The sequence below is a fragment of the Carcharodon carcharias genome, chromosome 19 (assembly GCF_017639515.1).
Source record: "Carcharodon carcharias isolate sCarCar2 chromosome 19, sCarCar2.pri, whole genome shotgun sequence".
Classification (NCBI taxonomy): Eukaryota; Metazoa; Chordata; class Chondrichthyes; order Lamniformes; family Lamnidae; genus Carcharodon; species Carcharodon carcharias.
Window position 1 is genome coordinate 21,456,085 of NC_054485.1, and position 288,358 is coordinate 21,744,442.

The following is a 288,358-nucleotide window of genomic DNA, read 5'->3' on the forward strand; positions in this document are numbered from 1 at the left end:
CTGATGTTCCATCCCTCGTGTTTCGAACCCACCCAGGATTACAGGTATCTCCAGGACCTAAAACGTTTCTCGGACTGCTGTTCTCATCGCATCCTGAGATCCACACTCAGTGCCATGCGCCGCCATATGAACACCTCGACCTCTCCCTTCAGCAGCACTGACTCCCCCTATCTCTAAGCTATCCTTGCCCCCAGTTTCATTTTATTCTTCGTCTCATCCAACACCTCAATGAGAAACTTTGTCTCTTTCTTTCAGGTGCAAAGGAACGCAAGCTCTAACAATTCATTGACACCAACGCCCATCCAGGACCCTCCACCCCTGCCCGTTCCTCTGACCCCATCCAGTCTTCCAACCCCAGTCCTGGCCATGTATTCACCATCCCCCTGATCTTCTCCTCTTTGAAGCTGAACGTTCAGCGCTCAGCAAAGAATTCAGTTTCATAGCCTTACGCCCTCACCTCAATGAATTTTGGGCTTGGCATGATGCTGAAGTCTTCTTCTGCCACCTTCGTCTCCGTGCTCAATTCTTTGGGCAGGAGTCCTCCCTCCGTTCAATGGGTCCTTTCACCCACCTCCAATAATCTCTCTCCACCTGGAACCTTCCCTCTGGATTCTTACCTGCTTTTGATCTATTCATTGAGAACTGTTGGCGTGACATCAGTCATCTCAATTTCTCTGATCCTCTCATACACTCTAACCTGTCTCTTTCTGAATTTGCCGCACTCCATTCTCTCAGGTCCAACCCCGACTTTGTCATCAAACTCGCTGACAAAGATAGTGCTATTGTTGTCTGGCGCACTAACCTCTACCTTGCAGAGGCTAAGCGTCAACTCGCAGACACTTCCTCCTGGAAACGTTTATTAATTTTGCTTCCAATCTCAACATTTTCACATGGTCCATTACTGACACTTCCCCTCCCTTCAATAATCATTACAAGCCTACCAACTCCCACAGCTACCTCAACCACAACTCCTCACATCCCGTTTCCTGTAAGGACTCCATCTCATCTCTCAGTTCCTTCTCCTCCATCGTATCTGTTCTGATGATGCCACTTTCCAAAATAGTTCCTCTGACATGTCTTCCTTCTTCTTTAATCGAGGTTTTCCACCCACAGTGGTTGACAGGGCCCTCAACTGTGTCCAGCCCATCTCCCACGCATCCGCCCTCACACCTTCCTCTCCCTCCCAGCACCATGATAGGGTCCCCCTTGTCCTCACTTATCACCCCACCAGCCTCCGTATTCAAAGGATCATCCTCCACCATTTCTGCCAACTCCAGCATGATGCCACCACCAAAAACAGCTTCCTTTCACCAACCCCCCACCCCCCCCCATCCCCCCCGGTGGCATTCCGCAGGGATCATTCCCTCTGGGACACCCTGGTCCACTCCTCCATCACCCCCTACACCTCAACCCCCTCCCAGAGCACCTTCCCATGCAACCCGCAGAAGGTGCAACACCTTCCCCTTTCCTTCCCCCCTCCTCACTGTCCAAGGGCCCAAACACTCCTTTCAAGTGAAGCAGCACACCACTCGCACTTCCCTCAATTTAGTCTACTGCGCTCACTGCTCCCACTGTGGTCTCTTCTACATTGGAGAGACCAAATGCAGACTGGGTGACCGCTTTGCGGAACACCTTCGGTCTGTCCGCAAGCATGACCCAGACCTCACTGTCGCTTGCCATTTCAACACTCCACTCTGCTCTCATGCCCAAATGCCTGTCCTTGGCCTGCTGCAATGTTCCAGTGAAGCTCAACGCAAACCGGAGGAACAGCACCTCATTTTCCGACTAGGCACTTTACAGCCTTCCGGACTTAACATTGAGTTCATTAAGATCATGAACTCTCTCCTCCATCCCCACCCACTTTCTGATCCCCCCTTTTCCAATAATTTATAATTTAAAAAAATATATATTTTCTTTTCCCATCTATTTCCATTATTTTTAAATATATTTCCATCCATTGTTTCAACTCCACCTTTTAGTCTATTTTGATCCCTTCCCCCCATCCCACCTCCATTAGGGCTATCTGTACCTTGCTCATCCTGCTTTCTATCCTTAATGTCACCATTAGCATATTCCTTAGCTAATATCAGCACCGTCAACACCCCTTTGTCCTTTTGTCTATGATATCTTTGGCAATCTCTCCTTTGCCTCCACCTATCACTGGCCCACTATCCAGCTCTAGCTGTCCAACCTCCCTCAACCAGCTTATATTTCACCTCATTTCTATAGTTCCTCAGTTCTAATGAAGGGCCATACGGACTCGAAATGTTAACTGTCTTCCTCTCCGCAGATGCTATCAGACCTGCTGAGTTTTTTCAGCTATTTTTATTTTTGTTTCACTATTTCTGAACTGGATTTCAACTTAGCAGCCCTCTCGAGCAGAACAAGGCTCATATAAATTTGTCTTGGCTATTCTTGGCATGCTAACATTCATATGGCATCTGTTTTGGAATCACACAGGCCTGGTTTTCAAGCTTTGTTCAGATTAAAAAGACTAAAGTGAAAGTTATTTTTTTCTGCTGAAATATGTCCTTTTAACCATGTTTTTGTATGCCAACCTTGTGTAAATGTGTAATCCTCTAAGTGATTCCTCCTTACTGATGTTCCCTCCTCTAGATGCAGTCAACTCGTGTGTTCGGGACCCTCCAAGAGCGTTACATCACCTTGCTGCTTAATGCTTCCCATCAGAGGAGTTGCATTTGCTCCTGAAACAACGGGTCAACTCAGTTGTTGTCACCCCTGTGTTTACCTGGATGCTGCAGCCTTCAGCTGCTTCTAGACAATATCTCCTTATGTGGCTTGCTGTTAAATTTGGTTTGATGACACTCCTGTGGATTGCATTGGGACAGTTTAATATTTTTTAAAGGTGCTATATAGATACAAATTGTTGCTCTTGAAGAACAGCCTCATGGACAGTAGATCAGAGAGTGGGTGTGCCCAACATGACCAGTATCATTAGGAAATGAAAGGAGAAAACTGGGGGAAGAAAAACACAATTCTTACTAAAACGTGAATAATAACAATCTTGCATTGATATCTCTCCCCATCATAGCTCTCCAAAACATCCTCAAGAAGTTCACATGGAATACTGGTTGGGACATCTCCCTGTGTTTCTCATACAGTGTCATTGGAATGTTTAACTGCTGCTTGAACACTAGGATAAGTAGACAGGGCCATGGTTAGACATCTTTCACAAAGCACAATATCTCTGAAGTTCAGCGTTCTCTCAGCAACGCCCTTCCATCTGACAATACAGTGTTTTCTCAGTACTGTCCCTCTGATATCACAGAATCACACAGAATCACAGAATCACAGTGCAGAAGAGGTCCTTTGGCCCATCGAGTCTGCACCGATACGTGAGAAACACCTGACCCACCTACCTAACCTCATTTACCAGCACTTGGCCCATAGCCTTGAATGTTATGATGTGCCAAGCGCTCATCCAGGTACTTTTTAAAGGTTGTGAGGCAACCCACCTCCACTACCCTCCCAGGCAGCGCATTCCAGACAGTCGCCACCCTCTGGGTAAAAAAATTTTTCCTCACATCCCCCCTAAACCTCCTGTGCCTCACCTTGAACTTATGTCCCCTTGTGACTGAACCTTCAATTAAGGGGAACAGCTGCTCCCTATCCGTCCTGTCCATGCCCCTCATAATCCTGTGCACCTCAATCAGGTCGCCCCTCAGTCTTCTCTGTTCCAACAAAAACAACCCAAGTCTATCCAACCTCTCTTCATAACTTAAATATTTCATTCCAGGCAACATCCTGGTGAATCTCCTCTGCACCCCCTCCAGTGCAATCACATCCTTCCTATAACGTGGCGCCAGAACTCCAGCTGTGGCCTCACCAAGTTTCTATACAACTCCAACATGACCTCCCTACTTTTGTAATCTATGCCTCGATTGATAAAGGCAAGTGTCCCATATGCCTTTTTCACCACCCCGCTAACATGCCCCTCTGCCTTCAGAGACTTATGGACACACACGCCAAGGTCCCTTAGTTCCTCAGAACTTCCTAGTGTCATGTCATTCATTGAATACTTCCTTGTCAAATTACTCCTTCCAAAGTGTACCACCTCACACTTTTCAGGGTTAAATTCCATCTGCCACTTATCTGCTCATTTGACCATCCCATCTATACCTTCCTGTAGCCCAAGACACTCAACCTCACTTTTAGCCACCTGGCCAATCTTTCTGTTATCCACAAACTTACTAATCCTACCCCCCACATAGTCATCTAGGTCGTTTATATAAATGAAGAATAATAGGGGACCGAGCACAGATCCCTGTAGTACGCCACTGAACACTGGCCTCCAGTCACTGAAGCATCCTTCTGTCATCATCCTCTGTGTCCTACAACTAAGCCAATTTTGAATCCACCTTATCAAATTACCCTGTATCCCATGTGCCTTTGCCTTCTTTATAAGTCTCCCATGTGGGACCTTGTCAAAGGCTTTGCTGAAATCCATATAAACTACATCAACTGCACTACCCTCATCTACACACCTGGTCATCTCCTCAAAAAATTCAATCAAATTTGTTAGGCATGACCTCCCTCTGACAAAGCTATGCTGACTATCCCTGATCAAACCTTGCCTCTCCAAGTGGAGATAGATACTCTCCTGCAGAACTTTCTCCAATAGTTTCCCTACCACTGATGTGAGACTCACTGGCCTGTAGTTCCCTGGCTTATCTCCACAATCCTTCTTAAATAGCGGAACCACATTAGCTGTTCTCCAGTCTTCTGGCACCTCCCCCGTGGCCAGAGAGGAGTTAAAAATTTGGGTCAGAGCCCCTGCGATCTCCTTCCTTGCTTCCCTCAGCAGGCTGGGATATAAATCATCTAGACCTGGAGATTTGTCCACTTTTAAGCCTGCCAATACCTCAAATACCTTGTTACTCTCTATACCAATTTGCTTAAGAACCTCGCAGTCTCTCTCCCTGAGTTCGATACCTTCATCCTCTTTCTCTTGGGTGAAGATGGATGTGAAGTATTCATTCAACACTCTAGCAATTTCCTATGGCTCCACCCATAGATTTCCCCCTTGGTCCCTTATGGGCCCTACACTTTCCATGGTTATCCTCTTCCCATTGATACACTTATAGAATATCTTGGGATTTTCCCTACTTTTGCCAGCCAGAGCTTTCTCATATCCCCTCTTTGCTCTCCTAATTGCTTTCTTAAGCTCCATCCTGCACTTTCTGCACTCCACTAATGCCTCTGCTGATTTGCTTCCCTTGTACCTGCTAAAAGCTTCTCTTAGTGCAGCATTCCCTCAGCACAGCCCCTCAGACAGTGCAGCAGTCCATCAATACTGCCCTTCCAACAGTGCAGCGCTCCCTCGTTGCTGTCTGATGGTATTTTTTAAAATAATTTGCTCTTGGGATGTGGGTCTTGCTAGCAAAACTGGCATTTTATTGTCCATCTGATCTGCCTTTGAGAAGGTGGTTCTGAGCCTTGTTCTTGAACCACTGCAGTTCGTATGATGACAATGCTGTTAGATAGGGAGTTCCATGAATTTGACACAGCGATGATGAAGGAACAACATTATATTTTCAAGTCAGGATGATGAGTGGAACTTGGAGGTCAATCTAAGTTCTGTACTCAAGCCTTTGAGCTGAGATGTGAAGCTACAATTATCTAAATCAGAGATGACAGTGCTACCAGCCAAACCAAGCTGACACTTAACAGATATGTGACGTGAAATTCTCTTCCCCAAAAAGCAGTGGAGGCTGGGTCATTTAATTTATTCAAGGCAGAGTTAGACAGGTTTTTGATCGACAAGGGAGTCAAGGGTTATGGGTGCAGACAGGAAAGTGGAATTGACACCACAATCAGATCAGCCAATACCTTATTGAATGGTGGAGGAGACTCGAGGGGGCGAATGGTCTACTGCTGCTCCTAATTCCCATGTTCCTATGTTCCAATCCATCAACTGTACTGTGAAAATCATTGCTATGTGATCAAGGAAATATGATCTACTCCTGTCTGTTGCATTGCAAAATAAGCAGCATCTCACTGATAGCACTTGATTTGCAAAATGTTTGTTAACAACAGCTTTGACATGCTTTTACAATTAAATATCAGCTGATGGTTTTGCAATTAACACTGTGGAGCTGATCTTCCTCCTCTGTATAAGCTAGAAAGATCAGGAGTAATTCAGCCCTGAAAGGCAGCAGCAACATTAAAGGGGCAGATGTATTTAAAGCTGGGAAATTTCCAGGTGCCGTGGAGCAGTTGTACGGTTGAGGCAGGGGAATGATGCCTACTCTGTGGTGGAGAGACAGTTGTAACTAACTCAGGAAAGGCCCAGGTAAATCAAAGGGAGATTGCTTCCCTTCATTGAATTATAGAATGAAACAGCACAGAAGGAGACCATGGGTGGAATTTAATAGAGCACCCCTTGATGGCAGGGGGAGTACCTGGGTCCAATTCCTGACATCAGGAAAACTGTCCCTAATTTAATAGGGGGTGGGAAGTGGCAGACGCAGGAGCCTTATCCACGGCAGGATTGGACTCATTGCAAAGCCACTTAAAGCCAATTATTCCTGAGCCCACCAGAATTTACTGGTGGCTGAGGGATTTAACGGGATTTGCATGGGTCTCTGGTGGCTCCTGAATGCCATCTAGCAAACTCTGTCAGATTTGTCAGCAGCCCACCAGTGGAGGTCCCTCGTTAAAAAGCACTCACTCCCCTTTTGAGGGACCTGGCATCGGGAGTTGGGGGGTGGCGGACAGTACTGAAAGCCAATCCCCTCCAACATCCTGCCCTTGCATCTGGCCCCCCGCCCACCCCTGCAACCCCCTTCCCACAGCCCCATCCTGCCTCACTCACCTGTCCCCAGGGATCCAGCGTTGATCCTCTGGGTCAACCTTTGAGCATTTTCAGCAGCAGCTCCCATTCCTGCTGGTGCTGCTGGTGTCCGATTGGCCAGAAGCTCACGATATGGGATTTCTGCCCGACTGGGCCCTTGATCGTGAGGGAGATTTGAAACTGGCCAGTTAAGTGCCTGGTTGGACTTAAATGGCTTCGGGCCTCCTGGACGGAAGAAATGTGGGATTTCCACCACTTCTCCAACTGGCAGGGGCCCCCTATCAGAGGAACTGAATTCATGTCCCATTTGACCATGATGCCTGTGCTTGCTCTTTAAAGATCTATCAAATTAGCCCCACTCTTTGCTCATTCACCATAGCCCTATATATATCCCCCCTTTGATTTTTTAACAAATTCCATTTGAAAGTTATTATTGAATCTGCCTTCACCGCCCTTTCAGACACTGCATTTCAGATCATAACAACTCACTACATAACTTATTTTTCCCTCATGTTGCCTCTGCTTCTTTTGGTAATTGCCTTAAATCTGTGCCTTTTGCTTATTGAACTATCTGCCAACTGGAAACAGTTTCTCCTTATTTACTGCATCAAAACCACTCATGTTTTTGAACCTCTATCAAATCTCTCCTTCCAGGTTTCTGCTTTACGGAGGACAATCCTAGTTTCTCCTTTATATCCATGGAACTGAAGTCTCTCATGATGAACAATGGCAGACGTTTAAGAAAATAGTTCACAACTCACAACAAAGATCTACCCCAGTGAGGAAGAAGGATTCTAGGAAGGGGATAAGCCAACCATGATTAACCAAGGAAGTTAAGGATAGTATCAAATTGAAAAAAAAAACATACAATGTGGCAAAGATTAGTGGTAAGCCAGAGAATTGGGAAAGTTTTAATAAACAACAAAAGATGACCAAAAAAATAATAAAGAGGGAGGAAATAAACTTTAAGGGTAAACTAGCAAGTAATATAAAAACAGACAGTAAGAGCTTCTTTAAATATATAAAAAGGAAGAAAGAGGCCAAAGTGAACATAGGCCCCTCAGAGAATGAGGCTGGGGAAATAATAACGGGGAACCAGGAAATGGCAGAGGAGTTGAATAAATACTTTGCATCAGTCTTCACGGTAGAAGATACTAATAGCATTCTAAAACTACTAAAAAATCAAGGGGCAAAAGAGGGGGAGGAGGAAATAAATACAATAACTATCACTAGAGAAAAAGTACTAGGGAAACTAATGGGGCTAAAGGCTGATAGGTCCCCTGGACCTGATGGGTTGCATCCTAGGATAGTAAACAAAGTAGCTACAGAGATAGTGGGTGCACTGGTAGTAATCTTCCAAGAGTCCTTAGATTCTGAAAAAGTCCCAGAGGATTGGAGAATTTAGAAATGCATAATATAGTAAAGCAGAGTCAGCATGGCTTCATGAAGGGGAAATCATGCCTGACAAACTTATTAGAATTCTTTGAGGAGGTAACAAATGGGATAGATAAAGGAGAACCAGTAGTTGTAATATATTTGGATTTCCAAAAGGTTTTTGATAAGGTACCACACATAAGGCTACTTAATAAGATATGAGCCCATAGTGTTAGGGGTAGTACATTAGCATGGATAGAGGATTGGCTAACTAATAGAAGACAGAGAATTAGGATAAGGGGGGCATTTTCAGAATGGCAAGTTGAAACTAGCGGAGTGCCACAGGGATCAATACTGGGATCACAATTATTTACAATATACATTAGTGACTTGGATCAAGGAAGTGAATGTACTATTTCCAAGGCTGCAGAAGTCACAAAAATAGGTGGGAAGGCAAGTGGTGAGGATGACACAAAAATCTACAGAGGGATAAAGACAGGCCAAATGAGTGGGCTAAAACTTGGCAGATGGAAATTAGTGTGGGAAAATGTGAGGTTATGCACTTTGGCAAGAAGAATAGAGGAGCTGAATATTATTTAAATGGAGAAAGACTGCAGAAAGCTGCAGCACAGAGGAATCTGTGGGTCCTTGTGCTTGGATCACAAATAGCAAGCATACAAGCTCAGCAGGTAATAGATAAGGCAAATGGAATGTTTATTTCAAAGGGAATGGAGTATAAAAATGGGGAAGTCTTGCTAAAACTATACAAGGCACTAGTTAGACCACACGTTGAGTACTGTGAACAGTTTTAGTTCCTTTATCCAAGGAAAGGTATATTAGCATTGGAGACTGTCCAGACAAGGTTCACTAGGTTGATCCTGGGTAAGGAGGGATTTTCTTATGAGGAGAGGTTGAATTGGAGTTTAGAAGAATGAGAGGCGATCTTATTGAAACATATAAGGTTCTTAGGGGGCTTGACAGGGTAGATGCTGAGAGGTTGTTTCCACTTGTGAGGGAGTCTAAGACCAGAGGATATAATCTCAGAATAAGGGGTAGCCCGTTTAAGACAGAGATGAGGAGGAATTTCTTCTCTCAGAGGGTAGTGAATCTGTGGAATTCTTTACCGCAGAGGAGTATATTCAAGGCTGAGATAGACAGGTTTTTAATCGTAAGGGAATCAAGGGTTACAGGGGAAAGGCAGGAAAATGGAGTTGAGGATTATCAAATCAGCCATTATCTCATTGAATGGTGGAGCAGACTCGATGGGCTGAATGGCCTACTTCTGCCCCAATGTTTAATGGTCTTATGGTCTCATCTTTGGTTCCAAACTTCCTTCAAATGAACAGTATTATTCAGTAAGATAAAGTACAGTACCAAATATTGACTCCCTCACTAAGTGCAAAATACTAATAAAATTCTCCAGCAGATCTTGGTGCAGCAAAACTACTTTGTATTTAAAAAGTCAACAGCAAAGATATACCATAATTTAGCTTGTCCTTTAAGATCAAATCAACAGGAGTTAGTTATCAGATGGCACCTAGGTGCCAAGTCCCCTGACTTTGGTTGTTACTTACACTGTGATTCTCTTCAGCCACAATCAGGTGCAGGTACAAAAGAAAAATTAGGAGGTTGTTCAGGTGCAGTGAAAGAGGGGCTGAATGGCCCATTCCCATTCTCGTATCAGTACTTTGTAGAGCAAACTGGGAGCTAAGAATCAGCAACCATTTTTCCTCTGTAACCACATGACATTGCCAAACCAGCTCATGAATGCTCAGTCAAAATAGAATGTTAATATAATTTGATTACAAGCTCATATTTATTATTTTTTTGCTGCATCATCATATCCATTGGGAAATGCAGTAAAGTGGCCTCAAACTCATGTTGGACTTTTACAGCCATCATATGGAGGAGATTTTCATTCCAATCAATTTGACTATATTGCACCCAACATGCCACTGGAGTGAGAACACAAGCTTTTTGACCACAGTTGATTTATAGTTATTTGGGAATGACAAAATAATGAGGACTTCTGGAAGTTTCCATTATTCTGGGTGTTCACAAAGCTTAATGATGACATTTTCCCAGTAACAAAATCTGATGAGGAACTTTGCTACTGATTTCAATGATTAGTGATGTGTAAGAATGCAAGTCCATTTTGTACTGATAGTTCCTAATTCACTACCTAATTCTCAAGAATTTATTCACAAATATCCTGACAAGTAAATATTGAATAACGTTTTGGCATCCTGGTTGCCTACAATTTTCTTTATGAATCAGCTTTCTGTGGTTATTGATTTTGTTCTAATTGGTGTCAGTATGGGTATGCTGACATAGTTAAGATTAGTATGTTTGATATCAAAATCAATATGTTGGGCTGATGACATGGCTGTGTAGATACTAATACTATACATTGTTGGGGTTGTGTTAGTAAATATATTGCTATGTTGATATGGTTGTATGAGTATGGATGGTATTCAAATGTTAGGTATTATTATGGATGGTGTTAATGTAGATGGTGTTATTATGGATGGTATTGGTGTGACTATTTTGATATGAATGTTATTAATATAATTGTTATTTGTTCGCATGGCATTGGTACTACTGTGCTGTTGTGGATGGTCCTTACACAGATGATGTTAGTATGGCTCTGCTTGTATAGATGATGCTCATGTGTTGTACGGCTACTGTACATGTAGCTGTGATCAATTGGATGGCTTTGGTATAGATAGTGTTGTGCATTTGTGTTTTTTTTCTGAATCCCATTACAATTACAATCTCATGACAATCACATTACAATTCACCATGAAATTCTGTTGCACCCATAATGAACAGTCAGGTTGATGTCTGCACCAGACGCCCTAGCAATAGTGCTTTTCAAAGATAGAAAATGAGCGGGCCTGAGCTGTGAAGCTGCTCATTTTTGCTCTGGATTTGAATTCATTTCTCTGACTGAGCACCTGATTGACAATTATTTTGGAAAACACTTTTTACAGCAATTGGTTGTTGCTCAGTCTCACTTACTGAGAATTGAATGGGGGAAGCAGCGGTGCACAAAAGAGGTAAAGATGTGACAAAGATGGGGTGTTAAGCTGCAATGCTGGTTTAGCCAGTTTAACAAAAGGCACCATCTTGATAAAGAAGGTTGAAGTAACCGCAGATAATGGCATCTGGAGGATAGTTAAGGGGCTGATGAATGATTAAATTACATGTTCACACTGTTAAAGAGACTGCATGCAATATTGGTGGAAAAGGCTTCATTTAACAACCTCTCCTAACAACAACCAGCTGAACAGGAGTGAATACATTAGTACTGAGAATTTTGAATTCTTCTTAAAGGTCTATCACTTGTTACTGTTCACTAAAAGGACTTTTGTAAAACATTGGGAAACTTTTGGGGACACTTTGTCAAGAATTTTCTCACAACCTAGTAACATGTATATTGGAAATTCCCTAAGGACTTCACCTAGAAAGAGTGAGCGCCTTGCTTCGCTACCTTATACAAGTCACCAAAAGAAAAGAATTACTTAGCCATCAGGATCTTGTTTGGGGTCCCCCTTGCCCTACAGGAGCAATGGTAGGAAGAGATAAGGCCAGGTACAGCAGCATGAGCTGCTGCAGGAGAGAGGAACAGGAGAGTAAGGTGGACAGCTTCCTCTGCATGGGTACAGGACATCCTTCCTCCTCTGGACCTCTGGTGCTGCATCCACTAACGTGTGTGTCCTTTCACTCAGTACCTGAGCCATCCTGAAACCTGCCACCACGTCCTTGCACGGAAGTGGTAATGTGCAGCCCACGCATATTGCTCCAAAACAGTTGTGACTAATCAGCACTTGACAGCTAAATCTGCATGTGTCTGATTTTACGCCTCCAGGTAAGCTCAAGTTATGGTAATCAGCAGTTAGGACCAAAATTGCATGTTAGAACCAGACTTCCAAACAGGTGTGTCTCACTGACACAGTACCCATTTAATGCCTGTTTTCACCCTTTTACCATAACACCCCTTTGAATCATTGCAAAATACAATAACAACACAAAGCTTTGTTTCCTGTTCCACATCACACTCAAAAAAAACACTTGCATTTATATAGGCTTTTCACAACCATCTGACTTCTCAAAGCACCTTACAGCCAGTGAAATACTTTTGAAGTGTAGTCACTATTGTGATGTAGGAAACACAGCAGCCAATTTTGCAGTCACCCAACTCCCACAAAGAGGAATGTGATAATGATCAGATAATCTGTTTTTGTGATGTTGATTGATGGCCAGGACAACTCTTCTGAGGATAACTCTTCTACTCTTTCTTATAATATGTCGCGGGATCTTTTCCATCCATGAGTGCAGGCAGGTGGGGACCTTGGTTAAAATCTCATCCAAAAGATGGCATCCCTGACAGTGCAGCACTTCCTCTGTGTTGCACTGGAGCGTCAGCCCTGATTTTTGATCCCCCCTCCCCCCGCAGACACCACCCCCCCACCCCCCCAGCCCCAAGGGCGACTTGAAACTTGTGATTCAGAGGTAAGAGTGCTGCCAACAGAGCCACAGCTGACAGAATTTAATTAACACATTGAGAAGGATTTCACTTCCTCTAAGCCTCTCAAAATATCATCAAACAACCACTGCCCAGCAAGAGGAAATGAGACAATAACGGCAAGGAGATGAAAATGATGCTTCAGCCTTACCGACAGGGGCATTGTAAATCAGAGCTGCTGCCTCACACAGCACAGAGACAGGTGAAGTAATCAGTCAGGAATGCTGCAAATCAGACTTCTAAAGGAATCTTATATAAGTACAATAACAACTTTGTAAATACCAAAGGATGAAATGAATATTCACTCTCTTTTAAGGAAAACGTTTAGGACATTGCAGCATTTTTTAAAAAGAAAGAAGGCTGTGCATTTCTGTAGTGCCTTTCATGACCTCACGATGGCCCAGAGTGCCTTACAGCCAATGGAGATCTTTTTGAAGCTTGTCACTGTTGTAATTTAGGAAACAGTGTCAATATTTTGAACCTTTTAAAGGGGGGAGTTTGTTACTTTTCTGAAACAAGAAGTCAGGTGTGTTTCTCAGACATGTAAACACCCCTTTGAGTTACAGTGGGTTTTACAAGAACTTGTAACTTCCCTTTTCCCTTCTGCATAAAACTACACATGTTCCAAAAGTTAGCATTGAATTACACAAAACCTGATGACTTTCTGTCCTCATGTCCATGCTGGGGCCCCCAATCCTCCAGGACCTTGAAATCTTCTGAATATCATTGCAAACAAGTTGGTGGGGGAAGGTGGGGTGTAGAAATTATGGGAGCCTTAAAACTAATTGTCTATTTTCTTTGAACACTTAAATTTATTAGTTTTAGCAATATTGGAGATGAGAGGGAAAAGGCTGTTTGACAGTTAAGAGTCATCTAATCAAGTACTGAGGAGTCTGCGCCTTCCAATTGGCTAAGGGAAGGCAGCGCACTGGGAAGATGGACATGTCGGATGACCAAAGGCAAGAGCATGGGGAACGGGGTGGTTGGAAAGTGGGATATCATGTGATGAAACATTGTGGAATGTGTTCAGCCAGAATTCCCAATCTTTGCTGCCCTGGAAAATTACAGACATTCTCCCATCCCCAAAATCCGGATGGATCAATGTTATAGAGAATTATTGCGGATATTGTGCTATACCATGCAATCAAATTAAAACTCACAAGTGTACAGAAGACTTCTAACACCTGTAAAAATCTGAAGCAGGTTAATGTAGTAGCTCATGCAGGCATAGCATCAGAACTGGGAACTGGGAGATAGCAAAGTCTCAGGACTGGACAAAACAAAGTAGAGAGGAGAGTACAACAGATAAAGGTGAGAAATATTAAGAACTCATCAACTCTTACAAGGAAGCTAGCAGCAGATTTAATTGCTTAATGGGTTTAAGAAGTTGAAGAGCAGGTCACATAACCGTTGCGACAACCAGGAGATGGCTTGACTTGTGATGACCCAAAAATGGAGGAAATCAACAATGCAAATAAAATTCTAAACCCACAATGATCCTTATCTTCTTCCAGAAAACCTATGGTGATGTCCTGACGCCCTCCCTTTGAATCACTCCTTGTCACTTAATTTTTGTTGCTAGTATTTGATATTAAGGGGAAAACAGTGGGCACTGGTTCATCCACTATGATTACTGGAGAAGATGGGAACTGGAACAGATGAGAGATTTCCACCATGAATTTTTGTGTTATTGTGACAGAGATTAGATAAGGACAGCTGGTCACTATTGCACTGTTGTTTGTGGGAACTTGCTGCATGTCAATTGGCTGCTGCGTTAGGAGTGACTGCAGTTCAGAAAGTAATTCACTGACTGTAAAGCCCTCTGGGACAGCCTCAGGTTGTGAAAGGCACTATAGAAATGCAAAACAAAAACAGAAATATCTGGAAAAACTCAGCAGGTCTGGCAGTTATTCTCTCTAATATCGCTTTTCACCCCTTTCCTATTTCTACTTAGTTCTGTTGAAGGGTCATGTGGACTTGAAACGTCAACTTTCCTCTTCTCCGCCAATGCTGCCAGACCTGCTGAGTTTTTCCAGGTATTTCTGTCTTTGTTTTGGATTTCCAGCATCCGCAGTTTTTTGTTTTTATATGTATAGAAATGCAAATCTTTCTTTGTAAATCTGAATGACAGTATCTCTGACATACATTTTTACATGACCTAACCCAAGTTCCAGTGTGTACAGATAAGGCCCAAGATTGTTTCTTTCAAAAATGAGTTAAGGAGGAAGTTTTATTTATACCGCACCCTTATCACACCCTCAGGGCAACCCAAAGCTCTTCTCATTTGAATGAGCTACTTTTTAAAGAACATTTCCTGATGTTGTGAGCAAACACTGCAGCCAATTTGGCACAAACAATGAATATAATCAATAGCCAGTTGATATATTACTGGTTAAAGATCAAATGTCAAATGTCCCTCCTCTTCATCTCCAAGTCCTACCAGGGGATATAAGGCAAATGTGGCCTCAGCCTAACAACTATCTAGACAGACACTCCAGTACCATACTGAAGGAGTGCCACCCTGGAAAAGGTGCTGCCTTTCAGATGAGATGTTAAACCAAGGCCCCATTTGCCCTCTCAGGTGCAAGTAAAAAATCCCACTGCACTACTTTGAAGGAGAGTAGCGGATTTTTCCAAGGTGTCCTGGCCAATATTTACTCCTCAAACAACATCATCTTAGAAAAGCAGATTATCTGGTCGCTATTGTATCGCTGTTTGTGGGAACTTGCTGCATGCAAATTTGCTGCTGCATTTCCTACACTAGGAGTGACTGCAGTTCAGAAAGTAATTCACTGACTGTAAAGACCTCTGGGACAGCCTCAGGTTGTGAAAGGCACTATAGAAATGCAAATCTTTCTTTATAAACAACACATTTCAATGGCAGCATCTCTGACATACAGAACTCCATTAGTATTAATCAGCCTGTATGATATAAAATGCTGAACTGAAGGCACAGATTTCTGACGAAAAGCCATAAGGGCCAACTCAGCCACATAAATGTGCTCTGTAAAGTATGCTGGCAACTTGGTTCCTGTTGGTATTCTGATCTGAAGCTAAATTTTAGATATTTATTGAAGGGGAATGCTAACAGAGGCTGGACGCCATACATACTTACATACTTACATTGGTGCATCAATGACAGCTTCAGTGCCGCTTCATGTTCTCGTTTGAACCTGGAAAAATTTATTAATTTTGCTTCCAATTTCTGCCCCTCCATCAATTTCACATGGTCCATCACTGATACTTCCCTTCCCTTCCTCGATCTCGCTGTCTCAATTTCTGGTGATAGACTATCCAACAATATTCATTACAAGCCCACCAACTCCCACAGCTACCTCGACTACAGCTCCTCACAACCTGCTTCCTGTAAAGACTCCATCCCATTCTGTCAGTTCCTTCTCCTCCGTCGCATCTGATCCGATGATGCCACTTTCCAAAACAGTTCCTCTGACATGTCTTCCTTCTTCCGTAACCGAGGTTTTCCACCCACAGTCGTTGACAAGGCCCTCAACTGTGTCCGGCCCATCTCCCGCATATCCGTCCTCACACCTTCCTCTCCCTCCCAGAACCATGATAGGGTCCCCATTGTCCTCACTTATCACCCCACCAGCCTCCGCATTCAAAGGATCATCCTCCGCCATTTCTGCCAACTCCAGCATGATGCCACCATCAAACCCATCTTCACTTCAACAACCCCCCCCAACCCCCCGCCACCCCCTTCAGCATTCTGTAGGGACCATTCCCTCTGGGACACCCTGGTTCACTCCTCCATCACCCTCTACACCTCAACCCCTCCCACGGCACCTTCCAATGCAACCACAGAAGGTGCAACACCTGCCCCTTTACTTCCCCTCTCCTCACCGTCCAAGGGCCAAAACACTCCTTTCAAGTGAAGCAGCACTCCACTCGCACTTCCCTCAATTTAGTCTACTGCATTCGCTGCTCCCAATGTGGTCTCCTCTACCTTGGAGAGACCAAACGCAGGCTGGGTGACCACTTTGCGGACCACCTTTGGTCTGTCCGCAAGCATGACCCAGACCTTCCTATCGCTTGCCTTTTCAACACTCCACCCTGCTCTCATGCCCACATGTCCATCCTTGGCCTGCTGCAATGTTCCAGTGAAGCTCAACGCAAACGGGAGGAACAGGACCTCATCTTCTGATTAGGCACTTTACAATCTTCCAGACTTAATAGTGAGTTCAACAACTTTAGATCATGATCTCTGTCCTCCACCCTCACCCCCTTTTTGATCCCCTTTTTTCTAATAATTATTATATTTTTTTATATATATATTTTTTCTTTTCCCACCTATTTCTATTATTATTTTTTTAATTATTATTTAAATAATATAATTATTATTATTTAAAATAATCCATCCACTGTTTTATCTCCAGCTTTTAGCCTATTTCAATCCCTTCCCCCCACCGCACCCCCACTAGGGCCATGCGTTACCTGCTTTCTACCCTTAACATCATCATTAACACATCCTTTAGCTAATATCACCACTGTCAACACTCCTTTGACCTTTTGTTTATGATATCTTTAGCAATCTCTCCTTTGCCTCCACCTATCACTGGCCTCCTATCCAGCTCCACCTGTCCCACCCCCTTAAACAGCTTTTTTACACCTCATTTCTATTTCTCTTTAGTTCTGATGAAGAGTCATATGAACTCGAAATATTAACTCTGTCTTCCTCTCCACAGATGCTGTCAGACCTGCTGAATTTTTCCAGCAATTTTTGTTTTTGTACCATACTTACTTTGCTCAGTAAAGAAACGGATTTTGTGTTCATTATCACAGTGATGTTTCTGTGGCATTGCTGTACGCAAATTGGCTGCTGTGTTTCATACTTTTCGATAGTGACAATACTTAAAAAACTACCCCATTGGCTACAAAGCATTTTGGGATTTCTCTCTTTTTTTCTTTTTATGTTATTAGAAGGTGATGGTTTAGTAACCTTGTATCATTTTCAGCTATTTTAGCAGAGGCACTTAAATTGTTAAAAATTTGTCCTTGGGTTGTGCGCATCATTGTGAGGGCTGGCATTCATTGACCACACCGAGTTGCCCTGGAAGGTAGTGATGAGCCTTTTTCATGAACTGCTGAAGAAGCAGTTTGAGTGGCTCCCTCAGTGTCTTCACAGGAAAGTTAAGAATTACCATATTGGTTTGGGACTGGAGCCACAGAGGGATTAGATAAGGACGGCAGGTTTCCTAGCCTACAGGACATGAGCGAACTAAATGGATTTCTGCGACAATATGATTGCTTTTCAGTCACTTTTACTGATACAACGACACCACCACCAACTGGCATTTATATAGTGCCTTTATCATAATTAAACATCCTAAGGTGCTTCAAAGGAGAATAATGAAGCAAAATATGACACTGAGCCGCATTAGGAGATATTTGGGCAGATGATCAAAAGCTTGTTCAAAGAGGCGGGTTTTAAGGAGAAAGAAGGTTCAGTAAGCAGCACACTTGCTACTGAGTCAGGCAGTCATGGGTTCACCGTCCCAATGCAAAGACTTGAGCACAAAAATCCAGGTGGCACTCCGGTGCAATACTGGGAGAGTGATGCACTGTTGGGGGTGCGGCTTTTTGCCATTAAACCTAAGCCTGGTCTGCCGTCGCTGCATGTAAAAGATCCCATGGCACTCTTTAGAAGAAGACCAACGGAATCATCTTCACATGTAATTTGGTCACCATCACATTGTTGTTTGTGGGAGCTTCCTGCTTGCAAATTAGTTAGTTTGTTTTGTGCTTTACAACAGGAGTGCAGTTCAAAAGTACTTAATTGGCTGTGAAGTACTTTGAAATATCTTGAGGTCATGAAAGATGTTATATAAACGAAAGCCTTGCTTTCTTTAAAAGAGGAGAGAGGCAGGTAAGCAGAGAGACTTAGGGCTCGGCAGCTGAAGACACGCCTGCCAATGATGGAGCATTTAAAATCGGGGGTGTGCAAGAGGCCAGAAATGCTGGAGCGCAGGTATATAGGGATTATAGGAGGTTACACAGATAGAGAGGAGCGAGACCATTTAAAGATTTGAGGAGAATTATGAGAAGTTTAAAATCGAGACATTGCTCAATTGGCTGTCAATGCAGTCCAGCAAACACAGCAGCGAGGAGTGAAAGGGACTCGATGTGAGTTGGGAGATGAACAGCAGAGCTTTGGATGATCTTATGGAGGATGGAAGATGGGGGTCACCCAGGACTGCATTGGAATAGATGGCAAGATTTTTTTTATTTTCAGATTTTAAATACTCAAATTGTCATGAAGGAAATTAAACTCATGGTCTACCAGATCATTAGTGCACATTTTGGGATTACTCATCTGGTAATATAACCGCTACACGACCATAACCCATTTAAAATAAGATTAACATTTACACTAATATATTGGGCCAAAGCATCTTTCCATTTGGTCTAGTCAAGGCTTGTTACTGTCATCACTCAGCATTGTTCCTTATTCAGCTGTGCCCCACCCCAGACTATCATTACCGCTCAACTTCTGATTCAAGAAATACAGGAATTCAGAGTTCTGCAAGGTGGGTGAATCTTTGTTTTCCTGGATGTGGGTGGTGTGATTTGTTGTTTTTGTCACCTTGACTGATGATGAGATTGCCACACATGAACCGATCACCCACTGGGGCGGGACTAGGCAGAACAGCAGCCGACGTTATCTCACAGCTGAAGCTTCCAAATAGCAACCCATCTCTCCCACAGGGGCTGTGCATGGAAATCCAAGCATTCACTATGGATTACAAGCCATGAGACAGCTATGGATTATGATGTGCTACATACTTTTCTCTCCATCTACTGTCCTCTCTATCCTCTGGAAAATCCTTATCTTATTGGGATCCAGTTCCAAGGGAACCAGGACCAATGAATATTAGTTCGTTGTTCCAACTCCCCAAATTATTGTGTTCCTCCAATTCGGTCCCTTCTGGTTCTACTGTATTCCATCGCCACTGGTCCCTCATTAACAGGTGTGCCTTCAATCGTTTATGCATTCAACTTTTGAATTCCCTCCCTAAACATCTTTGGCCCTCTTCCTCCCTCTCCTCCTTTTAGAAATTCCTTAAAAACTGCCTATTTGACCAATTGTTTTGGTCATCTTTCCAAATACCTCCTTATGTGCCTCAGTGTCAAATTTTGTTGGATAAAACATGTGTGAAAAGTCTTGAGGTGTTTTACTATGTTAAAGGCAAGTTGTGGTTGACTGTGTTGGCCCACATTTTCCTGCAAGGATCACTGGATAGTGATCAAGAGCAGAAACCCTAGCTGATTTTAACCTGTCTCTAATCTACGGAAACTGAAGACAGTAGCCACATCCAGCTGAGATCAGCTGACACAGTACAGTGTTTGCCATTCCAAGGGTCATGAATTGAACGGTGGACCAGGCTTGAGAGGCTGACTAGCCTGTGTAGCCAGTCCTATATTCTTAGACTATCTGGACATTATCTTATTGCTGTTTGTGGGCAAATTGGCTGCCATGTTTCCCACATATATCTATATCGATATGAGGTATTAATGACTTACACTCAGGTAGCCAGGGAATAATTTCAAAGCTTGCAGATGGTACAAAACTTGTAAACAATGAGGAGGACAGTAACAGAAGTCAGGAGGATTTAGACAGGTTGGTAAAATGGGTAGATATGTGGTAGATGAAATTTAATGCCTTAAGGAATAAGAGGAGTTTATGGCAGATACCAAGGGCTCAATACGGCAGAGTTCCTAGAGAAGTATAAAAAGTGCAAGGGGGAACTTAAAAAAGGAAATTAGGAAAGCTAAGAGAGCGCATGAGAAAGCATTAGTGGGTGGTATAAAGGAAAGCCCAAAGGGTTTTTTTTTTTAAATCTATAAAGAGCAAGAGAGTAACTAGGGAAAAATTAGGGACCACAGAGGTAATGTGTGTGGACCCAGAAGATGTGGGTACAGTCCTCAATGAATACTTTGTGTCAGTCTTCACAATGGAAAAGGACAACGCAGATATAGATGTCAGGGTGGATGACTGTGAAATATTAGAGGAAATTAACATAGAGAGAGGAGGTACTAGCGCAATTAGCAGCATTAAAAGTGGATAAATCCACAGGCCTGGAAGAGATGTATCCCAGGTTCCTGAGGGAGGCAAGGGAAGATATATCAAGGGGCCCTGGCAGTAATTTTCAAATCCTCTCTGGCCACAGGTGAGGTGCCAGAGGACTAGAGGACTTCTAACGTTGTCCCATTATTAAAAAAGGGAGGAAGGGATAGACCAGGAAATTACAGGCCAATCAGTCTAACCTCAATGGTGGGGAAGTTACTAGAAATAATTTTGAGGGAAAAAATATATCTCCACTTGGAGAGACACGGATTAATCAGGGATATTCAGCATGGATTTGTTAAGGGAAGGTTGTGTTTGACAAATTTGATCGAATTTTTTGAAGAAGTAACGAGGAGTGTTGATGAGGGTAATGCATTTGATGTGGTCTACATGGACTTTAGCAAGGCTTTTGATAAGGTCCCTCATGACATACTGGCCAAGAAAGTAAGAGCCTGTGGGATCCAAGGCAAAGTGGCACGCTGGATCCAAAATTGGCTGTGAGGCAGGAAACAGAGGGTGATGATAGAGAGATGTTTCTGTGACTGGAAGTCTGTTTCCAGTGGGGCTTCACAGGGCTCAGTGCTGGGGTCCTTGCTGTTTGTGGTGTACATAAATTATTTGGACTTAAATATATGGGATATGATCAAGATGCACGGATGACACGAAAATTGGTAGGGTGGTAAATAGTGAGGAGGATAGCCGTAAACTGCAGGAGGATATCAGTGCACTGGTCAGGTGGGCAGAGCAGTGGCAAATGGAATTCAACATGGAAAAGTGTGAGGTAATGCACTTGGGGAGGGCTAACAAGGCAAGGGACCCTGGAAAGTACTGAAGATCAGAGAGACCTTGGTGTGCATCTCCACAGATCTCTGAAGGTAGCAGAGCAGGTGGATAAGGTCGTTAAGAAGGCATATGGGATACTTGCCTTTATTAGACAAGGCATTGAATACAAGAGCAGGGAGGTTATGCTAGAACTGTATAAAATACTGGTTAGGCCACAACTGGAGTACAGTGTGCAATTCTGGTCACCACATTATAAGGATGTGATTGCACTGGAGAGGGTGCAGAGGAGATTTACCAGGATGCTGTCTAGGCTCGAGGGTCTGAGCTATGAGGAAAGATTGGATAGGCTGGGGTTATCTTCCTTAGAGCAGCAAAGGTTGAGAGGGTACCTGATAGAAGTGTAAAAGATTATGTGGGGCATAGATAGAGTGGATAGGAAGGCACTTTTTCCATTAGTAGAGGGGTCAATAACCAGGGGGGTTTAGATTTAAGATAAGAAGTAGAAGGCTAAGAGGGGAGCTGAGGAGAAATTTTTTCACCCAGAGGGAGTCTGGAACTCACTGACTAAAAGGGTGGTTGAGTCAGAGACTCTCCTAATATTTAAGAAGTATTTAGATATTCACTTGCATTGCCATAACCTCCAGGGCTATGGGCCAAGCGCTGGAAAATGGGATTAGTGCAGTCAGATCATTGTTGACCAGTGCAGACATGATGGGCTGAATGGCCTCCTTCTGTGCTGTAGAAGTCTATGAGAAATGTGAAGTGATACATTTTTGTAGGAAGAATAAGGAGAGGCTATGTAAGCTAAATGGTACAATTTTAAAGGCTATACAGGAGTATGGAGACTTTTGGTGTATGTACACAAACTTACACTCCTCCACAGTTTCTATCTGCCATTTTGTTGCCTACTCACTTCACCTGTCAATTTCTTTTTAAACCTCCTTTTTAAATTTTTTAAACTTACATTTCACATCACTTTGTATTGTAAACAAATATATTAGAAACATTACTCTGAGACCCTTTATCTAAGTCATTAATATAGATTGCAAATAGCTTGAGTCCCCAGCACTGATCCTTGCAGCATTCCATTGGTCACAGTGTGCCAACTGGAAAATGCTTTGTTTATCTCTACTCTTTGCTTCCCATCCATTAACCAATCTTCTATCCATGCTAATATATTACCCTCAACTCTAGGAGCTCTTAACTTGTCTATCTGCTTCTGTAGTGTTAATTGATATTTAAATAAGGTGTAAAACTAATAAAGACTCATGTTATGAAGCACCTCTTGTCATTGAGCAACACACTGAGATATTTGCATAGCATTTCCAGATTGCATGATTGGCTTTTATCCAAAGTTGCATATATTACATAAAGGTTTACATAAAGCAGAATAATTCATTCATTTTACACATTTCAATGCAATTCACCACAGGATTATCCAGCAAATTACAAAGTATTTGCAGCACAGAAACAGGCCGTTCAACCTAACTGGCTTATGCCAGTATTTATGCTTCATATAGACATCCCCCGCCCCTTTTCATCTCACTCTACGATCATAACCTTGTATTTGTTTCATCCCTCATGTATTTATCTAGCTGGCTCTTAAATGCATCAATTCACCTATTCTTTCTGGTAGCTAATTCCACATTCTAACCACCCTCTGGGTATTTAAGTTAAAGATGAGTTCCATAATAGATTTATTAGCGACTACCCTACATTTATGACCCCTGGTTCTAATCTCTTCTGCAAGTGGAAACATATTCTCTATGTCAACTCTATCAAACCCTTTCATAATCTTGAAGACCTCCATTACGACCCTTCTTAGTCTTCATTTTCTACATAAAAGAGACCCAGCCTGTTCAATTTTTCTTGATCAATATAAGTTTCTCAGTTCTGGCATCATCCTAGTCAATCTTTTTTTGCACTTTTTCTAGTGCCTCTATATCATTTTATAATCTGGAAGCCAGAACTGCACGCAATGCTCCAAGTGTGACCTAATCAAGTTATCGTGTCTCTGTTCCTTTGTTCATCTACTGGTTATTAACTATTTGAATGTATTTTTCAGGATCTTTCTTTGATTTTTTTTTTGCCAATCTCTTGTCTCCCCCTGACTTGTATCTCCCCTCAGCCAACGTTTCTGAAGCAAAGCTCCCTATCCCATGTGCCAAATACCAAACTGGGTCTCTTATCAATGTTGTAATCTCCCAGCCCAGAGGGAGGATGAATTACTCTATCTTTACCGTCAAGCATCCTGACATAGTTCCATCTAATGGCATCTCAGTTATGCAACTCTGCAGGTGTATTATATCATTCTTATGTCTGAAAGGATTAATATTCATGTTGTAATGTGAGAAGATGGCAATGATATTGTCAGTTTACTGGATTGTTTGGTTTGTAGGCATGTCTGTAATAGTACAAAAAATCACTTTGTTCTTGTGATGCCAATTCTGATTGAAAGCATGCTTTGAACAAATTTAGGAAAAACAATTTAGGAGGGGCAATAATATTAAGGAAGGCTGTTTGATGCAAAGGATCAGCATATTGTCCTTTCACCTCTAGGACTTAGGACTAAATCCAAACCTAGGATGAAAATCTTCTCCATTTGTTTGATGCAAAGGTCTTTTGTGAAATTAGATCAACCATTCTCCCCTTTTCATACAGGGTGTGGAGTCACAGCACAAGAAAACACAAAATTTGGCGCACTGACACTTTGTTAATCCAACACTTGAAAGGCGAAGTGTGTTTCTCTTGGACGATGGCAGAGTTTGTTCTGGTACTGGATGATGCTCATCTGAGTTCAAGGTTGAGCCAGTTTTCAGGGGCAGAGTAGTTTATTGGGTCATTGCACTGAACTTTGAAGCAAGACTCTAAAGTGGTAAGGTATATCATTGTGACAGCTTCTAATTCATGTTCACACAACATTGTTGCTCTTGCTTCACTTAGAGCTGAAGCCAGTTCAATCGAGAAAGAGATGAAAGTTCTCTCTCATTAAAACTGTTAGGGAGCCAATGCATGTAATGAACTCTTGATTGCTAATTTTGCCATGGTGGAATGTCTCTCATAGAGAGTGTCATGGTTGAAATGGGACTACAACTTCCAAACCATTCTCAGTGCCAATGAGGCCCATGCCAGGAGCCTCACTCCATGAAGTCACCCCATACATTCTGTATAGAACCATAGAAGTTTACTGCATAGAAAGTGGCTTATTTGGTCATTATTGTCTGTACTGGTTCTTTGCTAGAGGAATCAAAACTAATCCTACTGCCCCATTCTCCATAGCCCTACAATTTTTTCTGCTTCAATAGGTTATCTACTCTTCCCTTAAAATATGCGTTAGTCTCTGGCTTAACTACTTCCTGTTGCGAAACATTCCAAGTTCCAAAAACACTGGAGGTGAAAGTGGTCTTTTGTGAAAATGTGAAACAGGTGATGGTAATCCAGTACCCGTGCTATAAACCACCAATCTTCTTTTTCATTAGGAAAAGAATGGTGTTGCATTGTAACATGGGCTGTAAATTCACTTTCCCCTGTTTCATGCTTTTCCTGAAGATCAATTTTACTCTGAATCATGAACAATATGTTCAAAACTACTGCTCCCTCAGGACTAAGTTAACTTCATACTCATGAAGAAGAAACTTGCATTTTTACAGCACCTTTCATGAGTTCAAAATACCCAGAAGCACTTTACAGCCAATTAAGTACTTTTGAAGTGTAGCCATTGGAGTAATATATGAAAATGTGGCAGTCATCTGAGCACAACAAAGTCCTACAAACTTCAATGTGATAATGACCAGATAATCTGCTTTTATGTGATTTTGGTTAGAGTACCAGGGATAACTTGCTTGTTCTTCTTCCAATTGTGCTACTGGTCTTTTGTATCTACCTGAGAAGCAGACTAGGCCTCGATTTAAATTCCCATTTGAAAGACGGACACCTCCAACAGAACAGGACACCTCCAGTCACATACTGAAGTATCAACCAAATTATGTTCTGAAGTATCTGTAACCAGATATAGTCAATTATTGAAATGCTGCAATGTTAGGCTTCATTTGCAACCCTTGGGCAGGGGTTTGCCTAGTGTTGTAGCCTCCTGAGCCTGAGCTGACAGTGCTACCCCCTTCAGCCAAGGCAATACCTTATGCGCTATCTTAAGTTCACACTCAGAAACAGATATAACAGAGAACAAATGTATACCCATTGACAGTTGCACCCCATACCTTTCAATCAGCCTAATCACAAATTTATGATAGTTATACTCTGGAAGGCCACGTTATTGATCTGTTTAGCAGGGTATGCAGCAATCACTCCTTCCCTAGTAACCTGCTGAACACTACGTAGCTGTCCCTGCATTGCATTAACTCTTTAATGATATCATTACATAATATGACGACTGGCTCATCTAAATACAACTTTGAACAGATTCTAGGAACCAGCCAACACTCCTCTCAGATTTCAAAAACAGGCATGTTAGCTGAGCTGGAACATGAGATGGCACATTTGGTTACAGATGTAAAAAAACTGTTTATAATTATTCCCATTTAAAGTTACACGCTGTTTTAATTTTAATATCTCAATTATAAATGACGAAGTTCCTCGTTCTAAAAAAACTTGTGATGTTGTAATTGCACCCTCCTACCGACGGTGGTGCTGCAGCACTACTACAGGATTCATGGTGCAATTATGTAGATGTTTGCATGGACAGTTCCTGTTATAAAATGTGCCAATAGGAATGTGGAGTGGAAAAAGTTGACAGTAAGTGCATGTGGATGTAACACCTTAGATTTTAATTGCATACGAGGCTACAACACTAGGCAAACCTCTGCCCAAGGGTTGCAAATGAAGCCTAACATTGCAGCATTTCAATAATTGACTGTATCTGGTGACATTACCAGTGTTGGAGTGCTCAGGGTTTGGGTGTCGCTGGTAAGGCCGACATTTATTGCCCATCCCTAGTTGCCCTGGAGAAGGGCAGTGGTTTTCATGCAACCGAATGGCTTTAGGTCATTCCAGAGGGCAGCTAAGAATTGGTGTTGAGACTGGAATCGCCGCTAGATCAGGCCTGGTAACCACGGCAATTTTTATTCCCTGAAAAAGGACAGGAAAAGAACCTGCCAGGGTTTTAGAAGGGATTTTCCGTCACTTTTACTGATACCAGATGTGTTTAAAGTGAATTCAAATTCTCGTTGTTATGGTGGAATTTGAGCTCGGATACTCTGAATTTATCAGTCTTAACACAACCACGAATGGCGCTGTCTTTTTTCACACCCCGGGTCCCTGGTGTAAGTTCTGACAAACCCTCTTCCAGTAAATTCAAACAGCCTGCCCCTCTGAGAAAGGGTGATAACTGGCACATTAGAGTTTCCCAAGCCAACTCTCTCTCGGTTTGTTCCTCCATTCCGTCCATCCCACACACTTGTCCCTTTTATTTCCCTTTTTGCTGACTGGCTCCATTAATCAGGTGGGGGAAACCCCAGTCACTGACCGATTCCCGGCTCTCTCATGTGAGAGACCATCCCACTCCAAATACCCGATAGAGTCTGTTCAAAACCCTTCAAGGAATACTCGAGCACTCCCTGTCGAATCTTTTGTGGGAGGGCTAAAGTGTAGACCTATTCCCCCTTAATCACCGAAACTTGGTGGACATTTAACCGCTTGGAAATTAAAAGTGGGGAAAGAAACAAATGCAAGACCTAATTCTGCATTTTGACGATAAGTCACCTTTAACTCTCTTTCTCTCTCCACAGCATCATGCTAGACTTGCTGAATATTTCCAGCATTTTCTGGGGGAGTTTTTTAATCTCAGACTTATAGCATCCACTGTATCTTGCTTTTATATTATAGATTACATACAAAACAAAATAATTTGTTAGTTGTGATTGTCCTCAGTCGGTTGAGGATCTTTTGTTTCCTCACAGTTTATCCCTTTTATGTTTAAGTAACGAGCAATAACGAAGAGATTTCACCAAGTCCATAGTTATAACAGATATACAAACCGAAATATCTTAATTCATTGCAGTCTGCTTTAGATCCAATGCGGTAATAGAAACACGCGTTCAATTTGGGGGATATAAACAGAAAATGCTGGAAAAACTCAGCAGGTCTGGCAGCATCTGTGCTCCGAAGAAGTCATAAACTCTGTTTCTCTCTCCACAAATGCTGTCAGACCTGCTGAGTCTTTCCAGCACTTCTGTTTTTATTTCAGATTGCCAGCATCAGCAGTACTTTGCTTTATTCAATTGGGGAAGTTAATCGAGGGGTAAATAAATCTCTCTAAAGGAACGAGTGTTAATCACAATAACAGCGTTATAATAGATCAGTGTGAACGATTCAGATAGAGACGAAGGGAAGGAGCATGTGCAGATTATGATTTTGTTTTACCCAGTGTTTACTAAAAACTGTGCTGGTTGGATTAACCGATTTATTCACATTTATTCCAGAGAGTGGCCCCTGAGTATTTAAGAGAGAAATCGATCCAGTTCTGAACAAGGGTTTAAATTCCAGATATTATTTTACCCTCGGATGTGCTGAATGTTTCCAGATATTCCCCGTTTCAGATTTCCAGCTATTTTAAGCAGAATTGTGTCTCCTTCTTTACTTCCCAGATTGTGATCAATATGGTCATGAGTAAAATTGTTCATTTCATTTTAAATTAACTCAGGTTGAGTGCCTGGTGTTTAATGGTGTAAAAGTTTCATAGGAATATTCTTTACGTGACGTTTTTCAGGGAAATTTCAATTCGATTTTTGATTTAAAATCGATATTAAACATGTCTCACCCTGTTCTGTAAATATTCAAATGCCATAGTTAGATTTCTGATTCCACAGGCACAGCTGGCCCCCATCGCTAGAAAGGGCGCATTAACCGGGAGGAACAGCCGTCAACTTTGTTGGAAAGTGTATGAATTTCAGAAACAGAAACCAAGGGCGAATTTGAAAAAAAAAGTAGGAACACCAGTCATCCGTGCTTCCAGAATTTGTTAACTGTCCGTCAATGACTTCCCGAAATCTCTGCTTATTCAAAGGAGTTTCTGGACTAAGGGGCGGCGAAATCACACGGAGAGAGAAAAAAACAACTTATGTTTTAATTTGTTCCCAGAAGGTACAGTCAGCACGAAGTCCCAGATCAGTGGCGGGAAGCAAAGTGTGACGGGGCTGACAGGGAAATTGTGAAGAGTCACTGTTACTGACAACAGTCAGACAGTTTCAATGTGTTACCGAGAGGAAAAGTCCAAAGTCAAGGAAATTTCTGTTGTTTTGCTCTAATATTCCTTGCCATTAATATTAATTCCTTAATATTCATTCGTTCTAATATCCACCCGTCCATCTAATAACTATTCAGCGAGTTTCCCTCTCAACCTCTTTAACTCTTTTTCTGGCTTTGGACATCTTCCGGGGCTTCCATTCTATTTCAACGCCTACATTTATATAATATAGTAAAAAAAATTCCAAGTCTCTTCACAGGGGTGTTATGAAACAACATTTGACACCAAATTAGGACAAATGACCAAAATTTAGGCTCGAGATAGGTTTTGAGGAGTGTCTTCAAGGAGGGGAGAGGTAGAGAGGTTTTGTGGGGTGGGGGTGGGGGGGCGGGGGAGGGGTTCCAGAGTTAGGACCTAGGCGTGGAGGCAGGGCTGCCAGCAGTGGAATGATTAAAATCGGAGATTCAAAAGAAGCCACAAATGGGAGAGCACAGACATCTGGGAGGATTGTAGGACTAGAGGAGGTTACAGAAATAGTGAGGAGACTAAGTGATTTGAAAACAAGAATGAACATTTTCGAATTAAGTTGTTGCCAGACCGGGAGCCAATGTAGGCCAGCTAGAAGAGGAGTGAGGTGGGATATGGGTGGCAAAGTTTGGGTTGAACGCAAGTTTACTGATGGTAGAAGATTGGACAGGAGATGATTGCAATAGTCATGTCTAGAGGCAGTGAAAACATGGATGAGGGTGGCTTTCTATTTTTCTCTCTCACTCCATGAAGTTTGAATCTAAACCTGTTTTTAATGACAATCCATATTGCCAGCACTGACTTTAGATCTGATACTCAGAATTGGGAAAAAGCAAGACTCTTGCCGAATTATAATTAGAAACTGATATAATATTGAATTACCAACTGTAAGCAACACATTTTTATCTTTTCCTGATAAACATAAAGCTCTGTTGAAACCAATCACATTAAATCAAGTTCAGACAGAATGTTGGATGGTTATAATGTTCTGCTTATTAGCACACCTGACTTTTGCTCTCTCTACTTTTTCATTGGTTGTCAAATTCTCTGTAAAAGATATCCCTAATTTCACCATCCTTTAGATTCCGGAATAATTTGTTGCTTTATTCCCAATGGGAAAGCCCTAATTTATTGCAAGTTTCAGGAGTATAAACTTCACAGAAGAAATCAGACTATCGAACAAAGAACAACTTGCATTTATATGGCACCTTTCACAAACTCAGGATATCCCAAAGTGCTTTACAGCCAATGAAATAGTTTCTGTCCTTGGGTCTTGTACACAGTAATATGCACAGGACTCCAGGGAAAACTTTTCTGCCCTTCTTCAAAACAGGATCTTTTACATCCACCTGAGTGGCTAGATAGGGTCTCATCTGAAAGATAGCATCTCCGACAGTGCAGCACTCTCTCAGTACTAGCATTGGAAGGGTCAGCTTGGATTGTACAATCAAGTAACTGGAATCTGAGCCAAGCGAAATAAAGTTCAAACAGTGGCTTCAATTCTATGTATTTGTTGGAGAGGATGCTGGGCACTGCCAGTTTTTAGTGCACTTTGCTCACTAATATTACTGAAATTCATCTCTAGGATTCATCTCTAGACATTGATAACTTTTAAAAATAAGTGAATTTCCCAAACGACCAACAGAAATAACCAAAGGACAAGATTTCACATTTTAAGACTTTTACTATAACAAACAAACTAAAATCAATGTAGATCAAACATTAATAAACAGGCAACTACTACATTGAACTAGAAAAAAGGTACTTTCACATTAACTAACTAATACAGTCAAAATACGTCTTACAACCCTTTCTGCTATACACCACACTTCCAGCAGATGTGTACTCCTGGCTCTCCAGCGGGCTCACTTCTCCCTGCTGAGCCAGGTTGCAACTTCCAGTGTCCTTCAAAAGCCATTCCACTCAGCCTGAGTCTTCCAGATCCAACTTACACCAGCAAAGCCCACCTCAGCCCACCTCCAAAAGTGCCATTGGTTCTGTTCCCTTCCTTTTGTATAGAAAACAAATTCTTACAAACATCCTGCTTTTCCACAGCACCATCTACTTGTCTCTCTCTGCCTGTGTTTCACAAAGCAGCTGTCCATTTACTGTGAGTCACTGTGGAAAAGATGTGACAACTGTTACTTGGTTTCATTAGATTTCCATTTGAGGTTTGCCCCCATGGCAGCCAGATCACATTACTCTGTCTCTGAATGTTTAGTATGACCCCACCATCCCCTTTTCAAAATGTTCTGTTTCACCTTAAGTTAAAGGAGGCATTTTAAAACACAACCATCTTGTAAATTCCCACATTTATTACAGATTTCAAAGTTTATCTCAAAATAAGGCCTCCTCAGTCAACAGCTGAAAAACACATTTGTATATCATTTAATTTAATTTATTTTGATTTATCATTAGTTTAAATTATTTTTGAAAATTTCTAATTTTACATTGGGACAGCTGAGCAGAGAAGACAGTTTAACCATTCATTTAGCACCTACAGAAGTGACAGCTAGTCGTAACCAGAGGGACAGGGGAGGCAGTCAAGTTCAAAGATCCTTTGAAAGATCAATTCTAATGAAGCCTCTTACTTGATCCCTTTCAGAAGAGGTTAGATGAAGGGGAAGGGGAAAGGAATGGGAAAATATGCTGATAGGGTGAGATGAGGCTTGCGTGGAGCATAAACACTGGCATGAACCATTTGGGACCAATGGCCTCTCTCTGTGCTGTAACCTCTAAGTAATGCATGAACCTGCCCTTTCGGACACTGACAGTCCAGCTGTGTGTTTTAAGTATTCAGTTTTTTAAAAATATTTGATTATTTTGAACCATTTATCTGTTTGTGAGGCAGACAAAAGGTAATTATGCATTTACAAAATATTGCACTAGATAAATTAAACAGTTGGATGAGTAATATTCAGATTGGTGGTTACACACGCAGTGTCAGCTGGTGAATGTGTTTAGCAAGCTCCATGGAGCTGACTGTCAATGATATGGGGGTGGAAAAGGAGATAAGCATCCCACACCAGTATTAAAAATAGACAAGAAGGCACCAGCTTCAAACCACAGGCAGACCTTGTGTAGTAAGGATGATACCCAGAATCAAGAATTTATAACTACCGAAAGAGAGAAGTCTGTGGGCTGTCCTAATAGAGGTCTTAAAAATTATAATACATTTCAGTAGGGTTGACGTAGAGAAAATATTTCCATTCAGGTGGGATTTAAAGGCCATAAATATGAAATGTGCACCAATGAATCCAATAGTGAATTCATGAGAAAATCCTTTACTAAGAGAGTTATTAGAATGTGGAACTTGTTATCACATGGAATAATTGAGGCAGATAGCATAGATGCATTTAAGGGAAGCTAGATAAGCACATGAGGGAGAAAGGAATAGAAGGATGTACTGATAGGGTTAGATGAAAAGATGAGAGAAGGCTCATGTGGATCATGAGCACTGACATGGACCTGTTGCGCCAAATGATGTATTCTTGTGCTGTACATTCTATGTAATGATCTCCTGAGAAACCCGAAGGGTGAAATTCCTCAGAAGCTCTTCCACTGTAACTTACTTAATTGAGCATTCCGCTCAACTTTTGCTAAAGTGATGGTGAGAGAGTGGGACAAGCTGAGAAGAACTTCACCCATGTTATTCCTGTGTTCTTAGTTCGTTCTTGGGATGTGGACATCACTGGCAAGGTTGGAATCTATTATCCATCTATAGTTGCCCCTAGAGAAGGTGGTGGTGGGCCACCAGCTGCTGCAGTCATTGTGATGAAAGTGCTCCAACAGTGTTGTTAAGTGGGGTTCCAGGATTTAGGCCCAATGGCAATGAAAGAAGAGCCAGTATGTATCCAAGCCAGGATGGTGTGAGACTTGGAAGTGATGGTGTTCCCATGGTTTTGATCCTTTTGCCTTTCTAGGTTGTGAAAGTTCTGAATCTGTCTGGTGCTATTCCAGTAACCTTGGTGAATTGCTGCAGAGTAGGTAGTATACACTACAGTGTTTACGATATGACAGTGAAGGATAAAACGGATGTTTAATTATGTTTTCACAAACAAGATCCAATTATTATCTTCTGACTCACTATGTTGAAACTGAGTTTTATCACAATGAAATCAAATTTATACAAACCAGTGTTTGTGAAAGAAACTTATCTTTATATAACATCGATTTGAGTCTCACAGAAATATTTCAAAGTGTTTCTCACAGAATGGGTGACTCTGAAGTGCCATTACTATTGTTATGTATGGAGAAAAATGTATATGTACTGTCTGATAGAGATAGTTGTTGTATGAGTTCAAACTAGGCAGGGGCCCTTGTACATATCCATCTGGAACTCCAATTGTCCTAGCCAGGGGGAGTTCTGAGCATGCAGGTACCAACAGTTAAAAGCTAAGCGTTTAGTGAGCATGGAAGGGGCAGAGAAGAATCCCCACTCTCCAAATATTTCAATTAACAGACACCCTCCCATTCTGAGCACTTTGGATTTACACTCAATTTATATCAAATGGAGATAGCATGAGGCAGTGATTGTTCTCCAGAGATCAGACCCTGGATTGGAATTGGTCTTCGAGATAAGTCATTTTTAGACTTCACAGTTATACAGGTGCTAAGATTAAGCAGCACTAAGGTGAATAACCAGTTAAGCTGTTTTAATAGTGTTGGCTGAAAGGAGGAATTTTAGCCAGGTCTCTAGAATTCCACTGGTTGTCTTCAGACCTATCACTTGGAGAATATCCTACCCCGCAGGAGGGGTATCAACTTTCCAGGATGGTCTTGAATCCTCCACAAATTAAAGTTTAATTTCCCTTTGAGTCAGTTCAAATTCCACTCCAGAGACTTCAGCACATGATCCAGGCTGACATAGTACTAAGGGAGTGCTACAATGACAGAGCTTCTGACTTTCAGACAGGACATTAAACTGTGTTGTCCCATCTGTCCTCCCAGGTAGATATAAAAGATCCCACTATTTTGAAGAAGAGTAGAGAAGTTCTCCAAGGTAAATAGTTATCTCTTAACCAATATCACTAAAAGAAATTATGAGATCGTTATCATGTTGCTGCTTGTAGGAGCTTGCTATGTTTCATGCATTATAACAGTGACTATAGTTGAAAAGGTAATTCATTTGGCTGGAAAGCACTATGGACATCCTTAAGTTCCTGAAGGTGCTCAATAAATACAATCCCTTCTATTTGTTTTCCCTGAACAGTGCTGCAAGCAACCCAGGTGAAATATCACAGGAGTATTAAAACAATTGAGGTCGGTGTCACTGGCATTTATTCCCTGATTAAGTTACAGAAGCGGGGTGCTTAGATTTCCATTTCATTTACTTTGAACATTTCTGTTTACTAGTTATAAAAATATTGAAGATGGGGAAGAAAAAGTTTGACTGGAAATTGGGTAGCATCCAATTGAGTAATAAAGGTTCAGTTTGCTTTCCAGTTTGTGTGGGATGATGGGGCATCATGAGAATGGACGTATCAGGTGACTAATGGCAAGAGCATCTGGCAGCTGGAGGCAGAAATTTAAGTGATGAAACTTGTAGCAATGTGCCCTTCCAGAGCGGTATGCTGGATCATGAATTCAAGTGTTTGGTGGGGGTGAAGGGGGGGAGTTGTACCCACTCCTCCTTGACCTAAAGGACAGAGCCAGCCTCAGATGCTACAACCAGCCATTTGAATTCAGTTCATGCCTGAAACCAGCCATTGGGCTCAGCCACAGGTTTGGATGGGAATGACTGTCAACCACAGGTGAAACATACCTGTGGAGAGATAGGCAAAATATATTCCCACAGTGGCGTGACTGAGATACATACTCTGGATCCTTCTGAAACTATCTGTCACATAGAAATTACAGGACCAAAATAGCCCTTTCAGAACAATTATTCTGTTCCAGTGTTAATGCTCCACAAAGGCCACATGCCGCCCTATCAGCGTATTCTTTTAATTCTTTCTCATTTATGTGCTTATCTAGTTTTCCCTAAAACGTATCTATGCTATTTGCCTCAACCACTTCATGTACAAGGAAGTTTCACATCTTGACCATTCTCAGGGTAAAGCCAACTCTCCTGAATCCCTTGTTGGATTTATTTTTGATTGTTATATATTAGAGAAGACTGAGTGGCGACCTGATCGAGGTGTACAAGATAATGAGGGGTGTGGACAGGGTGGATAGGGAACAGCTATTCGCCTTAGTTGAAGGGTCAGTCACAAGTGGGCATAAGTTCAAGGTGAGGGGTAGGAGGTTTAGGGGGGGATGTGAGGGAAAACTTTTTTACCCAGAGGGTGGTGATGGTCCCAAATGCACTGCCTTGGTTGCCATGTCATAACATTCAAGGCAATGGGCCAATTGCTGATAAATGGGATTATGTAAGTAGGTCAGGTGTTTCTCACGTGTAGGTACAGACTGGATTGGCTTCTTCTGCACTGAGATTCTGTGGCTAATGGCCTGTAGTGTTGGACTCTTTAACATGTGGAAACATCTGTGCATTTAGCCTTTCAAGCCACTTAATAATTTTAAACATCTTTATCAGTCTCCTTTCAGCCTCCCCTTTTCGTAGTATGAATGAGGCAAGTTGGCGCATTGTGCCTGTGCTAGCTGCATTGTACAGCTATTAATTACCTCACTCCCTTGCTCTTTCCACGTAGCCCTGTCATTTAAATTTTATTTAGTTACTTATACAATTCTCTTTGAAAGTTACTACTGAATGTGACACCTTTTTCAGGCAGTACTTCCTAGAATGCGACCACTGGCTGCGTCAAAAAAAGTTTCCCTCATGTCACTTATGATTCTTTCATCAATCGCCTTAAATCTGTGGTATTCTAGTTACCGACCGTTTACCCTTGTAAAACCTTTCATGATTTTGACCGTCTAATGTTTGACCACCACTAACAGGAAAGACCCTCAGCTTGACTGGCTGAAAGTAAACTGCATTGAGATGAATGGGGAGGGGAGTTGGGTGTTGTGGCGGGATTTTACTCCAGGCTTTGACGAGTTTCGGGCTGAGGCAGGTGAGCAGCCCTTTCCCAAAATTGACCAAGAGTTAACCTGAAAGTGGGCCGGTCGTGCACCTGAGTCAGAGGCTGTCAGGGAGAGCGAAGGATCTGCTGCTAAACCAAACGCTCTAGGCTCCTGTTGTTTTGGAGGTCTGACGAAACGAAAACTAGTTCCTAACTGTGCTTTGCCATTTGCACACCCACAACAATCCGGCTTGTTTATATTTAGACACTGTTCCCCCTTTTACAGTCAACAAACACCCATTCTGAACTCCTGTACCAGGAATTCCAAGATCCAGCTCGAAATTGGAGGTAAGTTTAAAATGACCTTTTCTAATCCTCCCAATTTTTGTATTTCTATGCATAGAATACATCGCATAATTTAGAAAAAAAGCTTAAATTAATGGATTATTATTTAAATCTCAAACTTTTAAACATATCACGAACAAGTCTCTCTAAAAGTTTAATTTGCATCAATGAACGATTGCTTTTTTAATTGAGCTGTTTTATATCTTTTATTTAATGCGTAGTGTTTCATTTTGAATTTGATGTATTTTATAAGATCTTTTTTCTTATTGAGTCATAAGCGGCCCCTGTGTTTTATTATGATTAATGGTTTGATTTGCTCGTTCTCCACTGTAACAGTCGGACACACTTGCAGTTCCCCGCGATGTTTCTAAGCCCGCTGAGAGTTCAGCTAACATTACCCACTGCTCGGCATAGTCACGAAACCTAACGGAACCGAGTGAATGAGAAGGATTCTGGCGGTACATTTAAAAAGTCAGTTGTTTAGCAATGAACCAAAATAAAATAAAATGAAAGCAAAATACCCCAGCCCTCGAAGTCTGAGATTAAGAACGGAAAATATTGGTAGTTTTAGTAAATTCTTCAGGGATGATTCAAGCAAGACAGAGAGTCTGTTGGTGGCTTCTCACACTGATATGTGATTTGGACATATTGGGAAAATCTTGTTTATCTTTTGACAGTTTTCATCGCTCCCAGCAATCTGTTCATTAAATTATACCCAGTTACGCAACCTTTGTGATGAGTGCGCCATCAGATCTATACGCTTGGCCTAAATAGCCAAGTGGTTATGGTACTGGGTTTGTAACCCCCAGATCAAGAGTTCAAATCTCACAATGGCAAACTGTGAAACATGTAACTTCATCTGAAACAGATGGAAACAGGTTTGTACTCGAAAGAGTATCAGATCTATACGCTTGGCCTAAATAGCCAAGTGGTTATGGTACTGGGTTTGTAACCCCAAGATCAAGAGTTCAAATCTCACAATGGCAAACTATGGAACAATGTGACTTCATCTAAAACAGATGGAAACAGGTTTGTACTCGAAAGAGTATCAGATCTATACATAGGCCTTCCGTGCTCGGTGGGCACCGCGGGGACTGGGGTGTTTTGTTGATCCCTTTAATCACATTTTGATTTAAAGTTTGTAAGTTTCCTTTAAACTTTGTTCTTGGTTTTATAGCTGACCTGAATTAGGGGCTGTTCCTGATTTATCCCAATTTTGTTGATTTGGTTTTCATTTAAAAGATTATCAGATCTATACATGGTCATCCTCCTGTTTAAATATAGTGTAATATGATTGCCCCATGATGACTGGTTTCTGTCATATTTCACTCTGTTCAGTTAAAATTAACAGTAATTGTGGAAATCCTTTTCTAATTCTGCGAAATGAGACGATGGGTCATGGCAGGTGGGATGCATTGCTGGGTTATCAGGATAGATGTGTCCTACGCAATGTATTATTCTGCTGCTAAAGCTACTAACATGTTTCATAGGGGCCTGTTCCTTTAAAGCCCTAAAGTCAAATTGCTGTGAATGGGCACATCTTGAGGTCAACTACTGTCAGTGCAGGGAACATTTCTTGTAACTACATAAAAATGGAGCCTGATATTTACAAAACTTTACCATATTTACTGACAAGACAATATATCTGCTATGTCAATCTACTTATAAAAATACCTTTAGCCTTAAATTCTTCTTTCAATTGAAGAAAACTTCAATTACTGACCCACTTTCTGATCAACCCTTGTTAATAGTATCAATTGAGGTTAAGTATGTACAGGTGGGAGGGTAGTGATTGGATGGTTATTTTAGTACATATGAAGAGATGCTTAGCCTACGGCCATATTAGGCTTGGCCTAAATAGCCAAGTGGTTATGGTATTGGATTTGTTAACTCCAAGATCAAGAGTTCAAATCTCATAATGGCAAATTATGAAACAATGTAACTTCATTTGAAACAGATGGAAACATGTTTATACTCAGAAGAGTTACGGCCATACTAGTCTGAAAACACCCCATCTCATCTGATCTCGGAAGCTAAGCAGACTCAGGCCTGGTTAGTACTTGGATGGGAGACCGCCTGGGAATACCAGGTGTAGTAGGCTTAGCCCCCTTTTAGCACTCTGCTCAATTCTCAATGGAAAAGAAAATTTGACAAAGGATAAAATGGGGTGATTGATTTGCCATCAATCAGTGCTGCTGCCCAAGACAAATTTCACCCCACTGAAACTGGGTCTAAGGTAACACTGCAGCAGTGTTATAAAGTTAATGGAAAATATGTGAAGAGATGCTTACTGACACAGGAGGAGGGTGGAATCTGGAGGTTTATACCTGTAATCTTTCACATTGTACATGATCAATTAAATTGCACTGCCTATACGACAAACCTGCATTTGTAAATCGACTGATCATGTACCTCAAAAATACCTTAGTGTTTCATACGCAAAGAATTATTTTGATGTGATGTGGCTGGTACAGAAGGAAATCGGGAGTTGGTTTCCACATATCAAAATGCTGCAAACAGTAATATAATGAATGATGATTTGATCTATGTTTGGTGATGTTGGTCGAGAGGTATATATGCCAAAAGAAAAATCTGGCTATCAGGAGTATATCACCCAACCCCTGCTGTAAGTCACTGTGGGTAAAGATGTGGGGAATTCAATTGCTACAAAATACACTTTATTTGTTCACGGGATGTGGATGTCGCTGGCTAGGCCAGCCAGCATTTATTGCCCTTGCTCAGAGGGCATTTAAGAGTCAACCACATTGCTGTGGGTCTGGAGTCACATGTCAGCCAAACCAGGTAAGGACAACAGATTTCCTTCCTTAAAGGGTATTAGTGAACCAGATGAGTTTTTATAACAACGGTTTCATGGTCATCATTAGACTTTTAATTCCACATTTTTATTAAATTCAAATTCCACCATCCGCCATGGCAGGATTTGAGCCTGGGTCCCCAGAGCATTACCCTGGGTCTCTGGATTACTAGCAATCCAGTGACAATACCACCATTGCTTCCCCTGTCTTATACAATGTTGGAAATGCTGCCCTTTGATAAGATGTAAAACTGAATTCCCATTTGCCAGTCCAATGGTTTGTGTCTCACATCTGTATTGAAGGGGAGCAAAAGGCTTTCTTTTTGTTTTGGCAATTATTCCTCTCAACCAACATGACCAAATATAGATCAAATCATCATTCATTATATTGCTGTTTGCAGCATTTTGATATGTGCCAACCAACTCCTGATTTCCTTGTGTTCCAGCCACATCACATCAAAGTAATTCTTTGTGTGTGAAACATTTCAAGATGTTTTTGAGGTACATGATCAGGTGATTTACAATTGCAAGTCATTTATAGGCTGTACAACTTAATTAATCATTTATAATGTTTTAATTGGAGAAACCTAAGTGATAGTATAGAACATTGAGTGAAAAAAGTCATAGGCGATATTAGATAAAGCAACAAATGGAGGATTAGTGCCACTTCACTTAAAAGTCAGTATATTGTGAAAGGAACTAACAATTAAGGCAGGTAAACAGTGTTAAAATCCAGGGAATGAATGAGTTTGAGCAGATTATAACCTAGCACTGTTTAAGGATATCAGCATGTACCAAAGTGCTTCATAGCTAATTAAGTACTTTTGAAGTATAGTAACATAGTGAAATGGGGCAACCAATTTGTGTGCAGCATGGTCCCACAAACAGCAATGAGACAAATGACCAGATAATCTGTTTAGCAATGTTGACAGGGGGATAAATATTGTTCGGGTCACTGGGGAGAACTCTCCTGCTCTTCTTTAAAAAAAAAATATCGTGGGATCTTAACATCCACCAGAGAGGGCATACAGCATCTTGGTTTAACATATCATTTGAGTAGAAGAGGGCTGGAATTTTCCAGGCCCCCCCCCCCCCCCCCCCCCCCCCCCCCCCCCCATTGGCAGGACCAGAAGGCTATTGAAGGGCGGAAATTTACTGTTACGTTGGGGTGGGGATGGGGCTGTAAGATGCGGCGAGCCATTCTAAACTCCATTGACTTCAGTGAGCACGGAAAATCCTGCTGTCCTAAAATTCGTCCGAAACCTCCGTTCACATTGGCGGGACCAGAAGATCTCACCGGCGTGAGGGGCTGGAGAATTCGGCCGAGGAGACCATAATCCGCAATACTTTGGTGCTCTGTTTGTATGCCTCACTTAGTATGTGGGATTAATGTTTCTGCTTTCTTTGATCCAATCTTTTTAACTATTGAATTTGAGAAGCTAAAAAATATTTCAATGTAAGTCCGGTAGTTTAGAAATTATACTATGTGATATAAGGCTGGGCATATTTGTAGTGAGTTTCTCCAAAAGCTGTTTTAACAGAAACATTGCAATAAATGAATCATAGAATGATTACATAGAAGGAGGCCATTTGGTCCACTGAGCTCATACAGACTCTCTTCAAGTGCCATTAAATTGTCCCATTCCCTTACCATCAACTGAGCCAGAACTGACACTTATAATAATAATTTATTAATTGATGAATATTACAAATCCCTGTTTCCTAAATTTCATTTGATTATAATTTACAGCAGATTTTGAAGTTGAATTGATAGTCAACAAAATTTGGCCTGTGGATGTTGGACTCCTATGAACATGATATACCCAATGCCTCAAATTCCTATTGATTGGGACCTGCTTGTCACCCACTTATTCAGATTTCATTGGGATTAATATGATTGGCATTGAAGTTGCTGTCACTCAGTCTCCTGGCACCATACAGCATCATGACAGCATCATCATGCAAAACAACATGAAGCAAATGCACTCCTTGGGGACTAAGATTCAAAAAAATCAGTGCCTGTTATATTCAAACATCCAAAGAATAGGAGGCAACAGAAAATAAAATTGGGTGGAATGTGAAACAGGCAGTCGAGACTCAACAGCCTGCCTTGTGCTAGCACCTGACAAATTTTACCAGCATAGAATCAAAGGGCAGAATTTTTCGTCCGGCATGTGGGTGCATGCCTGACCCGCTTGAGCATGAAATAACGTATGGTGACATGGGCGAGCATCCTGACGTCTGCGCGCACTCGCACAATATTTCGGTCGGGGGAATGCGCGAGAGTCGGAAGTGCACCCGCCGACAATTAAGAGGCCTATTAAGGCCATTAAAGTTGTAATTAACGGAATTTCTTGTAGCCCGCCAAATGTTACAGGTGTGGGAATCGGCCAGGCGGCCTTTGCATTTTTCAGGAAGCCTCAGCCAAGGGCGGGATGAGGTTTCCATTATCAAATGAAAAAGAAATGTTTGTACAGAATTTTTATCTTGCATAAGTACAGGTGACTGATTTTGATGTGTGGGCATTTTTTGGGGGAATTCTTTTTTTATTGCATTTAAGTTCTTCAGCTCCCTGAGGCAGCTCTCTGCCTTCAAGGAGCTTTCACTCCACGCTCCCCAGTGCCCACGCTGACTTCAGCGCTCGCCCTCCTCCTGCCCCAACTCCAGCAGCGTGGAGCTTCTCAGCGCCCTCTTCACTCTAGCTGGGTGTTAATTGGCCAGCTAGAATGAAATTGCGGTCAGGGGCCGATCGCGGTTGGGGGTCCTTTCCCCAGCTGCTCCTGGGCGCACCGATTGTGGGCAGCTACTGAACTAAAAATCCTGCCCAAAGAGTTTTACAACATAGACACATGCCATTTGGCTAATCATAATTTCTCAGAAAGAACAATCCATTCTCCTGGCCTTTACCCCTTTGACTCGCCAACCCTGTGCTGGCTCATTGGCACTTAGTTCCATTCCTCTGTCTTTCTCCCATACATTTTAAAATCATTCTCTTTCAAATATCTCTTCCCTTTTAAAAGTTCTCATGAATTCTGCTCCCAGCATTGCGTCTAGTAGAACTTCCTACATATTAAACTCTCTGTGTAACAAAAATAAATTCCCCAGCTGTGTCCTGTATTCTCTCAGCGTTGTCTTAAAATTATGACCTCCAGTTACCCATTCACCAACAAGTGACCCTAACCTTTTTCCTTTTGAGTTGACCAAAACCTCAACCCAATCTTCTGTTAAACTTTTTTGTAGTCATGAACAGAGTCCTCGGGTGTAATTTGAACCTGAATCATGGGGCAAAACTGGATGATTCACAGTTCATCTGGAGACTCCCCCAAGATCCTCAGGGTAGTTTCCTAGGCTGGCCGGCCTTCAGCTGCTTCATCAATGACCTTCCTTCCATCATGAGTTTAGAGATGGGATGTTCACTGATGATTGCACGATGTTCAGCACCATTCATCACTCCTCAGATACTGAAGCAGTTCATGTCCAAATTCAGCAAGACCTGGACAATATCCAAGCTTTGCACCATACAAGTGCCGGCTAACGACCATCTCCAACAAAAGAAAATCTAACCATCACCCCTTGACATTCAATGGTACTATGGTGGAGGTAGTAGCATAGTGGTATTGTCACTGGACTATTAATCCAGCGACACAGAGCAATGAAAAGCTCTGGGGATCCAGCTTCAAATCCTGGCTGATGAAATTTGAATTCAATTTTTTAAAAAAATCTGGAATTAAAAGTCTAGTGATGACCATGAAACCATTGTTGTTAAGACTCACCTGGTTCACTAATGGAAATCGGCTGTCCTTACCTGGTCTGGCCTACATGTGACTCCAGACCCAGAGCAATGTGGTTGACTCCTAAATGGCCTAGCAAGCCACTCAGTTCTCAAAGGCAATTAAGGGTGGGCAATAAATGCTTTCCTAGCCAGCGACACCCACATCCCATGAAAGAATAAAAAAAGAGTTTGTCATTTCCACAATGGGGAAGTCAACAGGATGAGAGGTAAAACAGCTGGCTGATTTGTTATCACCATTATCCCCACGCCATCCCCACCTTGTTTCTCTGGCCTATCCTCATGACTGAAGCCCTGAAGCCTTTCCTCTCTAGTTATCACCTCGATGAGTATCTACTGCACTCTCTTCATGGCCTTGGCATCCTCCCTAAAGTAAGGCTTCCACAACTTGTCTCAAAATTCTAACTGTGGCCTAAACATTGCAGTTACCAAGAGAGGTTCAGACAATTCAAGAACAGAATCAGTGCTGTTGGGTGGAAATTAATATTATGTTTTCATATTCCTAAGGCAGGAGATTGAAAGTACAAGACTTAGAGAGAGGAGCAGAGGGTCAGGGAAGTCGATTGCTGAATGAAATGTCTGAACTAGAGAGTAGAGAAATTTGATTAACAGATCTACTGTTTAATTGAGACCATTGGCTCAGAGTTCCAGCATGCTGATGGTGCAGTAGGTATTTTTATTTTTAAAGAGCAACATTCCTTGAACTCAGTAACAATATTCTTACTGTGCCAGTGTAGTGACAAAGACTTACAGGATAATTTAATGAACTTGCACTCTGGCATGGAGCTCCACCCAGTGAGAGCATCTTAACGGGAAGTGAACTGTGAGCCAGAATTACTGATATGATCCTCAGTCTATTGCTCATAAAATTACCCGAATCAAAGATAAATTTGATCCAATATTTCAAAATGCCCAAGGTGACGAGCAAAGGTGGAGCTCGGTTTTTCTATAAGCTAGGGGACTTTTTATGTTTAATAATGTGAAGTACCTCAACACTTGCTGTTCCAATTTTCCATCAACTGCTCCCAGAGCAGGTACAGCATGGGTCAGAGTAAAGCTCCTTCTATACTGTCCAACCAAACACACTTTGGGCAGGTACAGCACAGGTTAGATACAAAGTAAAACTCCATCTGCAATGTTCCTTCAAACACTCCCAGGACAGGTTACAACATGGGTTAGACACATAGTAAAATTGAGGTGTTTAAGATGATTATGGAAGTTAATAGTTTCTCTGTTTGCCCTATTTCCTCTGGTGGGAATCTTTAAAAAATGGGAGCATAACCCTAAAATTAAATCTTGGCCATTGAGCATGATGTCTGGAAGCACTTCTTCACACAATTGGTAATAGAAACCTGGGGTTTCTCCAAAACACTGAAGCTGGGGGTGAACAGCTGTCAATTGAAAATGTCAAAACTGAGATTGATAGAGTGTTGGAACTAAGGCAAAGAGATGGAGTTAAGATAAAGATCAATCACAAGATAACTGAACGGCAGAACAGACTCAAAGGGCTGAACAACCTACTTCTCCTTAGGACAGTATAGGTATTGGACTAGACTTGGCACTGGGGTACTGAACCAAATAGCCTCACTGTAATTTTTATGGTTCTATGAAGAATGACCACATACTTTGGATTTTTGAGACCACCAGTCGCTAGAATTGCAACCCTCTAAGAATCTGTTTCTTCATTGCAGGGGCATTTCACCTCCTGAGAAATAATTGCCGCAACGTTTGTTAAAAACAGTTAAGATTTTCTTGCCCTGGCTGCCCCATCTCTCACAGAAGAAAACATAGAAATATTGAAAGTAGATTAGTAATCTTTTAAGTGAAGCAAAAGCCCCAGGGGAATTGTCTTCACCTCTGAGCTCTCTCACCGACAACCAGTCTGAAAGGATCAAAAGAGTGAATGGAGCTGTAAATAAGCCGTATCATGCTACACACACACTTGGAGCTGAATCATGTTTAGGGGAAGTCCATGTAATATTATGCACTAATGCCCAGTTTACTTTTGCCTGAGTGAATTGGCTTCCCAACGACGATGGTGGTCTCAGAGGCTTTTCTGTTGTGATAACCAAATGGCTTCCGAAGTGAGATGAAAGCCTAATGGTGGTTTGGAAATCAGTGAGCTGAAGTGATGATCACTCCACTAATGACTGGGCTGGGACTTTGTGGGTATTTTGCAATTCATTTGGAGAGAAGGATGCGCAAGCTAGCTACTGTTTGACAGGAATCCCCAACATTATTTTGATCAAAGCCCTTGTTGATAAAGCTTCTAGGGAACCAGTATTTTGGAACTGAAGCACGATGCATCAAACATGATGGGAAATGGTTAGAGAAGGAAAGACTTGTGGAAGCATGTAAATCCCAGGCCTCAGGGAAACTAGTGAAAAGAAATCTTCAGGTTGAAGGTAAGTGTTTCCCCTGGTCCACCAAGCTCGTCCCTACATCTCGCCATTCTCCCCCCGCAGGGGTTGGAGATCAGATCCCCTCCCAGGCCCCTCCAATGCTCCCATTAGCAGCAGCAGGTGACTTCCCAGTGGCTGCAGGCTACGGCCTGCTCAAAGGTATTTTTTAAATCATTCATGGGATGTGGGCATCGCTGGCTAGGCCAGCATTTATTGCCCATCCAGCATTGTTCAGAGGGCATTTAAGAGTCAACCACAGTCACATGTAGGCCAGGCCAGACCAGACCAGGTAAGGACAGCAGATTTCCTTTCCTAAAGGGCATTAGTGAACCAGATTACTTTTTACAACAATTGACAATGGGAACGTTTGAAGACTCTGGGTCTATACTTGATGGAGTTTAGAAGGATGAGGGGGGATCTGATTGAAACTTGCAGAATACTGAAAGGCCTGGATAGAGTGGACATGGGGAAGATGTTTCCATTAGTAGGAGAGACTAGGACCTGAGGGCACAGCCTCAGAGTAAAGGGAAAACCTTTTAGAACAGAGATGAGGAGAAACGTCTTTAGCCAGAGAGTGGTGAATCTATGGAATTCATTGCCACAGAAGGCTGTGGAGGCCAGGTCATTAAGTGTATTTAAGACCGAGATAGATAGGTACTTGATTGGTAAGGGGATCAAAGGTTACGAGGAGAAGGCGGGAGAATGGTGTTGAGAAACTTATCAGCCATGATTGAATGGTGGAGCAGACTCGATGGGCCGAATGGCCTAATTTCTGCTCCTATGTCTTATGGTCTTATGGTCTCAGGGTCATCACTAAACTTCTAATTCTAGATTTTTATTGAATTCAAATTCTACCATCTGCTGTGGCGGGATTTGAAAGATAGTGTTGGTCATCACATCTTTCATTCACCATCACATCACTTAGTTTTGCATGTTTTAAGTGCCAATGAGTAATACGTGTGTTGGTCATAATGGGCTAACAGTGCTGGTGAAAAATAATCCATATGCAACATGACTGCACATAACAAAAATGCAACTTAATTCTGATTAAATAACTGGTTTTGCCATATCTCAATGTACAGCATGGCACAGTACAGAAATATTCAGTGAAAGGGTCGTTCATTGTGGGACCTCAATTTATTCATACCCTTTTTCTCCAAATAGGGAACCAGTTAGTTTGAATTAGTATTTGATCAGCATGTTTGGCTAGTGCAATGAATGACTCAATATTACGATACACGGAAGTAATTCAAACTAAAGAAATGTTGTGAATGTGTGGGGAATACCAATTAGATTTCCTTTGAGGTAGAGGAGTGTGTCTGGGTGTTACTTAAAGACACTTTAGAATATCTCTCTTAGAGCCTATCTTATGCAATTCAGTATGGGGTGGTCCATTTTTAAACCTTCATTCACACATGATGTTCAAAGAAGCCTAATGGGAACTTGGTGGAATGGGATAGGATACTGTTCTTTTATATTCTGGGCACCGCACCTCAGGCAAGGTATATTAGCTTTGGAGTGGGTGAGTCGCAGATTCAGCAGAATCTAAAGTTAGATTATTGGCACCTTCCACCTTTTCCTTCATGCAGCAGAAAGCTGGATCCTCCCTCCCCTCCACCACCACCACCTCTCCTAACCCTCAGCAAGTCAAACATCCCTTCACCCAGTTGCCCCGCAGAAGATATAGGATATGCATGCTTTCCTTCAGACAGATGCCTCTAACCCCCAGAATGGCCCAATGGATACCTGCAGCGTGTTACAGACAGGAAGGCCTCAGATACAGTCCCTTTAGTGACAGGAAGGGAACAGTTAGGCATGTCTGCCATATCTAATCATAGGAACATAGATGCAGGAGGAGGCCATTCAGCCCCTTGAGCCTGTTCCACCATTCAATTAGATCATGGCTGATTTGTCCATTATCTCCATCTACCTGTCTTGGTTTTGCAATCCTTAATACCCCTGCTTAACAAAAGTACACTGAGCACAGTTTTGAAATTTTCAAATTTTGAACCTCAGCCTCAGCAGCTTTATGGAGGACAGAGTTCCAAATCTCCACTACCCATTGTGTGAAAAATGCTTCTTGACATCAGCTCTCGAATGGTCTCGTTTTAAGGTTATTCCCCCTTGTTCTGGACTTCACCAAAGGAAATAATTTCTATCTACCCTATCAACATCTGAAACACTTCAGTTAGATCACCCCTTAATCTTCTATATTGAAAAAATATAGTCCTAGGACAGAATTTGCAGGAGGGGTGGGACTGTAAAATGTAGCGAGCCATTCAAAAGTCCATTGGTTTAGGCAGGACTGTAAAATTCTGCCCGCATAAAATTCTGCCCCTAGTCTATGCAAACTGTCCCCATGATTTAACCCTTTTAGCCCCAGTATCATTCTGATGAATCTACACTGCACCCCCTCCAAGACCTGTATATTCTTCCCGAGGTGCAGTGGCTGGAACTGAAGTTAGTATTCTGTATGGGGGTCTAACCTTTATATTATTGTATTGCAGGATGGAATAGTTTCAATGATTTCTGATGACTGCTAGCAATAAACACTAACATTTATTTTAACATATTTACAGATTATGGAGAACAGTCTTACAGGCTTCTGACCATGCTTGCTTTCCTCATACATTCACTTTTGACTGCCCAGAGTCTCATCATGTGTATATGTCACTCCCTTCTATGACATCATAGACTATATTGTACTTAACCCTTTATGAAACTTAGTCTAACTTACTCCATTATACTACATCTCCCTGCAAGTCTCTATTCAGACTTCAACATTCTCTAATGTTCCTGGAAACCCATGCTTCAGTCTCCTCATCATTCTGAACATTTTAGTGTTTTGAAGTCTCATTTAAATGTAGCCTCATTTTGCTCTCTTAGGTAAATGTCATTTCTTTCTCTCTCCATGTTCTCTTCTTGTTCTCTCTTCTCTCTCCTTCCTCTATTTTTTTGAGATTCTCACCTCCTCTTACACTGATAACTATTATGATGCCTTCACCAGTCTACCCTACCTTGTTCTCCTCTTGTTTGGAATAAGGCATTCCCTGTTGTTGGTCCTCTGGACGTTGTTGAACAGAATTTGAACTAGTAGATGGTTTGGGATCACCTGCTTCAGTGTCTTCTTTCATTTATGATTATTGAGACCTCCCTGTTCTCTGGTTTTTATTCTGTTGCTCAATTATGATCAAAGCTCTTCTGTTTGTTCTCACTGTGCCTTGTTCCATCTGGATGACATAAGATCATGGATGTGATGATTTCTCCACTGTTTTGCCAAATCTCAGTTGATCTCTGATCCAAACCTGTTCTCCCTGTCGAATGTTCTTGCTCTGAGACTTGTACATGTGATACACCTGGATATCATTTGTTCTAATAACTTTGACAGACCCAGCCACCAAACCGAATATCATGCTTTGGTTTTGCACTTGGTAATAGCTAAATGAACTTGATGTAGACATTGTATTATTTCAAGTGTCAATGCTTTTGGGATTACTATTCTATCATTGTATACTAGTAAATCAATGATCACTGTCAGACATGCTCTCTGCTCAAAATATGATCTCAAGATGGGACTATGTGGTGTACATGCAGGCCATCCTCCAACTGGGAATGTACAGACTGTCATGATAGCAAACACCTCGACTTCTTCCACAAATGCAGTGGCCGGGATTTTCCAGCCCTGTCATGATGGGACCTGCCGCCGGAGATTCAGTGGCCTAGACAAGAGTTAATTGACTTCCAGTGGGACTGGACGATCCCAGTAGCAGGAGGGGGCGGAAAATCCCACCCAACATCACATTTTTCTGGGTTCTCTGTTTCAATGCATCTCCTGTACTCTGTTGTTTCCTTTAACATAAACCATATGAGTATCAAATCTCCTTAATCTTAGCTTAAATCTTTGAACTCTTGATGATGTCGCTGCAAGTTCTTTTCAATTCAATAGTGTAACCAAAGTTTTATGATGTGTTTCTATCATAATGTGAAGAACTGAGATGTGGTCAGCAATTTTCTCACATGCTCATGTGGCTGCTAATGCTTGCTTTTTGATTACTGCATTTCTCTTCTCTGTATCTGTTAATGAATGTGATGCATAATAGATTGATTTGCTTTTTTCATCTCTTTGTACCTGAAGAAGTAATGTCCCCGATCCTGTAGAGGATGTGTCCACTGCAAGAATTGTCGGTAACTTTAGGTCATAATGTGGTAATATCTCTGATGACATCAACCCCTCGAATGATTTCTGATGTGCTTCCTCCCAACATTATTCATTATCTTGGCATAACAACTAGTGTAGTAGCTCTTTGAGCTCTGTTAAGATTTTCAGGAATTTTGCCCCTGGATTCACCATTTCCATGAACCTTTGTAACTCAGTGATGTTCCTTGGAGCTGGAAACTCTTTTATAATTCTGGTCTTCGGATCTTTATTCCTGATGTATTCACTATGTGACCAAGAAATCTGATTGTTGGTTGTGAAAATTCACACTTATTGCTGAGTGTCAATCCTGCCTCTTATATTCTTCTCAGCACTGCTCTCACTCTCACGTCATGCTCAGCCTGAGTGGGCCCATGTATCAATACCTCATCCATGTGGCAAACAACTCTGTGTAAGCCCTCTAAAAACATTGACATTGTTTGTTGAAAGATCACTGGTGCTGGTGTCATTCCAAAGTGTAACCTGGTAAAACAGAATCTTACAAATAGTGTTATGAAAGTTGAGAAGCTTGGACTCCTCTTCTAGTGGTATTTGCCAGGATCCACTGTTAGAGTCGAATTTAGAGAAGAAGGGGTCTTCTCTAATATTCCTAAACTCTCGTCTACTGATACCATTGGATGGATCTCTTTCACAGCTTTATTGAGTTATGTGAGATCAACACATATTCTTATGGAACTATTTGGCTTTGGACCAGGACTGACCCTGAGCATCTTGGCTCTTTCAAATGACTCCTTGTCTTACCAATATGTTGACCCCTTTCTTTACCTTTGGGAGTAAAGAGTGTGGAACCTTTCTGGGTGCAGATAGCATGTTGGTGTTGCTTCTGGGCTTGGTGTTATAGGATATGCTGTTTTTAGCTCACCAATCCTATAAATAGCTTTGGATATTCTGCTCTGAAGTCTCTTGGTTGACCTTCAGAATTTTTTATTTATTTTCTACAAATTAGATTATGTTCCATACATGCCTTTCTACTTAAAAGTGAACTTCAGTAATTACTTTCTCTCTGTGTTGTAAAGTAGCTGTTAATTCTCCCAGACCCTTCAGCTCTATTCCTCCTGATCTGTGTAGTTTTTTGTAGGATGGTTGAAGAACTCTCGTTATTCCCGTTATTCAGCATCTGAAGGAACTGAAACTACTGCGCCAGTATCTAATTTAAAATGTGTCTTATAACTTTCCACTAGGATCTCTGCACTCTATTGTTTCCACATACTTCTTTAATCTCTCCCAAGAGGGCTATCTCAATGTCTTGTGAATCTTCAACTTCATGGACTCTGTTTCCTTTTAAAACTTTTTCTTTTTGAGTGCTCTGCCTGTCTTTCCTACTGCAAGATACTGCCTGAAAATGCCCCATCTTTTATCACCAATGGCATTGTGCATCTTGGGTGGGATAATTCTCTCGCCCATAACTTTCTCTTCCACACCAGCAACCGTTAGTCTGGGCTGCTGCCATTAATTGCTTTTTATGCCACATGTGTCCCCTTCTCTCCATTTTCCCTTTTTTATGTTTGATGAATTCAACTATCTGTTAATTTGGGATTTGGGCTCTCTCTCTCTCTTTTTTCCCCCAGACAACTGATCAGTTTTTCCTCCTGATCTTGGCTTGCCTACTTAATTGAATCACCTGCGCTAGTGTCAAATCTCCTTGGGACTGCAAATGATCTGATAATGCATCATCCTACTCCAACAACTATTCTGTCGCAGATTAACTCCTCTTTCAGATTACCATGCTCGCAATCTTCTGTAATCGACACAAATCATTAATAAATCCATCGATGCTTCTCTGGGCACATTTATTGAATTTTGCGTGCTCCACGATGGTGTTCTTTCTGAGAATGAAACATGTTTCCAATTTATCAATAACTTCGGCATATGCAGCTTTACCCTCACCAAGCCCCAGGGTAACTAAAATGTTGTCTGCACAGTCGCCCATTGCTTACAACAGTGTACTGATCTACTCATGGTCTGGCTTCGCTGCGAGACCCGATGAAGTGCAAAATCAAGTGCTATTCTTGTACCTAGGCCATGCTTCAACCTGATTTAGGCCTGCAACTTTCTCGGAACCCTTCGATAGAGATAGAAATTTTTCTAGTAACATGTTTTTACCACTTGCCCCCATATATTATTGTGTTGCTGGAGTGGAGTAGTTTCAATGATTTGTGAAGGCTGCTAGCCATAAACACTCTAACATTTATTTTAATGTATTAACAGATGGTGCAGAGGCATCTGACCATGCTTGCTTTCCTCTTACTTTCACCTTAGACTGGCCAAGAGTCTCTTGTCACATGAATATTTGTCACTCGCTTCCATGACATCACAGATTATTACAGTTAGTCTAACATATTCCATTACACTACAGCCTTCAATGCCAAGTGACCCTGCTGAGAATTTTATGTGTGAATATCTAGTGAGGATTGTTTGAGCTCTGTGTGATGCCCCCTGCAGTCAAGCAGCCTGCTAGGTATTCTTTGTCTGGAAGCATGGCTGCTAGTCTGGCATCTCTGCCAATGAGACTTCTCCTCTAATGGTCACTGATTATTACTGGGTTAGTGGAACCAATTGGCAGTCATTTTCACAGAAAGAATAGTGGAAATGTGGAACTCTCTCTTCCAAAAGAGTGTGGATGCTGGGAGACAACTACAGCTTCTGGTACTGAGCTGGATAGATTTCTGTTGAGTAAGGGTATCAAAGGAGATGGAGCATAGGTGGGCCAATGGAGATGTGGTACAGATCAGCCAGAATCTAATTGAATGGTGAAACAGGTTTGAAGGGCTGAATGGCCTCCTCCTGTTTCTATATTTCTATGTTCCTATGACTTGTTTATAAAGTAACCACTATGATGGGCACTAATTCATCAGGAACTCATCCTCCCAGATAGGGTTAGTAGAGAGAGTCATGTGGAATTAGAAGAAGTGAGCAGGATATGGTATGCATCCATTCAAAGATAAACGGGTAAATCAGAAACCTTACTTGCCCTATCAGAATTGTTTTGTTTTTGCCAATATATAACGTTTCGGACTCAAAACGTTAACTCTATTTCTCTCTCTCCAGATGCTGCTAGACCTGCTGAGTCTTTCCAGCATTCCCTGTTTTTGTTTCAGATTTCCAGCATCTGCATTTTCTATGGGAAAAGTGAGTCAGCCCCTTTACGGTTATACACAAGCCAACTGTGGTCAGCAATGCCTAGTGAGCTGAAATTGCCTACACGCTCAAGGCAGAATCAATTCCTTATTGAGACTGATAGCATATGTCACAGCACACTGCTCTTAGGCTGCATGCGATGTGCAGCCTGTAACATAGTTGGAGTCCAATCGGCTGCCAATCAAACTTTGTCACTAGATTTGCTCTCTAATCTAACCCACAGCCTGAGGCTGTATGTGTTCCTTAGACAACAATGGAATTTGTACCTATGAGTAATCTGTTGAATGCAACTAGTTCTCTTTTGGGCTGGTGCCATGTGGATCTGAGTCATTCTTTCTGGAAATTAACACTGTCAGGCACACAACAGCTTTAGGAAGTCAGTGATAATTGCATCTAAAGCATCCGACCCAGGACAGATTTCTCTGAGTGGACAAAGACTTTTCAGGGCAGGAGTGTTGGTGTTTGATGGGACAGCATAGAGGTAGTTTTACTCTGTTTCTAATCTCTGCTGTACCTGCAATGAAAGTGTTTGAGAAAATGTAGAGGGAGCTTTACTCTACCTAATCTGAACTGTACCTTTCTTATTCATATTGATAGCAGGTGTGTGAATGGAAAGTAGTGCCAGTGCTCTGCACTGACCACCATGGCCTCATTAATTGTAAAGCTGACAGAGCTGAGCACTTCCGAAGAAGAGACATATTGGACTCAAAACGTTAACTCTGTTTCTCTCACCGTAGATGCTGCCAGACCCACTGAGTTTTTCCAGCACTTGCTGTTTTTATTTCAGAACTAACACTTGCACTGTCATTGAGGGATTCAGGGGTCTGAGTATCTAAGGATAACTGGACTCAAGTACAGTGTTGAAAAGTGAGCCAAACTTAATCTTTTTGTGTTTGGCTGCAGAGGTTGGTTTGTGACTGTGATCCTGAGAGAGGACAAAGGGGCGCTGGATCGCCTGACTCGGTTTTCAGCTTGCACAAAGAAAGTCTGCACCCGCAGTGGGACTTGTCAACTTAGTTCTTCTTAGTGACATGTAAGTGACGCAGCTACCCAAAGCTGCCTTGCTCTCGTATGGTGTGTGCGCACTGTTACTGTTTCAGATTTCAAACCGGGGAATTAAATATATGGTAAAGAGTTTTTTTTTGTTTGAAGTTGGGTAAGGAGACAGAAAGAGTGTCTTATTTTGCTCCAACCGTATTGCGCAGGGTTGCCAACTCTCCAGGATTGCCCTGGAGACTCCAGGAATTAAAGAATAAACTCCTGGACATGGGAGACAAATCATTGAATTGTTTAAAAAAAATTTTTTTAATAGTTTTGAACTCTTTTGTTTATCAGTTATAAAAATATTGGAGATGGAAAAGAAAAGGCTACTTGACTCACAGTCAAGAATTATTCCATCGGTTGATGAGGAGTATATTGGTTTTCCAGTTGGCCATGGGGAGGTGAGGCATCACGAGGTGGGCATATTAGGGCAATCAATGGCAGGAGTGTGATGGCAGGGCAGCTGAAGTCAGGTGGCCATATGATGGCTCCCAGGTTTATATCCAGCCAAAGTTGGCAACCCAAGGATCTCACACAAGCAATCTGACAATGCAACTAACACCATATAAATTATTGTGTAATCAATTCCTTTGGTGAAGGCTTTGCTTGTTTAACAAACTTAAAGTGCTGGAACTGTGTAACAGGCCCATCTGAGCATAAAGCAACAAGACAAGTGATGTTGGGGCCTTTTATCAATACTCCCTCTTCACTTTATAAAACCTGTTGCAAACTTACCTTTCTGATCAAGTCTTATGCTATCACGCCTGACTCCACTTCACTTCACTTATACTTGTGAAGAGGGAGTTGAGAATTCAGGTTTCTTTTTACAAATCTGTGGGAGTTAGGAATTGACCTGAAAAAGGCCTTTTAAGATTATTAAGGATTATGGCAGGATAAATTAGTGATGAAACGATTCCACTAGTCAGTGAGACAGTAATAAGGTGAAACAAGTTCTACTCCCTCCCTAACAGCACAGTGGGTGTACCTGCACCAGATGGACAGCAGCGGTTCAAGAAGGTGCTCACCACCACCTTCTCAAGGGCAATTAGGAATGGGTAATAAATGCTGGCCTTGCCAGCGATGCACACATCCCATGAAAGAATTTTTTAAAATTCAAGACACTTGTAAAACACAATTAAGGAGGTGGTTAGAAAAATATCCTTTACACAGCGTTAGATAGTCAGAATGTGAAATTCTTGGCCACACATTGTTGAAACAGAATCCATCAATTCTTCAGATAAAGGATACACCCCTCTGAGTCAGAAGGTGTGGGTTCAAGTCCCACTCCAAAGACTTGCTGCCTAGTACTTATCCCTCAACCACCATTGCTAAAACAGACAATCTGATCATTGTTTCATTTGCTATTTATGGGAGCTTGCTGTGCACAAATTGGTGCTGTGTTTTCTACATTACAACAGTGCTCACACTTCAAAAGTGCTCCATTGGCTGTAAGATGCTTTGGGGCTACCTGCGGTTGTGAAAGGTGCTATATAAATGCAGGTTCTTGCTTACCTCGCAATCCTCCATGCTTCCCCTCCAAGGTAGATGCTGCCATTGTGCACATACCTCTGACACCTTCCATGTCCATGGAAGGTGGTGATGACCTGCACAGTGTAACCTGTCTTCATTCTGCACATATCGTTCTGATTACCCAGTGACAGCTGCCATCTTTCCTATAGCTCATTGCCACCTCTTATATCTGAGGTCTCTTCATCACCCTACAAATGCGACCGCAGGGGCCAAGCCCCATACTCCTGTGCCCTCGCCCATTTCTGGGAACCCTGCTTAAAGCTCCTCAAACAAACCCTGATCATTCAGAATTGCTCTTGGAGTTTTAAAAAGCTTTATTAATTTCAAGTAAAGGCTGAGAACATAGCTTTCCTCATGTATGAACAGGAAATTCCCTGAAATTCTCACCCGTTCAGAGAAATCTATATCATTTGGAAGGCGCAGAGTTAGAAACTCTTAAAGGTTTAGGGACTTGGGAATCCTGCATCTTTGGGAAGTCAGGTATCATGCCTGAGAGTGATTTAAGATATAACTCTGCTTTCCTCCAATTCTGCCTCTTATGTACACCCAATTTTCATTGCTTTGTGACTGTGCTTTCAGCTGCTGAGGTTGTAAGTTATATAGAAAGGCAATGGTAACAGGTGCATGGGAACACCTACGTGAGCAAGCTGCCGTCTAATGTTACATATCAATCTGACTTGGCCGTATATTGCACTCTCTCATCATTACAGGATTTCTCTATCCAACAGCACTGTTGGAGTTTCTTCATCACACAGCTTGCAGTGGTTCAAGAAAGCGGCTCATCACCACCTCCTCGAGGGCAACTAGGGATGACAGTAAATGCTGGCCTAGCCAGCATCACCTGAATCCTGTGAATTAATATTTTAAAACTGATCTGGAATTCCATGCCTAAACCTCCCTGCTTCACTACCTCTCTCTCCTTTATGATGTTCTTTAAAACCTACTGCTTTGACTAAGGTCACCTTTGGTCACCTCTCCTAATATTTCATTATGTGGCTCAGTGTAAAATTTTGGCTGATAATAATCCTGTGAAGCACCTTGGGACATTTTACTAAATTAAAGCCACTATATAAATGCAAGTTGTTGTTTTTCTGCCCCACGGCAAGTCCTAACTCAAATCACGCATGAGATTCTTGAACCCCTTACTAGGGAATGAGTAGCTGGGGTGGTTTCCAGTTACCTTTCTCCATTTTGATTTTCTGAGGATATTCTCCTAAGGGAGGCTTCAACTAGGAGTAAAGAGCCAGCCTTCCCTTGATGATGGTGGGCATGCATCAGACTCAAACCTCTTCACTGGAGGAAGAATCAAGTCCGACTCGAAGACAAATCCAGGCTGAAAAGCCCAGTGCAGTACAGACGGAGCTCTGCACTGTTGGAGGTTTCAAATGAGATGTTAACCCAAGGGCCCCGCTGCCCTCTAAGGTGGTTGTACAGATCCCATGACATTATTTCAAACATGATGAGGGGAGTTCTCCCCTCAACCACCATCGCTAAAAACAGATTATCAGGTCATTGCTGTTTGCGAGACTTTGCTGTGCACAAATTGGTTCGCGTTTCCCACATCACTATAGTGACAAACATTCAGAAGTTCTTTGGGGCACCTGAGGTTGTGAAGGATGTAACATATGTTTGCTCTTTCTTCCCATCCTAAAGCACGGGGCTGTCAGCGTAAAACAGAGAGGCTCCTATCATTCTGGCTGATCTGACTTTCCACGCGCTGACAGATTAGCCTTAGTACTCAAATAAAAGGCACAAAATGACAGGTAACCTCAGCTTCTGACACCAGACGCTCAGCAGTATTGTCAGTGGGCTTGAGACTCATTGTTTGGGAAGATATCAGTCGCTCTCGTGTGTCAGAGCTGGTGACAGCTCAAGATTGCTGAGTCCAAGATGACTCACTTTGGTGGCAACCTGATCACCTGGCCTCTATAAGCAATCTGATCAATAATTTGTCACACATTGAACAGCTCAGACATCATGCTGAACACAAGAACTGTTGGTATCAGGTATTGACTGTTAGTGGCAGCTTCTTGGATTGCTGGTGACAAAGTGGCTAAAAATAACTGCTGCCCTTTCAGTCCATCAGGAACACGAGAACTCACGCCCTGCATGGTTGTTTTGTCTTGATGCGAGTAAGTAGAGGATTTGGGTATCGTACCTATTACTTTCGCACCTTTTTGTATGTTATAGGAGGGTTTGCGTTTCACAGGATCCGTGAGGTGCTGACTGAGACTGGGAGAGGGAATACGTTTAAAACTTTAACGCTTATCTGTAAATGGATTCTCAGCATCTCAGATCACTGCCCACTGTTGAAATCATCACTTCATATTTTCATATCTTAATGTTCTTCTCTTGGAGAGTAATGCAAAATAGTAAAATTATTCACAGGATAATCGTGTCATGGGATGTTTTACATCCACCTGAGAGGACTGGTGAGAACAATTTCATCCGAAAGTCAGCGCCTTCAAGAGTACAGCCCTCCTTTTGTATTGCTTTGGGAGTGTCAGCCTAGATTATATTGTCAAGGCTGACTGTCTGTGATGTAAACACCTTTTCCATGCTTATGGCCATAAGAGGGACATTAGAGGGAAGGGTTCTGTGAGCTGCTCCAGCCCCTAAAATGAGGTAGAGTGGATGCAAATATTCCACTGGATGCCATTCCACAATTCTGAGTCAGAGCTCCAGTCTCCACTTGGTGGGAATGTCTAGAGCCAGTGTTTGAACCCAGGATCTCCTGGCTCAAAGTTGGGAATGGCGCACCACTGGGCTAAAGGCTACTGGTATAAAAACAAAAAACTGCGGATGCTGGAAATCCAAAACAAAAACAGAATTACCTGGAAAAACTCAGCAGGTCTGGCAGCATCGGCGGAGAAGAAAAGAGTTGACGTTTCGAGTCCTCACGACCCTTCAACAGAACTAGGTGAATCCAAGGAGAGGGGTGAAATATAAGCTGGTTTAAGGTGGGGGGGTGGTTTTGGGTGGGGGGAGAGAAGCGGAGGGGGGGTGTGGTTGTAGGGACGGTCCCTACAATCACACCCCCCCCCTCCACTTCTCTCCCCCCACCCAAACCCACCGCCCCCACCCCCGCCCCCCCCCCACAACCCCACCTTAAACCAGCTTATATTTCACCCCTCTCCTTGGATTCACCTAGTTCTGTTGAAGGGTCATGAGGACTCGAAACGTCAACTCTTTTCTTCTCCGCCGATGCTGCCAGACCTGCTGAGTTTTTCCAGGTAATTCTGTTTTTGTAAAGGCTACTGGTGTCTTTTATTCATTCACGGGATGTGGGCTTTGCTGGCTGGGCCAGCATTTATTGCCCATCCCTAGTTGCCCTTGAGAAGATGGTGGTGAGCTGCCTTCTTGAACCATTGCAGTCCACGTGGTGTAGGTACAATCAGTGTTAGGCTGTGGATCCCTCCCTGTTAGAAACAGGGTCAGAGTTTGTCCCGAAATCACTTCACCTGTGACTCCCATCCATTAACCTGAGATGGATTCAGGTCTTGGCCCTATAAGCGAAAGGACAATATGCCAAGTCATGGCACCGCTCTGACTCCATAGCTAAGCAGTGAATTATACCCATAGAAATGCGTGACATTCCTCTTGACTAATCCTTCCAAGATTCTTGCGTTCACCCTCACAACATAACACCAAATAAAGCACAATTTATTGAATGGTACAAACTGGTATGGAGAAGCAGAGAAACAGAATGCTTTTCAGTGCAAGGACATGGTGCTTACCTCATTGAGTTTTCTCTTTGTAACAGAGCCAGGTGAATCCAATAAATTAGAAGGGAAAGCTTGATGGGGACTTCTGGATGCATATTTACTTTGAAGGTGGGCGAGGCAAGTTGAGAAGGCGGTTAAGAAAACCTATGGGACAGAGTTTTGGGTTGGCGGGCTGGTGCGATCGGTGGGGCTGGTGCGATCGGTGGGCCTGGGAGTGGCCAGGAAAGGTGCCCGCTGCCCACTGCCCGCTGCCCACTGCCCACGATAGGCCCCTGATCGCGATTTCATGCTGGCTGGTTAATTAAGCTCCGCTGAGTGTGAAGGGCAGCTCCCCAATGGTCAGGAAGGTGGGGTTTGGAGGGTGGGGGCCTGTCGGCTGCAGGGTCCAATGGAGACCCAGCGGCTGGTTTAAAACTGGCGCAGTCAGGCCCTGGAAGGCTGCTGGCGATGAAGATACCTTTGGTGTTGTAAACAGGAGATTAAAAATTATGGATTCCAATGTGGCTGCACACGCCAGGCGGGAGGGCAGGTTGGGGGGGCACTCGGTCCCCCTGGTTTTCTGATGAGTGCCTCGTCATCCTCCCAGAGGAGGTGGCTGCCAGGAGGGACACCTTTGTCTCCAGGGATGGTAGGAGGAGGCCACTGCACCTTACAAAAAGAGCTTGGGAGGAGGTGGCAGCGCAGGTCAGCAGCCTCGACATTGTGCGGTGCACTTGGGTCCAATGCTGCAAGAGGTTTAACAACCTGCTGCTTTCAGGAAGGGTGAGTACCGTGTTGGCATGGATCAGCGTGTTAAAGGCTGGCCATCCCCCTCGCCGTGGAGCTCAGGTGTGTTGAGTGCCAACCGTCAATGACGCTGGAGTTGGCCAAGGAGGTGAGCCCTGGCTGCTTGGACTGAGTGCATTGTAGCTCAAGGGCCATGACTTGGATGTGCCCTGCAATGTGTTCCTGAGCTGGGATTGGCCTAGCTGCAATGGCACTGCAGTTAGAGAGTGTACTAATGCATGGTCTTCTGTCCTTTCTGGAGAAGACAGGCCATAACACTATTGAAAGATCACAGATTGGCAGAGGGCCAGCTAACCTCCTAATCCTAACTAGATATGAGCAGGATGCCTTGGAGCTGGAGAGGCACCACACGCCTCAGTCAACCTGCCACAGAGAGCCTGGGGTGTCAGGCGAAGGTATGACTTTCTCTGGTCTTCATCCCCAGACCAATAAATATAAATAAAACAGTGCATAACAGAAGATCACCCCTGACCAGTCCCTCTTGTGCTCATGGTGCCTTAAACTTAAGTTTGTGAGTGCTATGTCTTGGTTCTCCCCCTCTCGCTGGAAGCAGCATTGTAGGCAGCTTGCTGATTTGATGACCTTGGTGGTCATCCTCTGGCCAAAGAAGCCTCTGCTGTCCCCTACTGGGAGGGAGCGGCCAGTGTCACAGCTGGAATCTCCTCAATGCCGCAGCCTCATCAGATGCCCCTCACTGGCAGAGGGGCGGAGGAGCTGCTGCCATCATCCAGAGCACCCTGAGATGAGCCCGCAGAGATGACAAGCAGCTCTCACGCCAATATGAGGTCACTCTGGACCTCCCTGCTCACCATTGATGGACCAGAGAAGGTTCTGTTAATTTATTTTGACTGTCAACATTAGATAAATTTTCTTTTGTCGTAATGGCCTGAGTTTGCTTCACCTTTTTTATTTAATGTGGTGCAGGGTACCCCAGTATGTAATGCTGGGCATGGGTGGCTCAAAACTCTATTGCACAGGCACTGAGTGGAGGTTGGGTTCAAAGAAAAGAGTCATTTCAGACATCCAGGATGGAGGCAGCACCCCTGGCAATGAGATGGGAGCGGTTATTTGGCAGCCTAGCTGATGGAGTGTTGGATCTAGGAGCCCCTGGTGCCCCTGCCTCCCTGGAGATTATCGGGGTCTGCCTCCACGCCCTCAGCATTCTCCTCACCAGGTTCCTCTTCTGACTCACTACTTGGTTCATCCTCTGTGGCCTGTGGAGCTGCGTCAAGATCCTCTTCCTCCAGTGGGTCCCCCCTTGCCAGTGCCAGATTGTGGAGGGAGCAGTATGCAACCACTGTTAGTGACACCCACTCTGGGTGGTATTATAGTGCTCCCCCTGAACGGTCCAGGCATCGGAAGGGCATCTTCAGAAGACATATGGTCCTCTATGTCACCACCCTTGTGGAGGCATGACTTCTGTTATAATGCTGCTCTGCTTCTGTTCTTGGGTGGTGGAGAGTTGTCATAAGCCACCTTTTCAAGGGATAGCCCTTGAGACCCCTCCATCCAGTCGGACTGGAGCACTGAAGAGCCTCGGCACCTGGGAGTGTCCCAGGATACATCCATCATGGGAGCTGCCAGGGTACCTTGCACAGACTTGCAGAATTTGCATCCTGTGGTTACACACTATCTGCACATTCAGTGGAAGTGGAATCACTTCCTGCTGATGAAGGCATCCGGCTGACCCACTGGTGCCTTGATGGCCACGTGTGTGGTTGATTGAACCCTGGATGCGGGGGAACCCAGCAACTGCTCCAAAGCCACTGGCTCACTCAGCCAAACAGGCCTCATCTGTACAGAAATGAATGAGTCAGTCCCTTCCTGAACAGAGCATCTGTCACCAGCTCGATGCAACTGTGGACAGCTGATTGGGAGACTCCACAAAGATCCCCAACTAACCCCTGGAAAGAGCCGGCTGCATAGAAGTTGAGGGTCACTGTGACCTTCAGAGCCACTGGCATGGGGGTTTCCATCTACGCAGTGATCTCAGGGCCAATCATCTGACAGATGGAGGTCACCGTAACCCTGGAGAAGAGGAGCCTCCTTCGGCATTGCACCTCGAGCATATTGAGGTAGCTGCATCGCCTCATGTGAACCCTGCCAACAGGATAGTGGCATCTTCTGCAGCCCCTAATGCCTTGGACTGTCTGCTGGCCCTGCGCCTCCTGTGTCTGCGCCTCGTCTCCCACAGGTCACTCCCCTGGAAGCTGCGTTGGGACATCTGGCCTCCTCTCCTTCTGCCCCTCTCTTCCTCCTCAGGGGACGTGCCACCAGCAGAGACCACAATCCCCGTTACCGGGTTAACGGAAGGCTGCCTGATACCTGGAAGGGTCCACATGCGTCTGAATTCTCTGAGGTCCTTAGAGACACCAAGGAGCCTGAAGTGAAGCCTGGAAGTGCCAACAATGAACAGAGATGAAGCTGTCACATACCAGTAAGTCACCAGAAGCAAACTATCTACTGAACTCCTCACTACTCTCACTGGCAATGCAGCTGAACATTTTTACCCCACCCGTGGATGAGATTTTTGAAGTTGTCAGCTGGCTGCCTGCCTGTTTGCCCGTGCGACAAGCATGAAATCACACGGGCAATGAAAAATTGGTGTCAGTTGCCTCTTTAATGGCCTTAACTGGCCTCTTAGTTAATGGCAGGTGCGGCTCTGGCACCCACGCGTGCCTGCTGACGGAAATATTGTGCAAGTGCACGATGACATCGGAACGCTAGCCTGATGTCATCGTGTCATGATGTGCTATTTTGCACTCGAGCGGGTTGGGCATGTGCCCGCCTGCTCAGCCAAAAATTCTGCCCATGAGATAATTAGCTTTGTAAATTGGCCCATTGAATACAAAAACCAGGAAGTCTGAGTAAAGCATTACAATTTTTTGGTTGGTCCTCAGTTGGAGTATTGTGCGTAATTCTGGGCACCACACTTTAGGAAAGATGTCAAGGCCCTGGAGAGATATTTATGAGGGATTTTGATAGCACCAATTTTTTCCTCTGGCAAGTGGGTCAGTACTCAGAGCGATAGGCTTAAAATAATTTTCCGAAAAACTATGGATGAAATGAGAAATTGTGTCTCACAAAGAGTTGTTATGATCTGAAACATACTACCTGAAAGGGTGGGAGAACCTGACTCTATAGGAACAGTCAAAAGACAATTGGGCATGTACTTGGAAGTGGATTAATTTGCAAGGTTATGCACAAAAGGTGGGCCTATATTGGACAGCTTTTTCAAAGAGCCAGCACAGGTACAATGGGCTGAATAGCCTACCTCCGAACTGTAAGATTTAGCAGGCTGAATTTTCTGGTGGGTGCCGGGGATCCAGAATTCACGCATGTCATCAGGTGGCATTATCTTCTGGGAGATGGTCTCCTAAGTGGCTGTCTCTGTATTTGCTGTCCAATTAAGGATAGTGAGCATATTTCTGAGGAGGGAGTCCCCATCAGACAGCCTAAAGCAAAGGATGGCTGACAGTGCCACAGGCTGAGGTGGTCACTGCTGAGGCAGACAGGTGATTGTGAAGACGCCTCAACATGGAGCCCTCTGAATTTCAGAATGAAGAGGCCCAAAGGTAGGGCCAGTGGTTTGGAGGGGCCCTCAGGATTGGCTTTGGCCATGGATTTGACCTGTCATCCTGACAGCTCCTTCATTGGGGCATAGTGCCTCGAGCTGCAATGGCACACATTGCCTGCTGCTGGGTGGCCGCCTCCAAGGAGTTTCTGGGCTCCGCACTCCGCAGGGGCCACTCTGACTTTGGGAAATGGCTGTCGCCTTTGGAAAATAGACCTAATTACCCTAATTGTCTGCCCGCTTCTTGTGAAGTGGGCTGCTGACTTTGTTCCAAGCCAATTCCTGGGGCGTTCGCCCAGATGCATTTTCCCCTATTTTCTGCCCCACCCCTTCATCCCGTCTCCAAACCTGTTTCCATGGTGTTGGGAAAATTCAGTCCTAATATTCTACGGTTCAAGCAGGGGAAGAGGCGCTGGCTGCAAAACAGCATCCCAGCCACCAGGGAGTTGATGTGGATTTTTTTAGTAGTGACATCGATTGATAGAAACCAAAGACTGCATCTCTGTAAGTCTTGAGTTTGAAGTAACTGAAATAAGTTGTTTAGAGTTCCTCCGTACAATATTTCTCTCCTTTCCTCCTTGCTGGTCAACAGATGCCTTCAGTCCTCCAGTAGCCTTATATTCTGGTGAAACCTGCTAATCTGCAGGATCTGCTGCCTGCTCTCAATGTTGTTATGATCCCAGCTGAGATTACCCCTGGACAAGCCTGATCCCATGTTTGTTTAAATAAATGGAGAGTAGCTACTGGACAGAGTCACAAGAGTCAGCTGATGAACTTTTAACAAAAGAATTAAACGTTTATTCAACAAGAAAAAATGAACTATATCACAGTACTCCTTCACCCACAACTATACCTTTACAGATATATACAGTTTTGTAAGGATAATACAAGTTATAAAAGCTATCTTATACTCTAATGTTCACAGTAAGTACACCATCCATGTACTATTAGGCATCCTGTGGTCAGACACACCACACTCTGAAACCAAGTGATAGATGCCACCTCAAACAGATGCTATGGATCTCTCCTCAACTGCCCCCAAGATGCTTGTCCCACCATGAGTCAACTGGTCTCACTGCACTCAATCTTTCACATGAGGGTTTCCAATCTCCACTGTCCAAGAACTTGCTTTGCAATCTTCTCCCAAACTGACCATTTCTCTCAGGCGCCATCCTCAAGGGTTACCTCCAGGGTTTTGAACTCTCCTTCTGGTGTTCCTCTTTCCTGGGTCCACCGCATGCATTCAAGCTGTCTTCCACGCACTCTCACCGATTCAGTCGTCCACAGTACCACTTCTTCATATGCCCATAGCAAAGTGCTACAGACCTTCAGCTGTCTCTTTGGATCTTCTTGCCTCTAGCAAGCTGGTCTCACTTTCAATCTACTTTCTGCAGCCTTTGTCTCTTTAAATCTGAAGCTTGGAACTTTTCCCTCAGCCCTTTACTCTTACTTTCATTAACAGGGCCTTTTCCAGTTCCTGTACTTCCTTTGACTAGAAGGTCTGCTTGGGTCTTTTCCCTGTTTCAGTCTCATTCTTTGGCCTTGGGACCTTTTGGTTCTTTTGGGAAATCTGGAGCTTCCTCTCCCAGTGTCCAGTCTCTCTGGGGTCTTGGCTTCGAAATGAACTTAAAGCTGCAGTTTCTTTAGTTTTTCTGTGTATATCTGTGGGAGGAACCTGCCTCCCTGGACCCCTGTTGCTAGACAACAGCCCAATTCTACTATTCTTGTTTGTTTAATCTAGCTACAACAGTCATAAAAAAACCTCATTAGAAATGCAAGCATCTTTTTAAAGTGAAACTAAAACTCAATTTGACCTTTCTTAACACAGATACAGAAATACAAATCAAACTTAAACTTCAAAAATATAACTTATCCCTAACACCTACAAATACCATTATAATTACTTAACCTATCTCTATTTCCTAACAGTGTGCACAGTGAGGTGAAGGATTCCAACAATCAGTTGACAGGAGTAAGCTTGACCTGTCCTGTCCTGTTGTGTCTAATCAGGTCCTGTCCTCCCCTGTCCTGGCCAGCTTGCTTTAGACACCAGTTCTCCCAGCCTGTAAGAGCACCACCCACTGTGGTGTTAAGTCTTTCAGAACATAAGAATGTAGGAATCAGCCCCTCAGTCCCTTGAACCTGTTCCACCATTCAGTTAGATGATTGCAGATCTGTATCTTAACTCCATCTTACCCACCTTGGTTCTCTAACCCTTAATACCCTTACTTAAATACATCTATTAATCTTAGCTTTGCAATTTTCTGTTGGTCCCTATCTTCAATAGCTTTCTGAGAGAAGGAGTTTGAAATTTCCACTACCCTTTGTGTACGATCAGACAAGTCCCAGCACTCATTAACTGGGGAAAAAAATGGAGGCATAGCAAAGACCAATTACTTATTATATTTAGGGACATAGAGTACCTGAGGAAAGAGGTAATAGTACAAAAATGGACTGTGCACTGTGTGTTTATGGTAAGTTGATATAAGACAATAGTTAAATCGCATGTCCTTCTGTAGTGCAGTCTCATCCCTTTGTGCTGTTCTTGATATTCCATTATAGAAGGGATATTAAAGCTATAGAAAATGCATAGCATAGTTCTGGTGTGATACTGAGCTACATGAATCAGTGGCATACTGTTTGGTGTGATACTGAGACACATGGATCAGGGGTACACTGTCTGGTGTGATACTGAGCCACATGGATCAGGGGCATACTGTCTGGTGTGATACTGAGCTACATGGATCAGGGGTATATAATGTCTGGTATGAATCTGAGCCACATGGGCCAGGGGTATATAATGTCTGGTATGATACTGAACCACATGGGCCAGGGGTATGTAATGTCTGGTGTGACACTGAGCCACATGGATCAGGAATATATACTGTCTGGTATGATACTGAGCCACATCCAACAGAGGGCGCTGATGAGAAGTGACTGAAGCATTCTGGGAGAAGTCACCGCAGCCACCGCGACTCAGGAGGGAATTGAGGAGAAGGACTCTTGCACTCAACAGGAGGAAGAGCATCTAACAGAGGGCACTGGTGAGAAGTGACTGAAGCATTCTGGGAGAAGCCACCGCGACTCAGGCGGGAATCAAGGAGGACCCACTGTCAAAGACCGGATAGTATAAAACTAGCTTACCTCGGGTTTGCGGCCTTGTCTCCAGGGAGCAGACTCGGAGGGAGGAGCACCGGAGTGGTGACCTCGGGGCACAGAGTAACTGAAGACAAAACTGAAAAAGTGACATCACAGGAAAGCTGTGACCTGATTGGCTGGTAGGAAATCGGCACCAAATTTGAAAAAATAAACACTGCAAAGCTAATTAATAAATTAATTATCTAAGTCGAGATGGCTGTGCAGGTGATGTGCTGCAGCTGTATGATGTGGGAGCTGGCAGATACCATTGCGAGCCACAGTGACCACATCTGCAGCAAGTGTTGGTTGCTGGAGGAACTCTGGCTCAGAATTGGTGAGCTGAAGTCTGAGCTCCGGATGCTGCAGCACATCTGGGAGGGGGAGAGTTACCTGGACGCTTTGTTTCAGGAGGCGATCACACCCGGTAGATTAAGTACCTCAAGTTCGGTCAGTGGTCAGGGTCAGCAGGGTGTGACTGCAAGTGAGGCAGGTAGAGGGATCCTGTGTTCAGGAACAGAGGAGTGTCAGCTCTTGAACTTGTCCAACAGGTATGGGGTGCTTGCTCCCTGTGTGGATGAGGAACAGGGCTGTAGGGAGGATGAGTCAGCTGACCACAGCACCGTGGCACAGGAGGCCATTCAAGAGGGGGGAGCAAAAAGACAAGTGGTAGTTGTAGGGGATTCTATAATTAGGGGAATTGATAGCTTCCTTTGTAAGCAGGATCGAGAGTCCCGCATGGTATGTTGCCTGCCCGGTGCCAGGGTGATGGACATTTCTGACCAGCTTGAAAGGATATTGGAGAGGGAGGGGGAGGATCCAGTTGTTGTGGTCCACGTCGGGACAAATAACATAGGTAAGACTAGGAAAGAGGACCTATTTGTGGATTATCAGGAACTAGGAACTAAATTAAAGAATAGGACCTCAAGGGTTATAATCTCCGGATTACTATCCGAGCCACGTGCAAATTGGCATAGGGACGTGAAAATAAGGGAAGTAAACATGTGGCTAAAGGAGTGGTGAGGGAAAGAGGGGTTCCATTTCGTGCGGCACTGGCATCAGTATTGGAACAGGAGGGATCTGTACCATTGGGACGGTCTCCACCTGAACTGATCTGGGACCAATGTTCTAGCGAAAAGGGTAAGTAAGGTGGTCAACAGGACTTTAAACTAGAAAGTGGGAGGGGTGGGAAAGGTAAAATTCCAAGAAGTATGACTAATGGGAAACAAAGCAGCAGGTTAGCATGTGGGGGATGGGGGTGGATTCAATTTCATGGAAAATTATGAAAAAACTGAAAATAAAGGAGAGCCCAGGAGAGGCTATTAAAGTCTCCAGAACACAAAATAGGACAGGGTGTTTGGAAAAGACTAGGAATCTAACTTCAAGCACATCAGATAAAGGGAAGACAATGAGAAAGGGGACGGGAAATACAGGACTGTAGGTGTTGTATCTGAATGCACGCAGTATACAAAATAAGGTAAATGAGCTTGTGGCACAGATTGAAATTGGCAGGTATGATGTGGTGGGCATCACGGAGATTTGGCTGCAAGGGGATCAGGACTGGGAGCTAAATATCCAAGGATATACATCCTATCGAAAAGATAGGCAGGTTGGCAGAGGGGGTGGGGTTGCTTTGTTAGTAAGAAATGAAATTAAATCGATAGCAAGAAATGACGTAGGGTCAGATGATGTAGAATCTGTGTGGGTAGAGTTGAGGAACTGCAAAGGTGAAAAAACCATAATGGGCGTTATGTACAGGCCTCCGAACAGTAGTCAGGATGTGGGGCACACGATACACCAGGAGATAGAAAAGGCGTGTAAGAAAGGCAAGGTAACAGTGACCATGGGGGATTTCAATATGCAGGTCGACTGGGAAAATCAGGTTGGTAGTGGATCCCAAGAAAAGAAATTTGTAGAATGTCTACGAGGTGGCTTTTTGGAGCAGCTTGTGGTGGAGCCCACTAGGGAACAGGCAATTCTAGATTTGGTGATGTGTAATGAGGCAGATTTGATAAGGGAGCTTAAGGTGAAGGAACCCTGAGGAGGAAGTGACCATAATATGATAGAATTTACCCTACAATTTGAGAGGAAAAAGCCGGAATCAGATGTAACGGTATTACAGTTGAATAAAGGCAACTACAGAGGCATGAGGGAGGAGCTGGCCAGATTTGACTGGGAGATGAGCCTAGCAGGAAAGACAGTGGAACAGCAATGGCAGGAGCTTCTGGGAGTAATTTGGGAGATACAGCAGAAATTAATCACTCGGAAGAAGAAGCATACAAAAGGGAGGACGAGGCAACCATGGCTGACAATGGAAGTCAGGGACAGCATAAAAGCTAAAGAGAAAGCATACAATGCGGCAAAGAGCAGTGGGAAACCAGGGGATTGAGAAGCCTACAAAGACCAACAGAGGCCAACTAAAAAAGAAATAAGGAGGGAGAAGATTAAATATGAGGGTAAACCAGCCAGTAATACAAAAGAAGATTGCAAGAGTTTTTTTTAGATATATAAAGGGTAAGAATGGGATGGAGTCCTTACAGGAAGCGGGGTGTGAGGAGCTGTAGTCGAGGTAGCTGTGGGAGTCGGTAGGCTTGTAATGGATAATGGTGGACAGTCTATCACCAGAAATTGAGACAGAGAGGTCCCATTCGTCTGTTCTGATGATGCCACTTTCAAAAACAGTTCCTCTGACATGTTCTCCTTCTTCCTTAACCGACGTTTTCCACCCAAAGTGGTTGACAGGGCCCTCAACCATGTCCGGCCCATCTCCCGCGCATCCACCCTCATGCCTTCTCCTCCTTCCCAGAAACATGATAGGGTCCCCCTTGTCCTCACTTATCACCCCACCAGCCTATGCATTCAAAGGATCATCCTCCGCCATTTCCGCCAACTCCAGCATGATGCCACCACCAAACACATCTTCCCTTCACCCTCTCGGCGGCATTCCATAGGGATCATTCCCTCCATGACACCCTGGTCCACTCCTCCATCACCCCCTACTCCTCAACCTCCTCCCACAGCACCTTCCCATGCAACCGCAGAAGATGCAACACCTGCCCCTTCACTTCCTCTCTCCTCACCATCCAAGGGCCAAAACACTCCTTTCAAGTGAAGCAGCATTTCACCTGCACTTCCCTCAACTTAGTCTACTGCATTCTCTGCTCCCAATACGGTTTCCTCTACATTGGAGAGACCAAACGCAGACTGGGTGAACGCTTTGCAGAACACCTTCGGTCTGTCCGCAAGCATTACCCAGACCTTCCTGTTGCTTGCCGTTTCAACACTCTGTTGTCAAGCCCAATGTCTGTCCTTGGCGTGCTGCATTGTTCCAGTGAAGCTCAACACAAACTGAAGGAACCTCATCTTCCGACTAGGCACTTTACAGCCTTCCGGACTGAATATTAAGTTCAACAATTTTAGATCTTGAGCTCTCTCCTCCATCCCCACTCCCTTTCCATTTCTTCCCCCTCCTTTTTGTTTTTTCCAATAATTTATATAGATTTTTCTTTTCCCACCTATTTCCATTACTTTTAAATGTATTTCCACCCATTGTTTATCAATTTAGTATTCCCCCACCCCTACCAGGGCTATCTGTACCTCGTCTGTCCTGCTTTCTACTCTTAATTAGCACACTGCTTTAGATAATATCACCACCTTCAACACCTCTTTGTCCTTTTGTCTGTGACATATTTTGGTTATCTCCACCTATTACTGGCTGCTTGTCCCAACAACCCCACCCCCCTAAACCAGCTTATATTTCACCCCTTTCCTATTTTTACTTAGTTCTGTTGAAGGGCCATGAGGACTCAAAAAGTCAACTGTGCTGTCCTCCTCTGATGCTGCCAGACCTGCTGAGTTTTTCCAGGTAACTCTGTTTCTGTTTCTGGATAGAGTGGACATGGGGAAGATGTTTCCATTAGTAGGAGAGACTAGGACCTGAGGGCACAGCCTCAGAGTAAAGGGAAGACCTTTTAGAACAGAGATGAGGAGAAACGTCTTTAGCCAGAGAGCGGTGAATCTATGGAATTCATTGCCACAGAAGGCTGTGGAGGCCAGGTCATTGAGTGTATTTAAAACTGAGATAGATAGGTTCTTGATCGGTAAGGGGATCAAAGGTTACGGGGAGAAGGCGGGAGAATGGCGTTGAGAAACTTATCAGCCATGATTGAATAGCGGAGCAGACTCGATGGGCCGAATGGCCTAATTTCTGCTCCAATGCCTTATGGTCTTATGGATAAGGGGTATATAATGTCTGGTGTGATACTGAGCCACATGGATCAGGGGTATATAATGTCTGGTGTGATACTAAGCCACATGGGCCTGGGATGTACTGCCAAGTACTGTAGAAATGAGGACAGTTGTGTGCTTTATCCTCTGTCTATGTTGAGTTAGATGGCCTCAACCTGTGCAATAGCCTCAGTGTCTCTGGGCCTGAATGGGGAGAGGGGAGATCTTTGTCCTTGTTTCTCATCAGTGCTCCCTACCAGATGATGTGTTGTTTGGCGATTGAGTGAGAATAGGGCTGGGCTGTGAAAGAAAAAAGGAAATAATTGCATTTCTGTAATGCCTGCCACATCATCAGGACATCCCCAAAGCACTTTACAGCCAATGAAATACTTTTTGAAGTGTAGTCACTGTTGTAATGGAGGAAATTTGTGTACAGTAAGCTCCCACAGACAGTAGCGTAATAATGACCAGATGATCTGTTGTAATAAATGTTGCTTGAGCATTAAATATTGACAGGGGCATAAGGGGGAACTCCCCATCTTCTAATAGTGCCCTGGGATTTTGTGTGTTCATCTGAGAAGGTAGATGGAACTCTGATTTGATGTCTTAACCAAAAGATGGCACTTCCACAGCACTATGCTCCCTCAATACGCCACTGGAAATGACAGCCTGGATTATGTGCTCAGGTCTCTAGAGTGGACCTTCTGACTCAGAGGTGAGAGTGCTCTCCACTGAGCCTTGGCCGACATCTTTTAGGTCCACATATTCAGCTCATTGCTGCTTAGTTGCAGTTCTTTGATTTTGTAAGAATTGCAGGTGTCTGCTTCAGTTCAGGGAGTATCCGTCCCCTGAACCTTTTATTTAGTTATATTAAACTGACATTGATCTTCACTCCTCCATTCCCAACACTTTCTATGTCAGGTGCCTAGAGCCAGTTTCAGTCACTCTCCAAACTCGGCTGTAGTCCAGTTCATTTCTCTCTGTTTACAGAGTGAGGCTAAGGTTCAAGCCCCACATTGCAAGGCCAAGGGCCATTGTGCAGGACACACAGGCGTTGAAGAGAAGCAAAGTGGGAATGAGAGACTTTGGTGACATTAAGCTGGAGTTTCTATAAACCGTAAAGGGAGGGGAAGCCAAGGAAGGTCACAATTTCTTTATCCTGGGAAAGAATAATAGAATGACAGAATGGTTACAGCACAGGAGGAAGCCATTCGACCCTTCGTGCCTGTGCCAGCTCTCTGCAAGAGTAACGCCGCCATTCCCACTCTCCCGTGCTTTCCCCATTGCCCTGCAAATCTCTTCTCTTCAGATAATGATCCAATTCTCTTTTGAAAGCCAGGTTTGAATCTGCTTCCAACACAGTCTCAGGCAATGCATTCCAGATCCTAACCACTCACTGCGTTTAAAGTAAAGATTTCCTCATGTCACATGCTTCTTTTGACCAGTGTGATCTGGTCCTTGATTTGTGTGAGTATATTTTCTTCTAAGATAATTCCTGGCAATCAGTGAGTTCTTTCTGGGTTACAGGCCCATGTGTGTCAGTGGCTCCCAGTTGTGCGTTGGTAGTGTTGGTATGTTACTAATCCTAGTCTGTGCAGTGGTGATGTATGTGCCAATCCAATTATTGATTAATTTTTAATACACAGTGGAAGAGGAAAAGGAAGCTTTTTATTTATGCAGTGCCTGATCATAACTCTCAAACATCAACCAATGAATTACTGAGCTCGGCAGTGTTTGTTATTACTCAGGAAATAAATAAGCTGTTTTTGTTGGAGATGGAGTGCTGCATATGAGCAGGAGGAGGCCACTCAGCCCTTTGAACCTGTTCTGCCCTTCAATTAAATCAAGGCTGATTGCAGTTAGATCATGTCCGATCTCATTCATAACTCCATCTGCTGGTGTTGTCCAGGACTGTAATTACTGGACAAAATTCACTGCCTATAGTATGTGTGAGTGGGGTAGATATATAGTTGTAAGCATGGGTAAGTGTGTGAGAACATGGGGTGTGTGTGTGCATGTGTGTAGGGTGGGTATGCACATGACTGAGTGTGAGAGTGTGGTTGGGTGTGTGCGTGAGTGAGAGCGGATAAGTGTGTGCATGAATGTGAATGGGATGAGTGTGAGTGAGTGTATGCATGAATGTGCGTGCCTGTAATTTTAACCTAACTCCCCCAATGAGAAACTGAAGGAATCCGATCAGCTGCCATTTTACTCCTGCCCCAATTTACTTTCCATTGGCTCCAATGGACAGTAAATCTTGGTGGGGGGGCGAGGGGGAGTGTAAATCGGGAGTAGATGGTATAAATTGGAGGGGAGGTGTCAATCCCATCAGTCAGGTTCTCTTTGGATTAGTTAGGTTAAAATGACCCTCTAGGTGTGTGTATATGTGTCTGTGTGCTTGTGCATGTGCATATGCACATACATATGTGCCTGTGTATCTGCATTTATGCTGGTGTGTGTACATCTGTAAGTATGAAAGTGCATGTATGTGTGTCTACCTAAGAACATAAGAAACAGGAGCAGGAATAGAACACATGGCCCATCGAGCCTGCTCCACCATTCAATACGATCATGGCTGATCTTTGGCTTCAATTCCATTTCCCTGCCCGCTCCCCATATCCCTTAATTCCCTGATGGACCAAAAAGCTGTTTATCCCAGCCTTAACTGTGTTCAACAATGGAGCATCCACAACCCTCTGGGGTAGAGATTCACAACCCTCTGAGTGAAGGAATTTCTCCTCATCTCAGTCCTAAGTGATCATTTATCCTGAGACTGTGACATGAATGAGTGTGAAAATGAGTGTGTCAGCATGTGTGTGTCTGTCAGTGGGAGTGAGTGTATTTGTGCATCAACAGGTGCATGTTTTTATTTAGCACCAAATGACAGTGCTGACTGCTGATTATTGTCTCAGCCCTCTAATTGCCACAGGTTTGTTTTACACAGATATCGTGTGCTCAGTAGCTCGTTCACTCAAAGCCTCATTAAACCCTAAAGGATTTGTCAACATTCCAAATTAAAAGAAACACAAAGGCCCAGCCAAATTAATCTGAGACATTTGTTTGCTTTGCAGTGCATGATTGCATAACTAGTTGGAAACCTGACCAGTCCTTCACTGTGTTAGGTAACTGAGTGGCTGCTCCTTAGCTAATTGCAATTCTTGATTAATTCTGTTTGATGTCCTTCAATTAAGAACATATTCTCTTAAAAAGAATGATGTGTCACGTTCTGGCCTGCAAAGGGAGGTCTTTAGATAGAATTTATTTAGAATACACAGGGCATACAGACCATTCGACCAAACTAGTCCATGCCCTTATAAAAACAAAAAAACTGCGGATGCTGGAAATCCAAAACAAAAAATAAAAAATACCTGGAAAACCTCAGCAGGTCTGGCAGCATCGGCGGAGAAGAGTAGAGTTGACGTTTCGAGTCCTCATGACCCTTCAACAGAACTAAGTAAAAATAGGAGAGGGCTGAAATATAAGCTGGTTTAAGTTGGGGGGGGGTGGAGAAAGAAGGGGAGGGTGGTTGTAGGGACAAGCAAGCAGTGATAAAAGGAGATAACCAAAAGATGTCACAGACAAAAGAACAAAGAGGTGTTGAAGGTGGTGATATTATCTAAAAGAATATGCTAATTAAGAATGGATAGCAGGACAAGCAAGGTAGCTCCAGTGGGGGTAGGGTGAAATAAGACTAAAAGGGCATAAAAGGTATAGATAAATGATCGGTGGAATACAATAAAAATAATGGAAATAGGTGGGAAAAGAAAAATCTATATAAATTATTGGAAAAAACAAGGAGGAGGGAGAAGAAACAGAAAGGGGGTGGGAATGGAGGAGGGAGTTTAAGATCTAAAATTGTTGAACTCAGTATTCAGTCCGGATGGCTGTAAAGAGCCTATTTGGAAGATGAGGTGCTGTTCCTCCAGTTTGCGTTGAGCTTCACTGGAACATTGCAGCAGGCCAAAGACAGATATGTGGGCAAGAGAGCAGGGTGGAGTGTTAAAATGGCAAGTGACAAGGAGGTCTGGGTTATGCTTGCAGACAGACCCAGTCTGCGATTGGTCTCTCCAATGTAGAGGAAACCGCACTGGGAGCAACAAATGCAGTAGACTAAGTTAAAGGAAATGCAAGTAAAATGCTGCTTCACTTGAAAGGAGTGTTTTGGCCCTTGGATGGTGAGGAGAGAGGAAGTGAAGCGGCAGGTGTTGCATATCTTGTGTTCGCATGGGGAGGTGCCGTAGGAGGGGGTTGAGGAGTAGAGGGTGATGGAGGAATGGACCAGGGTGTCACGGAGGGAACGATCCCTACGGAATGCTGCCAGGGTGGGTGAAGGGAAGATGTGTTTGGTGGTGGCATGCTGGAGTTGGCGGAAATGGCGGAGGATGATCCTTTGAATGCGGAGGCTGGTGGGGTGATAAGTGAGGACAAGGGGGACCCTATCATGTTTCTGGGAGGGAGGAGAAGGCGTGAGGGCGGATGCGAGGGAGATGGGCTGGACACGGTTGAGGGCGCTGTGGAAAACCTCGGTTAAGGAAGAAGGAGGACATGTCAGAGGAACTGTTTTTGAAGGTAGCATCATCAGAACAGATGCGACGGAGGTGAAGGAACTGAGAGAGTGGGATGGAGTCCTTACAGGAAGTGGGGTGTGAGGAGCTGTAGTCGAGGTCGCTGTGGGAGTCGGTAGGCTTGTAATGGATATTGGTAGACAGTCTATCACCAGAAATTGAGACAGAGAGGTCAAGGAAGGGAAGAGAAGTGTCAGAGATGGACCATGTGAAAATGATGGAGGGATGGAGATTGGAAGCAAAATTAATACATTTTTCCAAGTCCCGACAAGAGCATGAAGCAGCACCGAAGTAATCATCGATGTACCTGAGAAAGAGTTGTGGGAGGAGGCCGGAGTAGGACCGGAACAAGGAATGTTCCACATACCCCATAAAGAGACAAGCATAGCTGGGACCCATGTGGATACCCATAGCCACACCTTTTATTTGGAGGAAGTGAGAGGAGTTAAGGGAGAAATTGTTCAGTGTGAGAATAAGTTCAGCCAGATGGAGGAGAGTAGTGGTGGATGGGGATTGTTCGGGCCTCTGTTCGAGGAAGAAGCTAAGGGCCCTCAGACCATCCTGGTGGGGGATGGAGGTGTAGAGGGATTGGACGTCCATGGTGAAGAGGAGGCAGTTGGGGCCAGGGAACTGGAAATTGTTGATGTGACATAAGGTGTCAGAGGAATCACGGATGTAGATGGGAAGGGACAGGACAAGGGGAGATAGATGGGAGTCAAGATAGCGAGAAATGAGTTCCGTGGGGCAGGAACAGGCTGATACGATCGGTCTGCCGGGACAGTCCTGTTTGTGGATTTTGGGTAGGAGGTAGAAGCGGTTTCTCAGTTCCTTCACCAACGTCGCATCTGTTCTGATGATGCTACCTTCAAAAACAGTTCCTCTGACATGTTCTGCTTCTTCCTTAACCAAGGTCTTCCACCCACGGTAGTTGACAGGGCCCTCAACCATGTCTAGCCCATCTCCCACACATCTGCCCTCACGCCTTCTCCTCCCTCCCAGAAACATGATAGGGTTGTCCTCACTTATCACCCCACCAGCCTCCGCATTCAAAGGATCATCCTCCACCATCTCCGCCAACTCCAGCATGATGCCACCACCAAACACATCTTCCCTTCACCCTCTCGGCAGCATTCTGTAGGGATCGTTCTCTCTGTGACACCCCGGTCCACTCCTCCATCACCCCCTACTCCCCAATCCCCTCCCACAGCACCTTCCCATGCAACCACAGAAGATGCAACATCTGCCCCTTCACTTCCTCTCTCCTCACCGTCCAAGGGCCCAAACACTCCTTTCAAGTGAAGCAGTTTTTCACTTGCATTTCCCTCAACTTAGTCTACTGCATTCGTTGCTCCAAATGCAGTTTCCTCTACATTGGAGAGACCAAACGCAGACTGGGTGAACGCTTTGCAGAACACCTTCGGTCTGCCCACAAGCATTACCCAGACCTCCCTGTCGCTTGCCAGTTCAACACGCCACCCTGCTCTCATGCCCACATGTCTGTCTTTGGCTTGCTGCATTGTTCCAGTGAAGCCCAATGCAAACTGGAGGAACAGAACCTCATCTTTCAACTAGGCACTTTACAGCCTTCCGGACTGAATACGGAGTACAACAATTTTAGATCTTGAAATCTCTCCTCCATCCCCACCCCCTTTCCGTTTCTTCCCCCTCCTTTTTGTTTTTTCCAATAATTTATATAGATTTTTCTTTTCCAATCTATTTCCATTATTTTTAAATGTATTTCCACCCATTGTTTATCTCTACCTTTTAGCCCTTTTAGTATTCCCCCACCGCCACTAGGGCTATCTGTACCTTGTCTGTCCTGCTTTCTACCCTTAATTAGCACATTCCTTTAGATAATATCACCACCTTCAACACCTCTTTGTTCTTTTGTCTGTGACATCTTTTGGTTATCTCCACCTTGTCCCAACAACTGCCCCCCACCACCCCCCCGCCCCCCGCCCCCACCACCACCTTAAACCAGCTTATATTTCACCCCTTTCCTATTTTTACTTAGTTCTGTTGAAGGGTCATGAGGACTCGAAACGTCGACTCTTTTCTCCTCCGCCGATGCTGCCAGACCTGCTGAGTTTTTCCAGGTAATTCTGTTTCTGTTTTTATTATGGCAAATAGAATGTTGTCCTTTATTGCAAGGGAAATTGCATATAAAAACAGGGAGATTTCACTGCAGCTGTACAGGGCATTTGGGAGACCACTCTGAATTACTGCGCACAGTTTTGATCTCCTTATTTGGAAAAAAAAGATATAATTGCGTTTGAAGCAGTTCAGAGAAGCTTCACTCAACTCATTCCCAGGAGCAGGGGCTTATCCTATGAAGGAAAGTTGAGCAAGTTAGGCTTATACCTATTGGAGTTTAGGAGAATGAAAGGTGATCTTATTGAAACATATAAGATCCTGAGGGAATTTGATAGGGTGGATTCCTGGGGGATGTTTCCACTTGTGGGGAAGACTAGATCTAGGGGATACAGTTTAAGAATAAAGGGGTCTCACTTTTAAGTCTGAGCTGATAATTTTTTTTCTCTCAGAAGGTTGGTGGCTTTTGGAATTTGATAGATTTGTAGCGTTTGATAGATTTTTGATAGACAAAAGATTCCAAAGCTATGGGGGGCAGACAGGAAAATGGATTTGAGGTTGCACCCAGATTAACCATGTTCTTATTGAATGGTGGAGCAGACTTGAAGAGCCGAACGGCCTACTCCTGCTCTCAAGTCTCTTGTTCCTATGAGCAGGGGCATAGGCAAACGTGTGATTTGGTGGTAAGAGCCACACTGTCACCATACAGGTTTTGGCGGGGCAAGTGATGAAAATTCAGAAACACATCTAATTACCATGGTATTGATGAAGCAAGGAGTGAGGTTAAAGGATGGGATTGTAAGGCAGACAAACAGATATTCCTCGTATCTGGTCCAGGATTGAGAAATGAGCCAGGAAAATCTCCCCAGATATAGGAACAGGATTTGACATGTGCCGCTATAGACAGTGTAGGGGCGAAGAGGCTGTTGAATAAAAGAGAAGGCTGAAGATCTTAGAGGCAGCTTTAACAATAGAGATTTTGCACTGACTGTTAATGCTCTAATTTAAGTGTCTGCCCTATATAAATTTGTGAAAAATATGTCGTGATATTTAAGGAGAGTGCAGTGTATTAAATACTCATTTTGACATTTAATTCTCTAATCCGGTGGGGGCGGGGGGTGGTGGGGGGAACCCAGGGCTTTGTATTATCCTTGACTCGTGTGTAAGTCTGCAGAAAGACTTAATCACTTGTCATAACTGTCAATGCTTCAATTCATCACCAGCCAGAGGCGGTAATCTGTGTCGCTCGTTGTAATTCCTGTCTGCTGCAATTCACCATGTCAGCGGGGTGGCCAAGCCAGACTAATTAAAGGCAGCAACTGGTGGCAGCTGTGGGTCCGCAGCTTCTGGTCAGCAGAACACAGGACAACGCAGGCAAGGAGCAAATTAATTACACACGTGTGGGACAGAGAGAGCTGTCTGCCGAGGCAGTGGGCTCAATCATTCTGCATCTCTCTCACTCACACACACACACACACACACACACACACACACACACACACGTGCTTGTCTGCACATACATACATGCACAATTATATGCGTACATATATACACAAGTATCCACACACGCTTTTAAACACTCTCATGCATAGATATACCTGTGTGTACACACACACACACACACACACAAACACACAAACACACACACACACACACACACACACACACACACACACACACACACACACACACACACACACACACACACACACGGGTATACAATGCCAAGTGGAAGGTATACAGAGATCAAGTATGATGGGGAGGGAGTTCAAGTACATAAGAATGGGGACACGTTTCAATTCTCCAGCAGAAGCCTGAAACCTGTGTTGCCACATAAAGTTGCTCATGTTAGGAATTTTACATTTTAGGGATGCACACTCAGATGCTCGACACATATGCACATGTACACACTTTGTACACTGAATTTGATTTTGTTCCCCTCATTTCCTCCCCTGATGGTTCTGACCCATTCTAGGGTGGAGTGGCACTTGCAGCCCTTGGATATCAGACTCCTTGGTCATTCTATGCTGGACTTTGAACAGGAGCATGAACTCTGGCTCATTTTTGTCCCCCATCCCCGCCATTCACAACTCAGTGCATTGAAATAAATTTAGCCCCTACTCTACCTTCCCACATTTTGCCTTACTGTCCAAAATAAACAAAATTCTCTTCAGGAAAATCTGTAAACCACTGTTAGCCCAGAGTCTGACAATACTGCTAAAAATGGTGAGCAGAAAGAAGGAGAGAGGCACTCCCACCTCTAAGTCAGCAGTTTGTGGATTCAAATCCTACTCGAGTGCCTTGAGCGTAAAATCCCAGTGCTGTATTGGGGGAGTGCAGCAGTCTGAGGATGTTGTCTTTAGGATGAGGCCTCATCTTCCCTCGCCAGCAAATGTAAAGGTCCCATAACACTATTCAAAGGAGTGTAGGGAATTTATCCCTGGTGTCCTGGCCAATATTTATCCTTTGCCGAACATCATTCAAACTGGTTATCTGGGCATTTAGCTTGTTGCTATCACTGGGACCTAGCTGTGCACAAATAGGCAGCAATTTTAACCTGTGGCCTGTGCAGCAAACAGGAGTGGGGCCACAATAAGCCTACAAAAGTAAGTTTTAAAGAAATTTTAAATACGAGCTCTGCAGCCCCCTCCTTACAAAGGTAATACATTGTTTCTAATGTTCTGCCTACGGTCAAAGTCAACAGCGCTCGAGGTGTCATTATGCAGCGCAGAATCTGGGCTGATGATGAACCTTAAACTTTGAAGGATTGGGTGAATTCTCCAGTGTACACAGTTAAACAGTTGCTTCTTGGCTGGTGTCCATGTGCAGACTGGAAGTGGTGGCTTGTTTTACTGGCATGACAAAATGCATTGTGTGTGTGGCTTAGCAATGCTACTGCAGCCGGCTCTGAACCCTCAGCTCTCTGCTGTCTGTCAGTACACTGCTGTACAAATGGTGAAATGTTTCTTCTCTTCCTTGGTATCCTGAATGTGGCATCTCACTAGGGTACAAATGCTGAATGCTGAGCAGTACTTAGTGGCTATTCAGCAGTTTGAGCTTATTGTGTTGGAAGGCTAAACTCTGGAATTCCCTCCCAAAACCTCTCCACCTCTCTACCTCTCCGTCTTCCTTTAAGGCTTAAAACTCATCTCTTCAAGCAAGCTTTTGGTGACATCCTAATATCTCCTTAGGTGGTTGGTGTTAAGTTTTGTTTGATAACACTTCTGTTTAGTGCCTTGAGATGTATTACCATGTTAAAAGCATTATAGAAATGCAACTTCTTGTAACACTGTCTATCGTAATTGGCAATAATCAAATATATAACATCAATAGCATAGCTAATCATACTTCTCTTTGAAGTTGCATGTTCGTTGAGGGCATGGCATGTCCCTTTTTAAATAATGGGATGATTTTCTACTTTGCCACTCACTGTCCATACACTGTGCATTTCCAGATAAGGAATAGCTAGGCTAAGATGTACTCTGTCCCCCAATGAATCTCAAAGCCTACCTCGGAAGGATCCTCAGCTGCCGATGCCAGTGTGACTGGCTAGCCTTTTGGTATCTTTCAATTGAGATTACCATTTAATGATGAATTATGGCAAGAGTTGGTGTGTGCCATTTTGTCAGTCCCAGCCTAAACCAAGAGATTGTCTGGTCTCATGGGCAGTGCCAACAGCTGGCACAAATCTCCCTCTTACAACTGTCTTGTGTGGCTTCAGAATTAGAGGCTGTCTCAGCTTTGATGATTCCTTTATTTTATAATATTTATTTTCTTTCTGTCTGATTTGACATATTGAATGCTGACCCTCTCATTGACCCACAGTTGGACCAAGTGACACATTTGGTTTGCTGCTTAAGTAATATTTTTATATAGTGAGGGTAGGAGAGTTTAGTGTGAGTGAAAATTGGGTCAGGAAAGGACTTGGACTTCAATGCTTCTCCATGGTGATCAGCCAATATGCACATCTCAAGCATCATGAATGGTGATTTGACTGAAGTTCAGATAAGTCCTCACAACCCAGGAACCATATCCCAATAAGAGCCAACAGCTTCAGAAAAGGAGTGTGGTTGAATTGGTTGGTTGGGGAAAGGAGAACCTTTCACTGCAACCAGGCGGCATGAAATTATTCAAGGGTATTATTGCAAAATAATCAATAGTGAATTGGCTGCCGATCTTACAGATAGCCTGTTTTCTTAAGGGCTGCTGATTCGCTGTCACCCACTTTTCACTCCACCATCACCTCTTTCCAGGTGATTTAAATCTTCCAGAATCATCTGTCTCATAAAGATTATAGCTCTGCTGCTTTTTTTTTGTTACGAAAGCGCAAGTGATCAATGTGTTTATAAACAGGAGCAGGCCTGTCTTCTGAAAATGTCAAACTTCCTGCAATCAGGCTGGCTTCAAGCCCTGGGATTTATCTCTATGACCCATATGGGCCCGACCTGGGTTAAAGCCAATTCCAGATTAGGATATGCCGCAGTGAGTGCCAGAGGTGAAAGTTTGCTTGTGAATGAAGGTGCCATTTTGCCAGCCCAGCCTAAAGCAGGAGATTGTCTGGTGTCATGGGCAGTACCTACAGCTGGCACAAAGCTCCCTCTTACAATCCAGGCTTGTCTGGCTTCAGAACTAGAGGCTGTCTCAGCTTTGATGATTCATTAATTTTTCATATTTATTTTCTTTCCATCTGATTTAACATATTGAATGCTCAGTGGGATATTTAGGCTGTAACCTATCCATCAGTTGGTCAGGGCACAAAGCCGACACTCTTCTCACTGAACAGTGCCTTGATCACCAAGAAAATCCCTCAACACTTTCAACAAGGCAATGACGATCTCACTTTTTTCCCAAACCTTTGAAGACATGTACTGAAACAACTTTGGTAAGGTGACATTGGATTTATGGCCCGTTTTATACTCTGCCTGAGAGCTCTCTCATAGAGGAACCTCTCCATTATCTGGCAAAGGGTAGATTGAGGGAAGTGAGGAGTCTCTCAATTTTGAGTTAGAGTAGAAGATGGTGTGATGTCTTATTTCAGTACAGTGAGGATACGAAAAGGAGGCACATTGCATTCCACGTGCTTTCTTAGTAAGTACGCTTTTGTTGTAATGAATATGAATATTGTCATAGGCAGCAGTGCAATAGAAGTGGTAATTCTCAGAAACATTGGAATTACTAGATGAGAAAGGACCAAGATCCTTCTACCATGCTGGTACAAGATACAGCAATGGAGTTATTGACTAATCATGACATTTGGTCTCAATGAATTAGTCTATTCCTGACCCAGACATGTTGGAAGAAAACCTCCAGTGGCAGAGAGATTTTGGAACCATAAGTTCAAAGCCACTTGTTGCTCGCTAGCATCCTAGACTTACCACATGCCACGTCTCAAATTACTTGTGTGCTGCACTCCAAATATCACTTTCTGAAATAAATATCTAGTTTGCTGTTGGCTGATCCAATACTAGTAGCGCACAGCAAACACCAGCAAGCAGCAATAACCAGATAATCTGGTTTAATGATGTTGACTGAGGGATAAATATTGGCCAGGGCACTGGAGAGTATTCACCTGCTCTTCCTCAAAATAGTATCATAGGATATACCCACCTACACCCACCTCAGAAGGCAGACAGGGCCTTGGTTTAATGTCTCATCTGGAAGATGGCACCTCTGACAGTGTAGCATTCCCTCAACGTCAGCCTAGCTCTTTGTATTCAAGTCTCTGGAGCCTTCTGACTCAGAGGCTGCCCACTCAGCCATGGCTGACACATTTCGTGCAAGTTGAGATTGATGTCGAACAGTTTGCCCACTCCCTCTCTGACTGCTGTAAGTGGATAAGCGTGCAAACTGTAATTGTCCTGCCTGGCCGTGCAGTGTTCTACTTATCAAGCATCCAGCTCTTCTGATTGGCTTCAGAAGCAATCTGGCAAGAGAGCTGTTAATTGGGATTAGTGAGGTGTAGCTCTAATGATTAAGTGAAGTCACTGTGCTACAGAATGAAATCTCGCTTTGCGAGAGCATGGGCTGATTAGCTTTTAACAAGTAGGCTTTGTCTGCATTGGCGAGCCAGTATGTGCAGGATCTGTGTGCTCTGTGAGCAGAGAGCCTCCGCTTACAGTGCGGAGATTTCCAGATGGAGATAGAAGGAATTAGATTAAGCTTTGATTATCAAGAAGCGGCTTAAATATAAGAAGTAGGCCATGGAGTTTTCTATGGATTAAGGCCGTTGGATGCTATTAACCTGTAGGTGAGGGAGAACTAGGATGGGGGAAAGTGGAACAAGGTAATGTGGCATTAAAATGAATTCAACTGTAGTGAAGGTTGCATAGGGGAAAAATAGATTCTTTGCTGCTCAAAAGCTGTTTGAGGTATTGGAGTGCCAAACTATACAGTGGCAGAATCACAGAGGAAGACCATTTGGCTTATCGTACCTGTGTCAGCTCATTAAAAGAGCTATCCTATTTGTCCCACTGCGCCCCCCCCACCCACCCCCCCCAACCCCTCCCCTGTTCCTGTCCCCATAGATCTTCAAGTTTCTTCCTTTCAAGTATTTACCTAATTCCCTCATTGAAAGTTGTGATTGAGTCTGCTTCCACTACTTTTTCTAGAACAGTTTGGTTTGTGCCTCCCCATCTGGGTTCCAATGTTAGCATGATAGTAGGATGGGGGAAGGCAAATTGTATCCTAACCAACAGGAAATTCTGGCTCAATGGGCAGTTATAGCCATGGACCCATGGGGAGAGAGGTCTTAATAGCAGCACTTGTGTGGCCTATCAGAAAGGTAGTAAAGTGGAAGCTCTGTGAGGGTGAAGGTCTGGTAGTGCCACAGTCCCCTTTGTAGAGCCACCCACTGAGAAAGTTAACGTGGGTACCTGAATAATGACACGAGAACACCATCATGGGAATATTGTGTAATAGTGAGCATACCCAGATAGCTTAACAGTGATTGTTTTCAGATAGTGTATCAGACACTGCTTACTATTTCTGTGATGCAACAGGTAAGGTGCACTTGTCATTTCCAGCATTCCAAATGGCACTTCCTGCATTATATCTTAGTGTTGATTTTGTCTCAATTTTATGCAAATTTCTGGGAAATTAGTAACCAAAAAATAACGAACTGATTATGTAAGAGGTTGTCTCACTGAAAGAACTAGCTAGCTGAATAAGAGCCAAGGCATTAAATTAGCCTCTGTTATCTTGAATGTCCTTGATAAGGAAATTGACAGTAAACATCAGGACTGAGAGAGTAAGGAGTATTTTATAAACATATTGCCCAGCAGTAAGTGTTAGAGTTAGCCTCACTGTTTGGCCCAGTGGTTCAGTGGTTATGAATATCACTACTGGGTACAGTAGTGTTAATAGTGAACTGGTAACACAGAGGCCAAGAATTCAGATTTCAATATGAAACTGAACTCAATGAATCTGGTAACCAGAAAAACATCATCATAAAAATCCAACTAGTTTGTCAATGTCCTTGAAGGAAGGAAGCCTGCAACTCCTCTCTAGTACACAAGTGAGGGCAGTCCTTGCTACATTTGCCACCACGATCATGCAGACTGCAATGGTGAAGGAGAAGACATATGAACATAAGAAATAGGAACAGGAGTAGACCATTTGGCCTCTTGAGCCTGCTCTGCCATTCAATAAGATCATGGCTCATCATCTTGTGTTTTGATTTCCAATTTCCCATCTAACCCAGATAACCTTTGATTCCCTTGCCTAACAAGAATCTATCTACCTCTGCCTTAAACATATTCAATGACCCCTCCTCCACCACCTTCTGAGGCAGAGAATTCCAAAGTCGCACAGCTCTCAGAGAAAAGGTTATCCTCATCTCTGTCCTAAAAGGGCGCCCCCTAATTTTAAAACAGTGCCCCCTAGTTCTGGACTCACCCACAAGAGGAAACATCCTTTTGACTTCTGCCTCGTCAAGGCCATTCAGGATCTTGTATACTTCAATCAAATCACCCCTCACTTTTCTAAACTCCAGTGGAAACAAGCCCAGTCCGTCCAACCATTCCTCGTAAGACAACCCACTCATTCCAGGTACCAACCTATTAAACCTCCTTTGAACCGCTTCCAATGCATTTACATCTTTCCTTAAATAAGGAGACCAAAACTGCACATAGTATTTGAGGTGCAGTCTCGCTAATGCCCTGTATAACTGAAGCATAACATCCTTACATTTCTTAGCTAATATCACCACCGTCAACACCCCTTTGTCCTTTTGTCTATGACATCTTTTGACAATCTCCAACTATCACTGGCCCTCTATCCAGCTCTACCTGTCCCACCCCCCTTAACAGCTTATATTTCACCTCTTTTCTATTTTTCCTTAGTTCTGATGAAGAATCATTTGGACTGTAAATGTTAACTGTATCCCTCTCCGCAGATGCTGTCAGACCTGCTGAGTTTTTCCAGGTATTTTTGTGTTTGTTCTAGATTTCCAGCATCCGTAGTATTTTGCTTTTATCTTTACTTTATGTTCAATCCCTCTCGTAGTAAAGGATAGCATCCATTAGCCTTCTTAATTACTTGCTGTACCTGCAAACTAACTTTTTGTGACTCACGTACTCGAACACTTAGATCCCTCTGAGCTTCAGGATTATGCAGCCGTTCTCCATTTAAGTAACACTCTGCTTTTTTGTCCTTCCTGCCAAAATGAACAACTTCACATTTTCCCACATTAAACTCCATTTGCTAGATCTTTGACCACTCACTCAATCTAGCTATATCCATCTGCAACCTCCTTATGTCCTCTTCACAACATAGCCAGCAGGGTCTTCTCAGAGAAACTAGGGGTGCCGAATAATCATGGCCTTGCCTGCTATGTCCTCACCCCACAAGGCAGACAGACCAAAAACGAGGTTCGAACCTCAGTTTGTGCCGATTTAGCTGATCTCAGTGGCAGGGTCAGTTTCAGCATCCAGAGAAATCTGCAGTGTGTGCGCGTGCGTGCTTGTATAGGTGTTTGTGTGTCTGTGCATGCGCACCAGGAGAGGGCAGTAACTTCTGATGCCCATTGTTTAGATTCACACAAAAACAATAGCTGCTTGGGTGAGGTGAGGTTGTGGACCATGAGCATCAGTGGAACAAGAGCCACAGCCTAGAGGAAGGGGAGAAGATTGAAATGAATGAATGAATGAACAGGCTTCCATTCAAGGCTTCTTGCAACAACACTTTTATGCTTCAGACACTCCAGAGACTTGAGCAGAAACTTTAGATGGACACTCCAGTGCAGTACTGAGGGAATGCTGTGTTGTCAGAGGTGCCACCTTTCGGATGAGATGTTAAACCCAGCTTCCCCCTTGGTTAGATGTAAAAGATCTCATTGCATCATTTGAAGAATAGTAGGGAATAATCCCTGGTACCCTGCCAATGTTTATCCCTCAATGAACACTACTATAAAATAGATTAACTGGTTGTTATAACATGGCTGTTTATGGGAGCTTTCTGTGTGCAAATTAGCTGTTATGGTTCCTACATTATAACAGTGACTACACCGCAAAAGTACTTCATTGGCTGTAAAGTGGTTTGGAACATCCAGAGATTGTGAAAGGTGCTATATAAATGCAAGATTTTTTTTCTTGCTGGATATAATGCTGGACTGAAGATTGGATACGCATCCTTTATACAGGATTCATGGGGTGGGGTGGGGGAAACTGTCAGGCGCCAGTGGCAAAATAAATTCATTTCCCCTCATCTGCTTGTTTAACAGAGAAAGGTAAAGTGATGAGGCAGTAAATCATGAAGTACGGCAAGGTGACTCCAAGCATGGGGTTTGAATATGCGTAGGTTAGAGGTTTGAAGGGAAACCTCCAAATGTACAATTCGGATGGGCGGAAAAAGTCCACCTGGTCCACCATGATTGTCCCATACACAAGAATGGTCAAAGCATCACAACAAGACCCCCACCGCACACCCCACCCCCAATCCCATCTCCATCCCTGCAGTCATGTAATCCGGAATATCCCCTCAGGTGATCAGTCCAGGAGACGACTTTGATCGAGTGTTATCTGTAATGACACTTATCATCTAAAGGAGGGAATTGGGGAACTCTACATATTTGAGGTGCAGGGAATAAGATGGAGGAGGAGATGGAGAAATGAACCTCAGTACAACAGCTGTCATAACCACAATCCTGATATCCAAAACGCTGATATACCAAGCCCAGACTGTGTTATTGAAATCTGAAATTGTGTAGCAGAGGCTGATAGTGCAGCAGATTTTTTTTTTAAGAAGACCTGAAGTCTTTTCTTTAAGGTGGAGACTATTTAGGAAAGAGCAGAGTTTGCACCATCACTTCTTGCCTGTAACAGAGCAAATATTTTTAGGGGGCAACAACATGACAGTGAGCTGTGAGGGGTATGGGTTTGAAGGAGTAGTAGATGGACAGGTCAATGAATGTCAGCAATTATCTGACTGTGGGGCCCATTCACCAAAGGCACTCCTGTCCTCACCCTGTGCTTGCACAGGAACACCTTGTCTATAAAGGGAACTGCCTGGCAAAGCAGTGTTGCCATTAACCTATTATGGGGCTTAAGCCATGTACCTTTGGAAAGAGTTAACAGAGTTCCAATGTGGCCGAGATGCAGCATGATAGCAAAATGTTACCCATTATTATGACCCACAGGCTCTTTTGACACCACAAGACCACAAGATCAATAACAATTTAAGAATATAAGAACATAAGAATTAGGAGCAGTACTAGGCCATACAGCCTCTCAAGGCTGCTTTGCCATTCAATAAGTTAATGACTGATTTTCTACCTCAATTTCACTTTTCTGCTCTATCCCAGTATTCTTGATTCATTAAGTTCCCCCAAAAAAACCTTACGTTTATCCAGCACTTTTGACCAAGGTGCTTCATAGAAGTATTATCAGACAAAATTTGACACCAAGTCACAAAAAGATAGATTGGGACAAGAGGGAGCCTCGTTTCAAAAGAGCCTATTAAAGGGTGAGAGAGAGGTAAAAAGTTTCAAGGAGGGAATTCAAGGAGATTGTAGGGCCAAGGCAGTTAAAGGAGGTTACAGGGATAGGGAGGGGTGAAGCCAAGGTGTAATTGGAAATGAGGATGAGAACTTTTAAATTGAAGCATTGCTGGACTGGAAGCCAAGGTAGGTCAGCAAGCATGGATCTGATGGGTGAACAGGACTTGGTGCGAGTTAGGATGTGAGCTACAGAGCTTTGGATGATCTGAAGTTTATGGCGGGTACAAGGTGAGAGGCTGGCCAGGAGAGCTTTAGAACAGTTGAGTCTGGAGATAACAAAGGCACGCATGAGAGTTTCAGTCGCAGATGAGCTGAAGTAGGGGTGCAGACAGGTACTGATATAGAGTTGGAAGTAAATGGACTTGGTGATGGAGAGGAGATGAACAACTAAGTTTAGTTCAGGGTTAAGTAAGATTTAAATGGTCTCATTCAGACTTGGGCAGTGGCCAGGGAGAGGGATGGTGTTGAATGTTCTGACATTATTAAACTGGCATCCAAAGTGAACCCACTGAAGTCAGGCTGCATCATATTGAAGTAACTCAAAGTGCCATGGATGCTAATTTTTTATGTTAGAAATCACAAGCAGTGAGAATGCTGAGTGTATGTTTTTTTGCCAGAACCGCAAACAAGGGGGTCTGGTAAATATGTACCGAGGATTAATGGTTTAATCCCTGAATTCCCAAATTCTGTGCCTACTTAGACTAGGAAGCTGTGACCATCAATTCAGTGGTAACACTATCACCTCTGAGTCAGAAGATTATGAGTTCAAGTCCCACTCCAGGATCTGAGCACGTAATCCAGGCTGACACTCTAGTGTAGTATTGAGGGAACATTGCAGTGCCAGAGGCGCAGTCTTTTAGATGAAACGTTAAACTGCAGCCCCATCTACTCTATCAGGTGGATGTAAAAGATCTGATGGCATTATTTGAAGAAGAGCAGCAGGGTTCTCCCTGGTGTCCTAGGGCCGATATTTACCCCTCAAACAACATCGCTAAAACAGATCATTATCACATTGCTGTTTGTGGGACTTTTCTGTGTGCAAATTGGTTGCCTTTCCTACATTAGAACAACAACTACACTTGAAAAGTACATAATTGATTATAAAGCACTTTGCAATGTCTTGCGGTTGTGAAAGGTGCTACATAAATGCAATTTTTTTCTTTTGTGAGTGTCAGCCTGGATCATGTGTTGAAGTTTCTCGGTTAGGACTTGAACCCACAAACGTCTGTCACAGAGCCATGCTTGACACTTTCAGCTTGCATTGTCACCGGACAGCGATCTTACTGTGACTGGAGTTCTGCCCCCATATAAGTGCAGAGAAATAGGAGCAGAGCCTTAGAGTTGCCTGTATCTGAGGCCACAACACCAATAATGACTGACAAAGAAATGTCCAGATCCACATCACTGGAATGGAATGACTCTTCAGAATAGAAATGAGAGATAATTGTTGCACCAGTGAGTCTACACCTTCACTCAGTGCAATTTCTCTGCTCTTTATTTTAGAAGGCAACTGTCATAATACCGATGAGCCATTTCTTAAGTTGCCTGCCATGAATTTCATGCGTTCAAAGCTTGGGCAATTCTCCTCTATTGTAAATATATCTCTAGTGCTTTGTATTCTGATTGGTTCAGGAAAAAGTGCAAGGAACCTGTCACATCTGGGAAGGCCAACATGAGCTTGGTTAGTACACAGAGCATCGCCTATTCTGTTCAGGTAGCATGTTCACCTTGGAAGTCAGAACGTTGTGGTTTCAAACCCCATGTGAGATACTTGAGTACAAAACTCTGGCTGACACTCCCAATGCAGCACTGAGGGAATATTGCACTCTCAGAGGTGCCATAATTTGAATGAGACATCTGCCCACTTAGGTAGATGTAAAAGATCTTATGGGACTTTCATAGAAGAGCATGGGAGTTCTCATTGATGTCCTGGCTGATATTTACCCTTCAATCAACATAGTTTAAAAAAAAAACATTACCTGGTCAGTATTGCATTGCTGTTTGTGGGATCTCACTGTACTCAAATTGGCTGTCAAGTTAATTGGCACCCCGTCCAGCACCTTCAACATTCAGTCCCTCCACCACTGATGCACACTGGCAGCCGTGTGTACCATCTACAAGATGCACTGCAGCAACTTACCAAGGCTCCTTGGACAGCACCTCCCTAACCTGCAAACTCTACCACCAAGGAGGACAAGGGTAGCAGATGCATGGGAAGACCACCACCTGGAAGTTCCCCTCCAAGTCACTCACCATCCTGACTTGGAAATATATTACTGTGCCTTCACTGTTGCTGGGTCAAAATCCTGGAACTCCCTCCCTAACAGCACCGTGGGTGTACCTACACCACATGGACTGCAGCGATTTAAGAAGGCAGCTCACCACCACCTTCTCAAGGGTAACTAGGGGATGGACAATAAATGCCTAGCCAGCGATGTCCACATCCCAAGAATGAACAAAAAAAGTAGTTTCCAATGTTGTAACGGTGACTACATTTCAAAAGTAATTCATTCATAACAGTTTCTTCCATTACAAAGGCTCTGAATCGCTTTTGGATGTTCTGACATTGTGAACGGTCTGATTTAAATACAAGTTTTTTCTTTATCATGTCCCACTGTCTGTCACTCTTTCAGGAATAGCGCACAGTAGGGAAATGATAGAATGAGTTTGTGTGGACAGCTTCAATAGGGTAATGTAGAAGTCGGTTTACCTAATAACAAGATAACATAATCCTAAACATGGTGGATTTACAGATCAGGTCAGTCAACAGGGTCAGAAGCCCCCCTGGTCAGTGACTCTGATACCATAAACTGACTAACCACAGTAGATTCTTCTCCCCTGAACTGTGTTGCCGTATATTTCATAATCAACCGCCGCTCAGCCTCTCATACCGGCTTGTTTACGTTCAGCTTAGTCCCACCAACACTACTTACTTTAGTGAAATGCAGGATTGGAGGGGTTACATTTGAACTTTGAAACTGATAAAAGGGTTGGGTCCTTTTTTTTTTGATGAGCCACAAAGGATGATACTGAGTTGTCCCTAGATCACAAAACGAACCTTTACAAGAAGTGCACCTTTTAGGACACCACTAAAATAGGAAAGAAAAATATGGTCCAATTGGACTAAAAGAAGCCAGAGTAGGTAACAAAGTCTCAACAAAAACATAGAGATGTCTTCCCAACTAACTCAAAATGTTGCCAGTCTCCTGGTTGTAGGTGAGGGACAGTCTTGGTTGATAGGCTATTTGAAGTGGACAGGAAGGGTTGTTTATCAAATGAGTTTTGAGGCTAGGAAGCATGCCTCTTGCAGCTTGTCAATGTTCTCTAGAACAACCTATCAAAACACACAGTTAGTTGGTCTGAGGACAGTAGACTTCTTGAGAAAGGGAACTGGGCAAGTGCCCGGGAAAAGGGCCCATTTATAGCTAAGGGAATAAGTTGTTACTTTGCTTGGACCATGAGATTCTGAGCTATATCCCAGGAGCTTTTGTGGGGACCATTGATTTTTTTGTTCTGGTTGTGAGAAAGACTGGATGGATCTGAAGTTCTTTCCTCTCCCTTGTTTATACATTATTGCTAGGGCCATTGGCTGAAAATGTTCAAAAGTATCTCCAATGGAGAGAAAGAAAAAGTTAAGACTTGCATTTATAGAGTGTCCTCAGGACATCCTTCTGTGCTTTGCAGCAAATGAAGTACCTTCTTGAAGCACAGCCACTGTTGCATTGTTGGAAATATTGCAGCCAGTTTGTGCACAGCAAGCTCCCACAAATGGCATTGAGGTAAATAACCAGATAAGCTGAGAGGAAAGTGGGCAAGTGTGTATAATGGGCAGATGTTGCAATGCTGCCCATGCTGTGCCCTACTCTGAGATTGGAAGTTCTGGCTGCTTATCACCATCTCAGACTAGTTAGCAATGTGCTTGATAGAAATGGGTGCAGGGGACAAAGGGATCTGGGACAAAGTGGATACTGATCATGTGGAGGATAAGCACCACCAAGGACTGAATGTGTGGTGTAATTTCTATGTAATTTTATAATGATGCTATGTATAACATATTTAAGTGCCTGTGTGTAACCCCATGAGCTGTTTTTTTAAGAGCTCAATGACTTTGTAAGCTATTTTCCCGTGGAGCTTAAACTGTCACCTTAGAGTTAGATTTATTGCTTGGAGCTAGACCTAGTGTCAGAATGTTGCATATGGGAGGATATTAAAGAACTTTATCAGTGAGTGACAGGATAGACTGAAATAGCTCTTGTTCTATATGTGAACTGTGGCGTTTGATCGCATTGTGGGCAGTGAATGCCTGAACTGCTTAATCATTTTTTCGTATCTCCAGAAAGGAGAAGACCAAGAGGAGAACTGATGGAGATGTTCCAAATTATGAAGGGGTTTGATAGGAAGGATGTAGAAATGCTGTTTTCACCTATGCATGTGACTAGAACAAGGGGACATAAATACCAGATAGTCGCTAATAGATCAAATAAAGAATTTAGGAGGAATTTCTTTACACAGGAAGTGGCAGGAATATGGAACTTGCTGCTATGTCAAATGACTGAAGCATTAAACTGGAGGCTTGAGTATTTATGGGGAGAAGAAAATAGAGGGTTACTGGGGAAGGGTGGGAAGAGTTTATTAAATTGGTAGGAGGCTCATGTGGAGTATAAAGAGCAGCATAGATCTGATGTGCCAAATCCTCTATTTCTGTGCTGATGTAATTCAATGTCATTTAGGAAAGCTGCCTGAGACTGTACAAAGTGGTGAAGCCAGTGGTTTTGATGGTTGCTAGGTTGACTTTCCATCCAGGAGAACTGTTTTTTAAAACCTGGTTTCTAATCTCATCAAGGGTGATTTAGGTTGACTTTCCATCTAGGAGAGCTGTTTTTAAAAACCTGGTTTCCAATCTCATCAAGGGTTATAAAATCAATCATAGAAATTTACAGCATGGATAGAGACCATTTGGCCCATCGTGCTTGTGCCGACCAACACTGAGCTATCTGGCCTAATTTGACACTCTGGCTCTCAGTCCGAAGCCTTGTAGTTTCTTTGGAGCAGTGGGAGAGACGAAGCTGTCAGCTGCACAATGAGTCAGGCACACTTCTTAACTGCTCATGCATTCAACATTTCACCAGTGACTTCAAAAGCACTCTATTGACAGCAAAGTGCTTTGGAACGTCCTGAGGGTGTGCAGGTCACTATATAAATGCAAGTTCTTTTTTTGTCATGTCCCACTGTCTGTAGCTCTTCCAGGAATAGCACACAGTAGGAAAATAATAGCATGAAGCCATGCAGATGGTTTTAAATCAACGAATGCAGAAGTAAGTTTACATAGTAACAAGGTAACATAATCCTAAACACAGGATGGATTTATAGATCAGGTTAATTAGCAAGATCAGAAATCCCAGGGCAGTGACTGTAGCAGACCGTGCCACTGACTACTTGGTGCAGAGCCTTCTCTCCTGAACTATATTGCCACCTTTTGTTTTTGTCAGCCAGTTTCCGAACTTATCTCCATGCTTAAAGTCTAATCCACCCAGTACAGGGCTCATGACCTCTCTCTCTCTGTCTCTCTCTTTCGCTCTCTGTAGTGAGACATCCCACTTACTTCAGTTCAGTTCAGAGAGCACAGGGGCAGGATGACAGAGCGAAGGTTCAGCATCACCCAAGTGTACTTGAACAGCGCTGTTAATTAATCTGGACAGTTTATCAAAACTCTGACGACTGGCGAGTTTTTCACTCTGCATCCAGCCAGGACCATTCCTAATGCCGTAGCTTGCAAGATTGACTGTTAAGTGGGAAGAACCCCAGCTCCCAGCACCTATCCCTCAAGGATCCATTGGAGCTCTGTCTCCTGGAGCACCACAGACCAGCCTGGTTCAGGTATCGTGCTATCAAGTCTGGGAGGGGTTGGAATGGTTAGAATCTCCATGGTCAGGGAACATAGGAATAGGAGGAATCTATTCAGCCCCTCAATCTTGTTACTCCATTCAATCAGACTGACTTGTACCTAAACCCCATTTACCTGCCTTTTCTCCATATTGCATGATACCAAACAAAAATCAACCAAATTCAATTCTAAGAGCTCCAATTGATCCCCATCCATAACATTTTGGGGAGCGTGTTCTAGATTTCCACTGTCCTGAATTACTTAGCTATAATTTTAAGTTTGTTCCTCCTTGTTCAGGATTCCCCCCGCCAGAGAATATATTTGTTTCTGCATATCTACCCTACTGAATCCTTTTATCATGTTAAATGTCTCAATTAGATCACCACAACCTTCTAAACCCAAAGGGAATGCAAGCCAAGTTTATGCAACCTGCCTTCATCATCAAAGATAATGAGTATGATGGGAAATAATTAGGGAGCTGGTACCAACACCAGGCCCCTTGGTATTCTCAACGTTCAAGTTTAATTCTCTGCATCCAGTTCACTCACTCTCCGATGGTTAAGTCAAGTCCTTGCAAAGAGGGTTGCCTCCTGATTCTACCCCCAGGGTTACTCAGTGACAGGTCAGTCTAGACCACAGTCCACCCTCCATCTGTTCAACCAGGTAGGTGAGCTGCCCCCTATCACCTCACACTACATTGTTACTCTGTTCCCAACCACTCCTGAGCCCTGATGCACCAAAGGTGGAACTTTGAGTGGGGATGTCTGATCTTGCCAGATGATTCTGGGAATTCCCACCAACAGTACACACTGTTCCATCCTTGGGGCAGCTGAAATCTGCAAAGCTTGCTGTTTCTCATGCACAAATCAGCCAAGTGGACTAAACTCTGACTGCCTGTATGTGGCATAAATAATTGGTTTACATGGATGTGCTTGATTATAAGGCTTTAGAATATTTCCATTTTCATTTTGAACACAACAATAAATGGTACTTATATAGTGTCTTTTGCAACTTTACAGCCAATGAAATACTTTTGAAATGCAGTCACTGTTGTAATGCAGGGAAACATGGAAGTCAATTTGTGCAAGTCCCACAAATCGCTATATGATAATGATCAGACAATCTGTTTTTGGTATTGGCTGAGGGATAAAAGTTTCCCATGGCACCAGGGGAACCTCCCTGCTTGTCTTCCATTAGTGCCATGGGATATTTTACATCTGCCTGTGAGGGTGAGAAGGGGCCCTGGTTTAATGTATCATCTGAAGGCATGCACCTCTGACAGTATAGCATTCCCTCAGTATTGCACTGATGGCCTGGATTGTGTACTCTAATCTCTGTAGTTAGCCTTGATCCGACAATTTTTTGATTCCAAGGTGAGAGTGCTACCAACTGAGCCTTTACTGGCACTTGCCATGACACTACTGAAAGATAACTGGTCTGTATCGTCAAGGTAATATCTGGCCTGACACATTGCCATAGTGCACAGAGCAGTAATTCAATCAGTAAAGTTGTGATCTCTTTGCGTTGATGTATCTGTCACTACTCGCTTGACCATTGCCAAATCATGTATTGAATTCTGCTCACCTATCATCCTCATCCCCCGGCCTTTCCTGAGTCCTACTGGCTCGAGTGCACCAAATGCAAAATCTTTGCCTTCACTTAGAAGATTTCTATATCCTTCACTGACTCACCAATCTCTGCAATTAGCTCTCTCCCTGTGTCCTGGGGTGCACCCTCCGATCTTCAGATTGTGGTCTTCTTTGCACCTGTCCCTTCCACTGGTTCCCCATCAGGCATCCAGCCTTCAGCTGCCAGCCCCTGTATGGTGTGTCTGTCTCCTAAACCTTTCCTGCTTGCTACAACTCTCCGCCTTCAAGAGTCTCTGCTCATGCTCTGTTTACTACCACACAAGAAATAGGATTAGGTCATTTAGCCCCTTGAGCCTGCTCTGCCATTTAACTAGATCATGGTTGATCTTCTACTTCAGCATCATCCTCCTGCACTATCTCCATATCCCTTGATGTCATTGGTATCTAGAAATCTATTGACCTGTGCTTTGAACATACTGACCTTCACAGCCCTCTGGGGTAGAGAATTCCAAAGATTCACCGCCCTCTGACTGAATAAATTCCTCCTTATCTTGGTCCTAAAAAGCTTACCTCTATTCTGAGACTGTATCTCCTGTTTCTAGATGCCCCAACCTGGGAAACATCTTTCCTGCATCAACTACGATGAGCGCTGTAAGGATTTTGTACACTTCAATGAGCGGACCTCTCATTTTTCTGGAATCTAGAGAATACAGGCCCAGGTCTCTTCAATCTTTCCTCATAGGACAATCTTACCATTCCAGGAATTAGTCTGGTGCATTTTTATTGCACTCCCTCTACGGCCAATATTTCCTCCCTTGGGCAAGGAGACCAAAACTGCACACACTACTCCAGGTGTGGTCTCAACAAGGCTCTGTACAGCTGCAACCAGACTTCCCATACTCCTGTACTCAAATCCCCTTGTAACAAAGGCCAACATACCATTTGCCATCCTAATTGCTTGCTGCATCTGCATGTTAGCTTTCAGTGACTCATGAATATGAACACCAGGTTCCTTTGGACGTCAACACTTCCCATTTAAGAAATACTCTACTTTGGTAAGAAAAACAAATGTAGATGACTTCATGTTTTTTCACGTTATATTCAATCTTACTCATTTAGTTTGTCTAAAGCTCCTTGAAGTCTCTTTGCATCCTCTTCACAACTTACATTCCCACCAAGTTTAGTGTCATCAGTAAACTTGGAAATATTATTTTTGGTCCTCACATCCAAATCATTGATATAGATTGTGAACAGCTGGGGCCCAAGCACTGATCATTACAGTACCCCAATAGTCACAGCCTACCAACCTGAGAATGATCCATTTATCCCCACACTCTGTTTTCTGTCTGTCAACCAATCCTCAATCCATGCCAGTATATTATCCCCTGTAATTTTGCTTACTAACCTCCTGTGTGGGACCTTATCGAAAGCCTTCTGAAAATCCAAATACACAATATCCACTGGTTGTCCCTTATCTACCTGGCTAGTAATGTCCTCAAAAAAACTCCAATAAGTTTGTCAAACATTATTTCCCTTTCATAAATCCATGTTGACTCTGCCCAATCTCACCATTACTTTTTAAGTGCCCAGGTATCACATCCTTTATAATAGATTTTAACATTTTCCCTACTGCTGATATTAGGCTAACAGGTCTGTAGTTCCCTGTTTGCTTTCTCTTTTCTTAAATATGGAGTTACATTTGCTGCCTTTCAATCTGCAGGTGCCATTCCAGAATGTATACCACATGTCCAATTATGAACTCTTCCTCAGGCTCTGTTCAGTCACCTCACACCCCCCGCACTCTTCACTGAGGCACTTTGAAACACTCAGAATGGCAGCAAGTATCCCAAAAGTAATAGGCAAGGCTGTGGGGAGGGACGAAGAAATAATATTAGTTAAAAGATTCAGCATGGGCAGGGCATGAAAGGTAATCATGTGTCACTGCATAGTGTGACTGAAGTCAACGGAGATTTGTGTTTGCAGCTTTTGTGGTTTGAAAATCTGTGCAGGTCCAGGAGAAGGGGATAATTCAACTGATAGAAAATGGTGTGTGGTTATGAGGGTGTGCCTGAGCAGTAAGTAGCCAGACAGGACAGCCCAACCTCATGATCAGCAGCTGCAAGCACATAATGCTCCAAATGAGCATTAATCATCTCCATCTCTGACCAGGCATGAAAATGGATAACAAGGAATGGGGACTCCATCTAACTTATTCAAGATTTTACTCAGCCCCAAAAATCTGAGTCCAGCAAATATATAGAATAATAGAGTTACAGAGCAGAATCTAATCGAGGAATTGCGTGGTTTATACATAGAATGACAGTGACGTGGAGTGATTATAGCTAGGATCTAATCAAGGGAATTGAGGTGTTTGTATACAGAGTTAACATACTGTTTTGGGCTTAATGTTTAAGGCTGATTCAGAATATGTCTGCTCACACCAAAGGCACATCCCACAATAACTAGAGCCTGTTTCCCCCCAACCAACCTCGTGAGTAAGTACGTGGGCTGCTACAGAACTGAAACCAAGAAAGAACCGAGTTGCGAGTTTGCTGATTGCAGCTTGAGCAACAATTGTGGTCTCCCTGAGCTACAGAAGGGAAAAATTAGCAGGACATGTGCTACTGATCATTGGACAAGGATCCACAGCTGAAACATACTTGCATGGATACCAGGGATAAGGACAGGATCTGGCTGTGGTGTGACATCCTTTATGGTTAAATAACTAGCTGTCTGGCACTGGGTTGAGGTAGAGGTAGCGACCGACACCTGTGGTATCACACGCCAGTGAGAGTGATGCTTGCAGGAGAAAAGGGGAGATAATTGTGAGGGAGGTGAAACAAGATGCAACCAGCGACTGACAACAATGGAGAGAGGAAAACAAACACACGGGCCCCTTGTTAGCCTCCCAGATGGCTGCGTGGATCCAGAGCTGGGCCATACCATGCTGTGCTTTTGTGTGCACACATCCTTTACTGAGGGATAATAATCCAAGACTTATTAATTGATTGTGTTTTGACTGCTTTTGAATGTAGGTCAGCTCCCGCTTGCTGGCTTGTTCTGGGCGCCTGGTACTTAATGGGTTAAGATCATTGTCTGATTGAGTGAGACACAGGTCGCTGACAGCATCAATCAGATTTAACACTGTCCATGTGCTATATTTGCATCTGCTCTTTGTTCCAGTTTTTGGGGGAGAGAGAAAGGGACAGCTTCCTTAGACTAAACCATAAGTGCCCTCTTGATTGGTTAATCTGAAATAATCTGTTGACAGTTGGGCACCTTGGCAGCCTATAGCAATACTGAATATGGATATAGTCGCATCGGGTCCCATTCGATTGGGTGACTCTGGCCCAATGGGTGAGTGAGGAGATTGACCCTGCACTACCTAAAGTTTTGGAAGCCCAGGACCGAGAGACTGATTTTGAAAGGACTCCAAACGCAAAGGAAGGATGAGGATTTAAATTGTTCGAGCAGGGTGCGGGGTATGGAAGGGAGGTTGATCACAGCATTGTAGAGACAAAGCTTGACATGTAAGTACCTTTCTTCTGAAACAAGGACATCACTGGCGATGTTCTTTGAAGATACTGCAAAATTTCTGCAACATAGTGTGCAGCCACTGTGGCACAAGTGGCACTGGTGCGCGTTTGCGTTGGCAAAGTCTCTTTTAATGAGAAACCTAGGTAAAAGGCTGAGTCCCAGGGGCAGGACATCAGAGGCTGGAAGAGTGGCAATAGGTGATGCCATGTTTCTATTTTAAAGCTTGTACTCTGCACAAATTGATAAGTAGGGAATTGGAGTGGCTGAAATAAGTCGGGTTTGTGCACATTCAATAGCCACTTTTACCCTTAGCTCAAGCCAAACACGGTTGTTTTAACACGCGATTACTTGAAATTAATCTGCTGTCAAATTTCAGCCTAAGTGGCTGACTGGCCAACACCGAGAAATTAATAAAACTTTTCTAAAAGACACCATCTTTGTAAAAACAAGCTCATTAAGTTTCTTTTCCTATCATTTTTTCCAGCCAGAAAAGGCAATGGCATAGAAAGGGGTTGAATCTTAATACCACTTACCTTTTGCTACCATTCTTCCTCTTCAAACAATAAAAAATTTGTCAGGCACTTGACCACAACTGGCCTCCCTCATGTCCCTTTTAGACAAAAGCCATTCTGGAATTATTTCTGTTTTTGATTTTATTTCTGAAATGTCTGTCCAATTATTGATCATTTGTAGCTCCAACAAATAAAAGTTGGAAGATTTGAAATCAAGAACTGGAGCAGTTTCCTACACTGTACTGAAAGGATTGTCTTGGTTTGCGTATCACTCCAATGATGCTTCTGACAAAATGCAGAGACAGCGTGCAATGCCTTACTGTCATGTCTTGGTTGCTGTGTAGACTCCCCATTGACCAATCAAACCTTATGTGCCTGAGATTCACTCGGTGCACAGTGGTCTGTTTATTTCTTGCCTGTGCTGAGACCCAATACACGCTGATGGGCTGGGAAATTTGATGTCTTGGGTGCAGGTGCATTTGTTTATGGAGCTCTTTTGCATCAAGAAAGAAATAATTTATATTAATATTATGTGTTTATTCACCTAAGGATCCCTCAAAGTTCTGTACAGCATATGAACTACAGCAGTGTAGTTACTACTAAAATGGAGGGGAACATAGCAGCCAATTTGTACACAGCAAGCTCCCAAAACCAGCAATGTGATAATGATCAGATGATCTGTTTGAATGGTGTTGGTTGAGGGATAAACATTGGCTGGGACACCAAGGAGAGCTCCCCTGCTCTTCTTCAAAGTGACATCTTTGATATCCACATGAGAAGTCAAACAGGTTTAACATGTTGACTGAAAGTAGGCATCTCCTACAGTGCAGTACTCACGTAGTACCGCACTGGGAATGTCAGCCTGGGTTATGTGCTCAAGTTCCTGGAATTGTACTTGAACGCGCAGCCTGAGGTGAAACCACTACCCACTGAGTTAAGGTTGGCACACATTGAACGGAACATACAATAAGTTTCACAAGCAAATTGCAGGGTACGGGGGTGCGGTAAGACCATTGATCTGATGGAGGATCAAGAGACCTTGTTTAAAATGATCACTCCTTGCTATTGGCTGTGTGCAGTGAAATTGTTTCCATTTGGAATGGCCCGAGATTGTGCTAGATATCTTTGTCTGCTCTAACTGTAACCAAGCCTGTCACATTTGCTCTTCTTAGATGGATTAAATGCTTCTGTTTCTTGTAGTGTTGGGCTGTCTGACTTCATAATAGTGTTGGTCGCTCCATATCACAGGCTAGTCACCACAGAATTCCTTTGATTTTCCATTCAGGAACATTGTGACATTGGTTGCATTGAAATGCATTTGAGGCTGGTATTCTTGGGGCTAGTTTGAAAGTCCTGTCACTGGAAACCATATCGCCCTCCAATTTCATTGTTAACCTGTGAAATAAGCAATCAGCATCACTTACTAAGGTACGCACATGAAAGAATCTAGTGTGATAATAACAGTCAGCCACCTGTAGTTGAACTGCTTTTTAACCATTGCCAACATGCTATCACAGTAGATTGTAAATGGCACTGTGATTTAAGGAGCCTGAATAAAGTCAAATTCTGTTGTTATTATAAGGGGATTAAGGGTTTGGGCAATTTTTGCCAGTTTGTGATTCTGTAAAAAACCCAAATCACAGTCCTTGATTTTAACAGCACTTCATATCATAGACCATTGATATGGGAGTTGCTGATCTGGATAATGCAGTTCTTGCCATGATTGTATGTGTGATCCGTGTGCATCAATATCTGGATCCCGTTATCCTTTGTGATTCTACCTGATCCACCAGTACCGCCTTTGTTTATCCTCATTACTGGAATTTGAGTATTGCTGGTAAGGCCAGCATTTATTGGTCATCCCTAATTGCCACGGAGAAGCTGGTGGTGAGCCACCTTTTTGAACCACTGTTGTCTGTGTAGTGAAGGTATACCCACAGTGAATTTTTTGTCACGGTTTGATACAACTGAGTGGCTGTTTCAGAGGGCAGTTAAGAGTCAGTCATGTTGCTGTGGGTCTGGCGTCTCATATGGGCCAGACCAGGTAAAGACAGCAGATATCTTCCCCTGAGAGGCATAGGGGAGTCAGATGAGCTTTTACTACAATCTAGTCACTTCATGGTCACAATTACTAATGCCACCTTTTAATTCCAGATTTAATGAACTACCTGAATTCAAATTCACAATAAACCATGGTGGGATTTAAGTTCCATCTCTGGATTATTAGTCCAGGCCTCTAGATTAGTATAATCTGTTAACATAACCAATATGCTGGCGCACTTGTTCAGAGTGCAGCTTGATGCAGTTATTACCACTGCAATGATAACACTGCATCAAATGTAGGGATAGCACCAGTAAGTATGACAATGTCAATTAAATTCACTTCAGTGCACTGTTCTATTGTGTTCAAATCACTGTGAGCACAAAATAGCCTGGGATTGTGCCCAATCATTGATGTAATGTGGCCTTGATGGAGATACTTGTCGTTTCCAAGTCGAAGTTCTGGTGAGACAGGTTTCTGATATCAGGACTCCCTCTGTACAAAGAGTTCTAAATATCGAGGGACCTTTTTTTAAAAGGGGCCAGGATATTGAGACTTAATCTTTAAAAAGGATTTCTGATATTTTGGCTTCTTCCTTTTAAGGAGTCAGGATATCCATCCTCCTCATTTAAAAGTTGTTCACATATCAAGACTTCCTCCAGTAGATGTCAGAATATCAAGACTTTCTCTTTAATATATGTTTGGATGATGAAATTTTCTCGCTCAAAGGTGCCAAAACAAAAAGACAATAGCAGATTGGCTGCCTGTTTCTGGACTTCCTTTAAATGTGTCTGTGTATTTCACTGTCTGTCAACTAATTAAATTCCTGTCTGACTGACTATCCTCAGGTAGAAAGGAAAATTACAAATGCTGAGAATGCACAACTGTTGAGTCAGAGACTGAAAGAGAAAGGATAGATTAACAGATGTGGTGGGGACTAATATCAGAACGGACATTGCACAGAGGCCCGAACAATCCCCATCCATCACCACTCTCCTCCGTTTGGCTGAACTTGTTCTCTCAATGAACAATTTCTCTTTAAACACGTCTCAAAAACTCCATCCCATTCTCTCAGTTCCTTTGCATCTATTCCGATGATGCCACTTTCCAAAATAACGTTTCTGACATGTCCTCCTTCTTCCTTAACCGATGTTTCCCACCAACAGTGGTTGACAGGGCCCTCAACCATGTCCGACCCATCTCCCGCATCTCTGCCCTCACACCTTCCTCTCCCTCCCAGAACCATGATAGGGTCCCCCTTGTCCTCACTTATCACCCCACCAGCCTCCGCATTCAAAGGATCATCCTCCCCTATTTCCACCAACTCCAGCATGATGCCACCACCAAACACATCTTCCCTTCACACCCCCGTCAGCATTCCATAGGGACCGTTCCCTCCGGGACACCCTGGTCCACTCCTCCATCACCCCCTACATCTCAACCCCCTCCCAGGGCACCTTCCCATGCAATCACAGAAGGTGTTACACCTGCCCTTTACTTTCCCCCTCCTCACCATCCAAGGGCCGAAACATTCCTTTTAAGTGAAGCAGTGCTTCACTTGCACTTCCCTCAATTTAGTCTACTCCATTTGCTGCTCCCAATGCGGTTTCCTCTACATTGGAGAGACCAAACGCAGACGGGGTGACCACTTTGCGGAACACCTGTCCTCAAGCATGACCCAGACCTCCCTGTCGCTTGCCATTTCAACACTCCACCCTGCTCTCATGCCCACATTTCCATCCTTGGCCTGCTGCAATGTTCCAGTGAAGCTCAACACAAACTGGAGGAACAGCACCTCATCTTTCGACTAGGCACTTTACAGCTTTCCGGACTTAACATTGAGTTCAACAGCTTCAGATCGTGAACTCTCTCCTCCATCCTCACCCCTTTTTGATCCCCTTTTTCCAAATATTTATTTTAAAATTTTTATATATATATTTTCCCCACCTATTTCTATTATTATTATTTTTAAAATGTATTTCTGTTCATTGATTTATCTCCACCTTTTAGCTTATTTTGACCTTTCCTCCCACACTATCCCCACCCCCCACCCCCTCCCCCCCTAAACTAGGGCCATCTGTCACTTTGTCTCTTGCTCATCCTGCTTTTTATTCTTAATGTCACCATTAGCACCTCCTTTAGCCAGTATCACTACCATCAACACCCCTTCGACCTTTTGTTTATGAAATCTTTCACAATCTCTCCTTTGCCTCCACCTATCGCTGGCTTTCTATCCAGCTTCATCTGTCCAAGCCCCCTTAAGTATATATTTCACTACATTTTTACTGCTCTTTATGTCTGAAGAAGTTATATGGACTCAAAACCTTACTCTCTCCAGAAATGCTGTCAGACCTGCTGAGTTTTTCCAGCAATTTTTGTTTTTGTTTCAGAACTGAAACTTGTCCCCACCTGAAACATTATTATCCTTGTCTTTCAGGTGCTGGGAACCTGACCTGTGTTTCCTGCATCTTCCTTTTGCGTAGAGCAGGACAGAATGAGACAAGGGAACATGACCCCACCAGTCTGCCTTCTGACCTGATCACAATGTATGTTGTATTGGGAGCAATTCATTTATTAAACTGGTGGGGAAGTAATTTATTGATGTTAGTTTCACAATGGAATGAACAATTCTATGCATCAGGGCCTGAGTGTTTTTTTTTTCAGTGTGATTCATAATATGGGGAGACGAGGAGAAAGGATGTTCACTGACTCATCCAATCAGGCAATGAATAATTTGTTCGCCTTCTAATTGACGAGGGGAAGGTGGGGCACCATGAAGGTGGGCAGCCAATGGCGGCAGCGTGAAGGCCAGGTGGTTGGAGGCTAGAAGTCATGTGACTCCAGGAAATATGTGCAACCAGGGTGACAACTGTGGATGCAGGGCCCAGCTGGAATAACACACATCTTAGACCCTCACCTGTACGGCTTTCACCAAAATACTGAAGAGTTGGCATTTCCGAGACCTAAATGGTCATCAGCAGGGGCGCTTCCTGGTTCATGTGAGTGCTCACTGTTGAGTTTTGAAGTAAAATTTGTTTTCAGAGATAAGATCTTGGACATTGTGCCAAACTGATATCTAATCAAACATGAGTGAGTAATGATAGTATCAGCTGACAATGGCTCTGTGGGTAAATATACTGCCTGGTGTTGACACTAAGTCATGGACATCAGGAAGGTCTTTGCATTCAATCACTAGTCATAACTGAGCTAGCTGATCCCACCTGGAGAGGTGTATGGGGGTGTTACAGCTGGAGTTGTCAAAGGGTTAATCAGCCATGGTTCCTGCTCCTGATCATTATTATCCAGTAGCTGTGTGTGTGTCTGACTTGGGTGGCCTAGATAGGGTAGACAGGAAAGATGTGTTTCTCCTAGCTGAGGGGTCAGTTACCAGGGGGCAGAGATTTAAGGTGATTGGTAGAAGGATTAGTGGGGACATGAGAAAAAATGTTTTCACCCAGAGGTTGGTGGGTGTCTGGAATTCACTGCCTAAGTTGGTGGCTGAGGCTGAAACGCTCAACTCATTTAAAATGTACCTGGATCTGCATCTGAAGCACTGTAACCTGCAAGGCTACAGACCAGGTGCTGGAAAGTGGGATTAAAATGAGCGGCTAGTTTCTTTTTTTCTCTTTTTGGCTGGCACAGACACGATGGGCTGAAAGGCCTCTTTCTGCACCATAACCTTTCTATGGTTCTATGGCTGTGAGGTCCCTTGTGGTCAAATGGCTTCCACATCACTTAGTACCTAGACTCAAATGTTAAGAATGCCACTTGATTGAAGTAGAGAAATCATACACAGCAATTGTCAGTGAAGTCAATTTTCCCTTTTGGTATGGATTGTGATTGATTTAAAATCTTCACTCTATGGAGAGATGGGGGAGTGAGAAACAGACTGGCCTCTGGCGCATCATCAACTTTAATTGCTTCATGATTAGTGGCTGCGCCTTCAGCTGTCTGAGCTCTAAGTTCTGGAATTCCCTCCCCAAATCTTTGTGCTCTCTCCAACTCCTCTCTCTTCTTCTACGACATTCCTTAAAAACTATCTTTTTGACCAATCTGTTAGTCACCCATCCTAATATTTCCTTATATAGCTTGGTGACAAATTTTATCTGATAACTGCTGCTGTGAAGCGCTGTGGAATGTCATTACATATACACTATAAATACAAAATGTACGCTATAAATACAAGATGTTCTGAATGGAAAGTAATTTTGGATGGGGTGTAAGGCAGGTGTACAATCTGATCTGGTTGGTTACCCACTGGGCAGGGCAGGTTAAAATTATACCCCCTTGGTTTCGGTTACCAGGATTAGAGTTGTTTAGAAAGTTATTGGAGGTGTACTTTGTTTAAAAAAAAAAACTGATCCCAGTTGAGAAATCCCATAAGGGCTTGGAGTGGAAAGCTGAAGCCGGATCAATTATCCAATCCTTGTTAATTCCAGCTCAGTCATCGCGCTTACCTCTTGGATAGAGCATTAAAGCGTCTTACAGAAAATCTCGCCCTCTCGTTGCTCTGCATCCGGTTCTGAGAAACATTGCCCTCGTGTGTTGACGCCGAGCAGGTCAGGCTGCTCCTGTGGAGAGAACTGGCATGGTGATACTTTGGGTGGGGACCCTATATCAGATCATTCCTCGCTGGTGCACCTCTGGGTGAAGCACGATACAATGGAGGGACCTCCAAAGATTTCTGGCTCATGTGACTTGAGCTCATCCAAAATTCTGCTGCCCATATTCTAATTTGCACCTTGTTCTGTTCACCCATTGCCCTGGCGCTCACCCACTTACCTTCCCTCCTGGTTAAGGAGTGCCTCAAATTTTAAATTCTCATCCTTGTTCTCAAATCTCTCCATTGCCATGTCTCTCCCTACCTCAGTAAACACCTCCAGTCCTCCAGCCTTCCGAAATCTCTGCTTTCTAATTCTGGCCTCTTGCATGTCATGGATTTTAATTACTCCAGCATTGGTGGCCATGACTTCAGCTGCCTAGGCCTTTAGTTATGGAATTCCCTTCCTAAACCTCTCTTCACCTTTACGACACTCCTTAAAACTTACCTCTCTGGTCAAGTTTTATGTCACCCAAGGTAATATCTCCTTTTGTGACTCGGTGTAAAACTTTGTTTGATGATGCACCTGCAAAGCACTTTGGGAAGTTTTAGTACGTTAAAGATGTAATATAAAATCAAGATGTTGCTGTGTAGAGGTAAGTAGTATGTGTAATTGTAATACTATTGAGGTGTTTAAAATGATAAACAAGATTCAATAGGTACACCCAGAGAAACAACCAATGGGGCACAATCTTAAAATTAGAGCCAGGCAAGTGAAATCAGGAACAAAAACAGAATTACCTGGAAAAACTCAGCAGGTCTGGCAGCATCGGCGGAGCATTTCCCCACAAAGGGTTAATGGCAATGTGGAGCTCCGTTCCTCAAAGGGCTGTGTAGGCTGGAGGTAAATCGCAATCTTCAAGGCTGAGATTGATTGATATCCTTACTCAACAGAAATCGGGGGATATGGAACAAATGTGGGCAGATGGAGTTAGGATACAGCTCAGCCATGATCTAATTGAATGCTGGAACAGGCTCAAAGGACTGAATGCCCCCCCTCCAGTTCCTAATTAATGGGCACATTAGTCAAATCAAGATACTTGAGAGGTTTCTATAGGGAACCTGGGCAAGAACAGTGGGTTACACTTGTACCAATGGCTCTCCCATGCTTTCCCCTTGTCTGTGATAACTAATTGGCTTATTGAAAACCATCATGGCAGCAGGTTCCAAATTGTGATGATGATCTGTCACCTCTGATATTCACCAGTAGATACAAACAGAAACCAATATGATGTTCTATTTGCTAACATTGGCTGGTCAGTGAATCAAAATTAGAAATCAATTTGCTGTGGATGTGGAAGGTTTTCATTTTAATAAATAGAAGCCCCCCAAACCATTTCATCTCGACTTCAAGGGCAGACACCCACCTACCTAAGGGCACGAAACTCTTCTTTGAGATGGGGTGCAGAGATACATAAAATGGATATCCACTTTACTGCTATGTACAGTAACGTGGAGCCATTGCTAGTTGTTTGGCTTTTCAATTAAGTTTCTTTAGAAACCATCAAATCTTCAGTTCTGATCTCATGCCCCTGCCCCGTTCCCTGATCTCACACCCCTGTCCTTCCAGCTCTATTTCCCCCTTTTTTAGTTATGGAGCTGCAGCAAGCTGTGGAAAGATTTTGAGGCCGGACCTAATTGGAGATCCTCAACTAGCTGCCCTCCTTAAGGTAGGCAGGCAGGTGTGTGCAGTGCTGGTGAGGTTGCTGGGTAAACATTCCCTTTGACAACAGCTTGGAGCATCATTTATTTCTCAAGTTTGCACAACCATCAAACAATAATAATAATTAGGTGTTAGCCGTGGGCATTATTCTCTTGCCTCTTAGTCAGAAGATCCAGATATTTGAGCACATAATCGAAAGCTGACACTCCCATTGCAGTATTGAAGGGGTGCCACACTGTCTAGGATGCTGTCTTTTGGATGAGTCATTAAATTGAGTCGGCCCTCTCAGGCGGCTGTAAAAGGTTGCCTGACACTGCAGAAGAGCAAGGGCATTCTTCCCTGGTGGCTTGGACCAATATCTATCCCTCATCCAACATCACTAAGGTCAATTATCTACTAATTTTATCTCATTGTATTTGTGGGAGCTTGCTGTATGCAACTTGGCTGCCATGTTTCCTATATTACAGCAGTGACTATACTTCAGAAAGTACTTCATTGGCTGTGGAGCATATTGGGATGTCCTGAGGTTGTGACAGGTGCTGTGGAAATGCAAGTCCTTTCTTTGCTTTCATATTTTTCCCCGCATTTTTTTCACTTTGCAGGTTCTCCGATGTTCTTGGTCCTGTCACCTTGGAGCGAGTGAGACACTGAGAAAGTAGGAAGATGAAAGCTGAGGTCTCGGACATGAGCCAATGGAGAGAGGTGGATTTGGAAGAGAAGTGCACCTACATCGTAAATGACCAACCAGTAGACCCAGTGAAATATGCTGAGATCCCTCTGGCCAGAGCCTCCATACCCCGAAACCTTACCTTCAAGTACACAATCACCAATGAGGTAAGTTCCTCTGAGCCCAAGTGGCCAATATGTCAGAGCATCAATTGGTAACTTTGTGATTAACTTTGCAACAATAAATTCAAACTCAGATAGAATATGCTGCATGATGTTTATTTCTATTTGATAAGACTCATTCATTTTCATTTTTGGAATGGGCCACTAGCAAATCGATATTTGTTGCTCCTCCCCGATGCTCTGCAGTCAAAGCTACAGCAGGAGAGCAAGAGATCCCAGGTGGAAATTCACCCTCTCTGTGACTGACATTTTCATTAGATATAGTAAAACATCCAAAGTATGAGTAACGGGTATTGTAGACGGAGGTGAACAACCTGAGGCGAAGGTGAACAACCTGAGGCGAAATAAGAACAATTTTCTGCAGCAAGTTGTTGCGATCAGGAATCCGCTGCCTGCAAAGGGTGGTGGAAGCAGCTTTAATAATAACTTCCCAAAGCGAATTGGACAAATACCTGAAAAGAAAAAGAAAATCAGGCTTATGGGAGGTAAAGAGGGCGAGAATGGGATTGACTGGATAGCTCCTTCAAAGAATTGACAAAGGCACAATGGGCCGAATGGCCTCTTCCTGTGCTGTAAGATTCTATAATTGCCCTGAGTTTACAGATTGGTGAGGTTAGGCTGGCACACTGGCAAAAAGTCCAAGGAAATTCTCTGCAAATTCTTAGAGGGAGGGGATGGGGGGCTTTCAATTCTAGACTTTTTAAAATTAATTGGATTTTTCATTGATTAATTGAAGAAATCAATTGCATTTAAATTCCACCAGCTAGCATGGTTTCTTTTTCTCCCTCTCTCTCTCTCTCTCTCACACACACACACACACCCACTCTCTCTCTCTCTCTTTCTCTCTCTCTCACACACACACACACACACACACACACACACACACACACACATTCTCTCTCTCTCTCTCTCTCTCTCTCTCACACACACGCACACACAAACACTCTTGCTTTCTCAGGCATGTGCACACACTCTCTCCCTCATGCATGCACATTCTCTCTCATGCACGCACATTCTCTCTCATGCACGCACACTCACTCTCATGCACGCACACTCTCTCATGCACGGACACACTCTCTATCTCATGTGTGCACACTCTCTATCTCATGTGTGCACACTCTCTATCTCATGCATGCACACTCTCATGCGCGCACACTCTCATGCGCGCACACTCTCATGTGCGCACACTCTCTCTCATGTGCGCACACTCTCTCTCATGCGCGCACACTCTCTCTCATGCGCGCACACTCTCTCTCATGCGCGCACACTCTCTCTCATGCGCGCTCACTCTCTCTCATGCGCGCTCACTCTCTCTCATGCGCGCTCACTCTCTCTCATGCGCGCACACTCTCTCTCATGCGCGCACACTCTCATGCGCGCACACTCTCTCTCATGCGCGCACACTCTCTCTCATGCGCGCACACTCTCTCTCATGCGCGCACACTCTCTCTCATGCGCGCACACTCTCTCTCATGCGCGCACACTCTCTCTCATGCGCGCACACTCTCTCTCATGCGCGCACACTCTCTCTCATGCGCGCTCTCTCATGCGCGCTCTCTCATGCGCGCTCTCTCATGCGCGCTCTCTCATGCGCGCTCTCTCATGCGCGCTTTCTCATGCGCGCTCTCATGCGCGCGCTCTCATGCACACACTCTCATGCACACACTCATTCTCTCTCTCATGCACGCACAGTCACATTCTCTCTCTCATGCACGCGCGCTCACACTCTCTCACGCACGCGCACTCACTCTCATGCACACGTGCACACACTCTCTCACGCACGCGCACTCTCTCTCACGCACGCGCACTCTCTCTCACGCACGCGCACTCTCTCTCACGCACGCGCACTCACTCTCTCACGCACGCGCACTCACTCTCTCACGCACGCGCACTCTTTCTCTCACGCACGCACACTCTCTCTCACGCACGCGCACTCTCTCTCACGCACGCGCACTCTCTCTCACGCACGCGCACTCTCTCTCACGCACGCGCACTCTCTCTCACGCACGCGCACTCTCTCTCACGCACGCGCACTCTCTCTCACGCACGCGCACTCTCTCTCACGCACGCGCACTCACTCTCTCTCTCGCATGCGCACTCACTCTCTCTCTCGCATGCGCACTCACTCTCTCTCTCGCATGCGCACTCACTCTCTCTCTCGCATGCGCACTCACTCTCTCACGTACATGCACTCTCTCACGCATGCGCACTCACTCTCTCTCACATGCACGCGTGTTCACTCTCCTCACTCTCTCACGCACGTGCACTCACTCTCTCTCACGCACGTGCACTCACTCTCTCTCTCTCACGCACGTGCACTCACTCTCTCTCTCACGCACGTGCACTCACTCTCTCTCTCACGCACGTGCACTCACTCTCTCTCTCACGCACGTGCACTCTCTCTCTCACGCACGTGCACTCACTCTCTCTCTCACGCACGTGCACTCACTCTCTCTCTCACGCACGTGCACTCACTCTCTCTCTCATGCATGTGCACTCACTCTCTCTCTCACGCACGTGCACTCACTCTCACGCATGCGCACTCACTCTCTCTCTCTCTCACATGCATGCGCACTCACTCCCTCTCTCTCACGCACGCGCACTCACTCCCTCTCTCTCACACACGCGCACTCACTCCCTCTCTCTCACGCACGCGCACTCACTCCCTCTCTCTCACGCACGCGCACTCACTCCCTCTCTCTCACGCACGCGCACTCACTCCCTCTCTCTCACGCACGCGCACTCACTTTCTCCCTCACACACACACACACTCAATCTCTCTCTCACACACACATACTTGTTCCCCCCACCACCCGCCCCCCCCCACAACAGGCCCCACAGTCGCTCCTCCTGGCGGGCCCTAGCAACCTCTCCCTCTGCTTTCTCTGTGGGCCCCAGCAGCCAATCCCTCCCCTTCCCCTGTGGGCCCTGTGGCAGTGTCTCCCACTAGTGAGCTTATCAGCAGCAAATGCAGAAGTGGAAGACCTGTAATTGTGGTTGCAGCCCCTTGCAGAATCTTCAACTTCAGTTACCTGTCTGACTGGTATTTTGAACAAGGGTTCCAGTAACCATATAGAATGGCTTCTGGGGCCACAATCCAGACCATGGGCCATGCGTTGGACAAGCCTGCATTGGACAAAAGTCTAGCTATCCCTCTCTGGTGGACATAAAAGATCCAATGGCACCATTTTGAAATACAGTGGGGGAGTTGTCCCTCGTGTCCTGGGGCTAGTGTTTACCATTCAATCAACACCTAAAACAGATTATCTGGCCATTATCCTATAGCTGTGTGTGGGAGCTTGCTGTGCGCAAATTGGCTGCTGTGCTTCTTAGTAATGACTACAGTTCAACTGTACTTAATGTCTTTAAAGGGCTTTGGGATATAATGAGATTGTAGAACGTGCTCTAGAAATCCATTAGTGCTTTCTATTGTCATATTTAAGCAGACGTCTATTTTAATTGGGTGAGATGCTCGATGATGTTTGAAACTTGAAACTAGCACCAGGCAGGCCTTGGATGGGCAAAGTGCAACTGGGTCCTGGGCATCAAGAAAAGTCAAAGGCCCTCCACGTCCCCTGATTTCACCCCCCGCTCCCCACTTCGCTCTTGTGTGCCCTGGATCACAGTGGAAATGCAGAGGTGGAAAACCCAGTGATCAGGGACGGGAAGCACCCTTTCTTATTTCTCTGGGCTTTTTGCAGGAGGGGACCCTGTCTTTTGCTGGGATCCTCCTCTGCCCAACCCTTTCATCGCCTCGCTCCTTCAACATTTTTGGCAGTTGAAAATCACCCCTAAGACAATCATCAGATACAACAATGATGAGGTACAATCATTGCAGGTGAGTACAAGACAGAGAGAGACAGATATACACAGGCACACGGTGCTCGTGGGAGGCTGGAGGGAAGAGCAGATTTCGGCCTGGATAATTTAACTGACCTATAATGGAATAATCAGAGTTTTACTAAAATGCAACATGTGAATGGTTAAATAGACTGAGCCTTTATTCTCAGGTGTTTAGAGACATGAGAGGTGATCACTTTCAAACATAAAAAATTCTTACTGGACTCAACAGGGTAAATGCAGGAAGGATGTTTCCCCTGGCTGGAGGGTCCAGAATCAGGTGACACAGTCTCCAAATAAGTAGAAAGCCATTTAGAACTGAGATGAGGAGGAATTTCTTCACTCAGTGGGTGGTAAATCTTTGGAATTCTCTAACCCAAAGAGCTAAGGAGGCACGTCATTGAGTATACTCAAGACAGAGATTGATAGATCTCTACATGTGAAAAATATCATGTGGGATAATGGTATTGAAGTAGAAGATCAGCTGTCATCTCATTGAATGGTGGAGCAGGCTCAAAGGGCTGAATGGCCTACTCCTGCTCCTAGTCCTTATGTTCTTATGTGAAAGGTGCAGACGAGTGTTCCAGCTGACATGCAGCCTATACTAATTGACAGCAGACTGCTCTGTTGCTGCATCCAGACATGTGACCATTGCCTCGACAGGATGCTAATGACATCAAGTGATATGGGGATAGCAATGGGAAAATGGCATTTAGTTGGAAGATCAGCCATGATCTAGTTGAATGGCAGAGCAGGCTCGAGGTCTGAATGGCCTAATCCTGTTTCTATGTCTCCATGCATAGCTCTTCTGAGAGTATTGGCCTATATTATGGGCTCAAATCCTAGAATGGAGTCAAACCCTTAACTATAAAGATGCATAAACATCATTTGTTTTATTCCCTTGAGGTTAGAAGGTTGAAGGTATATCTGACCAAAGTACTTAAAATGTTAGGAGTCAATAGGGTAAATATGGAGAAAGTATTTCCTCTGATGAGGAAATCAAAAATAAAGGGGCATAATCTTAAAGTTACAGCTAGGCTGTTAAGGAGCGAAGCACTTCTTCACACACTGAGCACTGGAAATCTGGAACTACTCCAACCCCTCTACACCCCCGCAAAAACGGCTGTCAATACTGAGATAGATTTCTGTTGAGGAAGAGTTTTGAAGGATATGGAGCAAAGGGAGGCAAGGTGTGTTGAGATGCAGATCAGTCATGATTTAATTCAATAGTGAAGCAGGCCTCAGGGACTGAATGGCCTCCAGTTTCTAATGTTCCTAGTCTGAAACTAGCACCAAATAGACAATCTCATGCAAGGGAGACACAGAGAGAGTGAGGATTGGTGTTGGAAATGGAAATGTTTCAAAATAATGCAGTATGAGAGATTTGGCCTGAGACAGTTACTGGGACAGTGTAGAGGGAGTTTTATTCTATATCTAACCTGTGACGTATTACCCAGGGACTTTATGATAGGATAGTGTAGATGGAGCTTAATTCTGCATCAAACCCACGCAGAACCTGAACTTGGAGTGTTTGGTGCAAACGTTGGGTAACTACAAAATGAGAATGTTCTATTCCCAGACTGCCATCCATCATGTTGAACTTCAAATTGCACAAAGAGAAAGTGTGCCTTTATGTGTATATATATATATATATATATATATATATATATATATATATATATAATATATATATATATATATATAGTATATATATGTGTGTGTGTGTGGCATCGGTTTTGAACAGTGGCCTATGTGTGTTGGTGATTTCTAATAATGTAATGCAGAGATTCCCAGACCTGTACTTGCAACAGCTTCAAATCCAGGTATAAATCCTGCAGGACTGCTGGGGGGCTGTGGGAATAAGTGAGTTTGAAAGAGTGGTGACTCTTGATACAGGGACTTTTGTCTTTAAGAGTCTCTCTCTGTCAGCCTCCAAGTGAACCTTCACTGATTTCCCAGTTAAGAGCCAGGAATGAAAGGGAGACAGAAAATGATTGTCAGTAAACCGCGTACGTGTCTGGGTGTGGAATTTCCTTGCCAGGACAAGTAAGTACCAATGAGTCATTTGTGGTGATGTCTTTTTGAAGAGTATGAGCGGGTATATTATGTCCTTGAGTGTTATGTGAAAACACATGATTGCTCCAAGGCCCCATCTGCTCTCTCTCCATTGGATTTAAAAGATCCCATGGTCCTATGGTTCTCCCTGGTGTACTGGCCAATATTTACCACACAAACAGCTGAATATCTGGTCATTTATCACATCAGTACAGCAAAGACAGCCCTGTGAAACACCACAGAAACAATTGAATCTGATCAAATTGCTCACTGCAGGATGAGCCTCAAGGCAGGTTGGTTACATCCAGACTACAGGTTAGCTAATTGATTCACCCAGTCTCTATTGACTCTTCCTGCTTGGCCTCCACTGAAAGTATGAGGCAAAAATCCTTTCCATCAGTGAAAAAGTCAGCCAAATGGGAAATGACAGAAATAAAGAACTTCTTTGGTGCCTTTCACAGCCTCAGGCCATCCTAAAGTGCTTTACAGCTAATGAAGCACTTTACAAGTGAAGCCAATATTGCAGTATAGGAAAGGCTGCAGCTAATTGGTGCAGAGCAAGAACCCACAAACAGGAATGTGATAATTGACCAGATATTCAGTTGGTTGAGGGGTGAATATTGGCCAGAAGACCAGGGAGAACTCTCTTTTTTGAATAGTGCCTTTTACATCCTGGAGAGAGAGCAGATAGGGTCTCGGTTTAGCATCTCAAGTAAAAGCTGGCACCTCCAATATTGCTACACTTCCTCAGTAATTAGCTTTTTGGTCATATTTCTGACTAATGAACCAAGGCTGATACTAACTGGCAGAAGAAATTCCATCAGCATCCATGCTTCAGAGAATAAGAGACCTGCATTGTCATTGTTATTCTGCGATACTCCGCCGATGCTGCCAGACCTGCTGAGTTTTTCCAGGTAATTCTGTTTTTGTTTCAGATTTCCAGCATCCGCAGTTTTTTGTTTTTATCTTTTTGATCCCTGCAGATCTTATTGAAATGCGTATCACTCAATTCAGAATGACTCTCCTTTAGAATGGTTCATGAGCCAGCCCAGCAGTCTGTTGGTTAACTTCCACTCTGGCCTGCGCCAGAATGTGGGTGGAACAGACATTTCAGACAATAGGCAATTGCTATCTCATCCATGCTTAAAGGTAATGTAGACTACTCATCTACACTGTCCTATCAAACATTCTCAAAGCAGGTAGGGACAGGTTAGACATAAGAGTAAAGCTCCCTCTACATTGTATGGTCAAACACTCAGGGCAAGTACAGCACAGGTTAGATGCAGAGTAAAGCAAATAGAGCTGCAACAACTCGCATTTGTATAGCACCTTTAACTTAAAATGCTCCAAGGTGCTTCACAGGAGCACATTACCAGACAAAATTTGAGGCTGAGCCTCTTAAATAGATATTAAGGCAGGTGACCAAAAGCTTTGTCAGAGAGGTAGGTTTTAAGGAGTGCCTTAAATGAGGAGAGAGAACTCAGAAGGCAAAGAGGTTTAGGAAGGGAACTCCAGATCTTAGGGCCTTGGCAATTGAAGGCCAATGATGGAGCAATAAAAATTGGGGACACGTAAGAAACTAGAATTGGAGGAGTGAAGAGATCTTGGAGAGTTGTAGGGCTGGAGAAGGTCACACAGATAAGGAGTGGTAGGATCATGGAAGGATTTGAAAACAAGGATGAGAATTTAAAATGGATTCATTGTCGGACTGGAAACCAATGTCGGTCAGTGATTACAGAGAGGAGCAGGGCTATTTGTAAGACAGGACACAAGCAGCAGAGTTTTTGGTTGCTGATGTTTACTGAGGCTGCCCAGGAAAGCATTGGAATAGTCGAGTCTGGAAGTAACAACAGCACAAATGAGGGTTTCAGCAGCAGATGAGCTGAGGCAGGAGTGGAGATGGGTGATGCTGTGGGAGAAGAAACCTTGGACCTCCTCTTCTCCTGTCACTGCCTCTCCCCACCCGCCACTCCCACTGCCCTCGGCCCTCCTACGATAGCTTCACAGAACCACTCCTGAAGGTCTCTAGTGGCAACCTCATGCCCTGCTCACCCAGTACTGCCACATGATTGTCACTGGGTTCGGGTCCAACTTTTTAAAATGAGGCCTGGGAGTCAGCCAGGGCTTTGCACAGTCAAGCCTGATAGTGGTCAAGTTTTCCCCTCCACTCACCCCCGCTCCTTGTTAAAATCAGGGCTAATGTTAGGTGTACAGGACACATTTTTGAAATTTGCAAATGATTTTTAAAAATTTGGAGCTAGAGTAAAGGAAAATAACAGATTTTAAAAGGGATTAACAGGCTGGTGGAATGGGCAGCACATGGCGGATAAAATCCAGTGCAGAAAGTGTGAGGTGATACATTTTGATTAGAAGAATGAGGGGAGACAATACAGACTAAAGGGTACAATTTAAAGGGGCTGTAATAATAGAAAGACTAATAATAGAAACTGTTTGAGGGTAAATCTTTGACAGTGGTGGGACAGGTTAACAAAGCAGTTTATAAAACATATGGGTTCCTGAGCTTAATAAATAGAGTCTTTGAGCACAAAAGCTAACAAGTTTATATTGAATCCATATAAAACACTAGTTTCGCACCAAATGAGTATTGTGCCCATTTCTGGGCATCACACTCTAGGAAGCTTGTGAAGAATTTGAAGAGGGTACAGAAGCAACTTACTAGAATAGTTCCAGGAACGAGGAAGTACAGTTGGGTGGATAGGCTGGAGAAGCTGGGGTTGTTCTTAGAGCAGAGAAGGCTAGGAAGAGATTTGGTGGAGCTGCTTAAAATCATGACCGATTAGGTAGAGTAAATAAAGAGAAACTGTTTCTTATGGCTGTAGGGGCAATAACCAGAGAACAGAGATTTCAGGTGATTGGCAAAAGAACCAAAGGCAAGATGAGGAAAACCCTTTCTCACTGCAAGTGGAATCCACTGACTGATAAGGTGGTGGAAATAGATTCAACAGTAGTTTTGAAAATGGAATAGGATACTTGAGTATTCCAAAGAGTGGGACTAACTGGATAGCCCCTTGAAAGATCTTGTGTAAACTCAATGGGTTGAGTGACCTTCTGTGCTGTACTGTTGTATGATTTTATATTTTATGTGGAATATATAAAATATACAAAACACGTAGCAAGACTTGTTAAAATTGGACCATACTCCACATTAGAAACTCTGGAGTATCAGGGACACTTGGAAGAAGTTGTGACCGACGTTGAGAGGCTGCAACAGGCTTGAAGTTCTCAGAAGTTTGATTGTATCATAAAAAGAGGGCCCCAGTCAGTTGGAAAGTAAACAGGAAGCTGCTCTTTCCTTTGAATTCATTCGACTAATACAGCTACTATGGCCTGTCAGTTTTTCTGTTTGTTGCTGCGTGCGGGGATTTCCTTCACTGCAACAATAGCTGGTCTTGGGTTACTGGCACTGAAGCACTAATAATCCCACAGTGTTTCCTATTTGCCAATCCATTTGACCCAGTGCGTCTTTGACATTCTTGGGCTGGTTAACCACACAAAAATCGAAAGATAGAAACAAATTTGCATTTATATAGCACCTTTCACCATCTCAGGATGTTCCAAAGCACTTCACAGCCAATCAGTTATGTTTGAAGGGTAGTCACTGCTGTAATTTAGGGAAACCTGGCAGCCAATTTCCACGCAGCAAGATCCCACAAACAGCATGTGATACTCCATTTTTAGCAATCTTGCATGAGGATAGGTATTGGCTAGGACACTGGGGAGACTCTCTTGAACATCCTGAAATAGCACCATGGGATCTTTTGAGTTTAAGATTTTAACTGAAAGACAGCATCTCAGACAGAGTAGCACTCTCTCAATACTGCCCTGGAAGTGTCGGCCTGGATCTTTTGATTAAATTCCTGGAGTGAGTCTTCAACACACAGCCTTCTGACACAGAGGTGAGCGTGTGGCCCACTGAGACACAGCTGACAACAGATGGGAGCTTTGTCTATCATTTAAATGCCAATGCATTCCACTGTGTATTCCATCCATTATGTTTAATATGTGTGCAACCCTCAGACTAAGGTTGCCATCATTCTAGGATCTTCCTGCAGTCTCCAGGAATTGACGATTAATCTCCAAGATAGTGCTGTGATTAACCCTGGAGAAAAATCATAGAGACAATAAAAAAAAAGTTGAGTTTTATTCATTTTCTTTGAACATTCATTTATTGGCTATAAAAATATTGGAGTTTGGGGGCTGGAAGTCATGTGATGAAAACTCGAGGAATATGTGTAACTAGAGTTGGTAACCTTACCTCAAACAGGGTAAATGACTTATGACTTCATAATTTATAACTGGTTGGAGTCATACCTAGCACAAAGGAAGATGGTTGTTGTTGTTGGAGTCAACAACTTGTCCTGAGTCATCATTCCAGGGGTTCCTCAGGGTAGTGTCCTTGGCCCAACCAGCTTCAAATGCTTCATTAGTGACCTTCCTTCCATCATAAAGTTAGAAGTGGGAATGTTTGCTGATGACAGCACAATGTTCAGCACCATTCTTGACTCCACAGATACTGAAAAAGTCTGTATCCATATGCAGCAACATTGGGACAATGTTCAGGCTTGGGCTGGTAAGTGACTAGTAACACATACGTCACAACAGTGCCAGGCAATGACCATCTCCAACAAAAGAAAATATAACCATCTCCGCTTGACATTCAGTGGCCATTACTGTCACTAAATCCCCCTCTACTAATAGCCTGGGTGTTGCCATTGACCAGAAACTGAACTGACCAGCCTTCTTAATACTGTAGCTACAAGAGAAGGTCACAGGCTGGGAATTCTGTCATAACTCATCTCCTGACACCCCAAAGCCTGTCCACCATCTACAAGGTTTAAGTCAGGAGTGTGATGGAATACTCTCCACTTGCCTGGATTAGTGCAACTCCAACAATACTCAAGAAACTTGACACCATCCGGGATAAAGCAACCCAAGTGATTGGCAGCCCATCCACCACCTTAAACACTCACTCCCTCCACCACCAGCACACAATGTCAGCAGTATGTAACATCTACAAGATGCACTACAGCAACACACCAAGAATCCTTCGACAGCTCCTTCCAAACCCGCGACCTCTAACACCTTGAAAGACAAGGGCAGCAGATGCATGGGAGCACCACCACCTGCAAGTTCCCCTCCAAGCCACACACCATCCAGACATGGAACTATATCGCCGCCGTTCCTTCACTGTCGTTGAGTCAATTCCAAACAGCACTGTGGGTGCTCCTACACCACATGGCCTGCAGTAGTTCAAGAAGATGGCTCACTATCACCTTATCAAGGGCATTTAGGGATGGGCAATAAATGCTTGCCTAGCCAGCGATACCTACACCAAAACTGAAATCCTTCTGACTCCTTGCTTCCCAACCAGTCTATGCCAGTGCGTTATCCATACGAGACATTTAGTTGAGTGTCACTCTCCTGCTTGCTCCCCTGATCCTTTTAATGTCCCCATTCCTTTTAATGTCCCTGTTTTAGAAGCAATTATTGAATTCATGTTTAAGGGAATTTATGGACTCAACAACACTTTATGATTGATGATTCCACATTCTGGCCATTCTCTGTGTTATTGTTTTTTTTTCTGTGGAAACCAACAATATCACAATTAGAATACTGTTGGACTCCTTATGGGAAGGTATTGAGGCTTTACAGAAGGTACATCGCAGTTTTACCAGGACCCCCTGCCTGATGTGAGGAAATAAAAATTCAAAGGAAAACTTGAAAAATTGAGGGGGTTTTTTTGTTAAATCAATGCAGATTGAGACAATCTGATAAAAAGTGTTTAAAATCATGGAAGGATGGGGCAGGACAGAAAGTAGCAGATTGTTTTCAGTTGAGGGGCCCAGAATGACAGCCCATAGACAGAAGATTAAATGTAAGAGATTTAGAACAGAGGGTAGGAGAAATTTCTTGATACATAAAGTTGTGAGGCTGTGGGATTCTCTTCCAGGAATGACAGTTCAGGCAGCAGCTATGTCAGTATTCAGCGTTAGATTAGATAGGTAGCTCTAATCATTACTAGTTTTAATAGTTTTAATCTATTTCCTTGTGTGGAGAGTGAATACAGTCATGGCAGCTTTGGTTGAATGACCTTTCTGTACTGTAACTGATGCATTCCTATAGCCTGAATTTTTTAGATGGCAGGGTTTCCCTTCCTGCCATTCAGGAATGCCCCGCAGCCATTTTACGCTCAAATGCCCTGAGTGCCCCTCACTTGGGAGGAAGTCCCTCCTTAGAGAGCTGCTGGCCAATCTGATTGGCCGACAGCTCTCCAGTTCTTGCAGCAACAAGAGCTGCAGTGGGCTGAAGAGGACCTTCAGGAAGGTGTCTGAGCCTAAGTCCTGGGACTGGAAGACAAGCTAGGTTTCAGAGGTGCCAGGATGGGGACTGGGAGGGTAGGGAAGGCCTGGGTGGGGCAGGGGGTGGTGGGGGGGGGTGTGGTGTAGGCCTGGGTGGGGTGCAGTGGGGGTGATTGGGCTGTCAGGGAGAGGCCGGAGGTTGGGGGGAAGTAGGTCTAGTGGCCACTGGATCTTAAGAGTGGGGGTGCCTGCAGTCAGGAGGAGACTTCTGATGGAAGTGCCAACAGCCCCCACCCAACCCCAACTTCCCACCCGAGATCTAAGCCCAGTCTTTTTGGGTCACTTAAGGGCCTTGATTGGGGCAAAGGCGGGCGTCCCGTCCAAAGCCTTGTCAGCACCAGTGTAAAATCGCTGCCAGGTTGGAGCGGGCGGGAACCTGGAGGGAATCCCATTCCTTCAATTTCATGCTCCCCCCACCTAAAAACCCACTGGCGGGGAGCATGACACACAGGCCTATGTATTTGCATGATCATTATCAGTGCTCATCACACACTCTTTAATTCATTTATCAATTACATTGGATGAAGTCCATGCATTGGAAAAATTATTTTCTATGTAAAAACCAATTAATTTTATGAAATCTACAAATCAGCACCTATACCCTCTCCACTTGCCTTTTATCCTTTAAGACCCTCTTTAAGATACATCTTTCTGACCCTGCTTAATATTTCTTTCTTTACTTAATCTTTCCACTTTTGTCCTAATGTGCCTCTGTAAAGCACCTTGGAGCATTTGTCTACATTAAAGGTGAAGTGTAGAGATAACTTAACTCTGTACCTAATGCATGCTGCCCCTGCCCTGGGATGGGACTGTGCAAGAGGGAGCTTTACTCTGTACCTAATCTGTGTTGCACCTGCCCTGAGAGCATTTGATGGGACAGAGTAGAGGGAGTTTTACTCTGTGTCTAATCCATGCTACACCTGCCTGGGAGTGTTTGATGGGACAGTGTAGAGGGAGCTTTAATCTGTATCTAATCCATGCTTCAACTGTCCTGGGAGTGGGGGACTTGATGCGAGTTAGGATATTGGCGGCAGAGTTTCTTGGAGTTTACAGAGGGTCGAAGATGAGAAGCCAGCAAGGGGAACCAAAATGGAACATCAGAACTTTGGCTTCTTGCTCCAGGCACTTGACACCTCTTTTTCTACCTTTAGCAACGTGTTGGGCAGTACTCATCCAGCATGTATCCAAGCACATCTCGTGAACCATATTGAATACTTAAAAGCCCATTTTGCAATGAAATGAGTGCAGTGTCATATGTATCTAGGCTAAGAAGCTGTAATCAGTGAGACTTAACAAGCCCACCTTTTAGAAAGCAAGACACCTCTTCAATTGATTTCTGTCCCTCCCTCTTGTCTTCAGTCATGTAACTCTACCTGCACATCCTAGATCAGCGAAACCTTCCTTTTGTCAACACTACATATGACAGACTGGGATGTGAAAGTTGCAAAACGCAATGATTGTCGTACTATCCCAACATTGGAGTAGAAATTGGGCAAAATTGCATAATTAGTGTTATTGCATAGACTGCTCATTATACTCTGCTTGATACTGAGTTTCATTGAATCAATTGATCTGAATGTCAGTTGGGATGTATAATGGGTGGCCAGTGTGATACCAAACAATTTCTACCACATTATGTCCAAGTGGAGTGTAAGAGGAGGTGCCTGCAAATCCCACAGCAAGATAGGGCTGTCTAGAGAAAGAGAGAAATGAATGAAATAAGTGAATCATGGGGAAAGAGGAGAAGAAAGAAAAATATATTTTGCAGTGTTTTACGAAGAGATGGGGAGTTAGCCTGGTGTCCTGACCAATATTTATCCCTCAAGTAATATAATTAAAGCAGACTATATGGTCACCATTGCTGCTTGTTGGACTTTGCTGTGTGCTGGTTTGCGGTCAAGTTTTCTACATTACAAAGTGGTTACTTCAAAAGTACTCCCTCCTTTCAGCACCATACCCTAAGAGGGCATTGGCAACCATGTACTTCCATTGGATTGGTCCGTGATTATGCTTGGCAAAGTACTGCAGTTGTTTGTCTTTGCCTTCAGCAGTATGGCTGACCAGGAAACTTTCCTGCTCTTACCACCTGCCATCAGGCATATTGGAAGGACTTACAGGCTGATAGTCAGCCTGTTTGGCCACATTATGAACACATCTTCCATGGCTATCAAGTCCTAGATTGGGAGTTGAACCCAAAGCTTTTGGCCCAGTGGTAGGGACGTTAACACTGCGCCACAAGACATTCTGTTTAAAAGTACTTTATTGGTTGTGAAGCACTTTAGGACAGCCTAAGAATGTATAAGGTGCTATAGAAATGCACATACTTCTCAACGCATTCCTTTGATCCTTATCAGACAGCCCCAGCTTGTTTTCTTTTTCTGTCTGGGCCAATCTTCAAATAAATGGTTCATACTGAAAACCTTACACCACAATGCTGGCTGCTGTGGTTAAAAATGAAACGGAAGCCTGGAATGTGCCAATGGTATTCTATTCTGAGTTCCTGATTAATGAGTCATTGATTAAAGGGAAAATGTTTACTTATTCACGGACTGTCTGTTATGCAATAACACTGAGATTGTGACTCAGCTCTTTCCCTTTGTGGCTATTCCATTAATTAAGTGTTTTTATGGTTAGTTAGCTGCTTTTCAATTGACCAAGAGAGGGTCTAGAAATGGAGATTTCACTGCCTTGGATGGACTTGGTGTTGCCAACTTTGGCTGAATGCATTCCTGGAGGTTTCGTCACATGACCTCCCCCCTCAAACTGCTTTGACCCTACATTCACCACCATTGGTTGCTTGACACGTCCATCCTCATAGCGTTTCACCTTCACCTGGCTAATCGGAAAGCAAACACCTGATTGATGAGTCATGACTGTCAGTCAAAATCACACCTCCAACATTTTTATGACTGATCAGCAAAAATATCCAAAGAAACATTTTCTTTTAATGTAGCTATGATTCTTCTCCTGGTTTGCTCCCAGCAGTATTCTGGAGCTTTATCTCCCATTCTCGGAGATTCCAGGGCAATTTTGGAGTGTAATTGGCAACCCAAGTTGTGGTATTGAATGATGCAGATAAATCGCAGTTTCTATACCCAATCTTCTGTAAAGTTTTGTGGAAGATTTCAGCTGGAGATGGAATAATGGTAACCTCAGGGATCTGAGGATTAGGGATTGGACATATCGATCAAAGTTTCTATTTACTTCATGCCTATTTCAAGCATGGGCTCTGGACACCTTTACTTCAGCCTTCACCAGCATGGTGGATGATGCTCTACCAGTGTGGAATGTACACATGCACGCCATCCATGATATTAGATGCTTTGGCAGCCATTTTAAGCCAGTAAAATGGATACAGAATCAGTGAGTATTGAGGCCCTGATCTTCTGGGGAAGAAGAGAGAATGTTGAGTGGGGAAAAATGAGCTGAGAGAAACAATGAACAAAAGAAGGATAAAAGAAAACACAAAAAATATGAACAATATTTTCCATTGTTTTGTTGAAATATGTTTATGCTCTGTCTACTGCTAACTGCAGACATTTTGGGCCTGATTTTGATTTGGTGTATATGCATGAGTTTTGAATGAGTTAAAATCTTGGCATTTGATTCGAACCAAATTATAAAATGATGCAATATAGAAGGAATCCATTCGGTCCATCATGATGGCACTAACTCTTTTAACAACACCTGCTCCTTCCCCTATGGCACTTTTTTTTCTTTTTAAGTAGGTAAAAGTACTTAAAAGTTATTATTGAATCTGCTTCCAACATTTGCCTCACCGCAAAAGCGATTCGTCGAACAAAGCAATACAATCCTTTCACTTCGGCTCGAGATTAAATGTACTTTCTTTATCCTCTCAATCTTGCAGCATCTCTGCAATTATAATTGTTCCTTGAAAGAGATATAAATATGGCTGTTCAGGGAGGCTTACTCACATCCAAGTGTTAATCCACCAACTGATCGCTGTGTCTCAGCCTCAGATGATCGGACGGACAGGGCATCCTTTGCAGGCTTGTTGGAGAACATGGTCAAGTGCCTGATTGGCATTCGTTCTGTGTAGTAAGGGAGAGATTTTCCCCTGCTTATCTTCATCCACTTCCCGGTCCTCCTACATCCCTCAGACATCAAAGACCTCAGTGTCAGCCATGAATCCATCAGTGATTCTGAGGTGTCCCCAAGGTTCCCATTGGTATGGGATTGAATGTCCTTCCGAATTATCCTGCCTGCTTTCATGGGTGAAGGGATTGTGGGAAGGAAGGGGCAACTTGCTGGAAACCTCCTCTTGGGTTTTCACACAACAGAGTAAGCAGGGACAAAAACAAAAATTGCAAGAAAAACTCAGCAGGTCTGACACCATCTGTGGAGAGGAAAACACAGGTTAATGCTTCAAGTCTGTATTGCTCTTCATCAGAACTACCCAAAGCACTTCACAGCCAATGAATTACCTTTGAAATGTAGTCACTGATGGTATGTAGACAAAATGTGCACAGCAAGCTCCAAATAAGAAGATTACTTTGCCCAGTAACCCTTTCAAATTCAGCTCAGTCGGGTCAGTGTCTTCTTATGATCTGCTCTTCCAGAAGCACTAGGCCAATTCCAGCATCTCTATCGTCAGAACCCCTCAAAGTAATGGACAAAGGCGAGGGATCAGACTTCAGCCCTTCCTGTCCAGTGTTATTCGATTACACATTGAGCTCACATCATAAAATCTGAAAGGGGATTAATGGAAGCGAGAGGCCTTCATTTTAAAAAGAGACATGCATTTCTTTGGCACCTTTCATGTTCTCAGTACATCCTAAAGTGCTTTACAGTCAATGAAACACTTTTAAAGTGTCATCACTGTGGTAATATAGGAAACATGGTGCCTTTGTTTCATGCCTCATTCAGAAGACAGCACCTCTGACAATGCAGCACTCCCTCAGTACTGTACTAGTAACGTCAACCTCGAATTTTGTGCTGAGGTGGAACTCAGATGTGAGAGAGCTAGCCACTGAGCGAAAGCTGGCACTAACTGAACACTATTAAACTGCTTTACCTTTTTCTTTCAGATGGTGAATGACCTGTAGTTTCTTTTTTTTTGCTCTTTTGATTATAGGATCCATATGGTGAGCAGACCAAGGGGCTTAGCGATTTGGACAAGCGCGTAATCTCTGACCAATGCCTTTCTCTTTCTACTACAGGTGATTGGAGTAATTAGCAGGGAATACATCCCCCAAGGGACGCGTTTTGGGCCATTGGTTGGGGATATCTACACCAAAGACAATGTCCCAAAGAACATAAACAGAAAGTATTTCTGGAGGGTAAGTTAGTCAAGGCCACTGGCAGAAGCTGACCAGATACTTATATCTTTAGACCTCTATGAAAGGGAGGAAAGGACTTGAATTCGTATAACATCTTTCTCATCCCCAGGACACTTGAAAGTGCTGTGCAGCCAATTAATTGCTTTTGAAGTCTAATTGCTGTTGTAATGCAGGAAGTGCAGCAGTCAATTAACACACAGCAGGCCCCCACAATCAGCAATCTGATAATGCTCATATAATCTGTTTTTGTGATGTTGGTTTAGATGTAAAAATATTGGCCAACATTCAGGGAGAACACTCCTGCTCATCAAAATAGTTTCAACAAAATCTATTCATGGAATATGGGCCAGCATTTATTGCCCATCCCTAATAGCCCTTGAGAAGGTGGTGGTGAGATGCCTTCTTGAACAGCTGCAGTCCATGTGGTGTAGGTACACCCACAGTGCTGTTAGGAGGGGAGTTCCAGGATTTTGACCCAGCAACAGTTAAGGAACAGCGATATATTTCCAAGTCAGGATGGTGAGTGACCTGGAGGGGTACTTCCAGGAAGTGGTGTCCCCATGTGTCTGCTGCCCTTGTCCTTCTCGATGGTAGTGGTCATGGGTTTGGCAGATGTTGTCTAAGGAGCCTTGGTGAGTTTCTGCAGTGCATCTTGTAGATGGTACACACTGCTGCCACTGTGCATCTGTGGTGGAGGACGTGAATGTTGTGGTTGGGGTGCCAATCAAGTGGGCTGCTTTATTCTGGATGGTGTCAAGCTTCTTGAGTGTTGTGGGAGCTGCACTCATCCAGGCAATGGAGGGTATTCCATCACACTCCTGACTGGCACCTTGTAGACTATGAGACCGTAAGACATAGGAGCAGAAATTAGGCCTTTTGGCCCATCAAGTTTGCTCCGCCATTCAATCATGGCTGATAGGTTTCTCAACCCCATTCTCCCACCTTCTCCCCATAGATGATGGACAGGCTTTGGGGAATTAGGAGCTGAGTTATTCACCGCAAGATTCCAAGCTCCTGACCTGCTCTTGTAGCCACAGTATTTGTATGGCTAGTCCAGTTCAGTTTCTGATCAATGGTAACACCCAGTATGTTGATAGTGGGGGATTCAGCAATGGTAATACCATTGAATGTCAAAGGGCGATGGTTGGATTCTCTCATGTTGGAGATGGTCATTGCCTGACACTTGTGTGGTGTGAATGTTACTTGCCATTTGTCAGCCCAAGCTTGGATATTGTCCAAGTCTTGCTGCATTTGGACATGGACTGCTTCAGTATCTGTGCAACATTGTGAAAACATCAGCGCTTCTGACCTTATGATAGAAGGAAGGTCATTGATGAAGCAGCTGAAGATGGTTGGGCCTAGGACACTACCCTAAAGGACTCATGCAGTGATGTCCTGGAACTGAGATGATTGACCTCCAACAACCACAACCATATTCATTTGTGTTAGGTATGACTCCAAACAGCGGAGAGTTTTCCCCCTGATTCCCATTGATCTAAATTTTTCTAGGGCTCCTTGATGCCACACTCAGCCACATGCTACCTTGATGTCAAGGGCTGTCACTCTCACCTCACCTTTGGAGTTCAGCTCTTTTGTCCATGTTTAGACCAAGGCTGTAATAAGGTCAGGAGCTGAGTGACCCTGCTGGAACTAAAACTGAGTGTCAATGAGCAGGTTATCACTTAGCAACTGCTGCTTGATAGCACTTTTGATGACCCCATCCATTACTTTACTGATAGGTCAAGGTAGTGCTGTGAAATTTTTCACATCCACTTGAGAGGGCAGACAAGGCCGCAGTTTAACACCTCATCCAGAACATAGCATCTCTGACAGTGCAGCACATCCTCAGTACTGCAATAGTGTGCCAGCCTTGAGTAGGTGCTCAAGTCCCTGGATTGAGATTTGAAGCCCATAACCTTCTGATTCAGAAGCAGGAGTGTTATGGACTGAACCATGGCCGACACTTTGATGGATAAGTCTAGAAAGCGATAGCACACTCCCTAGGGAAATGAGTGCTGGCAGAGGGGTAAAGCATATGATATATTGTTACCGTATGAGGTGCTTTTCACAGATCACCTGGAGCACTGTGATCAGTCCTGAGTTCCTGATCACTAGACGAACATTATTGGCTTTGAAAGGATCCAGAGGAAAACATTGAAGATGATCCCTGGAATCAGTAATTTTCAGCTGTGAAGGATGTTTAAGGAAATTGAGGTTGCTTTCTTTGGCAGAGAGGTGATTTTGAGATGAGCCACTTGAGGTTTTTGTGGTTCCGGAGGGTTTTAACATGGGCACATTATACAGTGTGGTGAAAGTTCAAATCCTCATGCCACAGATTAAAAATAAGGAAGTGAGAAGTTAGAAGGAAAGTCGGGGGAAATTTTTCACTCAATGTGAGTATGAAATTATCAGGGAGGGACTGCCAGTGCAAATGTGAGTGAAGAGACGGTTGGATCTGTTCCTGGAGAGAGGAGGCTGGGGGATTAGGCAAGATGATGGGTGGAGTGGGTCTGACATTGTGATCTCCGCGACGCTGAATTAAATGGTGTACCAGTCGGTAAAGCTCACCTCGCAGGCTGGCACACTCCAGCTGGGCCCTAACTACAATTGTGGAGCAGAAGCTCCAATGCTTCATAGAACTGGGATCTGACAGGTATCACCCTGACAGGATTGCAAGGATTACATCCTGGAAGGTACTTCAGCCTGTGCGAGGCTCCTTTCCAGGCATTGCTGCTTGGATCAAGAGGTGAACAACCTGGTGGCTTCCACCCATTCTGTTGTGTGATATGAAAACAGAAAGTGCTGGAAAAACTCAGCAGCTCCAGCAGCATCAGTGATGCTCAGCCCCAGAATAACAGCTGGGCATGGGTTTATCAGCCTGCAATAGGCACTCACTCAGATGGGAAGCTGTATGCCAACCCTGAATCCTTCAACACTTCACTGATATTAGAAGCAACATACCCTATAAAATTGACTTGCCAACATAGACAGGGAACAAATGAGGGACACCAAATATTGGGCCTCTGGCCTCATTATATGAGTTCCTTGGTGAAGAAGATTTCAGTTGCAGGTCATTGTGTCACTTGTAGGTCAGCCCTAGAAGATGGGGAATGTGATTGGCAGGGAGAGGTCAACCAGGATAAGGGGAAAGTGCTTGAGAGGGAGGGACCTGACAATGGTCTTCACTCCTGCAGTGGAGCCAAGAGCTACCCCTGCAACCTCCTGCTCTACATTCAGGTAAGTATTTTCTTTAGACTTTATCTTTTTGGTGGTGACTTCCAGCAGTCCCCTTAAAGGCTTTAAAGGGAAGACAGGACCAAGGGGTGCAGAGGAGAGGAGGGACAGAGGGGAGCTGTAGGGAGGAGGGACCGAGGGGCGCGAAGGGGAGGAGGGACCGAGGGGCGCGAAGGGGAGGAGGGACCGAGGGGCGCGAAGGGGAGGAGGGACCGAGGGGCGCGAAGGGGAGGAGGGACCGAGGGGCGCGAAGGGGAGGAGGGACCGAGGGGCGCGAAGGGGAGGAGGGACCGAGGGGCGCGAAGGGGAGGAGGGACCGAGGGGCGCGAAGGGGAGGAGGGACCGAGGGGCGCGAAGGGGAGGAGGGACCGAGGGGCGCGAAGGGGAGGAGGGACCGAGGGGCGCGAAGGGGAGGAGGGACCGAGGGGCGCGAAGGGGAGGAGGGACCGAGGGGCGCGAAGGGGAGGAGGGACCGAGGGGCGCGAAGGGGAGGAGGGACCGAGGGGAGGGAAGGGGAGGATGGACTAAGGGAGGGGAGGGAAGGGGAGGAGGGACTAAGGGAGGGGAGGGAAGGGGAGGATGGACTAAGGGAGGGGAGGGAAGGGGGGACCGAGGGGTGCGATGGGGAGGGGAGGAGGGACCAAGGGAGGGGAGGGGAGGGGGGACCGAGGGGTGCGATGGGGAGGGGAGGAGGGACCAAGGGAGGGGAGGGGAGGGGGGACTGAGGGGTGCGATGGGGAGGAGGGACCGAGGGGCACAAAGGGGAGGAGGCACAAAGGGGAGGAGGGACCAAGGGGCGCACTGGGGAGGCAGGGAGGTTGAGATTAATCTGAGGCTTTTTGAGGCTTGTGACCTTTCTACCGTTCCTAGAAATTCTCTGCATAATGAATGTGTGGCAACAACAGGAACATTATAGGCTGCTAGCTCAATGCAGCAATAGAACACAGGGTCAGAGACTTGGGAAAATGCTGTAATATTTCCATGGAGCAGGGATTAGCTGAGGTACTTAGCCAGCTCACCTTCTCAGTTTGGTTTGCAAGGTGGTGGCTTGATGAGATTAACAAACTAAAACCAGGGTTGGGGGAGGGACTTTTTCAAGTTTCATTACATTAACCTTGAAAGAGTAAGAACTGTACAACTTGCACCCATTACACCTCCAGCATCCTGTAGGATAAGAAGCTAAACAGACACAGACGCACAAACACACACATACTGGCTGCCTTTCATGTCTGACTCAATGGAAGTTTTGTTTTCAGTTTCAGATGTCAGTTCCTCTTTAGCAAGACATGGCCTTCTTGAGAGCAATTGATGGGCAATGACTGCTGATCTTGCCAGCAATGCTCGCAACCCATGAATGAACATAAAAGATGGGAAAAGCTGAAATTGTTCTCCTTGGAGCAGAGGAGGTTAAAGGGAGACCTAACAAATATTTTCAAAATTATACAGGAGCTGGAAGGGAGAAACAGTTTCCTCTGTCAAGTGGGTCAGTAACCAGAGGTCACAGATTTAAAATAACTGGTAAAAGAACAAGAGGGGGAATGAGGAGCAACGTCTCCTCTCAGAGGCTTGTTAAGATCTGCAACCCACAGGCTGAAAGGTTGAATTAAATACAAGAACTTTCAAAAGACAGTTGGACATGCACTTGAAGAGTTCAGGGTTACTGGGGAAAAGGCTGAGATGTGGGACTTCATTGGATAGCTCCTTCAAAGAGCAGGCACAGGCATTACCTTGGACTCAATGGCCTCTTGCTGTGCTCTCAGGCTCTGTGATTGCGAGACTATGATCCACCTCACTCACATTTTGGTCTCACTGCCCTCTGCTGGGCTGTATGTGGATTATCGCCGACACAGTTCTACCTGTGTGTCTCATTGCTCTCTACTTCATTAAAAAAAACAAGCTTCTGTGATTTTGATAGATCTTTACCCCATCTACCCACCCTGTCGCCACATAATTTCTTTTTGGGCTCATTTATGGGTCTGCTTTTCAATGACATCCCCAGCAGTGTATTCCTTAATTCTTTACTTTTTTCTATGAACCACGTCCCTTCGTCTTTTTCATGTTTTAAGTTGGTCTATCGATGGATTCTATCCAGCTGGCTCTGGCTGTTTGTTATTGACTCTTAATTTGCTGCATCAGTTTTACTTTACATCGCCCCGGACTTCAGGAGCGGCGGGGGCAACAGATACAGGCTTCACCCTTCATTCCCCCCCCAGCTCCCACCTCCTGATAGCTCAGCACCAGAACTGGGTCTGGTTATTAGCCAAGTTGTTTAAAGCGCTCCTATCGGAATCCTCGTCACCTTAACGGAGGTGTTCATGTGTTAATGCATTTATCCTCTATTAGTAACAGCATCGCTGAGGGATTCGTTACGACCCGTTAAGCATTTATACAATAACGTCACAGACTGTCTCGCTTCCAGTTTCATGGCCGTCCACGCATTCAGGATGTAGTCCCTAAGAAAGTTTGGTGTATTTTTTTTCAGTTATTATTGTGTTGCAATTTCGCTTCCTCTTCTATCCCCGCCAATTCGCTCCCCATTCACCCTCTTCCCGGCCCTTCTGATTTTACTTATGGTGCACAGACTTTGTGATCTCCTCCAACACCCTGCCCAATTGGCCATTCTTCATGTGGGTGAGCCTGGCTGGTGAGTGTTGGCAGGCTATTTGACTGCAGGGGGCATCACATCCGAGAGCACTGCCACCCCCTCACCCCCCCCCCCGGATCCTGCCCTCACGGGATACTCTCAGTATTATAAATCAGGTTTTAAGCCTCTTTAGGGAAAAAAAAAGAAACGATAAGCGGCTAACAAATTCCCGAATGTTCTGCAGGGATTGAATAGAAACTAAAAACAATCCCAGCGGAGGGAATATCCGCACGTGTTTGGCTGCGGCGATACTCTGGCTCCTTCCCGCTTTCAAACGAATTAAGGTAGGCCGTGCAATGCACACACATCGTTTCAAGGGAACGTTGATAGGGAACACTAAACACACAAAAATTTCTAGTGACGTCTGTGTCAGGAATAATCGTGAAATTACTACCTTGGAGTAAATTGAGGGAAACAAATTGTGGTTTTGCTTTTGACAATACGAAACTGGAATACAATAATAAAAATCAGTTTTGACTCGGACGGTGTAAGTGGGGTCCTTCTGCACTCTGTGGATGCTGACTCTGGGCACCGAGTCACATTGGGGAACTGAGAGATTACCCAATCAAACAAAGTGTGGCGTCTCATTGCCGGCTGTGCTTTCCATCCCCAACCCCCTCTCTCTCTCTCCTGTCCTTCTTAGTATTAGTTGATGCTGTTAATTTTAGAAACAAATATTTTAGGCGTCATTCCTTGATCTCACGCTCCTTCAGAATGTGGGTCACAGAATCAGGTATAGAATCTTGCAAGGACAGGGCCAGTGCCCTGAAAAACATCTCCCTCCCCCCCACCCGCCCTAGTTTGTAAACTCAAACAGTGACCATAATATCAGCTTCAGCTGAAGCACTGACCGTTAACTCTTCCCCTTCCTACCAAATATATTATGGATAGTGGCCATGCCTCAGGTATCATTGAGCCTTGTAGGAAGCTAAGTGCTGAAGACTGGGCTTTGCCTGCAGCGCTGGAGTGACTGGTGTCAGTGACGGTGTCCCAATGGGTCTCAGTACCCCTAGTCTGGGGCTGGGACCAGGAGGGTGTTGGAAGGGAAACCAGACATGCTTCCTGCTCCTGGTCATTATCCAGTCACCCACCAAACCCCAGGCCCACATGGAAGGTGCTTGTGTCTGCTTATTGGTGAGATTAGGATGGGTAGCCACATAGCCAGCTCTCAGCGTCTAGGTTTACGGCACCTATGGAGTTGAATTTGAACTTCTAATAGGAGATCTCTGCACTTCTCCCATTCTGGGATCTTGCATAACCCCAGTCATTAATTATTGTTGATTGTGAGTTCAGCTGCTTAGGCCCCAAGCTCTGGAATTCCCTCCCTAAACATCTTTGTCTTTCTCACCTTTCGGACACTCCTTTAAAAACCTACATTACTTGACCAAGCTTTTGGTCACCTCAGTGTCAAATTTTGTTTGGTACTCACCCCGCATAAGTGCCTTTGGATGTTTTACTTTAAAGGTACTATATTATTGTTAGTTATTGCTTTGAGGGTCAGTGCCTGGAACTGTACCCCATTCCTTTATTAATGCTACACCTTGGCCAAGTTTAACATGGCAGCATTACATAGGCATTGTGGTTAAAAGGGAGCAATAATAGACAGGGTGAACCAAAGTGTTGAAAAGAATTTGAACACAAAACAACTTCCATCCAGACAACAAGATACTGTCACCTGTGCCTGTGGAACCGTACCCCAGTGAGAGTCAGTGAGTGTGGAACTATACTCCAATCAGGGTCAGCATGTGTGTGTAACTGTGCCCCAGTGAGGCTCAGTGTTTGTGGAACTGTACCCCAGTGAGAGTTAGTAAGTGTGGAACTATACTCTAGTCAGGGTCAGCATGTGTGTGCAACTGTACCCCAGTGAGGGTCAGTGTTTGTGGAACTGTACCCCAGTGAGAGTCAGTGTGAGTGGAAAAATACCCCTGTGAGGGTCAGTGTGTGCAGAAATGTACCCCAGTCAGGGTCAGTGTATGCAGAAATGTACCCCAGTCAGGGTCAGTGTATGCGGAACTGTACCCCAGTCAGCGTCAGTGTATGCGGAACTGTACCCCAGTAGGAGTCAGTGTGTGTGGAACTGTACCCAAGTGAGAGTCAGTGTGTGCGGAACTGTATCCCAGTCAGGGTCAGTTTGTGTGTGGAACTGCACCCCAGTGAGGGTCAGTGTGTTTGGAACTGTACCCCAGCGAGAGTCAGTGTGTATAAAACTGTACCCCAGTGAGAGTCAGTGTGTGCGGAACTGTACCCCAGTGAGAGTCAGTGTGCGCGGAACTGTACCCCAGTGAGAGTCAGTGTGCGCGGAACTGTACCCCAGTGAGAGTCAGTGTGCGCGGAACTGTACCCCAGTGAGAGTCAGTGTGCGCGGAACTGTACCCCAGTGAGAGTCAGTGTGCGCGGAACTGCACCCCCGTCAGGGTCAGTGGGTGCGGAACTGCACCCCCGTCAGGGTCAGTGGGTGCGGAACTGCACCCCCGTCAGGGTCAGTGGGTGCGGAACTGCACCCCCGTCAGGGTCAGTGGGTGCGGAACTGCACCCCCGTCAGGGTCAGTGGGTGCGGAACTGCACCCCCGTCAGGGTCAGTGGGTGCGGAACTGCACCCCCGTCAGGGTCAGTGGGTGCGGAACTGCACCCCCGTCAGGGTCAGTGGGTGCGGAACTGCACCCCCGTCAGGGTCAGTGGGTGCGGAACTGCACCCCCGTCAGGGTCAGTGGGTGCGGAACTGCACCCCCGTCAGGGTCAGTGGGTGCGGAACTGCACCCCCGTCAGGGTCAGTGGGTGCGGAACTGCACCCCCGTCAGGGTCAGTGGGTGCGGAACTGCACCCCCGTCAGGGTCAGTGGGTGCGGAACTGCACCCCCGTCAGGGTCAGTGGGTGCGGAACTGCACCCCCGTCAGGGTCAGTGGGTGCGGAACTGCACCCCCGTCAGGGTCAGTGTGTATGAAACTGTACTCCAGTAAGAATCAGTGCTTCGGGAACTGTACTCCAGTCAGGGTCAGTGGTCTGTGGAACTGTACCGCAGTGAGAGCCAGTGCGTGGGGAACTGTACCCCAGTGAGAGTCAGTGCGTGGGGAATTGTACCCCAGTGAGAGTCAGTGCGTGGGGAATTGTACCTCAGTGAGAGTCAGTGCGTGTGGAACTGTACCCCAGTGAGAGTCAGTGCGTGTGGAACTGTACCCCAGTGAGAGTCAGTGCGTGTGGAACTGTACCCCAGTGAGAGTCAGTGCGTGTGGAACTGTACCCCAGTGAGAGTCAGTGCGTGCGGAACTGTACCCCAGTGAGAGTCAGTGTGCGCGGAACTGTACCCCAGTGAGAGTCAGTGTGCGCGGAACTGTACCCCAGTGAGAGTCAGTGTGCGCGGAACTGTACCCTAGTGAGAGTCAGTGTGCGCGGAACTGTACCCCAGTGAGGGTCAGTGTGTTTGGAACTGTACCCCAGCGAGAGTCAGTGTGTATAAAACTGTACCCCAGCGAGAGTCAGTGTGTGCGGAACTGTACCCCAGTGAGAGTCAGTGTGTGCGGAACTGTACCCCAGTGAGAGTCAGTGTGCGCGGAACTGTACCCCAGTGAGAGTCAGTGTGCGCGGAACTGTACCCCAGTGAGAGTCAGTGTGCGCGGAACTGTACCCCAGTGAGAGTCAGTGTGCGCGGAACTGTACCCCAGTGAGAGTCAGTGTGCGCGGAACTGTACCCCAGTGAGAGTCAGTGTGCGCGGAACTGTACCCCAGTGAGAGTCAGTGTGCGCGGAACTGTACCCCAGTGAGAGTCAGTGGGTGCGGAACTGCACACCCGTCAGGGTCAGTGGGTGCGGAACTGCACCCCCGTCAGGGTCAGTGGGTGCGGAACTGCACCCCCGTCATGGTCAGTGGGTGCGGAACTGCACCCCCGTCAGGGTCAGTGTGTATGAAACTGTACTCCAGTAAGAATCAGTGCTTCGGGAACTGTACTCCAGTCAGGGTCAGTGGTCTGTGGAACTGTACCGCAGTGAGAGCCAGTGCGTGGGGAACTGTACCCCAGTGAGAGTCAGTGCGTGGGGAATTGTACCCCAGTGAGAGTCAGTGCGTGGGGAATTGTACCTCAGTGAGAGTCAGTGCGTGTGGAACTGTACCCCAGTGAGAGTCAGTGCGTGTGGAACTGTACCCCAGTGAGAGTCAGTGCGTGGGGAATTGTACCTCAGTGAGAGTCAGTGCGTGTGGAACTGTACCCCAGTGAGAGTCAGTGCGTGTGGAACTGTACCCCAGTGAGAGTCAGTGCGTGTGGAATTGTACCCCAGTGAGAGCCAGTGTGCACGCGCTCGGGAGGGTAAAATGGGAAAGAGAATCTAGAAAATAAAGATACACCTGTATGGAGTTTAGAATCGTAGCAACATGAGTTTGAACATGAAAGTAACGTGTTGGGGTCCTACACAGAGCTCTGCTGCATTGCGAACAGGCGAAGGTAGATATGGAATCACCCGGTTCAATAACAGAGCTGTCTTCCGACACAGAGCTGCCCACTAGAGTTTATGATACTTTTAAAAAAGCGAAGACATCGGCATGAAAGGGTGAAGGGACTCGGGTTGGGTTGCACAGTCTGATATTACCTTCCTCCCTGCAGCATTTGAGATTGCAGTATAAACCTGACAAAAGGCGCTAAACTCCCATAGACACAATCAATATTTGCATGTTGGTTCCTGTTCAAAATACCCTGGCTCAACATCATTCCCGCATTCAAAAAAAACGAATGATGTATCACCATGTGACTTTTCTTCCTGTTGCGGAATCGTTGTACTTTCTCTGGCAAAACATACACGAATTGTGTTCAGCTGTAAAGCAACCTGGGGGGGGGGGGTGGTGGGGTGGGGTGGGAGGTGTGGCTGAGGTGTTAAAAACTCAAGGATGAAGGAGAGAGAGAGAGCGAAACAGACACAGGCACACGCGCGCAGAGGAAGATCCAACCCTCAGAAACATGATGTCACCAAATGAGCTCACTGCTACCATGTGACAGCTATCATAAATAGCTCAGTTAACATGACACTGTGTTAGCCTCATTAGAATCTGCAAAGTATTGCTGACAAGCGAGAGGTATGAAGGATTGTGCTCCTGATTCTGTTCCACAGTCAAATAACAAGCGGCGTGCAGATTGGACTGGCGATTACATGGAGCAGGTTGCTTAACCCGTTTTACTTTGATTATTTTCCTCGGATCAAATTGAAACATTTAAAAGTGAATCAGAATTACAGGCGATATTCGTGTTTGCCTTATTCCCTCTTCCCCCCTTTTCCATCCCTTTTTAAATTTGATTCCATTTGATGTCACCACCAGGTTTATTCCTCCGGGAGGCTCCATCACTTTCTGGACGGGTACGACGTGCGGAAGAGTAACTGGATGCGGTACGTCAATCCCGCACACTCGGCGGAGGAGCAGAACCTGGTCGCCTGTCAGAATGGCACCGACATTTACTTCTACACCGTGAAGCCAATCCCTCCCAGCAATGAGCTGCTGGTCTGGTACAGCCGGGAGTTTGCTGAGAGACTGAATTATCCTCCGGCCGGTGACCTAGTGATGCTAAAGCTCAGTGAGTCTCAACACACACTCATTGATGGTTGTATATTGTTTGGACGGGGATGGGATGGAGGGGGTTGGGGTAGGGGGAGGGTATTGGCCCTGCTTCTGCTTCGTTGATCGAGTGTCAGTGTGTAATTTGAAAGTGAGTCTCTTGCCCCGTACTGTTAGGCATGCAAGCTGCAAGACCTCAGTCACTTGTCTCCTACGTTTGAAAGTTAGACCTGAATCACTTGCCCACACGCCGTTAGATTGCTGGAGATGCAGCAACATATATTTATAGTTTACCATCGCGGTTGTTAAGTGGAATGCAAGTCCGCCCACTGCCCCTCCAACTAAGTTCTGAGACTATACCCAGTTCATAGCATCTTGTCAGTCCCCAGAACAGGCAGGACCCCGGGTAAGCAATAGAAGGGCTGTTTCAGGAGTGGTTTCTGCTCCCTCTCCAGGAGCTTTGCTGTTGTCGTTTACTCACCTGCTGTTGATTTCAGGCTCACGGCTTTTTATTTTTGTCCCCGGCTGGAATCAGTTTCCCTGATTGACCTTTGCTTTCTCGATAGTGCTGTGTAACAGCGCAGACTACAACGATTGCAGCCAACTATAAAAAATGAAACCAAAAAAAAAACCCAAGAAGAATGAGATTTTTATAACCCAGAGCTATTTCGGGGAGAGGGAGTGAGTGTGCTCGGATTTAAAATGAGCAGCAGGTTACCGACTGGGCAGAGATGAATGTCCAGCAAGTGCGCCAGAAATAAATCCCAAATCACTTGCAGCGTGTGGAGCTGTTCACTTTGAGTTGGTTGTTGTGATGATCTGTCATTATTGATATAACGTAGCAGTCCCATTCGAAAAGTTAAGAGTGCTGGTGTCATTCCATTGCCTCAGCCATGCGTTCTGGACACTTGAGCTGCGTTTGGCACCGGGTATTTGGAACGGGAGTGGGGGAATGGAATGTAACCCATGCCATTGGAGTTCGGGGTACATACGCCTCATTCCAGCTCACCTACCAACCACCCTCCATCCAACAGTACCCCAGTGATTTTGACATTTGAGATCACCCAAAGCCTGCCTCCCAGTGATGGTGCCAGGGCAGCTGGGCTGGGGTGGGCATCAGCATGCAGCACCGCACTCTCCACTATCAAACCCTGGTTTGAAATCAGTGTAAAGAGAGGTTCCATTAATTGTAGACTCAGAGCCAGGGGTTTGTGCTTCCTCCTCATATCAAGCAAGGGAAAGCATGAAATTTGAAAAGCAGATTTTAACTTTGCAGAGAGTTTAAACTTTATTGTAGCCCAGTGCTGTTGTTCAGTCAATGCAAGATACAAGGAGACATGGCTGTTTGATCATTTTTCCTTTTAACCTGAGGTGTAATTGGTGAAACAAACTCTTATTTAAAAAAAAATACACCTTCAATTTTCCCCTTGTACTTTCCTCTGGAAACTGAGCTGTCCCTTTAAAAACACTTCAAAGATTTTGGGAGGGACATGTGATTTTTAAAAATATATTATCAGGAAGGGTCTGCCGTTCACAAAGCGGGGATTTCCGAAAATTACATAACAGAATCACGGAATGGTTACAGCACAGATGGAGGCCATTCAACTCATTATGACTCACCAAAGCTAGTGCCATTCCCCAAACTTCTCCTTATAGCCCTGCACTTTCTTTCTTCTTAGATAATAATCCAATTCCCTCTTGAACACCTTGATAGAACCTACCTCCACCACATTCTCAGGCAGTGCATTCCAGATCCTAACCACTGGCTGTGTGAAAATGTTTTTGTTCCTGTCACCATTGCTTAAACTGTGCCCTCGTGTTCTCAATCCTTCCACCAATAGGAACAGTTTCTCCCTATACACTCTGTCCAGACCCCTCATGATTTTGAATACCTCCATCAAATCTCCTCTCAGCCTTCTCTCCTCCAAGAAGAACAGTCCCAGCTTTTCCAGTCTATCTATGTAACTGAAGTTCCTCAGCCCTGAAACCATTCTCATGAATCTTTTCTGCACTCTCTCCAATACCTTCACAACCTTCCTTACAGGAGCAGTTCGTGTCGCTCCCTGACTCCCTTTGCCTTTTATCCCTCCCACTTGCTGCACTCCTTGGAAGACAATAGCCTGAATCCCTTTACTTTCATCCCGCTAAGCAATGTGCAGCATTTTTGAACATGGCTTTGGGTTGTGATTGTAATACCTCGATCCCTGTTTGGTGTGCTGGAGGGGTGGGTGCACTTCGAACTGAAGTCACCCTAGAACAGCTCACCTAACCTTTCAACAGAATCTGGTTTTAAAGCTGTTAGCTGCAGTGCTGTCTGTCCTCACACCTCCCTCTGCCCCTTTTATGTTTAGCTACAAAAATAACACTTCTGAAACTTGTGGGCAGAGATTTTGATTCCAAAGTATTCAAATACAAACAGGCAAAGAAAGTGAGGGTGAACGACGGGGTGCAATGAGGCTGAGGGTGCTAGAGAGTGAGGGTGACAGTATTGCGGGCAAGGATAAGAGTAAGGTTGAATGACTGAGTGTGAGAAAAGTTGTGTGTGATTAGACTGATGGAGAAGAAGGATGAGGGTGTGTGTTAGTTGTGTATGTGTGTCCGTGCATGTTTGTCAGTGTGTCCAGATTAGTATGTATTAGTGTGTGTGTGTGTGTATGTATCAGTTTGTTGACACTTTAACGTGTTTGTGTCTGTCCCGCTCGTACAAGTTATATCTGAAATGCTTCATGACTAACGTATTACTTGACTTTGTATAGTCATTTAATCTGCCTCGTTCCACCTCACCCTGTGGTCATTGATCACACCTCAGAAAGCAGTGACTCCATCCCATCCCAGGCTTCTCTTGTATGATATCAGTTTGGAGCTGGTTGAGTAACAAGCAACAATTCTCTTTTGTCTTGAAATGTGGTTTGACAAGTGTTCGCCCTGCTAAACAGGTTTTTATTACATGTTGCAGCCACAAAATGAAAAATTAATTTGTCTTCACACTCCCCTCTCTCCCTATCCTGGGTTGTTGGTAAGTCCAAGCTCGCTTTCCCTCAGTAACTTACTCTCTTAGTGCTCATCACAAACTGACTCAGTTCCTTTTAACAACGGACAGTTTGGCTTTGTCACTGTAGCTTGTGCCTGGTTAAAGAGAGGGATATCAGCTTAGGTGCCTGCTCCAGATAATTGTTCAGTTCTCCTGCTGAACAATGCGCAGGGTGGAGGGGGGATTGCACTCGCTTACGATATGCCACCTGGCAAAGCTCAAAATCATGGTAACATTTATTTTCGTATTGCTGCTCATATCCTAGCTCTCACCAAGCCCCCATCACCATTTGTCCGTCAGCCCACGTTAACTTCTGATACACCAGTGACGCGACTTTAAAATTCTCATGCTTGTTTTCAAATTCCTTTGTGGCTCTCACCCCCTGTCTATCTCTGTAAAGTCCTCCAGTCGGAAACCCTCCGAAAACTCCACACTCCTCCCATTCTGGTCTCTTGTGCACCCATTCTCACCACCATTAATGTCTGTGCCTTTAGCTGCCTGAGCAGTAAGCTCTGGAATTCCCTCCCCAACCCTCTCTGCCTCTTCACCTCTCCCTCCTCCCTTAAGATACTCCTTAAAACCTACCTTACCAAATTTTGGCACCCTGTTCTAATGTTTCCTTATGGGGTTCAGTGTCAAATTTTGTTTGGTTCTCCTGTGAAGCACTTTGGGATTTTTACTATGTTAAAGGTGCAATAAAATGTAAGTTGCTGTCCAAACCCCCACAAAAATAATAGCCAATTGAGTGAAACATTGAGTGCACCTAAATTCCAGTACCCGTGTGCACCTGGACCAATATATGTCCCTCAGTGAGATTCAATTTCTGTCTGGGAAGGGAGAGGGAAGGGGAGCTGGATAAATAAACAACAGACTAAAAATGAATTTTTTGAAAAAAAAGTTGCTAATTTCACGGATCGAGAAGGCAAATCTCTAAGGGTTGACCTTTCAGCTAACAAAAAAATGCACAACATTAGTAGTGTAAGCCCCTTCCAGTAATGTAGTCCCTCTCCTTCCTGCTACCGTCCCCAGTTTCCTTACATTCAAACTGAAACAGAAAGCAGGGTTAAATGTCAGTCAGTCAGTCAGGTCCACATCGCTACAGAATCCAAAAACAATTTGAGGTTTTTAATTGACTCAAATATCACATTCAGTTATTTAACGGCGGAATATCTCATAGAGGGAAATCAGTGCTAAGGTTGGCTCAGAGGCTGAACCCACGATGACCTCTCTGCACTTGGGCTTGTGTGTCTAAAGTTGGTGTCAGTTGATTAAACTATCTGTGACTAGTGTGGTTCAGAAACTAGGGCAGATGCAGGGCAGAGAGGTGACAAAGTAAACTGATCTTTCTTTAATAAAGGCTAAATTTTAAATTCCATCCCCTTCCCCAATTTGTGTGACAGAACAGCTACATCAGATATGTTTTCTCCAGTTCCCATACCAGTTATCTAAGTGAGCTCTAGAACAGGTTTTGGTCAGTTTTATGTTGTGTGCCAAGAGAAAAGACTTGCATTTCTATAGCACCTTTCACCATCTCAGGGTGTCCCAAAACACTTTGCGGACAATAAAGTACTTCTGAAGTGTAGACACCTGTTGTAGGAAGGGGACAAGGGGCTGCAAACAGCAATGAGATAAATGATCAAATAATCTACTTTTTTTGATGTTGATTGAGGGATAATTATTGGCTAGTACACAAGGGAGAACTTGCCTATTTTTCTTCGAAATTGTGCCATGGGATCTTTTACATCCATCCGAGAGGGCATCAAGAAGTTTTTTTTAGGATCCCTACAGCCAGGGAAAATTTCAGCCCATCAGTCTGCGTTGGATTTGAGGGGATGTGCTAGAATTAACAGTGTCTACCTTACTAACCAATCCAGCTCACCTGCAGTTTACCTTCTAATTGAAGAAAAATGTATCTTTTGAAAAACAAAATATAAGTTAGTTAATTCATAAATGGCAGGAGCTTACTGAGAGTTCATAAATAAATCAATAGCAAAGAACATACAGGGTTGACTTGCACTTTGAGAAAACAGTGACTCACATTTAAACATGACAAGTCGAAAATAATCCCACACGTTGACTGACTTGGCAACATCCATTTATATCGCACTTTTAATGGAGTAAAACATTTGAGTATACTTCTTAGGTGGGTTTTCAGGCAAAATATTACATTGAGCCATGTAGGACAGATGCCCGAAAGCTTGTTCAGTGAGGTAGGTTTTAAGGCACATCTTACATGAAGTGGGAGAGGCAGAAAGGTTTAGGAAGGGGATTCCAGAGTTTAGGGCCAAGGCAGCTGAAGGCATGGCCGCTAATGGTGGAGTGATGAAAATTGGTTTTTCACAAGATTCCAGAATTGGAGGAGCGCAGAGATCTTGGAGTGTTGTAGGACTGGAAAAGGTTACAGAGGTAGGGAGGGAGTAAGGCCATAGAGTGGATTAGGAGGAGAATTTTAAAATTGAGATGTTTCCAAATGGGGACCAATGCATTTTGGCAAGCATAGGGGTGATCAATGGAACTCCTGTCGAGCTAGGAAAGGCAGTTGTATCAAGGTGTAGCCTATGACATGGTAAACCCTTCCTTCAACACTGGAGAGACTGAAGTGTGTTTGCATGTGTTTGGAACTGCAGCTGTGGTCATGTAGCATTCCGATTTCCAAACTGATCTTCGGCCCAGATTTGCTTGACTTGCAATGGCTGATCTGCGCACCTCACTCCTGCTTTAACAAGCTTTGGAAGGAATGAACCTCATGCCGGGCACAGCGTATGGATAACCTGCAGAGCTGATGCCACAGACGTGCCATTCCATTGTTATTCAGAGGCTTTGTCATGGGGCTGACGCAAGGTTCAACGGGAGCAGTACAGAATTAGATCCTCACTGACACGAGAGTTGTTTTCCCCTAATCAAGAAGCTTTTCGGGAAACTTGAAACATACATGACTGAAACAGTTAAGTAATGGAAAGTCTGCCCAAACAGCTATAAGCCTCACCCCATTGCTCAACTGCAGTCTACCTTGTCACACTTCTGATACTTACAATTCAAAGAATGAAGGGTTTTTGGTAGAGTGAATAGGGAGAAACTGTTTCCAGCAACAGGAGACTCAGGAACCAGAGGAGACAGATTTAAGATAATTGGCAAAAGAACAAGGGGAGGTGAGGGAATTTTTTTTTCTGCAGTGAGTTATGATGATTTTACGCCCCCTCCCACTGGCAGGATTTTCTGATCCTGCCAAAGTCAATGGGCTTTTGAATGGCTCGCTGCGTTTTACAGCTTTGCCCCTGCCTTGATGGGGCTGTAAGATTCCACCCTTAGAATGCACTACCCGATAGAATGGTGAAAACAGATTTATTAACTTTAAAAAAGAGAATTGGATAAATACTTGACGGGGAGAAAATATCAGGGTTATAGAGAAAGGACAGTGGGTGTAGGATTAATTGGATACATCTACCAAAGAACTGGTACAGGTTCAAAGGACTGAATGGCCTCTTTTGCAATGTATGATTTTAAAATTCAACATGAGCCTAGGTTTGCAGGAATACCTCCTATTCGCGCTGATTCTGTCAATAAGGCCGTCATACACAGTGGGTGACAGCAACCAATACACTGTGTCCCCCCCCATATTAACGCCCACAGTCATAAGCCCTGGCCCAGATCAGCGATACAAAGAATCTATGTTCAGGATCCTTTGCTGATGTGGTCCAGTCCGCCCTGCTGGGAAATCTTTGCCCCTGACACTGTGGCATGGGTCTGAAAACAATGTATTGGTACATAGCTTTACAGACTAACCCAGTGCAGTAAGTGAGGTAATAGAGAGTGGAACAGGCTGCTCTAATTCATCTGATAATAATCTGAGGTAGATAAACTCCTTCTTAAAATCATCTTGCTCAACCCATCTAAGCCAAGTATTTGAGACTGAATAAAAATTGTATCTATTGCACTCCTGTCAGTTGAGAACGCGGGGGATTGAGATTTAATGACTCAGTATAATTGGTTTCTTTCTCATTTCTCTCTCATTTCTGTGTTAAAACTACCTGTGTCAGTGTTTTTTAGCCACCACTCTCGCTGCCTTCAGTCACTGAATTCCACAGAGTTGCATTATATGATTCAGCGCAATTCAGAATGACTGTGATCTCTCCACAGTTAGTCAGCCCCTCACACCAAGACCCCACCCACCTGAAGCTCTTCAGAAATGATTCGGCCAGTGAAAGAGGAAGCTCTGGTTCAGTGTGCTTTGCCTCAACTTGCCTCCTATCTGGAGGCTCATCTTTGGTCACAGATCAAAGCGCGGCTAATCTTTCTTTGGTGCAAAGCAGCACAAACAAGCAGAAACACTTACACTCAAGGAGTTTTATCACATTCTAGCTCCTTGGTAAAGTGATTGAAAATCTTTGAATACCAATCCCCCACCCATTTCCCCCCACCCCATTACCTCCAATCCTCTCCTGAAGGAGCTAATTCCTAGTTGGGGTACAGTGCTGCCTGCCTCCTGGTTTCTCATTCATTTGTGACTTCAGACATTAAGTTTTGGAATGATTTCAACCCATCTTAGTATTGCTGCGTCAGCCTAGGTGACAATATTGTTGTGGAGTGGGGTTTGAAACTAAGAACTCAGAGGCAAGAGTGCTACCAAGTGAACTAAAGTGACAAAATATAACAAACTGGGGGAATATTGTACCCAACAAGCTTGTCAGTGGGGAGGATGGGGTCAAGACTTTAATGACTCAGTATAATTTTTTTTTAACCCAATTTCCCTTTTTTTGTGTTAAAACCACCTATGTCAGATTTTTAGCCACAAATCTTGCTCCCTTCAGTCACTGGGAAGCATATGCAAAGTGTGAATCCCTCACTGCAGGACAACGTCAAGGCTGAAAATTGTTAAATTCTTCAACTTTGCTTTGCAAACATCTCAAAAGTGTTTTACAGCCGAAAATTTAGAAGTGCAATCGTTATTTTCTTGTAGAAAACGTGACAGTCAATATGCACACAGCAAGATCCCACAAGTAGCAATGTGGTAGTGACCAGATAATTTGTTTTTATCGATATTGACCGAGGGATAAATTTTGGCCAAGACTCCAGGGAGAACTTCTCTGCTCTTTTTCGAGAAGTGTTGTGGGATCTTTTAAGTCCATTTGCGAGGGCCTTGGTTTAACATCTCATTTGACAGTTGGCATTTTTGACAGTGGAGCATTCCCTCAGTACTACAGTAAAGCAATAACCTAAATTATTTGCTCAAGTATTTTGACCAGTGACTTCCTGACACAGAGGCAAGAGTGTTACCACTGAACCATGGCTGGTTTTTAGAACTTCAGTGTGGCTTCACGCAATTATTGCTTATTGAGCAACTTCTCTCCTCCGTGCCCTGTTTCAATTTTGACAGTGTCTTGCATTGTGCGTCTTGGCCTTTTCCCACCTCCCTCCACCAGTCAGTAATAACTCTGCTCATGCTTCCTCAGATTAAATCTCATTTTTTTGCATTCCAGAACATAATCTCAAGGGATATAAGGATCTAGTGTCTGAATACACTGGCCGGCTACCTCAGAGCAGGGAAGACATTCAAGAAGGCCAAAAACAATATGCTAACAACACAAAGAATGAGGAAGAAAAAGTGGATGTGGAGATAATTGAGAGAGATACACCACCCATCACTCCAGATGACCAAATAATGGACTTCAGTAAAAAGCTTTACCCAGGTGTAGTGACCAGACCTCTACCAGAAGAAAATAGCTCAAAGATAAATGGTGTTAATGACAATGAAAGGCCATTGGATGGAACTAGCCCTTTATACAGAACCAGTCCAAACCAAAGATCAAAAAGTCCTGTTGTTCAACAAAGCCCTCAGGTTCTGTCTCCCAACTCAACTACCTCGTCTCACAAAGAACTCCCTCTGCATTTGAATGGACATCACAGTCATGCTGAGGGCCTTGTCTCCTATCCAATGTACTCACCTCCAAGCCACATCCAACATCAGTATATGTATCCATATAGCTCTCTGTCTCCTCACTACCCCAGATTTTTATTGCCCACCTATCCACCTGGTTTTAACAGTATTCCTCCCTTGAACAGTCCAGCTACTTTGAACAATGTGAACAATCTCGGCCTATTTGGCAGGATGACCCCAGTCTGTGGTGGGTTTGTGGGTGGAGACTGCCTCCCTCATCCCATGATGAGCCGGACTGTTCTGCCTGTCACACTGTCTAATGAAGAAGGCCAAAGGCTTCGTGTTCCTGAGCAGCCAAGAGGTCTCCTTATCTCTGCACCCACTAGTGCTTTCTCACCCATGGGCCCGACAATGGGCCTAAAGGAAACTCCTGTCAATCGCTCACCACTGTCAGGTACCTCAATAACCTCCGAGCTGTCGGTGCAGCTGAAAGCTACTTCCTGGGTTCCAGGAAGTGAGGAAGCAATGAACCTGAGCAAACCAAAGATTTCCCTGGCAGATTCCCCTGGTTATAAGTCACTTCCATACCCACTGAAGAAACAGAATGGGAAGATCAAATATGAATGCAACGTGTGTTCAAAGACCTTCGGCCAGCTATCCAACTTAAAGGTACATATTCTTTACAGTATTTGCAAAGGAGGCAGTGATCTCGAGCTCTGACTCCAGTTGAAAGCCAGCTGCACTGAAGCTTCTGTTTATTTCCTCAGCACTAGCATAGCTAGGATTCTGTAACTCTTTCCATAAAGTGTATTTCTTTCTCCTCCTCCCTCCCAAGAAAAGAATCAATCATGTAGAAATATCTTTAAAAATTCTTCCAAAATAGTCTGAAAATTAATGGCTAATACTTAAGAAAATTAGGTCAGATCGTTCCAAAATTTGTGGCCAGTATGTTAGTATCTCTTCTTTCACTTAGCATTTAGTGGAGTATTGCGGAGCTGGGGACAATGCGGAGCTCTGACCAATGTGGTGCTTGGAATAATTGGGTGTTCATTGTGACAGAGTACTTAAAGTAACACACCACTTCAAAGGTGAAGATGGCACTTTGAACAAAAACTGGTTTTGGCAATGCTGTTTGATGGTGCTGATTTATGGCCAGTTTTCTTTAATCAAATCATGGTGCAGCATTGTCACTGGACAGAATTTTGTACCACTTTCCCACCAGTTTTATGTCTCTAGTTACCTATGATCATAAACCATGTCCCAAAAAAACACCCACAATGCTTGCACATGATGATGACATTTATGCTCAGATTTTCCTGGGTTCTTTCTTTCTCCAAGCCAACTGTAGCCCTGGTGTCCACAAGACAAGGAATTTTAGCTAATGTAGCTCATTAACCAGTGAATGACATCGTTGTCCACCTGAGGCTGCCTCGCTGTCGGTCTGGGCTTATGATTTGTCATGATGCAGAATCCAGTGATCAAGTTTCTACACAAACTCTGTGTATTGCAGTTTATTGACCAAATATAATTGAAGGGGAAAATAATTGCAGGGCTATGGGGAAAGTGACTAATTTACAGCTCTTTCAAAGAGCCAGCACAGATACAATGGGCTGAATGGCCTATTTCTGTGCTATATGATTCTATGAAATGCCACAATTTAATCTTAAAATGCCCCCAAGACAGTAAACCATTTGGGTTCAATGTAGAAGTCGGTAACAACACTTCATTTGGGTAAGGCTGTACAGGGATTATGTTACCGGACCAATAACCCAGAGAATGATCTTTAACTACCCTCTGGAGTGATCTAGTGAGCTATTCAGTTGTATGAAGTCATTACAAAGGAGATAGCGGTTTAAGAAGGTGGCCCAGCACACCCACAATCTCAGAGTAAATGGGGATAGGCAATACCTGCAGGCTTTGGCAACAATGCCCACATCCTGAGAACGAATTTTTAAAATTTTGCTGTGTTGTTTAAAAAAAAATATTGTTTGACAAAGGTTTTCTGACACAGGAAGTCTTGAGTAATTTGAGTCTAAGCCGTCCAGGAGGCACATTCCCCATCTCTCAACTTAAAACTGCTGTAACCGAACTGACCTGAAATTCATAAGTTAATTATAATCAAATCTCAGTGCTATTTAGTGACTCACATAGACTCTGCTTGTGGGTCAGAGGTCATATTGATTAAATCATTTCACTTTGGAATGATTAAAACAACAAAAAAACTGAGCAAAATACGTAGCACTGGGAGATTGCTGCACTGTCGGAGGTGCCGCCTCTTGAAAGAGGTGTTAAACCGAGGCACCTTCTGATCTCCGACAGGGCCATAAACTATTCTAAGGCACTATGTTGAAGAAGGGTGGGGTAGTTAAAGTGCCCTGGACAATATTTATCTCTAAACCAACATCACTAAAAATAGATAATCTGGTCATTATCATATTGCTGTTTGTAGGAGCTTGCATATGCAAAATTGGCTGCTGCATTTCCTACATTTACAACAGCAACTACATTTCAAAAGTACTTCATTTGCTGTAAAGCACTTTGTGATGTCCTCACATTTTGAAAGGCACTATTTAAGTGCAAGTTTCTTTCCTTTATGTTACATATACCACATACCTGTTAGCATAAAGACTTTAGCCTGTGACATTAGGGAAACCTTAAAAAAATGAGTCACCACCCCATAAAGGCAACACCTACATTTGTTCTGGGAAAGATATTACCACTGCAGCGGTAATGGAGCCCTGCCACTAGCAGCAGCCTGTAGTATAACTGCATTCCATTTCTTGCAGGTTCACCTGAGAGTCCACAGTGGAGAGAGACCTTTCTCATGCAACACCTGCAGTAAGACATTTACACAACTGGCTCATCTCCAAAAGCATTACCTTGTACACACCGGAGAAAAACCTCATCAGTGCCAGGTAAGAAAACAAAAAGCTTGTCCAAAGTGATTAAAGAGCTCTAAGGAGCTCTTAATGAGCAGGATTGTGAATCCAACTGCTAAATGCAGTTGAGCGTAGCTGTGATTCACTGCATGGCCAAACACTCTGGGGGGGGTGGTGGGAAAGAAGGTGTGAAATTCGTCTGGCCATGTTTTAAATGGGCACCTGGAAGGCCTAAAAAAATGAGCTTGACAATGTTAGCAGTGGCCTGAACACGCACATATGTTGGGCCCAGGCCAGTCCTTTTGCTAAACTGTCAGTGTTATGCCTGTTGTACTCCTGAGCATGTACCAGTTTCTACCCCTCAAATCTGAGTTCTCACTTGAGGGAGGTTTAAGAACACAGCTGGTGTCTGGGGACTCGGTCAGTGGCTTCAGAAGATGAGTGGGAGGTGGGGGGGTGTGGACTAAAGGAAAGAAAATAAACACCTGTAAAATGCAGGCCAACACCATTGTGAAACTTCCAAAGAGGAAGAAGAATACAAAGTGCTCAGCATTAAAACGTTAGCCGTTAACCTACCATGAGCAAGAATGGAGTAGTTTTGGGATGAATGCCCAACCAAACTGCCTGATTTTGCTCTCTTTGTACCCCTCTCTATTGGCTGAAGTGGGGGATGCGTGGGATGGTGTTGGATCTCATCTCTGAATCCTATACAAAAAAAAAACTTCTGTTTATTGTTTCCACAGAGCCAGGAATAATCATTGAATGTGGTAATCTAATAAACCAATTGCCTGTCTCTATTGTGTCTTCTCTGTCTCGCCTGCTCTGATCCAGTTGTCCTGATTGACTTCTCCAACTTTCCCTGTAACAGGTGTGTCACAAACGTTTCAGTAGCACCAGCAACTTGAAGACTCACCTCCGCCTCCACTCTGGAGAAAAGCCCTATCAGTGCAAGCAGTGTTCAGCAAAATTCACCCAGTTCGTCCACCTCAAGCTGCACAGACGTTTGCACAACAAGGAGCGACAACACAAGTGTCACTTCTGCCCCAAGAGCTACATACACCAGTGCAGCCTGAAAATCCACCAGAAAGGCAACTGCCCTATGGCCTCAGTGAGCAGATTGTCCAAGGAGGAACTCCTCAGGATTGACGACGCAATCGAGAAGTTCGACATGAGCGAGCATGCAGAAAGATTGGAAGACACTGCCACAGCAACAGAGCTAGAGATGGTAACTGAGCAGCTTATGGCTGTTGACCCAGAGAAGGAATACAAAGAGGAGCAGTTCAGAGCAGCATGTCACAAGAACACTGGAGACCACCTTCCAGCCATTGGCTTCCATGAGAGGACCAAGAATTCCAATCTAATGATATTCCACCCAAGTTCACCACCTCTTCTGCCTATCAGGGTTAAGCAAGAAGCCAGTTTATAATTACACAGTAGTCATCATGTGCTGGGACTAATTTGTTGAGTTCTTCACCAAGCAGGTTCTGTCACTGGGGCTCATAGCAGGCAGCTGACTGTACTGGACAAACTAGAAGGAAAATTCATGGCATTGAGGAAATAGATCCCACAAAAAAATGTGGATTCAAAGTACTTCCAATCACAGTAGTAGTTATCTGGCTGTGTTTTATATGTGTCCATGTGTATGTGTGTTTTGTTCCTGTAGCCTATGTCATTAGGATCTGACAAATTGTCAATCCACTCCTGTTGTCCATGTGAGTTCTTATTAATTCAGTCAGACCAAAAAAATCATTCCCAAACACATGGCCATTACTGGGTGTTGATGATGTGCAGACCCAGCCTCTGCTATAATAACCAATTGTGCTTTCATTGCTTTCTCAGGGTGTGTTAGATATATTTATACAACAGAAAATGGTATATATTTTTATCAGTTAAGAGACAATCAGATATGAGTTTATTCTTCTAAGGTCTATATCTTATTTATTAAGAGTCAAAACATTCCTTTATTTTGAATAAAGTTCACCATGACTAAAATGTGGGATTGATTGATACTGCGGTACTGGTGATGAAGTAAAATTGAATTATTTCCAAATCCGGCTTGTCAAACAGGCATCATAAAGACAAATTGTTCTTCAGCCCTTGATATCCGTGCCTGTGACATTTGAGGTTATCTGATGATCCCATTCGCTTTCAGTTTGACTGTTATTTGTGTGAGATCACATCGAGACAATCGGGTGTAATGCAGTGCTATTGGCCGGGTTTGCATGGGTTGAGAGAATCAATGGTCCCTTAAAAGGAGGGCGATTGGATCCTCCTGAACCCAACCAACAAACCACATTTGCAGCCTCAGAAGTTGAACTCTTGCTGTTTGGTTGTGAGTAAAGTTTGGAAGTAGGGTGTGGGGGGTGGGGGGAGGGGGGGGTATTATTGAATGAATTACTTTCCCACAAGAAATCAAGAAATGTCTCTTTGGTTTGGAACCAATGTATGTCATGTCTGTAGAATGTAGCGAGGATAGATTCTTGTTGGAAGAGAAAATTAAGGCAACATTCCTTCACCCTCCAGTGCTTGCAAAGGGGTTTTATTTCATGTTTGCATTTTTTTTGTAAGTACCTCCCATCCAGCTCATTCATTCACTGTTTGGACTGGCATGTAATTAATGATTCAGGCATCCAATGGCATCTTCAAAAAAATCAGACCAAAATAAATATTTTGCCCCATCTCTAAAGCTTTATGTCCCTTTGGTGTTCTACAGTTCTGCTCTCGCCATTACATTCTGCATTTCCTCTCCTTCACAGTGGCTGGAAATGTGACAGGGTTCCTTCTCATCATTGCCCTTGCAGTTTGCCAGTCACTGGTAAAGCTGGAGTAGTAAAACTGATCTTATTCTATAGATTTATAACCGCTGTTAATGCAGTGCATACTATGGGCTGCAACCTGTGTTTTACACAGGGCGCAGTGAGGTTTGCGTTAGTGGTGGAGTTAATTGTACCCAAAGCAAGTGTCTATCAGGTAGAGAGGGCAGGGACTGGAATAGCACCTACCCTTCTAAAGCCATAACCCACTGAAGCCATCTAATGGTATGACAAGGGCTTCAACACATTATCTTGCTGGAGTACTTTATAGCTGGCTGAATGATGTAAAATTAAAATAGGTTCAAAAGCTTCAAAAGCAACAAAACAAAGAATATTATATATATTATCTTTTTGATGAGTTATAAGAATACCAAAAAAAATTGCTCAAGGCTTAGACTTGGCAAGGATATGATTTAAGCAAGTCTTAGAGTGTTTAAGTAGTGTATGTATTTTTGAGCATGTTGCCAGTTATAGCGAGTAGGTGACTAGTAAAAATTGCTCAGGGCAAAATTCTTTTTGAAAATTAAAAACAGTATAAGAAATTGCTACTTTTGATAGAAAGAAGTTAGTTTTTGTAAAAGAAAATGTAGGCACATTCTAGACCTCTTCACAGAAAATAGTCATACACTGGGCTTTAAACCTGACTGTGGTAGCCTGACAGAGGGATTCTATTTCTCAGTTTTATTGTTTGCTTTGAAAACAGGAACTTATCTTTTGTCTTTGACACTGGATTTGGATTTGAATGTCATTGAGTGATGTTGCCATGGAAACCACCAAAGTCACCTACATGGACAACTATTGGCCCAGAGGAACAATCAAACTCAATGGCAATTTATGACTGAATAGTTGCATCTGAGTTCACCTTTGATTCCCAAAGGTTGAGAACAAATATAAATCTTCAGCCTTTCCTTGAATAGTTTTCATGTTATCCCTAGTTTCCATGGTTACTATTGGCCTACTCTGACTACTCTTATTTAAATATCTCCTATAATTTCCTTGATTTAGGAGGTGTCAACAGGTGATATTCATGGCTACCATGCTGGGTAATGCCCATGGCTCCTATGAATCCCATGGTTTCAGAGGATTCGATGGGTGGTATCCATGGCTCTGAAGAACCCAATCAGTGGTTTCCATGGCAAAATGAGAGCCCTGGCAAAATGCAAACCAAAGCAGTCCTTTTCTTGAACTGGGTCCACTTGAAACATAACTTTTTGATGCATTTGTTTACTAGAGGTGCAGTGACTTCGCTTAAATATTTCATGACCTTCCTCAATTCTTGGCCAGCAACCCATCACACTGTAAAATGTGCTGCAGCAAGGGCTTCCACTGAGCCTGATGTACATTCTTAATGCATCTTTGGCTCTTTGTAATTTGGGATTTCGAATCAGTCATCAGTGGGTCCAATGGGCTAAGATCAGGATGGAATCTTAAAGAACCTCAATGGTACAAATGGCTCCAAACTGACAGGGGCGAACTCTTTGCTCATTTTAAAATGAAGGGTGCAATAAGCTGAAAAAGGCCATTTTGCAAAGTGCTGCTCATTTGATTTGAGCTGTCTCATACACGGACATCCATGTGCGCCCATACACAGAGACACATGCTCACATACACGCACGCGCGCACACACACACAGGTACAAGTATTAACTATCGATCATCTCCAGCTTTTTCTATACAGTCAGCTATTATGGCTCAGCGTTAATATTTTAAACCCTGATTAATCAGGTTGTTTAGAATCTACCTCTAAAAATATTTATTTCTCCAATTTTTTTCTCAGAACCAGCTCAGGGCTAGAAATTCATACAATTTAGTGCCAACCTACATCATTAATGTTAGATGTTACCTTTAAAGTGACACCAACAGCAGTGAGGAGAGTAATATGATGATCCCGTGTGGCCTGAGCAGGCCCAAGCCTGCACCTCTATTATAGTCTCCTGATAGATGCTGCACAACAGGTTGGGGAGTGGCCTGGGAACAGTAGACACCCTTTAGTCACGTGTACCATGAGGACGGGAGCTTAGGACAGACCAGAATGATCTGATAACTATACAATCCCCATATCTTAGTTCAGAGAAGGTTTACCAGACTAATACCTGGAATGGGTGGATTGTCTTACGAGGAAAGGTTGGGCAAGCTAGGCTTGTATCCACTGGAGTTTAAAGAATAGGAGGTGACTCGATTGATACATATAAGATCCTGAGAGGACTTGACAGGGTGGATATGGAGAGGATGTTTCCTCTTGTAGGAGAATCTAGAACTAGGGGTCACTGTTAAAAATAAAAGTTTTCCCATTTTAAATGGAGATGAGGCAAAATTTTTTCTCTTAGATGGTCTTGAGTCTTTGGAACTCTCTTCCTGAAAAGGCAGTGGAAGCAGAGTCTTTGAATATTTTTAAGGCAGAGGTGGATAGATTCTCGGTAAGCAAGGGGGTGATAGGTTACCGGGGGTAGGCGGGATGCAGATTTGAGGTGACTATCAGATCTGCTATGATCTTATTAAACGGTGGAGCAGGCTTGACGGGTGGAATGGCCTCCTCCTGCTCCTTGCTCATATGTTCGTATGTATGTTCGTAACCTATTCTCTGCTTTGTAGTGCACATACTGTGACTGCTTTCTATCCAAGTGCAGCCACCCTTGCAGGCTAATGTTATGGGTAACAGTTTTTTAAAAAAAAATGCATTTTTGCTCGATTCAATCACAAGTCAATTTAAAAAAAAGATGTCTTAACTTCCTCTTTGGATTGTACGACCGCACTAAGAGTAATTGGCTTGAGTGGTGAAAATATCTACACAAGCCAGGGAAGCAGAGAACCATATGCCAGGGTCATGACCAGGGTAGAAAGGCAGCAAATCCACACGGGATAGAGAGTAGGACCTGAATGCAGAGAATGAAGCCAGAGTGGACAATCAATAATGTAGTCCATTACTCCACAAACAAATCTAACCTTAATAGCTCTGAAGTCCCAAATAAGTTAAGAAGGCCTCATGACTGGAAGCAACAAGCCAATATAATGTTCCTTCTCTTTTCATAAAAAGCTTGGGATTGTGTCAAATGTAGAAATTATATTTTAGTGCTATCTGGATTACCAGTAAATAATGCAACAACAAATTTAATCAAGTGTGTTAAGTATTTGATGCCAGTAGCACCATTGGTAAATCCTACTCTGTTATTCTAAACGCCCAACAAACATTACTTGCAGTTATGAGGAAATAACGGACCTTCTACCAGGAGAAAATTATTAGTGGTGTTTTCATTCTAGACTAGAGGAGATCAAAAATTCCCCCACAGAAAAAGGCAATTGTCAAAGGGGCATGGACAGCAATGACAAAGCTGAAGCCCACTGATCAAAAAAAAAACCTCCTGCCCAATGAAACTGAGGAAGTTTGCACTGAGTCACTGCGCCCCTATCTCTTCCTCTCATGAAAACCAAATGCTGTTGGACAAGTGTTTGGGGTCAACCAATAGAAATCAGGCTATTCTCAGCCACAATGTTCAACATCCTTTAACTTGAGTCAAGGCTGAAAATGTTACAGTGACAGACTGACATACACATATTTGCACCAAAGTTACTGGGTAGTTTTTTTTGCAACTCCGTATATTTTGCATATTAATTGAAGTGTTTTGTACAGAAAGATTTTTGCGAAATTATGTTTACACGTGGTTTACACCTTATTTATGTTCAATTTCTCTGACAATTCATATGTAGCTGTGACTTAAATTAAACTTGTTCATGAAGTGAAGTATTTTTGTCTATTCATGCTTCCACAAAGTTTTCTTCCCTCTCCCTCAGGCCCTGATTCCACTGGCACCTTTATCAAGTGACTACCCTTTGGGTTGATTGAGGGTTAAATGTTGCCAATGCACTGTTTTTCAAATAATGCCATGGAATCTTGAGAGGGCAGACAGGGTCTCAATTTAATGGATCATCCATTAGAGCACCTCCAACAGTGCAGCACACCCTCAGTACTGCCATTGGGAACATCAACTTGGATTTTGGTTCAGCTCTCTGGAGAGAGATTGCACGGTCCAACAGATGTTGTCAGCAGATTCCAGGAAGGAGCTGGATGTGAAGAAATTGATCTTGACAGCCGTGGGGCAATGCATAGCCACCTGCTGCTCTTGGGCAGAGGTCTGCTTTCAAAAGGCTGCAGATGTCTGTGACCATCTGCTATGACAGCCTAAGCTGTCTAAGGTGCTTTTGTTCAGAGAGGGTGAGGAGTCCTCCTTGACCTACAGACCTGGTGCTGGGTATATTGCCTCCTTCGAGGTGCAGCCCTGTCTCCATTCCCTCTGCTCCTTGCAGCTGCAGGTGGCTCTGGCAAAGGCTGCTAGGCTGGAGGAATCTGTTGCTTCTCCTCAGAGATCCAATCAACTACAGAACGCCGTGTTGCACGGAAGTGTCACAGGTAACATGGTGAGATTACCCCCACTGGAATCCAAGACACTTGATAGTGACTGGACAAAGTTGCTGATCACAAATAAATTGGTGAATTTCGGTGGAAAGAGCTACTCATGTCAGGGCTAGGCTTCCACTGTGGCTGACCATAGGCTTGTTGATTTCAACCTTTATACTATAAATATCAGGTCACTTTCATTTTACAATGAGCTCCCACTGTGCATTCACCCTCTCCAGCCTGGCAAGGTGCAGCCAAAACATGGAATCTATGTGCAGGCTGAGAAAGAATGAATTTGGGGTTAACAAGTGAAGCGGGCATTCAGTACAGTGCATACCTCCGCCATGCTGTGTTAATTCAATGTTATTACAATTACAAAGCCTTCCTTGAGGCTTTCCCCTGCCTGGTTGATGCTCTGTAACTACAAAAAATAAATAGTTTTATTAATAGCTTCCATTTTACTAAGGAGGCTTCAGGTTAATCCACATCCAACAATCTGCTCTGAAAACTCTGCTCATGTTTTGACAGCTGTGACAAATTGCAACGCAGCAGCTGAGACAATCCACAACATTCAAAATCAAATAATCCACAACACTCTTAAAAATGTCAATTCGCCCTATCTCAAAATGTTAACGGATACTTTAATAAAATTCCAGGATTTGGATCCTCATCTTGAATGAAAACTAATCAGTTCTTCCTTCGGTCATACCCAATCTGTGTACCAGTTTTTGGTGAAATCCTTCCATTAATTTTTGTGATATATTGTTAACAATCAACAGCTGCAACAACATTACCACTGCCCAACTTCTGTGGCTGAGGTAAAAAAGGCTCAACTGCCCTTTTAATTGCCTTAATTGGTTTCCTATCAGACCCAAGGGGGTTTCCAGCTGGCCTCAGTACCCGTTCCTGGAAAGCTGTAAGAGGGCTGGCTGCAGTCAGGATCCCAGTGTGATGTCAATTTCAGGGGATTTAATTTCCTGCATGTTCAGAAGCCTGCCTCCACTTGGCTGGGATAAGTCCCCACCTTTCCCCCCTGCTCCATCTCTATCCCGTCCCTATCTCTACACGGTCCCTATCCCAATTCCAGTTTCTATCCCAATCCCTGTCTCTATCGCTGTCTCTATTTCCTCTTCCTGTCTTTAGCCCAGCCCCAGTCTCCATCCCAGTCTCTGTCTCCATCCCTCTCCCTGTCTCTAACCCGCTCCCAGTCTCTATCCCTCTCCCTGCATCTATCCCCATCTCCTTATCTGTCCCTGTCTCTATCCCTATCCAAGTTTCTATCCCTCCAACAGCCACTATCCCTGTCTCTATCCTAGTCCCTGTCTATCTCCCTCTCCCTGTATCTGTCCCTGTCTCTATCCCAGTTCCTTTCTCCATCCCTTTCTCTATCCCAGTTCCTGTCTCTATCCCTGTCCCTGTCTCTATCCCTGTCCCTGTCCCTATCCCAGTCTCTATCCCTCTCCCTGCCTCTAACCCTGTCTCCATCCCGGTATCCGTCTCTATCCTTATCTCTATCCCAATCCCTATCTCTATCCCTGACCCTGTCTCCATCCCAGTCCCTGTCTCTATCGCTATTTCTATCCCATTCCCTGTCTCAATCCCTGTCCCCATCTCTCTCACTGTCCCTGTCTTTATCCCTGTCCCTGTCTTTATCCCAGTTCCTGTCTCTATCCCTATCCCTCTCCCAGTCCCCGTCTCTACCCCTGTCCCTGTCTCTATCCTTATCCCTATTCCTGTCCCAGTCTCTATCCCTGTCCCTGTCTCTATCCCTATCCCTGTCCCAGCCTCTATCTGTCCCTGTCTCTATCCCAATCTCTATCCCCATCCCTGTCTCTATCACTATCTCTGTCTCTATCCCTGTCTCTATCCCAGTCCTTGTATCTGTCCTTGTTTCTATCCCTCCCCCTGTCCCTATCCCCGTCTCTATCCAAGTTTCTGTATCTGTCCCTGCCTTTATCCCTGTCCATGCCTCTATCCCTGTCCTTATTCATGTCCATGTCCCAGTCCCTGTCTCTATCCCAGCCCCTGTCTCCATCTATCTCCCCGTCTCTATCCCTCTCCCTGTCCCTATCCTTGTCTCTTTCCCAGTCCTTGCATCTGTCCCTGCTTCTATCCCTCTCCCTGCCTCTATCCCCCGTCTCTATCCCAGTCTCTGTATCTGTCCCTGTCTCTATCTCTATGCCAGTCTCTATCATTCTCCCAGCCTCTATCCTTGTCTCTATCCCAGTGCCTGTCTCTAACCCTGTCTCTAACCCAGTCCCTGTCTCTATCCCTGTCTCTATCCCGGTCCCTGTCTCTATCCCTCTCCCTATCTCTATCCCAGTCTCTGGCTCTATCCCAGTCCTTGTCTCTATCCCTGTCTCTATCCCAGTCCCTGTCTCTAACCCTGTCCCTGTTTCTAACCCTGTCCCTGTCTCTATCCCTATCCCTGACCCAGTCTCTATCCTTGTCTCTATCTCTATCCCTGTTCCTGTCTCTATCCAATCCCTGTCTCTAACCCTGTCCCTGTTTCTAAGCCTGTCCCTTTCTCTATTCCTATCCCTGTCCCAGTCTCTATCCCTGTCTCTATCTCTATCCCTGTTCCTGTCTCTATCTCTGTCCCTGTCTCTAAACCAATCTATGTGTCTACCCCAGTCCCTGTCTCTATCCCTGCCTCTATTCCAGTCCCTATCCTTGTCTCTATCCCAGTCCCTGTCTCTATCCCAATCCCTGTTGCTATCCTTGTCCCTGTCTCTATCCCAGTCTCTTTCCCTATCCCTGTCTCTATCCCTATCTCGTTCCCTATCCCTATCTCTATCCTATCCCTATCTCTGTCCCTATCCCTGTATCTATCCCTATCCTTGTCTTTATCTCTGTCCCTATCCATGTCCATGTTCCAGTCTCTCTCTATCCCAGTCTCTGTCTCTATCCCAGTCCCTGTCTGTATCCCTCTCCCTGTCTATATTCCTGTATGTGTCCCAATCTCTACCCCAGTCCCTGTCTCCATCCCTGACCCTGCCTCTATCCCTCTCCCTGACTCTATCCCTGTCCGTCTCTGTCCCAGTCTCTGCCTTTATCCCAAACCCCATTGCTATCCTTGTCCCTGTCTCTATCCCGGTCTCTACTCCTATCCCTGTCTCTATCCCTATCCCTGCCTCTATTCCTGTTGCTGTCTCTATCCTTGTCCCTACCCCAGTCCCTCTCTCTATTCCAGTCTCTATGTCATTTGTCTGTATCTCCCTTCCAGTCTTGTTTTGAATTGTGTATATGGCGGTCGCCATTCTCTAGAAACCTCAACTGAATGTAGCTTTTCGTTGCAGATCTGTGTGTTAAGTAATTGCTTGTTATGTCTTCCAATGCTGTTTCCTTGTTTCTCTTCCTCCACTGTCCATCAATAAACAGGAACTGGATGATTCTGGTGACATCAATGACATGTCATGGGTTCAGTCAAAAATAATTTGAATTGCTGAGTCTGTAGGTTCCAGCCCCTAATCCTGGTAAATATTCCCGTATTCAATATTCTCAGTAAATATTGAAATAAAAGCTTGGATAGTCAAAGTAGGTAAGCCATTTCATGAATGTTTTACATGTGATTTTCAAAATAGTGTGAGGATAGCTCAAAATATCAATTTCACTGTCATTGCATTGGAGGGGTTAGAGTCTCCTGCTAAATGTTATAGCTGAAAATGGTGGGAGTGATACAGCCCCAGGACAATTAGGCCACAACTTGAGTACTGTGTGCAGTCCTGGTCACCTCATTACAGAAAGGATGTAATTGCATTAGAGAGGGCACAGAGGAGATTTACGAGGATGTTGTCAGGACTGAAAAATTGCAGTGATGAGGAAAGATTGGATAGGCTGGGGTTGTTCTCCCTGGAACAGAGGAAGCTGAGGAAGATTTGACTGAGTTGTACAAGGTTCTGAGGAAAGAGTGGATGGGAAGGACTTATTTCCCATGACTAGGGCGCATAGATTTAAAGTGATTGCTAGAAGGATTAGAGGGGGGTTGAGGAAACGTTTTTCCACCAGAGGGTAGTGAGGGTCTGGAACTCTGCCTGAAAGGGGAGTAGAGGCAGAAATGCTCAACTCATTTAAAAAGTGTCTGGATTTGCACCTGAAGTCCAGAAATGTTGGGGAACACAGGGTTTAGAGAGAGGAAGGAACGGAAAGAAATCAGTATTAGTAGGGAAATGGAGTTGGGGAAATTGATGAGATTGAAGGCCGATAAATCCCCAGGGCCTGATAATCTGCGTCCCAGAGTACTTAAGGAACTGGCCCTAGAAATAGTGGATGCATTGGTGGTCATCTTCTGAAATTCTATAGACTCTGGAACAGTTCCTACAGATTGGAGGGTAGTTAATGTAACCCCACTATTTAAAAACGGAAGTAGAGAAAAAACAGGGAATTATAGACCAGTCAGCCTGATGTTGGTAGTGGGGAATATTCTAGAGTCCATTATTAAAGATTTAATAGCTGAGCACTTGGAAAACAGTGGCAGAATTGGACAGAGTCAGCATGGATTTACGAAAGGGAAATCATGCTTGACAAATCTATTGGAATTTTTCGAGAATATAACCTCAAAGAGTTGATGAGGAGGAGTCAGTGGATATCCCGCATAATAGATTAGCATGTAAAATTAAAGTGCATGGGATTGGGGAGTAGTGTGTTGAGATGGATAGAAAACTGGTTCACAGATAGGAAACAAAGAGTAGGAATAAATGGGTCTTTTTCCAAATGCCAGTCAGTGACTATTGGGGTGCCGCAGGGATCGGTGCTGGAACCCCCGCTATTCACAATATATATTAAAGATTTAAATGTAATATCTCCAAGTTTATAGATGACACAAAACTGTGTGGGAGGGTGAGCTGTGAGGAGGATGCAGAGATGCTTCAGTGTGATTTGGACAAGCTGAGTGAGTGGGCAAATGCATGGCAGATGCAGTATAATGTGGATAATTGTGAGGTTATCCATTTTGGTAGCAAAAACAGGAAGGCAGATTATTATCTGGCTATAAGTTGAGAGAGGGAAATGTACAACGAGACCTGGGTGTCCTTGTACACCAGTCGCTGAAGATAAGCATGCAGGTGCAGCAGGCGGTAAACAAGGCAAATGGTATGTTGGCCTTCATAGCCAGAGGATTCGAGTACAGGAGCAGGGATGCCTTGCTGCAATTATACAGGGCCTTGGTGAGACCACACTTGGAATATTGCGTGCAGTTTTGGTCTCCTTATCTGAGGAAGGATGTGCTTTCTATAAAGGGAGTGCAGCGAAGGTTTACCAGACTGATTCCTGGACTGGCGGGACTGACATATGAGGAGAGATTGAGTCGGTTAGGATTATATTTACTGGAGTTCAGAAGAATGAGGGGGGATCTCATAAAAATCTATAAAATTCTAACAGGACTAGACAGGGTAGATGCAGGAAGGATGTTCCCAATGGTGGGGGAGTCACCAGGGGTCACAGTCTGAGGATATGGGGTAGACCATTTAGACTGAGATTAGGAGAAATTTCTTCACCCAGAGAGTGGTGAGCCTGTGGAATTCGTTACCACAGAAAGTAGTTGAGACCAAAACATTGTATGTTTTCAAGAAGGAGTTAGATATAGCTCTTGGGGCGAAAGGGATCAAAGGGTATGGGGAGAAAGCGGGAGCAGGCTATTGAGTTAGATGATCAGCCATGATCATAATGAATGGCGGAGCAGGCTCGAAGGGCCGGATGGCCTACTCCTGCTCCTAGTTTCTATGTAAGTCCCGTAACCTCCAGGTATACAGACCACATGCTGGAAAATAGAATTAGGCTGGGCAACTCATTTTTCGGCTTTGCGCACACAAGATGGGCAGAGTAGCCTCCTGTGGCATAAATTTTTCTAAATGTTCTAAATATCTATAAAGGAGTGATATAAGGAGTGGGTACGGGGACGGGGGGCGGTAGAGAGCGGAGGGTGGCAGTACATTAATTGCTCCATGGGAGAGCCAGCATGGACATGACAGTCCGAATTACCACCTTCTATGCTGTAACGATTCTATGATAGGTACAGTACAAGTTAGATACAGAGTAAAGAACCCTCTGCACTGCCCTCTCAAACACTCCAAGGGTAGGTACTGTACTAATTAGATACAAGATAAAGCTCCCTTGGCACTGCCCCCTCAAACACTCCGAGGGCATCTATACTATGAGTTAGATACAAGGTAAAGTTCCCTCTGCACTGCCTCAACAAACATTCCCAGGGCAGGTACAGCATGGGCTGGATACAGGGTAAAACTCCATCTGCACTGATCCACAAAACACCAGCAGGGTTGGTACAATTTAAATCTAGGATAAAGTTCCCTCTACAATTGTTCCTGTTGTTATTGTTGTTAATGTTGCCACTGCTGTTGTTGCTTCTGTTACTGTTGATCTAGTTGCTGTTAATGTTGTTTCTGTTAATGTTAGTGTTGCTGTTGTTGCTGTTACTGTTGTTGCTGTTTTGTTGTTTTTGCTGTTGTTGTTGTTCATGTTAGTATTGTTGTTGTTGTTCCTGTTAATGTTGTTGTTGCTGTTCATGTTGTTGCTGCTGTTAATGTTGTTGCTGTTAATGTTGTTGCTGCTGTTGTTGCTGTTAATGTTGTTAATGTTGTTAATGTTAGTATTGTTGTTATTGCTGTTAACATTGTTGTTGCTGTTGTTAACGTTGTTGCTGTTGTTAATGTTGTTGCTGCTGTTAATGTTGTTCTTAATGTTTTTGTTGCTGTTAATACTGTTGTTGCTGTTGTTACTGTTAATGTTGTTGTTGCTGTTGTTAATGTTGTTGTTAATGTTGTTGCTGTTGTTAATGTCGTTGTTAATGTTGTTGTTGCTGTTGTTACTGTTAATGTTGTTGTTGCTGTTGTTAATGTTGCTGTTGTTAATGTTGTTTTTAATGCTGTTAATGCTGTTGTTGCTGTTGTTACTATTAATGTTGTTGTTGCTGTTGTTAATGTTGCTGTTGTTAATGCTGTTGTTGCTGTTACTGTTAATGTTGTTGTTGCTGTTGATATTGTTTTTGTTGTTGATATTGTGTTTGCCGTTGTTGCAGTTAATATTGTTGTTGTTGTTGTTGTGTTTTGGTCTCTGTTGTTGTTGTCACTGCCTAATCCTCAAGGGCCTGGTAGCCAGCGCTCAGGATGGGCTCACACTCTGGAGGTCACTCAACTCATCAGGGAATGTTGTTTTGACAGCACGAGGCTGGCATTGCTTCGGTGCTGGCAGAGGTCAGAGGGTAAAATGCAGCCACATTTTTGGGATGTCAAGCTGTTTGCTTACATGCAATTAATTTTACGAATGGAGATCCATTCACCCTTAATCAAATTAACTGAGCTCTCTCCTCACTAATCTAGAACAAAGTTGCTCGCTTTTTTTTAGCCTCCTTCACATTGTCATTGATTTGAGTTGAGATAAGAAAGGTTGAGCAACAAGCAAAAATGATTCAGTCATTCAAAGCTCAGCACTCTAGCACTCCAACTGTGCCACCCTGGTAAATAACTTGGTTTTCAATGCCCTGCTTATTTGGGCTCCTGAACGTGTCTGTGGGGAATGAAGTGTTTCCCCTTCTAATCCAGCCCCATGGACTTGTGAAAATCAGCGTGGGAGTTGCTAGGGACAATTGATATATCAGATGATTGCACCCAGCCAGGCAACCACAGGACATGAAGTGAATCTTCTAACCGCTGAGCTCTCTGGGCCACCCAGCCCTCAACACATTTCCTTTCAATATCTCTAAGCCACTGCCACAGGCAATGTGCTAAAGCTGTTTGAAGTTAAATTTTATTTTGACAGCCACAAGCTGACAGCTAATGAAAGTTAAGCATACAGCAGGAAGTGTTCGGTATCTGTACCAACTACCACAGCTCAGAAACACCACTGAGGAAGGAGTTGGGTGCTTTATAAAGCAAAATGTCTGCTCCTACACTGTCGTTCCTTGTGTCCCAAACCCACAGCATCACATATTAGAGCTTCATTACAAATTTATGTCATTTGGATTGTTCTCAATGTTAGTTGGTCTAATTATTTTCCCTTCGTTTTTCCTAGAATATTTTGTAGCACAAGAGAACACCACCACCGCCCCCCAGCACCACCCCCCCACCCCCGCTCAGCCCAACACCCTCATGCTAGCATGCTCCAAAGGTTATCCATTTAACTCCTTTCCAATTCCCTTCCTGCTCCCCTTTTATTTTTTTTATTTTTCAAATATCTAATTATGGATTCTGTTTCCACTATATTAGGACATTCCACATCCCGACACTTTCTGTGTCAACGAGATTCTCTTAACGATTCCATGCCTCGAGCACAAAAATCAAAGCTGACAATCAAGTGCCATACTGAGGGAATGCTGCACTGTCAGAGGTGCCGTCTTTTGGGTGAGACGTTAAACTGAGACCCCATCTGCTTGCTTGGGTGACACTAGTTCAAGGAAGAGCAGTGTGGTTATCCATGGTGCCCTGGCCAATATATATCCCTCAAACCAACATAACAAAAAAATAATCTGGTCATAATCATATTGCTGTTTGTGGGAGCTTGCTGTGCACAAATTGGCTGCTGTGTTTCCTACATTACAACAGTGTCTACACTTTAAAATGAACTTCATTGGCTGTAAAATGCTATGAGAGATCTGTTGCTTGTGAAAAACGCTGCATAAATACAAGTCTTTCCTTCTTTTAATTCTTTAAGCTGTATGTTTTAATGCCATCTAGCTAACAGCATTCTGACTGGTGGAAATATTTTTGCCTTTTTACAGGGGAGACATCAGTAATGTACTGTGCAGGGAACAAACAGCAGCACTCTCACACAGCTTAGTGGAAACATTGCCTTCAAGGTATTAACTTTTTTTTAATTAATTCACAGGATGTCGGTGTCTCTGGCAATGTCAGCATTTCTTGCCTATCCTAGTAGCCCTTGAAAAGATGGTAGTGGGCCTTCTTAAATCGCGGCAGTTTATGTGCTGAAGGTGCTCCTGCAGCGCTTTTAGGAAGGCTGTTCCAGGATTTTGACCCACCAACGATGAAGGAACAGACGATATAAGTCCAATGGCAAATGGGGGAGTATTGCCCATATTTCTCTTTGCTTCGAACATACATGCAAACATACGAAATAGGAGCAGAAATAGGCCATTCAGCTCCTCGAGCCTGCTCCGCCATTCAATAAGATCATGGCTGATCTGTTTGTGTTTTGAATTCCACATTCCCATCTACCCCTTATAAAATTTGATTCCCTTCCTTAACAAGAATCTATCTACCTCTGCCTTAAAAATATTCAATGACCCCACCTCCATTGCATCCTGAGGTAGAGAGTTCCAAAGCTTCACAACCCCCTGAGAGAAAAAAATTCCCCTCATCTCTGTCCTAAAAGGCCAGATCCCTAATTTTAAAACTGTGCCCCCTAGTTCTGGACTCTTGCATAAGAGGAAACATCCTTTCCACGTTCAGGTTGCCAAGACCATTCAGGATCTTATAAACTTTAATCAAGTCACCCCTCACTCTTGTAAACTCCAGTGAAAACAAGCCCAATCTGTCTAACCTTTCCTCATAAGACAACTTGCTTATTCCAGGTATCAATCTAGTAAACTTCCTCTGAACCACCTCCAACACATTTACATTCTTTCTTAAATAAGGAGACCAAAACTGCACACAATATTTGAGATGTGGTCTCACCAATGCCCTGTATAGCTGAAGCATAACATCCTTACTTATATGTTAAATTCCTCTTGTAATAAAGAATAGCCATTAGCCCTCTTAATTACCTGCTGTACCTGCATTCTAACTTCTTGTGACTCATGCACAAGAACACCTCGGAATTCTGCAGTCGTTCTTTGTTTAAGTAATACCCTGCTTTTTTATCCTTCCTGCCAAACTGAACAGCTTCACATTTTCCCACATTATACTCCATCTGCCAGATTTTTGGCCACTCACTCAATCTATCTATATCTGTCTGAAACCTCCTTATATCCTCTTCACAACATATTTTCCTACCTATCTTTGTGTCATCTGCAAATTTAGCTGCTATGCCTTCACTCCCCTCATCTAAGCCATCGATGTAAATTGTAAAAAGTTGGGACACCAGCACAGACTCCTGTGGGACTCCAGTTGTCACGTCCTGCCAATCAGAAAAAGACCCATTTATGCATACTCTCGGTTTTCTGCCAGCCAGCCAACCTTCTATCCATGCTAATATGTTTCCCCTCATACCATAAGCTTTTATTTTCCGCAATAACCTTTGATGTAGCACCTCATCAAATAACTTTTGGAAACCCAAGCACAGCATGTCTACAGGCTTCCCTTTATTCACAACTCATTACTTCTTCAAAGAACTCCAATAAATTGGTTAAACATGGGCCTGAATCTCCTGGTCAGCGTGCGAGGGTGGGCCCTGTTCGCTGATGTGTAAAATGATGCGTGACGATGTCGGGCATGCGTCCTGATGTCACCGTGCGTCATTCCGACCTTCAGTTCGGCGGCGGCGCACCAGAGTTGGCTGCACGTCTGCTGAACTGTCAAAGGCCTATTAAGGCCTTTTAACAACTAATTTAACTAATTGTCTGGGCAGCCCGTCCAACCTTAAGGTTGGTGGGCAGGCAAAGAGCCCAGGTGGCCTTCGCATTTCTCATGAAAGCTCATTCACAGGCGGGATGAGGTTTCATGAAGGGCTTATAAATCAAATAACATTTTTTTTTTAATTCATTGACATGTCCCAGCTCATGTGACACTGTCATATGAGGGGACATGTCTGAATGATTTTTTCTATTTTTTTTGAAGTTTTCAAAATGAAAATAATCTCCCTGAGGCAGCTCCGTGCCTCAGGGAGATTTCTGCGCTCATTCACGCACATGCGCGCAAGAGCGCAGGCCCTGACTCTCCCTCCTCCCCCCGCCCACACAGGGAACGCTGAGCACTTCCAGGTGCGCATCACACCGGGCGGGCCTTAATTGGCCCGCCCACGTAAAGTGGCACAGCGCAGCCGATCACGCGTGGCGATCGACTGCACACCTGCCCGCACCCGGTCCTGCCCCCACCCAGCCCACACGATGGGGAGAAAATTCTCCCTATGATTTCCCTTTCACAAAACCATGTTGACTGTTCCCGATTACCTTGAGTATTTCTAAGTGCCCAGCCATTATCTCCTTAATGGTGGATTCTAACAGCTTCCCCACAAAAGATGGTAAGTTAACTGGCCTATAGTTTCCTGTTTTCTGCCTCCCTCCCTTCTTGAATACAGGAGTTATATTTGCTGCTTTGAAATCTGATGGACCCTTTCCAGAATCTAGGGAATTTTGGAAAATTAATACCAACACATCTATTATCTCATTAGTAATCTCTTTTAAGACCCTAGGATGAAATCCATTTGGACCCGGAGACTTGTCAGCTCGCAGCTCCATCAATTTTCTCAGCACCACTTCCCAGTGATTGTAATTTCACTAATTTCCTCTCCCTCTCTTCCACCTTCTGATTTACAGCTATTACTAGAATGTTTTTTGTATCCCCTATAGCGAGGACAGAACCAAAATGTTTGTTCATTTCATCTGCCATTTCCTTATTATCCACTATTAACTCCCCACTGTTACTCTCTAGAGGATTGACACTCACTTTATTTACTCTCTTCCTTTTTAAATGCCTGTAGAAACTTTTGCTATCTGTTTTTACATTTCTACCTAGCTTCTTGTACTCTAATTTCTTTCTCCTGATTAACCTTTTAGTCGTTCTCTGCCGTTCTTTATATTCTGACCAATCATCTGACCTCATTTGTATGCTTTTTCCTTAAGTTTGATGCTTTCCTTAATTTATTAAGTTAACCACAGATGATGGGTCCTCCCCTTAGAATTTTTCTTTATAGTAAGAATATACTTATTCTGAGAATTTTTAAATTTTTTTTTAAAATATACTTTATTCATAAAATATCTGGAAGAACATTACAAAACATTTCTAAATCGTCATCACAAAAAGTGCAATCAGATTCAACTTTTACACATGGATCACAAGGTGCTTCGATACAATTAACGAATATTACAATCATTTCAATATGGTCATTACAGACAACCAGACAATGCAATGATATTGGAGTTATCAACATACATCATGTTGCACTCTGAGGTGCTTTAATACAATTATAATACAGTTAGTATTCAATGCATACATTCATTGTGAGCCTTACAGCCCGAGGGGTCTATACAATTCCCAGCCCCTCCGTGCACTGTGGCAGAAAGGTCTTAGACAGTGACCTTTCCGAGAATTTTGAAATATCCCCTTAAATGTTTGCCACTGCTTCTCTATTGACCTGTCCTCTAGCCTAGTTTCCCAGTTCACTTCAGCTAGCTCAGCTTTCATGCCCACATAGTTGCCCTTATTTAAGTTTATAATACTAGCCTTGGGTCCACTCTTCTCCCTTTCAAGCTGGATGTAAAATTCAATCATATTGCGGTTGCTGCTACCTAGCGGTGCCTTTACTCTGAGGTCATTCATTAATCCTGTCACGTTACACAATACCAAGTCTAATATAATCTGCTCTCTGGTTGGTGCTGCTCTAAAAAAAACTATCTCGAAAGCCTTGTGTCCGAATGATACTAAAGGCAAACCAGTAAAGCTCTTCCCTTTAATGGAGGTCAGCAGCCTTTCCAAACCAATTGGTGGACTCTCTGCTCCAGTTTTTCTTCCTGGGGGAACAGATTAAAATAAGGAAGGGGAGGGTTAGGCAAAAAAAAATCGTCAAAGCCGCCCCTTCCCCCAGACACCCGCATAAATCCAATTCTGTTATCTTGGGCTTAGCAAGTTTCACTAATCTAGTTACCGTGGTGGCTACTTCAACACCTGATGTGCACTGTGTGGCAAAACAGTGCCAGCACATAGAGCCTGAAGAGCTCACCTGAAATCATTGATCCAAATAGGAATGAAGAGCCTTTCATTGTTTGATGGTTTCACACTGAGAGCAAGGTTCTAAGAAAACTGTCACTAACCGCTTGCTCTGTAAAATCAGAGGGACAGAGGGTTGGGTTGCTTCTTCTGCACCAATGCTTTTAAGAATGTGAAACTTCAACCCTATTGACTTTGTTGTGATAGCATCTCAGTTGTGGGTGGCAAAGCAAGCGTCGCAATGCCCACACTCTTAGCTTTATATAGTCAGGGTTTCTGAAGAGCAACCATCAAATGAGTAACAACTCAATTGATAATGCTGGAAAGCAGCTTACATAGTTCATTTTCCAGAACCACAAGCCCCGATTTTGAACTTCACCGCTCAGAGTGAACAAGCTGAGAGGATCCATGTTACATCCTGCATGATTTTACATTCCATTGAAGTCACAAGACCAGTTATCAATTTCATGTACAAATTGGCTGCTGTGCTTGTCTGCAGAACAACAGGGACCACACATCAAGAGTAATTTATTGGGCATGAAACACCCTGGCTGTTCTGAGAATATGATGTGCACAATCTCTTCTTAGACTCTCTGAGAGCAAAGTTGCATTTGCAGACTTAAAGCAAGGTGACAATTAGTAGGTGAACATCAGCTAGGTGAGAAACATCAGGTTATTAATAACTCCATTTGGAGCGCTGCACACTTGACGCTGAGGTGAAGAGCAAAGAAGTGAGCAGGCAAGCTGGCTGAAAAGGAAATTAAATCATCTTTCTTTGAAGTGGAATTAATAGACTGAAGAATAAATAGATAATAGAGCAAGAACAATTGTTTGGAGTAAATTTTGCTTGCCTTTTTTTCTCTGTCTTTCCTGTGATAACTTTAGCCTCTCTCCATATGTTAGGCTGCTCAACTGTGGACAGCATCACATTCAAACCCAGCTACACCCTCACACACTGTCCACATTCACTTTCTACCTGGGTGTTACCGCATTGTGATCAAGCACAGGAGCCCTGGCTAAACTTTCTACCATTTAACTCAGGGGCATTGAAGTCAATTTAATCAGGGATCACGTTCAAGACATTCCCAATCTGTGTGGACAGCTGTACCCTATGGGACTTCCAAGATAAGTCATGATTTATCAGATATTGGTCCTTGATGCAGAAGATACAAGTTACACATATAACCTCATGTCATAAAAACAAAAAAACTGCAGGTGCTGGAAATCCAAAACAAAAACAGAATTACCTGGAAAAACTCAGCAGGTCTGGCAGCATCGGCAGAGAAGAAAAGAGTTGACGTTTCGAGTCCTCATGACCCTTCAACCTCATGTCATCACTGGTTATTGGAGCCAGGTTATGGGATATTGCCACAGACATGTATCTTAACCACTTCAGATGCAGTGCTTGGGTGAGTAAATGCTATTGTTGAGTAAATTACATTCTCACCAGCAAGGGTCTGTAGCATTGACAAAAATAACTCATCTACATAATAATAAAAAACAACTTCAAGCTAATCAACTAAGAAATCCACTCAGATAGGTTCTATGTTTAGTTGATATGGAGTGCCAAGTCTCTTCCTGTTGGGACACACCATACTTACTAAAGAAAAGAGATTATATTCCAGTTAAGAATACCTAAGGCTATAAAGTGCTGGGGAGAGTCTTCTTGGATCAATCCAGCTGCAGTTGATGTAGATTATAGTGCAATGCATCTGGGATATTGGTGTGTCCAATTGGCTTGACTGTTGCCTACTGTTGCCTAGCTCAGAGTGCTATGAATGGATCACTAAATGTAGCAATGCAGCTTAATATGGCCATAAAAAAGCAAACAAAATACTGTGATTCATTTCTAGAGGGTTGGAATTGAAAGGCAGAGGAACTCTGTTAAACTTGATTAGACCACACCTGCAGCACTGTGCACAGTTCTGCTCTCCATGTTATTAAAATGACATAGAAGCATTGGTGAAGATGCAAAAAAGAATTCACAAAAATGCTACCAACTCTGGCAGGATATACTTATCAGAAGAGGGTGAGCAGTCAGGGGCTCTTTTCTTTAGAAGAGAGGTGAGCTGACAGAGGTCATTACAATAATGAATGTATTTAACAGGGTTGAGGTGTAGAAGTTGTTTCTACTTGTGAGAGAATCCAAACTGGGGATCATAAAGATAAGGCAGTCGCTGATAAATCCCATAGAGAATTTAGGAGAAACTTATTCGAGGAGCTGGTATAATGTACCTCAGGTATCTGGAGTACTGGAGGTGAGTAGCATAGACGCCTTTAAGGGGAAGCTAGATAAGCACATGAAGGTGAAAGAAAAAGGTGATGCTGATAAGATAAGATCAAGTAAGATGGGAGAAGGCTCATGCGTAAGTTAAACACTGGCTATGGACTGGTTGGCCTGTTTCTGTGCTGTGGCTGCTTGTGGGATCTTACTATGTACAAAATGTCTCTTTAATTGCATACGTAAGAAAAAACAACTGCTGTTCAAAGTGATTTATTTTATGTGGTGCCTTAAGGGAAGATTTTTGAGAGACAGGGTAAGGTTCTGTCTAAGTCAAGCTATGTGTGATTATTATCTTTTTCCATTCATCACTTTTTTGCTCTCTCTTATGAAGTAAATTGACTTTTCAGTGAACATCTGAACAAAGCCTTGTTCATTGTTTCACTCCCCACTCCCCCCGCCCCCCCCCAACTGCTTATTGTAATAATAACATTTCTTTTGGGCTGTTAGCTAATTGCTTTTAACCTCTGTGGTTAATGTGCTCATTTTTAGGGAATTTTTTTTTAACATTACTGAATCACAGAGGTTTCACGGAAAGATTACCTCGATAGCAGTAAGTTTCAACCAAACAATGACCTGGAACTTTAGCCTGCTGCATCTTCCACCGGCTTGGTGATGTGTTGTGTAAAAGGCAAAGTCTTTACATACTTGGAGTCACACATAGCATGTGATCACATGTCACATGATCAAATCTCCAGGAATATGCTAAACCAGAATTAGCAACCCTTGCATGGAGTAATAAGTAAAAAGACGAGCTAATGAATGGGGCAGTAATGACCTCTAAATAGTGTCAGGAGCTGCTGCCATTTTGAAAAGATCCTAACACCAATAGCACCCAATGTTCCCCTGATTCAAGCACTAGGGCTGTTTTAACATGGAAATTGGGGCCTCAGGATGAACATATGATTGCCATTGTAGGCTGGCACATGTCGTAACCTGTGCTGTACTCACTCTGGCCAGGCCCATGGGTGTTGGGACCAAAGAGGTCTGATCTAAGGAAAGCATTGAATTATTTTTGCAGGCCTCATGAAGAAAAAGACCACTGAGTTCCCTTAATATTGTAAAATCTCTTAGGCTGCATCACAAGAACATTATCCGATATAAATTTGACACTGAGTCACATGAGGAGATTAGGACAGATTCTAAGTTGGACCTAAGAGCAGGAGGGAGGGGAAGAGAGGTGGGAAGGTTCAGGTTGGAAATGCCAGAGCTTAGGGTCCAGGCAGTGAAGAGATGGCCGCCAATGGTGTAGTGGTTAAAATCAGGCATATGCAAGAGGCCAGAAATGGGGGAGCACAGAGATTTCGGAGAGCTGTAGACAGGGAGGGACAAAACCAGGGAGAAATTTGAACACAATGATAAGAATTTAAACTTGATGTCTTGCTGGACAGGGAACTAGTGAAGGTCAGTAAGCTCACAGAGCGATGGTTGAACAGAATCACAGAAATGCTATAATTTGGAAAGGCTAAGTTCACATTAATAAACTTTTCCCTGTCATTCTTTCATTTACTACCAGATTGTAGTAATACTGCGTGATTTTAAAGAGAATTAGTGTTCCGACACTTAAAAATGTGGGTAAAGCAAACTGAGGTAAATTATTTATTGTCAATCAATTTTATAAAACGATTGGTAGTCCTGATTTTTCAATTTAAAAATAGACTTTTGATACAACAATCATGTTCATTTAACTGGTCAGCCACACGTTATGTATTAATTATTTTAACAGAAAGAACAAGCTCTTTATGACTTGGTGAAGTTAGTCTCAGGGATTGAATCCAAAGGCTGGAATCTCCCATCCTGGTGTCTACGTTTGGTGGTGGTGGGGAAGTGGGAGTGATTTCTGCTGGGATTGAGGTGGGGGCAGGACGTGCAAGGAGCTGGCCGGTTCTCGCGGCAGGGGCAGGAGGAGCAGGTAGGGTGTCGCCATCTGAGTCATTGCCTCGTGGGGTTAAAGGCTAAGGCACCACACTTAAAGGGGACCCAGACATCCCACTCCCTCCCTCCCCAGACATCCCGCTCCGTCCCTCCCCGGACATCCCGCTCCGTCCCTCCCCGGACATCCCGCTCCGTCCCTCCCCGGACATCCCGCTCCGTCCCTCCCCGGACATCCCGCTCCGTCCCTCCCCGGACATCCCGCTCCGTCCCTCCCCGGACAGCCCGCTCCGTCCCTCCCCGGACATCCCGCTCCGTCCCTCCCCGGACATCCCGCTCCGTCCCTCCCCGGACATCCCGCTCCGTCCCTCCCCGGACATCCCGCTCCGTCCCTCCCCGGACATCCCGCTCCGTCCCTCCCCGGACATCCCGCTCCGTCCCTCCCCGGACATCCCGCTCCGTCCCTCCCCGGACAGCCGGCTCTGTCCCTCCCTGGACAGCCCGCTCCGTCCCTCCCCGGATAGCCTGCACTATCCCTTGCACTTTTGCCCAGCCCCTGCTGCACTTTTCCCCACTAACCCTCTCCTCCTTCCTTCATCATCTTCCACGCAACCTTTACTGCCACCACCGATCTCAAGCACAGGCTGACATTTACAGACACTCCCCAAAGAGGACACTGCAGCGGCAACTCACCGTTAATGATGGAGGAAGTGAAGCTGGCCAGGTACACGCCACTTATGAATCGTGAATGTAAACGTTCTAATTTCTCTCTGGCGGGGATCTTATTTTGGAGCAGGGACTTAATTCCAGTGACCTGGCCTTTTAATGAGTGTGCATGACATGCTAATGTATAGAAAAGAGCTGGCGGCCATTGTCAGGAAACTCCACCCACCTTGAACGTGTCTTTAAAGTCCCGAGAACATAGGGCAGAAGCTTTAGCCCGGCCCGAGCGGACTCGAGATGACGTTGGGTGAGCGTCCCGACATCGTCCCGCACTCGCATGATATTTCGATCGGCGGACGCGTGCATAAGTCGGAAGCGCACCCGGCGACAATTAAGAGGCCAGTTCGGGTAATTAAAGATGCAATTGTCTCTGATTTCTCGTGGTCTGTCCAACCTTATGGTTGGCGAATCAGCAGGGTGGGTTTTGCATTTTTCCGTGCAACCTCTCCCACGGGCAGGGTGAAGCTCCTGTTGTTAAATGAAAGAGAAAAGAAAAATGGTTTTTATAACGCTCACGTTCAGGTGACTGATTGTGATGCGTGGGCATTTTTTTTCCCTGATTTTAAAAACTCCATTTCATGCTTTTGAGGTCTTCGGCTCCCTGAGGCAGCTCTCTGCCTTTGGGATGTTCTCTGGCAGCGCCCACCCCCACCCCAGCAGCGCTGAGCATTTTGGCGTGTTCAATGCTGGCTGGCCGCTAATTGGCCAACTAGCGTGAAATCCAAGGCCCCCCACCCACACCGCCAATCGCGGTCAGCGGTCTGTTTCCCGGCCTCTTCCGGGCCCCGCTGATCATGCCGCCGCACCCGACCTAAACATTCAAGCCGTAATTGCTCCAGTTCATCCTGCCGTTGGGAAACTGGTTTTTGGCCTGGCGCCAAATAAAGTTCTCCCATCCGCCAACCTTCCCGCTGCTGACGGGATCAGGAGATTCTGCCCAGAGTGATTATTGCTCTTGGACTCCAAGTTAATCGCCCCATTCACTGCTGCTTCTGCCCCACCTCTTCACACAGTTTCATTTGGGTGGCTAGAGAGAGAAAGAGATGGAACTTAAAGGCATTTCTCTGCAGTGCTCCTGATAGGGGCTTTTTGTTCTCCTGGATGAGAAATAAGCAGGATATCAACCCACGCATAATCACAGCGCTCTTCCTGGCAGTGATGAACTACAATTTGCTTACTCATGAGGTCAGCAGGTTTTCCGTACAAATTTATTCTGACAGGGAATTTCATCAGCAGAAACCATCACTTTGCTGTGGATCAGATACTCTCCCACTCAAACTATCAGTGGATCACACTCCCTTTCACAGCTGTTTCTGATTCATACTCCTTTTCCAACTGTTTATGGCTTCACATCTTTTCCCTCCAGATGTTTCTGGGATCACACCACACTCTCTGACTGTTTCTGAGATTACACACTTTCCTCTCCAGATGTTTGTAGAATCCCCCCATGCTCCTACCTGCTCCCCCCCCTCGCCTCCCCCCCCCACCCTCTGTGCCCCCACCCCCCCCACCTCCTTTCAACAAAAGGCCTAACACTTGTTTAATGTTGCCACGTGGGATACCTGGACTTTGTCGGAGGTCAATATGACATCAGGTGTATTTCAGGTGTTCTAATGTTGCAGGATATGGCCCAGACGATTGGGGTTCAGGTGTAAAATAGTTCCAATGAGGACCAATTTCGTCACCTAAGTCAGCATCATCCATAAAAAAGAACTAGACGGGTGAGGGAATTATATATACTCTGTATTTTTGTGATAGGTTTAAGGCCCTTTGAGCAATTCCTAAATATGGAAATATTACACATACCCACCGGACAACTCTCCAGGAGTGACATATCCTTATAACACACATACATGCTCAGCCTTACATACACCACTCCCCCAGCTCCCACACATGCAGTCACTCATTCTCAGCCACATGCGTTCATTCACATAAACACTCACACACAAACTCACATGGGATGAACAGTAGACCATCACAGGAGTGGGCGGTAGAAATTCACTGGGGTGCACAGTGATCATCACTGGAGTGCGCAGTGATCATCACTGGAGTGCGCAGTGATCATTACTGAGTGCGCAGTGATCATCACTGGAGTGCGCAGTGATCATCACTGGAGTGCGCAGTGATCATCACTGGAGTGCGCAGTGATCATCACTGGAGTGCGCAGTGATCATCACTGGAGTGCGCAGTGATCATCACTGGAGTGCGCAGTGATCATCACTGGAGTGCGCAGTGATCATCACTGGAGTGGACAAAAGAAAATCACTGGAGCAGGCAGTAGAAAATCATTGGACTGGGCAGTAGAAAATCACTGGAGTTGGCAGTAGAAAATCACTGGAGTTGGCAGTAGAAAATCACTGGAGTGGGCAGTAGAAAATCACTGGAGTGGGCAGTAGAAAATCACTGGAGTGGGCAGTAGAAAATCACTGGACTGGGCAGTAGAAAATCACTGGTGTGGGCAGTAGAAAATCACTGGAGTGGGCAGTAGAAAATCACTGGAGTGGGCAGTAGAAAATCACTGGAGTGGGCAGTAGAAAATCACTGGAGTGGGCAGTAGAAAATCACTGGACTGGGCAGTAGAAAATCCCTGGACTGGGCAGTAGAAAATCACTGGAGTGGGCAGTAGAAAATCACTGGACCGGGCAGTAGAAAATCACTGGACCAGGCAGTGGAAAATCACTGGACCAGGCAGTAGAAAATCACTGGACTGGGCATTCATCATCAATGGAGTGATAGTAACCGTCAATGGGTTGGGCAATAGAGAATCACAAGGTTTAGCAGTGAATGATCACAAGTGACATTATGGTGCTTACAAGTGATTGTTTAAAATTCACAACTGCGACTTTCATTTCCGTACTGTGGGGCTTCCCCATGATTAGTATAAAGCCTCGGCTGTACTGTCGTCAGGATTAATACAGGAACATTGCCCCTTTAATATAATAAAGCCATCCCTTTAAGTGCAACTTTCAGTTTCAATCACAGTGTTAGTCTTATTATTGTCAAAATGTAATTCTTTCATGCACAAACAAAAACTGAGACTGAAGAAAGTAATTATCTTGAAAAAGAACATCTACTTGCAAAGCATCTTTCACAATCTGAAGGCAATGCAAACATTTCACAGCCTGTGAAGTAGTTTTGAAGTATAGTCGCTGGAGCAGTTAACTTGTACACAGTGAGATCCCACAAACAGCAATGCGATAATGACCAGAAAATCTGTATTTGTGATGTTGGTTGAGGGATAAATATTAGCTAGGACACTGAGAGAGCTCTGTTGCTTTTCTTTGAATAGCACCATGGATCTTTACACTTACCTGCTTCAGCTTAATAGCTCGTCTGAAAGATGGCACTTCCAACAGTGTAGCAATTCCTCAGTGCGGCACTGGAGTCTCAGCCTAGATTTTTAACTTAATTCTTTGGAGTGGGCTTAAATCCACAAACTTCTGACTCAGAGGACAGAATGCGAGCCAGTGAACTACACTTGAGCTGAAGGGCTGCATGTATCAAAACATTAACTTCTCAGTTAAAAGCAAAAAACTGTGGATGCTGGAAATTCAAAGCAAAAACAAAAATACCTGGAAAAACTCAGCAGCTCTGACAGCATCTGTGGAGAGGAACACAGTTAATGCTTCGCGTCCGTATGACTCTTCAACAGACCTAAGGAAAAATAAAAAAGAGGTGAAGTATAAGCTGGATTAAGGAGTGGGGGGGGGGGGGGTGATGGGACAGGTAAAGCTGGATAGACGGCCAGTGATAGGAGGAGATAACCAAAAGATGTCACAGACAAAAGGACAAAGAGGTGTTGAAGCTGGTGATATTATCTAAGGAATGTGATAATAAAGGTACAGATACAGGTGGGGTGGGGGGAAGGGATTGAAATAGGCTAAAAGGCAGAGATAAAACAATGGATGGAAATACATTTAAAAATAATGGAAATAGGTGGGAAAAGAAAAATCTATATAAATTACTGGAAAAAAGGGGGATAGTAAAGGGGGTGGGGATGGAGGAGAGAGTTCATGATCTAAAATTGCTGAACTCAATATTCAGTCCGGAAGGCTGTAAAGTGCCTAGTCGGAAGATGAGATGCTGTTCTTCCAGTTTGCGTTGAGCTTCACTGGAACATTGCAGCAGGCCAAGGACAGACATGTGGGCATGAGAGCAGGGTGGAATGTTGAAATGGCAAGCGACAGGGAGGTCTGGGTCATGCTTGTGGACAGACAGAAGGTGTTCTGCAAAGCGGTCACCCAGTCTGCGTTTGGTCTCTCCAATGTAGAGGAAACCGCATTGGGAGCAGCGAATGCAGTAGACTAAATTGAGGGAAGTGCAAGTGAAATGCTGCTTCACTTGAAAGGAGTGTTTGGGCCCTTGGACAATGAGGAGAGGGGAAGTAAAGGGGCAGGTGTTGCACCTTCTGCGGTTGCATGGGAAGGTGCCGTGGGAGGGGGTTGAGGTGTAGGGGGTGATGGAGGAGTGGACAAGGGTGTCCTAGAGGGAATGATCCCTGCAGAATGCCACCAGGGGGGTGAAGGGAAGATGTATTTGGTGGTGGCATCATGCTGGAGTTGGCGGAAATGGAGGAGGATGATCCTTTGAATGCGGAGGCTGGTGGGGTGATAAGTGAGGACAAGGGGGACCCTATCATGGTTCTGGGAGGGAGAGGAAGGTGTGAGGACAGATTTGTGGGAGATGGGCCGGACACGGTTGAGGGCCCTGTCAACCATCGTGGGTGGAAAACCTCAGTTAAGGAAGAAGGAAGACATGTCAGAGGAACTGTTTTTGAAAGTGGCATCATCAGAACAGATGCGACGGAGGTGAAGAAACTGAGAGAATGGGATAGAGTCCTTACAGGAAGCGGGGTGTGAGGAGCTGTAGTCGAGGTAGCTGTGGGAGTTGGTAGGCTTGTAATGGACATTGGTGGACAGTCTATCACCAGAAATTGAGACAGAGAGGTCAAGGAAGGGAAGGGAAGTGTCAGAGATAGACCATGTGAAAATGATGGAGAGGTGGAAATTGGAAGCAAAATTAATAAATTTTTCCAGGTCCAGACGAGAGCATGAAGCAGCACCGAAGTAATCATCGATGTACCGGAGAAAGAGTTATGGGAGGGGGCCGGAGTAGGACTGGAACAAGGAATGTTCCACATACCCCATAAAGACACAGGCATAGATGGGGCCCATGTGGGTACCCATACCCACACCTTTTATTTGGAGGAAGTGAGAGGAGTTTAATGAGAAATTGTTCAGTGTGAGAACAAGTTCAGTCAGATGGAGGAGAGTAGTGGTGGATGGGGATTGTTCGGGTCTCTGTTCGAGGAAGAAACGGAGAGCGATCAGACCATCCCGGTGGGCGATGGAGGTGTAGAGGGATTGGGCGTCCATGGTAAAGAGGAGGTGGTTGGGGCCAGGGAACTGGAAATTGTTGATATGATGTAGAGCGTCAGAGGAATCACGGATGTAGGTGGGAAGGGACTGGACAAGGGGAGAGAGAATGGAGTCAAGATAGCAAGAAATGAGTTCTCAGTGCCCGTCTTAGAATTTGCCAACAGAGTCAGCCCCATGAGAATACAACCAGATACGTAGGAGGATGCCAGTGAAATGACAATCTCTTCGAAATGATTCGAGATGTCAGGCCGATGCATTCCTTTCTGAAATAGCAAAAATAAATAATGGGGTGGATTTTATCCTAATCTATGTGCAGGCAGTTACGATCGCCCAGGTTATTGGTGTTCCTTGGAGCTGATTGGTTGCGTTATTTTTTACCAGCCCAGGTTCGGGTGGGTCATTTTTAACATTGTTCAAGTTGAATCCTGATGATGTCATAGGGATCCACCTGCATTAGTAACTTGGAGAAAAAATGCCCAGCCCAATGAGGGAGTGGATTGTGACTGGGAGAGATCCAGAAAGGTGTATTTTTAAGCTGTTCCTTACTTTCTCTGTGGGATGTAGAGGAGAAGGAGGAGAGCTCCACCACACCCCACAAGAAGGCTCAGGTCACTTCCTGCTGTGAATTCATCTCCATTCCACGGCCCCCCCCCACCCCACCTCCACCGCACCCCCACCCCACCCCCCCAGCCCCCCCACTCCAGGTGGATTATGGGACCCCTCCCCACCCCAGCCCACCAGTCAACTGCTGTCAACGGGCGAGATCTTCCTCCACTTTCCACCAACCTCCCATCCTTATCGAGTGGAAAGGGAGCCAGCAGGATATAACTGACTCGCCTCCAACTGCTCCCAGTATATATCCTCATGATGCATTGTGCTTCTACCCTTATTCTCCAAATCCTCCCTCTCCCCTCTAACTCCTGGGTAATGGGTGAGTTTCTAAATTGCATCTCTGTGCATCCAGCCAAAGCCTACTCCCAGAGTTAAAGCTGAGGCCCTTGTCTGATTTTCTCTTTGTCTCTTCCACCCAACATACACAAGTGCAACAACAACTCTTACTTATATAGCACCTTCAACGTAATAAAGCATTCTAAGGCATTTCAAGGAGCATTATCTACTGAATCACACAGGTTTCCTGCCTGACCAACAGCCCTATGAGGAAGCAGGATAAATCTTGACACCATTCTAGTGTTGGAGATACCCTGCCATACCCAGGGAATACTGAAAGTTAACCAGCAGCTACAGTACAAGCTTTGTGTTTACAGGAACAGTGAGCACAATGATTCCTGCCTAGTTATTGGAATCAGATCTGCAGTTTTCTGACTGTAATATTTGAAAAATATTCCATGGGGTAATTCCAGAAATGCTTTGCAATGGGATGGCTTGTTAATCTGTCAATATTTCTACCCTCCCTGCTAAATTGTGGTTGCTGTTCATAATTTTGAAGATCTGGGTTCCAATCAGGGCTGCTAAGATGAAAGTATTGATTACAGAGGGAGCACCTCTTTGGGTTCAGTCAAGGTGCATTGATGAGGCAAAATCATTCACTATAACCAGGGCAGCCATAACAATAACCATTTGCATTTAAGGAGCATTTAATCTATTTAAAAAATCCCCAAGGTGCTTCATGGGAGCTTTACCAAACAAAATTTGACACCAAGCCTTACAAGGTGATAAGATTCGGAAAGGTAACCAAAAGATTGGTCTAAAAGGTAGGCTTTCAAGAATGTCTTACGGGGGAGAGAGTGGTAGAGAGCTTCAGAGAGACAATACCAGAGCTTTAGGGCCATAATAGCTGAAAACACAGTACCAATGGTGAAGTGATTAAAATCGGGTTGTGCCGAAGGCAAAAATTGGTGGGGGGGCAGAAATCTCAGAGGGTGGTAGGTATGGTGGAGGTTGTAGAGATAAGGAGGGGTTAAGGTTATGGAGAGATTTGAAAACAGTGATTATAATTTTAAAAACTGAAATGTTGGGGACTGGTTATCTCAGTTGGCTAGATGGCTAGCATGTGGTGCAGAGCAAAATCAACAGCACAAGTTCAATCCATGTACTGGCTGTGGTAGTTCATGGAGACTTGTCTCGCCTCATGTTTTGGTGTGAGCTATATAACCAATTATCTCTCTTTAATGGGGAGGATGATGCTGATGGCCCTCCATGGACTTTGGTGAATTATTGTGTTGGGAGGGAATACAATGTAGGTAAAGCTGGTTGGCATTCATTCTCTAAGCTCCGGTTGTGTTTTTCACCAATAAACCCATTCGTGGTTTGAAACTAGTGCTAAAAAGGTTGAATTATGAGGACAGGTTATGTAGGTTAGATTTGTATTCCTTCAAGTATAGAAGGTTAAATAGGCAATGTAATTGAGGTCTTTAAGATGATTAGAGACATTGGTTGGGTAGGTAGAAAAAAAATGATCCTTCTAGTGGGAAATTCCAGGACAAAATGGTAAAACTTTAAAATTAGAATTAGGCTGTTCAGTCTGCTGTGTAATGAAGTGCTTCCTGACAAGATAGTGGAAATCTGGAACTCTCCCTTAAAAAGCTTTTGAAGCTCAGGGTCAAGTGAAAATTTAAAAACACAGATTGTTAGATGTCAGCCAAGGACGTTAAGAGTTATGGAACCAAAGTAGGTAGATTAGGCATTGAATAACACAACAGCTTTGAGGGGTTGCATGGCCTACTCCTGTTCCTCTGTTCATAAAATTACTCCTGGAATCCTTCCAAGATAGTGAGTAGAAGATTATGAGCAACACATGGTGAAGAAAACACACAAGAACAATGAGAAAGTGCTGTGGTAAAATCCCTTGTCAAAACTGACCAATCCCAGAGAGGCTCTGATAAACGTACTGGACCTGGTTTGATATAGGTGTGCCTGAAGTTAATAATTCATGGATAAACATCACTGGTACCTGAGGAAATGAGTAGGAAAGGCAGTAGCTGATGCTGAGGGGAAACTTTATTTACATAATGCGCACAGCATCTGGTTCACTAATGTCCTTTAGGAAAAGAAATCTGCCGTGCTCACCTGGTCTGGCCTACATGTGACTCCAGACCCACGGCAATGTGGTTGACTCTTAAATTCCCTCTGAGCTAGGGCAACTAGGGATGGGTAATAAATGCTGGCCTGGCCAGTGATGCCCACATCCCATGAACGAACAATAAATGGGTCTACTCTGGTGATACCGGTGCCACAATCCTTCTGGACCATTAGCAGTTGCTTCCTTGCTGACATTTTTGTCCAACTGATATGGCAGGGCTCCAGGACTCTCGTTCTGCTTGCTCAGAGAGCAGGATTATGCGGTGGGTGATAATTCTGCAGTGGGAGCAGCAACCAGGAAATTCCCAGTCTAGGTTTCCACAGTTTTGCCAGTTTTTAGGTTACCTATCCACTGTGTCACAAGCTTCTCTCTCCTATCCTAGTAGCACGGTGCTGGTGTTCAGTCCTGGCTACTGTACTGTACTGGTCATGTTACTCAACTAGCAATGCAAAGATGTGAACTAATAATTCACCAAGAATTTTGTGAATTTGAATTCAGTTATAAATTCAAAAATAAATTCGGAAATAAAAAGCCGGTATAAGTAAAAGTAACCAAGAACAGGATTTTCACCTCCACTTTCTAAACCCCTGCCACTAGGCTCAAATGGGTGCCAGAAGCCTGCACTGTGTGGGAAATAGTCACTCAACTGTGGTTTTCCCATGAGTTGGCTGATTAATGACCAGAGGGTAGGCTCACTGTCCAATTAAGGATGGTGGGCGGTCTCTTAAAGGTGGAGGACCAATACCAGCTTGAAAGCAGCAGCAGGATGTCATTCAGGGTAAGAGAGGGAGAGGGCGCCACAAGATGAAAGCACCTTCTCTCCAAATTGTTCAAATTTGAAATATAAGCAACCTTTGCAGCAAAGCCACCACCCCTCCACTGGGCAGCCTGCAACTGCAGCTGAATCCAGGCAGGCAGTGAGGGCCACTAAGCCCATGGTCTGGCTGCTGGGAGGCATCTCCAGGCAGCTGTGCTGCCCTCCCCCCCGCTGCCCAAGGAGTGTTATGTTTTAAACCATGGGGATACACTGAGGTGAAGCACCAGCTTCTAAAGGACATATTTACAAATGCTTTTAAAATGTTTGCTCTCTCATGTTTACAGTTTGTTCTCTCAATTTTGTTTCTGTTTCATTTTGTAACCATACCCAAACTAGACTAATAGCACACAGAGAACAGAGGACAGTCAACAGACACACAAGGCTGGATTTTACCCTCCCTCTGTTGGCCTGTTTGAAGTCAGGAGGGCTCGTAAGATGCAGCTTCTGTGCGCTGCCTTCCCACCCAACCCTTCCTAGCATTTTGCTGGGGGTGTGCGGTGGAGACACTCTACCTGCCCTTGGGCCTATTGAGGCTCTTATGTGGCCAATTAATGGCCACTTAAGGGCCTCATCCTGCCCCTGCCATTATGTTACCCATGGCAAGAGGAAGCCCACGCCAAGTGGGTAGCCTGGCAGCTTTTACCAGGCAAACTGGTGTTGGGCAGGGGGCAGGGAACATCCTTTGGAGTTCTCTTTTGCCCATCGGAGGCACCCCTCCAAGGTCATACACCCCTTTAACCTTCCAACCCTGGCCTCTGAAACCGAACCCCTCACGCCAACCCCTCAAGGGCTGGCAAGCCGGGCCTCGCCAATGTTCCAGTTTTACCATCAGTCTGGCCGCTATAACTCCTCTTCTTCAGGGACTGGCTGTAATCCCAGCAGTGGCTATTGTTTGAACCTGGGGCTACCGGGACGACAGAACTGCCGCGGCCAACCGGATTGGCCAGCAGCTTTCTAAGGCAGGGCTTCCTTCCCACATGGAGGCAGAAATCTCACCCTAAGCCAATTATCACCCTGCCGAGTTTAAAATGGCTGCAGGGCGATTAGCTTTTGCGTGGATGGGTTTCCATCCGGCCTTTTTGTTGGAGGGTGTGCAGAGAACACAGTGCCCTGTAAATCCCAGCCCACACAATCAAACACTGAGCAACTTAGCCATTGAAAACGACATGAGGACCTGGAGCCCATATTGAAAATTCCAGTCGGCCTCTGACAATAAGCCTTAATAGGCCCTTAAGCAACTAAATTAGCTACCATAGCTTGTGGGCAGGTTGCCCAGTCATAACATCCCATGCCCCCACCCCTCAACTCCATTCCACCTTCAGGAAAATCGCCCGGTGGTAAGATTGAGCAGGGCAACCGTCACATAGGCCAGCTGCGGGACATTCCGGACTCCATTTCCAGCCTCAATGGGTGCTGAAAATCAAGCCCCAAGTGTCGTAAAATCTCAGCTGGTTCACTAATATCCTTAGGGAAAGAAATCTGCTATCCAGTCTGGGCTATACGTTACCCTCATTCTTAGCTGAAATACCCAAACAGATTGCTGTGCCGTATAAAACGACCGTAAATGATTGCAGTGCTTCAGAAAGAAAGCTCGCCATCATCCTCTCAGGCAACCAGGGGATGAGCAATAAATAAATAAACTCTGTACATTTTAGGGGTTTGCAACGAAAATACATCCCTTGCCCTGCGAAGCCGCTGTTAATTTGTGCACTGTGAGGAAGGACGGTCCATAATTAAATTGCATGTGTCTTCGGTCACAGATAGTTTGTGGACGTACGATAATAGTTTGTGATCTTCACTTCTTTATAAAGTAGTAAGCTGTCCGAATGGCAGTTTATAATTAACGACGAAAGTGTGTGTGCCTGTCCTCGCTTAGTCAGGCGACCTGCTAGGGTTTGTGATGCAGATCATGTATATTTAATGTATCATGTCCCCATTCACCTAGGCGTACTGCTAGAATTGGATATTTCCAATTGGTATAAGAAATTAGAAATAAATACATGCGTGGATTTAAAAAAATCAGCCCCAGGCAAGGGCTGTGGTTTGATCTCAGGTCACTTAAGCGACAAGTACAAGTTGTGTCTGAGGTGCAGAAGAGATTCTGATGGTCCATCTACATTAAGAAGATTGGAATTGCAACATGATAAATGACCAATGTCCATCTAGTTCACCTTTTACCATCCTGATAGTCGCATGATACGATGAGAATGGTGTTGTTGATTAATCATGGCAACCAATTAACAGATTAAGTCCTGAAACTTGAGTGGAAATAACTAGGCTGACATGCCAGTGAGGTAGAGGGTGAGTGTTACAATGTTGAAGGTGTCATCATTGGAATGAAATGTTGGACTGAGGCCCTGTCTCAGGTGAAGGTAAAAGGTGTAATGGCACTATTTCAAAGAAGAGTAAAGGAATTCACTGCCCTACATATATTCTTCAAACACACAGTTAAAACCAAAGTTTATCATGCGTCTGTTTGTGGTACCTTGCTGAATTTGGCTGCTGTGCTCCCTACATTATAATTTTGACTATATCTCAGACTATGTGCTTTAAAGTGCTATAAGGCATCCTGAGGTTTGAAAGGTTCTGTACAAACCTATGCTCTTTCTTTGAACTAGAAGTGACTATAGAATGGAGCAGTGCTCACAATGCTAAGGCTGGCCAAATTAATGTTCAATAACTCTTGTATCATGTGGAGATGTTCCCCCAGCTACCTGGGTGTTCTTTGCGTCCAGCCTCCTAGATGAATAGCTACCATTGCTACTTCAAAGGGCCCCAATCAAGGTATGTTATCTGATATTGAAAAGTACTAGAACGCAGGAAGTGCTTCAGACAGGGGCACAGAATGCTCATGTTATCATTATTTATAGATTTAGCCTTTACATTTTCTACTGATACAATAAAGTTTGACTGAAATATCATAATCATGGCAACATTTTATTGCAATGGACACTCCCTCTAATATCCCCAAGACTGTGTAAGAGAACTATGCAAAACAAATTGAAACACTGCTAAGATCATCATAAAGCCAAATCAGAAACTTAAAAAACAAAAACAATCACCTCAAAGAGACAGTTTCTCTGTTAATTAATCTTGTCCATTCGAGAACGGTGTGAGCGCCTTGCTTGTGAACCTCAAAAGCAATGTAGATTATTAGGGGGCGAACACACAACACATTTGAGGGCTCACTATTAGGAACCAGACATCTAGCTGCACATTTTAAATGGAGTATGAAAGCATTGAATATCACTTCTAGGCAGTAACCTTCTGGATTAGTGATGAGGACATTGTTATCAATATAAAAGCAAAGTGGACGCTGGATATCTGAAATAAAAATAGAAAATGCTGGTATAGCTCAGCAGGCGAAGAAAAATCATATTGGGCTCGAAACATTAACTCTGTTTCTCTCTCCACAGATGCTGCCAGACCTGCTGAGTTTTTCCAGAATTTTCTGTTATTATTCTTGACTATCAATACGCCTGAGTGATCCTGAGCCTCATCTACATTCACAAATGAATAATAGTCACTCTCAGGAATTATTGTTACTGACAAGTGCAACAGTGTAACTCTTGCTCTCTACCACACTGGCATGTCAGCCTAGTTATTCTGCTCAAGTTTCAGGATCTGATCCGTTGATTGGTTGCCATGATTAATCAAAAACACCATTCTCATTATATCATGCAATTACCAGAATGATAAAAGGTGTCAGCTTGATTCAGTTGATTGCTCCAAGTTGTAAGGTGGTAGGTTCAGGTCTCACTTCATGGGATTTGAGAACAGGCTGACACTCCAGTGCAATAATTCAGGGATGCTGCACTGTCAGAGGTCTGTTAGATAAGATATTAAACCGATGTCTTATCACCTGTTCAAGGTGAATGTATAAGATCCCACAGCATCATTTGAAGAACAGCAGGTAAGTTTTTCTGATCTCCTGGTCAACTTTTTCTCCTTAACTAACACAAACAAAACAGGTTACTTGATTATGTATCTTATTGGCAGTGTTCGGAACCTTTACCTTTAAATTAGATGTTGTGTTTCCCCATGTCAGTGGCTGCCTGTCAAGTGGAACTCATTGACTGTGAAGCATTTTCAGATATCCTGATGTGTGTGAGAGGTGCTCTCTACATTATATTATATATATATAGTTGGTAATATGATCATGATGTTTCATGAAGACTTGAACTATAGATCTAAAATCTGAAACAGTGTATCCATCGATTATATCCATATGATTGCACATATTATAACAATTTACATTTATATTGGAACTTTAAGTCATATCACAGAGGAGACATCAGGATGAACAGGAGAAAGCACAGCTGATAAGGTGGGTTTAGAATAAGATTTTTAAAGGTGTAGGAAAGGGGAAATTATTACATTGCATTACACTGTGTCTGCAGCACAGAAACTGGTCATTTGAAACAACTGGCCCATGCTAGTGGCCCATGCTAGTCCACATCAGGCTCCTCTTGTGAATCTTCATCTAACTTAGCATCACATTCTTTTATTTCTTTCTCCCTCTTGTGTTTATCTCCCTTAAATGCATATATGCTATCCATCTCAACCACTCCTTGTGGTGCTGGACTCCACGTTCTAAATACGCTTTGAGTAAGGATATTCTGCCTGAATTCACTATGGGATATATTAGTGACATATTGGTGAACTCTGGTTTGGACTCTCACACAAGTGTAAACATCTGTTCTATGTCTACCCTGTTAGGTAGACATAAGGTGAACCCTTTAATCAGCTTATAGCCATCTCCATTATCATTCCTCAGCCTTCCCTTTACTAGAAAAAAGAACCCCAGCCGTTCTACCTTTTCCTGATAATTAGGATAGAGCTCCAGAAAGTGGACCTAGAGTGTTGGAGACTCAGTTGCCAAGAGGACAGAAGGAGGGTGATGCGCAGGTAGCAAGATGCATAAATTGAAGTAGCAAAGAGTGTGGGCTGGGCAATTGCAGAGGTAGGAGATCCTGGAGTGACTTGTTATTTTGGGAACAAACATGGTTTTATTATTATTGATCTGTTACAGAAACTGCAACATTACAACTTGGAGCAATCAACGGAGCCAAGCTAACACTTTAGGCCTTTAGGCACTTGAGCTCTTGTGAGATCAGTTGCCTCTTGCATTTACCAAACCAGACCAGGCATCACAGCACTGCTGGAAACCTTCTCAGAAAGAAACTCCACTTCACAGCTAGATCTGTGAAACAAAGGTCATTAGCCCAAAATTTCCTCCATGCATTTAGTCCACTGTTGCACCATAACACACATAGGTGCAAAGGCAAAGAATTTCTGCTCAATCTTTATAAAACATTGGTTAGACTCCAGCTGAAATGTTATGGCCAATTCTGGGAACCACATTTTAGGAAGGAAATCAAGGGTGCAGAAGTGATTTACTAGAATGGTACCAAGAATGACGGACTTCACTTATCTGGAGAGATAGGAGATGCTGCAGGTTTCCTCCTCAGAGTAGAGAATGCTAAGAGGAGATTTGTGTTCAAAACCCTGAAGGGTTCTTATGGAATAATTAGGGAGAAACTGTTTTCTGTGGCAGATGGGGTCTGTCAGAAGAGGACACAGATTTAAGATGATAGAAGAATCAGACGGGTGTGAGGAAACATTCTTTTGTATGGGGGATTGTTGTGATCTCAAACACACCATGGGCAGATTTTATGGCCCCTCCCACCAGCAGGATCTTCCAGTCCTGCTGAAGTTAATGGAGTTTTGAACAGCCCTGTGAAATTCCACCCCACATGAAAGAGTAGTAGAAGCAGATGGAACAGGGAAATTACAAAAATTGAATAACTATTTGGAAGGAAAAAATTGCAGGGCTATGAGGGTTAGATAGGCCCTGGGTTAGATAGCTTAAAAAACCAGCACTGGCAGGATGGGCCAAATGGTCTCCTTTGGACTGTATCTTTCTATGATTCCCTGGTGAATCCTTCTTACAACAGATAGTATTGATTCCTTTAAATGCACATTTGTTATATTTCATTCAGAAAATAACATTGGTATACAAGTAATTTCAGACAGAAAATGTGGCAAGTGCTGCATGCTGGGGATGAGCAGGTGACTCTGGGCCTATGGTTCTCAACATTCCCCACCACTGAGGGTTTCCTCACCTTTTGTCTGGGTCTGTCAAGTTGATTGAGATTGGTTTAGTTCATTCTTGGGATGTGGGCATTGTTGGCTTTGCCAAGGATTTATTGCACAATGCCAGTTGCCCTTATGAGGTACAGGTAGGCCACCTTCTTGAACTGTTGCAGAATTGCTTGTAGCAATTTGATACAACTGAGTGGGTTTGCTTGGCCTGGAGGGTCTGGAAAAGACAACAATGCTGGTGTGGGACAGAAGACATGTATAGGGCTGTCAGGATAAGAACAATAGGTTTCCTTCCCTAAATGAACCGGGTGGGCTTTTACAACAAACCTGGCACTTCATGGTCACTTTATACTGATAACAGGTATCCAACTCTAGATTGTCTTCAACGGTGGTGTTTGAACTCATGTTCTCAGGATTAGTAGTTGAGGACTCTGGCTTATTAATTGAGTGATATAACCACAAAACTATCTTCCCCAAATCCATGCATTTGTTGCCATATTCATTGACAGCACAATTCTCATTGTATCATGTGAATGCCAGGATGGTAAAAGGTGAACTAGATGGACATTAATCATTTATCATCTTGCGATTCCAATCTTCTTGATGTTGATGTACCATTAGAATCTCTTCTGTACATCAGGCACAGCTTGTACTTGTCCCTACGGTGACCTGAGATCAAACCAGAGCTCTTTATTTCTCTCGCAAGGGTCGATGTTTTAAATCCACCCATCTATTTATTTCTAATTTCTTATATCAGCTAGAAATATCCAATTCTAGCAGTACGCCTAGGTGAATAGGGAAATGTTGTATGATTAAATATACACCGCCTGTATCACAAACCCTCGCAGCTCGCCTGAATGAGTGAGAACAGGTGCACACTTTCGCTGTTAATTATAAACTGTCTTTCTGTTGACTCGCTACTTTATAGCGAAATGAAGATCACCTACTCTATTATTGTACACTGTCCTCCCACAGACTACCTGTGACTGAAGGCACGCTTCACTATTAATTACGTGCCATTCTCACATCACACATATTAAAACTGTGGCTTTTCAGGGCAGGAGATGTATTTTTATTGAAGACCCTTTTAATTGCTCAGAGAAGTGTTTATTTTCTCTTGGTTGAGTGAGGAGAAGTCAAAATAGACTAACTATTTTTTAGTAAAGATAAATGATCTTGACACAAAGGGGAATGAGTCTGTCAAATTGGTTTCACCTCAAAATACCCAAGAACACAAGAAAATGATTGAACAAGTTCATGACCTCTCTGAAACTTGAACAGAAGAATTTTCTCAATCACCAAAAGCCATTATTTGGTCTGTAGATAAAGTATTAAATGCTGAAAAAAGTGTGGACTGAATGTTACTGGTTGCTGAAGAGTTCTGAGAGGTGGTGAAGAATTAGATGCAGCAGGAATGAAACTATGAAGCATTAAAGGTGAAGGGAGAAATGTGCTGAGGTCAACCGTAGGCTGTGAGATTTGTCCTTGAGCCAGGCCTAGTTGTGTTATGATTTCCATTGGACCACAGAAATTTACAGCGCAGAAGGAGGCCACTTGGCCCATTATTACTGCCCTGTTTCTTCATTGGAACTTATTTACACAAACTTTTCTCTTCCTATAGGTCAATTTAAGATCCCATTGGCCCAATAGATGAAGGCACAAACCTCCCGTTGTGGGTATTGCCCTGACAGGACAGGGAGACAATATGCATTCTGTCTTGATTTACCTGTTCTCGGAAAGGTTGGTTCATGCAGAAATATTGACTGAATCCAGCAGCCGATCAGCAAACCCTTGGCTTCTCAGTCACTCAGATACTTCTAGCCAATGTCCCCGTGTCCCATGGCAATCTGCCAGGATAATACTGTGATCGTGGTAGCAGCCCGCTGAGTACAATGCCAAGAATGGAATATGTTCACTCCAGTCACCACAATGACTGATGTGACAGGCACTGGCAAAATACTTTAAGAAAGAAAGATTTGCATTTCTTTAGCACCTTTCACAACCTTAGGACATTCCAAAGTGCTTCATAACCAATGATGTACATTTGAAGTGTTTCTCTGTTATAATTTAGGCAACATGGCTGGCAATTTGTGCACAGCAAACTCCCACTCACGGCAGCATAATAATGATCAGAAAATCCGTTTTAGTGATGTTGGTTGCAGGATAATTATTGACCAGGAGACCTAAGAGAACTCTCCCGTTCTTCTTCAAAATAGTGTCTTGTGTTCTTTTACACCCACCTGAGAGAGCAGATGGAGCTTTAGCTTTACTGTCTCATCTGAAAGACAGCACCTCCAGTTATGCAGCACTCTCTCAGTACAGCACCGAGAGAGTCGGCCTGGAATATCACAGCATTTCTGGTTTAGAGGTGAGGCTGTTATCGCCTGGGACACAGTCCACACAATTATCAAAATTACTAGTGACTTCTGGGGAAGAGATGGTGCTGCACAATCACCAGGTTCATCATAGCAAAAGGAAACTGGAATGGGCCAATGTGCATTCCATTGAGAACTACCCACTGGCTGCAAGGGCACAAGGCTCTCTTTAGCCCTGCTACAATCTATGGGTGGAATTGTCCCAGATTTGCACTAATAAGAGTCGGCCTGGAATAGGTGCTCAAGCCCTCAAGTGGAACTTGAGCCCACAGCATTTCTGGTTTAGAGGTGAGGCTGTTATCGCCTGGGACACAGTCCACACAATTATCAAAATTACTAGTGACTTCTGGGGAAGAGATGGTGCTGCACAATCACCAGGTTCATCATAGCAAAAGGAAACTGGAATGGGCCAATGTGCATTCCATTGAGAACTACCCACTGGCTGCAAGGGCACAAGGCTCTCTTTAGCCCTGCTACAATCTATGGGTGGAATTGTCCCAGATTTGCACTAAGTGGGTTGATAGAGCAACATTTTATCTGCTGCCTGGGATGGTGGGTTTTCACGTCGGATCATCCCAAACCCACCACATTACTTATGCATTCCCTGGAAAACGCCGTTTTGATGGCAGGCGGGCTCTGATTTGCCCACCATGCCATCACCTCGCCGCTTCATCACGCAACGCACCACATTTAAAGTATAGCCACGCTCAGGGCTACCAGCCCAGGACTGCAGCAAAAAAGACATGGCCCTGAAAGGCAAGAAGACTGCAGCCCTCAAGTGCCTTTTGGACAGCAGGGAAGCCCTCTATGATGTCCTCTACTCTGGCCCTGGCCACAGGAGGGGCAGCTACATTACCACTCCGGCTTGGTAGGCGATGGCAGTGGTGATCAATGCCAACACTGTACAGAAGTGGTTGGCCATCCAATGCAGGTAGAGGATGAATGATCTCATCCGTGCAGCCAGGGTTTGGCAGCCATCTCATTGCTCTAAACTCACACACTAAAGCCCATCACACATTCACTGGCATCTCACTCACTGGGAAATAACCACCCATTCTCACACACATACCATCACACGGCCATGTGGCTTCAAACCCTCTGGAGGCTGCCTGCTCAGCCTCACCATCTTGTGGGCACTTGCACAGATTAACATGAGTCCCCAAACGTACCCTGGGATACCATCCTTCCCCAGTACAGCCCTCGTCCTGCAGCCTTTTCTCTCGCCTGAGGTCATTTGTCCCTCTTCCCCAAGCAAGCCCGAACCCTGCAGCCATTGAAAAGCCACCCACATATGGCTGATCTGGGAGGTAGAGACCTGCCCATCAGCCCCTCTAAAAGTGATGTGGTTTTGCCTGTGAAGCCTGGCACTGATGACTGAAGCAAGGGAGGCAAACAAACCTTGAAGTCCTTAGTGAAGTGCAGTCCGCTAGGTGCACGTTGCTTATGTGCTGTTGTGAAACACATTGGCGTGTTTTCCCGCCAACAATGGTGAATGATCCAGTGGTTGGGGGGGTGGGGGGGTGGGGGTGGGGAAGTGAGTCCGGTGCAGATGTATTACAATGAAGTTCCCAACATCCGATAGCAGGAAGCGTGGCCTGCCATCGACAGGCAGAGCAGACGATCACAAACTGGTTTCCTGCCGCTGTGAAACCGATTGTGCCATTCTGTCCGCCCATGCTGCCAAACACGTCCAACTCAAGCTGGCATGGAAAATCCCGGCCTATAGGTTGGCTCCAAACATCAGTGGAACAGACACGAGAACTTGGCGATTCCAGTTTAGGATTGTCAATTTGCACCAGAGGGGTTGAAGTTTATTTTATCTGTAATTGTTAGAAAAAGTTTTGATGCGAGCATCAGGGAAGCTATGAAATCGCGGTCTGGCAACATCCTGTTAAAACATTGGTCAGGCCTCAGCTGGAGCTTTGCGTCGAATTCTGGGCAGCACACATTTGGAAAGATGTCAAGGTCTTGAAGAGGGTGCAGAAGGTGTCACCAGAGTGATCCTGTTGTAGGGCAGCCGAATTGTACTATTAGTGATGGAGTTGATCTGCAGACATTACTTGGGTGGAAACATTGGGGAGGATTTGTCCCTCATTGGGCGGGCTCAGCGGGGCGGGCGGGGGTGGTTGGAAAGCCAATGATCAGGGCCAGACCACAATTTAAGGCCCGCCCAGTATGAAATGCAAGTGACGGCGCTCAGTGCTGCCTGTGTGGGCGGAGGGGCAGAGGAGGCTGAGCCTGAACCTTTTGCCTGAGTGACACACAGAGCTGCCTCAGGGAGATGAACATTTTTCAAAATAAAAATTATAGATTTTAAAAATGTTATAAAACATGTCCTCTCGTGTGGCTCTATCACATGAGCAGGGACGTGTTATTAATTAAATTATAAAATTTTTATGCAATTTAATGCGGTTTCCTAAAAAATGCAAAGGCTGCTTGGCCTCCTCACCTGCCCACTCACCATAAGGTTGGATGGGCAGCGAATAATTTTGCTCAATTAACTTTTCAATGGCCTTAATAGGCCTTTTAATTGTCGGTGGGTATGCTACTGATTCCTGCTCGTGCCCGTCGACCGAATAAATGCGCGAGTGCGTGATTATGTCGGGACGCATGCCTGACATCATTGCGCATCATTTAACACTCAGTCGGACCGGGCGCATGTCCACCTGCCAAGATAAAAGTTCTCCCATTAAGATTATTTACAATATACTCAGCAACAACTACACGTGTGCTTTCAACTCCAACTCCATCTCTACACTGACTGCTGAACTAGCCAGTGCTACTCTCCTATTGGTTACTACAGATCATGTGATCTTCCATAACAAGTATTACTCTTAAAGGTACATTACACACTAAATAAAACCATAATTACTACATTCCTCTCCCTTTAACTCGGCTATACATATTGTATTTACAAGTACAAATTTTTCAAGACAATATAATATTTACACTGGGTAAGGAATTTACAAGTTCAGTCTTTCAGGTGGTTTCCTGGTATGTGTGGAATGTTGCACCTCCACAACTTCAGATTCTTTGTCAGGAACCTCCTTTTCTGGAGTTGCCTGAACATCAGGTGCTTCAGTGGGCACTTGCAGTTCTGTATCCTGAACTCTTACAGGAACATCAGACATGTCAGTCCTGGGTTGATTATCCTCAACAGGGAACACAGATCTAGTCATGGTCACTGATGGAACCAAATCTTGGTGATTTGCCTCTCTCTTCCTTAAATGGTCCACATGTTTATGAATGATCCGGCCTTCCACCGCCATGTAGTAAGATAGAGGTCCAGTCATCGCAATTATTTCACCTGGTAACCACTTTGGTCCTTCCTCAAAATTTTTCACGTATACCAGCCCTCCCACAGTAAATTTCCTCTAGCGACTATGCCAGTCGTGCCTGGTTTTCTGGCCTTTCTGACTCCTTTCCAATTTCCCCTCTAAATTTGGCATTATTAAGGTCCACCTTGTCCTTGGATGGCGTTTCAACAGTAACTCTGTAGGTGTGACAGCTGTTGTTGTACGAGGAGTAGTCCTGTAATCAAAAAGAAAGCATGCTGGCTTGGTGCCAAGGAATTGCTAGTTAGCTTTTTCATGCCTGCCTTAAATGTTTGAACCGCCCTTTCGGCCAATCCATTTGAGGAAGGGTAGTACGGTGCAATTTTCACATGAATGATACTGCTGAGGCTGATAAACCATTGAAACTCAGCACTTGTAAATACCATGCCATTATCAGAAGCGACTGCTTCTGGTATTCCATGAATGGCAAAACTCTGACATGGTTTCTCAATTGTAGCGGCCTATGTTGGTAACTTCATCTCATATACATCTAACCATTTTGAATGGGCATCGACAATGAGCAGAAACATTGTTCCCAGGAAAGGTCCAATGTAGTCAATGTGTAACCACACCCAGGATCTACTTGGCTATTCCCATGGGTGTAACGGAGCTGTCACTGGTACGTTTTGCAGTTGCTGACATTGCACACAGTGCTTTACTAAACTATTTCACCATCCATCCCAGACCACTAAAGATAGTTGCGTGACATAGTCTTCATTTGGGAAATTCCTGGTTGGGCACTGTGTAGTTCATTTAAAAGTGGCTCCCTTCTCTTTGCAGGAACTATCACTCATGCTCCCCACAATAAGATGCCACCTTCGCTGGTAATTTCATGTCTTCTGTTGAAGTATGGTTTCGTTTCATCAGATATGGGCTCCCGCGACCAACTGGTTCTTGTACTTGAGATAGGACTGGGTCCTGACTTGTCCAGTCTCTGATCTGTCAAGCACATACTGGCGAGGAATCTAATAAATTTAATAGTAAAATTGTGGAACTGGGATACGCTCATCATTTTCTTCTAAAGGCAAATGACTAAGGGCATCGGGGTTTGCAATTTGAGGCGCAGGTGCCTCTCTCATGGATCTCACTTTCTCCTTATTTGTGTGGAGGTCCTGTGAATCTACCTGGTGACCCAAATCGATTACCTCCCTCGCTTGGAACATGCACATTTCTTTTTTTAAATGCACTGCAGCTTGCAAGAAACATTTTAAGATTTCTTATTTTGCCAAATGCTCTTTATCAGTGAATCCTGTCACCAATAAATCGTCTAAATAGACTACAACCTGGGGCAGCCCCTGCAGTAAGCTTTCCATTGTTCTCTGAAAGATAGCACAAACAGAGGGACACTGAACTGCAATCATGTATATTGGTACAACCCTTTGCGGGTATTAATTGTGACAAATTCCCAGGAGGCATTATCCAACTCTAGTTCTGATAAGCAAGACTCATGTTAAGCTTTGTATACATTGTCCCTTCTGTCAGCTTGGCATACAGGCCCTCAGTTTTTGGAATGGGGTGCCTGTCTAACTTAGCTACTTTATTAGCCATCAGTTTGTAGTCTCCACAAATTTGGATGCTTTGGTCAGGTTTAAGGACGGGGACCATGGGTGCTGCCCATTTTGAGAACCGAACAGGTTGTATAATGCTCAGTTTCCCTAGTCTGTTCAATTCAATGTCGACTTTTTCTCGCAGTGTTTATGGCACCAGTCTTGCCTTCATGAAGTAAGGGGTTGCTTCCAGATCCACATGAATCTTGGCCTGCTGGTCTCGAATTTTCCCCTGTCCGTCCTTGAAGATGATGGTGTACTTTCTAAGTGGTTCTCGTAGCCCACTTTTCTCAACTGGAAAATTTCAACCCATTCTAACTTAATTCCCTTTAACCAATTTCACCCTAGAACGCTTGGCCCTTCACCTGTTACCACCATCAAGGTTAGCTTTGCCACTTGGCTTCCAAAATGGACAATTACTCAGCTTATGCCTTTTACTTGAATATCTTCACCTGTATATGTTTTTAGCTTGGCAGCTGTTTCTTCTGATCTTAATTGATAGTCACCATTATTCAAATATCTGAAGGTATGTTCCCCAATTATTGCAGTTGAAGCTCTAGTGTCCACTTCCATTCTAACAGGCTTGCCATTTACTTTCACTGTGACAAATATTGGTTCTGTCTTTCCAACTTGCAGATTAAACCATGAGTAAATGTTCGAATTTGTTGTTTCAGGCTTTTCTATATTGTAAATTTCATTGGGCTCCTTTTGTTTACAAGCCTGCTTGAATCTTTCCTTGCACTGCCTCATCATATTTCCATTTCTGTGACAATAGTAGCATTCGATTTTTTTAAACTAACAATTGCGAAAAGACTGATTGTTTCCACCTCTATTAAAATTATTCTTTGCTTTCGCTGCTAAGTTATTTATCTTTATTCTTTGGCTAGTGGGGGCTGTTTCCTGCTTCTCGACAGAGTCTTGCTTTTTCACACCTCTTTCAGGTGAAGTCCCCCACCAGATGTTGAGGACAACACCATTTTGTGTACCCTGTATTGCTTTTGAATCTCTTACTGCGCTTCCCATGGCCAGCGCCATCTCTAGCGCCTTCTTGAAATCCAGATTTACTTCGGGCAATAATCTTTTCTGAATAGAGTCCTCTTTCACGCCACACACTAAACGATTTCTCAGCATGTCGTTCAGAGTCGTACGGAACTTATAATGTTCCATTAACTGCTTCAAATTTGCCACGTAGCATGCTATTGTTTCACCTGGGGCTCTTTTTTGTGAATTAAACCTGAACCTTTGCATCGTGACTGAATGCTTGGGTTGAAAGTGACCCTTCACGAGGTCCACCAATTCATCAAAATTTTTCAAATATGGGGCACTGGGTGCCATCAAACTTTGATTCAAGCTGGAAGTTTTGCTCCCACAAGTACTCAAGAGGATTGCTTGCCTCTTCTCTTGCCCGTAATCTTGTTCACTTGAAGAAAGAATGTGAGGCGTTCTATGAATTGAGACCAATCGTCTGTGGCTGGTTCAAAAGGATCATTTCTCCCAAACTGTGGCATTTTGAGAGAAGATAACTTCCTCATTTCTAACAGAGCTTGCTGCTTACAATCACTGGGCAAGGTATAGTGCCGATTTCTTTTTAACTTGATATCTTCTGCTCAATCCTGTTTTATCCTTGTCGCCAGTTTGTTGTAGGGTGGCCAAATTGTACTATTAGTGATAGAGTTGATCTGCAGACACTACTTGGGTGGAAATATTAAGTTTATTTACAATATACTCAGCAGCAACTACATGTGTATTTTCAACTGGAACTCCATTTCTACACTAACTGCTGAGGTAGCCCACGCTACTCTCCTATTGGTTACTGCAGATCATGTGATCTTCCTTAACAAGTATTATTCTTAAAGGTACATTACACACTAAATAAAATTAGAATTACTACAGATACCAAGGATGAGGGATGTCACTTATATGGAGAGACTACAGAGGGTCGGATTGTTCTCCCTGAAACAGAGAATGATAGAGAGATTTAGTACACATGTGTGCTAGAGATGATAAAGAGAAAATGTTTCCAATGACAAGAGTGTGGGTAAACAGAGGATGCAGGTTTAATGTAATTGGCAGAAGAACCAGAGGGGAGATGAGGTGTTTTTTTTAAGCACTGTGAGTTGTTATGATCTGAAATGAGCTACCTGAAATGGTGGGAGGAAGCAAATGGAATAATAACTTTGAAAGGGGATAAATACTTGAAAAGAAAAATTTTGTACAGTTATGGTGGTCAAGAGTCAGGGATGCTAACCCTCCAGGATTGCACTGCTGTATGCAATCCTGGAGAAGTCATTGGGTATTAAAAAAAGATTGTTTCTTTGTCATTTTCTTTGAATATTTCTCTTTACCAGATTAAAAAAAGATTGAAAATGGTGAAAAAGACTGCTTGGCTGATAGTCAAGAAACATCCAGTTGGTTAATGAGTCCTTTTGCTTTCCAGATGGCATAGGAAGGCAGTCTGTCACAAGGAAGGATGTGTTGGCTAACTAATGGCAGGAATGTGGGGGCAAGTCATGTGATGAAACTTCCAGGAATACATTCAATCACAGTTGGCAACCCTATCGAGGGAAATGGAGCCAACTGGATAATTATTTTACAGGTACCATGGGCTTAATGTTCTCCTTCTACATTGTAATGTTACATTATTCCACGATTCACAACTCCTGTCCAAAGTGTCCTCCTATTTTAATTCACTGAGTGAAATTAGTTCTGGGGAGTCAGAAACACAATCCTGAGAAAGTGCACCATACACTTAAAATCCGAATTGGCGCTAAAATAAAGTTAGAGAAAGAAACACAACAAAAGGAACTGGATTCTGCCGAGCAGACATCATCTAGTAGAGAGCCCTTGACACAAAGTGCACTTCTGATTATAGTTGTAAGTTCTGCCAAAGGGAAAAAAAAAACCTGTTGCATTTCTCGAAAGGCTTTTCTAAAATTACCCCATCCTTCCACTGCCGAAAAAAGAAATGTCAGTTCCTAATAATCACATCAAATTTCAAGGAAGAAAGTTATATGCTGAACAGGAATTGGCAGTTCCCTCAGAGACACACACATGTATGTAGCAGGTTTACCACAGTAAGATTATAAAAACCTCACAACAGAGAAGAAAGAGGAAGCAGGGCTAGCACCGGATGACCCTTATCTATAACATGGTGCACTCTCAGCTGACGTCAACCTACGTCATTTACAGCTCGATCCTTGCATAAGACCACTGTATGCCTGCTGTATTCTTGTGAACAACATGATGCAGATTTCTCACCCCAGGACACCTGGAAACATTCTGCGGCATCTTGGTTAACTTCTTGCTAAGACAAACTATCGGGGGCTTTCCTGTCAGCAGGGCCACAGAGAAATAAACCTCAATAAAATGGAAAATATTAGAGTGCTATGTACTAGAGAAAGCAGAAAATAAAACTACCCAAGGTCACCTTACTGTAATTCTGCCGCTGTCAGGCAATAATTACCCGGCTAAAAGGAAAAGCATTTAAACTACAGTCATTTACCTAGGAAGCTGGTCACACAGTAAACCTGGGCAAATTATTCACAGAGCGTGTGAACCCACAGGACCCATACCGGAACTGAAATGTGTAATTTGTTGATGTTGCTGATTCATTTTTTTGATCCAATTCTTCCTGCGCAAATATAATGGGATATCAGAAGAAAATGCTGGACAAAGCTCTCAACAGGTCAGGCAGTGTCCGTGGAGGAGAAATGGGTTTAACACTTCAACTCGATGACCTTGTGTCAAAGCTGGAGGGAATAAGGGATTTAACACGTAGCTTTTAAGGGAATATCCAACCAGGGAAAGGCATGGTGGGGGTGGCGGTGTGATTTAGTGGGTAGATGAAAGATCAGAAAAAGAAAGCCTGTGATGGGATGGTGGGCCGGCGTGATTAAATGACAAAACGGAGGGTGGTGAGAGGCAAAAGGGGATGGTAACAGGAGAAGTAAAGTAACAAAAGATGGGTGTAGGGGGACTGTAAATAGTTAAAGCAGAGCCAATGCCAGTAGCTGCTGTCAAATTTCTAATTGCTTCCAGCTCTGATAAAGATCTTCAACCTGAAACATTTGAGGGCAATTTTAACTGAAAAAAAAACAACCAGGTTCAGGTCAAATTTGGGTTGTGGGGGGCGGGGGGGGGGGCGGTGGTAGGGGTGGGTGAGGGTGCAGTTAAAGTCTTAAAAATCAACTTCTCAACCCAGCATTCACTGAGGCAAGAAGGTGTGCAGGCAACAGGCAACCAAAAAGCTGGCTTGGTAATTTAAATATGTTGAGAATATGACCTTATTGTTATTCAACTTTTCAACTTTAATGATGGCTTCCTGGTTGGGTTTCCTTAGCCTCTGGAAACCGAGCAGCTATAGTTGGATGAGATCCAGAAGGCAATGCCTTTATGTGCTTAGCTCCTGGATCCAATGTACTTGCCTGCGAGCAATCCCCCTGATCGGGCAACCGTTTTCAACCTTACCACCAGACCTCCAATTCTGCTTCCCAGGCCTCCGATCTCCCAGAGGCCTGTGCTCTCTACCAGAGACCACCAACCCCCCCTTCTGGATCCCCAACCTCCATTCCCTGGCCTCCAACACCCAGATAGACCTTTGATAACCAACTGTCCTCCGTCAAAACCTCTAATCTCACTCACCTAAGCATCCCCCGCACCACCTGCCCCAGGCCTTCCTACTTCCTATGTGTATGAACCCCACAAAGCCTCCAAGCACTACCCCCCTTTCCTTTAGGCCTCCAATATAACTCCCTCGACATGCTCCCACCAATCTTCTCCCCCACCTGGACCCTGGAATCAGCAGCGTCCCCTCCCCTGCCCCAGAATGCAAACATTGCCCCTCCCCCTTCACCCTGAGCTTGCTGTCCCCCAATCCTCATCTTCTGCCAGAGCTCACTTACCTGGTCCTGTGACCTTAACCAACTGACTCCTCATCCAATCGGAAGCCAAGCTTCCATGAACCACAGTGAACAGAAGAATCCTGACTTGCGGATTCGCCATGTCTTTATAATCCATCTACTTGTGGCAGGCCTGGTGAGTTAAAATCCAGTTAATTAAATCTGTTTTTCTCTCTACAGATGCTACCTGACCTGCTGAGTTTTCGAGCATTTTCTGTATTTATTTATGATTCCCAGTGTCCACAGCATCTTACCTTTGCTACAATAGGGGAATCTATTGTTGTGATCCAGGCTCAGAGCTCTGAGTTGGTATTGAACTGACTGCTCTGGCCATCTGAATTTCTCCTAAATATTGGGCAGGTGCTTTCTCGGATTTGGAAAAGGACTGTGAGAGTTGGGGATATTTCAAGATTTGCCGCAAAGGTTTGAGGAGGATGTGTTGAGCACATTACCCCAGTCCTTAAACTTTATATGGCCCTGGGAGTGTTTGATGAGATAGTGTCGAGGAAGCTTTTCTTTGTGCCTAACCTTGCTGCACCCAATCTGGGAGCATTTGATGAGGAAGATGTAGAGGGAGCTTTACTCTATCTAACCCATGCTGTAACTGCCCTGGGGGTGTTTGTTGGAAAAATATAGAGGAAGCTTTATACTGTATCTAACCCATATGGTACCTGCCCTGGGAGTGTTTGATGGGACACAACAGAAAGCGAATTACTTTGTATCCAACCAGAGCTGCATCGACCCTGGGTGTGTTTGATGGGGCACTACAGAGAGGGCTTTACTCTGTGTCTAACCAACATTGTACCTTCTTTGGGAATGTTTAGAGGAAGGAAGAACTTATGAAGGGCGGATGATATAAAGTTTTGAAGGAACAAGAGAAGGATGAATCGGGGACCATTGAGCGTATTAATAAAATTGAGAAAGACAAGAATAGTTCCAAGAGAACAAAGTTGGAGAACAAGTTCTTCTCGTTTTATGGTCCAATTACAGGTGAGGACCTTGATAATCTTCCCCGATTAATTTTGGATGGACTTGAGAATTGTCGCCAGAGAGAGGAAAAGAGAGGTCTGGTGAGAAAAAGAACACTTTAAAAAGATTTTAATCAATGATTGGTCTAGGAGGTGTCCGGGTTCAGTACAGAATAGATACCAGTGGGCACCAGAGGAAGGAAATCCATGGATGACATACTCATAGAGACAGATGTATGCAGCAAATATGAGAGGTGTAGTGCTTTGATTAGAAATAATGAAAGCGTGTGTGTGTAGAAATGAAGATACTCAGAGTTTGGGGAGTATATGCATGTGTGGGCAGATCAGTAAGAGAGGTGTCAAGGACATTCTCCCTGGGAAAGTTTTGTAATTATACATTTAAACATTAACCATGATGCATAATCAGACAAAACATGACTGATCACATTGGACACTTGCCAAGCGTATTCAGTCAGCCCATATTGTCCTTCAGCTGGAAAATACCCTGAATGTTTTCCTTTTATAACCTTGGTGTTATGTTGGTCTTAGATAAAAATGCAACTGCAAGACACGTTTGGCTGAGAAATTGGTTTGTGCCTGGCCTGAGGCACACCGAATGCTGAACCTCAGCTCTCATTGACCAGGCCACCTGCTCTTAGTCACTGGGCATCCCCAGATAGCTTACTGGTAAAGATTATCTCAGTTTTGGGCCATTGCTTTGCTAGCAGTTATAGCTCTGGAAAGGGTGTGTGATGGCAGATGGGAAACAGGAAGGAGGAAGAGATCAGCAGATGTGACCGATCCAGATGTTGGGGGCCGGGGTGGGGGGTGTTGTGGGTGTGTGGAGATTAAAACAAGCTGGGAAGCAATCTGGAGGAAGTGGGAGATTGCAACAGCAGGAGGTGGGAGGGAAATAATTGAATGGCTATGGTGTTCTGTCCTGCAGTGGAGCCAAGAGGACTACTCCTGAAATTTCTTGCTCCACATGAAGTTAAGTAGCTTTTAAAAACTTACATTTTTTGATAGACCCTTTGAGGACCATTGGTTTGGCTCCATGTTGACCATGTTCTCTGATTTGATCTGCTTGGCACTAGCTGCATTCAGAGCAGCCTGATTTTGCTTAGGATCCTCAAACAGGTGATCTGTAAGATATTTGACTATGCAAGGGGCCCACCATCTGTTTTGAGAGTGAGTCCTAGATACTGTTTTATCTGTCATCACCTCACCAATATGGTAGGCAACCCGCTTCTGGCTCGTAACAAGCACTTGGCACCCTGCTCACCATATTGGAAACTAAGGCAGCCATTTTGTGCCTGAAAATTGGATGCAATGCTATCGGGCTTCTCAGCTCATGTGTCAGACTCCATATGACAGTGTCAACTGTGGCTCAGTAGGTAGCACTCACGCCTCTGAGTACAAAGGTGCTCAAAAGTCCCACTCTAGACACTTGAGCTTATAATCTAGGCTGACACTTCAGTACAGCCCTGAAGGAATGCAGTACCATTGGAGGTGCTGTCTATCAGATAAGATGTTAAACAGAGGCACTGTCTGCCTACATATGAGACTCCATGGCCTACTTCGTAGAAGAACAAGGGTGTTTTCCAGTGCCCCAGCCAATAATTATCCCTTAACCAATATCGATAGAGAAAAAAGGGTCCTGCTCACTATCTCATTACTGTTTATGGGAGTTTGCTGTGTGCAAATTGGCTACTGTAAATTTCGTACATTACAGCAGTGACAACACTTCAAAAATACTTCCTTAGTTGTAAAGTGCTTTGGGACATCCTGATGTCATGAAAGATGCCATGGTAATGCAAGGTCTTTTTTTAAATATTTGGTCCTGGTGGCAGGATTTAGATTCAACTCTTACCATTGCATCTTTTCACATTTTTATGATTATTCTTGAATTGATTTTTAATCCTCGATAAGGTTTCTGCACAGAAGAAAGGCCATTTAGCCAATTGTACTTGTGCCAATTCTTTTAAAGAACTTTCCAGTTAATCCCAAAAACCAGTTCTTTCCCCATAAACCTGCAAATTTTTCCTTTTCAAGACTTTACCCAATTTCCTTTTGAAAGTTACTATTGAATGTATCCTTTCAGGCAGTGTATTCCAGATCATAATGACTCACTGTATATAAAATCAAATCTCCTCCTTAATTAACTACAAATTATTTTCAAGCTGTGTCCTTTGGCTAGTGACCCTCTTGCCAGTGAAGTGTCCAGGCATGTGTTTGTGCAGTGCCAAAGATAGTAATTTCTTGGTGAATGGCTTTGACTGGGTGTCTGGAAGAAATAGCAGCTGATTCCTTCCTGTGATGGTCTTTGGGACTGCCCTGTGTTGTAAGCACCCATACCCTAGCTATGGATGATGAATGGTTTTTAACAAAATAGACCTGTTGTCTTAGAAGCTTGTTATCTATGCCAGTCAAGGTTTATCAGCTTCTTGGGGACCAATAACAATTGAACATTTAACATAGTAAAATCTCCTGAGGTGCCTTGTAGGAGCTTCGTGAAACACAACTTGACACTGAACCACATAAGACCATAGGAGATCGGGCAGGGGACAAAATGTTGATCAAAGATGTAGGTTTTAAGGTTTGAAGGAGAAGAGAGAGGTGGAGAGGCTTACCAAGGGAATTCCACAGCGTAAAACCTAAGCAGCTGAAGGCACAGCTGCCCATGGCGTAGCAACCAAACTCGGGGGTCCGCAAGAGGCCGCATTTAGGGGAGGATAGGAACAGAGGAACAGGAGTAAACCATTTGGTCTCCTGAGCCTGTTCTGCCATTCAATGAGATCATGGCTGAGCAGAGATTTTGGAGGGTTGTTGGAGGAGACCACAGAGATAGGAAGGGGTGAAGTCAGGGGACGAATTGAAAACCAGGATGGGAGTTTTAAAATTGAGGTGTCAAAAATCTCTTTATCGCTGTCTGCAATTCCCAGCATTTAGAAAGATCTTTTCTTCATTTATGGCAAATTAAATATTGCTATCTAAGGGAAAACTTGCAACTTTTAAGCTCTGCTTTGCCTTGTGTGTTGAGCCACAGAAATTTAATCAGAAATCCTAGAGCAGAATCTTTGCTCCTTTTAGTGAATTGATGCTTAGAACTGCCAGAATTTACATCACAGCAACATAACCTTGGCAAGATTTCAAACTTTTTATGCACGTAATTTCAGCTGCAGGTCATTGGATCGCAGTAATGCATCTGAGCCAGAAGGTTATGGGTTCAAGTCACACTCCAGAGGCTTGAGCACGTAATCCAGGAGGACACTCGTAGCGCAGTAGTGAAGGAGTGCTGCACTGTTAGAAATGCCAACCATTGCATTACATGTTAAAGTGAGGTTTTGCATGCCCTTTCAGGTGGAAGAACCCAAGACTCTAATTCCACATAAGGTTGCACACTAAAGATTATTGATAAACAGAAGAGTGCATTGAATTGGAAGTAGCCATTTGACTTGAGTTGAAAAGTTTTTGGGAGGTAGGAGACAGAGAAGAGAATTTTAAACCAACCTATCAGTAATTGGTGGGTTCAGGTTTAATGTGGATTTACAACTCACCCAATTTTACTGTCCATTGAAGTTAATGAGAACAGTATTGGGCAGGCTGCTTCACATGATCCCCTGGGTTACTTAAGTTTTCAGTTAGATTAAAACTGCGTCCAGAGAGTACATAGATTGGCAGGGCATGATAAGTGGAGTTCCCCAGAAACCCCTTCTGTGGCATCATTCACCATATTTATTACACTTTGGTGCAGGAGTTGTATATCCAAATTTGTAGATGACAGGCAGAGATCACTCAGCCCCTTGATGCTGTTCCACTGATCAATTAGTTCATGGTGGATATATACAGATACTTAATTTACCCACCTCTTATATGAAAAGTGCTACAGAACTTGCAGTTTTTTCTTTCATTTACAATGAATCCCACCTTGACTCTAGTTAACCACACCGCTGACTGGGTCTGTAGCAGGTGTAACCAGACATGTGTTTCTCAGAGCTGAATAGGTGTCTGGGTCAGTCCTGAGTGCCAACTTCATGTTAGAATGATCGGAGCTGTTCTGAGTCACAGATGCCAATCATTTCAATGACTTCACCAACTGGACTTGGTGGGAAGAAGGCCTGAAATAGTCATCCATTTGGGCAGGCAAGTTGGCAACTTGCTGGAGAAAGAAATGTCCCCTTCCCAAATTTTTGCAATGCTTGTTTTCACACATGGACATTCGGCAAGTATTGGATTGAAAGTGGTCTTCCGAGTCCATAAACTTTCAAATTGAGGTTCCTCTGAAAGGTCTACTAGAGATTCCAAGCGGCTGTACAAGATCATCAGGTTTCTACACTGGTTGATTCAAATGTTGGGGGAATTTTAAAACTAACTTACTCAATGGGAAACTGACAAGGTCCATTTTCCACCCTGTTTACATTCCATCAGTAGAGAGTAAATTCAGATGGGGTGTGATACAGCCAATTGTTCTGATCTTGTCAGATCTTCATTCAAGAAGATTAGGTTAAAATTACTTCCCAATTTACTTCAGTTGCTCTCCACCTATCAAATATATAAGAACATTAGAAATAGGAGCAGGAGTCGACCATATGGCCACTGTGAGGCTGTGCATTCAGTTAGATAATAAGATGTCCCAAAGCACTTTTCAGCCACAGAATTCACGTACGGAAGAAGTGAAGGGCAGCAGATAGGAAAGGACACATGAAAATTGTGAATAGAGGGAGACAGGCAGAAAGAGAGAAGCAGAGAGACAGACAGAACTAAAGACAAACAGTCAGGCGATAAGAGAGACTGTGAGAGAGAGAATGACATAGATGTGGAAAAAGACAGAAGACAGAGAGTATGAGAACCAGAGAGAGAAGGACAGATAGAGATATAGGCAGAAAGAAATTGCAGGATTTTTACATTCAAAAGGAGGCATGTTTGGGTGTGAGCGGAGAGTTAAATCCTAGGTTTGGAGGGGAGTGGAGGGTTAAATCCCGTGTTTGGGTTGAGCGGGGAGTTAAATCCCATGTTTGGAGGTGAGCGGAGAGTTAAATCCCATGTTTTGAGGTGAGCAGAGGGTTAAATCCCATGTTTGGGTGTGAGCGGAGGGTTAAAACCCATGTTGGGATGTGAGCGGAGGGTTAAATCCCATGTTTTGAGGTGAGCAGAGGGTTAAATCCCATGTTTGGAGGTGAGCAGGGAGTTAAATCATATGATTGGGTGTGAGTGGGGAGTTAAATCCCATGTTTGGGTGTGAGCAGGGAGTTAAATCCCATGTTTGGGTGTGAGCAGAGGGTTAAATACCATGTTTGGAGGTGAGCAGGGAGTTAAATCCCATGTTTGGGTGGAGTGGGGGGTTAAATCCCATGTTTCGAGGTGAGCGGAGGGTTAAATCCCATGTTTGGGTGTGAGCGGGGAGTTAAATCCCATGTTTGGGTGTGAGTGGGGGGTTAAATCCCTTGTTTGAGTGTGAGCGGAGGGTTAAATCCAATGTTTGGGTGTGAGCGAGGAGTTAAATCCCATGTTTGGGTGTGAGCAGGGAGTTAAATCCCATGTTTGGAGGTGAGTGGGGAGTTAAATCCCATGTTTGGAGGTGAACGGGGAGTTAAATCCCATGTTTGGGTGTGAGCGGGGAGTTAAATCCCATGTTTGGGTGTGAGCGGGGAGTTAAATCCCATGTTTGGGTGTGAGCGGAGGGTTAAATCCCATGTTTGGAGGTGAGCAGGGAGTTAAATCCCATGTTTGGGTGTGAGTGGCGGGTTAAATCCCATGTTTGGGTGTGAGCGAGGAGTTAAAACCCATGTTTGGGTGTGAGCGGAGGGTTAAATCCCATGTCTGGGTGTGAGCGAGGAGTTAAGTCTCACGTTTGGGTGTGAGCGGAGGGTTAAATCCCATGTTTGGGTGTGAGCAAGGAGTTAAATCCCATGTTTGGTGGTGAGCGGAGGGTTAAATCCCATGTTTGGATGTGAGCGGAGAGTTAAATCCCATGAAATTGATCCTGGCTTGAGGTCCTGACATCATTCCTTCATTTTCAGGGTTTCACCAGGGCGGGATTGGAGGCAAGCGGGAGACCCTCTTGGATCTGTCAGTTAAGTTATTAAGACACTTATAAAGCCAATTAAGTACTATATCAACCCTCAGTTCTAGCCAGGGCACCTGTCTCCTGACTTGTCAGCAACACGCAAGGCCACTGAGGTGAATGCATAGCAGGAGAGATTTTTCAATGAAACCGATAGGTTTGGAAGCCTTTACTCACTGAAACTGAAGAGCTCCAGTCTTGGCCAGGTGAGAAGCTACTTTTCAAAGAATATCTTCTCTCAGGCGCTTTCACTGCTTGACAGGTGGTTGCTAAGTTCTTGGAGGCATTTCGCCTGTCCAGCTCTCCACACACCTTCATGTCCACTTCCCTGCTGTCAGCCTTCACAATGGCATAGGAACAGAAACAACACCACAGCTAACACCATCAGCAGCAGCAACTGTTTTCCCCTCAGCCACATGCCACGCAAGGTAGTGGGAGTGGATACCAAAATACAGTTTGAAGGACTGTCTGACCCCCAACACAGAGCCTACAGGCAGAGGGTCAGCTCTCTCCACAGGTCTGAGCACCAATGCATCAGGAGGAACAAAATCCTTTACTGAAGGGAGGAGGTAGAAATACGTACCCCCACCCCTGTTCTCTGCCTCTCACCAGGTTACAATGATAGAATCATAGAATGGATACAGCACAGAGTGAGAACCTTCAGCCTGCTGTGTCTGTACATGCTCTCTACTTGAGCAACTCAGCCAGGTTCACTCCCCTGCATTTTCCCTGCAGGCCTACAAATTGTTTCTTTTTAGATGTTTATCCAATTCCCTTTTGAAAATGACAATTGAGCCTGCCTCCACCACCCTCTCAGGCAGTGCATTCCAGAGCTTAACTACTCACTGCATGAAAAGGCTTTTCCTCATGTTGCTTTTGAGGACAGCCCTTCAAGCCTCATCTCCGTTCTGGTGATGATCTGTCTTCCTGCCTTCCAGAGGCTTTGGGAAAGAGCCTTGACAAAGCATGCTCCTTCACCATTTAGTTTACTGACCCACAAATGGTGTCACCATTCCGGCAGGGATGAATTTCATAAAGTACTCCAAAGAGATGGAGACTGAGGGACAGACAGAGACACCGAGACAGAGAGAGAGAGAGAGAGAGACCGATAGAGAGAGACGGAGAGAGAGTGACAGACAGGCAAACAGAGAGAGGACACAGAGGAAGAGAGGAGAAACAGTGAAAGAAAGAGAGAGAGAGAGATGCTAGGGATTTTGAGGTAACTCATACTGAACACTGACTTCAAAGAAATTTCATAAACTATTGCCTCCCTTGTTGAAGCTGCACCACATTGTGTTTCTCCTTTATATTTCTTGAAGCAGTGTGGAAAAATCCAGCATGTAGCCTGAATTAACATCCTTGCAACTAAAGCCAGAATCCCCCATTCCTTTGAGATATTGCTTGACCTACACCCTTGGGTGCTCCATCCCTTTACTACCCACTGCAGTAGACATTACGTGAGAGAGAGTTCACAAAATGTTTCAGTGTCCTAGCCCATCCCATGCCTCCTTCTCCTCTCACATGAATGTCTTGCTGCAGCTTTTTACAAAATAATCCCCTCAGGCAAAATTCTGAAATAGCTATGGGATTATCATTTCTGTTTTTCAAAAACACCCTCAGTGACTCATTCAGTCCTTAGTTGAAGACTGATGATTCCTTCTTGCAACATTGTAAACACACACTGATACTATTACTATTGTTCAAATTATCTTTATCCTTTAACAGAAATTTCAGTTTCTGCAGATGACTCCTCATCTATTTTGAATCAAAATTCAATATCTCAGGGTTAACAACTGATCACAAGATTGATGCTGCTGAGTTTTGTTTAGGAACTCACACTGTCACAGGTTACTTCAGAAGATGGTTAGTATCTGTCGCACATTTTATTGTCATATTTATTTGCAAATAGAATTATGAGAAAATAAAGAAATTGCATTTATATAGCACCTTTCAGAACCTTGGGACACCTGGCCAGAATCTTCAGGTTGGCGTGTGGGGATGTTGGGCGTGCATCCTGACATCACTGCGTGACATTCAGATCTTCCGTTCGGTGGGCACACAGAGGTGGTGGCTGGGCGCCCGCCGAACTGTCAAAGGCCCTATTAAAGCCATTTAAAAACTAATTAAAGCACTTAACTAAGCTGCCCATCCAACCTTAAGGTTGTCGGGCAGGCGAAGAGCCCAGGCGGCCTTCGCGTTTCTCATGAAACCTCGTCCACGGGCGGGATGAGGTTTCATGAAGGGTTATTAAGGTTTAATAAAAATTTTCAATAAAATTCATTGGCATGTCCCAGCTCATGTGACATTGTCACATGAGGGAACGTCATAAAAACTTTGTTTTTTCTTTATTAACATTTTTCAAAATCAAACTAATCTCCCTGAGGCAGCTCTGTGCCTCAAGGAGATTTCTGCGCTCTTTCATGTCCACCCGCGAAAGTGTAGGCCCCGACTCAGCCTCCTCCCCCCCGCCTGCCCAGGGAGCGCTCAGCGCTTCCAGGTGCGTGTCACGCTGGACGGGCCTTAATTGACCCACCCATGTAAAATGGTGGTGCACAGGCGGCGGTCAGCTACGCACCCGCCCGTGCCCGTTCCTGCCCAACCCCCCCCGACAGGGAGAGAATTCACCCCCCTAAGGTGCTTCACACCCGATGAAGAATTTTTGAAATAGTCACTGTTAAAATGTATGAAACTTGGCAACCAATTTATGCACAGCAAACTCCCATGCCCAGCAATGACCAGAAATTCTGTTTTAGTGATGTTGGTTGAATGATAAATATTGACCCTATCACAAAGGAAAACAGTGCAGAGTGACGCTGCTCAATCTTTTACGTCAACGAGCTTTAGTTTTAGTCTCTCATCCATAATGTGCTATCCCTGACAGAGAAGTACTCCCTCAGAACTACCCTGGGACCTGTCAGTCTAGATTTTTGTGTTCAAGTCTCTGTATGGGAATTGAACCCAAGACCTGTTTGATAGGGTCAAGGTAGAGAAGATGAGGAGGATTTCATGGAGCCTGCAAGAATGGGAAACATGGGGTGGCTGAATTAGGGGTGACTGAATTAGGCGGGAACTGAACAGTGCATTGAGATGCAGAGATTAGGTCAGCAGCATTTGGGCTTCATACTGCCCTGCGGTGGGTTCCCACTTATAATACGTTTGCATGTCATGAATACACATTAGCATAAGACTTTTTAAAATTATGTCCTACCCTTTAAAATAAAGCCAGCAGTGCATGAGAATCTCATGGCACCAAGTTCATGTTTGTTTAAAGGTGACTTTCAACAGATGACTTTGTGCAGTTGTGTCTGAGGTCAGTGGTTTTCCTTGTTGAACCCGGTGACACAAGGGAGATGAACAAGAAAATGGCAGCTTGAATGGGGGCTTGGAACTGGCAAGGGTAATTCAGTGGTGAGGGGTGTTTGTGGAATGGCATCGGGGGCATGTAGCAGTGGAAGAATGGAGGACCTGGTGTCCTGTGGGGACAGTCAGTCAAGTTAAGAAATTGAGAGGCCTAAAGTTGATATGAGTACTGTTCACATGTGGGTCCATCTGAGGTGTTGTCTGGCAGAGTCCTTAGAGGGCTTTGAGTTCACCTACAACATTTCAATTTCCCCTGCTGAGAGTGATCTCGGACAATGGCCTTTTACAATGCATAGAAGGGAGGGCCAGCTGAGTCTACAAGTTCAGCCATGTCCCACAGAGTGGCGAGTAGAACGCTGGACACTAACATGAACATTCAATAAAGTGTGCACAAAAAAACACAACATTGTTTCCCCTACAATAAAGAAAATATTCTTAACTCCCATGTAACCATCATTGTGTGCCAACCATGAGGCGTCACAGTACATTTAGCTCTGAATAAGCTAGTCTCAACAAATAACGATGGAGCACACATGAATAAAGTGAAACCAATGTAATGTGAAATGCTTACAAATGAAATTTAAATTTGTGCTTTCAATAAGCCTTATGTTAAGGACAATGGAGTTGGGCAGGAAAGAAGTAGTCACGATGAAGAGCCTCCCTGTTTGACCAGGAGGCTGATAGTGAGTTTTACCACTGAAAAGCTTCCCTCGCTGCTTGATCACAGCGTGTCTCCTGTACACACCACCAGCACTTTAAATTTTAATTGTAATTGCATAGGAACCAGCAAAAAGAAAGAGGGAGGAAGTGGTCCCCACTTCCTGTTCCGCTGTTTGGAAGGGCACACCATGGTTAAAATTCTGCCCAATGTTTCCTATTGTGGGAGAGACTAGAATTTACTCAAGTCCTTTTTGAAAGTGTCCATTGAATCTGCATTTACCATCCTTTCAGGAAGCATATTCCAGGTCACAACACTTTTTTAAACTTGTGTTGCCTCTGGTTCATTTGACAATCATCTTAATTCTGTGTTGTCAGTTACTGACCCTTTTTTGCATTCGTTGAGGTGATATGGGCATTATTGGCTTGGCCGTCCCTAATTGCCCCTTGAGAAGGTGGTGGTGAGCCACCTTCTTGAACCGCTGCAGTCCATGTGGTGTAGGTATACCCACAGTGCTGTTAGGGAGGGAGTTCCAGGATTTTGACCCAGCGACAGTGAAGGAACGGATGATATATTTCCAAGTCAGGATGGTGAGTGGCTTGGAGGAGAACTTCCAGGTGATGGTGTTCCCATGTGTTTGCTGCCCTTGTTCTTTTAGGTGGTAGGGATTGTGGGTCTGGAAGATGCTGTCGAAGGGGACTTGTTGGGTTGCTGCAGTGCATCTTGTAGATGGTACACAGTTACCACTGAATGCCAGTGGTGGAGGGAGTGAATGTTTAAGGTGGTGAAGGGGTGCCAGTCAAGTGGGCTGCTTCATCCCGGATGGTGTTGACTTCTTGAGTGTTGTTGGAGCTGCACTCATCCACGCAAATGGAGAGTATTCCATCACACTCCTGACTTGTGCCTTGTGAATGGTGGGCAGGCTTTGGGGAATCAGGAGGTGAGTTAGTCTCTGCAGAATTCCCAACGTCTGGCCTCTCTTGTAGCCATAGCATTTATATGGCTAGTCCAGTTCAGTTTCTGGTCAATGCCTTCTGCCACTGGAAGCAATTTCTCCTTATTTACATTATCAAAACCATTCATGATTTTGAATACTTCTATCAAATCTTCCGTTTCATATATACAATTATATGTGTATATCATTGCGGGCAACATATATGCAAGTTGCATTTGAATTCAGTAAAATAGTTTATTAAAATGTATAAAGAAAAATCACAGAATTATTTCTCCCGAGTACTGGAAACTTAGTAGATAGCTTGTGACAGAATGATGTGAAATGTTTCAGCCCTCATGTGTATGCTTGACGCTGGGAAATTCCAGATTTTTCTAATACCAGAAATCCCTGAATTAAAAGTAAATTACCTTTATCCAGTAAAGTTAAAGCATAAACCAGAATCAAACTAGTGTTAGTAGTGGCTCAATGGTAGAACTCTTGTCTCTGATCTAGTAATAAAGGGTTCATGTCCCACTCTATCTCAGGTGGACCCCTCCAATGTTTCCGATAGGCCATACTGTACAACATCCAGTGCTGAACGAGCATAAATTTCCTCTAATTAATCATTGGGAAGACTGAAGCCATTATCTTCAGTCCCTGCCACAAACTCTGTTTTCTTGCTGACAACTCCATCCCTGCCCCTGGCCGCTGTCTGAGGTTGGACCAAACTATTCACAGCCTTCACATCCTCTAACACTGAAATTAACTTCCAATCCTAAGTCCTCTCCATTACCAAGGTCACCTATTTCCTAATGTCACCTGTCTCCACCTCTATCTTAACCCACATGCAGCTGAAACTCCCATCCGTGCCCTTTTTATCTCTAGCTCAACTATTTCAATGTTTTCCCAGCCAGTTCCCACCTTCCAACCTCCATGAACTTCAGCTCAACCAAAACTCTGCTTTTCGTATCCTAACTCACAACAAGTCCTGTTTAACCATCACCCTCTGCCCACTGACCTACATTGCCTCCTAGCCCAGCAATGCCTCGAATCAAAAATTCTCATTCTTGTGTTTAAATCCCTACATGACCATATCCTTTCCTACCTCCATTAGCTCCTCTAGTCAAGGAATCCTACAAGAACGTGTTCCCCAGTTCAGGCCTCTTGTGCTACCTTGACTTTCTTTGCTCCACCATTGATGGCTATGCCCAAAACTCTGGAATTTGGACCCTAAATTGCTCCTCTTTTCTACCTCTCTCTCCTTTAAGACACTCCTTAAATTCTGCTTTTTTGAACAAATTTTTTATTTCCCTGTTCTAACATCATGACCTTTCTAAAGGTCATCGACCTGGAATGTTAACTCTGTTTCTCCCTCCACAGAAGCTGTCCATCCCACTAAGTATTTCAAGCATTTCCTGTTTCTATTTCAGGTTGCCATAGTATTTTCTTTTGATATGGTCAAAGAGTTATATTTTGAGGAGCACCTTAAAGGAGGAGAGAGAGCCTGAGAGGTTTAGAAAGCTTAGGGGATTGAGTGAGGTAGGGTGTTTGGAACTGTTGTGAGTTCACTGCTTTGTATATTTTATATACCTGATTTACCTCAGGGCAATGCACATATGACACCAGTTCTGTATCCACAATAGCTCTATTCACAGTGCTTTATAATATGTATTCAATTACAGATATCCCCACACATGCCCAGAGCTTAGGCTTCACAAGTCTTTCTCTGGAAGCTTCTGTTTACTTCAACTCTCAGAGGCTCCACTCATGAGCAATCAAGCACAGTGAACATAGATCAGTAAACAGACCATTACAATCAAACACAGATCAATTAAACCTTGAACACTGCAAGAACGACAAGCTATTAAGTGCTCAGCATGATTTGATATATATTTTATTGTAGTCCTGTTCCCGATGCCATACTCTGGTGATTATTACATAGAATTTACAGCACAGAGACTGGGCCATGATGGTGTTTATGCTCCACATGAGCCTCTTCCCATCCCTCTTCATCTAAACCCCTCACCATATCTTTCTATTCTTTTCTCCCTCGTGTTTACCTAACTTCCCCTTAAAGGCATCGATGCTAATCGCTTCACCCATTCTATGTAGTATTGCATTTCACATCCTAAGCACTTTCTGGATAAAGAAGTTGCTCCTGAATTTCTAATTGGATCTAGCAGTGATTTGTTTTTATATAAGGGCTATTGGTCTTTCTCTTCCTACAAATGGAAACATCATGGAGCTAATTTTACAGGTGTGCAAGTCTGCAGAGTGTATCATTCAATGGGAGAACAATCAGTGATGGGGGTCAACTCACTCATCCCTTGTCCCCTTGCCAGTTCTTTGGCTATTAAAATTGAATTAGGTGGGTTGCAAATCAGAAGCACGGAGCTTTGGATCAGAGCGAAATGTAGAGGCAGCATAGTATTATCAAGGCCAGAGTGATCTCCAGGATTGGTTCAGGATTGAAATTTCCCAAATTTATCTGGATTTTTGTATCTGCTTTTTCATCTCTCCCTGGAGACCACATGGTTTTTGGTTGGGCTGGTGAGTGTCCATATTGTGATACACAAGGTACCACAAGTAATGTGGGAAAGGTTGGATGGGCCGGAGGCTCTTTTTCTGTCTGTCATTATTTATCTGATTCTCTGTGCTGCGCTCCCATTGAGCAAGGCTCCAAACCAGCAGCACTAACTTGTAAGATGTGCCCCTCTAACTCTGGTCTCACAGATTACAAGCTCCTTAGAATCAATCAATTTAGCCTTGCAGTCAAACTCCAGCCATCACTCATTTTTGCCCTGATTTCCTTTCTCCTCACCATTTCTATAGAGGTGGCAGGGCACTCAGTAAACATGCAGGTTTATGGTTCCTAGTTTTGTTTCTCAACATATCACTCGAGGTATCTTTTCACTGAGGTCATTCTTCCAAATAAAACCATTCTTACATCAATAGATTGCCATATTCTATTTTGTAAAGAAAAAAAATCAAAGAAAGGAAACAAATGGCATTTTATTTAGGTTGTGTTAGGTTTGATGTACAGACAGCAATCCTCCATTTTGGAGATGTTTACCAAAGTATTCCTGGAGGTTTCATCACAGGACTGCCCACTTCTAACCATCTCATCACCCCCAACCCTCCAAACAACCTCTCAGCATTGGCTGCCCAATATGTCCATCCTCACTGTAATAGCCATTCCCACGGCCAGTTGTAAAATCAACAAACTCTCTCTAACCCAATTCTTGACTGTCAGACAAATATCCTTTGCTTTCTGATTTCTTTTTAGTGTTCCTATGATTTTTCTCCTGAGTTGGCTTGCAGCAGCATCCAACAAATTAATCTAAATTTCTTGAAGCTCCACTACAATTCTGGATCGTTGGCAACTCTCATTACCTGATTTACGACATCTCACTGTATCGTGAGCTTTTAATTGTGTCAAAAAAATAAAAACAAAAAAACTGCGGATGCTGGAAATCCAAAACAAAAACAGAATTACCTGGAAAAACTCAGCAGGTCTGGCAGCATCGGCGGAGAAGAAAAGGGTCATGAGGACTCGAAACGTCAACTCTTTTCTTCTCCGCCGATGCTGCCAGACCTGCTGAGTTTTCCAGGTAATTCTGTTTTTGTTTTTAATTGTGTCACTTGTTTACAGTATCAATATGAGTCATTCTTTGTGCTCCTTCCTCCAGTAAATTATTATTTTCTCTTTGAAGAGCAGGCCAGACTCCTCACCATCCACCCCTTCACCAAATCCCTCAATCCCTTCTTTCTAGAAGCACATCAGTCCCTTGAGAAACGTCAGAAATCACCCCTTAACTCCTCACACAGTGGAAATGCCCGGAAAAAAGCCCAGAATTTTGTCAGTGGCACCAGAAAATTCCCAGTCCTTCTGGCACAACCTGCCTGTAGAAATTTTTAGTCACTTTCATGGACAAACGTTTTTATATCGATAAACAACTTCAAATGCCGATGTTAGATAGATACTGGGATGGCAACACTGAACTACCAAGTTAAACCCTGGGAAAAACTCTTTGCATTTAAATAAAAATATCATCCATCACCTGTGCTGACACTGTAGGCCAATCTACCTTTTAATTGACACTGTCAATTTACCTTTTAAGACATTCTTATTTTTCAAACTTATTTCATGCAAGCCCATTGCACTGAAATGTTGGGATTTTACTAGCATCCTGGAGATGAGCTGAGGATGTCAGGAGGGCTGGCAATATGGAAGGGGTAGGCACAAAAGGGGAGCCTGGCAGCCTCCCATCGCCATGGCATAAGTCCAGCAGTGGGAACCTCAGAGCCGTGGCCGAGAAGCGGGCGGCCAATTGAGACCATTAAAGGCCACTTCCCGACCACTGGTATGGGGAAGGGCCACTGCCTTGTGGGGTCAGCCAGGGGCAGGGGGCCCTCCTAGATGGGGTGCTCTGTGGTTCAGGAGAGGGATCCCTGCAGCAATGACTGCCCCAGACACACAGTGGCACCAACGGAATAATGCCCCCTCACCCCCCAACCCCAATCAATGGGGCTTTCTAATTGGTTGGCAGCTCCGGGGGTTGGCTGTCATCCTCAATTGGGCAACAGTCCCAGCAGTGGTCAATTATAGGCCTCCTACCGGTAAAATGTTGCCCCAGAGCCCCACCGCCTGCCAGATCAGGATCGGTTTCCACTTTCGGCGCTGGTGACGGGACTTGATCCTCTTGAGGAAAATTCGGCCTGTTAACCGTGTTTTTCTCTCTCCACAGATGCTAAGTGTTTCCTTGCATTTTCTCTTTTTGTTTCAAAATTCCAGCACCCACAGTATTTTGCTTTATGTCTTGATTATTTTGTCCACACTGAAATTGCACTGAGTCAATCTCAGATGCCACAAAATTCCAGTTCTGTCAAAATTATCAGCCATTCCCGCCAACAGAATAGCAAATCCCATAGAATGATGCCCGTGAAAAGCCGAAATTCCACACTGATAACTTCGGATAAGCCCAAGTTGTCTAAGCTTGTCATAGGACTGCACCAACCAATCAGAACAGAGTTAGACCAGACACGAGCGCAAAAATCATGGAGCACTGGGCAGGCCATCATTTGACATTGAGATTTCTCTGTGGAAGGATGTGTGAAACATACGGGTGTGGCTAAACCTGGAGAAAGTTAAAATTGTTGTCGATCGGAGAGAAGGTGAAGTTGATACAGGAAGTGGAAAACGGTGGTGCGAAGCAGGAAGGAGTGGGAGATTCCACCATCGAGTTTGTCCACCATTAAGCCACGTTGCTTCGCGAATGTCACGACACTACCCCCGCAGTATGAGGCTAACAAATCCGCCTGGATGACCTCCAGCATTTTTGAGGTGTGGATCAAGAAAGTTGACAAAATGTATCAACGAAAGAAGAGGAAGGCTGTCATCGTTACAGACAACTGCCCTGACATTGCTGGCCAGAAGAGCGTGACACTGTTGTTCTTGTCTCCCAGCAGCACAATCAAGCTCCAGCCAATGGAGAAGGGGTGGAATAGAAACCTGAAAACCCACTACTGACAGCAGCTGATATCTCAAGTTATCGAGGCTATTGAGAAGAAGCAGGAATACAATCCAACCATACTAGAGGCCATGTTCATGATGAAAAAGGTGTGGAAGGTGGTGACGGAAGCCACAGTTGCAAACTGCTTCCACCACTCTGGGTTCAAACGGGTCCCGAGTGCACCAGACGACGAGAATGAGGAGCCAGCAGGGTGAGGTCAACCAATCCGACGACGAGGCACTTTTCACTCGGCTGCGGGAGGCTGGCATGGGATTTCCAGCAGAGACAACCGTGGATACTAACGCGGAGGTGGACGATGCTGTATGATGCACGATGGAACTGACAGGCGCTGCCACCGTAGATGCAGTACCTTCCTCAACTGAGGAGCCCAGGAAGGCCGATGAGCCTGAAGAGTCTGATGAATGCCCGTCCATTTGCCTGCCCGCTTCTCTAATTGATGTCACAAAGGCTGTAGAGACGCTCCAGGATTTCTCACTGCAGCACGAAAACACCAAAAGCATGGTGAACTGCATTAATGAGATGGCGGACTGTATCACACACGTCCGAAAACAGCACGCTAAGCGGAAAACGATAACAGTTTTTCTGGAACTAACTCCTGACATTTTTCAATGCAAAGCTCTGGCCTTTTACAGTGTCAGGCCTTTGTAAAATGTGAACAAATTGAATAAAGACTTTTTCACACTTTTACTGTGTTTCAATTTGGCATTTGAACCTGCTGTTTTTGAGGTAGACCGTGTTTGTAGGCAGGTTGAGTTACATGTGGGAATGGGGCCTCCCCACCAACCATGAAGCTCCGTCTAACACAAATTTGTGAGCGGATCCCCTGGGATTCGACTCATTGAGATTTTGCTGTATTTTAACATACTTTTCATTTTCCTTTTTCTAATTTTAGTTTCTTCCCATTACCCTTTTCATTCCCCCTCCAAGTACAGGCAGGAACAGCTTTATAAACTTTGCTACTTAATTGGCCATAACCTTGGTGAAAAGACCTTGTTTTTCAGCAAATCAAATGGCAAAGCCCTAGGATTGACAGGGTCCCATTATGATCACAGTAGAAGGCATTCAAATTAATGTGAACACTAAGGATGAGAGACAACAAGGCCAGGATTTTCCGGCCTGGTTGTGGCGGGATCCACCACAGGAGATTCGGCAACCCAGCCGAAAGTCCATTCCGGCGGGGACCGGATGATCTCAGTGGCAGGCGGGGCTGGAACATCTCACCCAAAGAGCTCAGAGTAACACATCATATGACAGACTAGAAGCGATTCCCTTAGCCCGTTGTGTACTGGAGGCTGGAGCACACAAACACAAGCTAAGCTGAGAGATAACTCATTCCTTTGAAAAGGATATGGGTAAATATTTTGTTGCAAGTGACGGTACAGTTTGCAGGTTGGTACAGAGAGCAGTGGAAAAATGCTCGAGGGATATTCCTGCACATTGTGAGAACAGATGAACATTTTGTATGGTAATGGATGTCCTTCCTCATGGGCCAGTGAAGAGGGGAAGGGAGAGGTAAATGGAATTAAGATTAGGGTGAGCATTAAGACCTATCTGAGACAGTGATCAAAGCAGAATCCACAACAACTTTCAAAAGGGAAGTGGATAGACATTTGAAAAATAAACAGATAAAAGGGTCTTGGAAAAGTCAGGATCAGGGAACAAAGGAGATGTTTCTTTCAGAAGCTGGGGGTGATGGACCAATTGGCCTTCATCTGTGCTGCAAAGTTCTACAATATGATATAATGTGAATATATACGATATATTAGAAAAAAATGACTTGTGGTTGCTTTTCATGAACTCAGTACATCCCAAAGTGTTTCATAACCAAAGAAGTACATTTTAAAGTGTAGTCACTGTTGCAGTATAGGAACCATGGCAGCCAAATCGTGCACAGCAATGTCCCACAAACAGCAAAGTGATAACAAGCAGATAATCTATTTTTAGTGATATTAGTTGTGATAAATATTTGCCAGGACACTACAGGGAACTCCCCCTCTTTTTTGATGCAGTGCCATGAGATCATTGTCATCCACCTGAGGTGGCAGATTAAACCTTGATTTAATGTCACATTGTCACAACCACAGAAAACTGGGTCTGAGTGAGAGCTACCTACAAATTTATCAGCTAAGCGTAGACTTATTGAACTGTTTAAAGAAGACCTGTTTTTAAAAAAATACAAGAAAAGACACTGATCAAAAATGGCTGCCACGAGTCACCTGATCTGATATTGTAAAGTCAACAACTTTTCTGGAAAGCTTCTATATTAAATGCACTGCTGACCTATTACATGGAATTTCACACCTGGGGTGTGTCAAGGTCCACTTCAAACAAGGACACTCATGAAAGGAAGGCATTAAAAATGCAAAGTGCTGGACTTTGATCAGCTGTGGTTCCATCAAGACCATGGGAACTGCCTAACCAGCTAGATACTCATCAGACATTCAAAACCCCTTTGGAGGATGAAATAATCCCCATCTCCCATTGATTTGTATCTTGAAATATTTCAGAGTTTTGGAGATGTAAAGATCAAAAATTGGAATTGTTTGTTCTGCAACAACGTTTGCATTACATGCTAATCGAATTCCTTTCTGGGAATATACAGGAGGGAGTTTAAAAACAGGTTCTGAAGAACAGAAAGAAAGACTAGGACATACAGATATATGACCAAGGAGCAGGAGTAGGCCATTTGGCCCCTCAAGCCTGCTCCACCTTTAATAAAATCATGGCTGATCTGACAGTAAACTCAAATCTTCATCCAGTCTACCCCAATAACATATCACCCCTTTACTTACCAAGAATCTATTCACCTCTGCCTTAAAAATATTCCACTGCTTTTTCAGGAAGAGAGTTCCAAAGACTCACGACCCTCTGAGAGAAAAATATTCACCACATCTCTGTTTTAAATGGGTGACCCCTTATTTTTAACAGTGACCCCTAGTTCTAGATTCTCCTACATGAGGAAACATCTTCTCCACATCCACCCTGTCAAGACCCCTCAGGTTCTTATATGTTTTAATGAGGTTGGCTCTTACTTTTCTAAACTCCAGTGGATACAAGCCTACCCTGTCCAACCTTTCCTCATAAGACAACCCGCCCATTCCAGCTATTAGTCTGGTAAACCTTCTCTGAACTGCTTCCAACGCATTTACATCCTTCCTTAAATAAGGTGACCAATACTGTACACAATACTCCAAATGTGGTCTTACTTGTGCTCCGTACAACTGAAGCATAAACTCTCTACTTTTGTATTCAATTTCCCTCGCAATAAATGATGACATTCTACTAGCTTTCCTAATTATTTGCTGTACCTGCATACTAGCCTTTTGTGATACACACTAACAGATCCCTTTGCATCTCAGAGCTCTGCAATCTCTCACCATTTAGATAATATGCTTTCCTTTTATTCTTCCTGCCAAAATAGACAATTTCCCATTTTCCTACATTAACCTCCATTTGCCAGATCTTTTCTCACTCACATAACCTACTTATATCTTTTTGTAGCCCCCTCATTCCCTATTCACAAATTACTTTCCTACCTATCTTTGTGTCATCGGCAAATTTAGCAATCCCACCCATCCCTTCATCCAAGTTATTTATATAAATTTTAAACAGCTGAGATCCCAGCACTGATCCCTGTGGCACATCAATTATTACACCTTGCCAACCTGATAAAGATCCATTTATGCCTTTATGCTTCCTTTTAGCCAGCCAATCTTCTATCCGTGCCAATATGTTACCCCCTACACCATGAGCTTTTATTTTCCCCAATAATCTTTGTTGTGGCACTTTATCAAATGCCTTCTGGAAATCTAAGTATAGTACATCCACCAGTTCCCCTTTATCCACAGCACATGTTACTTCCTCAAAGAACTCCAGAAAGTTGGTTAAATATGATTTCCCTTTAACAAAACCATGTTGACTCTGCCTGATTACCTTGAATTTATCATAGTATCCTGCTATAGCTTCTTTAATAATAGTTTCTAACATTTTCCCTATGACAGGTGTTAAGCTAACTGGCCTGTAGTTTCCCGTTTTCTGTCTCCCTCCCTTTTTGAATAATGGCCATCTTCCAATCTAATGGAACCTTTCCTGAATCTAGGGAGTTTCAGAAAATTAAAACCAATGTATCAACTATCTCACTAGCCACTTCTGTTAAGACCCTAGGATGAAGCCCATCAGGACCCGGGTACTTGTCAGTCTCCAACAATTTAATCAGTACCACTTCTCTGGTGATTGTAATTTTCCTGAGTTCCTCCCTCCCTTCTATTTCCTAATTTATAGCTGCTTCTGGGATGTTACTTGTATCCTCTATAGTGAAAGCTGATGCAAAATACCTGTTCAATTCATCTGGCATTCCTTGTTTTCCATTATCAATTCTCCAGAATCAGTTTCTATATGACCAACACTCACTTTGTTAACTCTTTTCTTTTTTAAATGCTTTTACTATCAGTTTTTATATTTCTGGCTAGCTTTCTCTTGTACTCTAATTTTTCCCTCTTTATTAATCTTTTAGTCATCCTTTGCTGTTCTTTATATTTGGTTCAATCTTCAGGCCTTCCACCTATCTTTGCACAATTATATACTTTTTATTTAAGTTTCATACTATCTTTAACTTTTAGAATTAACCATATATGGTGTGTCTGTCCTTTGTTCTGTGTATTCTGAAATATCCCCTTAAATGTTTGCCACTGCATCTCTATTGACCTATCTGCTAACCGAATTTTCCAATTGACTTTATCCAACTCTGCATTCAAGCCCTCATATTTTCCCTTATTTAAGTTTAAAAACATAGTCTCTGACCCACTCCTCCCACCCTCAAACTGAATGTAAAATTCAATCATATTGTGGTCATATTATGGTTGCTACTACCTAGGGGCACCTGCACCATGAGGTCATTAATTAATACCATCTTGTTGCACAATACAAGTCTAGCATAGCCTGCTCTCTGGTTGGCTCCAGAAATGCTGGTCTAAGAAACTACCCCAGAAACATTCTCTGAACTCTTCATCTAGACTACCTTTGCCCATCTGACTTCTCCAGTCTATATGTAGATTAAAGTCTCTCATGATTATCACCATACCTTTCTGACAATCTCCCATTATTCCTTCCTCTATGCTCCATCCTACCATGTGGTTACTATTAGGGGGCCTGTACACGTCTCCCACAAGTGACTTCTTGCCTTTTCCATTTCTCATCTCTACCCATACCGTTTCCGCATCCTGGTTTCCTGAACTTAGGTCATGCCTCTCTATTGTGCTAATGCCATCATTAACTAACAGAGCCCCCACCTTTTCCTCACTTATTAAAAAATTCATTCGTGGGATGTGGGCTTTGCTGGCTAGGCCAGCATTTATTGCCCATCCCTAGTTGCCCTTGAGAAGGTGGTGGTGAACTGCCTAGTCCTTCTTACATGTCCTGTATCCTTCAAAATTTGGTTCCCAATTCATGTCCTTCTGCAGCTATGTCTCTGTAATGGCTATCAAATCATACTTATTTATTTCTATGTGTACTCTCAGTTCATCTGTGTTCTTTTGAATGCTTAGTGGATTCAGATACAAAGCCTTTAGTTTTATTCTTCTATTCTTTTTATAATCTCTAGTCTCATCCGTTGATTTATTGTTTGTACTCTCTAACCCTTCCTGTCACGGTCTGTTTTTCATTTCTTGTAATAATAACCTTCCTCTTTTGCTTTGTCTCTACTCTTTGATTTGCCACATCTGCCCAAGTTTGTACTCTTGCCCCCACTACTTAGCTTAAAACCTCTCTACTTCCCTAGTTATGTGGCTCGCAAGAGGAAAAGGGAACGTGACAGTCATCTAAAATCACTCTCTCTTTCTCCCTGAAGCCAAAAGAGTGCCTTCAACAAGGTGCAAATCTGAACCAAGTCAACTCCAGAATTTCACAGAAAACCAATTAACTTCAAATGGCCAGAACGTTCAACAATCTACACTTCAAAGTAAGGCAAAGGACTTAATTATATATTCTTTTAACTTTTTATTGGACTCTAACTTTCTTACTTCTGATATCTGTGTGTGCGTGTCATTGCATCTTTATTATTTTTTCTTGGGTTTAGTAACTAATAAACTCACTCTTTCTTTGACTCAGGAAAAATAAATATATTTGGATTGGAAAAGGCATTTGTGGGGAATGAAATTTTTAAAACCTTTGTTGCAACCAAATGAGGGGGCTGAATAGAAAGGGAGCCAGTTCACTCCTCCTCACCCGGTTGTAACAGGCTGAAAGACATCATCTCTGTGTACTGCAGTCAATCAGAATTGTGTGCTCCAGTATGTAACATCACATGGTATTGGAATAAAGACAAAGTTTTGTTAAGTGGAAGTCATGTCTGACCAATTTGATTGAATTTTTTGAAGAGGTGACCAGGTGTGTAAATGAGGGCAATGCATTTGACGTAGTCTACTTGGACTTCAGCAAGGCTTTTGATAAGGTCCCGCATGGCAGACTGATAATGAAGATAACAGCCCATGGGATCCAAGGCAACTTGGAAAATTGGATCCAGAATTGGCTGGGTGGCAGGAAGCAGAGCGTTATGATCGAGGGGTATTTTTGTGACTGGATGCCTGTGTCCAGTGGGGTTCCGCAGGGATCGGTGTTGGGTCCCTTGCTGTTTGTGGTATATATAAATGATTTAGACTTGAATGTAGGAGGGTTGATCAGTAAGTTCGCGGATTACACGAAAATTGGTGGAGTGGTAAATAGTGAGGAGGCTAGCCTTAGATCACAGGAGGATATAGATGGGCTGGTCGGATGGGCTGATCAGTGGCAAATGGAATTTAATCCAGATAAGTGTAAGGTGATGCACTTGGACAGGACAAAGAAGGCATGTGAATGCATGATGAATGCTAGGACCATGGGAAGTACCAAGGATCAGAGGGACCTTGGTGTGCATGTCCACTGGTCCCTTACGGTAACAGGACAGGTAGATAAGGTGATTAAGAAGGCATATGGGATACTTGCCTTTATCAGCTGAAGCATAGAATATAAGAGCCGGGAGGTTATGCTGGAACTGTATAAAATGCTGGTTAGGCCAAAGCTAGAGTATTGTGTGCAGTTCTGGAATCCGCGTTATAGGAAGGATGTGATTGCACTGGAGAGAGTGCAGAGAAGATTTACCAGGATGTTGCCTGGGCTGGAGAGTTTTAGTTATGAGGAGAGATTGGATAGACTGGGGTTATTTTCCCTGGAGCAGAGGAGATTGAGGAGGGACATGATTGAGGTGTATAAAATTATGAGGGGCATAGATCAGGTAGACAGGAAGGAACTTTTCCCTTTGGTGGAGGGTTCAATAACCAGGGGGCATAAATTTAAGGTAAGGGGCAGGAGGTTTAGAGCAGATGTGAGGAAGAAATTTTTCACTCAGAGGGTGGTGGGAATCTGGAACTCGCTGCCTGAAAGGGTGGTAGAGGCAGAAACCCTCATAACATTTAAGAAGTATTTGGATGTGCACTTGTGATGCCATGGCATACAAGGCTATGGGCCTAGTGCTGGAAAATTAGATTAGAATAGTTAGGTACTTGATTGACTGGTGCAGACTCGATGGGCCGAAGGGCCTTTTTCTGTGCTGTAGACCTCGATGACTCTATGGGAAACAATAAATCATTGAGAATTGGAAAAAACATTGAAGCTGAGTTGCAACATGAAATCAACATTAGTTCATAAACTTAGGTTATTGTGAGCAAATATCTGTTCAATTAGATCATTGTTGCTTGTTTAAAAACTTTACAGGTTCTTCACCATGTTAAGATCAGGTGGAAACTGATTCACTTCCTGATTATTCAATGATTAAACTATGTGGAAATCAGGAACGTGTCAATGCCAAAGGCACGTCCGCCCCTCTCAAGCAGGCTAGATGAAGACACTAGTTTCTTCTGCGCCTTCACCGTGCAAACGTTTGTGGGAGTGCATGTTGAAGTTCTGACGAAAGCGGCATGTTTGCCAAAGGCTTCAATCTCACCTGTTTTCAGCCTTGGCCTGACGTCACTGACTTGAACATTAACCCTTGCTTGGCTCTTAGTTTCCATTTTCAGCCTGATGTTTGGTCAGGTGTTCTCAGCCAGGACAAAGGCAAAATACTGCAGAGAAGTTAGAAATGTAGTGGGTTTTAAGCAAGTGAAAGGGGTAGGAAAAAGAGCAAAGGGGACCATGTGTGAAGGCAGGAAAGATTAAAACGACCGATGAGTTGGTGCAGGGCCAAAGGGAGTGCTGTTGAGACAAGTAATAAAACAAAAGGCTGAGGGTGGAATTTTCCGTGCCCGCTGGTGTCGGACGTGTTCAGTGGCATGAGCGTACAACGTGGTGAGAAGCCAAAAATCAGTCTCACAATGTCGTGAAACCAGTTTGCGATCATCCGCTCAGCATGTCAATGGTGGGCCATGTTTCCCATCATTGGGCATCACAAACCTCATAGTAATACATCTGCATATCGTTATAAGGCCAGCCTGCTGGAATCATTTCCCCCCCCGCCCCAGGCTGCATCATCCGCCCACATCGGTGTGATCGTGATCACACGCTGATATGTTTCACAACAGCTTATAAAAGGCATGCAGCTGGCGGGCTGCACTTTCAAGGGAACTCGGAGGTGAGTGCTCAGTAACTTTGCACAGCGCTCACCAGGGCCGCCTGTTGGATGTCAAGGTTGAGGCAACTTGGTGGGGGCGTGGTGGTGATAGTAAGGGGTACCCTGCAGTTCAGGTGCTTTGGTGGGGGGTGGGGGGGAGTAAGGGTGTGCCCTGCAGTTGAGGTGACTTCATGAGGCGACTTCATGGGGGAGACAAGGGCTGCCCTGCGTTTGAATGTAGTGCACAAGCACGTGTGGGGTTGAGGGGAGGGAAGTGGCCACACATTAGGGAAACATTGTATGAAGTGATCATTCATCTTCAGCTGAGACGTTTGAGGCACAGCCAGATTGATATGACTGGAGTCAAGTCTCTAGCTTACCTGCCCATTCAAGCAACGCAGAGGCATGAAAGTGCCACCACGTGTTCCAGAGCTTTTCACCCCTCAGGCACAGTGTTGAAATGTGTTTTAGTGGACTGCAGAACAATTGGACGACTGGGCATGTTGTACAATGTCCTTGCTAAAGCCAGCCATGAGGCAGTCACTGGTAGAAAGGCTCACAGCCCCTTACAATGTCATCATCCCGGTTTGGATCAGTCTCTCCCATGGTTCAAGTTAACAGTGCAGCCTTGCAGTGTGGGTTAGGAGATGCCTGCACCTGAGCTGAGAGCACAGCCTGCAGTCCAATGGGCAAGACTGCCGCCAATCGGTTGGGCAGAGTGGGGAGGAGGTGGGTGGGGTCTGAGGCAGCCATGCAGCGCACTAATCTCTGCCCATCCAAGTGGTGGCCAGCACTCTCTGCGAAGTGTTAAGGGGCCTTCAGACTTAACCAAGAGAGGATTTAGTACGCCCATGCTAACGCACGCGTCTCTCTCTTTCATCCTGCGGGAGGAGTACATCAGGAGCACGGAGCCTGGTGAACTAGCTGTATGCCTCATAGTGTACAGAGCGTGAAACCGACGGAGAAGAGAGCGACTGAGGCTCCTGGCTGGGCAGAGGGAGGAGCAGCACCCTCAGGAAAAGGGGCGGCTGGGGCTCCCACACACACTGCTGAAGAGCCACAGCGAGCCATTGCTGGTCGGTACTTAGCTAGATCCAGGGTCTATAGGCACCACCTTTTATTCCTGTAGATGACCGACAACTAATGTTGCTGAAGACTGCGCGTGTCTAGGGAACTGCTCAGTCACATCTGCTGCCTGCTGCAGGATTTGGCACCACAGGGACATGGAGGACATCCACTGCCAGTGGCTGTGAAAGTGACAGTGGCCTCAATTTCTACGCCAGGCATTCCATTCAGAGCTCCACAGGTGACCTCTGTGGGATATTACAAGCCTCCAGCCGCAAGTGCATCCATGAGGTCACGGATGCCATCTTTTCGAGGCCACACAACTTTGTGCATTTTGCCCAGGACCAGGACAGCCAGGATGCAAGAGCGATTGGATTTGCCCAGATCTGCAGGGTGCCATCAACTGCACTCACATGGCGCTCAGGTCTCCATCGCAACATGCAGTCAATTACGCCAACCGCAAGACCTTCCACTCGCTGAACATGCAGCTGGTGTGCAACCACCACAAACGCATCCTGTAGGTCTGCGCTTGGTTTCCAGGGAATGTCCATGACTCCTACATCCTCAGCCGGTCACTGATCCCTGACGTCTTCCAGGGTCCACAGAGGCTGCAGGGATGGCTCCTTGAGGACAGAGGCCGTGGCTGATGACACCCGTGTTGCAGCCTCAGACTGCAGCAGAGTGACGGTATAACTACAATTCACAACTTGGGGGAACAAACCACCCGAACGCTTATGATGAGGTTCCAGCGCCTGGATCAATCCGATGGAGCCCTTCAATATAGTCCACAGAGGGTGTCATGCATCGTCGTCACCTGCTGTGCCCTTTACAACCTGCAGTGCAAGGGGGAGAAGTAGAGGGTGAGGAGGAGTTGGAGGAGCTGGAGGTCCCCTCCGATGAGGAGGATGTCAACAGGGATGAGGCTGAGGAGGTCCTTGAAGGTGACGATGACAGTGATGAGGCCCTCACACTGGCCAGACAAGGCAGGCATGCTTGGGAGGCCCTCATAGCTGCTAGATTTGTGGAGGATGATGACGATATGCAATGAGGACATTCCATAGATCTTCACATAGCCTCTGAGAATTTCTGACTTCTGTCTGAGGGCAGTTCACTTGCATTCTGTGATCAGGGTCATATCATAGTGACACAGCCATGAAACTTTAAATGCCCCTGATCCTTTGTCCATCTTCAGCACCTGTCCCCTTCAGGAGCACAGCATCACTGGTCACAGGTGCTGAAGAGATAGGGGCCAGCCCTGCCTTAAAGGTGCTGAGAGCGCACAGAGGGATTAACAGAACTCTGTGATGCCTGCCCACTACAATCTTGCAGCAATGACGAGCACTGTTGAGGCGCAGGCATCAGTAATGTGTCCAGGGAGTGTGAAGCTGGACCATCATGATGGTCTGAAGGCTGCACAAAGCACAGGGAAGAGGCCCTGGACTAAGATACCTGCCTTAAACTTATGCAGAAAGGTTTCACATCTGAGTGAGAACACTTCTCATCAGAACAAGGATCCATAGTCACGGAGATATTGTTGAGAGTTTACTTACAATAGTGAACCGTATGTACAAGTGATTAACGCCCATGCCCAGGCTGTGCAACTACATGTTCTTAACTTTCCTAATCCTGCCGCTAAGTCTTGGTACTCCCCGAACATCCACAGTGGAGGTGGAGGCAGCCTGTTGACTACTACGCCCTGCCTATGATGAGCTTGGTGGGTGTCCTCTGCAGGGCCGTGACCTGGAGGACCCCGGCCTCCTTTCGGCCCCTTGGCCAATGGAGCTGGAGCTGCTGAGGTCACAGGAAGAGAGGATTTGGTTGGGCCAGATACTCACTGAGACACCTGGGTGGATGGCCCCAGGGGGTACACCTGCTGATCCTCCTCCCTATCCCTATGGGTGCCCGAGGGCCCCTGGCTAACTCCTTGAGGAGCAGGGGTAGCTGGAGTGAAATCAGCCTGTCCCACACCCCTCTCACATACACACTGTTGGAGGCCAACTATGGCATCAGAGATGGAGTTGAGCCCACGCGGCAGTGCAGGTGCGACATCCTGGACCAAGGTCTCCATGGAAACCACCATCCTACCAGCGTTGACTTTGATGCATTAGCCTTCCCGCGCTATCACCTCAGCCTGAAAGCCGACGGATTCCTCCACTGTGCCTTGCAATCTGAGGAGTGCGGCAGACATCCCTTCCTGATGTTCCCGAGCTTGTCTTTGCAGCTCCAGCAACTGTGACATGACCGAGTCCAAAGGCTCGTCATCTGAGTCAGACTTAGCAGATTTCTGACCTCCAGTTGTCCTCTGAGTGCCAGACACCTGGGAAGTCCCTGCCACCACTTGCTGTCGATCAAACAGTGTGATGTGCTCACCAGATTGTGATCCCGAGGCTACTCTAAAGCTAGGTCCCACTGAGGTGTGTGTCTCTGCGCTGGTGGAGGGTGTGGGTGATCACTGTGACAGGACTTCAAGGAGGGTGCCTTCATATTCCTCTTCAGAGGTTTCTTCGGGGCTTGATTGGAGGCCCTGGTCATGGACTCTGTCGGCTGTTTCCTAGATGTGCCTGTGAAAGCAAGGGGAGATAATTAGTGCATGGCAGTGGCTGCAGAACAAGACACATCACTCACATCTTTGGTTGTCTGATGGATGTTGCACTGTTGGATCCTCACTTGGTAGAGCACCGCCAACCTCACCGTCAGCACAGGACTGGTCCTGGTCATCGCCGGCCAGCTGGATGGCTCTGTTTCCAAAATCCATGAGGACCTTGATTTCAGATATTCCTCCACCATACTGCGAACCTCTCCCTCTTGTGTATCAGCTTGTCCCCCATGAATACAGATGGAGAGAGTGTAAGCAGGATGCCTGCCAGGCCAGGTGATAAGTATGCCTGGCATGTGTGGGTGGTGAGTGGTCTCATGGGTGGTATGAGGACAATGAAGGTGTGTGTGAGAGGGTGAATGGTGATGTCCTTTGCACTGGCAGTGAGTGAGATCCTTGGGGATGTGTGATGGGTTTGTGAGTGTGTGGGTTGAGAGTGATGAGAAGAATGACTTACCCTGGCAGAATGGAGGAGATCATTCATCCTCTTGTGGCACTGGGTAGCTGTACTCCTTTGCAGGGCGTTGGCACTGACCACCGCTGCCATTGCTTCCCAAGCCGGATTGGTGATGTTGCTGCCCCTCCTGCAGCCAGAGTGGAGATAGAGGACATCCCAGTGGGCCCCCCACTATAACCAAAAGGCCTTCGAGGGACGCATTATTGAACCTGTGGGCTGCAGTCTTTTTGCCTTTCAGTGCCATGTTTTCTGTACAGCTGTCCTGAGCTGGAAGCTCTGAGAGGTGTGCGCACGGCTACACTTTAAATATGGCACCCGGCGTGATGAAGCAGCGAAGTGATGGGGTTGTGGGTGAACGAGACCCTGCCCGCCATGGAAATGGCGTGTTTCCCGGGAATGCATAGTTAATGCAGTGGGATTGGGATGATACGGTGTGAAAAGCCGCCATTGCGGCCGACGGGTAAAACATTGTTTTTCCTCCCCGCTACCGCACTTAGTGGAAATCTGGGAGGATTCTGCCCTGTGTCTGGAAGGTGTGAATGGCAGACGGATGAACAGCTTCTGCCCAGAAACAAAAACAAGAAAAACAAGTTACAAGCAAAGCCTGGAAAGAGAAAGGAAACAAAATAAGGGCAGACGTTACGGTTTCACGTTGTTGAAATCAATGTTGCGAGTGGAAGGCTGTAAGTGCCAAGTCAAAAGATGAGTGATGAAAGAACAATGGCCCCTTTCTCTCTCTGGTGGCTTCAAAGCCCTTCAATGGGTTAGGATCCTACATGAGATTGTCTCTATCTAAAACCGTGTGACCTGACCATACATTCATTGGCATTAAAGTGATAAATTCAGTCAGACAGAACATAGAGTGCCTGCCAGGACAATTCGGGGAACAAAGGACTGAAATGGACAGTATAAGTAGAGGCTGAGGTGGAGAGGCAATTTCTGGTACAGGGTGCAGTGGGCGTGTTCTGTATCTAACGGAATTAGTACTGATATAAAAGCAAAATACTGAGGATGCTGGAAATCTGAAACAAAAACAAAAATTACTGGAAAAGCTCAGCAGGTCTGACAGCATCTGCGGCGAGAAAGACAGAGTTAAAGTTTCGAGTCCAGGTGACGCTTCTTCAGTTCTGAAGAATTAGTACTGATCTAGATTGAACACGTGACGACTCTGAGCTGCAGGTACGTCAGCACGGGATCAGCGTGAAAGGAGTGACAGTGATCAAGGGCATTTCCCTCTCAAGCAGGTTAGATGAGGACACCAGTTTCTTTGGCACCTTCATCGGATGAAAGTTTTTTTTTCGCAATGCAAGTTATCGCCAGCAGCAACAGTCTGCAACATTTAGGAAGACAAAAATCCATACAAGAACAATAAATATTTTGCTTCTTAATGAAAACCAAAAATTGCTGCTAATGCTGAGCAGGTCAGACAGCATCTGGGCAGAGAAAAATAGGGGAAAAAAATGGAGTAGGTTAGCAATATAGCAGCGTGTAAAACCAGTACAAGTGGAGCAGGAGGGGTAAAGGAAGGACAAAAGGGGATATATGTGATGGGGTGGAAGGCAGGAGTGGTTAAATGAGAAATGGAATAATGGTGCAAGGCAATAAAGGTTGGCGGTGGTAATGGGACAAGAGAAGAAACAAATGATGGGTCTAGAGGAGGTGTAGTTGGCAACAACAGATTCTATGCCAGCAGTTTGCTATCTATGAAAATGGAAGCAGTGGTTAGAATTAAATTTGAACCATTATCTGAAAAAGAAGGATGTGCAGGATTAGAGGGAGAAAGGTAGGGAAATGGCACTGTGTGCATTGATTATTCAGAGAGCCGGTGCAGACATGATGGGTTGAGTGGTCTCCTGCTTCTCCAATTCTCGGATTGATGAATGTGATGTTCAGTCGAGGAGGCTGTAAAGAACCTCATTGAAAAGTTAAGTGCCTGTTCTATGTTGTGTTAGCTTCTTTCTGCCACTTTTCCTGCCTCTCAAACTGGCTGTGGTTCCGCTGAAAAAGGAGCAGATATTAACCAATTCTCACCTGTGCCACAAGATGGAGCCCTACATGACACTCAATAGAATATCCATTCACATGCTCAGGACTTCCCAAAGAGCTCCACTGCCAATAAAGTACTTTTTTGAAGTGGAGTCATTGTTGCAATGTAGGGAAAAGCAGCAACTAAATTGAGCACAGCAAGATCCCATGTACAGCAGTTAGATAAGTGACCAATTAATCAACTGCAAGTGATGGATCAGGAATAATTGTTCAGCGTTGTGTAGTGGGTGGATGGGCAGGGATGTGTCATAGCTTGGTATGGAGGCCGTGAGGGGCCATAGGGAGTGGGGAGGCGCACCTTGACATTGGGGGATGAGGGAGTGAGTGGGAGGGCATACTTTGGTGGGGGGGGTGGTTGGGCATGACGGGCCAAAGGATATTTGTTTGGGGGGGGCATAGCTTGACATGGAGGGCATGAGGGATCATGGGGATGGGTGAGAAGGGAAGCATGAGGAGGACCTTTCGAATTTAGCTTTTAAAAGGTTTTCTCCTGCAGATCAGAGCTCATGACACCCTTGATGTGCCGTGAACATGACCCTTTGAAAAGCTGGCCCCACTCCATGAAAAATGCCAAGGACTAGGACCCGGCTGTTCCAGCAACGGAGGCGGCCAGGTTGGGAGTGCAGGGTAGGGGCTCACAACCTGAACCAGCCAGCATCCTTAAAAGGCACTCGAAAAATTGAAAACCCCAGCGATGGGGTGGGGAATCCTGGAACTGGGACCCACCCCACCATTTTTAAAGGGCTCCTGATTCATCCCAACTCAGTGAAAGTCTAGCCCATTATCCCCAGACCCAGGGAGAAACTGGGCAATCTGCAAAGAGCACAGCAAGGAACTGCAGCTACAGAAAAACAAACGCCTTTTAAAACCTGGAGACGGCTACATCTTAAAGTCTCCCAGACCATTGATTGAAACAAATAAGATCCTGAGGGGCCTTGACAGGGTAGATGTGGAGAGGATGTTTCCTCTTGTGGGAAAATCTAGAACTAGGGGTCACTGTCTAAAACAGAGATGACAGAGATTAAGACAATTTTTTTTCTCTCAGACAACTCCAGCTATTAAACCCACCTAGACAACAATTCGGGAGTGAAAAATGCCTTCTTCAACAGGCCTGCAATGACTGTTTTTCCTTCAATGAGCCAAACACATGAGCTATGAACTATTACTGTGTTTGCAACTTGTAAAAGTGCACTATCCTCTTGAACTCTGTCTTTCTTGAGTGTGTGTGAGTGAGTGAGTGATGTAATGTTAGACTTTCAGGGTGAATGTGTGAATAAATAATACTTTTTATTCAAATGCACAAAAGCTTGCTGCTGGTTATTTAAAAAATCACTACACACTCAGGGGTTGAGAAACGCACACACTTTCCTTTCCAAAGGAACACACTGATTATAGACCTCAAGGGAAAGGGAATAAGAATTTTAGTTCTCTCCAGTTCCTGTCCATAACAGTTTTGCTTCTGCTATTTAAAAGGCAGCAGCATTTACAACTTTACAGCACATGGTGTCATAGCCAAATACTTTATGAATCGATTATTAGCAGCTTGCCTTTTGGTTGCAATTCTGATTGGTTGCCCGTTTGACCTGTCACTATTTTTCCATTCTTTATTCCCCCTTGCCCCTCCCATACAGGAATCCATCCTTCATTACCTGCGTGGAGAGCTGATCACAGTATCAGTTGCCTTCCTTTGTGCCTTTGTGAGCGAGACATGGTTGAGCCAAGAATCTTTCAGTTTGATGCCAGCATTCCTTTAATTTTCACAGTCATTCACCAGTGTACTGGCGGGCGCTTGTGACACTGACTCTCACGGAGGTGCTGATGATCGATAAGGGACAGGTGCCTTGGGACAACAGTGAGCAACAGTGTTGAGGGATTTTGCACGGTTGTGATGGTGACCGCTTGCTTCCAGGTGGTGGGATTCATCACAGCCACTGTTGGGTGGTTCATGGCCTGCGTTGCCATGGCAATCCCACAGTGGAAAATCCGGAATCTCGACGGCAGTACGATTCTGACGGTGGAGGAGGGCTGGGAGGGGATCTGGATGAGCTGCATCAATGACAGTGCGGGTCTCCTGAGCTGTGACGTATATGACTCGCTGCTTGCATTGCCGTCCGACCTACAGGCAGCCAGAGCTCTCATGTGCCTGGCCGTAGCATTGGGCATTTTAGCCATGATGGTATCAAGCGCTGGCATGAAGTGCACCAAGTTTGCGAAGGGCGAGGAGAGGTTCAAGGCCTCTCTGACTGTAGCTGGAGGAGTTTTATTCATCCTGGCAGGGACCTGTGTCCTGATTCCCGTCTCCTGGACTGCTGGCAACATTGTAGCTGACTTCTACAACCCTCTGGTGCCCATATCAATGAAGGCAGATCTGGGAGATGCTCTGTTCCTGGGGTGGGGATCAACTTGCGCCCTTCTCCTTGGGGGTACCATCCTCTGCTGCTCGTGCCCAGCAGGCAGTGAGCAGGGATACACGAGGAATCACGCTCAGTATCAATCCACAGTTCCAGGAAACAGGTAATGATCACGGCTGCACCCCTTGTCCATGTCCTTTGACACACCTAGACTCAATTATTCCAGTACTTGCCTGGCCTGCCTCCCATCTTCCACCTTCCATAAACTTAAACTTATCCAAAAATCTGCTGTCCATATCTGAACTCACATCAAGTTCCATTCACCCATCAACCCTGTGCTCGCAGACTTATACTGACTCCCATTCCTGCAATGTGCTGATTTTAACATTCTTGTGCCATGGCCTTACCTCCCCTGAAATCACCTTGGAATGCTTTACTATATTAAAGCCACTATATAACTGCAAGTTGTCATTAATGCAAAGGGTTGTCTGACTCACAGACACAAACAGCTCAGTGTCAGGATCGCAATTCGTAGTAAAGAGAGAACACCAAATATCCCAGAGTAAGTTATGTTTTATTGGTTAACAATATCACAGGCATCTTCAGTCAGGGGTATTGAATTGAACCAACCCCCCATATCGAAAGAGGGGCTTTGCAATTTCGGTAATGGGATAACAAATGCTCGGGTGTGAGTCACAGGCTGGAATGTAATCGAGGGGCTCGGGGGATTAATTTAGAGAGTAACAGCTATTTGGGAGTGAGATACAAGCTGGAATATAATCAAGGGGCTGGGGGCTTTAGATATAGAGTAACAGATATTTGGGAATGAATTGCAAGCTGGAATCTAATCGAGGGACTCAGGGGGGTAATATGTAGAGTAATGGGTGTTTGGGAGTGAGTTACATGTTGGATCTAAACGAGCAATTCAGTGGTTTATATATTTAATAACAGACACCTTGAAATAGATTTTAGGTTGGGATTTAATTGAGGGATTGGAGGGGATTTATCTATAGAATAACAGATATCCAGAAGTGAGTCACAGATTGGAATCTAAACAAGGGTTTCAGGTGGTTTATATATAGAGTAGCAGATAACCGGGAGTGAGTTATAGAACAATGGGGAACAATTAACAAGTGAATCCTGGTTGATTTTTTTTTTGCTTGCTAGCTCAGGAATACTATAGCCACTTGTAACTCCCCATGCAGAATCCCAAATGAGATCAGCTAACACGTTACAGACTGGAGAAATCAAAACTGGAACTTTCTTGAACCCTGTCTCACTGGCTAAGCTCAGTGAGGCAGCAGGAGGGGTGGTGATTGCTGCTGTTTAGGGAATCTAGGCTGCCGATCCTGCCTTTGTTTATATCACATTAAGTAGTCTTCATGTTTCGTTGAGTTGAAAATGGGAGCTGTCAATTAATGACTGCAGAACTTAGCCTTGCACTGGAGTTTGCTGATTATGAATTGAGTATTTTTATGTGACTTTGTGGAAATAACTGCAATGTCACTCCAACATTATTCATGGACTGAAAATGCCCTCTTCATTTCACAATGGTGGTTGGAAAAGCTAATGAGAGTTTATAAAAATATGGCTGCATATAGTGGAGCAGAATCAAATCTAACAGTTACAATGCTGTAACTGATCCCTGTGAAATGAGCAGCCTCTTTAACCCATCATTCGCTAATGGAAACATCTCATTTTTCACCCAGAGAAATATGGCGTTTATAGGATCACCTTAGAAAGTCTGGCTTCGCACATCAATGATACAGGTGCTTTGATACTACATTGACCTGCAGTCCATTGGGAAATGCATCATGACATCCCAGTACAGTACTGAGAGAGTGCTGCACTGCTAGAGGTGCCATCTTTTGGATGAGAAGTTAAGCCAGGGTCCTGTCTGCTCTCTCAGGTGGACTTAAAAGATCCTATGGTTCAGTGTCAAATTCTGTCTTATAACGCTCCTGTGAAGTGCCTTAGGACATCTTACTGCATTAAAGGTGCTATTTAAATGCAATTAGCTGCATGTACATATATGGAAGTAAGCTGGCATTTTCATTAAGATGTTTGTTTTCGATAACTGTACATGATGATACTATGATTTTTTTGTAATTCCCAGGATCAACATCTGAATCTGATGTTCACCACATTGAGAATATGAACCAAGAGCAACACTCAGAATTCCTGCAACACCCTCATCCCAGAGACTGATGAAGATTAAAGAGAAGTTATCAAGCTATACCTTAAAAGGAGAAATAAAGTGCCATCAACAAACCAGAATTTGGGGCCCTTGTGTTATCCTTTCTGTGGCGATTAACAAATTCAGTTAACCCCAGACACAATTCAGAAGCCTCTCTTAGGGGACTGGACAGTTCAATGGGTTAGACATTTGCTTTAACTTTTGGGACCTGTTTTAAAATGCAGTCAGGGCTGCCTAGTGCTAAACCCTCATAGAGAATCTATAGGGTAAGGGATATAGCTTAGCATTGAATACAGCAAGGGATATTACTGGGTTGTGGCAGAGCAGAAGGACCACTACTCTGCAGAGCACCTATGACAAGGGAGCGTTTGTTGCTTCTACTCTATATTACGCTGACTTAATGGAGCTGTGCAGGGGGAGCTTTACCCTGTCTAATCTCAAACTTATCCAAAATGGCAAGTGTTCCATTCTCGAGCACTAACATTCCTACACTGATAGAAACAACGTTTAGGCAAACTTCTCACTTTAACATAACCTTCACTGATTTAGGCACTGGTGCTGAGTGCAATATCACATCTTTCCACGTCAGTATTTCTGTAATGGATTATTTATTGAAAATTTCTCACAAAATTGGCAAGAGCTTATCTTTAAGTCGTTGGCTTTCCATAGATCATGAGGACATGTGTTGTTTTTTCCATAATCCATGTATTAAGTTTTATATGAGGAACTCTGCCATCCCATGCTTTAGGGTACAACATTAATGAAGGCTAAGAGCAGATTTTTACTGGCACATGTGTGCCCCACCGCCAGTACGAAATGCCTGTGCGGGCAAATGGCGGGACTGTGGAGGGGATTTTACAGGCTGCGGTCAATTAAGCTTCCACCACTGAGACGGCTGCCTCACTCTGCACAACAGCCCTGCCTCGGCAAGCTGCGTCACAATCAGTGGGCCCAAAGCTCAGCGTTACCACTGTTATATTTGGCCGCTGTTGAGGCTGTAGAGGATGGAGAGGGCACTTTCCATATTGAGGTGCCCTCAAAGAGTTGGGAAGAAATTTTCTTAATCTGCTGGGGCCAGGTAGGCAGGCTCCGGTGATCGGAGAGGCGAACCCTCCTGTGATGGTGTCAGAACTATGGGGGGCACCCATTGTTGTTGGGAGATCCCACTGTGGGCCATGGAGTGACCGGGAAGGAAGGCTGTACCCCCTCCCTCTGGAATCTGCGAGGAGGCTGCCTCAATGTCCTTGGCCTCCCTGCATGGTGCGGGCTGTTCTGACATGGGTATAATGTTAGCGGAGGCGTAACTTGGCTGTTAATAGGCTAGTTACTTGCTTTAATTGGCTGCCTATTGGCAGTCAAGCCACTACCGTTCCTGCTTCTGGGAATATCACATGCAGCGGGAATACATTAGGCTTGCCTCCCAACACCTTCTGTCACCATTTTACCAACTCTTCACCTCCCAGGTGGTTTGGGCTGGTAAAATCTCAGCTTAAAACACGAACATGACCAGTTGACGCAATGAGTTAGCACACTACCCTTCCATTACTCATTTCTGATCAATCCTTGCCTAAAGGAATTGAAGGATCCCCTTCTTAACTAGATATAAGTGCCTGAGGTAAACTGTGCTTGGGACAAGGTCAATCAAGTCTACATCACAAAACTGCTCATAAGTTAACATAAGTTGATAAACTCCTTCAGCCAGGCCAAAAGGATGGTTGATATGGAGACTGCACATCAGATTGGCAGTGGTGTTCCGTTGGGGCAGAATTAAAGCAAATTGGTTGGAAAAAGAGAAAAGCACTCAGTCTAGATTAAGGTTGACCATAACATGCGTAATGGAGCACTGCAAAAGGATCTCTATTTTGTATTTAGACCCATTCTAATTTCCAACTTGTCAAAATGCAAGTGTGCTTGTTCTCTTGCACTTGGCCCTTTTTTTTCCCCTGATAAGAAATAAGCTTTGGGTGGACAAATCCTTCATTAGTAGTAGAGTTGGATTCCCTCCAGCAATGATGGAGCTCAACATTGCTGTAAAAGAATCAAATGTGGGAAGGTTTGCTGATTGACCTGTTAACCAGAATTTGCTGTTCCATTCAAACACAAGGACTCTTCTATTCAAAACAACACAGACCAAAATGGAAAGTTAAACATCTCCTTAAGGCTGGTTAATGTTTCCATTGATTGAAAAAGGGAAAGTATTGCAGGGAAAGTGGATATCGTTGTCTCAGATTACAACTGAATTTCAGCCAAGGTGCTCAGAGCAGGATTAAAAGAAATTCTTTGCCAACTGATGGTCAAAGGGCTCATTGTGTGTGACATTGGATCATGAGTACATAATACAATTGTAGGACACTAATATTTCAACAGCGGTATTAATTAACCTGGCTAAAACTATCATTTAAATAATGGACAAAAGGAATTTCTGATCAGGACATTAATAATTCATACCCTTAAAATCCACCAAATCCACACCCTTAAAATCCATGTTGGAAGTTTCTGTGAAGGGTAGGCTGAACTAGGATGGCATCTGGGAGCTCATTGCATGATGTAGCAGGAAAAGGGTAGGTTTTGCAACATGCCTATCATGACAGATGCTCAAAAGACACCAGTGATTTTAAATATTTGGTTTTGTCTTAGATTCAGGATAGGCTCAGACCTTCCATAGAAATGCTCCTGAAAGCGATTCTCCTCAATTCATCTTCTCTTATCTTCTTTTAAAGTGAGATGGAGGCATCAGAGTTTATGCGGCTTTTGAAACTTGACTATCGCAAACACCTTTTGGCAAAAGGCAGAGTGGATAAGTACATGAGGGAAAAGGAATTGGAGAGCATGCTGGTAGGATGAAGAAGGGTGGGAGGAAGTGTCTCTTGAGCATAAATACTAGCATAGAACAGTTGGGCCAAATGGCCTGTTTCTGTGCTTTAGAGTCGTTGGCTGCAATTTTCTGGCCCCATTGTGGGTGGGACCTGCCGTGGGTGAGGCGGTGCCCCAGCCAGAAGCCCACTGACCTGTGGCGGGACCGGAAGATCCCAGCGGCGGGCGGGTGTGGAAAATCCTGCCCATTGTGTTTATGCAAATGATATGTTACTATTTGCACTATTAGGGTTAAGGTTTCATCAAACATTATGTACACCTGCTTATCAGGGAAATCATAGCCAATAACTAAACCAATCCTATATTTGTCAGTGATACATTCCCTCCTGTGTAACTGCATAACAAAGGATACAACTTAACTGCGATATGGAAATGGTTTGCACTCCAATAGAGAATGGGACTTTAATGAGATGGGAGGATGAATTTATCCCTCATAAATTCCCAGATTTAGGTTCCAGCCCTTCGATATAAAGGGCCTTATCGCTCGCAGTTTTCACTCCAGGAAGATGGGGGCAGGATCAAGTCGGGCCTCCATAGGTGGTTTGGAGGCAGCCACGGAGGTAGGCAAGTGTTGAGCAGTGCAGTTAGAGGGCCCACCTCTGCTATCTGAATTAACTAATGTCATTCCGGAGCTTAGCAGCTGTTGGGCTAAGGAGAGGAAACTTATTCAGAGTCCCTAATCCTGGCCACTATCCAGATGGAAAGTGCTGTGAAAGTGAAAATGATTAATTGTGGGACCTGGCTTCTCTTTGAGCTCCTCTACAGTCCAATAGCCAATCAACATTCACTGCCTAGGTTCATTCATGTGGGCATTACTGGCTGGGCCAGACTTTATTGCCCATCTCTAACTGCCCTTGAGAAGGTGGTGGTGAGCAACCTCCTTGAAACGCTGCTGTCCATGTGGTGTAGGTACACCCACAGTGCTGTTAGGGAGGGAGTTCCAGGCTGTTGACCCAGCGATAGTGAAGGGTGAGAGGTGAGGGATGGAGGGCCTAACAGCCTTTTAAAAAACTGAGCCAATGTCTCAGAGAGCAGAGGCGGGCCCTCTAACCACACCGCTCAACACTTGTCCACCTCCCTGGCTGTCTCCGAACCGCCTATGGAGGTGACAGGCCCAGTTTGATCCTGCCCCCGTCTTCCTGGTGTGAAAATTGCGGGACCCTTTATATCAAAGTGGGTCTGCCGAGTTGGGGAGTTTCCTGACTTCAGCTGTCTGCCTCAGTGGCAAAAATCCAGCCCATAATCTCAAGATAAGAATTTGGCAATTCAGGACGGAGATGAGGAGAAATTTCTTCATCCATAGGATTGTGAATCTTTGGAATTTTCTAACCTAGAGGGCTGTGAGTGCTCAGTTGTTGAAAGCTGAAATCAACAGAATTTGAACTGAGCAAATCAAGAAGTATGGATGTGGTGTGGTAAAGTGTTGGAGTAGATGATCAGCCATGATCTTATTGAATGGTAGAGCAGGTCTGAGGGGCTGAATGGTCTACTCTTGCTCCTATTTCTTATGTTCTTATCTACCAAAAACAGTTCTGATTGCGGGTTCACCAGAGGCTGGTGTAATGAGTTGACTGAAATTGGTGATCCCATCGAGACAGGTGTCTCTCCTGTTACATCCAATACTGTTTTTACATTAGGGTTGACGCTTTGGTCGCATTGCCCTTGGACACTGCAGCCCTTCCAACCTGTGCACAGCATCTTAATAACTCACAAACCTCAAACCAAGCAATAAGATCATGTGTAATGGGAACATATTCAAGAAAATGAATTGAGATTTCATGAATCATTTTACATTGGTACTTGTTTTTGCATCAATGTGTCAGTGTGGTCAGTTTTTATGAAGTTCACGCAAATTCACCGGGAGTTTAGGAAGAAATGGATTTTAACTTTGAAAGAGGGGTTTGTTCCAATTATGCACTTCTGCTTCTTTGCTTCTCACCTATTTCAAAGTCCGAGGCTTTTGATGTGAATTGTTTTAATTAATTATGAGGTGCTATTAAAAACTTGCATCATGAATTCTATAAATTTGATTGAATAAAATGTCAGGGTAGTTTTATCTGGCTTCATATTTAAGTGGTAGCATCTGTACTTAACAGCTCATAATATGAGTATCAACTGATTAGTTAAAATTCCATTTGGTGTCATTGTTTTCCTATTTCTTTGTTCTCTATCACCCCACCCCCCCCAACAGAAATCTATCCTTTGATATCTGAGGCTAGTGCAATTCTACAAGTTGCTGGCTGCATCATTCAAGCTTCCCCTTGGGCACAGAGTTCAGGCGACCGAACATCAAACGTTTTTACTTTGCTCCAAGTACTTTCCTTGGTATTCACTAAACTGTTCATTAGTTCTAATCTGGAATGTGCAGGTGTGACCTGGGCAACAACATCCAGTGAAGAACCCTGAAATCAGGCAGAAGTGTCAAACAGAGAGAGAAAGAAAGGTAGGGACAGAGAGAAAGAGACACAGAAGGAGAAACAGAGAGGGAGAGAGAGAGAATAGAGAGAGATAGAGAAAGAGAGTCAGAAAGAGAAAAATAGGAGTATAAAAACAGTGTGAGAGTGAGAGAGACAGAAATATATTTAGACAAGGAGAAAGAGAGAAAGATAGAAGAGGAAGGGAGAGACTGAAAGAGACTGAACATTTGAGAAAGAAGCTGAACAATAGATAGACAGAGAAACAAGGAGAGAGGGAAAAAGAAAGAGAGAGAGAGAGATAGAACGATAGAGAGATAGGTGGAATTGTGAAGACAATGGCCAGCACTGCCCTGGAGTTTATTGGGTTCCTAATCGGCTTAGTAGGATGGATGTGTGTCTGCGCAGTTACAGGAATGCCACAATGGAAGATTACGCCATTTATTGGAAGCACCATTCTGAATACAGAGATCACATGGGAAGGGATTTGGATGACCTGTGTCTACCAACAGACATTGGGCAGGTTGGTGTGTGATAGTTACGACTCCACGCTTGACCTCTCTGGGGACATGCAGATGGCAAGGGCTCTCATGTGTCTGGCCATTTCCTTGGGGCTTCTAGCCATCATGGTATCGACAGTGGGAATGAAGTGTACATACTGTGCTGGTGATGACCGCAGGGTGAAGGGTTATGCATCTACTGTTGCTGGCTCCTTTTTCATCATGGCTGGGGTGTGTGTTTTGGTTCCTGTGTCATGGGTTGCACACATCATTATCACAGATTTTTACAATCCGCTAGTACCAGAGAGTCTGAAGCGGGAGCTGGGAGAGGCCCTTTACGTGGGCTGGTCTGCCACCTGTTTCCTTGGCATCGGAGGAGCCTTCCTCTGTTGCTCTTACCCCACAGTCGGTGAGTACAGACAAGGCTATCGGAAGAGCTGCACAACAAATCAGTCTTCAGTGCCAGATCAGAACCCTGCAACTGGTTACTCATTGAATGAATACGTCTGAATTCTCCACTTAAACTCCGAGTGACATTTCTTGTCTGTAATAGCGACGGGTTACAGCGATTGTTCTCACTCATTTATTTTGTATTGATAATGAGTTACAGTCCTAAAACTGTTTCATGATTAACACTGCGGTAAATAAATTATTGTCTCCCCCGCTGACCAAATGCACTGCCTGATGTGATATTGACCCCCTACAGGCAGGACATTCCCAGGGCCATCTCAGTTGAGGTAATGTGGTACTCACCACGATTGACCTCAGAGGCTGCAGACAGGATAGAGAAAATAAGCACATTGAAACCAGCCTGAGCTCTTGCTTTTGATTAGGATGCAATGACTCCTGGTGGAAATGTGTGCATTTAGACATTGAGTGACAACAGAATCAGTCTTGCCCCATTGCCCCTCCACTGTAGTATTGCTGCTTTTCATGATTTGTTCTTGGGGTGCAGGCAATCCTAGCATGGTCAGCTATCCTGGCATGGTCAGCAATCCTAGCATGGTCAGCAATCCTAGCATGGTCAGCAATCCTGGCATGGTCAGCAATCCTGGCATGGTCAGCAACCCTGGCATGGTCAGCTATCCTGGCATGGTCAGCAATCCTAGCATGGTCAACAATCCTGGCATGGTCAGCAATCCTAGCATGGTCAGCTATCCTGGCATGGTCAGCAATCCTGGCATGGTCAGCAATCCTAGCATGGTCAGCAACCCTGGCATGGTCAGCTATCCTGGCATGGTCAGCAATCCTGGCATGGTCAGCAATCCTAGCATGGTCAGCAATCCTAGTTGGTCAGCAACTATTGCCCTAAGAAAGTGGGGGAGTGCATTTTTCTTGAATGTTTATTTTTACAGCTGGATGACTCCATAAGCCACTTCCTATAAAAGGACAGTAACTACACATCAAAAAGTATTTCATTGCCTTGTGTTTTGGGACATCCTGACATCATGAAGAGCAGTATATAAATGCAGGTCATTCTTTCTGCAAAGGACATCAAAAGTAGGACTCAAATCACATGTAGTCCTGACCAGGTAGGGGAAGGTGGAAGAACTTCCTCTCTGAAAGAGATCTTTGAAGTTAGTTAGGTTTTTTTATGACATTCTAAGGAGTTATGGCTGTAGATTAATAGGTTTATCAAGCATGTTAATACTTGACTGCTGGGTTATTGGGCCACTGAGCTACCACACATACACCTGGAAAACATAAGAGTTAATTTAATCCAGAAAGAGTCACAGCTTTCAGAAAGAAAGGGAAAAATACGAGAAAAATAAAGCAAAATAGTTAGAATAAGTTTCTCTTGATGCAACATCTGCCACTCATGATGGGCAGGTTTGCAGCCTCACTATTAATTAGAAGGCTAAGCCCAAAAGAGCAAGAGGACGGTGTCCACGCAACCCTCAAGAAGGTAGACCATTTTGGCAAAGGTGACATACAGGCCTTCAGCCCTCAAAGAGTAACAGCTTTATCTAGAAGGGACTATACCACTGCAGGGGATGAAATGGCTCATGGATATTACAGAATGTGTGAGGATGGGATGTTCTTTTGTACACTGCAGCACAGAGCTGAAACACTGCTCTCTTGTTTTAGTTGGCAATCAACAAATTGGACAGTTATAAATCATCTTGACTTTTCAAGGTCATTGCTTTGTGATTATCAAAGGACCGTTGATCCAAGGCACTGCCCCATTCCAGGATCCAGAAACAGGATGCTTTGCAAATCTGAGGATCTGTGCAGGTATTTCTCCTGACATCCAAGCAGTGCCGACTGGAGAAGCCATGGCCACCTGTGTTAAAATGGAGCTCGGTGATATATGCTACATTGCATGTTTTCCAAATTACGTGGTTCTGAACTCTAAACCACTGCTCATTTCAGCATTTTTGAACAGAGACATAGTTGTTCTGCCATTTGAGGGTCAGCCTTTCACACTTATAATTGTAGGAGAGAAATGTGTTAATTAGAATGGCCAAGTTATACAAGCCCATATTTGCAAAATTCCTGATGGGCGTAAGGGTGAATGCAATTCCGAGGAATTACAATTAAATTAAAACAAAGCATGTGATTGATGTCATGAAGTAGTAATCTGTTTATCGTCTTTGTGATGGAATCATGCCAATAAAACAATAATACATCACTTCACATGAATGTCAAGTGTGCGTATAAATATACAAAACAGTATGAATGTACAAACATATTTCCACGCATGAAAATCTCCATTGAAATTGGCACTTATGTATTTTTTTGTAATTTTCCTTCTGCAACAAAAAATAAAAAAAGGAGCAGTTAACATATGCCCCTCAGATGGAACTTCATTAAGACAACACGCCAATCACTAGACAATATAAAGCTTGGAGGTTGTGGGAGCAGGGAGGGTAAAGACTGGGGAGGGGGGAGACTGAAGGAGGGAGACATCGGGTGGAATTTTATGGAGCAGGATCTTGCATTCCCGCCGAAGTCAATGAAGATTAGAATGGCCCGCTGCATTTTATGGACCCCATCCCCACCACGACAGGACCATAAAATTCCAGCCATAGTGTTGAGGGGGAGGTTGGGTACAGACAGCTGGAGCTAGGGGACAGAGAGGGAGAAACAGTGCCAGTTGCTACATTGTGGTGGGTTGCGGGGGGCGGGGGGGGGGGTGGTGTGGGGGGGCGGTGTGCGGATGGCATCCAGTTTGTGCAACGGGGAGCGGGGTATTTGCTGCATCTGGTTGGCAAGGCTGCATACAACCCCAGGGAAATTCAGCTAATAGCCACAAGGGTAAACCCAGAGCTGGAGATTAATAGAATTAAAATGAAGAACAAAGCCAGTTATTGAGATTATGACATAATCAGAGAGGGAGGACAGACAGGCGTTCACTGGTGTCTGGTTCAGTGAAATTGACGGCAGGTGCTATAGGATTTCGGCTCAAGTACTGGTGACTACTCAGAAACTGGGAGCCCCTACTGAATTTCCGACGAGTTCAGTAGAATTGCCAGTTCATCAGTCGCTTCCCGTAAAATCCAGTTGAGACCTGTTCCACACCCATTCGTGTCCGATCAGGTTTGAATTGATCAAAGTGTTTTTTCGTTCTTGGGGATCTGGAGCCAATGAAGATCAGCGAGCACAGGCATGATTTGTGAACAAGACTTGGGATGAGTTCAGATAGAGGCTGCAGAGTTTTTGAGTGAGCTCAAGTTTATATAGGGTGGAAGATGGGAGGCCAGTCAGGAGACTATTGGAATGGTCAGTAGCTGAGGCATGGATGAAGATTTCGGCAGCAGCTAAGGTCAGGCTGGTGTGAAGCTGGGTAATGCTATGTATGTGGAAGTAGGCTGCCTTGGATGAATATGTGGTTGGAAGCTTACCTTGGAGTCAAATACAAAGGTTTTAAAAAGCCTGGTTAAGCCTCAGATCATTGCTAGGGAGAGGAGTTAAATAGGATTTCATAGGATATCCAGCAAAGAAACAGGCCATTTGGCCAACCTGTCCTTGCCAGCGGTTATGCTCCACTCCAGCCGTTCCCCTCCCTTCTTTCATCAACAAACTCTACCAGCAAAATCCTCTATTCCATCCTGAGGAATTAGTGGCTAGGGAATGGTGCCAGGGAATTAAGAAGATGGTTTCAGTCTTCCCAACATCTAGTTGGAGGAAATCTTCTGCTCATCCAGCACTGGATGCTGGACAAGGAGTGTGACCAATCAGGGGCATTGGAGGGGTCGAGTGGGGGTGGTGGTGAAGCGCAGCTGTGGGGAGGGGCTGGTCATCAATGTACACATAAAACGTGATGTGTTTTTAGACGATGTTGCTGTGAGACACCATGTAGGTGGAAAATAGGAAGAAGCTAAGGATAGATCATTGATGGAGCAGGAGAAGGTCTTTGCAGGAAATTTTCTGTCTACAACTCAATACATCAAAATTGAACCTTGTAAGGGCTGTCCCACCCAGCTGGAAGACAGGGGAGGCAGTAGAGGAGGCTGGTGTGGTCAACTCAGTCAAAAACTGCAGGTCAAGAAGGATGGGAAGGGCAGTTTAACACTGATGAATCTCATAAAATGTCAATTGTGACTTTCAAAAGAGGCATTTGGTGCTGTGGTGGAAGCCTGATGGAGAGATTAAAACACAAAATTTGTGGGAAGATGGCATGAATTTGGGAAGCGACGATCTCAGTTTTAAAATTTTCACATTTACCCCCAGCTACAACATATTTTTGGAGGAGAGAACTCTAGATTTCCATTACCCTTTGTGTGAAGTACATCAACCTGTTACCATTTTTGATCTTACTCTTTCTGGGGTTTTCCAGTTTGCCTTTATTGAGGGGTATCTCCGGAGATATTTGTGTTCCTTTGCCTAACCAATATCTTTTTTGAGATTCTACCTCTCGCATTATGACAATGAGAAAACCCCTAACGCTACAGCAGTATGAATACCCAGACATTAGGGCAAGCTTATTGCTGTGATATTTTGGGATATTACCCCTCTAATAAACACTTCAAAACGTTTAGGCTTTTAGTAATTCGGTAAATGGCTGCTCTGAAGCCTCAGTGGCTGTGTCACCAGGAGAGATGGTCACACCTGAGGCAGGCAGGAGACCTTGGGGTGCCTCCAGGAAAATTTTAATAAAAATTTTATCCAATAAAAATACTAGGAGGCTGAAGGTGGAAGGGAAAATTTCTCTGGGGAGAACACTGGGGCTGTAGAAGCTACCTTTCCTCTTGTGATCCTCTCTGTGGGACATGGAGCTTTGATGGCCCCCAAGCTGCCTCAGAATGGCCGCCCCCACTGAGCTGATGGCCCCGTGTAGAGATGGGGGGGAGAGGGGGTGTCCCCTTATTTTTCCGGAAGCTCTGCAAAATGACTCCTTAATAGCGTCCTTAGTTATGCAAATAGGCTGCCTGCTTCCTTGGAGTGGGCAGTCAATCTACTTTCATTGGCACTAAGTCAAAAATCCTGGAACCTAACAGCATTGTGGGAATGCCTCACGGGAAGGGCTGCAGTGGTTCAGGAAGATAGCCTGCCAATTCTCAATGGCAACTAGTGATGGGTAATAAATGGCAGCATTGCCAGCCAATGCCCACGTCCTATGATTGAATAATTAATTTGAAAAAAATGTTGCTGACAGAAGAGGCGGTGTTGTAGTGGTATTGTCACTGGGCTAGTACTCCAGGTACCCAGGGTAATTGAATGAGATCAAATCCCACCAAGGTGAAATTTGAATTCACTGATGACCATGAAACCATTGGCGATTGTCATAAGAACCCATCTGGTTCTCTAATGTCCTTTAGGGAAGGAAATCTACCATCCTTGGTGGTCTGGCCTATATGTGACTCCAGACCCACAGCAATATGGTTGACACTTAAATGTAGCCTAGCAAGCCATTCAGTTCTCAAGGGCAATTAGGGATGGGCAATAAATGCTGGCCCAGCCAGCGACACCCACATCCCATGAACAAATAATTTTTAAAAATCATGAAGTATTACTAAGTTTAGTCTTAGGCCAAAGAATTATCCGCTTCCTCCAAGCTCAGCATTCTATTTAAGAAAACAATAGTTTGAGGAAATTCAGTGCTTTGTTTCATGAGAAACATCATGTGATGAAGAGAGGTCCAGATTCAATACCTGGTCTATGTTTATTTAGCTGATCTTGGCAGCAGTGGGAGTCCATGAACTTGCCTCCACCAAAGGTAAATACAATTTCCAGCATGTAAATATATATTTTATATTCTTTCATGGGATGTGGGCATCCCTGGCTAGGCCAGCATTTATTGCCCTCATTCAGAGGGCTTTTAAGAGCCAACCACATTGCTGTGGGTCTGGAGTCACATGTAGACAAAAACAGCAGATTTCCTTCCCTAAAGGGCATTAATGAAACAGATGGGCAACAATTAGCAATGGTTTCATGATCATCATTAGACTTTTAATCCAGATCTTTTTATTGAATTCAAATTCCACCATCTGCCGTGGCAGGATTCGAACCAGAGCACTACATCACCTCCCCATTAGCTGGTATGTTCATGATCAAGTCCCACCCCAGGGCTTGAGCACAAAAGTCAAGGCTGACCGTCTGGTGTAGGATTGAGGCAGTGCTGTGCTGTCAGTGGTGTGGCTTTTTGCATGAGCCTGCTTGGCTGGATGTAAATGATCCCACAGTGATTATTTCGAAGAAGAGCAGGGGAGTTCTTCCCAGTGTCCTGGACTACATTTATCCCTCAACCAACATCACAAAAACACATTATCTGATCATTAGCACATTGCTGTTTGTGGGAGCTTGCTGTGTGCAAATTGATTGCTGTGTTTCCTGCCTTATAACAGTGACTACACTTTAAAATTACTACATTGATTGTACATGTTTTGAGATGTCCAGTGATTGTGAAAAGCTCTATATAAATGCAAGTCTTTCTTTATAACATGATGCACAGTAAAATCACTGTAGTAGCAATTAAATAACAGCTGTATTTATTAACAGCATGTTGAAACAGCATGAAACTACTTGTAGACATGACTTAGCCTGAAATTAGCAATTTTTAAGTTAGTGAGAGCTGAGACACACAAAATAGCTTTACACGCTTTAACAGGCATCTTCATAATTGACTCAATACTAATGACAAATGGTTCACGCCATTGCCTAAAATAAGTGGTTGCCCTGATAAATGTGGGTAATTGTAAATGGGGACTGCACTTGAATGAGGTCAGCAGGAACCACAGTGGAAAGTTGCGAAGTATTTTGAAGAAATGCAATTGGTATCAATGAGAGTTATTCACATACAAACAAAACCAATAACCAGTTCAAGATCCCAATCATTACCTGTCATTCTTGTTGTAGACAGGATTATAGACCTCTCTGTGATGCCCCACGCAGTCAAATGGCTTGCTAGCTCTCAAGCCAAGAAATTGGAGTAGTAGCAAAACCTGGCATGTATGGAATATATGTCAAAACCATGCTGGAAATTAGGTCACATCTGTGTAAAATCAATAAGTTGCGAATGTTAATTTGGCACCCTGAATCAACTTGCTGCTCAGGGCTGCGGGAAAATAGGCTGGCTCCAAGACAGGCCACAAGTGGGTCTGGAGAATGTGTGGAGCGGGGAATGATCCCAGGATATCAGTGGCCTGCAGCACTATAATGGAACCTGGAACACCACTCCTGCTCCTCTTGGCTCCTGAATATATAAAAAAAAGGTTAACTGACTTGTCCCCTTGATGGATTGTTAGTCTTGGCTTGATTGGCTTATTCAAGGCAGCCATGCTTGCATTATACAAGAGGCCTGGATGCTTGGAAATTGTTGGCTTCCAATTGGCATCCTCCCAGGAAGACCAAGTGTGAAAGAACGTGCCTGAAAATTGGGCCCTCATCCCCAGCGTTAACCTTTCACCCAAAATAACATGTACGATGGATGCCCATTTCCCCCCGCAGAATCCAAGTTTGTAGTTGAACAGGGAACACTGAAACAGGAAACTGTGGACCAGGATCAGAATGTGAGCCCCTGCCTGATAGGGTTACTAGGGCAGGCCAGGAGTCCCAAAGAATTGCAGATGAATCTCCAGGAGAGCTGCGTGCATTTTATTTTCTTTCAGCACTTCTGCTTATTAGTTCTTGGGAATTGAGGTTTAGCTGCATTGACAAGTCAAGAATCATCCAATCAATTAACAAAGAGTCTGTTAACTTTCCAATTGGCCAGGGCGGACAGGCTGCGTTGGGTGTGTCAGGCAACCAATTGACCAATGGCAAAAGTGCGGAGGTAGCATGGTTGAAGGTGGGACACCATATGATAAAACCTCCAGGGACCAAACAGATTTGCCAACCCTTCTGCTTGACTGGGCAAGAGGGCCGGGAAACAAAGATAATAAAGAGCGAGAGGAGGGGAGTGATACCATGATCTCTGTCAGTGCTTGCATTATTTACCAAGGAATTCAATTACAAAGACTGCTGCGCTTCAGGGAGGACTATTGGGCTCACAAAGTACTCAGGTGAAACTGAGTAGAATTCAACTCCAATATTCCACTGAGAACAAACATGAGCCAAGTTCTTCAATTATTCACACCACTGTCAACATAAAATGAAATCAAGAGTTTAAAGATACAGAACAACCTGCTTGGCAACACTTGACAGAACAAAGAGTAGTTCAAGCAGTCTGCCTGCCAGCTCAGTGGGAAGATGCCTAGCCTGGGCAGGAGAGTTGTCAGGCCTCCAGGATTGCCCTGGAGTCTCCAGGAATTGAAGGTTAATTCATTGCAAGCATAGGTATAGGAGGAAAATCTTAGGGGGATTTAAAAAAAAATGTTTTTAAAGACTTCTTTGGACTGCTTTGGTTTATCAGTTGTAAACATTTCAGAGATGGGGGTGGAAAATGCTGTGGCAGTCAAACCTCATCCAAACAGATAACAAGGAGTTTGGTCACTTTCTAATTGGCTGGGCTGGGCACCTAGAGGAAGGGCATGTCGGGATTGTATGGTGTGGGGTGGGGTGGGTGGAGGCACAACACTTCCAGGAATATTCAACTAAAGTTGGTAACCCTGCCTGAGATGGTGACAGGGACTTAGCTAGATGTTCTCACCAGGACTTCATTGGAGTCATTAGAACTGGAATTTGCCTGTGTGTACAGGGATGGGTATTGTGATGGTAGCTTGAGACTTCTGAGGACCAAAGGGAACAGTCCCCAGGATAAAGTAAGTCCTGGGTGAGGTGGTTCCCAATTACATGCCAGTGCAGGGAGAGAATGAGAGAGGAAGAAAGAGCTAGAGAGACAGAGAGTCAGAGAGAGAGAGAGGGAGAGGGAAAGAGAGAGATAGCGTAGGAGAGGCCCAAGTATTCTATGGTGCTCCTGCTCATGCTGGTCCCCAAGGAATGTTCCTAAAGATTACAAACATAAATCTCACCATGGCCTTTTCTAGTCACTCTGCCTCCTCCTACACAGACTCTCTGGAAGTTTTACCAGCTTTCCCCTCCAGTTTCAATAGTGGGCCACTGTCCATGATGTCACTGAAAAGCATTCTGGTTCAACCTCCGCCAACTTGCAAGTTGGTGACAAGACAATAAGTGTCTGGTCGGACCAGAGAAACCTTAGGCAGGCATGTTGACTTGCCAGATTTTAGCCCCTTCCCATACACACCTCCCTCCCCATGGGGGAAACTGGGGGTTAAAATTCCATTTCTCTGAATCAAATTGACTGATCGGCATCAGTCAATTCAAATTTTCAAGACTGGGATCTATAGATTTTTCTTAGGTATGGACCTTGAGAGATTTGGATCAAAGGCAGGTAAATGAAGTTGAGGTGCAGATCAGTTATGATCTAGTTGAATGATGGAACAAACGCAAGGGGCTGAATGGCTTCCTTCTGTTCCATGATGTGTTAAAGTGACAAAAAAAACTACAAAGCTGTGAAGATTATAGGAAAATAGATGAAAATATTAGAACATAGATCAGAGGAAGTGGTGATCTGATTTGGCCCTGCTCTGTTGTATATGTTCTATTTTGGATCTTTGCGGACATGACACAAGTTTCTATGTGTGTGAAACTTTATTTACAGTGCTTTAACATGTCCAATCCATGCTTCAGCTCCTGCTTCCAGCTCTTTCTACCATTTGTTTACTTTTCTCGGAGTCCACACTAAGGCTTAACTAATCAAGCATAGTGAGCATCAATAGTAAACGGACTCACATAATCAAACACAGAACAATTGAAGAATTGAACACTACCCACTGTAGTTCATTCTGGTCACTGAGGCATAACAAGAAAAATTCAGTTGCAAAAGGCAGGACAGAAAAACTCCACATGGGTAAAACCCACGGTCAGTAGTCTGAATTATGAGGAAAGACAGGAGAGAGCTGAATAGTTGGCATCATGAGAAGTGGGGAGGAACCATCCCAGATTTGCACAAAGTGCGGTAGCAAGCGAGAAAAGTTATTTTACCCACTGGCCGCACTGGCGGGTTTTCATGCTGTATCATCCCATTCTGGCCTCATTAATTATGCAGCCACAGGAAACATACTGTCTCGCTGACAGGTGGCTTCCAATTTGCCTGCCACACTATTAACTCATCGCACAAATGACACTTTGCAATACTTGCAGCCTAGGACTGCTCCGGTGAAGACATGGCCCCAAAAGCCAAGAAGAGTTCAGCACCCCCCCCAGTTCAGTGACGCAGCCCTGGGACATCTTCTGGACGTGGTGGGGGCCCACCGCAGTGACCTCTACCCCCAGCTCTGGCAGCAGGAGGCCCATCAGTCTTACCTCCCTGGCTTGGAAGGCAGTGGCAGAGGTGGTCAGTGCCAATGCTGCACACAATGAAGTTGGCCATCCAATGCAGAAGATGGATGAATGATCTCACCCGTGCCGCCAGGGTAAGTCAACCATCTCATCACTCTAAACTCACACAGTCACAAGGTCATCACACATTCACTGGCATCTGATTCACTGTCAGCTCAAGGGACATCACAATGGCCATCTCGCTATTTTGCACCCACCGCACCCCCCTATCCCCGCCCACCATGATACCCGACGCTAACAGGGCTGGAAAATTCCAGCCATGGTTTCATAAAAGGTGACAAGATAGTTCAGGGAAAGAAAGAGTTAAATCAGGAAAATTACATTAAATTACTCTGACTTGTGTTCTATTTTTTTCAACTGGTTTCCAGTAATGGAGATTTACTTTTAGCAGTGGTGATCCCTGAGGTGGTGTTTTAATAGCTGCTTATCTTCAGCTATCGTCTTTACAGGGTAATACCTGAACTGTGAAGTTATAACCATCAGGAAAGATTGAACAGGCTGGAGCTCCTTTGTCTAGAAAAGAGAAGGCAAAGTGATGACCTGATAGAGATCTTTGAAATTTTGAAGGAGTTTGATAGGGCAGACATAAAAAAGTTTCCAATTGTGGAGGAGTCTAGAATTAGGGTTCAGATACTGCAGACAGACCTAGTTTGATTTTAGTTATGATTCAATGATCTTTAATATGTAGAAGCCCCTCTTCAAACCCAGGCTGCTCCCATGGATACAAGATGGCCCCCTAAATCTTACAACTGGACAAGTAAACTCAGCAGCAACGAGTTTAAAGATTCACAATGCAATAATACTTTAGAATAAGACAGGGTGAATATAAACTAAAGAAAAATAAATATACCAGCAATTTGCATTTACATAGCATCTTTAATGTAAGAAATTGTTTCAAGGTGCTACTCTGGAATATCATTAGACAAAATTTGACACCAAGTCACATATGCAGATATTAGGACAGGTGACCAAAAGTTTGGTCAAAGAAGTAAGAGCATCTTAAAGAAGGAGAGAGGAGGTGATGTTTGGGGAGAGGATGCCAGAGCATTGGGCCTAAGCAGCTGAAGGCACAGCAGAAAATGCAGAGGTCTCAGAGAGCTGCAGGACCTTACGCAGATAAACCTTTTAATGCAAAGGCTGTGGATGATGTCACTGAAAAGCATTCTGGTTCAACCTCCGCCAACTTGCAAGTTGGTGATAAGACAATAACTGTCTGGTGGGACCAGAGCAACCTTAGGCAGGCATGTTACTTGCCAGATTTTAACCCCTTCCCATACAACCCTCCTGCCCATGGGAGAAACTGGGGGTTAAAATTCCATTTCTCTGAACCAAACTGACTGATGGGCATCAGTCAATTCAAATTTTCAAGACTGGGATCTATAGATTTTTCTTAGGTATGGACCTTGAGAGATTTGGATCAAAGGCAGGTAAATGAAGTTGAGGTGCAGATCAGTTATGATCTAGTTGAATGATGGAACAAACGCAAGGGGCTGAATGGCTTCCTTCTGTTCCATGATGTGTTAAAATGACAAAAAAACTACAAAGCTGTGAAGATTATAGGAAAATAGATGAAAATATTAGAACACAGATCAGAGGAAGTGGTGATCTGGTTTGGCCCTACTCTGTTGTATATGTTCTATTTTGGATCTTTGCGGACAAGTCAACATGCCTCCTTAAGGTTGCTCTGGTCCCACCAGACATGTCTCTGTCCCTTGGCATGATGACTGTTCCTCTTATCATTTCTCTGTGAAGCACTTTGGAAGATCTTGTATATTAATTTAACATATAGATTTAAGTTGTTATTGCCATAAGCAGTCAAGCTGAAGAGCAGAAGAACAAACCTATGAACAAGATTCAGCCCCTTGAGCCTGTTTGGCCATTCAATGAGATGGCGGCTGCTCTGAGGTGCATGCTCAAGGGGATACTGGAAGCGATGTCAGTCACATGTTTGCCAGCTCTGGTTGGATGTGTTCCTGGAGGTTTCGTCAGACATCATTCCGTTTTATCCAGTCACACAGCCTCCAACCAAATCCAAATAATATATGAAAGCATTCAAAGAAAATGATTTTTAATGCCTCAGTGAATGCAGCAGATTAATCTTTGAATTTGACTCAGTGACCCCATTGTCAGGTGCTGGATTGTGAAAGTTAGAACATTAGTAAGGATAAAAGGCTTCACTTTGAGTGTTTCTAATATACTTTGGCCTCTGGCTTGACAGAGGGTAACAACTGCTTTACAAACACCATCCAATGTACCTTTTCGGTTATACACCCCTAACAACACTCTCTGATAAACCACAAACTCCTGTAGGGTGCATTCAGTTTATTGCTGACATGTGAACAGCCAAAGTACATAACACGCCCTACACCCTCACCAATCCCTGACCAATCATAACTGATTCTCTACAGGTTCTGAGAAGCGTTACACTTTCTGTTACTCCCTCCCTAACAGACAAACCGTATAACCAAGACATTTTCCCCTCCCCCCGCCCTTATCCTTTCCCCAAGTCAGATGGAACATTGGCACGTGGTCTTGCCCAGCTTTTCAGCTGAACATTGAGGGTGGATTGTGGAGACAAGCTGGAATTCAAGAAGGACAGAAAGAAATTGCTTTTGGATGGTGCCTTTCACGTCCTCAGGATGTCCAGAAAGGCCTTACAGGCAACCAACAACAATAACTTGCTGTTTACACAGTCCTTTTAATGTAGTGAAGTGTCCTATGCTGCGTCACAACAGCATTTTGAGACACAGAGAGCCAGCATGGATTCGGTGGGCCAAAAGGCCACTTCCTGGGCCATAATGAGTCTATGACATATTCCACAAAATTTGAAACCGAGCCATGCAAGGAAATATTAGGACAGGTGGAAAAATCTTGGTAAGTGCTTGGTCTTTAAGAAACGCCTGAAAGGAGAAAAGGGAAGGCAGAGAGGTTTAGGGTAGGAACTCCAGCGTTCAAGGCCCAGGCAGCTGAAGACACAACCCCCAGTGGCATAGCGATTAAAATTGAGGATGCACAAAAGGCCAGAATTGGAGGAACGCAGAGATCTCAGAAGTTTATCAGGCTGGAGGAGAGACAGGAAGGGCCGAGGCCATGGAAGTATTTGGAAAAAGGACAAAAATTTTAATATCGAGACATTGCTGCACCTTTGCCGTGCTTTTGAAGTGTAGTCACAATTGTAATGTTGTTGATGTCCCACAGAATGGACAGATCCTCAATGTGAAATGAAGCAGGAGACTATTCAATAGCTAAAGCTTTAGGTGAAGCATGCACTACTGATTTATCCAAAGGTACCGGATTCGGTGGCGGAGTAGCTTTGTTACTGGACGAATAATCATGAGGCTTGAGGAGCATGAGTTCAAATCCCACCATGGCAATTTGAGAATCTGAATGTGATTTCAAGTTAAAAAATCAGTGAATAAAAATCTGGTATCAGTAAAACCTGCTGGTTTGCTTATGTCCTGGGGGAAGGAGGCCTTCTGCCCTTACCTCATCTGGGTCTAGATGTAATTTCAGTTCCACACTGTCATGGTTAACTCTTAATCACCTTCTGAAGTGGCCCAGCAAGCCTGTATTTTTATCAGAATATCAGTAGATCAAGAAGAAGGCCCAGCACCACCTTCTCAAGTGCAGCAAGATTTTTTTTGGAAAAATATACATTTCAAAATGCCCATCACGAAAAGTGCAATAGTATTCAACTTTTCCACATGGATCATGAGCTGCTTCAATACAATCAATGAACATTACAGTCATTTCAATATGGTCATTACAGACAGTCAGACAGTGCAATGGTATTGGAGTTATCAACATACAGCATGTTGCACTCTGAGGTGCTTCAGTATGATACATTTAGTATTCACTACATACATTCAAAGTAAGTCATAAGGCCTGAGGGGCCTATACAACTCCCAGCCCCTCGGTGCATTATGGCAGTGACCTTTCCCCACTGCACCTTTGTGGTGGCTGCCCCGAGCTTTAGTGCGTCCCTCAGCACATATTCCTGGACCTTGGAATGTGCCAGTCTGCAACACTCAGTCGGGGACAACTCTTTGCACTGGAAGACCAACAAGCAGAAGACACAAAGACTGGCCTGGTAGTTAACAGTGAGGATGAGTGTCTTGGGCTACAGGAAGATATAGACGGGATGAACAAATGGGCAGATAAGTGGCAGATGGAATTTAACCCTGAAAAGTGTGACGTGATACACTTTGGAAGGAGTAATTTGACAAGGAAGTATTCAATGAACGGCGTGACACTAGGAAGCTCTGAGGAACTAAGGGACCTTAGCGTGTGTGCCCATAGATCTCTGAAGGCAGAGGGGCATGTAAGTGGGGTGGTGAAAAAAGCAAATGGGACACTTGCCTTTATCAATCAAAGCATAGATTACAAAAGTAGGGAGGTCATGTTGGAGTTGTATAGAACCTTGGTGAGGCCACAGCTGGAGTACTGTGTGCAGTTCTGGTCGCTACATTATAGGAAGGATGTGATTGCACTGGAGGGGGTGCAGAGGAGATTCACCAGGATGTTGCCTGGGATGAAACATTTAAGTTAGGAAGAGAGGTTGGATACACTTGGGTTGTTTTCGTTGGAGCAGAGAAGACTGAGGGACGACCTGATCGAGGTGTACAAGATTATGAGGGGCATGGACAAGGTAGATAGGGAGCAGCTGTTCCTCTTAGTTGAAGGGTCAGTCATGAGGGGACACAAGTTCAAGGTGAGGAGTAGGAGGTTTAGGGGGGATATGAGGAAAAATTTTTTTACCCAGAGGGTGGTGACCGTCTGGAATGCACTGCCTGGGAGGGTGGTGGAGGTGGGTTGCCTCACATCCTTTAAAAAGTAGCTGTATGAGCACTTGGCATGTCATAACATTCAAGGCTATGGGCCAAGTGCTGGTAAATGGGATTAGGTAGGTAGGTCAGATGTTTCTCATGTGTTGGTGCAGACTCGATGGGCTGAAGGGCCTCTTCTGCACTGTGATTCTGTGATTCTGTGAAATTTCAGGTGGACCAAAGAGTGTCATTCACCGCGTTGATGATCCTCCAGCTGCAGTTGATGTTTGTCTTGGTGTGTGTCCCTGGGAACAGCCTGTAGAGCACAGAGTCTTGTGTCACAGAACTGCTTGGGATGAACCTCGACAAAAACCACTTTATCTCTCTCCAGACCTTCTTTGCAAAGGCATGTTCCACAAGGAGGTGAACAATGGTCTCTTCCCCACACAGCTACCTCAAGGGCAGCCAGTTGCAGGCAATAAATATCAGCCTTGCCAGTGACACCTAGGACAATTCCAGTCACCAGAGCAGAGATGTTAGTAAACCTCCTCACACTGAGCCTACACACCTGAGATCATCCATTTGCACCAATACCTTGAGCAGTGACTCAGCAGGAAATGCTGCTACTCATTGAGAAAAGCTAAATGCCAACTCAAAAGTCACCAATCTACTGCCATGCATTGATTGGCTGGCACATGGTGATTGTGACCAGAAGGCAAAGTGGGTCACTTTCAATTCTCAATGCAGAGTCCTGTTAATGAAAACGCACTTCCCAAATTACAAATAAGGGAGATTAATACTTTAAGATAATAGATTTTATGGTTATTGCTGATTTTTATTTGATAACAAATAAATAATCTACTGGGCCGGGTGATAGTACTTCCTGTTTTGCTTGTTCTTTGGAAAGGGTGTAGCAGTACCTTAAACATGGCTCTTTCATCTCTGAGGTCAGGGAACAGATGCAGTCCAGATAGAAGGGTGGAGACTTCTCTGTCTTCCTCTGATGGTGACTGGGCTGCACCCTGATTACTTTCAGCGGGGTATGTGCCTGATATGAGCAATCCTTGGTGTAAACTGAATGGATCAATTCACTAAACTCGCCATAATTAGCAAAAGCAACAGGGTTAGCAGCTGCCTAGGTGCCATGCTTTGCAATTCCCTCCCTAAACCCCTCCACTTCTCTTACCTCCTCTAAGGAACATTTCTTTGCCCAAGGTTGCAGTTTCCCCTCTCCCACCAATATCTTCTCCTTAATTGTGTCTCAATTAATTGCTTTGGATGTCTCTGCATTGAAGGCAGTTTATAAATGTAAGTTATAGTGAAGTTATAGTGGACAAGACTTGCCCTTCAAGAATAGTAGCCTAAATAAAGGGCCACTTGCTCCTTCCTCTTTGGTCTTGGAATTTGAATTCCCTTATGAGATCGTTGAAATCTCCTCTTCTACAGGAGCCAGTCAATCTCGTGTCATCATAATTTCCATCACACTAGCTCGCAGATTTCAACAGAATACTTTCACAATAGAAAGTATCCCATTGGCAGAATGGACAGAGAAATTATCTAGTTTTCTTGGTTCACATTTTGCAGACAGTGATATAACACAATGCTGCGCACCAAGAGAACTGACAGCCCTGGCGAGATGAAACCTATTAATTTCCTGCCTTCTCTTTATAAAATTTTTACTAATGAAACTTTTTCACATTATCCATTAAGCATCCCAAAGAGTGTGGCTACATGTAGTGTAGAGAGTAAGATGTCTACTTTATAGCATGCCTCAGCATAATATCAGACAATGAGTATGAAGAAAACTACAGACACCGTAACAGATCATAAGGGTAAATATTCCATTCAAATAGACAGCCAATGACTTTGGTACATTTAGTTAAGCACTGCACAGAAACTCAGAAAGAACTGGCATTCATACAATGCGATACTGCCCTGCTCACACAGTTTGGAACAAGTGGATTATCTTTGAAGTGCAGTCTCTGTCTTTGCAAACTGCAATAAAATGAATGACCTGTTAATTTGCTTTTGGTTAAGGGAAGGATGTTGAAGGTAGCTTGCTCTTCATGCTTTGCTGGAGGTGCCATTTTTGGGTGAGAGGTTAATCCGAAGGTCCTTTTGCCTCTTGCAGGTGGATAGAAAATAGTATTTTTTTGAAGAAGAGCAGGGCACCTCTCTGCAGTGTCTGGGCCAAATATTTATCCCTCAACGAGTGTCTCTTAAAACATATTCTCTGGTCATTATCACATTGCTGTTTGTGGGAGCTTGCTGAGTATAAATTGGCTATCTCGTTTCCTACTTATAACAGTGACCACATTTCAAATGTATTACATTGGCTGCAAAGCGCTTTGGGATGTCACAGAATCACAGAATCACACAGTGCAGAAGAGGCCTTTCGGCCCATCGAGTCTGCACCGACACATGAGAAACACATGACCTACCTACCTAATCCCATTTACCAGCACTTGGCCCATAGCCTTGAATGTTATGACGTGCCAAGTGCTCATCCAGGTACTCTTTAAAGGATGTGAGGCAACCCGCCTCCACCATCCTCCCAGGCAGCACATTCCAGACCGTCACCACCCTCTGGGTAAAAAGGTTTTTCCTCACATCTCCCCTAAACCTCCTACCCCTCACCATGAACTTGTGTCGCCACGTGACTGACCCTTAAATTAAGGGGAACAGCTGCTCCCTATCCACCCTGTCCATGCCCCTCATAATCCTGTGCACCTCGATAAGGTCACCCCTCAGTCTTCTCTGTTCCAATGAAAACAACCCAAGTCTCTCCAACCTCTCTTCCTAACTTAAATGTTTCATCCCAGGCAACATCCTGGTGAATCTCCTCTGCATCCCCCTCCAGTGCAATCACATCCTTCCTATAATGTGGCGCTCAAATCTGCACACAGTACTCCAGCTGTGGCCTCACCAAGGTTCTATACAACTCCAGCATGACCTCCCTACTTTTGTAATCTAGGCCTCGATTGATAAAGGCAAGTGTCCCATTTGCCTTTTTCAACACCCCACTAACATGCCCCTCCGCCTTCAGAGATCTATGGACACACACGCCAATGTCCCTTAGTTCCTCAGAAGTTCCTAGTGTCATGTCATTCATTGAATACTTCCTTGTCAAATTACTCCTTCCAAAGAGTATCACCTCACACTTTTCAGGGTCTTGTAGTCATGAAAGATGCTATATGAATCCATGCCTTTCTTTCTTCAAATTGCACCTGACATCCATCTGACTGGTTAGGGCATCATTTTAACAGCCAGCACATCGCTCCCTCAGTACTGCCCATCACAGTGCATTGCTACCTCAATGCTGCCCTTCCAGTTTATCGCTCCCTCAGTACTGCCCCTCAACAGTGCAACACTCCCTCAGTACTGCTCTTCCAGTTTATCGCTCCCTCAGTACTGTCCCTACACAGTGCATTGCTCCCTCAGTATTGCCCCTCCAGTTTATCACTCCCTCAGTATTGCTCCTCCAGTTTATTGCTCCCTCAGTACTGCCCCTCAACAGTGCATCACTCCCTCAGTACTGCCCCTCCAGTTTATCGCTCCCTCAGTATTGCCCCTCCAGTTTATTGCACCCTCAGTATTGCCCCTCCAGTTTATCGCTCCCTCAGTATTGCCCCTCCAGTTTATTGCTCCCTCAGTACTGCCCCTCAACAGTGCATCACTCCCTCAGTATTGCCCCTCCAGTTTATTGCTCCCTCAGTATTGCCCCTCCACAGCGTATCACTCCCTCAGTATTGCCCCTCCAGTTTATTGCTCCCTCAGTACTGCCCCTCCACAGTGCATTGTTACCTCAGTATTGCCCCTCCACAGCGTATTGCTCCCTCAGCATTACGTCTCCAGTTTATCACTCCCCCAGTACTGCCTCTCTGCAGTGCATCGCTCCTTCATTATTTCCCCCCCACAGTCAATGGCTCCCCCAGTACTGCCCCCCCCACAGTCAATTGCTCCTTCAGTACTGCCCCTCCACAGATAATTGCTCCCTCAGTACTGCCCCTCCACAGTTAATTGTACCCTCAGTACTGTTCCTGCAGAGTACAACATACCTCAGTTCCGTCCCTTTATAGAAGAGCGCTCTCTCCGTACTTCCTCTTCACTGTTTATTACTCCCTCAGTACTGCCTCACCACTGTTTATCACTTCCTCAGTACTGCCTCTCCACTGTTTATCATTCCCTCAGTATTGTCCCTCCACAGTACTGCATCCCTCAGTACTACCCCTCCACAGTTTAACGCTCCCTCAGTACTGCCCTTCCACAGTACAGTGCTTTCTCAGTACTGCCCATCCACAGTACAGTGCTCTCTCAGTACTGCCCATCCACAGTACAGTGCTCTCTCAGTACTGCCCATCCACAGGACAGCACTCCCTCAGCACTGCTCCTGCACAATACAGCGCTCTCTCAGTACGGCCCTTCCACAGTACAGTGCTCTCTCAGTACTGCCCCTCTACAGTGCCACATCCTATAGTACTGCCCCTCCACAGGACAGCGGTCCCTCAGTACTGCCTCCCCCATAGCACCGTATCCTTCAGTACTGCCCCCTTCACAGTTTATCACCCCCTCAGTACTGCCCCTGCACAGCACAGCATCCCTCAGTACTGCCACTTAACAGTATGGTGCTCCCTCAGCACTGTCTTTCCAAAGATGAAGCACTCCCTCAATACAGCCCCTGTGACACTGAAGCACTCGCTAAGTACTGTCCCACTGACAGTGTGACACTTCATCAGTTCTGCATTGAAACGTTTACCTGAATTTTGTTCTTCTGTCCGTGGAGTAGGGCTTAAACCCATAACCTTTGAACTGAGAGGGTAAGAGTATCACCCAGTGAGCCATGGCTACCCACTGTACATCACATTTCAGCCCAGAAACAGTGGAAATGCTCTACTCTGCGATGGGGAATTGCAGGGTTTAGCTATTTGCCTTTCACTTCTAAGATCTGGGTTTCACTCTACCTCAAACAAAATTTTAACGTCCTGTTCTTGTGATGTGGGATGGGATGGTGCCGCGGTTTCAAACAGTCTTCTTTTACCTCAGTTACTGAGCTTGCATCTGTCCTTGACAGAGATTCAATAATGGCTACAAGTGAAATAGCACTGACCATGTACTCAGCCTGACAACAAATCTTGTAGGTTTACTATCCACTCCCCGCCATTCATCCAAAACTCTGCTATCAAATCCTAACTAAGCCCAATTCCCATTCACTCATCACCTTCTGTGTTTGCTGGCCTACATTGGCTACCTGTCCAACAATGTCTTAATTTAAAATTTTTATCTTTGTGTTCAAATCCCTCCACTGCCTTGCCCCTTCCTATCTCTGTAACCTCCTCCAGCCCAACAACTCAAGATCTCTAGGCTCCTCCAATTCTGGCCTTCTCTCTCTCTTCAGGTACCATGCCCTAAATGGGCATTGGTGACCATGGACCTCTAAGTTTGTCCTGCTCTAGAGACATTGATCATGTTCATTGGTACATTCATCCAGTTTACAGCGCTCTTTAAAACGATTGCTCTTTGTCCACCTCGATCTCTTTTATCATTAGCCTTTCCCATCAGCATCAGACTTTCTAAATCATGATTTCTTATTACGTGCCTAAGAAATTCCGAATGTCACTTCCTGATCTTGGTTAGCACAGTTCTTTTAGTGGTAGCTTTTACCAATATTCATTGGTAGTGTGACTTGTCCAAGATATCTTCATTACTCGCCTCAAAAACCACAAATCTACAGCCTCAATTCTTCTCTGGTCTCTTGCTAATTTTAATTCTCCATCATTGTCAGCGTGGCTTCAGCTGCTTAGGATCTAAGCTTTGAATTCCTGCCCTGCCTGAACTTCTCCACTTCACTCTCCTTCTTTAAGACTCACCTCTTTCCCTCTCCATATATCTCCTTATGTGGCTCAGTGCCAAATGTTGTTTTATGAAACTCCTGTGAAGTGCCTCTGTACATTGTACTACATTAAAGAAGCTACGTAGATGCAAATTGTTGTTGTTTGCACAATTTTACCTCATGCAGCCTCCAAGAGATGGGACTGCACTCATGAGGAAAATGATCATTTCTCGGTTTTTGTTGAATGAGCTGTTTGGAGATTTATCCACTGAGTCTTTGGGATTGGGAGGGAGTAACCTGAATACCACCTCAAAGGACATAGCATGTTGGCATCAGATGAGGATGAGATTAGAATAGGCTGTTGTTCTCCCACAACTAAAACCCACCAGCATTCATTGCTGAGACTCACCCACATAGAATGATTGCTTGGGTGAGGTCAAAATCCTGCAACTTCCTCCCTAACAGCACTGTGGATGTACTTATATTACAGGGACTGCAGCGGTTCAAGAAGGCAGCTCAACCCCACCTTCTCAAGGGCACTTAGGGATGGGCAATAGATGCTGGCCCAGCCAGCAAAGCCCGCATCCTATAAATGAATGAAGAAAATATACCATGGGCTCTGCCTGTGGAACTAGACACCAGCGAGAGGCAACTTTCAGGAGGGCAGGGGGGAACAACAGAAGGTAAAATTAAATAGAGCCACTTCAGAAATTGACTGATAGACAAAGCACCGGTGGTTTCATTAACAGTTTGAAATGTCAGTGTTGGAAGGTTTAACACAACCACACCTAATTATGTTATTAATGGAAGTGCTGACTTTTTAAGTGCCACACATGCAGCAATGTGGCTGCAAGGCTCAGTAGATAAAATTCTTCTGAGAAAATTTTGGCATCAACATCCCTGCCAGGGTATGGGCTGACACGCTCAGTACTGAGGGAGTGCTGCACTGTCTGAGGTGTCTTTCAGGTGAGACAGTAAGCCGAGACCCTGTAAGTCCTCTCAGATGGACGTAACAGATCCTATGACACTATTCGATGGAGAGTTGTAGAGATCTCCCCAGTGTCCTAGGTCGATATTTATCCCTCAACCAACTTCACCAAAAACAAAATATCTGGTCATTATCATGTTTTTTTTCCCTGTGCACAAATTGGATGCCACATTTCCTACCTTACAACAGTCACTGTACTTCAAAAAATGACTTAATTGGCTGTAAAGTGCTTTGGGGAGATCCTGAGGACATGAACAATGCTATATCAATGCAAATTTGTAAGTTTAAATATTGGTGCCTTTGCAATGAAATGGTAACTGCTTGTAGTGTAGTGAGTAATAATTGAGTCTTAAGTTTGTTAAACGTTAGACATGTTGGGCGGAGTGGAGTTGTAAACTTTAAACTGCCGGTGTGTTTTATATCAACAAGTGGAATCAAAGATTTGCATAGCTCTCCCTTTAGGTTTGAATAAAGTGTGGGGGCATTCTCTGGCACTTTAGTTAGCAGCATTGGTTTACGGTAACGAGAAAAGAGAGGAGTGGTTGGTTGGGAGGTTGGGGGAGAACACATAGTCAGATTTCAACTGAAGAAAGGATGTTATGTGTGTTTATTTTCAAAAACCCATCCATTCTCACTCAGTTTTGACAGGGCGTTATGTGAAGTTATGGGGCGGAATCGTCCCAGATTTGCACAAAGTGGGCTGGATAAAAGCCATTTTACCCATTGGTCGCAATGGTGGGTTTTTTGCGCCGTATCGTCCTATTCCTGCCTCATGAATTACGCAGCCATAGGAAACACGCCGGCTCATTGGCAGGCGGTCTCTGATCTGCCCGCCACGCCGTTACCTCCTCACTTCCTCACGCAGGGCGCCATATTTAAACTGCAGTCCCCCCTGCACACATCTCAACGCTTACAGCCCACGACTGCTCCAGTGAAGGCATGGCCCTAAAAGCCAAGGAAAGTGAAACCCCCCCGCGATTCAGTGATGCATTTCTGGGATGCCTCCTGGACAGGCCCGCTGCAATGTCCTCTACCCCTGTATTGGCTGCAGGAGGCCCATCAGTCTCACCGCTCTGGCTTGGGAGGCAGTGGCAGAGCTGGTCAGTGCCAATGCTATGCACAAGAGGTCGGCCATCCAGTGCAGAAAACAGATAAATGATCTCATCTGTGCTGCCAGGGTAAGGCAACTTATCACTCTAAACTCACACACTTACAAGCCCATCACACATTCACAGGCATCTCATTCACTGCCAGCTCAAGGGACATCACTACTCACTCTCTCACACGTACCCTCACATCTCCATCTGAACTCATCTCCTCTGGGCACTGCCTGCTCAGGCATCACCACCTTGAGGCCACTTGCATAGATTGACGTGCCCCTCTCCCCCCCCCCACCACACACACCATGGTAAGCCCCCGTTCCCCAGTACTGCCTTTTGCCCTCAGCGTCTTCTCTTGCTTGAGGCCACTTCACCCCCACTCCCACGCAAGCCCTAGCCCTCAGCCATTGAAAAGCCACCCCTGCCTTATACTGGTCTGGTAGGTACAGACCTGGCTGTGAGCCCCTCTAAAAGGGATGTGGTGCTGCCTACGAAACCTGATGCTGATGACTGTGGGTGCTGCCCGTGGCAAAGTAGGCAAATGAACTTTGAAGTCCTGAGCGAAGTGCAGCTCGCCAGGTGCACGTTGCTTACGTACAGCTGTGCCTGCCAACGTGCTCAGATGATCTAATGTGGGGGGATGATTTCAGCGAGCAGGACTTATATTGGGATGCTAAAGCATTGAAGTTAGGCTACCAATGTGCAGCGGCTGGTAACAGGCCTGCCATTGATGGGTGGAGAGGACGATTGCAAACTGGTTTCACAATGGTGTGAAATCGATTTTTGGGCGTCTTGCCATATTGAGCACCCCCCCACCTGCTATGATGCCCAATGCCAATGGGGCGGGAAAATTCCGGTCATGAGCTTGCTACAAGACTCTAGGTTAACTAACAGATGTATCAATGTAGAGCCACAATGATCGCCAAGATCACTTTTTAAAAATTCATTCATGGGATGTGGGCCTCGCTGGTTGGCCAGCATTTATTGCCCATCCCTAATTGCCCTTGAGAAGATGGTGGTGAGTTGCCTTCTTGAACAGCTGCAGTCCATGCGGCATAGGTACACCTGCAGTGCTACTAGGGAGAGAGTTCCAGGATTTTGACCCAGCGACAGTGAAGGAATGGCGATATATTTCCAAATCAGGACTGTGAATGACTTGGAGTGGAACTTCCAGGTGGTGGTGTTCCCATCTATCTGCTGCCCTTGTCCTTCCAGATGGTGGTGGACATGGGTTTGCGAGGTGCTGTCGAAGGAACCTTGGTGAATTTCTGTAGTGCATCTACTACTGAGGATTGGAATTCAGTTCTTTTTAAATCTGTAAATAATTAAATATTTATTAAATAATGATTGTCCTTACTGCCTGGACCTATACGGACTCCAGTTCCACACCAAGACCCTTGATGCTTAACCGCCCTTCTAAATTATCCTCGAGAGCTTCTCAGTTGTATTCAACAGATAAAAAGAAGAATCTTTGTCACTGAGCAGCTTCAAGATGAATGCGCATTGTCCCCTGCGAAAGGGCAATTAGGACCGTGATTTTCTGTGCCCACCGGTGTTGAGGGTGTTTGCTGGCGTGAGTGGACAATGTGGCGAGAAGGACAAAAATTGGTTTCACGACATCATGAAACCAGTTTGCAATCGTCCGCTCAGCCTGTCAGTGGAGGGTTCACGTTCCCCCCCATCAGATGTCAAGAACCTCAATGTAATACATCAGCATATCATTATAAGGCCAGCCCGCCAGACTCATCCCCCTCCCGCTGGATGTCGGTGGTAAAACACGCCGGTGCAGAACACGTCTTGACAAATGTGATGTGCAAAAGCTGGGACTTACCACCAGGAAATGGCTGAAGGCACGGGATACTGCAAAGGCTATGGGCCCTGACAATATTCTGGCAATAGTACTGAAGACTTGTGCTCCAGAACTTGCTGCGCCCCTAGCCAAGCTGTTCCAATACAGCTGAAGCACTGGTGTCCATCCGGCTATGTGGAAAATTGCCCAGGCATGTCCTGTACACAAAAAGCAGGACAAATCCAACCCAGCCAATTACCGCCCCGTCAGTCTACTCCCCATCATCAATAAAGTAATGGAAGAGGTCATCAATGGTGCTAACAAGCAGCACTTGCTTCACAATAACCTGCTCACTGATGTCCAGTTTGGGTTCCGCCAGGGTCACTCAGCTCCTGACCTCCTTACAGCCTTGGTTCAAACATGGACAAAAGAGCTGAACTCCCGAGGTGAGGTGAGAGTGACTGCCCTTGACACCAAGGCCACATTTGACCAAGTGTGGCATCAAGGAGCCCTAGCAAAACAGGAGTCAATACAAATCAGGGGGAAAACTCTCCACTGGTTGGATTCATACCTAGCACAAAAGAAGATGGTTGTGGTTGTTGGAGGTCAGTCATCTCAGCTCCAGGATATTAATGGAGGAGTTCCTCAGGGTACTGTCCTCAGCCTAACCATCTTCACCTGCTCCATCAATGACCTTCCATCACAAGGCCAGAAGTGGAAATGTTCCCTGATGATTGCACATGGTTCAGCACCATCAGTGACTCCTCACATACTGAAGCAGTCCATGTCCAAATGCAGCAAGACATGGACAAGATTCAAGCTTGGGCTAACAAGTGGCAAGTAACATTCGTGCCACACAAGTGTCAGACAATGATTATCTCCAACAAAAGAGAATCCAACCATCACCCCTTGATGTTCAATTACCTTCACTGAATCCCCCGCTATCAACATCCTGGGGGTTACCATTGACCAGAAACTGAACTGGACTAGCCATATAAATGCTGTGGCTACAAGAGCAGGTCAGAGGCTAGGAATCATGCGACGGGTAGCTCACCTCATCTACAAGATGCAAGTCAGGAGTATGATGGAATACTCTCCACTTGCCTGGATGAGTGCAGCTCCCACAACACTCAAGAAGCTTGACACCGTCCAGGACAAGGCAGCCTGCTTGATTGGCACCACATCCACAAACATTCACTCCCTCCACCACTGATGCACAGTAGCAGCAGTCTGTACCAACACCAAGATGCACTGCAGGAATTCACCAAGGCCCCTGAGACAGCACTTTCCAAACCCATGCCTACCACCATCTAGAAGGACAAGGGCAGCAGATAGATGGGAACACCACCACCTGGAAGTTCCCCTCCAAGTCACTCACCATCCTGACTTGGAAATATATCACAGTTCCTTCACTGTCGCTGGGTCAAAATCCTGGAACTCCCTCCCTAACAGCACTGTGGGTGTACCCACACCACATGGACTGCAGCGGTTCAAGAAGGCAACTCACCACCACCTTCTCAAGGACAATTAGGGATGGGCAATAAATGCTGGCCCAGCTAGTGAATCCCAGTCCCGTGAATGAATTTTAAAAAAGGGGCCTAGCTCATAACGCAGACACCTGAGGAGCAGAAGATGCTGGAGCCCAACAGCAATGGGATCCTGGAGGAACATCCATGGCATGCAGGGAGCATTCTCATAGACATGGCTCTGCTGAGAAGCAGCTCATGCAAATTGGAAAGTCACCGTTGCTGCTCACAACAGATGATGGTCGAGGGAGTGGGAGAGGAAGGTATAGGTTTGACTGGGGGTGAAAGAGGTGTCAGGGATGAAGTTGGGAGGCAGGGATTGAAGGTGTTTGAGGGTGAGGTTGAGGTGTGGGGTTGAAGGTGTCAGGGGGTGAAGAGGCTGGGAGTGTGGGATGGAAGATGTCAGTGGGGGTTAAGTTCTGGGGCGAGGGAATACAGGGGAAGGAGGGGGTACGCAGGAGAAGATGGGTAGGTAGGTGTAAGGGGCGGGTGGAAGGTGTAAGGGAAGGAGTTCGGAGGGGGAAAGAGCTGAAGAGAGGGGAAGGAGTCCAGGGGGAAGAAGGAGTGCAGAAAGGGGAGGGAGTTCGGGGGGAGGAAAGAGTTAGGAGAGGGGAGGAAGTCTGGGGGGAGGAAAGAGTTAGGAGAGGGGAGGAAGTCCGGGGGGAGGAAAGAGTTAGGAGAGGGGAGGAAGTCTGGGGGAGGAAGGAGTCCAGAGAGGGAAGGGAGTAAGGGTGGAGGAAGGAATCAGGAAGAGGGAAGAAGTAAAGCTGGAGGAAGAAGTGAATTTGTCTGAGGGAGTCAGGAAGTGGGAGGGACTAAGCAGGGGGGAGACTGGATGGGGTTGTTGGGGGGGGTGGGGTGCTGGGTGGGGAGGTTGGGAGGATCAAGGGTGGGAGAAGGGGTTCCAGGGAGGAAGGAGTTTTGGGGGGGGAAGGTATCCAGAGTGGGGAAGAGGTTCTTGGGGGAAGGGGTCCAGAGCGGGGATGGGGTTCCGAAGGAGGAAGGGGTCCAGAGGCAGGGGAAGGGGTCCAGAGTTGGGTAGGGGTTCTGGGGTGGGGGGGGGGGAGGGATCTAGAGGGGAGAAGGGGTTCTGGGCAGGGAAGGGATCTGGTGTAGGGGAATGTTCAGGCGAACATGCAAGGGAGGGATCTGATGGGTTCATGACTGCCTCCTGAGGAGCGAACTAAGGGTGGATGTGTTGTGAAGGAATGGTGAGAATGACCGACGGCAGAGTGAGGTGGTACGATGGGAGGGTAAGGGTTTGACGGTAGCAGCAGAACAGACAGTGAGGGTGGTTTGTGGGGACTGAGAGGCAGACACAGACCCTAGGGGTGGGAAGGAAGGAGAAGATCGGGGAGGTGAATGTGGATGGTGGTGGGATTTTCGGGCAGGGAGGGAATGTGCACATTCACCTGGACATCTCCGATGGAAAAGGATTCTAGCCAGTAGGTCATGGAGGGGGAGGTGGAAGGTGATGCTGGGGGGTCAACTGTGATGGAGGGAAGGAAATGGGTGACTGGGGGAGGGGAAAGGACTGGGGGTGCAGGAAAAACCAAACCCAGGCCTTGCTGTCCAGATTGAAAGTGAAACAAGAGTCGTGGTGGGTGGGGCCAAGTGCTGCATGGAAGTGTGATCAGTGGGTGGGTGGAGATTCAGGTCAGCTCAGATGAACAACTGAAAGCGAATCTCAGCAGGCAGCATTGAAAATGCTCAGAGCATTGAGATGAGTGTGATACGGGAAGGATCCGCGTGTGTGGGAGAGAGCTTGCACGAGACTCTGAAAGGCCCTGCCCAACACACACTTCTCCCTCCAGAATCACTGCTGCTCCCTCTGCGGTGACAGAGGACGAGGTTGAGGGGCTCAGGGGCAAAGGGAACTCGGAGGGAGAGGACAGCCTCTGAGATTCCTCAGCTGGTCACCCAGGGGTGTCCAGCTGCCACTCCTCCTCCTTTTTGGCACCCAGCGGCCCTGGCCTGACTCCTTGAGGGGAAGGAGCACCTTGAGGCACATCAAGATGCCCCGTTTCCCCCCACCACCCCGTGTTGCCACTGTAGGGACTCACCCATGGCTCCCGCAATGGAGTGCAGGTCTGCACACATCACCACGTTCTGCTGGACCAGGGTCTCCATGGCGCCTGCCATCCTCCTCTTGGAGACCTCTATACACTCACATGTGGGCACCACTTCATCAGAGAGCTGTCAGACGCGCTCCTCCAACTCAGTGCCACTCTGCTGAGAGCTCTGTGTGAACTTCCCACGCTTTCTGCTGACTCTCCACGATGAGTTGGAAGGCCGAATCCATCATCTGACTTGGACCTCACAGATGCCTCTTCCCCAGCAGCCCTCCGAGTGCCAGGGAGCTCGGCTGAACCTGCCTCCTCCTGCAGCGGACACATGTCTGTGCGGTGACCACCAGATTGTGAACCTGAGTTTGCTCTAGATATAGGTTCCACATAAGCGTGTGTCTCTGCACTGGTGGAGTGTGTGGGTAAGCACTGTGACAGGTCTTCCAGGCTGCTTATTTCCAGCTCTTCAATAAAGGAGGTGTCCTCTTGGCTGGAGGTGAGGACCTAGATGGAGCTGAGGGGCCTGGCTGGCTGAGGTGTCAGTTGTTTGGCAGAGCACCCTGTGAAGCAAAGTAGAGATAATTAGTGCATAGCAACAGAGTCAAAAGCAGGATAGAGAGCACTCACAGTTACATTGATAGAGGGATGATATGATGCAGGATCCTTACGAGGCTGTTCACTACCGACCTCAATGTCGCTGCAGGCAGGGTCCACCTCCTCACCAGTCAGATGGCACACTCCTCAAAGTGAGTGAAGGGACTAACATGGGCCACTCCACCCTCGGTCTGGGGCCTCTCCCTGCTGATGTGAGCAGGCTTTTCCTGCATGAATATAGATGAAGAGATTGTGAGCAGGTCACACGGCTGAGTGGAATGTTTGTGTGGTGAGCGGAGACAAGCACAGGATGAGGATGTGGGTTCAAGAGGGTATGAGCCTGATGGAGATGTGAGGGTGTGTGTGAGAATTAGTGGTGTTGTCCCTTGAGGTGAGAGATCCGTGTGGATGTGAGATGTTTTGTGAGTGTGTGAGTTGAGAGTGATGAGAAGAGTGAATTACCATGGCAGAACGAATGAGACCATTGATCCTCTAATGGCTCTAGGTGGCTGCCCTCTTTTGTACTGGCACTGAGCATAGCTGCCACCACCTCCCAAGCCGGATTAGTGAGGTTGCTGCCCATCTTGTGGCCAGAGCGGGGTTAGAGGACATCACTGTGAGCCTCCACCATGCTCAGAAGGCACTTGAGGGATACATCATTAAACCTGGGAGCTACAGTCTCTTTGCCTTTCGGGGCCATGCTTTCTCTGCAGCAGTTGTGGGCTGGAAGCCCTGAGAGGTGTGCATGCGGCTGGACTTTGAATGTGGCACCCAGCGTGATGAAGCAGTGAGCTGGTGGCGTGGCAGGCAAATGAGAACCCGCCCACCATGGAAATGGCGAGTTTCCCGGGAATGCATAATTAATGCAGCAGGTTTGGGATGATACGGTGTGAAAAGCCGTCATTGCGGCTGATGGATAAGACATCGTTTTACCCGCCCGCTACTGCACTTAGTGTAAATCTGGCATGATTCCGCTCCATGAGTGGGCAATACATGCTGGCTTTGTCAACACCACATCTTTGGATTAAAAGAACTGAGCAATGTACCTGGAGTGCAATAAATGTGTGTAAATTGACCACGTTATCAGTGAACAAGGCTCTGTTGTGCACTGATCCAGGTGGGTTGTGTGAGGATTGGAGTTTTGGTACCACAGGCTGCTCCTTTGTGAAAGGGACATCTTAGAATAATGTCTAAGGAGAGTCAGACACCACACTGGAAGATCAGGCAAGATAAGACTTTTAACCAGAATCTGCTCCAACCAAATGCTCCAGACTTCAGCACATAGCCCAGGATGATACTGAGGGAGTGTTGCATTGTTGAAGATGCCATTCTTCAGGTGAGACATTAAAGCCATTGAGCCAGATATTACTGGAGCTCAGAATCTAACAAGTCTGCAATCAGAAAGCTTTGCCCTTGCACGTTCCAAACCCATGACTTCCACCACCTAGAAGGAGGAGGGCAGCAGATAGATGGGAACACCCATCTGCAAGTTCCCCTCCAAGTTGTTCACCACCCTGACTTACAAATACATTGCTGTTTGCTGGGTCAAAATCCTGGAATTCCCTCCCTAACAGCACTGTGGGTGTACTTACACTGCATGGACTGCAGCAATTCAAGAAAGCAGCTCACCACCACCTTCTCAAGGGTAATTATAGATGGGCTCTAAATGCTAGCCTTGCCAGCAATGCTCACATCCTGTGAATGGACAAATTTTTAAAAAATGTTTAAGTTTGTTAAATTTTTCACTGGCAACCTTCTGAAACTGCATATTAATAATGGCATCTAGGGTCTGAGTGAACAGGGCAAGCAATTGTGTGTCTCCTTAAGCAATCAGATTGAAGAATTGTGAAAGTAACAGTGCAAAGACTGAGAAAGAAGCCTAAGTCAGAATGGGTCATTCAATGTCAAACCAGGTACAGGAAAATAAAAGAGGGAAAGGACAAATTGGATTAACAGAGAGAAAAAAATAGATGGAAAGGAAAAATTTTAAAAATTAGATTTTACATTTTTAAAATCTCCAGCAACAATTAAAACCTAAAAGGATGAGACTCCAGACTTTGTGGGCATTCATCATATTTCAATGGTGAGGCAGACAACAAGACATGGTTTTCATGAAATTAGCAGGACAGGAGCACATCTCAAAACCCAACTTCTGAATCTTCGTATTTACCTGGACATCTGCCTCTCGTCAGTTGCTAAAGAATTTGTATATAATAGCGAGTGCCATTTGCCCCATCATTATTTCATCAAGAAATTCGGCTCATTATCTTAGGAGCAGTGTGCTCTCCTTGAAGGCTAAGGTTAAATGGATATTGTGGTCTCCTTCATTCAATCTCTTCTTGTGATTTCATCTTCCTCTTGATCATACTGTGGGACTTTACAAATTTCAGTCACAAGTTTTATTCTTAAGTATCTGTTCTCAGGATGGTAGAAGCAGATTCAAAAGGGATTGGATAAATACCTGAATAGCATTTATTACCCATCCCTCATTGTCCTTGAGAAGGTGTGTGGTGGGCCTTATACTTGAACTGCTGCAAGCCATGCGGTAAAGGTGCTGCAACAGGTCTGTTAGGTAGGAAGTTCCAGGATTTTGACAAGGAAGGCATGGCTGGTATATGTGCAAGTCTCCTCTACACCTCAGTTAAAGCCTCTCTTTCACCTTCCTTTAGAAGTGGCTTCTACAACTGAACCAGCTCTAACAAATACAGAACTGCCATATTGTCAATGAGGTCTTTCAATAACCAGGAACATTCCTGCTATTTTTGGGCAGTTGTTCTCACTTCCTCTGTGTGTGTCCTGCAGACAGAGGACATCACACTGCAACTCATTGCATAATGTAGCGAAGATGTTTTGTTTAGCTGCAGGGAACCCTTCAACTTTAACAGTCAATGCCGGTCTTGAAAAAGACCCGTATTTCTGACATTGACGACTTCTGTCTTCAGGCATGATGTTGGTACTTGATCAAATCAGCGGTACGAAAATGTTGTATACACTATTTGCTGTGCATGGTGGTGGTAGAATTGGTTGAAACAGGGCCGTGACCTGAAAGCTTCTACCTTGGCCCAAGAGCACAACTAGGTAGGAAGGGTGGGCCTTACAGTGATGACCCTGGCTTCACTGGACCATGCACCATGAAAGAGCTGGAAACTGGTATATCTAGTCTAAAACACAGGAAAGCAATTGGTCTTGACAACATAGCAATGGAGCAGATAAAGCATTTTGGACAGCAAGCAAAGAAATGGCTCCTACAATTGTTCAACCACTGTCTGGCAACACACAAGCTACCTAATATTTGGCAGAAGGCACATGTAATAGCACCATTAAAGCCCAGAAAAGATCCCTCAGATCCTAAGAGTTTTGGGCCAATTTCACTGCTTTGCCACACCAATAAGCTGTTTGAACGCCTGATATTCAATAGGATAGCACCAACTATAGATGAGAAGATCATTCCAGAGCAAGCAGGTTTCCGCCCCGGCAAATCAACAACAAGCCAACTGCTCAACCTCACACAACATATCAAAGATGGTTTTGAGCAAGGGATGGTAACCGGTGCTGTTTTTGTAGATCTGTCAGCAGCATACGATACAGTGAACCAAAGACGTCTCCTCTGCAAGATCCTAGAGATGACAAAAGATATTCACTTAACAGAGCTGTGAGAAAGCATGCTTCAGAATCGCTGGTTCTATGTGGAACTAGGTGGGAAGCGCAGCAGGTGGCGTATTCAGAAGAATGGTCTTCCTCAGGGAAGCGTGCTTGCACCGCTGCTGTACAACATCTACATGAATAACCAACCTATAGACGGTGTCACACGCCGTTTTATATAAGCTGATGACCTATGTGTCACTGCCCAAAGCACTGATTTTAACACCGTCGAGAAAACGCTTTCTGAGGCCTTGGAGGGACTAACATCTTACTATGAAGAAAACCATCTTCGCGCATCCCATCAAAGTCGCAAGTTTGTGCATTCCACCTCAGAAACCGTGAAGCCAAACGCCAGCTTAAAGTAACCTGGTGTGGAACAACACTGACGCATTGCGAGCACCCTACCTACTTAGGAGTCAACCTTGACAGATGCCTCAACTTCAAGAACCACATCGAAAAGACAAAGGCAAAAGTGATTACACGAAACAATATCCTGAATAAGCTCACTAACACAAAATGGGGAGCAAGCTCAAAAACATTGCGAACCAGTGCCCTTGTTCTTTGCTATTCCACTGCCGAATACGCCTGCCCTGCATGGGAAAGATCTACTCATGCTAAGAAGATGGATGCCATTCTGAATGCAAGCTGCCAACTTATCACAGGTTGTTTAAAACCAACAAACACCAACAGCCTATACATCCTGGCGGGTATCACTCCCCCTGATATAAGAAGAATGGTAGCCAGCAAGCAAGAGTGACTCCATCAAAGAGCGACTCTGTGAGAGGCACCCTCTACATGGTCAAACACCTACACCCAGCCGCCTAAAGTCAAGGAAGAGCTTCATGAACAGTGTTGTTCCATTATAATCAACCCCATCTGAAGTCCGCATCGCCTTGTGGAAAGACCGGCTCGCCAGTCTTGAACAACCCCCAGCGATGGAAATTCTACCGGATGAAAGCCTTCCCCCAGAAGCTAATTGCATCGGGCAACCTGGAAGTGCCTTAACAGACTTAGGACTGGTGTAGGTCATTCAAAGATGTCACTAAGCAAATGGGGATATACAACCAGCCTGACAACTTGTGAATGTGGAACTGAGCCACAGACTATGCAACATCTCCTGCAATGCCTATCGCTAGAGGAACGCTGCACTGTTGCAGATCTTGCCGAATTCAACAACAAGGCGCAAACGTGTGACCAGATCTGGCTGGGCCATGTATAGACTGTCTGTGGACACGATAAGAAGACCTTCCTTTGTAATTTGGCATTATTTTCACATCCCTCTAGTTTTTCTAATGTTTGTCCTGAATGACATTTATACTCCACCCAGTACAGTAAAGCTCTTTGCAGCTTCTTGATATCTGTTTATGGAACATTTCTTTTACTTATTGCTGAATTATCTACACTCTTGACTTTACTTGAGCCTGGCTTTACTCAGTCCTATGTAACAATGGAGGATTTCTTGTGGTTCAGTGGGTAGCGTTCCAACCTCTAAGCCAGAAGCCCCATGTTCAAGTCCCACTCCTGGATTTGATTGATGACCAAGAAAGGTGTGTTCATAACATGGTAAACAGGCTGAGTATCGACTTGTGAATCCTTCCAACACATGCCAATGGCAGGTGGTAAGAGTGGCAGAGATTCCTGGTCAGCCACGTGATGGAAAGAAAATTGATGACTCTACCATAGCTCCAGGCTGCAACATGCATGCAAAATTTTATGTTGCCATAGTAACCTGGTCTCCTTGGGGAGGGGGGACAGGGCGAGGGCGAGGGCAAGGGGAGGGGGGGCATATGGCTCAGTTGGCTGGACAGCTGGTGTGGGTCAGATTGGTGCCAATGGCACAGGGTTTGATCCCTGTTCTGGCTGAGGTGGATTCGGGACCTGCCTCCTTGCTCTACTTGTGGTGGAGATTGCAGTGCTGTAGGTCAGAGCTGCCTTCAGGCAGAGAACTCAAGGTGAAGAAGATATAACAGTGGCCCAATCTTTCTTCAATCATTTTTATGAAAGGCATCATGTGAAAGATTCATCTCCTTTCTTATTTCTGATGTTAATCATAGAGGAACCATAGAATAACAAAGAAGGAGGCCATTCGATTGATTGTGCTAATGCTAGCTCAGAACAATCCAATTAGTCCCACTTCCCTACCCTTTTCCCATAGCCCCTTTGTATTTATCCAATTGCTTTTTGAAAGTTACTGTTGAATCTGCTTCCACCGACCTTTCAGGCAGTGTCTTCCAGATTGAAACAACCCACTACGTAAAAAAAAAATCCTCCTCATCTCCCCTATAGCTCTTTTGGCAACTGCCTATAATGAATCTACTGTTCTGTTTATTTCTAGCACTTCCACAATTCGCAGTTTTTTCTTTTCATCTCCAGGACTTCAAGGGTTAAAATCACTTAGCATCGCATATCCACCTGTCATGCCTGCTCCACAGTCAGGCTTGTTATGACTAAGTGTCAATCAGTTGCCACTGCACCTCAACTTCCGCGGAGAGTGGAAGGGAACGGTTTGGGTATGGCATGTATCTCACATCTATCAGCACAAACACAACAGCAGAAACTTTCTAAATGAATCAGCCGCTGAAACATTGCACGCCCAGCAGACAACTCAAAGGTCTCCAGTCAGACTGCCTAAGCCTCTGGTTTACCACAACAAGATGATTATTAGCCTGAGCACTGAGCACAAACTCATAGTGAAAATATGAAGACAAGTGTTCTTTTTTTAAAGATAAATATGCATCAATATATTTCATTCAGGAATTCCTGGTAATCAACGATAAAATTCTTTTTTTCAGCCTCAATACCACCCTTCGTCAATTCACTGAGCCCTCAACAAATAAACAATTATATTGCCAGCCTTTGTCACTGTCAAGTGAAAACCAAATTAAGAGTCCTGTGTGACCCCAACCATTATTGCAGAGTGTGGGTCTACACATTGAATAACACCCATTTGAGTGAGTTATCTGAGTGCAGTCTGTGCCTATGGAACTGTGCCCCAGTGAGAGTCAGTGTGTGTGGAACTGTACCCCAGTGAGAGTCAGTGTGTGTGCAATTGTACCCCAGTGAGAGTCAGTGTGTGTGCAATTGTACCCCAGTGAGAGTCAGTGTGTGTGGAACTGTACCCCAGTGACAGTCAGTGTGTGTGCAACTGTACCCCAGTGAGAGTCAGTGTGTGTGCAACTGTACCCCAGTGAGAGTCACTATCTGTTGAACTGTACCCCAGTGAGACTCAGTATCTGTGGAACTGTACCCTAGTGAGTGTCAGTGGAACAGTATTCCAGTGAGAGTCGGCATGTGTGGAACTGTACCCAAGTGAGAGTCATTGTCTGTGGAACTGTACCCTAGTGAGAGTCCTTGTGTGTGTGGAACTGTATCCCAGTGGGAGTTGGTGTGCGTGGAATGGTACCTCAGTGATTGTTGGTGTGTGTGGAACTCTACCCCAGTGAAAGTCAGTGTGTGTGGAACTGTACTCCAGTGAAAGTCAGTGTATATGGAACTATACCCCAGTGAGAGTCAGTGTCTGTGAAATTGTACCCCAGTGAGAATCAGCGTGTGTGGAACTGTACCCCACTGAGATCAGTGCGTGTGTGGAACTGTACCCCAGTGAGAGTCAGTTTCTGTGGAACTGTATCCCAGTGAGAGTCAGTGTATGTGGAACTGTACCCCAGTGAGAGTCTGTTTCTGTGGAACTGTATCCCAATGAGAGTCAGTGTGTGTGGAACTGTGCCCCAGTGAGAGTCAGTGTTTGTGGAACTGTACCCCAGTGAGAGTCAGTGTGTGTGGAACTGTACCTCAGTGAGAGTCAGTGTCTGTGTGACTTTATCCCAGTGAGAGTCAGTGTGTGTGGAACCTTACCTCAGTGAGAGTCAGTGGCATTGCAAGTGTTTTCTATCTTTCTTTCCACTCTAGGAAATGAAAACCAGATACCACGTTGAACAAGCTGCCCATTCTCTGTGAGCCACCTTCACATGTCTTGTGACGACCATTTTCACCCCCCACACTGTTCAGTTGGCTGTTGTCAGCACCCGGATATAATGTTGCAGCTATGACCAGCTTCACTTTCTCGCTGCCCCAGGTTTGAGGTTTGTTCGCACAATACTCACAATATTAGATAAAATTTAATGTTAACTCAACTTGCTGCAAAACAGCCAAGCTCGCACCCAGTCAGACCTATTTCCTGTCTGAGAAGGAACAGGCAAAACGATGAAAGGGACCACAACAAACGGGGCCACCGTTAACCTCATTGTCTCACATCCTGAGAACAATGGAAAGATGGGGGAGGGGGAAAATTGTACTTACATAAATAGTGGAGGATAAAGAGGGGAGAGCAGAGCACAACAACACAGACACCAGAGTAGCTGCCTCTCAGCAGGATGGGATGATTTGAGGCACAGACAGCACACAGGAGAGATTATATGAAATGGGCTACTTGTGAACAATTCAACTAAAAGCCTAGTTTTCAATCCCACAGCTCAAGGCTTTGAGCCACAATTTGATTTCAAGGCATTTTCACATAGAATGATTTCACCCCTATATTTTGAGTACTCTCTCAACTTGCCCCTGGAGCTCACCTCACACAAGCTTCATGTAGAATGTACAACACAGAAACAAGGCAGTTGATATTCATGTTCCACATGAGCCTTCTTACCTGACCCTGTCAGCATAACCTTCTATTCCTTTGTCCCTCAGGAGTTCATTTAGCTTCCATTTAAATACCCACCTAAATTACATTCACCCTACTCTGGGGTGCTTGATGGGAGCTTCACAAAAACAAAATACTGCAGATGTTTGAAATCTGACATAAAAAGAAGTGCTGGAAATACTCGGCCGGTCTGACAGGGTCTGTTGGGGGGGGAAACAGAGTTAGTGATTCAGATCGATGACCTTTTATCAGAACGGTGAAAGGGTTAGATATGTAACAGGTTGTAAATGAGTCAAGGAAAGGAGGAGGGGGAAGGAAAGAAAGAATAAAAACGAAAGATCTGTGTAAGGGAGGGTAGAAGAAAAATGGATAATGGTGTCGAACTCTTCCTAGCCCATGAGCAATGAGGTTGGTACGGGGTCTTTAGTGATACAGCTACATATTTTTCAGTAAACCTCTCGCAGCCAGACCATTTTAAGATGTCAAACCCACAGCCTTGAGAAAGGCTGGATAAGAAACATTTGAACTTCTAACAATTTTCTGAATTTCCCCCTTCAGTCTTAATGTGCCTGTGTATTGGGACACAGATATTGGAGAACTGGCCTTAAACTTAAAAGATAAAGTCATTATATTTCTTTGTAAATTTTGTGTTGATTATTAATAGTTGGGTAACTGAACAGTTTCCACTTTGTCAGTGTCACCTTTAGGCATTTTCAGGTTTTCAGCAAAGAGTAAAAATCCCTCTAGATACAGATAAATATAATAACAGAGTAAAGCTCCCTCTACACTGTCCCCATCAAACATCCCCAGGGCAGGTGCAGCATGGTTTAGATACAGAATAAAGCTTCCTCTACAATGTTCCCATCAAACACTCTCAGGTCTGGTAAAGTGCATATTATTTAAGCATGAAGCTCCTCCTAAACACAGGAACAACATAGCTCCAAATATCTGCTGGGGAAAGTTTCTCTGGAACAGGTTCTTGGGGCCATGTTTCAGTCCCAATTTTGCAAATGTGCACTTTCATAACAGCCATCCTATGGCCTTTATGTTAATGTCAGTTCTAGGTGAGATAGGGTTGGTTATGGCTCTGTATCCGCTAGGAATTGGAACTCATTTCACATAGGGCACTTGAAGCCGTGCAGTGGAATTCAGTGAGAGTGTGCAGTGATGGGTTTTTATCTGCTGCATTGCAATCTCTGTGTGAATGCTGCACGCTCGCTGTTTCATTACAGTGGCAACTAGAACTGTCAGTGGTTGAGATGAGGAGATGTTGAATGAAAGCCTTATCACTAAGAAAATAAAATGGCCTAGCCAGTAGAGGATGTGGTATGGGGGAAGAATATAACACAGCTCATGAGCATTTTTCTTTTAGTGTCAGAGCTTTGAATGAAGTCTTTCTCAAGGGCCATTGTCAGAAGAGCAGAGGAAAGACCCTGAGGCCGTAAGGCCTATGGTTTGTGTAGAGTCCTGTCACATGCTTAAAGCATGGTATTTCAGTGTTTCCAGTGGAAAGAGAGAGACAGAAAGAGACAAAGACAGAGAGAAAGAGAGACAGAAAACAGAAAGCGAGACTGAAAATGGGTGAGAGTGCAAGAAATTGGAGTCTTGAAAGAACATGTATTTTCTGCATAATATAGAACTTTTACAAGATTTTCTAGCAGCAGTTGATTCTCTCTCTGGAGATAGAATTTCTAAATGTTTGGACCTCTAAACAGTCTTATTTCAGGCTGCCATGTTGAGACTCCTAATCTGAAAGAATGGCGTCTTCTGTACCCCCTTATCTATGCAATTGTTTAAAAAGGACCAAGATATAACCCCAGCCTGATGTAAATTAAAAACTGATCTCGAGCAGGGTAACGAACGGGGGGTGGGGGGGGTGGGGGGGTGTGGTAATCACTCTGACGTTTGGAGTAGCTGTCTTTTGGTCAAAATAATTAGATGATTGACACAGCCCCACAAAAAAGGGTATATATTTTGGTGTCATACTGGTGGTATAGGGCTGCTGAGGTGCTGGGCTGAGGTGCTGGTGAGGTGGCAGTGCTTGTGGGCCAGCTGCCTTCTTCAGAGGGAAGATGGGCCAGAGGAGGAGGAGGAAAGTCGAGAGATTGCAGGAAGACTTTCCTAACAATTCACCTAGAGAGCGGAATGCTGTTATCACAATCTGTTATGGGTCGTATACTTTTTCTGTCTAATTAGTTCTGTTTAATTAGTTAATATGTCATTTCTAAACTTAATCAACTTAATAAACCATCATAAAATTACTTATGCCTATCTCAGGTATCCGTGGGCCCAAATCCAAAAATCTTACAAAGGAGAGCCATACAGAAATAGAGACAGAGGCAGAATGAGAGGTAGATGGAGAAATACAGAGAGACAGCGAGAGAGAGACTGTACAGGAGGCCCATTGAATGTTAAATGTGAGGAGCAGATAAGCTTTAACTGCCCCTCTAGCTTAGTGCCAGCACAGGGGCATCTCTCTAGTGATCTCTGACCCTGAAGTAGGATTGTCTGAGATCAGTGCAGAACAGAGTTAGGCAGTGGACCACATGATGTCATGGAATTGAGCTTTAACTTGGTGTTTGTAAAGAGAGCACGCAGTCATGACTCAAAGCAAGAGGATGAGTAACACAACAGAAACCGTGTACTAACTATTAACCTGCTCCTGACACTAAAGTGCACCTCACCATAAACTTACAAGCATGAATTAACAAAAAAGGAGATTCTGGCCCCATCTGTCTCCTCCCCTCCATTCTTCTCCCTGTCCCTGTCCCTATCTCATCCCTGCTCCCCCTGCTCTCCCCCATTGAATTACATCCATGCCTCTCCATAATGATTGGGTTCAGCACTTCACAACTGCGTACTTCCCGTGCCACCAGGTATCTGATGAAAGTACAAGCTGTGTGCCCTTGGACGATGATGTTGACCTTGCCTGTTGTGCGTGGTCTGCTGTGCTGAGCACATTGTGACACAGGGAGGCGCCAGACACTGGCACTTAACAGATACGTACAGATGCAAAGTGTAGACAACACCACAATCAGCTTCAGTTTGGCTCCATTTAGCCTCATGCACAGAACTAAATACTGCAAAATGAAAATGTTTAATGTTACAAATCAAAACCCACACACTGATATTATCATGATCCTTGGTATAGAAATAAAAAAACACAGAATGACTAAAGGCCATTCAACAACTTCCACAGCCTGCGTACGCTTTACCCTATCATGGACTCTACCCACCCAGTTAATAGCCTTCCACAGTACACTTTACCCTGTCATAGGACTGTTCCTATGTGCCTGAAGTCATAGGAAGTAATATATAGATAAGGAAGAGGAAGGGGCCAAACACACATCACTGGTGGAGGGGGTGGGGGACATGCAGGCAAAGTAAAACAATTCTTAGGACACATAAGAAGGACCCACTAGCTTTGAGCAGGCATCTTTCTGTAGGTAAGTATGCAAGTGTAGAGATAAAATTGCTCTCAAATTGGTATAAGCAAAGGTCCAGACAATGTTGGTTTATGATTCATTATCATATTGAAAGCGGCTGCTGCCTTCCAGCTCAGGCCCCTCTTGCCTACTCAGAAGGGCAGGTTAAGATTGTGAGCCACAAGATGCAGTATGATCAGTACTGGTAAATTTCTGTGGCCATTTTAACTGCTTGCCTGTATTTGGTTTCACTTGTGTTGGCTTCTCTTACTGTTACATCATTGGTGCTATCTCATTATCAAGACAGTGGCATGGACAGTCCCAGTGGAGCTCTCATTGATTGAGGTGGCACATGTCTCAGTGATGCCAATGCCTGGCACAACTTGTGACTTACTATGGCCACCTCCATCCAAACTGCATGAACAGCTTGATTTGATGGGCAAAGGGCATTTCTCTTCATGCCCTTATTTCTCACAAGGTGAATTCTACAGCTTTTTGAGACCCTTCAGACTGTGCTACTTTTTCTCCCATTGCAACTCTTACACGAGATCCCAGACATCCCATCTCTCTGCCCACCTCTCTCACTTTCTCCCTCCCCCCTCCTAACAAACTCTCACTCTCCCTCCCCCTCTAATACTCTCTTCCCTGACTCTCTTCATTCCCTCTCTGTCTGTCTGTCTCTCTCTCCCTCCCTCTCAGCTCTCTCTCTGCCCTCTCTTCTCACTCTCTCTCTCTCTCTGCCCCTCTCCCTTCCCTTCTGCTAGTTTCTTTCACTTTCTCCCTCCTCCTTGGCTACTCTGTTTCGCCACTCTCTTCACTTCTGCGTCTCTCTCTCTCTCCACTATCTCTCCCTGCTCTCTTCCCCCCTGCATTTTCTCTCTCCCTCACAGCTAACTCTCTCTGTGTCTGTCTCAAACCATCTGTTATTCTTCCTCACTCACCACTTCGCTATCTTGTACAATCTCTTTCCCTTTACCTATCTCTCTCCCAGCCTTTGTTTCTCTCTCTTTCTCCCCTTTATCGATATGTCTGCCTTGTTATTTCTCTGGCCCCTTTTTCTCCTTATCCACTGCCTCCCACCCCCATCTCCCCTCTCCCCACTCCCTCTCCCCTGCCTCCCACCCCCCTCTCCTTCCATTTCCCATCCCCCCACCCCATCTCCCCATTCCTTACTCCCCTTCCCCCCACTCCCACCCCCCTACACCCCAGCCCAATTCCCCATGCCCTACACTCCACCCCCCAACCCCCCAACCCCCTACTCCCCCCCTCCCCTGCCCCCACCCTCTCTCCCCAAATCCCCTCCCCTGCCCCCCAGCTCCCTCTCCTCCACCCCACATGGTTAAACAGTGTTCCTGGTCCATTAAGCTGCAGAAACTGTTGAGCTGCAGCAGCTCGATGTGACTTTCCCCCCTTTCCTATGGTGGGGAATTGGGATTCCTGCTTAATCCCCCCTTTCCAGCATTGAAAATGCTCTCATCAGCCAGCTCATTCAGATGGGTGAGGCAGTCTCTGCTGTCCTTTTTCTAATCTAGGCCCCAGTATCTGTAGAAGAGGAGAAAGTAAGCATTCATTTCCTTTAAACGTAAATAAATAGTTTATCAGCAGAGTTAAAATGCTGACGGGGATTGGTTAATGAGCTGTGAGTGCCCCCAGGAGGTTGTTGCAGATACTACCTTGTCAGGGAGATGTGAAAGTCTCAGTGCAATTCACTGGTTTCCATGTGGAGTGGGCAGGCAAGTCCCCACAGACCTAATGAAGAAACATTGGGCTTCCACTGTCCTGTGTTCCTCCCCCACTGACCATGGCTTCCTGAACCCCCACTGCCACACCATTAATGCCAGGTCTCCTCTGCCAGCCAACCAGGTTGTGATTCTGATTGGGTTCAGACAGGAGACTTTCCTTGAAAGACAATGATGAGGCCTGGGAGCAGGTTATAAACTCACCAATGCAACCCTCCGAGCTTATCACCCAACCCCTGTCCCCCCGCCCAATCTCTCAACACCTATCACCCAGTTAAAATTGTGGCTCGCATACACAGATGGAAAAGCAATTATACTTTTTGAATAAATTCTAATTGACCCACGGTTTCCACCTCTCAAGATTTGCCTTGGAGTCTCCAGGAATTATAGATCAGTCTCCAAGACACTGCTGGGAGCATGGGAAAGCAAGACACAACAAGGGTGGGTATGATGAGTGGCCAATGGCAGGAGTGTGGAGGGGAAGTCATGTGACAAAACCTCCATGAATCGGTCCAATCAGGGTTGGCAACCCTAAATTGCACCTCATCTGGAGCCCCAGAGTGACATTTCACTGCTCGACGCACAGCAGAACACTGATCTAATGCTTAGTGAATCATCTCTCTGATCTGGGCATTGTTCAGGCCTGTACCTCACGCCACCTGGGCCACTAGTGTGTTTTGTTTTCATTACTTCTTGTTTGGTGAAAGATTAGTTTTATTTATTAGCCCCCAGGATATGACTCTAATTACTCAGTCTGCTGCAGTGCTGTCAGTGGCTGGTTGGATGCAGAGAGACCGCAATGTTGAGATCAGACTGTTAAGCCTTTCTCTGCTGCAGGAATTGTGTCAGCTCAGAATCTTTTTCTCTAAAGAGAATAAACATTTGTCTCATGGACAAGCAACAATTTCATGCTGTG

General features: G+C 44.5%; 3 protein-coding genes and 1 non-coding gene across 9 annotated transcripts; all 4 read left to right on the plus strand.

Annotated features, from left to right (window-relative positions):
- Positions 1–36,013: 36,013 nt before the first annotated feature.
- LOC121292006 (PR domain zinc finger protein 1-like) lies at positions 36,014–151,582 on the plus strand. 6 transcript variants are annotated; one of them, XM_041213742.1, is made up of 8 exons: positions 36,055–36,120; positions 36,454–36,588; positions 108,574–108,805; positions 126,276–126,395; positions 137,572–137,824; positions 146,314–147,380; positions 149,498–149,626; positions 150,459–151,582. In XM_041213742.1, exons 3-8 carry the CDS (start codon positions 108,635–108,637, stop codon positions 151,014–151,016), a joined length of 2,298 nt encoding a protein of 765 aa, XP_041069676.1. In that variant the 5' UTR covers positions 36,055–36,120; positions 36,454–36,588; positions 108,574–108,634; the 3' UTR covers positions 151,017–151,582. The 6 variants fall into 6 exon arrangements, with proteins under 6 accessions (XP_041069678.1, XP_041069676.1, XP_041069677.1 ...); XM_041213743.1 differs by lacking the exons at positions 36,055–36,120; positions 36,454–36,588 and adding exons at positions 52,872–52,959; positions 53,382–53,511; XM_041213744.1 differs by lacking the exon at positions 36,454–36,588 and having other exon boundaries at positions 36,014–36,120.
- On the plus strand, positions 38,100–38,218 carry LOC121292063. Its single transcript, XR_005946183.1, has one exon. It is a non-coding gene; the product is annotated as a 5S ribosomal RNA (ribosomal RNA).
- Positions 151,583–236,147: 84,565 nt separating the features above from the next.
- On the plus strand, positions 236,148–238,845 carry LOC121291168 (claudin-4-like). The gene is made up of 2 exons (XM_041212258.1): positions 236,148–236,773; positions 238,727–238,845. Exons 1-2 carry the CDS (start codon positions 236,148–236,150, stop codon positions 238,737–238,739), a joined length of 639 nt encoding a protein of 212 aa, XP_041068192.1. The 3' UTR covers positions 238,740–238,845.
- Positions 238,846–244,433: 5,588 nt separating this feature from the next.
- On the plus strand, positions 244,434–245,105 carry LOC121291169 (claudin-3-like). The gene has a single exon (XM_041212259.1). It carries the CDS (start codon positions 244,434–244,436, stop codon positions 245,103–245,105), a length of 672 nt encoding a protein of 223 aa, XP_041068193.1.
- The last annotated feature ends 43,253 nt before the right edge of the window (positions 245,106–288,358 follow it).

What these genes read in the sequence shown, in the direction of transcription:
- LOC121292006 (XM_041213744.1), top strand. Translation starts at nt 108,635, where the DNA reads ATGAAAGCTGAGGTCTCGGACATGAGCCAATGGAGAGAGGTGGATTTG. An exon ending in ACAGAAAGTATTTCTGGAGG is followed by an intron (nt 126,396 to 137,571) that starts GTAAGTTAGTCA and finishes TGTCACCACCAG; the next exon opens with GTTTATTCCTCCGGGAGGCT. An exon ending in AAAAACCTCATCAGTGCCAG is followed by an intron (nt 149,627 to 150,458) that starts GTAAGAAAACAA and finishes TCCCTGTAACAG; the next exon opens with GTGTGTCACAAACGTTTCAG.
- LOC121291168 (XM_041212258.1), top strand. Translation starts at nt 236,148, where the DNA reads ATGGTGACCGCTTGCTTCCAGGTGGTGGGATTCATCACAGCCACTGTT.
- LOC121291169 (XM_041212259.1), top strand. Translation starts at nt 244,434, where the DNA reads ATGGCCAGCACTGCCCTGGAGTTTATTGGGTTCCTAATCGGCTTAGTA.